At 45.5% G+C, this 263,813-nt stretch overlaps 2 protein-coding genes across 4 annotated transcripts; one reads left to right on the top strand and one right to left on the bottom strand.

Annotated features, from left to right (window-relative positions):
• Positions 1-1,189: 1,189 nt before the first annotated feature.
• Positions 1,190-95,773, bottom strand: SCLY (selenocysteine lyase). 2 transcript variants are annotated; one of them, XM_029615991.1, is made up of 13 exons: positions 95,699-95,773; positions 72,137-72,245; positions 57,541-57,653; positions 53,593-53,693; positions 45,942-46,125; positions 44,325-44,452; positions 44,014-44,178; positions 43,588-43,694; positions 25,441-25,477; positions 15,372-15,455; positions 15,039-15,141; positions 13,588-13,663; positions 1,190-3,829 (listed from the first exon to the last, which is right to left on the bottom strand). In XM_029615991.1, exons 2-13 carry the CDS (start codon positions 72,232-72,234, stop codon positions 3,661-3,663), a joined length of 1,365 nt encoding a protein of 454 aa, XP_029471851.1. In that variant the 5' UTR covers positions 72,235-72,245; positions 95,699-95,773; the 3' UTR covers positions 1,190-3,660. The 2 variants fall into 2 exon arrangements, with proteins under 2 accessions (XP_029471851.1, XP_029471852.1); XM_029615992.1 differs by lacking the exons at positions 25,441-25,477; positions 43,588-43,694.
• Positions 95,774-120,055: 24,282 nt separating this feature from the next.
• Positions 120,056-249,856, top strand: LOC115098937 (nuclear body protein SP140-like protein). Of its 2 annotated transcripts, XM_029616066.1 has the most exons (19): positions 120,056-120,168; positions 140,362-140,509; positions 146,406-146,571; positions 151,787-151,879; positions 160,684-160,755; positions 177,810-177,878; positions 178,242-178,358; positions 179,888-180,021; positions 184,728-184,790; positions 186,739-186,798; positions 196,164-196,215; positions 197,832-197,951; positions 213,803-213,942; positions 225,400-225,465; positions 226,525-226,658; positions 237,529-237,646; positions 238,266-238,337; positions 246,731-246,874; positions 249,661-249,856. In XM_029616066.1, exons 2-19 carry the CDS (start codon positions 140,363-140,365, stop codon positions 249,757-249,759), a joined length of 1,866 nt encoding a protein of 621 aa, XP_029471926.1. In that variant the 5' UTR covers positions 120,056-120,168; position 140,362; the 3' UTR covers positions 249,760-249,856. The 2 variants fall into 2 exon arrangements, with proteins under 2 accessions (XP_029471926.1, XP_029471927.1); XM_029616067.1 differs by lacking the exon at positions 225,400-225,465.
• The last annotated feature ends 13,957 nt before the right edge of the window (positions 249,857-263,813 follow it).

Here is a 263,813-nt window from a genome sequence, read left to right as displayed (position 1 = left end):
CACTACTGATGCTAATTTGATGCCCACTGCTCCTATTGGTGATATCCAGCCCATTAGGGAAGGAAACTTCTCTACATCAGAGTTCCTCGGGTCCAGGCCAAAAAGCCAAGTACACCCCTTTCTGAGACGACTGAAAGTCAGGCACTGTTGGAGTCCTTACCCTCAGCAGACCTTGGGGTCTCAGATTGAGTATTCTTGGGGGTATGGCTATAGATCAGAGAATGCCTTTGGGATCATCTGGTCGCACAAGCGACAACTCCGGATGTCATGCGATACCCCCAGGCAAAGGATACATACATCATGCGAATTCATAATGGTCATAGTCCTCAGGAACTGGAGGCATCAACAGAAACCAGTCGAGGTCATTTCATAATGAACAGAAGGGGAAAAAATGACAGGCGAGAACAGCAGCCGACTGATGCCAGCAGGCACTGAGGTACTGTTGCCATGGGGGGAATGGAGGTGAAAGTAAACTTACCAAACAGTCGAAAAACCTAAGAGACTAGAGTGAACTGGAGAGGGAACCGCGTAGAAGAAAAATGCAAAAAACCTGAAATTTAATCTGTGGAAAAGTTTTCCCAGGCAATTCTAAGAAAAGCCACAAGCTCACTTCATCACAAGGCAACAGCTCCATGGAATAAAAGAGAATGAAGAGGGACCCCATGTGGACGTGTAGTATAGGGCATGCTCAGTGTGCCTAGTCAAAGTTCTAGAAATTTTGAAATAAGTTTTCTGTGCTGGGCTCCATCTGATGATGTCCTCCATGTGTGAGGACTAACATCCTAGAAAAATGAAGGGTCTTTTCATCTATATGGACATGTGGCTTCTGAAAAAGTTCTGGTAGGACAATTGATAAATTAAGGTGGAGGTCTGACCACCATCTTATGAAGCTTATTGAGCACCACTCTGTGATGATGAAATATGGCTTAAGGTGCATAGGTCACTAGGGCCTATAGTATATTGACTCTGTTGACAAAAGTGACCACTACTGAAAAAGTGACCTTCTAGGTCAACAAAGAAAATTGTCCTCTTTAGAAAGATGGTTCAAAAGAGAAAATTAATTCGGCCAAGCAGTCTCCTTGCAATGGTTGCAACAAAGAAAAAAATATATATGAAGAGAGTACCTCTTATCAAAAAATCTTTAATCATAAATCAAACAATAAAGTTAAATAAATCTATAATCATATATAATTTCATACTATTTAATTTGAAAATGATATTCACAATATATAATAAAACATTTTTACAATATGTATATAAATCATAACTTAAAAACATTCAATTTTACCATACAAAAAAAAGACAAAATAAAAACAAAAAACAGAAACAACCAATTAAAAACTTTATGAAGGTGAAGTGAATGAAATGTTGAAAAGAAGGTGATCTTCAGCAGTGACAAGGTTGGATGTTGATAGAAAATTGTTCATATCAGCAGGATTTATTCTGCAAGGGGTGGTAGGTTATGTACGAGGATTTTTTGTTTCTGTTTTTTGTTTTGTTTTTTTTGTTGTTGTAAAAAAGAAACTGGGGAGAGCTGCAGGGCCAGGGAAGCATTGAAGCAACCATGCATGAACATAAGAAAATGGCTTTTGTCTTTTCTAGAGAGTTCTGGAAGATTGCCCATTCAGTACTGAGCACAGTCACGTGACCCACTTGAGTGACTATGGTGAACTGGTGCCAAGAGAAAAGTACTCTCCTCATACCCCACACAGATGCATACACTCTAACCTTATAGTTAGGATCCATCAGTTTAAAATTAGTTTTACTCCAATTTTAGGCAGATTAAAGAACAGCTCCAGAGCTGCAGATGCAGTGCCAAGGCCTCCGACAACAGCTGGAAGCCAGTGCAGGCCGGAACACCTGCAGTGTTTCAAGTTCCAACCCTTACCATCGAAAGCGCTTACCCTCCAGTGCCGCTGATGTAGCATTTCAAGTCCCGCCTCTCCCCCCCTACCCCCACCCAGGCAGCTAACGTGACTGCTGCTTGGTATTGCCAATGCAGCATTTGAAGCGGGACATGCTGCTCAGAAGCTCTTCCCAGCAGGCTCCCTGGCCCTGCACAAAAGCAGAAGGGCAGTGCTGCAGAACTCAAGAACCTCAGCAGGGCCGATGCAAGAGCACTTGGCACCCCAGGCAAACTTTCAATCATGCACCGCCTCCTCCAACTTACCTATAGCACAGCGCTTCCTCCTACTGGCAGCAGTGGCTCCAGAACAATGCTCCCTTCTTTACTGGTACTGGCTGTGGCACAGCACCCACTCTGGGCCTCGTGCTGGTTGGATTTCTCTGCCTGCAAACCTTTGGTGCTCTAGGCGACCAGCTAGCTTGCACAATAGAAGCACCGGCCCTGAGCCTCAGTAAGCAAGCTAGCAAAGGAAAAAGAAGATGCCTGGAGCCCTCACTAGTAAGAATGAATGCTTTTGTAATTGGGAGGGGGGGGAAGAGAAATTCTAGGCGGTGTGGGGAGAGAAAGGATCATGCTAGGCAGGGGATGGAGGCAGAGGTAGGGATTCTGCTGAGTTGGAAAATCAGCTTAATTAAATCACACTAAATAAATAAATAAATAGTGTTACATTGACCTGGGCTTCTGTCCAAAAAAAAAAATAAACTCTGATATTTACCCAGAAAAATAATGAGTCCCATTTTTTCCCCACTGACTTTCTCCTGCTTTTGTTCTTGTCATAATAAACCCTGATAAATTCCCAGAAAAATTTAAAAAGATAAAAAACAAAAATGAAGGTCCCTACTTATAGTTTACACACAAACACTCCCAGAGAAAAATCACTATCCTCATACCATACGCCCAGACAAAAACATGCACTGAAACACCCCCTGAGAAAATTACTATCGTCACACCGAATAGCGAAAGTTTTCCTATGACTAGCTCATGGGAATGAAGGGATATTTCTGCTCTAACAACTAAAAAGTTCTATTGCACTATTCTGCTAGACTCTCGCTGCTTAACAGGAAAGCACAACTGGGTTTCTGCCTACCCAGATATATCTCTTGGCTTTAGATATTTTCACATGTTCCTAGTTAAACCTGGTTGTAAAAGCCGTAATGGCTCAGTTATTATGCAATAGGAATCTTTCCAGTTCCTTCTCCCTTTGGTATGTGTGAAAGGAACTTGGGTGCTCTCCGCGTGGACTTTTCCTTGTAAGAAGGACTCAGATATTGAATGAGCCCCCTGCCACAAGTTTGCTCAAGGATCCAAAATATAAATAATGTAAAAATATGGCATTTTATCAAATTGCAGCTACTGTATTTCCTGCCCTCCCAGATCTCTGTGAGACGCACCAGCTTATATCTGCCCTCTGGGTACCAAGGGTTTTCAGAGACCAGCGCTGCCTTGTGTTCCTCATTGGAAAGGGAAAGCCGAGTGAGCCCCAGTTTTATCGCACTCTCTGTATGAACATGAAGCTCTGATTTCCTCCAAGTTTATACATGTAATGTGCCAAAACCAGGAGTGACTCAAATCTTTTGACCAGGAACCAGCTGGTAATCTGAAAACTGCTAACCTAACTCCGTGTCTTCATGACCCTTTACCCCAGTCATGAACTTCTAATTTGGATTGAAATCAGCATCCTGAAGACCCAGAATGGCATGGAGCCACCTCTGGAGCTCAGTGAAGAGTCTGTGATTAATGAGAAGCATCGAAGCTCAGTTCCCCACGAGGTGCTCTGGCGTTTCCAGCTGACTGACCGCTTGCTTCAAGTCCTCCACAATTAGGTCCACATCCTGCTTGGTGGTGTGCCGGCCCACGCTGAGCCGCAATGCATTCTGGGCCACGGCGCACGGAATCCCACTACTCAACAAAACTGGAGACGGACTGAAAAAAAAAAAAAAATCCAAAACAGAGGAAAGAGTTTATAAAGGGAACTGTACCTGCGTCTTGCTCCTTACTCCACCTCTTCATTGTCTTTTCTCTCCCAGAGCACAACATATCTAGGATCCCAATTCTATTTTCAGAGTTTTACATTGCATGGTCTCCTCTGACCACTGCGGTTGAGTCCATCAGCTGGACTTGCTCTTATAGCTGGAACTGGCAGGGAGATCCTTCACTGGGTGTAGCTGCTCGTTACTTTGCAGGCAGAAAGACTGCGATGAATTCCTTGCTATGCCCTGTTACCCACCTACCTCCCACTCTCAGAAACATCCCGTCAGGCCAGCTGAGAGGCATCCGCTTTAGGTAGATGCGCATATAAATTCCATATGCAAACCAACACTAACTCCCCCCCTCCCCCATGTCTTTTACCTGATCTCTCAACCCTCTTCCTATGCTGCCCTCCATATCTGTCCCAAGCAGTCCCAAAATCTGTTACTGTAATGGCTCTCAACACTTCTGCTAGTCAGCCATAGCTTACAAGGACTCTCTTTTATCAAGTACATGAATGCTGGTCTCTCTCTTGCACAGATCCTCATTTCTCCTATAGAAAGAGGCATCCTCAAATCAAGACATCAGCACAAACTTAGAGCAAGAAGCTAAAAGTGTCTGCCCATGCTTCAACCTCAAGCAGTCTCCTCTGCATACCCTCTACAACACTCAGTTGGCCTGCCTCCAAAGGATAACATGGGGAAAGAAGCAATCGGACTCATTAAGGACTAGCCCTTTATCAGTGCTATCATGCAGAGGACCTGGGTTCCATTTTTAGGTCAATCTTCCACCCCCTGGGCTAGCCAGGGTTGGAGATGCTGCAGAGGTGAGAGTGTCACCTAATGAGCAGACATAGGGCCTTTGTTTACAGAATTCCAGAGGGAGCCTTAAGACTGTTGCTAAAATGACTGGAATAAGTGAATTGGGCGAGAGATATGAAATAGGGGAAACCACATGAATAGCTGTGCACGAGTGCTCATGGCACAGCAACCCAACAGAGACTGGTTCTGAATGATTTGGCCACTCAAAGGAGGAGAAAAGTTTCTGGGTAAAGAGTAAAATGCATTTTTATAGTGCCAAAAGAAAACTGGAAAAGGCCTATCAAGCTCAAAAGCATGAACTGCTGGCATGGCAGATCTGCGAGCCCCTAAATGTGCAAAAATGCATGCTCCCATTTCAACAATCTTTGCTCGCCTTCACGACTATTACAAAAAAAAAGAAGGGAGGTCTTTTAGCTGTGGCCATTGTGTAGTTCCCTTTACGTATCTGTCATCCAGCATAGTTGCTTGTGTGGCCAAAATTACATTTTCATGTGGTATCTCTGTCTGCCTGGCCTGCTAGGGTTTTCTTTATGTGTGCTACTTACTCTAGCTTTCTCACTGTGAACGTTTGAACTCTCTATGTGTGTATGGAGATGGGTTTTATTTTTTGTGCTCTGGGTGTAGCCAAAGGAAAGGCACATGCTTGTTCGGTATTCAATGAGTGGCATAGCATGTGGCTAAAAGCTGTTCTGTCCTTTGTGTTTCACCTTCTGTATTTTCTAGCTTTTCATTCTTATTCTATGCAACAACTTCTCTCTTGTAAGTTGCTTACATAAAAGCACAAGACTTGCCATGATTGAGTCAGACCAAGGGTCCATCAAGCCCAGCATCCTGTTTCCAACAGTGGCCAATCCAAGTTACAAGTACCTGGCAACTACCCAAACATTAAATAGATTCCAAGCTACTATTCCTTATTGATTAATAGCAGTTTATGGACTTATCCTCTAGGACCTTATCCAAACCTCTTATAAACCCAGTTACACTAACTGCCCTAACCACATTCTTTGGCAATGAATTCCAGAGTGTAATTATGCGCGGAGTGAAAAATAATTTTCTCTGATTTGTTTTAAATTGCTACTTACAAACTTCATGGAGTGCCCCCTAGTCCTTTTATTGTCTGAGAGAGTAAATAACCGATTTACATTTATCTGTTCAAGTCCTTTCATGATTTTGAAGACCTCTATCAGATCTCCTCTTGGCTGTCTTTTATCCAAGCTGAATAGCCCTAACCTCTTTAGCCTTTCCTCATAGGGGAGCCAATCCATGCCCTTTATCATTTTGGTCACCCTTCTCTATACTTTCTCCAGTGCAACTATATCAGTATTGAGATACGGCGACCAGAATTATACACAGTATTCAAGGTGTGATCTCACCGTGGAGTAATACAGAAGCATTATGACATCTACCATTTTATTCACCATTCCCTTCCTAATAATTACTAAAATTTGTTTGCTTTTTTGACTGCTGAGCACACTGATGATTTCAATGTATTATCCACTATGATACTTACATCTCTTTCCTGGGGGAGGGAGGTGTTTGTGAGACTGGGAGCCTGCCAGGAAGTGTGTGCATCTGAGAAAACTTGGAATTGGAGAAGCTGTGTGTATGTATGTGCGTGGAAATGGGAGCCTACATGTGAAGGAGAGTATGAGAGTGGGAGCCCGTGTGTGTGTATGTGTAGGAGCCTGAATGTGAGAGCCTGTGTGTTTGTGTGACAATGTGAACCCGTGTGTAAAAGATAATGTAAGTGTGAAAGCTTTTATGTGTCTGTGAAGGGGAATGGGAGCCTGCCTGTGAAAGCGTGAGCCTGTGTGTGTGTGGGAACCTATGAGTGAGAGCCTGCATGTGACAGTAAGAGTCGGCATGTGTGAGAGCCTGCATGTGAGAGAGAGAGCATATGAGCGTGGAAGTGAGAGTGAGAGCCTGTGTGTATGAGACAGAGCATGCAAGAGTGGGAGCCTGTGTGAAAGCATGTGTTTCAGAGAGTGCATGTAAGAAAGAATCTGTGTGTGTGTATGAAGGAGGAAGGAAAGAGGAGAAGAGGAGAGAGAAGAAAAAGAATAAAAGAGATCTTGAAAAATGAATTAGGAAAAGACAGACAAGGGGAACAAAGAGATTGGGACCAAACGATTAGAAAAATAAGATCAGACAACAGAGGTAAAAAAAAAATATTTTGCTTTCAGCAACTGGAATATGCCATCTTTGGGAAAGGAAAATTGGTTCTTACCTGCTAATTTTCGTTCCTTAGTACCACAGATCAGCCCAGACTGCTGGATTATGCCTCCCTTCCAGCAGATGGAGGCAGAGAAAAACTTGAAGGGCACCCCCTGTAAGTACGGTGCACCACCTGCAGCCCCCTTCAGTATAAACAGTATCAAAGCAGAAATAAATCAAATCAATGACCAACAACTATGTACAGATTAAGAGCACTGTGAAATATTTGTTCTGATATAGTCTGACAGAAAAATGGAAAAGTTTGAGCGGACCTGAAAACAAAATTTACATAATATCTACTCTGGGCGGGCGTCTGGGCTGATCTGTGGTACTACAGGAACGAAAATTAGCAGGTAAGAACCAATTTTCCTTTCCCTGTATGTACCCGGATCAGCCCAGACTGCTGGGATGTACCCAAGCTGCCTTACCTGGGTGGGCCCTAGAAAGCCCCGCTCGAAGCACTCCGCTTCCGAAACTCTCAGTCAGGAGCCTGAACATCCAAACGGTAATGCCGAGCAAAAGTATGCAAAGACTTCCAAGTCGCCGCTCTACAGATCTCCTGGGGGGAAACCAACTGACTTTCCACCCAGGACGCAGCCTGAGACCGAAGCGAATGAGCCTTAAGACCCTCAGGAGCCGCTCGCCTGTGACATATGTATGCCGAAGCAATAGCTTCCTTCAACCATCGGGCAATGGAGGTCTTGGAAGCCTTATGCCCTTTCTTAGGGCCGCTCCACAAAACAAAAAGGTGATCAGATAAACAAAACTCGTTAGTGACCTCCAAGTAACGCAGAAGAACCCGCCTTACATCCAGCCTTCTCTATTCACGTGCATGCGGAGAATCTTGATCCAAATCCGGAAACGCAGGCAACCCAACTGACTGGTTCACGTGAAACGTTGACACAACCTTAGGAAGAAAGGAGAGCACCGTTCACAGAGAAACACTAGAATCCGAAAACCAAAGAAAAGGTTCACGACAAGATAGTGCCTGAATCTCAGAAACTCTCCGAGCCGAGCAGATAGCTACCAAAAATACTGTTTTTAATGTAAGGTCCTTTAAGGTAACGCGTTTGAGCGGTTCAAAAGGAAGGACCAAATTCAAACTCCAAGATGAACAAACAGCCCGGAGGGGAGGATTCAAGTGCTTAGCCCATCTAAGAAAACGCACCACATCAGCATGAGCCGCTATGGACACTCCTTCCACCTTTCCTCGTAAAAAGCCTAAAGCCACCACTTGCACCTGTAGAGAACTGAAAACTAACCCCTTCGCCAAACCCTCTTGTAAGAAGGCTAGAATGTGGACAATCAGTAGGTCGAAGGGGAAACCTTCGACCTACTGCACCAAGAGTCAAAAACTTTCCAGACCCAGACATACGTAAGAGAGGTTGATGTTTTGCAAGCCCACAAAAAAGAGTGGAAATTACCATATCCGGATAACCCTTCTTTCTCAGCTGCCGCCTCTCATAAGCTAAGCCGCTAGACAAAAGCGATCCACCTGGTCGAAAAATACTGCACCTTGCCTCAGGAGATTTGGAAGATGAATCAGATGAAACGGGCCGTCCACCGCTAGGTTGATGAGATCTGCAAACCACGGCCTCCGTGGCCATTCCGGAGCCACCAGAACCACAGTCCCCGGATGGGCCTCTATTCTTCCTAAAACCTTGCCCACTAGGGGCCAAGGAGGAAAATCGTAGAGCAGAATGTCCTGGGGCCATGGAAGGACAAGAGCATCCACTCCTTCTGCCCCGTGCTCTCTTCTGCGACTGAAGAATCGAGGCGCCTTGGCATTCATCCGAGTCGCCATCAAATCCAAGCGGGGAATCCCCACTGATGAGTTAACAACTTGAACGCCTCGTCGGACAGCTCCCACTCTCCTGGATCTAGTCGCTGACTGCTCAGAAAATCGGCCTGAACATTGTCTACCTTGGCAATGTGAGAAGCCGCTATCCTGAACAGATTCTTCTCCGCCCAGGCCATGAGCTTTTCCGCCTCCAATGTCACAGGACAGCTCTTCGTCCCTCCTTGCCAGTTGATGTAGGCCACCGTTGTCGCATTGTCGGATAAGACTCTCACTGACTGATGATGGATGAGAGGAAGAAACTTCTGCAAGGCCAATCATACCGCTCGTGTTTCCAGACGATTGATGGACCATTGTGCTTCCTGCCGCATCCACTGGCCTTGCGCCACTTGAGATTGGCAAACTGCTCCCCAACCAGAAAGACTGGCGTCCATTGTAACAATGATCCACTGAGGAATTTCTAGCTCTACTCCCCGAGACAAGTGTTCGGGTATTAACCACCAAGCGAGGCTGGACCTGGCAGGCTCCTGGAGTGGCAAGGGAATCTGGAACTCCTCCGATTTGGGATTTCCGTGAGAGCAAGGCCAGCCCAAGGAACCAACTCCAGTGTAGACGCCATAGAACCAAGCACCTGCAAGTAATCCCATACTTTGGGAAGCAGCAGAGCCAAGAGACGACGAGCTTGACACATCAGCTTGTCTATCCATTCCTGTATGAGGAAGGCCTTCCCGATCAGAGTATCGAACTGTGCTCCCAAACAAATCCAGGATTTGGGCAGGGAGACACCAGAAACAGATCGTGCAATGGATGAGAAAAATCTAAGGTGTAAGTGTGTTCTATGATGCTTAGAACCCAGTGGTCCAACATGATTTTGACCCACTCCTCGTAAAAAAGGGACAGCCGTCCCCCGACCTTCGGAACAGAGGGGTGGGGGGTAGGCGCTATTTCATTGGGATGATTTATTTCCTGTTGCCCCTGGAGCGCCGCTGTCTCGGGGAGGCCTACGGCCGCGAAAGGAATGAGACCAAGACTGAGACCTCCCAGACTGCTGCCTCTGTTCAAAATCGATTGGTTTAGACTGGCGAAAATGGCGCTGACCTCTAAAACGAGAACGGGAGGTCCTGAAACCCCTGGACGCCTTTGGTCTATCCTCAGGGAGCTTGTACACCTTATTATCCCCCAAGGATTTAATGAGCTGCTCCAAATTATCCCCAAAAAGGAATTTTCCCCTAAAGGGAAAGGCTCCAAACTGGGAATTGGACGAGACATCCGCCGACCAATTACATAACCACAAAAGTCTGTGGGCCGATACCGCTGAAGCCATAGTGCGGGAAGACATACGGAGAAGATCATACAGGGTATTGGTGCCATACTCCACCGCCACCTCCAAATGATCAGTCTGCTCCACCTCTTCCAGGGAAAGTTCCCTGGCGCTCAGGAGCTGCTGCACCCATCGGAGACTTACCCGCTGCATCAAACTACTACAAACAGCTGCTCTAACTCCCAGGGCAGACACCTCGTAGATTCTTTTGAGAGGAACCTCAAGCTTACGATCCTGAGGATCCTTAAGGGCAGCCGCCCCCATAACCGGAATCGTGGTATGCTTCGATACCGCAGACACAGCCGCATCAACCTTAGGAACCTTGAGGAGATCCAGAGAGTCGTCTGGCAGTGGGTACAACTTGTCCGTAGCCCGGCCCACCCGAAGGCTAGCCTCTGGAGAATCCCATTCCCGAAACATAAGCTGAAGTAACATGGGATGGAATGGGAAAGTTCGAGCTAGGGGGGGGGGGGCGCGTAGACCACAAAGCACTGGGACCACCATATTCTGATCCTGGGACGCCTGTATAACCGGGATTCCCAGCTCCGCGATCACATGTGGGATCATCGGCTCTAACTTATCCCTACAAAAGAGCTGAAGGACTTGAGGATCATCCCCTTCCACAGGCACTACCCACTCGGAATCATCATCCGCGTCAGCCTTAAGCAGATCTGCCTGTGTGGTATTCCCTTGGTCTCTGGTACCAGATGCTCCCCGGACCACCCGAATCCGAGAAACCTCTGGAGGATCCACCCGAGGGACTTTTGTGGGAGGAGAAGGCTCAGCCGCAGATTGACTGGGAGTGAGCTCGGGCTCCCCTATAGGCATAAGGCTAGCTAGGTAAGCCTTATGCATTAATAAAACAAAGTCAGCCGAAAAGGATGGCTGGCCCTTTAAATTTCCCTGCGGGGGAGTTCCCAAAGGCACCAGAGAGGTTGTACAGCAGTCCTGAGGAGACCCAGGGCTCTGATCATGAGGAAACAGCTGTGGAGGGAGATCCCTCCCCCCGCCGAGAAATCTGCATCAGCGTCAGCAGTATCCAAAATGGCCACCGTTCCCACGTTCTGTGGGAACGGCCCAGGCCTTGTACCACACGGCAGCAACTGGTTACCCACTCTACAGGACCATGCTGCCTGCCTCCCCTCCTGCTGACCGCTGTCACCGACAGGCCCTTGCCCCCGGGGAGACACCAAGAGCAGAGGTTCTTGTGGGAGAGCCGGGTCGCCGGCTCCCTGCAGGCACTGCAAGCCATGGCGCGCGGCATTGGTGTGGAACAGAGCCAGGAGGCTGAGAATATCGTCCGGAGTAAGGGAGGACAAGAAACTGTGCTGCCTAACTTTTTTTTTTCTCTTTAGCGTGGCGAAATGAGCCACGCGGGCCTCACAGAGAATATCCAACGAATCTCTTTGGGCCAGGGGGGAGGGACCGGCCCACCGGTAAATTCCCCCAGTGACTCACCGTCTACTACTCCGGAAATGCGGGTGGCCAGGCGACCCCCCACCAAGTCTACCACCGAGATATGAAGATAGATGAACCTTCCTCTCAGGATGTGACATGCTCCTGTGCTCAACTCCTATTTGTTGTTTAAAAAAAAAAAAAAAAAAGACAGTCATTGATTGAGCCAAGAAATAATAAATCAGGATTGCTGAAATATCTCCTTATTCTTTTTTTTTTTTTTTTGCCACCTTCATCTGCTGGAGACAGAGAAATACTGAAGAGGGCTGCAGGTGGTGCACTATACTTACAGGGATGCCCTTCAAGTTTTTCCTCTGTCTCCATCTGCTGGAAGGGAAGCATAACCCAGCAGTCTGGGCTGATCCGGGTATGTACAGTGAGTGTGCATTTCTTAAATATTTGTATTTTGCTTTTTCTAAGGTTTCTCAGGCTTTCCATTTAGATTTTGTCTGCGTGTTTGTTTCTAATTTACATTCCCTTATTCCGTTTTAGGTAAGGGTCTGTCTGTGCTGCGCATGTGTATTTTGGCTAGCATTTAGTTTCTCTGCAGGAGTCTGTAGCAGTCCTGTTTGTTCTGTTTGCCCACCACGCAGTGTATTAATGTTCTAGAGCTTGGTGTAATGTTTGCCTTTACTGCCTTTTTGTAGATAAGGTTGCTGCTGTTTGAGTCCTGAATGTTACTGCTCTTATGGTATGGCATGGGAAAGTTCTAAGTATTTTTTTTTTAAGGGATATGTTTTACTTCACAAAGTTTTGGCATTGGAGGGAGTTTGTTTTGCTGTCACTGAAGTGGCACCAGAATTTGAATATATTTATTTACTTATTTATAAGCTTTTATATACCGCTGCTCATGAAAAATCGTATCGCGTTGGTTTACATATAACTATTGGAAGTACAAAAAACAGGGAGATTTTAACCAGGAAAGACAACTGCAGAGTGAGTCAAACAAGGGGCAGAGGAAGAGAATGAATAGCAACAAAATAAAGTAACAGCAAAACCAATAACTGTATTAAATGATGTTGTGAGGTGTAAAGAGTCTGATGGCGTACATATTTTTTTGAATGTCCTAGTTCTGTTCTGTACCTGTTGCAATTCTTAAGTTCTTATTATGATTATTGCTGTTTATTGTAGTTGATATCCTCTGCATTTTTGGAAAGAGGATTCATAAAAAAAATGTATATTTGTTTTATTACGTAATTGGATCTGATGTTTCTATTAAACTTCTGTTACTTTTTACATGGTGTATTTATAAACTGCAATAAATATAAAATAAATTAATACAGTTTAATAAGGTATTTTTAATTATGGTAAGTGCTTGAAATAGAATTAAAATATTTTAAAGCATCACTCATGATGAAACTATTTAGGAATCCATTGTCAGCTCCACTCTAATGCATTATTTATTGATAAGAGTACAACTAGTAGGGCCTAGACCAGTATGTCAACTGCCCACCCATATTAATTTTTGGGCCCTGCCAAAAATTCATTTCTGGCTACGCCACTGCATAGGAGAAAATAAAAATGGCATTTTTCCTCCCATGGAAAACTATAGGAGCTAAGTGGGAAAAACGGACACTCCAAAATTTACTCCTGCCTTGAGTAGGAATAAAACCATTTAAGGTGGAGGATTCCAGAAGTGATTAAATATCTTGTAAACGTGTGGGTGATTACTTACTGTCGGGCCGTGGTGGACAGCTTTAGTGAAGCATCTATGGTGGCTCTATTTGTTGTATGCCCCAAATTTCTTTTAGCCTGGCCATGTTGAATATGTTGGTTATTCCTGAATATCTCCCCAATAATCCCTTGTACAACAGTCGATGTATTAAAAAATAAAACCAACACAATATTTGGCTGATATTTGTCAAGTGGAGGTTTAAAATGACAGGGGCACATCAAGCCCAGAATAAATTTAATGCCAGAAGGAACTTTACTGAAACACTGTCTTGATACATTTGTGTTTTGAAGGAACTTATGACAACCTGTATTCCCTTATCTCTGGGACAGTCAGACTCAATATTCCCTACCAACCTCTCTGTAGCACAGAAGTTACCCTACACAGTTTATTCCCTGAAAAAGAGTTCAGAATAGCATGTGGGTGCATTACCGATCTCCCAGGTCTGAGTGGCATGCAGCACCAACGCTGGCCAGCAGATGGCGGCATCGAGCTAGTACGGCACGTCCTGAAGAGAGAAAAAACAGCTCCTGTCAGAGAGAACTCCCTTCCCTCCACTAACTGCAAGCTTTTGTAAATATCTAAAAAGGAGAGAGAAATGCACAGGAAAAGGAGTCTGCTGAGCACATGGACACAGACAGCAAAAATCATCACCTCTGAAACTTTGTGCCCCTCAGAGTTAATGCAACACCTGCCTCCATAAGACCTCAGTGACTACATATCTGGAGGCAGGGAAGGTGAGGCGACAGGAGCATCCTGACCTTCAATAATGAATAAAGAGATGCAAGGAAGGCTGAGTCAGCCAGACAGTTACAAAGGAAGAAATCAAAAGTGCAATTAACATTTCTGTTTCAGCAGCTTATTTTCAGTAGTAAGACATAATGCCAAAACATGGACATACAGTGGTTAGAAACATGGACTGGAAACTAGTCTAATACTGATGCTCACTGTGATATTGGGTGAATCACTATCTCCCATTGCCTCAGGTACCTTGCACTGTAAGCTCTCTAGCAGGCCGATTCAGTAAAGTCCGCGGGAGAGCGGCAGCGCGCGCACAGGCCACTCGCCTGTGCGCGCGATGCAGTATTTAAATTAAGTCCGGCGGTAGAAACGGGCAAAAGGAGGCGCTAGGGACACTAGCGCGTCCCTAGCGCTTCCTTTTGGCCTGGAGCGGCGGCTGCCAGCGGGTTTGACAGCCAACGCTCAATTTTGCTGGCGTCGGTTCTCGAGCCCGCTGACAGCTACAGGCTCGGAAATCGGACGCCAGCAAAATTGAGCATCCGGATTTCGACCCGACAGCCGCCGGCCGACTTCAAATTTTTTTTATTTTTTTTACCCTTCGGGACCTCCGACTTAATATCGCCATGATATTAAGTCGGAGGGTGCACAGAAAAGCAGTAAAAACTGCTTTTCTGTACACTTTCCCGGTGCCCGAAGAAATTAGCGCCTACCTTTGGGTAGGCGCTAATTTCTGAAAGTAAAATGTGTGGCTTGGCTGCACATTTTACTTATTGAATCGCGTTGGCATACCTAATAGGGCTATCAACGTGCATTTGCATGATGAGGGTGCTATTAGGTTGGGCGGATTGGACGCACATTTTTCGCCCCTTACTGAATAAGGGGTAAAGGAAAACGCGCGTCCAATGACAGGTTAACAGTGCGCTCCTGTATCGGCCTGTAGGGAAGAACTCACTGCACCTGTATTACTTTAGAGAAAAGCACCCTGGTTTAAGGCACTGAATACATGCCAAAATAATAAGATGTTTTGAAACAGATTTGTCTGCTTGGAATATATATTCTTTGACAGTAATCCTGCAGCTTGAGGCCTGTGGTACAAATATTACACATTACAGGAAGACAATGGATACAGGCAGATAAGTTACCCTTCAGCTCTGGACCAAGGATGGAAACGTTGCAAGTGTTTGGGAGCCTCTCAGAACCAGGAAAGTGACTATTAAAATGAATATTCTCTTTCCCAAACGCAGCCTGAAAATTAAAAACACAAGAGAATCAAGAAGTAGTACAGGAACGCAGAGTGACCACTGGAGCACAGCTCCAGATCTTTCCCATGGGAAGGGCACAAAATACGATTTACACACAACAACCCACAAGAAAGGCGGACGTATCCTATTAGTACTGCCTGGACCTGGTGTGCAAGCGCCGGCAGAGGCAACTGGGTGAATCAAGACAGAACGTAACTGACGTAGGGTGCTGACCTCAAGCTGTTCCTCCAGGTAATCTCTGACCTTCCTCATGTGAGCCTCATACTGCTCCCAGTGTTGGCTCACCATCTCGGCTGCCTGTAGGTGTAGGGAGAAACGGGTACGGTTATGCTCCTTCAGATGTGTTACTAATGGAGTTCATTGAGCTCTTGGGTATACTGGCAGACAGGAAGTTGTAGACAAACATTAATAGAGAACCGACATGTCAAAATTTAAAGAGTGTCTTTCTCAAGTGCAAGAAGAGACACTTATTGTGATTCAGAAGTTGCAATGAACTTTACAGGCCCGGAAATGCATCCCTCTTTTAAGTCAGGAACAAATCAGTAAGGCATCAATAATCAAAGCTCTCTATGTGGGCCAACATGATTTACCCACAAAAAATGTATTCTGATTGTTGTCCTCCCCTCAGTGAGGGTAAATATTTGGGTGCTGTTCAGGGCATGCAAAGTATGTGGGCATTTTGTTCCCGTGTTCTGCACGCCAGCCCCGTTTTCAAAGAGAAACTGCTTTAAAAAAAAGTACCACCCAGGGGACTGCAAGCCCCTCAGTTGGTATCACTATCGCCCTCTAAATGTAATTATTATGTTGGAAACCTTCTCTTCGGACCCTCCACCCCCCCCCCCCCCCCGTGTATAAAACATTATGCAATCAACCAGAGCCACAAAACATCTGCTGTGATTCCTCTGTACACCCCCCTCAGTTCTTGTGGAAGACTGGGTGGGATCATGCCCTCACCTACAGTGTGGTATTTCAGTGTTTGTTCCAGTCCCTGGGAAGCAGAGACTTGGTTTCACTAGAGCTGTGCTGACTCTAAATGCTCTCTCCTGAGTAGGGATGAAGGGCATCACAGCAGTTTTACAATATGTAAGGGAACAACTTCTACAAAAAAAAAAAAGGTGCAAGATCAGTCTTTTGTCCAAACAGCTCATCCCAAAATACAACAAACAGTATGATCAGCTAATGGGGGCTGCTGCTCTTCATGTTCCAGTGCCCTGAGGATCATGTTCCCTCTCACTAAGAGCCTTAATCAAGAAAGAGGTTTTGGGAAATAACAATGTGAAAAAGTCCTTTATGAATAAGAAACTAAGTCGGCTCTCATAAGAAGAGAGATAACTCTCTTCTCTACGTAAAAAGTTGGGAATATCCTCTGTGTGGGGTGGGCACAAATATGTGCTTTTACCATATGTCTAATCTTTTCAAGAACCTCTCAGCCTACCAGACATAGAAAAATTTAGTTCTTACCTGCTAATTTTCTTTCCTTGAGTCCTACCAGACCAGTGGGTTTTGCTCCCCTACCAGCAGATAGAGGCAGTGAAATATAAAAGAGTTTTGATGATGTCAACCCTCTTAGGGATGAATGTCTCCTGCAGCATCTCAGTACTTCTATATCAAAGCATACAACATAGGAAAACTCCCCCAAAATGAGCGAGATCAAAACATCAAAAGTGGCCCACAATAGAGGCCCAAAATATGAAATGCATAACCAAAAACAAACTCCAAATAAAGAACTTTTCCTAGCATGTAGCAAATGGACTCAGGACCAATGGGTATAGTGTATCCTGTTAGCAGTTGGAGACGGATCAGATTTCAATCTGACGTCAGCCCTAGTACATATACCCCTGCAGGAAGTGCAGCTCTTCAGTATTTTCCATCTCCATAGCAGTTAGGGACTATCTGCACGCTCTCGCAGCGTTTGAACCAAATTGAAAGAAGAAAACCAAAATTAAAGGGGAAAACCTACCTGAAGACGAGCCCTGCTCTCCTGCGGTGATACCCTTGAGTCCCTCCCCCAGCTGAGATTCCCGATGTGATTTCCGTGGTCCCTCGGAGGTGAGCCTCGGTCCAGCAGCTGAATCGTGGCAGCGGGTGCACCCCTTGAGCGCGGCGGTGAAGGTATTGGCCCTCTCCCCCCACAGCTGGAGACCACCCGGAACGAAACCGGGAAGCGCCAAAGACAAGGTAAGGTGGAAATCTGCTGTTTGAATGCGGTCTCCGAGGATCGAGGAGGAGCACAGGTCACCGATCGGAACCAGTGCCACCAGGTTGATCCGCCCTAGCAGGGCCAGGCCCCGGCTATTTCCAAAGGTCTGCCCATGTGGAGACCCTCCAAGGAGGTCACCATATTACCCGCATGCTCAACGTCGCCATCTTGGCCCTATTCGCTGCGCCGCCCGCCGTTCGATCCGAGTGCACAAATCGAGCTAAGTGCACAAAATCCTTGTGCGCATAAACTTACGTGCACATAAAACCTTGTGCGCATAAGTTGCACGCACAGAGCTGGGCGCATATCTACGGCTAGGTGCCTATCTGCACGCACATCTCAGGCGCACAGGAGCGCACAAGAGCTTACATGTCCACAGACATGGCACCTCCAGAAACAGGAATAAAAGCTCAAGGCCTCTGCCTTGCATGCCACATCAGAGCCGCACAGAGCGAGGAGGCCGACGCCCTGTGCGCACACTGTGAGGAGGCCCTGGGAGATCCAGGTCAGGGCCAGTCCCACCCAGGGCCCAGTGCTAGCTCCTCGGGGGGTACCCCGGACCTAGCAGGCCCCAGTGGGTCCCCCCCACAGACAGGGACCCCCAGAGAACCTGCGCCCCTCAATTTAGACCCAGCGTTGATGTCTTGGGTGGAGTTATTCAAGGGGATTCACGCCTTTGTCAAGATGCAAACTGCACCTCTAGCTGATCAGCCACATGCTCCACCGGAGGACCCTCATGCCCCAGGACCTTCGAGGCCTAGGCACAGGCTCCCACCACCCAGAAGCCCCGCCTACGGGGACACGGATTTCGCTGAAGAGGAAGTTGAGCCCCTGGAGGAGGGGGAACTTCCCTCGGGGACAGAGCCACACCGAACCATGAGACGCTTCTTCACAAAGGACGAGCTCCTGGACCTCGTATCCCAATGTCTAACAGAACTCGCTATCCCGGGCCAAGGCACCTCGGGGGAACCTAGAGCAAACCCCCTGCTGGAGGGCCTTTCGCCAGACGTCTCGCCATTTTCCTCTCTTACAGGCGGCACAACAGCTAATTGACCTGGAATGGAATGCCCCGGAGTTCACATTCAAAGGGGGACGAGCCTTGTCAGCCATGTACCCTCTGGACCCAGCGACCAAGGAGCTTCTGGCAAGCCCTAGAGTGGACGCCATGCGCACTACCATCCCAGTGGAGGGAGGAGCGGCGCTCAAGGATGCACATGACCAGCGCCTGGAAGCCATCCTAAAACAGTCATTTGAAGTTGCAGCCATGTCACTGCAGATTGCAGCCTGCTGCACCGTGGTGACACGTGCCTGCCTATCACAAGCCAGGAACAACACTCCAGGAGAAGACATGGAACCAGCAGTATCATTCCTCACTGACGCTGCCTCTGATCTAGTGCGCACAGCAGCCAGAGGAGTGTCGTCCGCAGTGGCGGCCAGGAGACAACTCTGGCTTCGAAGTTGGTCGGCTGACGCCTCTTCCAAGATGCGCCTCACGAGGATGCCCTTCAAAGGATCCCTCCTGTTCAGCAGCAAACTAGAGAAACTGGCCAACAAATGGGGCGACTCCCCATTTCCACGCCTGCCGGAAGACAAGACGAAGAGAAACCAGCGTCCCTTCCACAGGTCCGCCAGGGGCAGAAGCTCACAGCGCTTCAACCCTTACAAGAGCAACTATCAAGCACCCCGCCCTACAGGCAGGAACCAGTCCTTTCGGACCAAGCACAACAAGAGGGGAGCCAGCTCGGGGACAGGCACCAGCCGCGCCCCACAATGAGAATCAGCCAACCCATCCAAGGGAAGAAGCCATAGGGGGCAGACTAGCCCTATTCTACAGCAGATGGGTCGAGATAACTTCGGACAAGTGGGTCCTAGCCATCATCCGGGAGGGGTACTACCTGGATTTCCTTCGAACCCCTCCGGACAGATTCGTGGAATCCCCCTGCCACGAACTCCTCAAGAGGGCGGCAGTGGAAGCTACTCTATCCAGACTTCTCGAGGCCATAACCCCGGTGCCTACACAGGAAATGAATACTGGACATTACTCCATCTACTTTGTCGTAATACTGGACATTATTCCATCTACTTTGTCGTACCCAAGAAAGAGGGTACATTCAGGCCTATCCTGGACCTCAAGTTGGTCAACCACCTCCTAAGGATCCCCCGCTTCCGCATGGAAACCCTACGATCCGTCATACGCGCAATACAACCAGGAGAGTTCCTCACATCCCTGGATCTTTCGGAGGCCTACTTACACATCTCAATTCCTCAGGAGCATCAGCGCTACCTACGCTTCAAGGTCCTGGATCGTCATTATCAGTTCTGGGCACTACCCTTCGGATTAGCCACAGCACCCCGGACGTTCACCAAGGTAATAGTAGTGGTGGCGGCAACACTGAGGAAGGAAGGAATCCTCGTTCACCCTTACCTAGACGATTGGCTGATCAGGGCAAAGTCACTGGAGGAAAGCCACCAAGCAACCAGCAGAGTCATAACACTACTGGAAAGCCTAGGATGGGTGGTCAACACAAACAAAAGCTCCCTACAGCCCTCACAGTCGCTGGAATACCTAGGAGTCCGATTCGATACCAAGGAAGACAAGGTCAGCTTGACCCCCCACAAGGAGCTCAAAACTGTGGAACCGGCTGCAGAACTTGCTGAGCGTTCCTCGTCCCACAGCATGGGACTACCTGCAAGTCCTCGGACTGATGGCATCCACACTGGAAGTGGTGCCATGGGCGCGAGCCCACATGAGGCCCCTACAATGCTCACTTCTATTGCGGTGGAGCCCATGGTCCCAGAACTACACTGTACGTCTACCACTCATGGGCAGAATCTGGACCCAGCTACGGTGGTGGCTGCAGACCAGCCACATGAGCTGGGGATCAAGACTATCCTCCCCAACCTGGATCCTGCTCACCACAGATGCCAGTCTACATGGATGGGGAGCACACTGCGAAGAGTTAACCGCCCAAGGACGGTGGAACGCAGAAGAGGCGGGATGGAACATCAACCGCCTAGAAGCGCGGGCAGTCAGACGAGCCTGCCTGCGGTTTGCCCACAGACTCCGAGACAAAGCGGTCAGGGTGATGTCGGACAACGACACGACTGTGGCCTACATCAACCGACAGGGTGGAACCAGAAGCCAACAGATGTCCCTAGAAATAGACCTCCTGATGGCGTGGGCGGAAGCAAATCTCCAGGAGATCTCCGCCGTCCACATCGCCGGGAAAGACAACATCACAGCAGACTTCCTCAGCAGGGAAAGTCTAAACCCAGGAGAATGGAAGCTCTCATCCACAGCCTTCCAGATGATAGTGAATCGGTGGGAGACCCCAGACATGGACCTTCTAGCAAGCAGATCCAACGCTCAAGTACCCAGATACTTCAGCCGCAGGCAGGACCCACAGTCCCAGGGGATCCATGCCCTGGTACAGAGCTGGCCACCGGGGACCCTGCTATACGCCTTCCCGCCGTGGCCCTTGCTGGGAGCAATCATACACAAGATACAGCGACACAGGGGTCTAGTTCTTCTGGTGGCTCCAGATTGGCCAAGAAGATCCTGGTACGCAGACATGACAAGACTACTGGCAGGGAATCCACTACCCCTGCCCCCACACAGAGACCTACTACAGCAAGGTCCGATCCTTCACGAGGACCCAGCTCAATTCTCTCTTATGGTTTGGCCATTGAGAGGGCCCGCCTGAGAAAGAGCAGATACTCGGGGGCGGTAATAGATACTCTCCTCCGAGCATGCAATTTCTCCACATCTCTAACGTACATAAGGATCTGGAGAGTATTTGAGGCCTGGTGCGAAGACCACAACGTCAAGCCACGCTCTTCCAATGTCCCTGTGATCCTGGAATTCTTACAGAATGGACTACAGAAGGGTCTGTCCCTCAACTCCATCAAGGTACAAGTGGCAGCATTGTCATGCTATGGCTCCGGGAGCGAGGGAAACAGCATAGCCTCGCACCCAGATGTATCACGCTTCCTGAAAGGAGTCAAACACATCCGCCCACCACTAAAGTGGCCAGTACCTCTATGGAGCTTCAACCTAGTCTTGGAGTTCCTAGCGGGATCCGCCTTCAGACCCCTCCAAGGCCCGTCCCGCCGTCTGTTAACCTTAAAGACAGTGTTCTTGCTGGCCGTGTGTTCGACCCGCCGCATCTCGGAACTACAAGCACTGTCCTGCCTTGAGCCATTCTTCAGACTCACCCCGGGGTCCATCCAACTACACACGATGCCCTCCTTCCTCCCCAAAGTGGTCTCACACTTCCACCTTAACCAAACCATCTCACTACCAATGATGGATGGCTTGAAGAATTTGGAAGAAGCCCGTAGTCTACGCCACCTCAACATCGGCAGACTCCTATCCAGATACCTGGAAATGGCGGAACCAGTACGAAAGACGGACCACCTTTTCATCCTTCACAGCGGAAAGAGGCAAGGAGAAGCGGCCTTGCGGGCAACCATTGCCCGCTGGATCAAAGAAGTCATCAAGGCGGCTTACGTAGAAGCTGGAAAACCTCCACCTCTACAGGTCAAGGCCCATTCTACCAGAGCCCAGGCGGTATCCTGGGCAGAAACTAGAATGTTGTCACCTGCCGAGATCTGCAGGGCGGCAACGTGGTCCTCCATCCATACCTTCCCCAGATTCTACCATCTGGATGTGCAGGCTCAGGAGGACACGGCATTTGCAAGGGCAATTCTAAGTGGACCACGGGCAGCCTCCCACCCGGTTCAGGAGTAGCTTTTATACATTCCATTGGTCCTGAGTCCATCTGCTACACGCTAGGAAATGGAGAAATTATTTACCTGATAATTTCGTTTTCCTTAGTGTAGACAGATGGACTCAGCATCCCACCCTTGGCTGCCGTTATACATGTTTTTTGTCAATGAATCAAGGGTAAGGCATGTTTTCATCTACCTAGGGCATCCACCCTGCCGGGTGTCGACGCTTTCCGGTTGAGTACACTGACGGTCTCCAGCTATAGTCAATCAACCAGTTCAAGTTAATCAAGTTAATCATGTTTTAAACGTTCTAACAAGTTATGAAGTTATTTAAGTTAATCATATTATTAAATTAATCAATCAGTCACACATATATCCACAATGCTTTTCGAGGAGAATACTGAAGAGCTGCACTTCCTGCAGGGGTATGTACTAGGAGCTGACGTCAGATTGAAATCTGATCCGTCTCCAACTGCTAACAGGAGTACACTATACCCATTGGTCCTGAGTCCATCTGTCTACACTAAGGAAAACGAAATTATCAGGTAAGTAATTTCTCCAATATACGAGAGATCTGAAAAGAAAGTGAGAACAAACCCTACTCCCCAAGGCAGGCAACAGGCAAAGGCAAATCAGGTGGAAACTTGGGCTGGTCTGATAGGACTCAAGGAAAGAAAAGTAGCAGGTAAGAACTACATTTTTCCTTCCTTATTATCCCACCAGATCAGTTCAGACCAGTGGGATTTACCCAAGCCACCTTTACACTGGAAGGGAGCCTGCCAAGCCTGTTCTAAAAACATTTGCCCCAAAGAAGGCAGACTCCTGAGCACCTACACCAAGCCTTTAATGCTTGGAAAAGGGAAGACCAGGTTGCAGCTTTACAAATAGCATCCAGAGAGACCAAGTGAAGCACAGCTCATGAAGCCATTTGTGTTTTAGACAAATGTGCCTTAAAAGACCCTTTGAAACTGACAGACTCCTCAAAAGATACACAGAGGCAACAGTCTCCTTGATCCATCTGGCTAAAGTGATCTTTGTCACCAGTTCTCCCTTTTTCCAAATGGCAAACAAGACAAACAAATGATCCAACCTCCTGGAAGAATTGGACCCCTTCAGATATCTGAGGAGAACTTGGCGAACATTCAAATAATGAAGCACTCCAGAGCTGGACATTCTGCAGGAAGGCAGCTCCATCAACTGATACAAATGAAACACCAAAATCACCTCTGGCAAAAAAGAAAGAGCCTGTAGCTCTAAAATTCACCACCACAAAACACCATCTTCAGATTCAAATCTTTCACCATACAATCCCTAACAGGCTTCAATGGAGACTTGCACAAGGCTGAAAAGACCAGATGAAGATCCCACAGTAGAAAAGAACTGATTGGTGAGAGCAGGTGTTTCACTCCCTTCAAAAACCTTGACATGTCTGGGTGAGAAGACAAAGAAACACTTTAAGCCTTGCCTTTAAAACATGCGATACTGTTAACATGATCTTTATGAGAACTTACTGCCAGACCCTTCTCCAAACCCTTTTGGATGAAGTGCAGTCTTAGAGAGAAATCCCCTTCTCTCCACACTAGGCATTAAATATAGCCCAAACTCTATTATAGGCTAAGGAAGAGGACATCTTTCATGTCTGCAGGAAGGCAGAGACACTGCCTCAGAAAATCCTGTATTTCTCAATCTTTTCCTCTCAATAGCCAGGCCATGAAACAAAAAACTGCTACATCTTCCATCACAATCAGAACTTGATGCAACAGACTGGGGCTAGGGTGGAATCTCATGAGCTCCGCATACTAAGGCCTTCTTGGCTAAACTGGTGCCACTAAGACCACTGTCCCTCTTTATCCTCTGAATCACTCATCCATACAACAGGACTCCCATCAGCCACTTCTGAAGCAGTGCACCCACTCTTTCGGATCCCAATTCTTTCCTCCAATGGAAGGAACACCGTACCTTGGAATTTTACCTCGATACCATGAATGGACCCCACATGTCCATGACGGACGCAAAAACCAGATCCGCCAGCTCTCATTCTCTGGGACCCAGAGTGTGAATCCCCCCACAATACGAGCTGCTGATATTTATTTATTTATTTGCAGTCTTTTAATATACCGATGCTTAAGACCAGGTCTTATCGTACCGGTTTACAATAAACTAGGGGGTACACCAGTTAACATTGAAAGCGAAAGTTACATTACAACAGGGAGTGTGGAACTGGGCTGTTAGAAAAAAAGCTAGGTTAACAATTTCTAAGTGGAGAGCAGAGCATGTAAGCAGAGAGTAATTGCTTACATGTAAGAATTATATACAATTTACACAGTGTAGTCGATTAGGCAAGTTATATGAAAGCGCAGTTAGCAGAAAAAAACAGTTCCTTTGTGTGGCGGAAAGAGGACGCAACCGTGGGGTGTAGGACCGTGTGGGTGACCATGAGGCTTCTTCAGGGATATGCTTGGGCGAACAGCCAAGTTTTTAATTTTTTTCTGAATGTGATGTGACAATGTTCCTGGCGGAGATCTGGCAGGAGAGAATTCCAGTGATGCGGACCGGCAGTTGATAGCGCTCGTTTATCAATGGCATTGTGTATAGTGGATTTTTTGGGGGGTACCTGGAGGGAGTCTCTGTATGCAGATCTGGTAGGTCTTGCTGAGGAGTGTGGTTTGAGGGGTATGGTGAGTTTGAGAGAGGATTGCTGAAATATGGAACCGGCAGAGTTAACAGGAAATCCCTCTCTAATGAGTTCTCCGCTCTCTACTATATTACAGTCTTGGGTTTTTGTTTTTATTTTTTAAGGGACGGCAGTAACACAAGCAATGGATACTTCCATTAAATGAGGAATACTGAACCTTCAGAGAGCCAGTCATCGCATCAGGGCCTGGGCGAGGAACATAGTGGGAGGACAAAGCATCCAGGGAGAGAAAGAAGGAACCAGAACCATTGGCTGTCAAGACTTCCCACTTCCCAGGGACCAAGCTAGTAAAGGGCCACTGATCCTCACTGCTTGTGTCCTTAGTCAAGCAGGGCAAAAAGGATTAAACCTCCAAAGTTCCTGGGAGCAATTTAGGCAGGAAAAAACTTCAGCTGCAGAAACGCACCTCTACCACCTGCTGAAGACAGAGAAATATTGAGGAGCTGCAGGGGACACACTTCCATAGGAAGGAAGACATCATCAAAACACTATATTTCTTTGCCTTCATCTGATGGTAGAGAAGTAAAACCCACTGGTCTGGATTGATCTGGTGAGGCAATAAGGAAATAGCAATTCAGACAAAAGCTCATTGCTATCCCTACTAATTAGTTGGGGGTTTCTTCTTGCAAACACTGCGAGCAGCCTCAGAGACTCACCTTGCCAAGGCCGGAGATCATAGGGGTGTTCTCAGTCCTAGCAGAGAAAGGACAGCAATAGGACTATCTTTAATAGCAAGCAGGAAAGGCTTCATGTAAAAAAACGAAAATCAAGCACCTGGTGCTAAGGATATTAGAGACTCCCGCTGAGCTCCAGGGAGAGCTGCCAGCACTTCCAAGGAGCAGTACAGAGAGAGACAGATGTCTCCAGCATGGTGATTACTAGCATATAGTATAACCAGAGTCTCTGGTTTCCTGTGGCAGATTTTTCAAGATTCTGTGGTAAATTTCCATATTCTGCACAAAGATTTACACTCCTGACTATACAGAAAAGTTAATTTTTATTGAAAAGCATTCATGTTGTTTTTAAACATTTAAATTATATATCAATAAAAAATGTACCAAGTAAAAAAATCAGCAATCTATCAAGTTGACATGTTACAAACTTAATGTGAAATGTCACTTTTGTTTTGAATTGAAATAGTGCAACCATCCATTTTATATTTTATTGAGAAAGTCCTTGTTGTCTTTTGATTATATGAGTTCTTGAAGGCTAAAATGTGCTCAGTATCAGCAGTCTGTCATGCTGTTAATTACACAGAAAAATATGTGCTCATATATTGGGCACATAGTAACATACAGAAAAAGGGATTGAATTAACACAAGTTTGAAACTTGTCAGTAGACGTGCCAGTCAGCAAGGCTTCTATGAATTGAAATGAATTGAGACAGCTGTGGGACATGAGCAGTTGCAGCCTACCAAAAACACATCCAGGTCTTTTTAAAAGGTATATGATTGGCTGCATATGCAGGTATTAGAACCTTTGTATAAAGATAAAATTCTTCTAAGGGAACAGCACTCCATCCAGGAAATATCTTTGGTTTGGTTTATGAGATCTTTAAAGGATCAAACATTCTGACTGCTTTCTCTGTCCAACCCAACTTCACCCCTCCCCCTCCTGTTCCCTTCAAGATAGTAGGCGAGGGGGGGAACAAGGGATTGATTAGGTACTAGAGTGCCTCATGTGCTCCAGCCTCAGCCACATCCTGTTGTGGGCAGTCTGTTTGTGAGGGGAGAGGAGGGGCTGGAGCAGGAGCAGAGAGATAAACTGCAGTTAGGCACCCTGTAGCTTTCTTCAAATGATTGAAGAATGATAATTGTGTGGCAGGTTGTCAATTGTGCAGCAACACACTATGTGGTTTCTCCTGCTACTCTACAACTGCTGAAGCCTAGGGGCACTGCATATAAGTCACTGAAGAAGTGGAATGCAAAATATACAAGCAACAGAGGCACACTAGAAAGCACCAAGTGTGACAGTCCTAATCTTTTAAACACTTTGTAATAAAACTGGATATTTTTTTACAAGTCTGGAGGTACTTGTAGTTCTTCGCCCAGGTATGCTTTATCGGACATTTCTATGGTTGATACAATTTTATGGGCACATGCTAGATCCAAGCAGTGAGGAAGCTGTACTTGATCAGTATTGGTATACTCAGGGATCTTCAGTTTCAGTTTTTATTTTATTTTTCCCAGGAATTTAAATGTTATATAACAATGTCAATTTTTCACTGATATTTTTTGTTATAACATACAGGAGAAAAGTCAGTAGAAATGTAATTTTTTCCACTCATATTTTTTTTGTTACAACATTGAAATTACCAGGAAAAATAACAAAATCTAAAAACAAAGGTCACTACATACATTTTACTGTGGCCATACAGACCCGTAAATCTGTCATATGGCAGTCTTAACCAAAATGAAGTACAAAAACAAAACCCCTCCCTATCAATGAGCAGCACTGAGGGCAATGCATAGGACTAAGGGAACTATGAGAATTCCATGTCTTTTGTGATGGTACAGTTCTTTTTTTTTAATAAAGCTCCAGAGTCCTCAGAGAGCTTACTTCTTTGCCAGCAGCCAGGACAGCCTCAATGAGTTACTGCCACATTAGACAGATGAATGGATGCTTCAGCAGCAACCTGAGCATAGCCCTACAGGTCACAGTGATATACTTTCACATGGATTTGGGCCACCCAAGTCCTCCCAAGGCAGGAGATCTTAAACCACTGTTATCACTGCGATGTTAAGGCTGCAACTGCCTGTATACCAAAACTGCTGCTGTACTAGGAAAGACATTTATTTTTACTCACATAATATCAGCATTCTATGGGAGTCATTTTCCAAGCCACTTATGTGCAGAACAACTTACTGTATTTTATGCATGTTCCTGGATGGAATGCATGACAATTTTATGGAGCAATTGGTTCAGGAATCAATGAGAGAGGGAACAATTTTAGATCTAATTCTCAGGGGAGTGCAGGATTTGGCAAGAGAGGCAACAGTGGTGGGGGCCATTTGGCAATAGTGATCATAATATGATCAAATTTGAATTAATGACTGGAAGGGGGACAGTAAGTAAACCCATAGCTCTAGCACTAAACTTTCAAAAGGGAAACTTTGATAAAATGAGAAATATAGTAAAAATAAAAAAAACAAAATCAAAACAACTGAAAGGTGCAGCTATAAAGGTTAAGAGTGTGCAATAAGCATAGACTTTGTTAAAAAATACCATCTTAGAAGCGCAGTCCAGATGTATTCCATGGATTAAGAAAGGTGGAAGGAAGGTCAAACGATTGCCGGCATGGCTAAAAAGTGAGATGAAAGAGGCTATTTTAGCCAAAAGATCTTCATTCAAAAACTGAAAGAAGGATCCATCAGAAGAAAATAGGATAAAGCATAAGCATTGGCAAGTTAAATGTAAGACATGGATAAGACAAGCTAAGAGTGAATTTGAAAAGAAGTTGGCTATAGAGGCAAAAACGCATAAGAAAAACAGCTTTTTAAAATATATCCAAAGCAGAAAGCTTGCAAAGCAGTCAGCTGGACTGTTAGATGATCGAGGGGTTAAAGGGACACTTAGGGACGATAAGACCATCACAGAAAGACTAAACAAATTCTTTGCTTTGGTGTTTACTGAAGAGTATGTTGCGGAAATACCTGTTTCGGAGACTGTTTTCAAGGGTGATGATTCAGATGAACTGAACCAAATCACGATGCACTTGGAAGATGTGGTAGGCCAGACTGACAAACTGAAGAATAGTAAATCACCTGGACCAGATGGTATACACCTCAGGGTTCTGAAAGAACTAAAACATGAAATTTCAGAACTATTACAATTAATTTGTAACCTATCATTAAATCATCTGTTGTTCCTGAAGACTGGAAGGTGCCCATGTAACGCCAATATTTAAAAAGGGCTCCAGGGGTGATCCGATAAACTGTAGACCGGTGAGCCTGATTTCAGTGCCAAGAAAAATCGTGGAAACTGTTATAAAGAATAATCACAAAACATTTAGCTAGACATTGCCTGCATGGATTTACCCAAGGGAAGTCTTGCCTCACAAATCTCCTACATTTTTTTGAAGAGGTGAATAAACATGTGGACAAAAGTGAACCAGTAGATGTGGTGTATTTGTATTTTCAGAAGGCGTTAGACAAAGTCTCTCATGAGAGGCTTCTAAGAAAACTAAAAAGTCATGGGATAGGAGGCAATGTCCCTTTGTGGATTGCAAACTGGTTAAAAGAAAAGAAAAAGAGAGCAGGTTAAAATGGTAAGTTTCCAGAGTGGAAAAAGGTAAGCAGTGGAGTACCTCAGGGATCTGTACTTGGACTGGTGCTTTTTAATATATTTATAAATGATCTGGAAAGGGGTACAATGAGTGATGTGATCAAATTTGGAGATGACACAAAATTATGCAGAGTAGTTAAATCTCAAGCAGATTGTGATGAATTGCAGGAGGATCTTGTGAGACTGGAAGATTGAGCTTCCAAATGGCAGATGAAATTTAATATGGACAAGTGCAAGGTGATGCTTATAGGAAAAAATAACCCTTGCTGTAGTTACACAAAGGAAAATTAGTTTCTTACCTGATAATTTTCGTTCCTGTAGTACCACGGATCAGTCCAGACTCCTGAGTTTTGGCCCCCCCCCCCCCTCCTAGTAGATGGAGACAGAGATGTTTTTAAAACAAACTCCGCCTTACATAGGATGGTGGGGTAAGGAAGAAGCTCTATGGGTCGACCTAAAAAAAGATGACGGAGCATCCATTTATATTGGAGTGGTTTACAGGCCTCCAAACCAAAAGGAAGAGCTGGACAGAGATCTGGTTGAAGACATCCATAAGATAGGTAAGAAGGGAGAAGTGGTGATCGTTGGTGACTTTAATATGCCAGATGTAGACTGGAAAATCCCATCTGCAGAAACTAAAAATAGTAGAGCAATAGTGGATGCCATGCAAGTATCTTTGTTCAAACAAATGGTGTTGGAACCCACGAGAGAAGGAACTATACTTGACTTAGTGCTCACTAATGCAGATAATGTCTCTGATGTCCAGGTGGGCGCCCACCTCAGCACCAGTGATCATCAAACGGTATGGTTTAATATCACTAAAAGAATATGGAAAAGAACCACAAAGACCCGAGTTTTACAGTTCAAAAACACGGACTTTGAGGAAATGGGGAAGTACCTGGAGGAAGAACTAAAAGGATGGGAGAACGAGAGAGATGTGGATCAGCAGTGGACCAATCTAAAAGGAGCAATCACCAAGGCAACTGCTCTATATGTTAGAAATGTAAAGAAAAGCAAAAGAAAATTGAAACCTATCTGGTTCTCAAAGGAGGTGGCTGACAAAATTAAAGCTAAAAGAACAGCATTCAAGAAATATAAAAGATCCCAAAGGGAGGAGCACAAAGAAGAATATTTGTTTCAACTGAGGGAGACGAAGAAATTAATCAAGTTGGCAAAAGGTCAAGCGGAAGAGAGGATTGCCAAGGAGATAAAAAATGGTGACAAAACATTTTTCAGATACATCAGCGAAAAGAGAAAGGTCCAAAGTGGTATAGTGAAATTGAAAGGTGGTAATGATCAATGTGTGGAGAGGGACGAAGAAATGGCAGAAATATTAAACGAATACTTCAGCTCTATGTTCACTAAAGAAGACCCTGGAGAAGGACCATCTCTACACAACAAGAAACTGGAGGGAACTGGAATAGATGAAAATCCTTTTACAGTAGAAAATGTATGGGAAGAGCTAAAGAATCTGAAAGTGGACAAAGCCATGGGGCCTGATGGGATTCATCCAAGGATACTGAGGGAGCTCAGAGATGTTCTGGCGGGTCAACTGTGTGACCTGTTTAATAGATCCCTAGAAACGGGAGTGGTACCAAGAGATTGGAGAAGAGCGGTGGTGGTCCCGCTTCACAAGAGTGGGAACAGGGATGAGGCTGGCAACTACAGACCGGTTAGCCTCACTTCGGTGGTGGGAAAAGTAATGGAGTCACTGCTGAAAGAGAGAATAGTGAACTATCTACAGTCCGGAGAATTGATGGACCAGAGGCAACATGGATTCACCAGGGGAAGATCCTGTCAGACAAATCTGATTGACTTTTTTGACTGGGTAACCAAGGAATTGGATCAAGGAAGAGCACTCTATGTCATATACTTGGATTTCAGCAAAGCTTTTGATACGGTTCCGCACAGGAGACTGGTGAATAAAACGAGAAGCTTAGGAGTGAGTGCCGAGGTGGTGACCTGGATTGCAAATTGGTTGACGGACAGAAGACAATGTGTGATGGTAAATGGAACTTTCTCTGAAGAGAGAGCGGTTTTAAGTGGTGTACCGCAAGGATCGGTGTTGGGACCGGTCCTGTTCAATATCTTTGTGAGCGACATTGCGGACGGGATAGAAGGTAAGGTTTGTCTTTTTGCGGATGACACTAAGATCTGCAACAGAGTGGACACGCCGGAAGGAGTGGAGAGAATGAGACGGGATCTAAGGAAACTGGAAGAGTGGTCGAAGATATGGCAGCTGAGATTCAATGCCAAGAAGTGCAAAGTCATGCATATGGGGAGTGGAAATCCGAATGAACAGTATTCGATGGGGGGGGAAAGGCTGATGTGCACGGAGCAGGAGAGGGACCTTGGGGTGATAGTGTCTAATGATATGAAGTCTGCGAAACAATGCGACAAGGCGATAGCAAAAGCCAGAAGAATGCTGGGCTGCATAGAGAGAGGAATATCGAGTAAGAAAAGGGAAGTGATTATTCCCTTGTACAGGTCCTTGGTGAGGCCTCACCTGGAGTACTGTGTTCAGTTCTGGAGACCGTATCTACAAAGAGACAAAGACAAGATGGAAGCGGTACAGAGAAGGGCAACCAGGAAGGTGGAGGATCTTCATCGGATGACATACGAGGAGAGATTGAAGAATCTAAATATGTACACCCTGGAGGAAAGGAGGAGCAGGGGTGATATGATTCAGACTTTCAGATACTTAAAAAACTTTAATGATCCAAAGACAACGACAAACCTTTTCCGTCGGAAAAAAATCAGCAGAACCAGAGGTCACGAGCTGAGGCTCCAGGGAGGAAGACTAAGAACCAATGTCAGGAAGTATTTCTTCACGGAAAGGGTGGTGGATGCCTGGAATGCCCTTCCGGAGGAAGTGGTGAAGTCTAAAACTGTGAAGGACTTCAAAGGGGCATGGGATAAACAATGTGGATCCATCAAGTCTAGTGGGCGTAAATAAAGAGGAGGCAGCAAAACACTGCACGGAGCGGCAGTAGCCACAGAGGCAGTCACGGAGCGGGATGCCAGTGGCCAGTAGTTGGGGTTCCACCTTCAGGCAGCAAAACACTGCACGGAGCGGCAGTAGCCACAGAGGCATTCACAGAGCGGGATGCCAGTGGCCAGTAGTTGGGGTTCCACCTTCAGGCAGCAAAACACTGCACGGAGCGGCAGTAGCCACAGAGGCATTCACGGAGCGGGATGCCAGTGGCCAGTGGTTGGTGTTCCGCCTTCACGGAGGGCTGCCATCTCCAAAAAAACCAAAAACAAGAAACAAACAAACAAAGCAGGGGTGGGTAAGAATATGGGGCAGGGGTGTGGCCTGCTTGTTGCGGCGGTTGCTACCCCTGATTGAGCTGGATGTTCACTGGGATGCGGATACGGCGCTGCTCTCTGCATGGTGGAGGGGTGGAAGGGAGTTGGGGCCGGAGGGTGCTGGAAGCCAATAGTGATGGATGGGAGGGAGAAAAAGGGTGGGGAAAAATAAATAAATAAATAAATAAATAAATAAATAAATGGATGAACTGCGTGGCTTGCTGGGCAGACTGGATGGGCCGTTTGGTCTTCTTCTGCCGTCATTTCTATGTTTCTATGTGCCACCTACAGTCCGGCAGTATTACTCAATGTCAAAACAGTATGACTTCAAAACTACTAGAACTATATACAAGAACCTCTCAACTAGACAAAAAAAATATTCGGGTCACCGAACCCCTCAAGGAACGGAACCTGTGGACCCACTGAAAACAAGGACAATCCAAAACAGAATAGCGGTTTCTGCAGCTCTGACAATCAAAGAAATAGGAAATGAGCGGACTCTCCCTAACTTCCATATATCTTCCGGGAGGGACTCTGAACTGATCCATGGTACTACAGGAACGAAAATTATCAGGTAAGAAACTAATTTCCCTGTACGTACACGGATCAGTCCAGACTCCTGGGATGTACCAGAGCTGAACTACTAGGGATGGAAACTGGAGAGGCCCGCTCGCAGCAAACCTGCTCCAAACTCCGCAGACCCCTGCGCCTGTACATCCAATCTGTAATGCTTCGCAAATGTATGAATGGATTTCCAAGTAGCCACTCAACAAATCTCCTGTGGCAATACCAAGTAACATTCCGCCCAAGGCGCTGCCTGAGAACGAGTAGAGTGAGCATGAAGCTCCAGGGGAAGAGGCTTACCACGCAATAAATAGGCCGAGTTAATGGCCTCCTTCAACTAGCGAGCTATGGTAGTCTTAGATGCCATCCTACCACTCTTGGGACCACTCCACAGTACAAACAGATGGTTCATCAGCCGAAAATCATTGGTGACCTGCAAATAACGTAATAATGCTCTGTGAACGTCCAGCCTCCCAAGTCCTCAGACAACAGATCTGACCGATCTACATCCCAGAAGGCTGGAAGCTCCACCGATTGGTTGACATGAAAGGCTGAGACCACTTTCGGTAGAAAGGAAGGCACCGTTCATAAAGAAAGCCCTGAATCCGAAATCTGCAAGAACGGTTCCCTACAAGAAAGAGTTTGGAGCTCCAGATACTCTGCGAGCCAACGTAACAGCCACCAGAAAAACAACTTTCAAAGTAAGGTCGTTCAGGGTTGTCCTCTTCAAAGGCTCAAAGGGAGCGGAGACCAGAGCTTTGAGCACTAAATTCAAATTCCAAGATGGGCAAGGACGTCTCACTGGCGGTTGCAAATGCTTGGCACCCCGTAGAAAACGAACAACATCCGGATGCACCGCCAAAGCCACACCATGAATGGTACCACGCAAACAGCTAAGCGCTGCAACTTGAACCCTCAGGGAGCTACACGACAAACCCTTGGCTAGCCCATCTTGAAGAAAATCGAGAATATCTGACACAGACGCTCTAGTGGGAGCTACCTCCTGCTCTAGACACCAAGACTCAAAAATCCTCCATACTCTAACATACGTCAGGTTGGTAGACGTCTTACGTGAGTTCAGCAGAGTTGCCACCACAGCCGGAGAATAACCTTTACGATTCAGGCGGCGCCTTTCAAAAGCCATGCCGCGAGACTACCTCCAAACAGTCGGGACCCTGATGCAGGAGATCTGGAAGATGTGGAAACCGCAGAGGTCCCACGCATGCGATGTTTAGGAGATCCACAAAACAAGGCCGTCTCGGCCACTCCGGAGCTACCAAAATTACCTCCGATGGATAGAGCTCTATATGCCGAAGTACCTTACCGATCAGTGGCCAAGGCAGAAAGATGTACAACAGGATCCCTGTGGGCCAGGGAAGCATGAGAGCATCCACCCCTTCTGCCTCCGTCTCTCTGCGCCATCAGTGGAACTGCGGGACTTTGGCAGTCCGAAACGTCGCCATGAGGTCCATGCTGGGCGTGCCCCATTCCTCGCAGATGATCTGAAAAGCCACGTCTGCCAACTCCCACTCCCCGGGATCGAGGCAGTGTCGGCTGAGGAAGTCTGCCTGCACGTTGTCCACGCCGGCTATGTGGGACAATGCAATGCTGACCACATGCTGCTCTGCCAAGCTGACAAGCCTCTACCACCACCAGACGACTCTTGGTTCCCCCCTGGCGGTTGATATATGCTACCGTGGTTGCATTGTCCGACAGAATTCTGACTGCCCTCCTCTGAATGAGAGGATGAAACGCCTGCAGTGCTAACTGTACTGCCCGAGTCTCCAGTCGGTTGATCAACCACTGGGACTCCTCAGGCAACTAGCGTCTCTGAACTGACTTTCCCCTGCAAAATGCCCCCCAACCGGAGAGGCTGGCATCCGTTGTAACCACTGTCCAGTCTGGAACTTCCAGGGGAACTCCACGAGAGAGATTGTCCACGACTAGCAACCAATCGAGACTGGCCCGCGCTGCATCCGGAAGTGTAAGAGGGAGGTGAAATAGCTCCGAGACTGGATTCCAACGGGAGAGCAATGCAGATTGTAAGGGATGCATATGAGCAAAGGCCCAAGGTACCAGTTCCAAGGTGGAAGTCATTGAGCCGAGCACCTGCAAGTAAGTCTCCGCTGGGAGGACTCTTGAGCAAGAATCCCCGGACTTGGGTGTTATGATTGAGCGGTGTTTGGGTGGATCCTTGGGTACTGTGGCAGATGACCACGCCCATGGGGAGGAGCCCCTTGAGGAACCACAGTAATAGGCTAGACTCAGAATTTATTTATTTATTTTAAAACTTTTCTATACCGTTGCTAAGTTAAATACCATCGCAACGGTTTACATGTAGGCACATATTTAATGTAGGTAAAAGTGTACTATAGTACATTCTAATAGGTGCCGTCAAAGGTTCGGTTACAATATATCATTAAACATAGACATTTAGTGAAGTAGTTCATGACCAATTGTACCAAGGTACTTACACCGGTAGTTTTGTCACATATAGTATTATCGTTATGCTTTATTGAGGTGTGGAGTTCATAGACTAATCTACTGTACAGTTCTCGGACTGTGTGTCGGTGCCTGTCTTTTCCTGAATAATTTCTCTCTATTTTCCTGTCTCTTTATAAAATGCTTGTTTAAAAAGCCATGTTTTTAAACTTTTCATAAATGTCTTGAGATCACTTTGTAGTCTGATCTCTGGAGGCATTGTGTTCCAGATTATGGGTCCTGCTAGTGATAGGGCTCTTTCTCTCACTTGGGTCAGTCTTGCTGTTTTAACTGATGGAATGGTTAGGAGTGCTTTATTTGCTGATCGGAGGTTCCTGTGTGGAATGTGTACCCGTAATGCTGTGTTCAACCAGTCTGATTTTTCATCATAAATTAGTTTTTGAATGATACATAGGGTTTTGTATTTAATTCTGTGTTCAATTGGTAGCCAATGTAACTCTGCTAGGGTTTCAGTTATATGGTCCCTCCTTCTTTTTCCGGTTAGTATTCTAGCTGCTGTGTTTTGAAGTATTTGCAGTGGTCTTAATGTTGTATTAGGTAGTCCTAACATGTTGTATTAGGTAGTCCTAACATAAGAGATGCAATGGTTCTCGGAGCAGTTTGTTTTCCATACCTCTAAGAGACCAATAAGAAATATCCATCAAGCTAAATTTGCAGCTGCGCCTATTAAACATATCAAACACGTGACAACAAGAAACCGCGCTTTCTCCATAGCGGGAATCAACCTATGGAACAAGATGCCCACTGACTTGCGTCTGGAACCCTGCCATGAGAAATTCAAAAAAGGCCTCAAAACGTGGTTATTTGAACTAGCTTTCACACAATGATACCCAATTAAACTGAAATGTCACACAATGATACCCAATTAAACTGAAATACCATACAATTTGCAACCCCCATTTATCCCATGCTCCTTGTCCCTCCTACCCGCTGTCCCTCCCTAAATTCTTCACCCCCCATCTGCCCGCACCATCCCCTATTATGATATTTTAATTGATTTATATAATAGAATTATCCATTGATCAATTTAGAATTTATATTCCCACTCAGCACCGTGATTGTATTATTTGCTCTATGGTTTTAGTGTTGGTTCGTAAATATTTTTAGTTACTTCAATTTCATTATTGTATGTTAAACACTAATGGATGGTCCACGGTCTGTACAGACTGTTTCTCCGTCAATCCTGTTATTTGTAATTTATTTTAATCCTAGTTAATAATGTCAATTGTAAAGCCTGTTGCTATGTTATTGTTAAATGTAAACCGCGGTGATGTATATCCTTACGTACTGCAGTATATAAAAATCTCTAAATAAATAAATAAATAAATAAATAAGGGCATTGCAGTTAGTTCTTTATTATACAGCTTGAAGAGTATCACCAGAGGTGGCAGTAGTGAGGCAGTCTGGTAGTTGCAGTCTCAGGGACCTCAGCAGAGGGAGCCCTTCTCACCCTGTTGGTCTCCGCAGCAGGTTTCCCAGCAAAGTAGTACTGTGGACGAGATAGACAGAGTTAGAGTACTCACTAGGTGTTTGCTGTAAGTATGCGATTCCACCAGGTTGTAGAAGAAGATACAGGCACCGAGGCAGGGAGAGTAGGCCTTCGAGGAGCAAGTACCTGTTCCCTGTAAGGCACCTGAAATAAAGCAGAGGGCCCTGGAGGAGAGGGTACCCAGGTTAGCAGTTACCCCATAGGGCAAAGAGAGAGCTACCAGCGGCAGCACGGAAGCGGCAGAGTAGCGTAGACAGGAACGGATTCGAGTCCTTGCTAACTCAACGAGCTAGCAAATTAGAATAGGTTATATACCCGGATGACATCAGCAAGGGGGGACGCCCCCGAGGTTCGCGTCAAGGTTGGAATAAAGACGGTGACGCGCGTGCGCACCGTAGTAGGTACCAGGGAGGAGCGTGGTGGGTGGCTGCACCATAGGCGTTCCGGGGACGCCGGAGAGGTCGGCTTGTATACGCGGCGGTAGCCATCTTTCCTAGGTAAGCAGGAGGAGCAGTGAACAAGGTGAGGCAAACGGGGTGAAGCCATCTAGCACCGACGGACGCAACATTGGCTTGTAGCTTGACAATGCGGGCTGCAGAGAGAAATACCCTGCCTTGCTGCGTATCGAATAACGCCCCCAAATATTCCAGGGACTGCGAGGGCACGAGTCTGCTCTTGGATAGATCGATTACCCAGCCCAATGACTGGAGGAGCTGGAGTACCCTGTGAACTGCCCTCTTCACGAGGTCAGCCGACTTTGCACGAATCAACCAGTTGCCCAGATATGGATGCACTAACAGTCCTTCCCTCCAAAGTTGAGCCGTTTCCACCACCATTACTTTGGTGAACGTCCGAGGGGCTGTGGCCAGACCGAAGGGAAGAGCTTGAAATTAAAAGTGCTGGCCCAGGATTGCAAAGCGAAGAAATCGTTGGTGAGCCAGTCTTATGCCGATATGTAGATACGCCTCTGTGAGATCTAGGGATGCCAGGAACTCCCCCTTTCTGACCGAGGCAATGACCGAGCGAAGAGTTTCCATGCAAAACCTTGGTACTCTGAGGCATCTGTTTACACTCTTGAGATCCAGAATGGGCCGGATCGCACCCTTCTTCTTTGGAACTATGAAATAAATGGAGTACCGACCTTTCCTTCTTGCCCCTATGGGTACAATGGCCTCTAGCTGGAGAAGACTCTGCAAAGTGTCCTGAACTGCTTGACCGTGTATCTGCAGGGAGAGACTAGAAACCGGTCCCGAGGACGCTGTGCAAAATCTAAAGCATAGCCTTGTTTTATCAGTGAGCACCCATTGATCCGTTGTGATCTTGGCCCATTCCTTGAAATATAGGGACAGTCTGCCCCCTAACGCTGGTACCAAGGGATGGACTGGCACCCCTTCATTGTGAGGATTTGGACTCCGGAGCGGATTGGGCCGTTTCCATTCTTCCGAATCTTCGGCCATGAAAAGGCAGGGACCAGGCCTGCTCCTTCGGTTGTGCTGGCTGAAAGGAAGAGTTAGGCATTTTTGCCAGTCAATATCGCTGATTCCCTCTGAACCGGGCTTTAGAAGAGAAAGAACCCAGAGGATGAGGCTTGTCCTCCAGCAACCGATGAACTTTATTTTCGACGAAAGATTGAATCATATCCTCCAAGACCTTGCCAAACAATAATTTTCCTTTAAACGGCATAGAACCCAGCTGAGCTTTGGAGGACACGTCCGCTGACCAATGGCTCAACCACGACAGTCTACGGGCCGAGACTGCCGACACCATGGATCTCGTCGAGGTCCGCAACAAGTCGTGAAAAGCATCAGCACAGTAGGCCACGGAGGATTCCAACCAACTCGCCTGAGCTGCTTCTTCCTGCGAAAAGCCGGTATTGGCCTGCAACTGTTGTACCCAGCGGAGACTCACTCTCATTGCAAAGTTGCTGCACATAGCTGCCCTGAGTCCCATGGCGGAGACTTCAAAAATTCTCTTAAGCTGGACCTCCAACTTCCGGTCCTGCAGGTCCTTAAGTGTGGTTACTCCCGTGATGGGAATCGTGGTCTTTTTGGTGACCACGGATACGGCTGCGTCTACCTTGGGCACCCACAGCATTTCTAAAGCATTCTCCAGCAGAGGATAGAGCTTATCCATGGCCTTTCCCAATTTCAACCCCAGCTCCGGGGTATCCCACTCCTGGAACAGCAAGTCTGTAGCTGAAAAATGAAAAGGGAAGGCAGTTGCTGGACCTCTCAGACCCAACAAGACGGGATCCATCTTACCTAACTTAGCCTCTTCAGCAAGACTCTCAAAGCCCAGCTCCGCCAGGATAGCAGGAATAAGAGGAGCAAGCTCATCCCTACAAAATAGGCGAACTACGTTGGGGTCATCCCCCTCCGCAGCCTGCGAGCCTCTTACCGCCCCCTGCGGCTGCAGATCAGGATCCGTATCCACCCTCTGCGGAGGAGAAGGCTGTGGATCCGGTTCCTCTGGATCGGTATCCTGCCCCGAGGTATCCGTATCCGGCTGAGGAATCCCCGTACGGAGCGAGTGCTTAGGCAGAGATGGTCTCTGCTCGCCTCGAGGCTTAACGTGCTTCCTGGTATGAGACTTGGCTCCTCCAGCGGCGACTTTGTCTGCCATGCGCCTCTTGCCTGACTTCCACGCTTTAAATGCCTTATGAAGTAATAAGGCAAACTCAGACAAAAAGGAAGAATAGGAGGAGGAATCCGAGACCCCCTCGGGGGTCATCCTCCGAAGCAGGGGAATCAGGCTGCAAAGGCTCCCTATCAGCAGGAAAACTCTGCGCGGAGAAAGAGGAGGTGGCTCCCCCATGGCTGCCTGAGTTGCAGACCTGAAGGACTGCAAGATGGCCTCCATTCCCGTGCTGAGTGGGTACGGATCGATTCCAGCCTGCACAGGATCAGCTGTAGCTGCCGAACCATGGGCAGACCTAACATTTGCCATTTTTTAACTTTTGATCCGCCGGAGGAACCCTCCCCCCCCCCCGGCAAACACGCCGAACAAACTCCCTCACGCGAGAGACGCACGCGGGCCGAGCTGCACGTGCGACACGAGGCGGTCCGCGGCATGGGGGGAGACAGAGAGAAACGCAGTGAGCACCAAACCGCCCAAAAAACGACCCCCCCTGTACCCGAAATGCGGCGAAACACAGGGAGGTAGAGAGAGCCGACTCTGAGGAAAAATGAAAGTAAAAATAAAACCAAGTCTTTCTTTTTTTCAAACCTTGCCCTGGCAGATGTCCAAGGTGCTGATCCTCACCGTGGAGTATCGCACCCAAGCTGCCACAGAAGAATATGAGGGTCCTCAACCCTGGCTTGCAGCTGCCTCAGACCAGCAGGGTATGGCCCTCTCAGAGCCTACCGACCCCCTGTGAGGCCGACCACACTGTTCTAAAGGTAGAAACCCTAAGCTTCACCTTTTTTCCCCCCCAAGTAGCAAAGTTAAGGCAATCTTGAACAAAGAAATAGAAAGAAAATCCCCTAACTCTGACTAACTTTCCTAATAAAAACTATTCTCACAGACCAGACTGTAGGTTTTGCACCCCTTCCATCTGCTGGAGACAGATGAAACGCACCATCCTATATAAGGCGGAGTTTGTTTTAAAACATCTCTGTCTCCATCTGCTAGAGGGGAGGCAAAACCCAGGAGTCTGGACTGATCTAGGTACGTACAGGGAATGTTAGGTTCTATCTTAGGAGTTACCACCCAGGAAAGATCTAGGTGTCATAGTGGATAATACATTGAAATCGTCGGCCCAGTGTGCTGTGGCGATCAAAAAAGAAATAGACTGTTACAAATTATTAAGAAGGGAACAGAAAATAAAATGGAAAATGTCATAATGCCTCTGTATTCCTCTACGGTGAGACCGCACCTTGAATACTGTGTGCATTTCTGGTCACCGCATCTCAAAAAAGATATAGTTGCACTGGAGAAAGTGCAGAGAAGGGCGACCAAAATGATAAGTAGTATGGAACGGCTGCTCTATGAGGAAAGGCTGAAGAGGTTAGAGCTGTTCAGTTTGGAAAAGACTAAGGGGGGGATATGACAGAGGTCTATAAAACCATGAAAGGACTTGACCAGGTAAATAAAAATCAGTTATTTACTCTCTCAGATAATAGAAGGACTAGGGGGCGCTCCATGAAGTTAGAAAGTAGCTCATTTAAAACAAGTTGAAGAAAATTCTTTTTCACTCAGCACATAGTTAAGGTCTGGAATTCATTGGCAGAGGATGTGGTTACAGCAGTTTGTGTAACTGGGTTTACAAAAATAAGTTCCTAGAGGGAAAATCCATAAACTGCTATTAATCAATAAGGAATAGTAGCTTCTATCTATTTAATGTTTGGGTACTTGCCAGGTACTTGTGGCTTGGATTGGCCACTGTAGGAAACAGGATGTTAGGCTTGATGGACCCTTGGTCAGATCTGGTATGGCATATCTTATGTTCTTATGGCTCTTTGAAAACAGCCTCGGCATGTGTGTAACTCAATTCTGCATGTACTTTTATGTGTACTAGCAGTAAGTGTTATATCGGCTTGGAAGGGGGGATATTTACTTAATTAATTAATTTATTAATTTATTTAATAAATAAATAGAAATCGCACATAGAAATCGCTTTGCACATAGAAATCGCACATAGAAATCGCACATAGAAATCGCTTTGCACATAGAAATCGCACATAGAAATCGCTTTGAAAATTAGTGGTAAAGTCAGCAGAGAACAGGTACATGCAGGCTTTACCACTATTCATGGTGTTATAAAATTACCCTCCCTGTGAAGAGCGTCTGGTAACAAGGAAGTCCATACTCGGAGTTTATCTAGGTAACTTTTTAAAATTTCCCAGACAAAAACCTTTACTTGAACATTTCTCACCTTTCACAGGCTAAATTTTACCTGAGAAATGTATTTATTTATTTATTTATTTATTTATACCATTTATCCAGGTAAAACAAGGGAGAGTGGGAGGCATTCCAGGGTGGGTCTTATCCGGGTGGCGTCTGTATTGAGCACTGTCCAACCAAACTCAAGCACGTAAATCTGGTTGGACCCCAGGCAGACCTAAATTTATCTGGGTAGTTTTAGCCAGGTATATTCAATGGGAAACTTACTCGGGTAACTTCCACTTGCCGTCCCACTCAATATGGCCAAGGCTTCTTAGCTTTCTTAGTGAAGTTCAAGGACTTTTCATTTAGTGGAATTTTTGTGGTATCATTAAATAGACCAGCAAGACAGAAATACATGACCTCTTGAGCTCGCATGGATCCCTTCTTCAAATGGAAGTGAACAATGAGATTTTCTCTCTAAATCTAAGTCCTGAATGATCTAGTTGATTTCGACTGCAGCAACTCTAGCAGACAATAGAAAAACAGTTGGTGATCTTAGGAACTGTCTTTGAGTACTGCAGGCACATCTTAGCAAAGTCCAAAGGAGATCCAGAAAGATACTGTGAGGCCTACCTCTCCCTGCATTTAGCAGGGTATACCAAATACTCCTGGGGGAATTCTGCACACAAAAACTTAAAATTCTGCAATTGGTCAAAATAACACAATTTACATGACAGTCTTTAAGTAATTACATTTTTAAATACATACAGAAAAAAGTTATTACTTAGAGATGCAGAATTTTAAATAATTTTAGCAGAATTTCCCTAGAAATTCACTGTAAGAGTGTCCCTTCCACTCGCTCTCCCTACTACCCTGGCCACTTTGCCCTCTCAGGCCCCAACTCCTCCACCTGCCAGTATCTCTCCCCTCCACCTCTAAGCTCAACCCCTTCCACTCTATCGCCAATCCCAGAGTTTGACCCCGTTCTCAGTACTGCCCCTCACACAGGCTCCCTCTGTTCCTCTCTCACACACATGCTCCCTCTCTCTAGTGCACATACACACGCCCTCATACAGGCTCCCTCACTCTCTCGCACACACACACACACATCTCCTTATACAGGGTCCCTCTCTCTTGCATACACACCCACACAAGCTCCCTTTCTCTCTCACAAATACATCCTCACACAGACTACCTATGTCTCTCGCTCACGCAGCCCTTCACACAGGCTCTGTCTCACACATACACAATCCCTTCACACAGGCTAGCACTCTCACATTCACACGATCCCTTTTACATGCACACCAGCTCCCAATCTCTCTCTCACACACACACACACACACACACACACACACTCCTTCACAATCTCCTCATATAGGCTCCCTCTCTCTGGCACCCATACTCAAGCACTCCCCCCCTGCTCTCTCACCTCCCCTCCCCTCCCTCACACCCACACACACATATTCACTCTCACCGGGGCCTTCATCTTTTCCACGAGCGGAGCACACACCATTCGCAGCACACGGGGGCCTTCAGCTTTGCAGCGAATGGCACGCTGGGGCCTTCATCTTTACTTGCTCCGTTCGCAACATGCTGGGGGGTCTCCTCTGCCATTTTCTGCGCAGAATTTGGCAATTATGCGCGGGAGGGGGGAGGAATTCTGCGCAAATTCTGAGCTCTGTAGTAGCGCATAATTCCCCCAGGACTAACCAAATCTCATCAAGAACTAAGTGGTGTGCACCAGAAAGGTTAATTGGACACTTTCAAAACTCAGCTCTGAACTTGTTTGTAAATTCCTCTCCCTGTCCCTTCTTCTGCCCTTCCCTCTTACCCAGGTCGAAAATTCCGTTCCTGCCCCCCTCCGAACAGCATGGGGTACACGGGAGTGCTGAGGCCAGGCCCTCTCACATACAGTGCTCCGATCCGTGGTGCATAGAACTGAAGGGACACAACAGGACAAAGGTCAGGGAAGGGCCGCTGGATGTACAATAGGGATCTCTATGCAATGAAGAGATCCAGTATTCTGTCAGGAAACTCCTTACTGATCTTTTCCTGTGTTACCTACGAAGGAGCCTTCTACGAACTTTATCAAATCTGCAACTGTCCCTTCAGGTTCTTACATGCAGTTTAAAGAAAATACAGTGTGCTCTGCATGCACCATTAACAGTTCTGGGTTTATGAATCAGTCAAACTTAAGCTGCTTCTGGACACACCTAAGTGCAACAGGCCAGTGAGAGAAAAGCATGGTCTACATTACCTTGTGACCTACAATAGTAAGGTAATCCACTCCCAGCTCCTGCACGTCTACCCGCACCTTGCCCAGTGCCTGCGCTGCATCTGTGTGTATCAGGATCCATGGCAGGCCGCTTGCCACCCTCTTCTGGTTCAAGATTTTGATCCGACGGCTGAGCTCAGAGATGGGCTGAAGACAGAGGGTGTATACAAAAACCCCTTAGACTAATTTCAAGACATGTGCGGAGGAAGTGGGACAGTCTAGGAGAAGGGAAAACGAGAGGAATAGAGGAAAGAAAATGAAGTAAAATGAGATGGTTAAACAAAGGAACCTACCATGAGAACTCCAGTCTCGTTATTTGCCATCATGATGGACACTAGACATGTATTAGGACGGACTGCGGACATCACATCGTAAACCTCTGCCTGCCCTGACACTTTGGACACCGGGATAAAGGTGGCTTCTGTATGTAACAATAAATCAAACAGATCATAGCAACAGGCTTACCGTCCAAAACAAGAAGTTCTCTAGATCATCCACTACTAGTCGTTCCCTCAGGAACATAAGACAATACTACCTTATTAGACAAGCTACAGTATGGCCCCAGAAGTCTTGAGATTCAGCTCAGGCTCAAATCAAATCAAATCAAATCAATAGGGTTTACCTAACACATCTACATATTTAACTAATTGTAACCAATGAGATTCCCTCACAAATGTAAATGTACCAGGTACTACACTGATCATAAAATGAAGGCGATAACCCTGCATACCAATGCCAACAGAAAAACAAGTTTAAATTTGTATGGCAACTTAAAAGAGTGTATTGTATATGTATGATCTCCACAGGGTTGGGGGAACGGAGGGAGAGAGGATCTGGGAGGGTTAGGCAAGAGGTTCCATGATCCAGGGAGGGAGGATAAAAATTGGGAAGGTGAGGCAGGTATCCCTACCCTGACTCCAATCCTGATTCTCATTTCTCCACCCTCTCTCTTAACCCCCCCCCCAAAAAAAAATCCTGTATGCCCTGCATGCCTTTTTCTTTGATCTATTCTCTCATACATGCCCTGACTTGATTCCCTCCAGCCCTTCTAACCATTCTCCTCAGCTGATCCACTCTCCAGCACCTCCTCAACCCCCCAGCCCATACCCCACACATCTCCCCAGCCCTTCCTCACCCTCCCCTCCAATGAATCTCCTCCAATGAATCCACCTCCCCAGTTCATTCTTCCACCGATAGAACTGGAAGAAGGAGAGTGATGGGGCATCAGGCCACATCCTACTCTGCCTTTTAGCGTGCAACTAGTGCTTAGAACCACACCAGACATCATATTATCATGCAGTTCAAAGCATCAGTCAGGTCCCAGAAAGCAAAGGAAGAGGCAGCCCTAACACTGATCTCTTCCACATTTTTGGTTTGTCTGTCTATCTGTGACATCAAATATCTCAGATGGATGGACAAACCGAAAACATAAGCACATTTTTATTCATAAAATGTGCTAATAAAGAGCTAACAATGTCAAGATAAAGACAGATTTGTATCTGTTTGGTGTTACCAATAACTCCGAGTCCACTGTTAGAGGCAGGATACTGGACTAGATGGACCATTAGGCTGATCCAACACGGCACCTCTTATGTTCTAATGATTAGCGAACAAAGTTTAGAATATCCACTTGCCAGATTCATCTAGACGAAGGTTCAGATGGTACAAACCCAAACACCAGTGTAAATGGGCATTCATTAGATGTATTACATTTTGTCCTTTGTTGTGGGTGTTTCAGACTGATCACAGTCATCAGTATTTTATGCATCTAACCATGTTAATTAAACCATCTTGACACATGGCTGTAAACTGTGGTGCTGTAACAGTGCCAGGGATGGATTGTGAATAGAGACTCCCAATGCTCCTCCTAAAACGGAGCTTCCAAGTGTCCCTGCATTCTGCATACTGACCTGCCACACGTTGCTTCATGAGGTGCTCCAGGGGCAGACGCACAGAGTCATGCTCCACTCCTGAACTGATGAGGTGGGGCAAGGTGTCTGCCAGCCCATTACTGTCCTCCTTCAAACAGTTCTGGCCTAGTTTCTGGATTTCTTGGAAATGATTCACAGCAGAGTGGAACACTAGGTTATTGGCCTGCAAAAGGAATGGCAGAGAAATGACACTCAGTATTTGACAATCAGTCAAATATTTATTGACCCCAACCTTTCCAAATTGTCCAAGACGAGTTATTGAACAATGATTATATCAAGCCTAAAATAAACACAATTATAACATAGAAAAATATTAAGACATATTATAAAAAGTTAATACAAAGCAAGTTTCCTTATTGCAAACCATAGATAGCAGGATGAATTAACCATTACATGAGGATAATGTCATTCAGCAATACCGAACAGAGTCGCCTCTTCAAGATAGTAGAGCTTTGAGTTCTACTGAACAACTGTGAGAATTCCTGCTAGAAAGCTATGTAATCAACTCTCCAGAAAGAAAGGCGGGTATTGCATGGCTAATTTATCCTGCTATCTATGGAAAAAACTGTTTACAGTAAGAAAACTTGCTTTGTCCATCGATAAGCAGGCTGAATTACCCATTACATGTGACTGAATTAGCCACTATAAGCTGAGGGTTGCAGCGGAGCCTTTCTAAATATGCAACCCAGACTCCACAAAGGAAAGTGGACTACAGTGAAAATAGATTACTCAAAACTGCTTGCCCAAAGTCACTCTCCATTTTTGAAAGCTTATAGAGACACTAATGGGACGGTGTGGTCCGATGCCCAGGTATCAGCTCTGCAAATATCCTCAATAGGAACTTCTAGAAGATGAGCCATTGAAGAAGCCATTGCTCTCACCTTATGGGTTCTTACATAAATCGGTGATTTGCAATTCTGCTAAGGAGTAGCACTGCTGAATGTACTCAGCTAGCCAGCTGGGGTCATAAGATACAAAAAGCTGGGAGGTTTTGTGATGTGGCAGAGTTCATTTCTTGTAATAAGCCATGAAACAGTAGATTTCCATACTAGAGGTGCGACATTCTATAGACTTCTAATGAATCATGATACCAGGGGATAAACAGAGACAGGCTTACTCTCTATCGGAGCCACTATCGAGCATAGATATGCTCATACTGAAGAGGTAGCGAGGCCAGAGTTACAGAAGCAAAGCAAGTACCTCAGTAAATATATGGGCTCATAGGAAAAAACTATCAAAGGCATTTCGCTGGCACCATTTTGAACAACTATTCCATTTAAGCGCAAAGTTTCTTCTAGCTGATGGTTTCCTACATGAGACTAAAATATCCACTATGACTCTAGGTAGACTGAGATCCGCAATTACTGAGTGTTCAACATCCAAACTATCAAGCTGAGAGCTGAAAGATTGGGATGATAAAATGTGCCTTTGTTCTGAGTTAACAGTGCAGGGTCCATTGCTAGACATATAGGACTGCTGGAAAGTTGTATAAAAGATATGCATATATTCTTGTCTGGGCTATGCTGGAGCTGTGAGAATCATTTGGGCATGGTCCTGAAGAATATTTTGTATTGTTTTGGTGATAAGTTGTATCGGTGGAAAATACATGAGGTTTGTTCCTCAATTAAGGAGGAAAGTGTCCTGAGTTAGTCTGAGATTGCTTGGAAGAGCTGAGCAGAACTGAATTAGTTTTCTGTTCTCTTGCGATACGAACAGGTCCACACATGTTTGAACTCACAACATGAAGAGTTCGTCTGCCACTGATTAAGAACATAACATAAGAATTTGCCACACTGGGTCAGACCAAGGGTCCTTCAAGGCCAATATCTTATTTTCAACAGTGGCCAATCCAGGTCACAAGTTCCTGGCAAGATCCCATTCAGTAAATAAATCCCATGCTATTATTGTGCAGTGATAAGTAGTGGCTATTCCTTACGTTTACTTGGTTAATAACAGTTTATGGACTTCTCCTTCAGGAATTTGTCCAAATCTTTTTTAAACCCAGCTACGTTAACTGCTGGCAATGAATTCCAGAGCTTAATTGTTGTGCATTGAGTGAAAAATAATTTTCTTTGATTTATTTTCAATGTGCTATTTACTAACTTCAATGAGACTCTCTGAAGATAGGTGGCTTGTAGGACAGCCCAATTCCTAGCTGTCCAAGTCCAGATCCTGAGCGCTTCCTGGCAGAGGTCATAATTCCATTCTCCTTTGCTTGTTGACATAAAACACAGCAACCTGATTGTTGGTCTCAACCAAGATACTCTTGCCTTGAAGACTGTGGGTGAACACAGAAAGCACATTTCTTATCGCTTGTAGCTCTAGTAGGTTGATTTGAAGTTAACATTTTTTGGTAGACCAAATACTCTGGATCTGATGTGAGCACCCCATCCCTTGTTTGAGGTGTCCATTGTCAGCGTTATTTGGTAGGGAAGCTGGCAAAGAGGAGTTCCGTGTTGAAGGACATGACATTGAAACCACCATCTCAGCTTCTGAACCATGTCCTGGGAAATCTAGACTACACTGGAGAGTGGTTGAGTTAGTTGATCCCAGTGAGAACATATATCCCATTGGAGATAATAAATATGGAAGTGAGGCAGCGGAACCATATGGATGGCTGTTGCCATATGTCCTAAGATGATAAGCATAAGCTTGCTGTTGAGCGCTGAGAGGATAGCAACTTGCAGATGAATGTGGACATGATGGCCTTTCAATCCACAAATAGGAATGCCCTCTCTTGCATCGAGTCTATCAATGCTCCTATAAACTTGAGTCTTTGAGTGAGTGCCAGATTTGACTTCTTGAAGTTGATTAGAAATCCTAAACTCTGCAGAAGGAAGATTTGTTTTGTGGAGAGGGTTTATGACTTCCTCCTGAGAGCTTGCTATGATCAACCAGTCATCCAAATAAAGGAAGACTTGTATTCCCTGGCACCACAGATGTACCACTACCACAGTCAGGCATTTGGTAAAGACTCTCAAGACAGTCGACAGACCAAATGGAAGAACTTTGTATTGGTAGTGGGCAGAATCCACCTTGAAACAAAGGTAGCGCCAATGGGGCAGATTTTCAAAGCTTACTTGCATAAATCCAGGTGGATTTACATGCATAACGGCCCGGCGACGTGCGCAAGCCCTGGGACATGCATATGTCCCAGGGCTTGAAAAAAAGGGCAGGGCGGCCGTTGGCTGGCACATGCAACTTACACCTGCCCGGAGGCAGGCGCAACTTATAAGATAAAGGGAAGGGGAAGGGAGGGGAAGGTGGAGGGAACGGAGGAAGGCTGCGCAGCTCGGCGCGCGCAAGTTGCACAATTGTGCACCCCCTTGCGCGCCGACCCTGGATTTTATAACATGTGCGCGGCTGTGCACACGTTATAAAATCGGACATACATTTGTGCGCGCCAGGTTGTGCGCACAAATGTACACCCACGCGTACCTCTTAAAATCCAGCCCAATGTGAACAGTGAATAAGTATGTGCATATATGCATTCTTGAGGTACAAGGTACACATATTTATTATTTATTTTATTTATTTATTAGGTTTTATATACCGATATTTGAAAATACATCATGTTGGTTTACAGAAAACACAAATACAATTAGCAAGTAAAATAAAATATATCAGTAAAAAAGTTAAACGGGAAGTACCACATAATAAATAAATTAAAATATAAAATGATATATTTGCCTCTCTGAATATTGGGAAGGATTGTGCTCAAGAAGTTCATTTTGAATTTCTGCCAAACTAAGTGATTGTGCAGCTGTCTCAGATCCAGAATAGGCCACAATCTTCCTGATTTATTGGGAATGAGGAAGCAACTGGAATAGAAGCCCTGTGCATGTTGAGACATAGTTAAGGGTTCTATTGCCATTGCTGAGGAGCGACTGAACTTCCAGGTGAAGCTATGGCAGATTTGATGGATCTCACTGAACCATGCAGAAGGGACAGTAGGTGGAATAAATGCAACCAGTATCCAGATTGCACTATTTGGAGGACCCAGAAGTCCTTGGTTATATGGCACCACAATCTGCTTCCCCACCAGAACAGATGGTTGTGAATTTGTGGGGTATCAAAAACTGGGCCCAGGTTAGGTTGGGCCTGTTTGTGTGGACTTTGGTGGGCAGCGGTCTCTTTGCCTAGGCCTGGTCGAGAAAGGCTGCTGATGTTGTACCTGGATAGGTGGCATGTAGTATTGTTGAAATGGGCAGAACAGCCACTTGTGAAAATAGGGCTGTTTATAATGAAAGAAAGCTTGTCTCTGGTTAGAAGGTTGTTTTGAGGCCCGTCAAGAGAGACTGTCACGTTCTGGTCCTTTATTTGCACGACTGTTTCCCTGAGCTTCCTGCCAAAGAGATTATCACCTAAACAGAACTGGTCCACTAACTCCTCATGGACGTCTTCAGTTATGCTGCTGGCCCTGAGCCATGCCATGTGGCATGCCCCAATCGATGCTGTAAAGATGTGTGACACAGAATCAAAAGCTTCATAGGCTAAATTTATTTATTTATTTATTTATTTATAACTTTTATATACCGGCATTCGTAAAAAAAAACATCATGTCGGTTTACAGACAACTGAGAAAGGAAATTACAATGATAGATGGAGGAAGGATAGGAAGTTAAAAGGTGACAACTTTACTGTAGAGCCAACGGGCGCCACAGTTATTAAATGAGATTACATGTGGTTAACCAGGTTGGACATAAATTAATTATATACAAGGGGCGACAGAGTGGGGGGTAGCGCGGGGCGGGGGATGAAGCGCATAGGGGAGGCGGGGTGGGGTAGGAACTGTACAAGGGGGCAGGTGGTGGCGATGGGAAGGAGAGGTGGTGACTGAATATCAGGAAGCCATAAAATGGATGGGGTGGTGAGGGAGGGAGGGTGTGTAGGGGGGCAGGGGGGCGGGGGGACACTGTACTAGGGGGAGGGAAATAATGAGTGTTGAGGAGAAGTCAAATGCTAGGGTTGAGAGGCGTTGGGATAGGCCTGTTTAAATAACCAGGTCTTGATTCCTTTTTTGAATTGATTAAGTGAAGGTTCTAGTCGGAGCTCGGTGGGGAGGGAGTTCCAAAGGGTGGGGCCGGCGATGGAGAAGGCTCTCGCTCTGGTGTTTGTGAGGTGAGCAATTTTGAGTGAAGGGGTGTGGAGGGTGCCCGCAAGGGAGTTTCTGGTAGGACGGTTGGTATCTGCCAGCTCCTAAATGGAGGAGCTGGCAGATATGGGCCACCCCACTCCCCGCCACACCAAAATTAAAGAGTGAGGGGGAAAGGGGAAGAAGGATCCTCTCTATATCTATAGTATCTCCTGGTCTACCATTTATGTAATCCGCCTTGAGACTGCTTTTAGGAAAAAGTGGAATATCAATTGAAAATAAATAAATAAAGTCAGAGGCAGATTCTCTTCTTCCCTCCCCCGAGGACATCCCTGCCCCCCAATCTGATCTCTCAGTCCCCTCCCCACCCTATTCCACATCCATGAGTTCTAAATATTTCCCTCCTTGCACTCACCTAACCCCTACTTCCCAGCCTGAAGGCTGTTCTTCCAGCCTCTTGGGGGCCTCTCTCTCACCTCCCTCCCCCCTCCATTGTCCAGTCAGCAGTAGAGAGGGGCCAGAGCTCTGGCTCCTGTAACTGCTACTCCTGCTGCCATCTTCTCTGCTTCTTATTCTGGTCAGAGCAGCTGTTTGACCTGTGGGGGGAGGACGAGGAACCAGCAGCAGGAGGAATGGGTTTGAAGTGGCAAGCAACTCCTCTTTGCCACCCACAGGATAGAAGAGGGGAGGAGCAGAGGCAGTCCAGGACCACATGAAAGGGACGCACAGCCTAATGACATGACACCAGAGAAAGAAGGGAACTAATATGGTAGCACTAAACCCTCAAAAGCATAGGACCCGGGGCAATAGCCCCAGTTATTCCCCTCCTAGGATTTTCACTCCAAAATATCTTTCCTTCAAACCTTTCCAAGTATGTTGTGTAGAATTTCAAAAAAAGCTGATATTCAGCAAAATCTGCTATTTGCCAAATGAAGGTTCAAACCTCCAGGGGTGAACTGAACTCGATGTTACTGGCTTTTTCCAGTGGATGCCCCAAAAACATTCTTTTAACTGTGTAGGTTAGGAAGGGATAAGTGCACTGCAGGTAAAAGGGACTAAATCTGTACCAGAAGATCCTGTGCACCACGCTCTGTTTTGTACTTCAATTTAGTATGTTTAGTGAAAAGTAAACCTCAAAAGCGTTCAATTTTAGGGGTCCAGGAGGAAGACGAAGCGTGAAGTGGAATATAAATGTTTCTAGACTTCCAGCTAAATCATTTTTGACCTGAGCTTCATCTCTCCCATTGCCTTAAGAATTGCCCTCAACTCATGGCAAATTTCTTTTGCAAGTGGAAGGAACCATTGCTTTAATAAATGTCTCATTAATAAAATGATTCAATCATTTTATTTTATTTACTTATTTAAAACATTTATATTTCGCACAATGCTGTAAATACCACAGCTCACAGCAGATCACAGATCAAGCCTTAACAATAATAATAATGACAATCCACCAATCAGCTTCTCAAGAGGTTGTTGCTATAAAGTAAAATACAGATGGTTTATGTTTATAGAATGCCAAATAAGAGAAACAGCAAAAGATCCACATTTGGTATACAACTGCAAAATACGTGAAGTGTAGCACAGTTGAGTTAGTGCTTACAGTTTCTTAAATTTCATATGCCTTTACTAGACAAGACTCCTCGGTTTAAAATGGATAAGGCAGTACAATTCTCTTGATAGTCCCCCGACACGGATACCGTGTTTTGCCTCACAGGCCGTGTCGGGAGGCAAAAGAAAGTCAAGTTCATATGCTAGAAAAGAAACAAATATAGCCAATGCAAGGACAAAAAGGAGTATGGTACATACAGCACATAATATGACAATAAACTTACCTCTCAAGAGTCCATTCTGTTTTACATAAAAGTCTTTTACAAGCGCTCAATTCATCCTAAGTTAAAGACACCACAAAACGGCGCCAAAAAGTTAACCAATCCCTTGCGATTCACGGATACAGGAAGTAACCAACCCCTTGTGAATGAAGAATGTCAATCAAAGCAGGTGTCTGACGTCGTCATATCTCACAATAATTTTCAATGAATAAAACAAAACAGTTAACCCCTCACAGCTTAGAGGTATGGTTTCAAAAATATATAAATGTTAAAAACAAATGTAAACACATCGGGTATAACACATTAATAGGCGAACACGATAAGCAAATTTATAGATAGGTCCTCGAGGCATTGTATGAACAAGGATTATTGTCTTGTCTTAGAGTAACAACATCTCTGCACAGTGATGTATAAACAAGGAACCAGAAAATAATGCCTCCATCACTTGTCAGGAAGATAATGGGGGACCATCAAGTGAATTGTACTGCCTTATCCATTTTAAACTGAGGAGTCTTGTCGAATAAAGATATATGAAATTTAAGAAACTGTAAGGACTGACTCAGTTGTGCTACACTCCACATATTTTGCTTTTGTTTATGGAATATCACATGAGCCCACCCCCATTTGCTTTTAGCTAGGACAACTGTGTTCTGTGTTGCTCCACAGCACGCATGGGATTCATGGTCACAGTAAATAGTCTTACCTCTGTCCCTCCGGAAGTAAAGATGATGTCTTCTGGTCTTCCTCCCACCATCATGGCCACATTTAACCGAGCAGTGTCTATCAGCTTCTTCGCCTTCTGACCTAAGGGGGAAATCAGCCGATGAAATCCCATTTTGTTAACAATGGCATTGTGTCTGCTATGCTAGTCCACTAGAATGTGTGCCAAGACATTGCTGGCAATAACTTTTTATTGGACTAACTTAATATGTTTTTGGCTAGCTTTTGAGAGCTAGGCTGCAATCATCAGATCAGAGTAGAATGATATAGGGATGATGTTGACTGAATACACAAGGATTTGCTAACCCATGCTGTCCTGATAGCAAAGCTAGCTAGATAAACTCATCTGGCTAACTTTGTAGGTACATTCAATAGTGCAGCTGCACTACTGAATATATCCAGGTATCTTAAAGTTAACTAGATAACTTTATCCTGCTAACTTTAGGACAGCTTTTTGGTGCAACCCGGACTTTAGCTGGACAAGTTATCTGGCGAGCTCTGAATATTGGAGTTAGCTGGATAACTTATGCAGGTAATGTAACTCCTCCTCAAAAACACCCCTGGATCACCCCTAGGTTATCCAGCTAAGTTTTAGATGGATAATAAGATATCCAGATAAAATTTAGCCAGATAAGTTCCCAAATATTCATTTAGTTAAAGATAAACTAGTAAGTTATCTGGCTTAAATGCCTTTGAATATGGACCTCTTAATGTTTTTATTTTTTAATCTCTTTTGTGTTGTTTTATGAAAAAATTGTGAATGTTTTACTGTAAATCTGATTGGATTCCTCCCCCAAAGCCCTATAAAACATAAATCCCAGCAATAGGCCTCCAGGCATCCCCCCTCCCGCACAGGAAAAAAAGTGCTGCAAAATTGCTGTTGTACAGCTATGCCTGTACCGTACGCTTCCACGAGCCACTGACTGCGATGATCCCAGGCCACATACGGGCCCTATCTGAAGATACTGGGCGGGTTGGCATGGTAATGGGGTTTTGGAGGGTGACGAATGCACAATTTGGTGGCAATTTTTTCCCGGGGTGGGAGAGGGGAGGCCTGGAGCGCCATCACTAGGGCAGGCATGGGGTTTTAAACATTTGAGATGGGGGGGATTAGTGCCAGGTATCCGTGGCGATTCAGTTTTGGGGGTGGTGGTTACAGAATGGCCACTTAACCGTGTATCTTTTAAAGATATCTCATTACATACCTGTGTATCCAGTCTCTAAGGCCCCCACAACTTTAGACCGGCTCTGAAGCTAAATTAGACAGATAAGTAAGCACTGTCCTGGAATGCCCCCAGAACACCTCATTTTTATTCGGCTAGGTTTTAGCCAGATAATACTTATGATATTCAGTCCCTTATCTGGCTAAAATCTAGCTGATAAGGAGCTGACTATCCTACACCTCTCCATTTAGATTTGATAAAACTTTTCCATCTAAATGGCTTTTGAACATTGACCTCAGAGTGACTGCTGGGGAATGAGGAGGCCTGAGAGATACAAAGTGACTGCTGCGGACGAGGGTGATTGAGAGGCAATGACTGCTGGGGATGAAGGGAAATTGAAAAAAGGAGAGAGCATGACTGCTGGGGATTGGGGGAGATGGGACCAAAAAAGCAAGGCAGTGACTGCGGAAAATGAGGAAGAGACGGTGTACCTGCTGGAAATGAGGAAGAACTGAAAAAGGGTAACTGCTGTGGATGGGAGGACTAAGAGAGGGTGAGTAACTGTTGAGGATGGGGAGGTTCGAGAAAGACAGCGACTGCTGAGAATGGGAAAGCTTCAAATCAGTGACTGCTGGGGATGAGGGAGTTTGAGAGAGTGTGACTGCTGGAGATGAGGCATTGGGAGAGAGAGAGTGTGACTGCTTAGGATGGGGGGAGAGAGAGTTACTGCTGGGGATGACAAGGCTAGAGAAATAATGACTGCTGGGGATGATGAAGAGACAGAGACGGACTGCTAAATTAAAGTACAGAATTGAGAGAGAGACTGATAGAGATTGGGGAGATGAGAGAGAGAGTGAATGCTGGGGATGAGGACAGCGAGACCTCTAGAGAGGAAGCAATTTACATGAGTGTTCCAATTTATGGCAGCTCTCAAAATATTTCGGACAATGCCTCTGTATCGCTCTATGGTGAGACAGCACCTTGAATACTGTGTACAATTCTGGTCACCGCATCTCAAAAATGATATAATTGCGATGGAGAAGGTACAGAGACGGGCGACTAAAATGATAAAGGGAATGGAACAGCTCCCCTATGAGGAAAGACTAAAGAGGTTAGGACTTTTCAGCTTGGAGAAGAGGCGGCTGAGGGGGGATATGATAGAGGTGTTTAAAATCATGAGAGGTCTAGAACGGGTAGATGTGAATTGGTTATTTACTCTTTCGGATAATAGAAGACTAGGGGGCACTCCATGAAGTTAGCACGTGGCACATTTAAAACTAATCGGAGAAAGTTCTTTTTCACTCAACACACAATTAAACTCTGGAATTTGTTGCTAGAGGATGTGGTTCGTGCAGTTAGTATAGCTGTGTTTAAAAAAGGATTGGATAAGTTCTTGGAGGTGAAGTCCATTACCTGCTATTAATTAAGTAAACTTAGAAAATAGCCACTGCTCTTACTAGCAACGGTAACACGGAATAGACTTAGTTTTTGGGTACTTGCCAGGTTCTTATGGCCTGGATTGGCCACTGTTGGAAACAGGATACTGGGCTTGATGGACTCTTGGTCTGACCCAGCATGGCATGTTCTTATGTTCTTAAAGAAAAAAACATGAAATGGCTCTTCTATTTTGAAAGGTTGCAGACCACCAGGGCTCACCTGGTGGTCTGCATTGTCATGGTGGTGAGCCCTTGTGCTATCGCGTAGTTGATGCAGCATAGCAGATGAACCTACTAGGCCCACACGGACAGCTGGTGGACACACCCTTCAATGGGACCGAGCTGGACCTTCACCTATACCAGCCGTGTTCCCCTCAGGTTGAGCCCTTGGTTTCCAGGGGCCAGCAAGATTTCCGTAATTATCCCTAGGGATGGTCAAAGAGAGAATGTCCAGAGCCAGGCTGAAGTCAGGGTGGGCGACAAGGAGAAAGACGCCAGGTGCAGGTCAAAGATCGGGTCAGGCAGCAAGCAAGATGTAAACAGGATATGTGGCAAGGATCAGAACCGGAGGGCAGGCTATAATGTGGTCAAGGTCCATAGCAAAGGTCAGTACCAGACGGCAGGCAAAAAACCTGGTCAAGGTCCATAACAAGAGTTGGTATCAGGTGAGCAGGAGTAGAAGGGAACTGGGCAAGGCTAGGTCTAGGAGATGTGCAGGCTGGAACAGGGAGCAAGGCAGGCTGGAAAAAGGAGCAGGATCATGGCACCTTGTTCTGAGGAAGGAGGGCCTGTTGGTGAGGCAAAGGGAAGCAGTGGAAGCAGGCTTTGTATAGTGGGGATGAAAATCTCTAGTGAACATTCAACGTATTGAGGCACTCGTGGAAGTTCTTTTTAATCAGGTTGAAGGTTCAAGTTTTGGTATCTAAGTTTATTTCCTTGTAAATTTGTATGCATTATGGTTGTACTACCTCTTTGTTGATTGCTCAGTGCTTTGTATTGAAAACCATTTTATATAAAATGCATAAATTATAACAGAGAGAGAGACCATCTGTATTAAGTGGAGTTGTGACCCCATTCCTTCACTATTCTTCGATATTCAAGCTTTACTTGTTTTCTCTCATTTATCATGCGAGATCCCCTTTAGAACGCCAGTGTGAACCTCCCTTTTAGCCCTTAGATGAGCCAATTAGCAATTTTCCATTTTAGCCCACCAAAACGTTCATTCAGTTCAACGCAGATCCCATATGCAACTCGCTTCCCCCAAACGCAGACTGTTTTCAAATGTAAAGAGTTTCTATTCTCCTAGGACCTGCCTCCACCAGTAGCCCATACCTGCGGCATATGAACTGCTGGGGTTTCCCCAAGCCTCCTGCAAGGCCTCTGTCACAGCTTGGATTACATCCGGCTCCAGTGGGGTGGTTGCATTATAATCCATGTAGACCTTCCTGCAGACAAAAATTCAGCACTTAAGAAGAGGACAGGCAGGTCCGAGCCAGAGACCAGAAGGACAGGAAGAGTGTCAGAACGGGAAAAGAAACAAGCAAGAAGAGCATGGGGAAAGGAAAGGGGGATGGTGCACTGTGAGAAGCGATCACAGATGAAAGGATCCATTTCATAATATATTTTTACACTTCCATACCAGTCTGATATGACACAGGATGTGAAAGGAGGAAGGGTTCAAGCAGCATTTTATCTTAAGCCAACCTAGAAGTCACTTGAGGGGAAGAGCAAGTTTGCTTACCATAAATGGTGTTTTCCGTAGATAGCAGATGAATTAGCCATGCTGTATGGGTACGCCCTCCATGCCACTAGGTGGCGGAGCTCTCAAAGTCTATTAATGACTTTTAGCTAGGTATTCCCTCCCTCCTGTATCCTGACAGGATTACCTCAGGCTCCTCAGTCAGTATGAAAGCAAGGTAGGTGTGCTAGAACTGGCCGGGGAGGCGGGTGGGTCAGCATGGCTAATTCATCTGCTATCTACGAAAAACACCGTTTACGGTAAGCAAACGCTCTTTTCACGTAGATAAGCAGCTGAATTAGCCATGCTGTATGGGAATCCCCAGCTGACATATTGAGCAATTAGTATGTGTCATTTAAAATTTTTTTTTTTTTGCTCAATACGAAAATAGTGGCGGACAGTTCCTATGAAGGCTGTATTTGTTTAGAATTTTGCTCTTCTGTAGGATAGTCCGTCGCAAAAGTATCATCCCCGTCTATTTGTGTATACGCTGGTGGGATGTGAAAATGTGTAGCGGTGACCGTTTCACCACTTCATAGATGTGTATGAGAGGTAATTGATGGAGAGAAGGCAATCGAGGTTGTCATCTCATGCACATGATGTGCCCGTAGGGTCGTAGATAGCGTGTGCAACTTTCTATTATCGCTGAAAAAGGATATAATTGGATATCTCTTTGGGTAAAGTTCTTTTTGTCACTGGATGCCCTTGTGCATTTGGATTGATGAAGAAAAACAATTGTCAGGGTTGACTGGGTGACAGAGTGTGCTTTTGTAGTATGCCAGCACACGCTTACGATCATAGGTATGTCACCTTGCCTTATTGTTAATTGCAATAGGCTTGGATGGAACGTGGGTAAGGTGATGGTTTGGTGAATGCAGAACTGGACATTACCATTAGTAAAGAATTCGGGTAAGTGTGCAAGGTCACCCTGTCGTGGTGAAAGTGCAGAAAAAAAAATGGGTAGTGAACCAATGCTTGTAATTCACTTGGTCTTCGAGTAGGAGTTAAATCGACCAGGAAAAGCACCTTTCTGTGAGAGATAGCGAAGGAGACAAGTGTTTAGAGGTTGAAAGGAAGAAAGTATTGGCTATTCGAGATCCATGGTAATGTGCCATGGCACTAGTGGTTTGCAAGATGGATGCAGGTGCAACATGCCCTACATGAATATGTACACCAAGGAGTAACATGAAAGAGGTTCTTCCTCTAAATGTAGGTAATAAGCTGTAATGGTGCTTACAGGAACTCGTAGTGAGGAGTTGCCATGACCTTGCTGCCTTGTAGATGGAGGCAGGACAGAAATCGGCCAGGTGGTCAGTTAAGGGGGCTATAACTGTTGATGAACACTCGGAAGCCCAGTGGGACAAACCTCCTGTTACTTGAATGTAATGGAGAGTTGTCTTGAGGACAGGAGAAAAAGGTAGATAAGCGCTAGTCAATCTTCATGCCATAAGGTGTAAAGAGGCATGGAGAGGATGATCTCTCGTCCTAGGGACCTAGGGAAGAAGCTATGAGCTGCGTCCAGGAGAATTGGGTTGCGGATCGAAAGCCGTCTTAGGTAAACTGTACCATGGACGTGTTGGCTATGTTGGCACGATGAGGAACAGATGCATTTGGTTTGTTTTTGGTTTTTTTTACATATCCGCGATAAGGCCGATATGCTCGGTTTTCTATGCATCTCTGGAGTTCGAGGGATGACTGGTATCAGAGGGAATGCATAAATATGCATTGTGACCAATCGATGAGAAAAGTACCTGAAGTCCGAGTGAGCTCAGAGAAATCGAATTAAGTTCTCCATTTTCCTGTTGTACAGTGTTGCAAGAGATCCACCTTAGTGAGACGTCTAGTGAGAGTATGTCTTGAGTTACCTTTGCAATTAGTTTCCCTTTGTGGGAGCGAAGTGGTATTGAGTTTCTCCGGTCTGGACTCGCCAGTACCGGGCAGGTAATTGATTGAAGTGAGATGGATATTCGAGGAGCATGATCCAGTCTCTGAACTGCCTCTTCGTAGAGTTTCTAGGAGCTGGATACTCTTTTTTTTTTTTTTAAACAATGGAAGTCGGACTCCATGTGAATCATGATTATTATTTTTTTTTTTATAGGGAATCCTGAAGGCTTATGTGCACTGTGTGTATGTAGGAAGTTGATAGAGCTTGCATCTGAATTCATTCAGATGCTGTAGTGAGTACTATTCGATGTCACAGTGAAGTTAGGGGCGAGCCCAATGAATGTCAACAGGAGTAGCCACCATTGTGAGTTCATCCCCTTTTCCCTTTATTATTATTTTTTTTTTTTACTGCAGACCAAGGAAGGTGAGTGGCCAATGAATGTAGAGAAATGGAGACCATTCGTGTCCAAGTCCGCACTGCAAGTGGTGTATATGCAAGCGCATATGCGGAAGTATGGAGACGGCTGCCATATGTGTCCCAGAACAGTTATGGTCTGGCGGGTTGTCAGTGTAGTACTGTGAAGTAGAGTTGAAAATCTGTTGAGAGAGAGTTAATGATCTTAGGTGAGGTAGAAAAAATTGGTCAAAGTTTGCGATGTAGGCTCTTATGAATTGCAGTTTGAACAGACTGCAATGTTGACCTCATTTTCCTTTTTTTTTTTTTTTTTTGGATTAGGAGTCCTAGTTTGTCTAGACAAGAACTCCTGCTTAGTCTGCCGCTTGGTAGCATTGAAATGGATGGCACCAGGAAACTATCGTCTAGATAGGGAAAAACCTTACTCCCTCTGACAACGAATGGTGCAGCAACATCAGGTCTCAGTATTTGGTGAAATGTTTGTGGGAAAAAGTAAGGCTGCATGGAAGAATCTTGTATGGCCGAATGGTTACCTGACTGGAATAACGAGGTAGCATCAGGTACTGGGGTGCATTGATATGTAAGCATATGACTGCTTGAAAGGCAGTGTGATCCCCGGGATGAAGGACTGAAGAATGGTTTTGAGAAGCAGTCCGTATCCATTAGTATTATTATTTGAAAGAAGTGGGAGTTTCTGTCTCCTACTAACACTGATGGAAACATGGAGCCACTGAAATTGTTTATAGCTTTTTTTTTTTTTTTTGGAGACTGACGAGGGGTTCGGGAACACCATCACGTACTCTGCGAATTGGAGAGGTTTACATAGAAAGTTGTCTAGAAAGATGATCTGGATGGATGATCTGCGGACAGAGAAATGTTTCCATAGGTGAGAAAGGTTGTTTACACTTTATGTTGCCAGGTGGAATTGAATCCTGGCTTTAATGGTTCAGAGTCCATAGTTCTGACCGCTAGTCCAGAATCTCGATCTTTTGTGCCAGCTTGACAGTAGGGTGTCGGGAAGACAACTACGCTCGTCCGCAAGGAAGCTCAGCAACTAGAGGTAATGGAGTTGGTTTAGGGAAGCTTCCTCTATGTCATGTGCTCAAGGGCCAGGTGTCCTGGGCATTAGAGAGTGGAGACATGCAGAAGACTGCGACATATAAATTATGTGATTCTCTATCGGCACATGTAGTTGTGATGATTGGAGCACCTTTCTATCGAAAAGGATGAGATATACTTCTCTTGTCAGGTAGGTATGGGATGAAGGCTAGTACTTGGTATGTTCATGATCCCAATTTTTTTTTTTTTTTGGCGGATTCCCTCCCGATCGAAGTCTGAGGGAATTAGACTCTGAAGTATGAGATTGTGGTAGATGGAACCTGAGATGTACTTGATAGGAAGTTAGCAATTCTCCGAAGGGGGATTGCTAGGTCTTGTCCCCACACTAGGTTTCGCTGGGGTGCCAGAAAAAGCTTGGAGAATTTCTAACACAGTTGCGTGGTTACGGACTTTATGAGTCAGAACCTAGAGGTTGTGGTGCCCCTGTTCTCAGGAAGTGAATGAGATAGATTTGCAAAGGAGACTGGTCATAGTAGTTGAGCAGGGTCTGGGAAGAATCTTGTGGGCAACAAGCTCCACAAATAGCTGTGCTCTAAGGAGACTCCTAGGGAACCGCATAAACGTTAGAAACTGGAACAGGAGGGACCTTGTCGGCTGAGACAGTACCATAGTTGAGTTCTAGTGCCCCTCGAGTGAAGTGATGCCCGCGGTATGCCGCCGTTTGGTCTTTTGGAATAAGATGTCTCTCGGAGATCTTGTGTGTTTTTCAGAGAAGGGTCCCGGAGTCCTGAACCCTGCTGGTGATTGACGAAGAAAAAGGCCATGTCTTCTTCCTTCTATTTTTTTTTTTTTACACAGGGTTAGAAGGGTTTGAGTGCACTTATGCCCTGACAATGATCCCTGCAACAAGTAGGATGGTGCGGTGGTATACGCACTGGTATCTTCTTGCAGGGCAGAATGATTTGATGGTAAATCCTTCATCGGTGCATCATGGAAGCGTTGGGCAGCCGGCGGACGCATGCCTGTGTCTGTGCACCAATGGACACATCTGAATATGCCTGGACGCGATGGTGCACCCGCGAATATGCTGGCGTGTCCGCGCACTCAACGGTGATTCGGCATGTTGGTGGATGCATAGGCTGACATCAGTCGTGATGCGCTTCAGCGCACGCACCAGTTCCACGGTGCTTCAGCATATGTGCTCGTGCGCCGGTGCACAGTTGGGGCTGTGGTCTCTTGCTGTGTGCCGGTGCTAAAGTGTGCACACCAGTGCTGAATGCCTCCGGCGCGTGCGTCGGTACTACGGCGCACGGAGCTAGTGCTCCGGTCCTCCGGCGCCAGAACTCTATTGCTTTGGAGCACTCGTCAGTGTTTCAGCATGCCGGCGTACACATTGTTGAGTCGTTGTGATCTGGACTTGTGCTGTTGCCCCCGGAGCTCTCTGAATATGCCGTGGATGACATCCTTGATATGCGTAAAAAGGGCAAGACATGGGAGTATCTCATCTCATGGGAGAACTATAGTCCAGAAGAGAACTCCTGGGAACCACTGGCCAACATTACAGATAAAGAAATGATACGTCATTTCCATCTGGCACATCCACGCAAGCCCAGACCACATGGAAGAAGTCTTGGAGGGGGCCCTTTGAAGGGGGGTACTGTTGCGACCACTCTGCCTTACCTCTTTTATTCCTCTCTCTTCCTCCTTGGGCAAGATGGCTGCCTCTGGTGTCGAGTGCCTCGGCGTCTCCAGACTAGCATGGGCATCCCAGTCCGCCATGCTCACTCCCGTGGCCTCCTAGGGTGTGCGAGCGCACATCTCCTCTGCTCAAATACACATCATGGAGAGAACCTCGGGGGCGTCCCCATCAGTACCTCTGGGTATATCAAGCCTCCGATTCGCTACCACCATTGAGTTAGCAAAGACTTTGGTTAAGCTACTCTGACTGCTCTAAGCTGTACGCTTAGACGCTGCTTTCACTCGAAGGGCCTCGCTCCACAGAAGCTCTAGACAACCGCTCCTCAGGGGTCTCTCTCTCTCTTCTACATTTCAGGATATCGGACTTCAGGTACTCGCTCAAGGGCCTATCTACTAGTATCTCGCACCATGGACCATTGGTCCCTCCACACCACCACCAGGAAGTCGCCTTCTTTTCTGTGAGTACCTCTACGATCCGGTGCTCCAACTCCACCCACCAGCCGCGACATTGCCCCGGACTGCGGCCTATCATATACATCTGGCTGAGATTCTACATCCGGGCCTGTTGAACATATTGGCACCTCATGGATTTCAGTACCTACCTTCCGGACTACAACATCTATCTACAGCAGTACAATGAAGCCTCCATCCATTCTGTGTCTGTTCCTTGACGTTCAGCCTATCACTGCGGTTCCCCATGGGGCCTCTCCCCGTGGGCGGAATCATCACCGCAGTAACCAAGAGTCCACAATGTCACAAACACAACAGTTTTTGGGCACTTGCCAGGTTCTTATGGCCTGGATTGGCCACTGTTGGAAACAGGATGCTGGGCTTGATGGATCCTTGGTCTGACCCAGTATGGCATGTTCTTATGTTCCTTAATTCCCATATCTTTTTCTTTAAGCAACTGTGAATGCTCCTCTACCTTCTTACTGATCCCTACTAATTTTCCCATCATAACATCTATTTAAGAAGAAACCAACTTTTCAGAGTTCATTCAGCTATTCATAATGTCCAAGGTCACTGCTGCAGGTTTTGAAGGCATAGAATGATCTCTTGTTGCAATATTTGTAGGAGAACATGACAAAAACATCTCCTACTGATAAGAGCTCTCCCATCTTGCTCAAGGGAAGGAAGAACAGTATTAACTTCTTCAACTCTAGGCATAGTTCCCATCGAAGATGATATTCCCACCTTCAGAGAAATCTGACCATCAGGGTTGAGTGAGAGCCAACTACTCCAAGTTTCTGTAAGCAATGCAAAAAGGTCTCCAGAGTAGGTTGAGAGCAGGTTGAGATGGGAGCACATGCAGAGTAACTTTCTGCTACTTATAAATTGTACACACTGAAAGCTGGACCAGGTCTAAAATCGGACATGGGGGGCATATCTTAAGTGGCTGTCTTCCGCTAATGCTGGCTTCTTATATGCCCCGGACACCCTTGGATGATATGATGAGGTAGCAACCAGGTCCTGAAACAACAGGAACCATAGCGAGACTGATGGAAGGGCCTATTCCGAGCCCTCCCCAAAGAGGGATGTTAGCGCTAGCTTTTTATATGCCCCAGATGCCCTTGGATGATGCAATGAGGCAGTGACCAGGTCCCAGAAAAACAGGAGCCACAGCGAGGCTAATGGAAGTGCCTAGTTCCATCACTCCCCACTGACATATGTTTCTAACAAATAGCCAATCCATGCACTTGGTTATGTGGTCTACCTGACATATTCTGGCTCGGTTACTAATCAGATTGCTCAAAGGTGCCAGTATCCATTATGCGTAAACTGAATAGGCTATTTATAAGGCAGTTCATAGCACAAAGGTGCTGGGCCAGGATGGGCTATGTTAAAACAAAGACATACTCCTAAAATCACTGATTAAGGTATGTTTTGTAAATTTCTTTCAAAAAATAAAAAAATATATTAAAAATGATATTCACATTCATATATTTATATATAAAAAAAAAGTTAGCATTGAAGGAATCTTACAGGCCAGCATCACTTCTCATGAATATTATTTGGACACTTGATTTGTTTGAAATATTACTGATAAGAAATTCCCAATTTGTTGCTATTCAACTTGACCGCAGTTAAATTTTTGGTAATATTTTCGTTTTTCTTATTTAAATCTAGTTTTGGAAACTTCCCCTTTTTTGAGAATTTGCTTGACTTGTTATCAATTGATTTTCTGAATGAGTTGTATATTAATATCATAATATCAATTGTTTATTTCCTTTGCAAACTTTTTACTTATAAAATTATTTTTGAAACTAAAATAAAGGTAATTCTTCCTAAACTACCATATTTATTGAACACTATTCCTGCATGGTTGGCCAATTTCCTTGAAAAAAGTTAAACATGTCTATTTCTAAATTGCTTTAGAAAGCTTCAAATGACAATATTCTATACAGGACCTTGTCACTTACATATCTAAATATGTACTACGGAACTGTCTAGATGGACCCTGATAATCCAACTACGGAACTGCTACAGACATACAGGAAAGGGCACTATGGTTTTTTCCCCATAGACACAGAATGGGGAAAAAAGTTGTTTTTGTTTTTTTAATTTTATTTTTATCATTTTAAGCATTACAGCAAGATACATCTCACTTACAGAAAATAGAAATGTAATAGACCAAATACATGAAATCACATTTTTTTAAAATTCTTTATTTATAATTTTCCATCCAAATATACAAAGAAAATACTTTCATTACATTATCTCATAAAGTATTACAATTAATACTTTCCAAAAAATAATCTGATTGTATATCTGGAATTTCAAAAAGAAAACAATTTTAATTTACAATTACTGTATTGTGAAAATTGAGGCTATTAAAGGAACTTTGAAATAGAACAGGCGAATATTCAAGAAAACAACAAATTATTTTAACAGCTTTACATAGTTCAAACTGGTATTTTACTTAAATGTCCTAGAAGTAGTTACTCACTTATAGGTATCACCCCAATCGATGGCTCACTAATAGATAATGGGGATGAAGCAGTGGGATTTTGAGCATCCAGGAACTGTTGGAGCTGGTCAGTTTGATAGAAAACATATTGATGTTCCCCTCTTTTTACTTCACATTTACAGGGATACCGTAAGAAAAAGGAGTATCCTAACGAGGTTACCCTTTGTCTTAAGGCCAAAAATTCTCTACATCTAATGTTTGTGATAGGTGCTAAATCAGGGTAAATCTTTACTATCTGACCATGGAACATTGTAGGAAATTTTTGGAAATATCTTTTCATCAAATTACTGATATCTTTAGTAACAATAAAGGAAACAATCAAGGTATTTCGATGAATTACATCTAAATTGGAATCTTCCAAGAAGGTGGACAGATTTGTTGGTACTGGAGATTTCTTCAATAAAAAATGACAAATATTAATTGAAGGAATCTCTTCCTCATGATATAGCAACACTTCTCTAAGATATTTTTTAAGAGAAATGTAGGGAAGTTCTCCTAATAACTGAGGGAAATTAGTTATTCTGACCTATTTTCTAAAATTTCCAAACGATGAGAGGATGCTAATTGGTCTTTAACGACCATTACATTGAATTTATGCAAGGATTGAATATTTTTCTCGTTCTCATTAACTTTCTGCGATAATTCCACAGATTGGACTTGAAAAGATTGTAATTTCCCTTGGTAATCTAATGTTACAGTGTCCATCTTTTTCTCCAACCTAACCACGGCATTGCTCAAACTTTTCACTGCGTCCCATATAGCCTCGAGTGTTGCCTTTTCAGGCCTAGATGTCATCTGCACCAGATCTTCTATAGTCGAGGAAAAGGCACCCTCCTGCCCTGACGCCAACTCCGTTCCAAGGATGGGCGACTGAGCTGTCTGATCCTCGCTAGTGCGTTGGGCTGGAGGCAGTCTACTGTCAGGACTCAGGAACGCCTCATCTTGGGAGCACCTCGCTTCTCCCACGCGTGGTGTTCCAACAGATTCTTCAGCTCCCTGCTTACCCAGCTGTGTCAGGAACTTGTGAATTTCCAACTGTGTTGAAGTCGAGGGAAAGGGTTCAGGGGGGAATACTCGTATTTTCCCTTTCCTCTTCGCAGGCATAATAGTTTAGGAAAACAAATTGAATAGTTCCGACCTATGACGCTTTATTGTTCCTATTTCAGAGATAAAATTACAGATATAATAGCTAAGTCAGGCTAAGTTTGGCAAAGTCACGCACCGGCATGCTGGCGCGGCACCAGGAGAGTACGCTCTTTTATCTCAGTTCTTCCGGCGCCTCCCTCTGACGTCGGGTGAGAGCCCGGCATCCCGATCTCTCTGAGCAAGAAAAATCTTCACAGGAATAATTCAGTTCTCACCGGAGCAAGGTAGGTTAATCTCTCTGTTAGCCTCTCGAAATCATATTTTAAATCTTAACATAATCAAACACTATTGCATTCCCCTTTAAAGAAATTTTGCCAAGTGGGGCAGAATATAAAGGGATTCAAAAACCAAGAAAAATAAATGCAAGAATCAGGCTTAATGTTAAATAAAGACATTCATTTATAATTTGATCCTGTCACTAAGGCTACTTAACAGAGGTAATAACAACCCTCCTAGCATTAAGGAAGGATTTTAATTGCTTGGGGTAAAAAATGATAAAACACGCCGCTGGAGATTTTAAGACATTTACAGGGATATTTTAGAACATATGAAAAGCCCATGGCAACTACTTGAGACCTCAATGCAAGAAATTATTTTCTCCTGTCCTGCGTGACTGGAGCAAAATCTGGAAATGCACGTATCTGTAAGCCCCAAAAGGGCAATTCCATATTTCTAAAATATCTTTTCATAATTTCAATAATATCTCTTTCTGAAATAAAGGAAAACGTTAGTGTACCACATTCGTAGAATTCAGCTGACGAATCCTCCAAGAATTTGGTCAGATTCCCTTTATTTACACTGCCTTGTAATATATCTCTATTCCTTGCTGACACAGGTAGATAGAACAGTTTATTCACTGAGGGGCGGATTTTCAGAGCCCTGCTCGCCTAAATCCGCCCAAAACCGGGCGGATTTAGGCGAGCAGGGCCCTGCGCGCCGGTGAGCCTATTTTACATAGGCCTACCGGCGCGCGCAGAGCCCCGGGACTCGCATAAGTCCTGGGGTTCTCCGAGGGGGGCGTGTCAGGGGGCGGGCCCGGTCGTCGCGGCGTTTAGGGGGTGTGTTGGCAGCGTTTTGGGGGCGGGTACGGGGGCGTGGCTACGGCCTGGGGCAGTCCGGGGGCGTGGCCGTGCCCTCCGTACCCGCCCCCAGGTCGCGTCCCGGCGCGCAACAGGCCCGCTGGCGCGCTGGGATTTACTTCTCCCTCCGGGAGGCGTAAATCCCCGGAGAAAGGTAATGGGGGGGGTGTAGACAGGGCCGGGCGGGTGGGTTAGGTAGAGGAAGGGAGGGGAAGGTGAGGGGAGGGCGTTAGAGGATTCCCTCCAAGGCCGCTCCGATTTCGGAGCGGCCTTGGAGGGAACGGGGGTAGGCTGCGCGGCTCGGCGCGCGCCGGCTATACAGAATTCATAGCCTTGCGCGCGCCGATCCAGGATTTTAGTGCATACGCGCGGCTCCGCGCGTATCTACTAAAATCCAGCGTACTTTTGCTGGCGCCTGATGCGCCAGCAAAAGTACGCCTATTCGCGTTTTTTGAAAATCTACCCCTGAGGGAATCTCTCCCTCCTGGAATTTCAGAATTTCTGTGAAGTATTTTTTTTGAGAGTAATATAAGGGAGTTCACCTACTATCTTGGGGAAGTTTAAAAATCTCAGATTTAAGTGTCTTGAATGGTTCTCCAAATGCTCCAACCTCCGTGAAACCACATTAAATGTCCTTCACAACTTTAGCGTTACATTCTTGGGATTTCATCAATCCAGCTTCCACTATTTCCAGTCTTGGCTTAATTTCCTCTGGCTGAGTGTCGTAAATGATTAACAGTTTCTAATTTATCTTGAAACTCCGCAACAGACTTCACTAATGCTGCCATTAGGTCCCATATAGCTTCCAAGGTGATCTTTTCTGGCTTACTGGGCATCTGAAAACGGGGACGCTGAAAAAAAGTTCACCGGCTTTCACAGGAGATATTCCAGCCAGTAGAACTTCCCCTTCATAGCAGCCATCGCTCCTTCCAAAACCTCAGTCTTCCTCTCCCGGGTCGGGGTTGACACGGGAGGCATAGAAGTCAAAACTTCCACTCCCGAAGATTCAAGGCACACTGGGGGCTGTAACAGAGCTTCGGAAACTTCTGCTCTTTGGCCTCGTCATGGCTCTGCAACACAGCTGCCTGATAGTAGCAGGGGAAAGAAGCAATCTCGGGCAAACGAGGATCCTGTGGACTTAGGGTGACTTCTCCAGGTGAGAGCAGCGTTCCCTCGTTGGTTCCCACAGCGGAGGCTTCTCCTCCCATTTCGAGTGTCTTTGCAGGTACACAGGAAGTTATTAATCGCTGAGTTGTAATAACCTCCGATTCCTAAGGAAAGATTCGGAGCTTTCCTTTTTGCAGGGTTGTTTTTTTTTTTTTTTAAAGTTGCAAGTAACGGAGCTCAGCGTTTCCGTGCCTGCTCATGCAGCCATCTTGTTCCCCCTGGGAAAAAAGTTTTAATAAAGGACGCCCTTAATCTTTCACAAGAATAAAACAAAAACTGGACTCCATGCAAAACTTTATTCTTTATAACTATATAATTTATTAAAATGAAAAGTATTACTGGGTAGATGGGTGTAGAATAGCATGCTATGCTGTAATATAACTATCTTAAATCTAAAAATATAAGGGAACAAAAGCACTTTTGAGGACAAACTAATTTGTCAATAACATTTAATTCTCTAATTTGGGAGAGAGAAGAGTTAAGTTAAAGTGCAGCCCAAGTTTTATTCTGCCATACTTAAATATCCTGTTGTATTTACTAAGAGCACTGAAATCTTGGAAGCTGTCCCCTCATACTCAAAACAGGGGATTTGAAGGTAATCAAGATTATGATGGCCAAAACTAACTCCTCCCAGTTGCATTGTATATAACTATTGATTTAAGGGCGGATTTTGAAAGCCCTGCTCGCGTAAATCCGCCCGGATTTACGCGAGCAGGGCCTTGTGCGCCGGCGCGCCTATTTTCCATAGGCCTGCCGGCGCGCGCAGAGCCCCGGGACTCACGTAAGTCCAGGGGTTTTTTGTCGGGGGCGGGGCCGATCGACGCGGCGTTTTGGGGGCAGGATGCGGCGTTTCGGGGGCGGGCCCGGGGGTGTGGTTTCTTTCCGGGGCGGTCCGGGGGCGTGGCCACACCCTCCGGAACCGCCCCCTGGTTGCGTCTCTGCGCGCCAGCGGCCCGCTGGCGCGCGTGGATTTACTTCTCCCTCCGGGAGGCATAAATCCGTGAACAAAGGTAGGGGGAGGGTTTAGATAGGGCCGGGGGGGTGGGTTAGGTAGAGGAAGGGAGGGGAAGGTGAGGGGAGGGCGAAAGAGAGTTCCCTCCGAGGCCGCTCCGATTTCAGAGCGGCCTCGGAGGGAACGGAGGCAGGCTGCGCGGCTCAGCGCGCGCCGGCTGCCCAAAATCGGCAGCCTTGCGCGCACCGATCCTGGATTTTAGAAGATACGCGCGTAGCCGCATACTTTTGTTTGCGACTGGTGCGCCAACAAAAGTACGCGAACGCGCATTTTTTAAAAATCTACCCCGTATTGTTTTTTTTATATACTGTCATAGCGGCATACGGTTCACAATCATAACACAATAAGGAAATACAATAAAACATTCAATAAATAGTAATAACAGCTAAAATGTTTTAAAAAGAGTACATATATAATTTAGCTGTTAAGCTATAGTTAAAACTAAAGAAAACTTATCACTTTAATATTCCTAAAAAGCATTTACTAAAAACATCTAAAACATTAAAACTATCATATCAGTGTAAAAAAAACTAAATAATAATAAAAGAGAAAGAATTAAGCCTATACAATCGCCCGCTACTCATTTTCTGTATAAGCACATTGGAAAAGCCATGTTTAGTTCTGCTTTAAATTTCTTCTTATCTACCGTTAATCTTAAATGTGGTGGTAGTGTGTTCCATAACTTCGGCCCTGCTATTGACATGGCCTGTTCCCTCACTTGACTAAGTTTAGCCGTTCTGATCATTGGAATTATTAAAAGACCTTTGTTTGCTGATCTTAAGTTTTTCTGAGGAACATGCAACCGTATGGAAGAATTTAACCATTCAGTTCTTTCGCTGTGAATTATATATGCTGTTTTATATTGTATCTGATAGTTTGTCGGAAGTCAATGTAAAAAAAACAAAACTGGTATAATATGGTCACATCTTTTTTTGCCCGTCAGAACTCTAGCAGCAGAGTTCTGCATACAGAAACATAACAGATCTCATATCTTTCTTCCAAAATTTAACCTCCTTTGGCACTTTATTGACAAACTATATGGCCAACTCCTGTGGAAGCTATTGTCCACTGGATTTTGGCCATCTTACTTTTTAATCAAATCTTCCCGGAGACAGTAATTTTTAAACAGTCATGCGGGCGCACATGAATGCGTGTATGGCAGCTCCCTCCAATGGATGCAGTCATTTTATAACATACATGCATATATTCGTGCATGATATAAAATAGGCTGTATGTGCGTACATGTGCTCACAATTTTTTATAGACGTGCATGTTGCGCAAATGCCACCTCAACCACATACGTGGGGGAATTTTAGTAAATATGCACGCTGATGCAATTACCAGTTTCCCCAGATAGAGGATAGAACTTTCTAACCCCCCAGTTAAATAGTCTCCCTTTTACTCTGTTAGCTTTATCCCTTAAAACCCCGCTGACTAGCCTAATTTTTTTTTCATGACTTGCACGCCATCCATAGCAGAAGTAAAGTTATGCGGTGAGGGACCCCAGTGCGCGTTTGTGTGCATAAATACTTATATGCAGATTTCATTCAAAAATCCAGAAATGCCTATGCCTCACCCAGACCACACCCACATGCCACCCTTTTTTGAAAAAATGTTTTGTGCACCGTGAGATACGCGCATACTCGCGCGCCTTTTAAAATCTGCACGACGCACACTAGCCAGACTTCATGGCATATCTCTCAGCTTTAGCGCATGTAGGGCTTTTAAAATTCGCCTTTATGGGAATAACAGTATCTTTTACCTGGCCATAGTGCTCTTCTCGTCTCCATCGCTCTGCTTCACTATTTGGAACTTTGTATCATGTTTTAGCTTAGGCTTTGCTGTTTGATTCTCTTCCATCCTACAGATCCCTGAGAAAAGCAATCAGCAAAAAGTAAATCTTCTAAAACAAGCCAATTGTACAGGATGAGCAGAGATGGTGCATTATAAAGAAGTTAAACCGGTACCACAAGTGCACATAAACTTCACTTGGGACTAAACTTTTTTGAAGAATTTTTATTCTTTCAATATGGAAACTCCTGAGATGAGGTGGTGCTCCTGAAAAATGTACAGAACACCATGAGACACAGATTGTTGTTATAAAAAATCCCCCCGAAGCAGCCGGACAGGCGAAACACGGGTCCGTGTCGGGGACTGCTGCTAAAAGAATCTGATATGTGTTACTGATATCTCAAGAGTTACCATATTGAAAGAATAAAAATTCTTCAAAAAAGTTTAGTCCAAGTGAAGTTTATGTGCACTTGTGGTACCGGTTTATCTACAGAGTAGAGTGCACCTACGCTCCGGTGTTTATCTGGCATTATAAAGAAGTGACAACTGAATTTTCACCCTGAGAAAGTTGCCTCCCTCAGACACTGGCACTCCAGTAGAGGGCCACCACTTAGCTCTAACATACCTTACACATCATCTACAACAACCCCTGTTAATTCCAGTATCAAACCTTACTTTCGGAGTGGGGCGAGGTACATAACAAGATTAAAGAATCATGGAAAATTCTGCCTAAAAAAAAATGTTTTTAAACAAAAAACCTGCTTGAAAAGTAAAGTTTTTAACAAAGACCTGAACATTTTAGGACACGATGCAAGTTGCAAAATTTCCAGCAATGAATTCCAGAAAATTGTAGCAGCTCAAGGCAATCTGCTGCCTGAGGTGAGGGATAATAGGGCTGATAACCTGAAAATTGCTGTTTCTCTTTCTTCATTTTTGTGAAGCTTGCAGTATTCAGGGCTAGATCAGAATGAAATATCTGTTTAAAGTTTTTTGTTTCTCTTTGTGCACGGCTCTGCCTGCTGAGATTTTTTCCTCTTCTGTGAAATTAGCTTTATCTTGTACTTATGTTTAGGAGGGCTGCTATCAAAGCAAATGTGTATTCTTTTTTATGTGTGGTACCCATCAAAGTTTGCATTATACTTAATTGTGTAGCTGTAGTACACATTAATGTGTAAGTCAGAGAAGTCTCAAACTGTAGCCCTATGTTTGAAGTTGTTTTTAATTGAGATTTGATACAAACTGATGTGACTAGGTTACAGAAATTTGTTTTCCTTAATTTTTGTTCTGCATTGTATTTGTTTTAGCAAAAAAAGGTTTCATGGGGAGAGAGGAAAAGAGATGGGAAGTAATCTGTTTTGTTTTAAGTTATTTTTTCTTCCTTCCTTCTCACCTGATCTGTTTATTGCCTATGACTAAGCCTGAAGGAATATAAAGAAATTAAAATCACATAGTTAGAACAGATAAAGATTTCTTTTCTTTAACTGTGTAAATTAATCAAAGTAAGTGTTTCCTACCTTAATTGTTTAGAAATGAAGATGTGTCTAGGTAGCTCAGTTGTTTATAACTGTTTATAGCTGTTTTATCTTGTGGTGCAATTTGATTTAAAAGACTGATTTAACTTTTCTTCGTATGTAAGTTTTTTGGGGTTTGTTTTTTTTTTGTTTGTTTGTCTGTTTTTACAGATTGTATGAAATAATGAGTTCTAGACTACAGATGTTAAAAGGTGATAACTGAAGTTTTTTCTCTGTTAATCTTTGTCTAAATTTAGTCACAATCCATGAACCTGCAGGCAAGGAGGTAGTATGGAGGATTTTTTTAACAAGTATTTGTTGTGGTCTTCCATGTAGAGTCTGAATGGATGAATGAGTATCTAGGTCACTTGTGTCTGACTAGTGTATGTTGTCTTATAGAAAAATGGGGAGACATAAATAAGGGATTGAATATTATGCAGCTCCTGCTTTAAACTGTGACAAAGCAATATTGTTAATACTGTATGCAGGGAGGTACAAGTACTTATAGATATTTTTCATAGAGTTTCATTATTACTTAATTCGAAATTTAATTCATCCCATATCTGCTATTAATCCATAAACACAAACATCTGAGTTAGTAACAGGAGTGCAGAAGTTGTGCTTGAATGGCAGCTTGATGAGCAATGTTGATTCCTTGCAAAGAGGACTGAACATATAATTTGTCAGAAACACTACAACTCTGTGGAGGGCAACATCACACCCTTTTGCAACAGAATGGCACCTTTAACCCTTCACTTTATGGACTGGAGTGCTCAGAATTTATGTAAGAACTACACCTTCATGTTTACTTGTTACTTGGAAACTGTTTTTGTTTAATGAGGCAATATATATATCTATTTGAAGTGTAAACTGATTAGCATGATGAATACCTAGTTTCATTCTTACTTGCAGATGCTATTATTTTGATTCTCACATAGTAATGATAAAGACTAAATTAATGCAATTTTATTAGTCCATAGTTGCTCCTCTCTGTGTTACTGATGCAACAGAATATGCTATCTGCATGTCAATCTGACACCCAGATAGTAATGTTTTTTATAGATAGAAACAAAATAGATATTTGAAATTGCACAATATGGGGGTTTGTTTGTTTTTTACTCTTTGCACCACTGATGGGTGGGGTGAGACAGGTAATACACCAGAGTTTAACTGTTCCAAATTCATACAAAATAATGATAAGCATGCTGTGAACTGCCAGCTGGAGATGCTGACAAGCAAGAACCTGGCACAGGCTGGAAAGGCACCCAATTAACTGCAGATGTATAGAACTATGTACTTTTGTTAAGCATGCCATGATAAGCAAAGTGGGCCAGACAGTGAATGAGAGATTGACTATAAAATTCTGACAAGCCAGGTGTCCCCCAAAAGTCAGATAAACCAACCACATATACAACCACCAGCAAGGAGAAAACAAACAATGGATAACAGAAGACACTGAGGACTTGTTGCGTTCGTGCCTATTCTCGCCCTCGCTCCACCCTCTCTACCTTTGTGGCGACTCCCTTCGGCTCAGACGGACAGATGCAGCCGCAGCTTCTCTCCACCTCTTGGTCCCGGTAACCCCGGGCTGGCTTGATGCTACAGATCCGCCATGTTCCTGATGACGTAAGGGCACGCGCGCGCTCCAGATTTTGTACCAGCAAGGGTGCGAACCTCGCGTCATCCGTTTTCAATTTAAAAGGTCTATGTTTGCTAACTACAAGCAAGTTAGCAAGGAACTCCAATGGGACTTGTTTCGACATTCCACACTACTTGCAACTACGTTCCGAGTCAGCAAGGGGAATTCTTCTCCACTGCTCGGCCTTTTCAAACTACTAGGAGTATCCGCTCCTCGGGGGCTCCGCTCTCTTATTCTTGATTTCAGATTGTTGGACGGGATCCGGTACTCGCTCCTCGAGGGCCTATGTTTCCGAAGACTCCTATTGCCTGGAGACGATCACAGACGTGAACACAGTGAGTCCTATTACAGACAGGAACCGGTACTCGCTCCACAAGGGCCATTGTTCCTATTCGCTAAGGCTCCCTTCAGTCTAAGACTTTATCGCAGGTACAGAGATCATGAGTTACCATTGCAGATAGGAATCGGTACTCACTCCATGAGGGCCTATGTTCCTAATTCCTTTCTCATACTCTCTTCTTCCTCAGAAGATATCGCATACCTATAATCTTATGGATTACTATTTCAGATTAACAATAGGAACCGGTACTCGCTCCACGGGGGCCTATGTTCCTAAATCTCTTCTAGCCTTTCTTCTATTCCAGAAGCCATCCCATACACAGTTATTGTGAGTCCTATTTCAGACTGTCTACAGAAACCAGTACTTGCTGCAGGTCCTGTTCCTGTATGCTGAAGACTCTCTGTTGCATACAGAAGACACTACAGAGATCTACAATTGTATCATCTACCACTGGTTATGCCCAGCATACCCTGTCTACTCACTACCTATGGTCTCTCCTTACAGTTCAGCAACGCAGAGATCGTTGTTTCAATATCAGAGGGACTTCAGCCCTGTTGGGCATATCAACTCACTACTGCCACCTCTGGTTGTTCTACTTCCAGTCTAATAAAAGAAGTATCTGTGTTTGTCTCAATACTCCAGCCTAGCCAGTGGTCCCTCTCAGGATCTCCACTTCAGGGTGCTGTCATCTGCCATTGGCCCAGGGATTCACTATTTCCACTAAGTGTTACTCCTACACTGATAGAGCGGTATTACCATTTGCCACTCTGTGGGAGCCAACCCACATCAGACCATTACTCCTCTCTCTACGGAAACTGACCCATATCAGATAGCTATCTCTCCGTGGGGATCATACAGGTTGCTTGTTCATCTTTCTACAGGAACAAGCATAACAGTAGCTACTCCTTCCCTCTGGAAGAGCAGAACACTAACAGATTGCTACTCCTTAGCAAAATCCTTAACAGAGTGCTACTCTGCCCCCTGGCGGGGTGATTGCTAATAGATTGTTAACTCCTTCTTCAATGGGAGTATCCAGCAGCCAGATTCACAACAGATTACTAACTCCTCCCCTCTGGGGGAACAGATCTATAACAGATTGCCAGCTCCTCTCCTTTGGGGACCAGGTCTTTAACTCATATCTGCAGGCTCCTCCCACCAGACAGCAGATTCCTAACAGATTGCTAACTCCTCCCCTCTGGGGAGCAGGTTGCTAACAGGACTGCTGCAGAAGCTTCTGGTAGCCTGGAGGCACACCCTGCTAAAGATTTCAAATTGGCCAGACTTCTGGGTCAACTAAACTCCAGGTGAAATAAAGCTTAGATAGAGCTTAAGTATTCTTGATGACCAATTGAACAGTTTGAGCAATGAGCTAATGGAATTAGCTTTTCTTGCAAGTATGGTAGTAGCCCTGGTCTCCAGACCAAATGTGATTGCTACGCAGCCAAAATTCAGGACTACCAGTACAATGCCAAAGCCCTATTCTCTTATGCAACAGACCTCACTAAAACAGGCCCCCCTCCCATCTCCGATGAGGAATCCAAAAACAAATGTGAAGAACTTGCCCACTTCTTCAATAAAAAATTATCAGACATTTTGCTCCGCTTCCCTACAACCATCCCTCACACGAACCCTCTCCCAAAAAAATCCCAACGCCAACCTAGAATCACTTGACCTCACTTCAGCTTCTGAAATCAAATCCATTCTTAAGAAAACTAAACCCATTACTCAGACACAGTCCCCACTAAATCCCTCCTAGCCATCCCAAAAACTATTGCCAAACCCTTAGCCAAAATAATCAATTGCTCCCTCTCCCTTGGTAAAGCCCCTGACTCATTAAAACAGGCCATAGTCAAACCCCTCCTCGACTCCTCCGATCCAGCCACATCGTCCTATTTCAAATCTCCCATTCCTAGCCAAAATAATGGAAAAGGTGGTTAACTCCCAACTCTCAGATTATCTAGAAGCCCATAATATACTATACCAATCCCAATTCGGCTTCCATAAGTTCTTCAGTACGGAAACCCTCTTAATCACCCTCCCAGATACCCTCCTTAAAAGGTCTGGACCAGTGGTTCTCAACTGGTGTGTCGCGACACACCAATATGTTGCCAAGCACACGCAGGTGTGTCACCACACTTCCCGGTCCCCTGCTGACCCAGCTGCTCCCCCTACCCGAGCAAGGCAGGTCCTACACCCGGGCTTAAAACGCTGAAAACCCGAGCGGAACACGGCAGGAGAGCTGGAGACAATGGCACCAGCGTGCTCTCTTCTTTCCGACCCCCCGCGCGCACGACCTGAAAGAGGAAGTGGTGAGTAGCGGGTGCATGCACGGGAAGAAGAGACTTTGCTAGTGCGCTTGGCATCGGCCCAAAGAAAAGAGAGGCGCGGTCTGAAGAATGAGCAGTGCGGCTCAGAGAAAAACAAAGAATGTCATCAACCCCCACGGCCGATGGGACTCCTTGCTCCGCGAGGACTGAAAATGAAGTAGATTGCTGCTGCCTTTAGGGTTAGAAGTGGAGGAGGCTGCTGCTAACGCTACTTCGGGGGAGAGGGGTAGAGTGAGTGAATGAGCAAGCATGTGTGTTTGAGATAGCATGTATGTGAATGAATGAGAGCCTGTATATGTGAAAGAGAGTATGTGTGTGATTGAGAGCTGGTTTAGGTGAGAGAGCATGTAAGTATGTGATTGAGAGCCTGTGTGAAAGTGAGAGAGAGAAAGACAGCATGTGTGTCTGTGTGTGATTGAGAGCTGGTTTAGGTGAGAGAGCATGTGAGTATGTGATTGAGAACATGTGTGAAAGTGAGAGAAAGAGAGCTTGTTTGTAAGCATGTGAATGAGAGTCTGTGTGTTAGAGAAAAGGTCAGTATGTATGTGTGTGATTGAAAGCCTGTGTGTGTAAGCCTGAAAAGATAGACAGCATGTGTGTAAATGTGTAATTAAGAGCCTATATAAGTGAGAGAGAAAAAGCATGTGATTATGTGAGTAACTGAGAGCCAGTGTGAGAGAGAGAGAGAGGAGAAAGTTGCAAGCAAACCATCCCTCCTCCTGCTAATTCAAAACAATCTCAGGGCACCTGGATATCAAAGGTTCCCAGGCATGCAGAGCAAAACATTTTTTGCAACCTTTTTATTTTCCATTACTGGGTCCTTGTGTCTGCTATTTTAAAATATTTTATTGGTATCTAGAAATTGTTGATATGAGTTTTTAATTATTGGATATTCCATTCATCCGCTGTTTTGAAATATTCTGTTCTTTTTGTTAGTATGCTTTTACTGCTACTGATTTTATAAGGATGGGTGTTGTTTCTTTTTTTCCTTTGTTGCACTGCATACAGAGACTCTGGCTTGTTGCGGTTTCCAATTCAGTTTTTGTCTGCATGCTTCTAGTTATGCGTTTTGGTCTCTTTATTCTTTGTTAGGTGAGGGTCAGCACATGTGATTCAGGTGAGGTTCTCTGCTGGGGTGTAGTTTCTGTGTAGGGCTCTATAGCAGCCTGACTTGGTCCGTTTTCCCAATAGGAGATGTATTGTCTTAAGGCCTGGTGTAATAATTTCAGTGTTGCCTTTTCTTAGGTAAGGTGGTTACTGTTAAGTGCTGGAAATTGGTGCTGTTTTGGTGTGGGATGTTTACTGTTTATGCAATTTCTGTTCAGATACAATATGTATCTTTTCCTTGTGTCATTCTTAACAATAAAAATAATACTGGACCTTTATTTTTTTTATTTCCACCGTAAATTGTAATGAGCAGTGTGTCACACATGTGAACGTGGTCTGTCAGGCATGTCACGATGTGAAGACGGTTGAAAACCACTGGTCAATCCTACATTCTTGCCCTGCTTGATATCTCTTCAGCCTTTGACACCATAAGCCGCAATATCCTTATAAACAGTCTTTCTGAAATTGGCATCACTGGCACAATCACTTAAGGAAAACTCATCGATCCCCTCAATGAGTAAATACACCCCAACACACTTATTGAATATTTATGTTAATAACCTTAGGATTCCCTATCACCTTAAATTGATGTTCAATATCACCTTAAATTAATAAATTTTCATACAATTTATTGTTCCATATCAAACCACATAGACATTGTTGTATCACTTTTAACATCACAAATAAACAGCAATTTAATACATAATTTCAAACAGCACCATATTCAACAGTACATATACATTAGTACATATCACCCCTCAACATAAACATATATCATCACATTATGTATTATAATAAATTTAATAATGAATTTTAATGATGATTTTAATATTTATTTTATTTATTTAACAGTTTTTTATACTGACCTTCATAGTAAATAACCATATCGGATCGGTTTACATTTAACAAGGGTATAACTGGAGTAACAATTCAAGTAAACGAAAGATAACAATAGGTAGGAATAGGTCAAAGTTACAATCAACAGGGAAAGAGAACTTGGAGGCTTGCGACAAGCTGGAAAGAAGATAAGGCAGGAAATAAGTATAAAATGTCCGGACTAGGTGCATATTAAAATCATCATTAAAATTCATTATTAAATTTATTATAATACATAATGTGATGATATATGTTTATGTTGAGGGGTGATATGTACTAATGTATATATACTGTTGAATATGGTGCTGTTTGAAATTATGTATTAAATTGCTGTTTATTTGTGACGTTAAAAGTGATACAACAATGTCTGTGGTTTGATATGGAACAATAAATTGTATGAAAATGTATTAATTTAAGGTGATATTGAACATCAGTTTAAGGTGATATTGAATATTTATGTTAATAACCTTAGGATTCCCTAAGTGTGTTGGGGTGCATCACTGGCACAGCCCATCTCTGGTTTAAATTCTACCTTGATAAGAGAGAATACATAGTCAAAATTGGAAATGCAAAATCCACACCCATCCAATTAACACAAGGTGTCCCATAAGGCTCTTCCCTATCCTCCACCCTCTTCAATATTTACCTGATGCCCCTTTGCCAACTACTCTCCTACCTTGGCCTCAAGCACCTTATATATGCGGACGATGTCCAAATCCTCATCCCTATACAAGAATCCCTCTATCCAAGACCCTAAAGACTTGGGAAAATTGTCTTGCATCAATAAACACCCTCCTTACCAATCTCCACCTGGCCTTAAACACATCTAAAACTGAGCTTCTCCTCATATCAGCCCATCATAACTTATTGCCACCCCCCAGTAGTAACCCCCTCCTCCCCACAAACGCCCTCCCACACGCTGTACGGGACCTTGGTGTAACCTTTGATCAACAATTGAATCTGAAAACATTTATCAACACAACCATAAAAGAATGTTTCTTTAAGCTCCATGTTCTTAAAAAACTTAAATCTCTCCTCCATTTCCACGACTTCCGTACTGTCCTCCAAGCGACTATTTTCTCCAAAATGGACTACTGTAATTCCTTACTTCTAGGCCTCCCGAACTCGACCATCAAACCGCTCCAAATGCTACAGAATGCAGCGGCTACAATTCTCACTAACACCCGTAAAACTGACCATATCACCCCGTTCTCAAAGAACGCCTCTGGCTCCCCATCTCCGCCCGTATACTCCACAAAACCCTACACACCCATAATATACATTGGCTTGATGACTCCCTCCCCTTCCTCTCCTCCAACCGTCCCACGACATCAGCCTACAAAGGTAGCCTATACACACCTTCCCCTAGGACTACCCACCTCACCTCCATGAAAGCGCGAACCCTATCTGTTGCTGGTCTCTCCCTCTGGAATTCTATGCCCCCTGACCTTCACTTGTCTTACAGCCATGTACCCAGAAATTTTAGAAAAAGCTTAAGACATGGCTTTTCAAACAGGCATATCCTGATTAGGTCCCCCCTTACTCCCGTCCCCCTCTCTTCTCCTCTTTTTCCGTTATATTGCTCTTCCCCTCACCTTCCCTCTCCCCCTCTTTTTTCCCATTATTTTGCTCTTCCCCTCACCCTCACCCTCCCCCCCTGTGCTTCCCCCTCCTTTGCCTATCTCTTGTTTTTTTTTTCCTTTTATCCTCCTACTCGTTAATCCCTGTGTACTGCTCAGTACATCTCATTCCTCATACCTATATCTCATCCCGTTATCCTTAACATTTTATCCCGAGTACTTTCTTTACTCTTTTTTACTCCATAAATTTTCCCCTGTACCTTGTATATTGTACAATTCACATTGCATTCTAGAGTTTATCTAATGTTACCTTGTACATTTCTCTCGTGTATATTAGTTATCCTCCCTATCCCTTTAATTTATCTCTTGTTACTTTTATAATGTTCTCCTGTACATTCTCCACTTTATTTTTGTCTTCCATAGAAACATAGAAATAATGGCAGAAGAAGACCAAACGGCCCATCCAGTCTGCCCAGCAAGCTTCACACTTTTTTTTTCTCATACTTATCTGTTACTCTTGGCTCTTAGTAACCTTTTGGTTCTATTTCCCTTCCACCCCCACCATTAATGTAGAGAGCAGTGTTGGAGTTGCTTCCTTGTCCCCCCCATTCCATGTATTTCAGTAAGTTCTCTGTAAACCGATATGATGTACCCACGAATACCGGTATAGAAAAGCTTTTAAATAAAACAAATAAATAAATAAATAACATCCGCTGCTTCTCCTATATAAAAGCTCCCCAGGATTTTCCATTGGCACCTCAGCAATGGGTCTCCTGCCTAGAGCAGTGCGTGTTGCTCCTGTGTTCCTGATTATTCCTGCATTCCTGATGTCCAGCCTTGTCTTACCCAGCTTGCCTCGTCCAGTGCCTCTTGTGTATCTTCGTCAGTCCTTGGCCTGATCTCATGTTACCACCCTCTTGCTTTGGACCTCACCATGACTGCCTGCCGCCTGCATCTGACCTCTTGCATTGAACCATGTCTATGCTTGTCTGCCGCCTGCCCTGACCCTTAGCCTGTTTCTGGTCTCCCCAGCCTAACCCCAGTGTGCCCTTGGATTCTTGCTCTCTCTATACTGCCTTTGGGATCCACCTAAGTTCTGATGGCTGCCAGAATCCAAGGGCTTAACCTGCAGCGGAGGTGCCTGCTAGAGGCACAGCTCCCAGTCTGTCCCACTTCAGGGCACATTCGCCAGCTATTGGCACAGGTCTTGCCTATGAGGCTGTGTCAACTATGCCACAGCAAGAAGGGCTCACACTGCTCATCACAAAACCATAGAGGTTAACTTTCAAAGCCGCTTGCGTGCTCATTTATGCGTGTATATGGGTGCATGCAAAGCTGCTACAGTATTTTATAACCTGCATAGAAAGGATATGCACAGATTATAAAATACAAGTACACATGCGCGCACAAATGCTTTTATATGTAAAAACCATGAGTCACACAAATTTAGACTAATCTGGATAAATGCCAATTTATCCAGCTAAGAAGCGGCATGTAGCCGGTTAAGTCCAAAAAGCGCTACTTAGACAGACCAGTAGCACTTTTCAGACTTATCCACCTATGTAGGCCTGCTGCTACTTAGCTGGATAAATAATAATATAGCCGGATAAGTTCAAATTTGTCCGTCTCAGTAGTGGGAAAGGTACTACATAATTTAAAAAGGAATGGTATACTAAGAATAGAGCCCTGCTTAGGCAGGCTTAGGAAATCATCACATTGCGTTAGCTGCCTCCAAGTGTGTCATGTTATAGGAAAATTAGTTCTTACCTGTTAATTTTTGTTCCTGTAGAACCACGGATCAGTCCAGACCGTGGGTTGAGCCTCCTGTCCAGCAGATGGAGACAGACTAAAACTGAAAAGGGTATCCTATATCAGGACAGAGCCTACCCTGCAACTCTTCAGTATAACCATTGTCAAAGCAGATAAGAACTTGTTGTGGATCTGCTATGCTGATGGGAGGAGCTAGCAGATGAGCGTATCAATCTGATAGAATCTACTCCCCCAAGGGGGAGGAGTTAGCAATCCGTCAGAATTCTGCTCCTATGGAAGGAGGAGTTGGCAATCTGTTGTGAAATGGCTCCTATGGAAGGAGGAGCTAGCAATCTGTAACGGATCTGCTAAGGAGTTGGCAATCTGTTATGATATAGACTGCTGAGTTGGCAATCTGTACCAGTGGAGTACTAGAGAGGGTGCTCAGCTGGCCAGGAATGTAAATTGGTGAACCCTTGGGCCGATGGCAGATGACAGCGCCCCCAGGAGGATATCCTGAGAGGGACCACCGGCTAGGCTTGAGTATGGAGACAGACACAGATTGTTCTTTTATTAGACAGGTAGTAGAACCACCAGAGGTGGCAGTAGTGAGCTGATATGCCCGGCAGGGCTGAAGTCCCTCAGATGCTGGAACTGCAATCCCAGGGTTGCTAGCTGTAAAGAGACTGTAGATAGTGAATAGACAGGGTATACGGTTATATATAAATATATAATAACTCACTTGAGAAGCTCAGTAGCTGGAAAGGGTTAGGCCCTCGAGGAGTGAGTACCTGGTTCCAGGGAAAGCTCTGAGAGAGCGGTGGGCCCTCGAGGAGCGAGTGTCGGTTCCTATATGCAATCTGAAAATAGTAACTCACAATGTCTGTACCTGCGGTAGCTTCTGGGCAGTGGAGAATCTTCAGAGGGTTTAGGAACATGGGCCCTCGAGGAACGAGTATCGGTTCCTATCTGTAATCTGAAATAGAGAAAAGAGAGCAGGGCCCCCGAGGAGCGGGTACCCCTGGTAAGTCAGAGGAGGCAGAGTAGTGTAGAGAGAAGCGATCCAACGAATCCCCGCAATCAATCCTTCAGTTGCAGAGCAGCTTGGACAGCCAAAGTGAGTCCTTGCTAACTCGATCTGTTAGCAAAAGTAAAGACCTTTTATGTTGGAAGCGGATGACGTCAATACAGGTGGACGCCCCTGAGGTTTGCACACTTGCTGGTAAATACTTCGTAGCGCGCGCCCTACGTCATCAGGAACATGGCGGATCCGCAGCATCGAGCTGGCCCAAGGACACCGGGGAGAAGCGGTATGGAGACACCGCGGCAGCAAGCCGTCCATCAGGCCCGGAGGGAGTCGCCACACAGGTAGAGAGGGTGGAGCGAGGGCGAAAGCAGGCACGAATGCAACAGAACTAAGATAACCCCAAAAAGAGATCAAGCAAGTAAACACGACTCAAAAGAGTAACAAACGAAACAATTATCAACAAAGAATGGACTGTAAAATAGCACTCTTGCATATCCTTGGTCATCATACAGATGCTTCCGGTGTCCTTAAGATAATGATAAGTGATATTCATCCAGAGACCTCTAGGAAGAGCTTTGAGCGGACGGCAGAAAAGGAAGAAAACCAGGGAAGGGCGTCTGGACTGATCTGTAGTACTACAGGAACGAAAATTAACAGGTAAGAACTGATTTTCCTTTCCCTGTACGTACCCGGATCAGTCCAGACTGTGGGATGGACCAAAGCTTCCCTAAACCGGGTGGGACCGAGACGGTCCCGCTCGAAGCACCTGCCGCCCAAAAGAACCAAAGACCAGTGCATGCACATCTAGACGATAATGCCGAGCAAAGGTATGCAGGGATCTCTATGTAGCAGCCCTGCAGATTTCTTGTGGAGAGACTGACTGACTCTCTGCCCACAAAGTAGCCTGAGAATGCAAAGAGTGAGCTTTTAAGCCCTCAGGAACTGACCAACCGAGGCAAAGATAAGCCGAGGCAATCGCTTCCTTCAGCCACCGAGCAATAGTAGTCTGAGAAGTCTGTTTGCCCGTATTTGGATGACTCCAGAGGACAAAAAGATGATTAGAGATTCGAAACTCATTGGTGACTTGAAAATAACAGAGTAACACACGTTTCACATCAAGCCGGTGAAGATCGCCCACATCGGGACCCACGATGTCATCCGCAGAGAAGGCAGGAAGCTCCACCGACTGATTAACATGGAAGGAAGAAACGAGCTTCGGCAAAAAGAAGGAACAGTTTTGAGAGAGACCCCTGAATCCGAAAAACGCAGAAAAGGCTCCCGACAGGACAGCGCTTGAATCTCCGAAACTCGACGAGCGGAACAAATAGTAACTAAGAAAACCGCCTTAAGCGTAAGGTCCTTTAGAGTAGCCCAACGGAGAAGTTCGAATGGAGCCACACAGAGAGCCCGGAGGATTAAATTAAGATTCCAGGACGGACATTTGGGACGGCGGGGGGTCTCAAGTGTTTGGCGCCCTTCAAGAACCAAGCAAAGTCCGGGTGAGACGCCAAGGTGTACCCTTCTACTCGACCGAAAAGAGAACCGAGAGCGGACACTTGGATGCGCAACGAATTGAAGGACAGACCCTTGCAGAGGCCCTTCTAAAGAAAGGAAAGAACCACGGAGACCGGTGCCGAACGCGCCGAGACACCCGAGTCAGCACAGACAGACATTCTCAAAGACTTTCCAAATGCGGACATAAGCCAAAGTAGATGGCTTACACGCCCGCAGGAGAGTGGTAATCACCTCCTCCTTATAGCCTTTATGCCTCAGACGTCGCCATTCAAAAGCCAAGCCACTAGACAAAAGCGATCCGCCTAGTCGAAAAATACGTGACCCTGCCGAAGTAGACGAGGAAGATGGCCGAGACGAAGAGGACCGTCCGATGCCAGGTTGACCAGATCCGCGAACCACAGCCTGCAGGACCATTCGGGTGCTACCAGGATGATTGGCCCCTCGTGGAGTTCTATTCTTTGGAGAACATTTCCCACGAGAGCCCACAGAGGAAACACGATTAGGAGGACATCCGAAGGCCAAGGGAGAACGAGGGCATCCACTCCCTCCAAACAGTGCTCCCTCCAACAGCTGAAGAACCTGTTTGGTTTGGAGTTGCTCAAAGTCGCCATGAGGTCCAGGTGTGGGGGCCCCACCTGCTGATGATCAAGGTCATGGCTTCGTCCAAGAACTCCCACTCTCCCGGATCGAGACACTGGCAACTGAGGAAATCGGCCTGCACATTCTCCTTGCCCGCTATGTGGGAGGCCGCTAGACAATCCAGATGCCGCTCCGCCCAGGTAAGGAGCCGGCTGGTTTCCAGAGCCACTAAGCGACTCCGCATGCCCCCCTGATGGTTGATATAAGCTACCGTCATGGAGATGTCGGAAAGGACCCTTACCACCTTGCATTGGAGCAGAGGTAAAAACTCCTGTAGAGCCAGGCAAACCGCCCGGGCTTCCAGCCGATTGATGTGCCAGCAGGATTGGATTGGGGACCAATAACCCTGCGTCGTCAGAGACTGACAGACTGCTCCCCAGCCGGAGAGACTGGCATCCGTGGTGACTATGATCCATTGTGGCGTCCGAAGAGGTATTCCCTTCAGAAGATACGGAAGCGAAAGCCACCACTATACGTCGACGATGGTAGAGGCCGAAAATGGAAGAACCGTTTGAAACTGTTCCGGCACCGGCTGCCATTGGGATAGCAAAGCTCTCTGTAACGGACGCATATGCGCAAAAGCCCAGGGGACTAGGTCGATTGAGGAGGCCATAGTCCCCAGGACCTGGAGGTAGTCCCACGCCGTCGGGAGCGGGAGCGAGATAAGGTTGCGCACCTGGTCGACGAGCTTGAATGCTCAAGCACGGGGCAGAAACACCTTTCCGACTCGAGTATCGAAGCGGGCCCCCAGAAATTCCAACACCTGGGAAGGCTGGAAATGGCTTTTGGGGAAGTTGACTATCAACCCGAGAGAGGTAAGAAGAGCTAAAACCCGGTTGACCGCCTGCCTGCAGAGAACTTCTGATTTGGTCCACACGAGCCAGTCGTCCAGATAAGGATGGACCAAGACTCTTTCCTGGCAGAGAGCTGTCGCCACCACCATCACCATGACCTTGGTGAAGGTGCGCGGTGCGGGGGCTAGACCAAAGGGAAGCGACCAGAACTGAAAATGCTGGCCCAGAACGTGGAAGCGGAGATACTTCTGGTGTTCGGAGTGAATCGGGATGTGTAAGTACGCCTCCGTTGAAAGAGGCCAGGTATTCGCTGGGATGAACATCTGCTATGACCGCCCTCAGGGTCTCCAAACGAAAATGAGGTACCTTGAGGGCCCGGTTGACCCTTGAGGTCCAAGATCGGGTGAAAGGAACAACTTCCTTCTTTGGTATGACAAACTAAATGGAATACTGGCCGGTGCCAAGCTCTGCCGGCCAGGGACAATGGCGCCCAGCTGCTGGAGCCTGGTAAGGGTTTGGGCCACCGCTTCCCGCTTCAGACGTCCGCAAGGAGAGACTACATAGAGGTCCGGCAGATCTCGAGAAAACTCTAAAGCGTAACCGTCTTGGATAATCTCGAGAACCCACTGGTCCGACGTGATCTTGACCCATTCCTCAAACAATAGGGAGAGACGACCCCCTAGATTGGGGAGGGAGGAATGGGTCAACCGAATCTCATTGGGAAGCAGGCTTCGGGGTGGTACACTGAGGTGCCTCCTCATGGAAGGGCTGGCGACTTCGAAAGGGCTGAGACCGAGAAGGATAACCCCGAGAAGAAGCACCATGCCCGAGCTGCATATCTACGTTGGCCCCGAAACCGGGAACGGGAAGGCACAAAAGCTCGGGACTGCTTCAGTCGATCCTCCGACAGCTTATGAACCTTGTTCTCACCCAAGGAATTAATGAGCTGCTCAAGGTCCTCGCCAAAAAGCAACTGGCCTTTAAAAGGCAAAGTGCCCATCCGCGCCTTTGATGCCGGGTCCGCTGACCAATTGCGTAACCAGAGGAGCCGACTAGCTGACACCACCGAGGCCATTGCTTTTGCCTGGACACGGAGAAGATCGTAAAGAGTATCCGCTCCATACGCAATAATGCCTTCCAACCATTCAGCTTACTCCACCTCCGCAGACGAGAGGTCCTGGGTGCCGAGTAATTGCTGAACCCACCTAAGACCTGCCCGCTGCATGAGACTGCTGCAAATAGTCGCCCGAACTCCTAAGGCCAGTACCTCGAAGATACGCTTAAGGTGGAATTCGAGTTTGCGATCCTGTGCATCCTTCAAGGCCATAGCCCCCACCACCGGAATAGTGGTGTGCTTGGTCACAATGGAGACTGAAGAATCCACCGTGGGACTTTTCAGCATTTCCATGCAGTCCTCTGGGGGCGGATAAAGCTTGACCATGGCTCTCCCGACGCGGAGCCCCGCCTCGGGAGCTTTCCATTCCCGGAGGAATAGCAATTTGAGCATAGGGTGAAACAGAAAAGCAGAAGCCTGGGCCCGGAGTCCCACTAGGACCGGGTCCATGTGCTTTGGCAGCACTGCAGTAAGCGTATCCGCCGGGGATCCCTCAATTCCTAACTCCTGAAGGACAAAAGGAATGATGGATTCCAACTCCTCCTTCTGAAACAAACAGAGAACCCTGGGATCATCCCCTTCCAGAGGAGGGAGCATCCCCGCCTAGTCCAAATTCGGATCGGGGTCTCCAAAAGCGCCGGAGAGTCCGGACAGGGAGGGGCCCCCGGGACCACTCGGACGCCCCCTGCGGATCCAGAGCGAGCGGATGGTCCAACCACGGGAGCTTGGCTGGCAGGGGACCTGGTGAGGGGTCCTCCCCTCCTGCAAGCTGGCCAGATAGGATTTGTGCACGAGGAGCACAAATTCTGATGAAAAACAAGGCCTAGACTTGCCCGGGGGGGGGGGGGGGGGGGAGACCCCAAAGAATTCTCATCCTCTGCGCTGTGCAGCCCCAAATTGGGAGCTGCTAAAACTCCCAAAATGACCGCCGTTCCTGCGGTTTGCCGACCCGGGAACGGCCAGGCCACTCGCCGTGTGGATTGACCCCGGGCTGAATTAGACTGCACTGCCGGGGAGGGGCTTTCCCCACCCAGCAGGCACGAAGAACATAGCTCCTCGCCCGAAAATCGCATCGAGGGTTCCCCACAGGCCTGGCAGCAGTGTGATCGTGGCATTCTCACTGAAGAGGAGCCGCGATCATAAAAGGAGGACAGCTTATGAAGCCCCCTTCGCTGCTGGGAGGAGCGGAGGCAGACGACTGAACCCTGCACGCTCCTCTCTGAACACCCGGCTGCCGGAGAAAAAGAATTGCTATGCCCCAGAGGTGAGATTAATTGTCTTGTGGGGAGTCTTAAGTTTTGTTTTGTTTTTTTTAAACTGAATGCAGGCAAAAGTGTCTGCCCTAAGGGCACTGACAGGAGAGAAACTCTCCTGAACACAAAAGGCGAGGGGGGAGTGACTGGACCACCAGTTTCACCCCCAATAGGAGCACCGGGAACAGGGGCTTTGGCTATGAAAAGAAAACACAAGGGGCCAAGCCTCCCTAAGCTCTGCAAGAGCGTGGAGACAGTGCTGTCTCCAAAGAACAAGAACAGAGCCAATTCCCTTTTTTTTTCTTTTTTTTTTAATAAATACTGGAACAAAATAAAAGTACTTCTTGATCCGCTAGGGTAAGTACCCAACTGGGAAAAGGGCTAACTAGCCAAGATCAGGGAACCGCAGGTTGAGCTGATCCATCTGCTGGAGACAGACAAATACTGAAGAGCTGCAGGGTAGGCTCTGTCCTGATAGAGGATACCCTTTTCAGTTTTAGTCTGTCTCCATCTGCTGGGCAGGAGGCTCAACCCACGGTCTGGACTGATCCAAGTGCATACAGGGAACATGGTACTGAGAAAGTACAGTCTAAAAACTGCCCTCAAGAAAACTGAAGTAGGATCTAGGCTGTTTCAAAAGTTCATATCCCTCATCTCAATTAGTTTTGTGTTGGGCCAACAAAAAGTATCAGAACCTGCAAAGAATCACATGAACCTTTTGGAAACTCTGTTAAACATTGAAACTTTGTAAACTGTTGTCATGGCGAAACCGAATGATGGTATATAAAACTTGATACATAAATAAATAAGTTGGAAATTAACTGGATAAGTGTGCTCAAATGATATACCCATGTATTTATACTTCCAATTTTAAAAGGATAAGCGTGTAGATTTTAATCGCGTTTTGACGCTTTTATCTCTGTAAATCGTCTTTTATTCGCACAAGTCACAGTATTTTATAACATGTGCATGGCAATGAAATAACCAGTTTTACCAATTTGTCTACCAGTTCTCTCAGTCCATCTGTAGCTCGTAAGACCCTCCTTGCTCGTCAGCCTTAACTCTGCCCATTTCACCCAGACCCCTCACCCAGTCATTTTTTTACTTTTATTATATTTTCGAACACTTACACCAGATATTGAGCAGGAGTAAATTTACGCAAGTAAAAGACTTGCCTGTTTCTACCGTTCAGATGCTATTATTGGGTACAGTTTCCAACTGAATCAAATACATACATTTTTGCAACTCATGAGTCATTAGCATGGAAAAGGCACAAAAACAAGAGTCAGGCAAAGAACATAAGAAGTTGCCATACTGGGTCAGACCAAGGGTCCATCAAGCCCAGCATCCTGTTTCCAACAGTGGCCAATCCAGGTTACAAGTACCTGACAAGTACCCAAACATTAAATAGATCCCATGCTACTAAACCCAGTAATAAGCAATGGCTATTCTCCAAGTCAACTTGATTAACTGCAGTTTATGGACTTCGCCAGGAACTTATCCAATTTTTTTTTAAACCCAGCTACACTAACTTCCTTAACCACATCATATGGTAATGAATTCCAGTGCTTATTTGTACACTGAGGGAAAAAGAATTTTCTTTGATTTGTTTTAATTGTGATACTTGCTAACTTCATGGAGTGATTCACATTTACCCATTCAAGTCCTTTCATATCCTCCTCAGTCATCTTCTCTCCAAGCTGAATAGCTCTAACCTATTTAGCCTTTCCTCACAGCCTTTCCATCCATTTTATCGTTTTGGTGGCCCTTCTCTGTACCTTCTCCAGTGCAAATATACCTTTTTTTGAGATAGTGATCAGAATTGCCCATGCCCGTGGCAGCAAAAAAGAAGACCCGCTGGAGTAAAACCGCAGCAGAACTGGAGCCCATCCCTGCAGTGAAGGAAGAAGAGGTTTGGCAGTGAGGCCTGGTGCATGCATGTGTGAATGGGAGCCTGGGTGAGAGCTGGTGTGTGTGGGTACAAGATCATTTGTGTGTGATTTTGAGCTTGTATATAAGAGAGAGCATGAGTGATTAAGAGAGAGACTGGTCAGGAAGATGACTAGTGTGTATGAGTCCGTCCTAAGAAGAGGATCACGAGTACAGAGCTTCAGCAGCCGCTGCTGCTTCTGGTATGTGCTTTTGGATTGCAAGGGAAAGGAGTAGGAGAGTTGCTGGAGAGGATAAGTAAAGGTGTCTTTTTCTTGATTGGCTCCCATTTTAATTGGGTACTATGTAATGTGTCTTTTGAAATATTTAATTAGTATTTGGACAATTTTTAATAATTTTTATGAGTTTTTAATTGTTCTGTTCATCAGCTGTTTTGTAATATTTATTAGTATAGTTTTACAATTATTTCTGTGTGGGGATTTATAGCAGCTTGGCTTATTCTGTTTTCCTCTTAGGAAGAATATTGGTGTTTAGGGCCTGGTTTAATATTTGTAGTGTTGCATTTTCATAGATTAGGTTGTTACTGTGAGTGCATGCAATAATGCAGGTCTAACTTTGTGCGGATTAGTTTATGTGCATTATTACAGATCCTGGGACTATTTTAGGTGCTATATTTGTTTCCATTTCTCCAGGTTTGCACTACATACAGAGAGGCTTTTTTGGTTTTCCATTCCAGTTTATGTCTCCATGTTTATAATTTGTGGTCTTTCTGTCCTTGGTCTTCACCAATTCATCAGTTCTGGGTGTGTAACAGAGGTGAGGTATTTCACTAGCATGAAAGCATTTGTATTAATCGTATTTTTTGTGTTTTCTCAATAGGATATACATTAGTGGTAAATTACTGTCTTTTCATAAGGAAGGCTATTGTGCCTGGTAGTAAAGGAAATTTGTTTTGCTTTTACTGAGATGTCACCAGAACATCTTTTTTGTATGGTGAGTTGTATGGGTAATGACCTAGTTCTGCTCTAACCCGTTGCTGGGGGTCGAGGGTATGTTTACATATAGCCCCGTGACGGTCACATGTTCAGTGTGTTACGCATGTGAGAAACATCTGTCAGGTGTGTCCCAGCTGAAAAAAGGTTGAGAACCACTGTGTGATAGATACCTCCCTCCAAACCATGCACTGCTGAGCAACTGTCAGCTTTCCCCCTTATTCTAGTATAAAATCTACTGTAACTCCTTTTAAAGTTAAGTGCCAGCAGCTTGGCTCCAACCCCTTCCCAAAAGGTTGCCCAGTTCCTTACAAAACTGAATCCCTCTTCCCTACACCATCATCTCATCCACGCATTGAGACTCTGGAGCTCTGCCTGCCTCTGGGGACCTGTGCATGGAACAGGGAACATTTCAGAGAATGCTACCTTGGAGGTTTTGAATTTCAGCTTTCTACCTAAAAACCTACATTTGGCTTCCAGAACCTCCCTCCCACATTTTCCTATGTCATTGGGACTCATATGTAATACAGCTGGCTCCTCCCCAGCACTTTCTAAAATCCTATCTAGGTGACGTGTAAGGTCTGCCACCTTCACATCAGGCAGGCAAGTTACCAGGATAGCCTCATGTCCACCAGCCCCCCTGTTATCTCTATTCCTAATAACTTAATCACCAACTTTGATAGCTGACCTAACCCTTCCCTCCTGGGCACTAGTAGTAGAAGGATTGAGGTAGTTCTAGGGGAAGTAGTGTTTTTCTGTTGTTTATTTCATAAGAACTTTTTTTTTTTTTGCATCAGGCATTTTCTGTACTGCCTCCTACTTAATATAGTTGCAATATTAAGTAGGAGGAAAAACAAAATTAAATAAAAGTAAAAAAAAACAAAAAAACACATTCACACACCGGCAGTCGGGTGCAGGAAACGGACGCTCAACTGACAAGCATCTGTTTCCTGAACCCCCTGGCTGTGCTGCATTTAGGAAAACCAATGCCTATACATTCGGCATCAGTTTTTCTAACTGGCGGACTGCCGCCAACGATCGGGTTCTCGTTAGCAAGGAGGCGCTAGGGTTGTGCAAGCGACTCTAGCGCCTCCTTGCTAACGCGACCCCCTAATTTAAATATTGCATGTCGACCCCAAAGGGGGCACATTAAGAAAGTGGGCGCTGACTGTTCAGCACCTGCTTTCTGCGCATATTTATTGCATTGGCCCCTTAAAGGTTGCTTGTTACATTATATGCCCATACAAGCCTTAAGATAGAGTGAATAAAACTCAGCTATGTATCCTAACTTTCGGGCCGATTCAGCAAAGTCCGCTCTCCCGGCACGCGCACAGGCCACTCTCCTTTGCGCACGATTCAGTATGCTAATTAGGCCCGGTGGTAAAACCAGGTAAAAGGAGGCGCTAGGGACACTAGCGCGTCCCTAGCGCCTCCTTTTGGACCGGAGCGGCGGCTGTCAGTGGGTTTGACTCAATTTTGCCGGCGTTGGTTCGCGAGCCTGCTGACAGCCACGGGCTCGGAAACCAGACGCCGGCAAAATTGAGCTGCGGGCCGACTTCAAATTTTTTTTTTTTTTACTTTTGGAAAGTTTCGGGACCTCCGACTTAATATCGCCATGATGTTAAGTCAAAGGGTGCACAGAAAAGCAGTTTTTACTGCTTTTCTGTGCACTTTCCCGGTGCCCGAAGAAATTAGCGCCTACCTTTGGGTAGGCGCTAATTTCTGAAAGCAAAGGGGTAGATTTTATAAATTTGCACACACGCGTACTTTTTTTTGCGCACCAGGCGCGAACAAGAGTACGCGGGATTTCAATAGATACGCGCGTAGCTGCTCGTATCCCATTAAAAACCGGGGTCGGCACGCGCAAGGCTGCCCAAAATCGGCAGCCTATGCGCGCCAAGCCGCACAGCCTGCCTCCATTCCCTCCAAGGCCGCTCCGAAATCAAAGCGGCCTCGGAGGGAACTTTCTTTCGGCCTCCCCCCCACCTTCTGCTCCCTTCCCCTACCTAACCCCCCCCTACCTTTATTGTACAAGTTACGCCTGCTCAAAGCAGGCGTAACTTGCGCGCGTTGGGCCGGCCGCCGGCATGTCAGGGTCCGGGGGCGGGTCCGGAGGTCGTGGCCACGCCCCCGGAACGCTCCCAATGACGCGCCGGCCGCAACACCCCCCCTGGAACGCCCTCCCAGGAAAGCCCTGGGACCTACGCGCGCCACCAAGCCTATTCAACATGGGCTCGGCGTGCGCAGGGGGAGTTTGGGCCAGGTTTTTGGGGGGTATGCACGTATCTTACGCGCGTACCCCTTTGAAAATCTGGCCCAAAACGTGCGGCTTGGCTGCACATTTTGTTTTCTGAATCGCGTGGGAATACCTAATAGGGCCATCAACATGCATTTGCATGTTGCGGGTGCTATTAGGTTCGGAGGATTGTACGCGCGTTCTCGGCCCCTTACTGAATAAGGGGTAAGGGAAAACGCGCATCCAATGGCCCGTTTGTCAGAAATGAAAGTAAATGAAACCTGCAATCGGACTTTTTCAGGCACCGGCCCAACTTTTTGGAATCTGCTTTCATTAAATATACACTTAGGAAATAACTATTTGGTCTTCAGAAAACTAATCAAGTTCTGGCTTTTTAATCAGATCTTTGAAAGTTAATACTATTAAATTTCAAACCCCAATGTTAGTTTCAAGTTTCGATATTTGAATCGCAAAACAGCGATCTTTGGTCTTATTTTACAGCAGAACAATGATAATCTGCCTGTGGGCTTTGAAAATAAGAGCTATTATTTGCAAATATAAATTTATAATTTGAAGCATGCTATTTTTGATGGATACTGTTTTGTTTTCTCATATGTGCATGCTTTATTTTGATCACACGTGTTTTAATGTTATAGGCATTTTTATGGTATTACTTTAATTTTTGTTAGCTGCCTTCATCTTATGTGGAGGAAGAAGGGATATGTTTTTAAATAAAATGAAACAAGATTTAACACTAAGCACTATATGTTTCAGAAGAGTACATAATCTTTTAAACAATCTGTTTATACCGGGAATTTACATACAACTCATATTAGGAAACCTTTTATACTCAAGAACAAAGATAGAGTTGAAAGAAAATCCCTAGGAGACCCACTAATTATCCCCCCCTCGGCCACACAAATTATGCAAAAATGCTTTCCCACCTGCAAGCTTCTCTGCTTAAACAGAGCCCTGCCACAGCCCGCACGCTGTCGCTGACCTTCGCTTAGCTGGAGTCGCGTTTTTAATACGTCATTAATGCGTCGACCCAGCTGACCCACTACGCCGCCGAAAGCAGAGCGCAATTTCCTTCAGAATGCGCGACTGCGCACTGCTGCTGCGTGCTGCAGGTTTTCCAGTCCCAGTCCCCCTCGGGGCGATATGAGGATTATGAGTGTTTCGCCTTCGTCTGGGCCCCCATTCCCGAGTCTTCTACGAAAAACGAGGATCCCCCTTGCAGCTCCTGTGCAGGGAAGACTGAACTACAGCTGCTGGGTTTCCTTTAGGTCACTGCTGTCCAGCCCTGGACCGAGGAGGGAGGGGGTGGGGAGATGAATTGCAGTTTGAATTGAACCTAGTGATGCTAGACTTAAACGGGATTTCCAGCCCAGAGTAAGAGAGATTGGAGTACAAGTAACATGGGAAAAGCGAGGTCCCAAGCCCAGAAATAGTCTAATCTTAAATAAGAAAAAACAAAAGGTAATGGTATTTTCAATGATTGCTTCATTTTTGTTATGTTAAACATACAAGCTTTTATTTAGAGTATGGCAACATCCAAGTAAAATGGTGGCAATATAAAACTGCATCAAGCACAAATCTATAGGAGTTGAGCTTTGTAATGAAATTCTATATGGACTTTATAAACAGTCTGCATTAAATTAAAATGCAATTATAGACTTTACATAGATATTTAAAGATCCCATCAAAAAATTAGGTACATGTTTATATGCAAATAAACTTACTGTTGACCAATGTGATATCACTGAGGTATGTTGGTATATAAAACCATTAAATAAATAAAAATAAAATATACCCACAATGAGCAAAGATATTCCCAGATGGTGGCAGTGGTGGGAGGAGGGCTGGGGGATGTGTTTGCATATCCAGAGAAATGTTTAGTATGACTGTAGATAAAACCTTATGTTTCAGTTTTATAGTCCCATACTGTCCCTTGGCGTTTGAACATGTAAGAAACAAACAGATTACTCTCTGGGAATGATTAGTTAGTGAACACACAAAGAGTCAATGAAACGTCTCTTAGAAGTTTAGTTTTCACGAGCTTGCAAACACGGGTGTCATACAGGTGTAGGCACATCGTTACATCATTCGGTAGCAGGTTATATACTCTTTAGTTCCCCTATTTCTGTCCCTGCGGTACGCCCCTGGCTCTCATCCTCTTTTCTGTTCCCCTATCTTGCAACCTGTGGCAGGTGTGCTAACTTGCCGTTGCTTGATTGGAGTTTTCTCTGTTTATCTGTATTTTGCAAAAAGCTTGTGCAAAAGCAGGGGAGGGGATATGGGAAGATGAACTCTTGACCCAGTGCTCTGTGGTTATAGTTCTTCAGCCATAAGCAGGGGCTGGGGGAGGGGGCTGAGTGGGCCTCTTTAGTACCTGCAAAAGATTTTTGGAACTTGGTTACTAGTGTGATGGTATTGTCCAGTGAGCAGATAGATAGCATAGCCTTAGAGGCAGTAAGTAATACTGCTGAGGCCAAGTGCATCTCAAGAACAGCAGGTAATAGGGAGCATGGGAGATGCCCTTGGCTTTTTACCTCCTGGCCTACCCTCAATTCCAGCCCCAGCAGCAGAGCCCAAGGATCCAGAGATGGGATACTGCAAGACATCACCGATCTGGAGGCACTTTAGAGTTAGGAGAATCAGCAGTTTGTAGAATGAATTCACTGTTGGAAGGTCATTACTAGAAAAAAGGTAAGAACATGCCATACTGGGTCAGACCAAGGGTCCATCCAGCCCAGCATCCTGTTTCCAACAGTAGCCAATCTAGGCCATAAGAACCTGGCAAGTACCCAAAAACTAAGTCTATACCATGTTACTGTTGCTAGTAATAGCAGTGGCTATTTTCTAAGTCAACTTAATTAATAGCAAGTAATGGACTTCTCCTCCATGAACTTATCCAGTCCTTTTTTAAACAGAGCTATACTAACTGCACTAACCACATCCTCTGGCAACAAATTCCAGAGTTTAATTGTGCGAAGAGTGAAAAAGAACTTTCTCCGATTAGTTTTAAATATGCCACATGCTAACTTCATGGAGTGCCCCAAGTCTTTCTATTATCTGAAAGAGTAAATAACCAATTCACATCTACCCATTCTAGACCTCTCATGATTTTAAACACCTCTATCATATCCCTCCTCAGCTGTCTCTTCTCCAAGCTGAAAAGTCCTAACCTCTTTAGTCTTTCCTCATAGGGGAGCTGTTCCATTCCCCTTATCATTTGGTCGCCCTTCTCTGTACCTTCTCAATTGCAATTATATCTTTTTTGAGAGGCTGATCTGTACACAGTATTCAAGGTGCGGTCTCACCATGGAGTGATACAGAGGCATTATGACATTTTCCGTTCTATTCACCATTCCCTTTCTAATAATTCCCAACATTCTGTTTGCTTTTTTGACTGCTGCAGCACACTGAACTGACGATTTCAATGTATTATCCACTATGACGCCTAGATCTCTTTCTTGGATGGTAGCATCTAATATGGAACCTAACATTGTGTAACTATAGCATGGGTTATTTTTCCCTATATGCATCACCTTGCACTTATCCACATTAAATTTCATCTGCCAAGTCTCACAAGGTCTTCCTGCAATTTATCACAATCTGCTTGTGATTTAACTACTTTGAACAATTTTGTATCATCTGCAAATTTGATTACCTCACTCGTCGTATTTCTTTCCAGATCATTTATAAATATATTGAAAAGTAAGGTCCCAATACAGATCCCTGAGGCACTCCACTGCCCACTCCCTTCCACTGAGAAAATTATCCATTTAATCCTACTCTTTGTTTCCTATCTTTTAGCCAGTTTGTAATTCACGAAAGGACATCGTCACCTATCCCATGACAACGCCACCTATCCCATGACTTTTTACTTTTCCTAGAAGCCTGTCATGAGGAATCCGTGGTACAACGAAAAGATAAAAGAAATAAAACGTAACCTTAGAGAAAAAGAATGGAATAAACACAAAACTAATGAAAACTTAACTAGATTCAGAAAACACCTAGTCTATTACAAACAAACAATTTTTGATGCAAAAAAACATTACTACAGGTCAAAAATTGAAAAATTTGCAAATAACCCAAGGACATTATTCACCATAGTTAAAGATCTCACCAATGATAAAACAGAGTCCCACCTGAATTTACCTGAAAATAAGTGCAACGAAATAGCACAGTTTTTTAATGACAAAGTAACAAGTCTAAGAACCAAACTCCCAAATTCAACCAAACAAATTAATATGCAAAAAAGAGACACCACTCCATGGTCCAGTTTTGACGAGGCAACAGAACTAGAAGTAGAATCCTTGCTGAAAAAGAGAAATCCTGCCCCACATATAATTGACACCCTGCCAACTACTGACATTAAAAAATTAACAAACATAGGGGGTCATTTATCAAAATGCGATAAGGCGTTTTTGCATGCGTTAAGGGCTTATCGCATGCGATAGGCTTTAACGCATGCGAAAATGTGTTTAACGCATGTGATCGCACCATATCGTATGGTGCGATGTAAATTCAGAAAATAGGAGGAGTTAGGGGCAGAGAGTGGGCTGGGTTAGCCTGTCTGCGAAGAGCTATCGCACAGCCGTAACGCCGATTTTAACTAGACCTCTTTGAATTGCGATAGCTGCCGTGACCGTGCGGTAAGGTTTCCTCACCCTTTGCGATGTCTCCCATAAGCCAGCCTCCTTCAGCACTCATCCAGCCTCCTCCAGTTTGCATCCAGCCTCCTCCTGCACTCATCCTGCCTCCTCCAGTTTGCATCCAGCCGCTTCCAGCATGCAGCAAGCAGCGACCAACCTTCACCCTACACTCATCCAATCTCATCCAACACCCATACAACATCTATCCAGCCTCCTCCAGCAGCAATCCAAGTTAGTTATCGATTAGAATTGATGCAACTAATATAATTTATATCAACTTTAGATAACATTGGTGGGTTGGGGTCTGAGTATAGCCCGGAAAGAAGTATTATGTTCTAACAGAAAGAGGCGAAAATCATTGCTAGATGAATCTATGGATACTAATTTAAAAGTCTTGAGTAGATATATAGTCACGTTATCTATAATAGTCTTGAGATTGTCATTATAAAGAATGACGGTGATCATGTGTTAGATATATTATATGTGGTTAACCAATTCCATCTTTGAAGGTTTGACTGAAGATCCATGTTTTGAGCTCTTTTTTAAATGTTTTGATGTTGCTTTGTGAGCTTAGGTACTCTGGTAGTGAGTTCCAGAGTTTAGGTCCTGCTATGGAGATGGCTCTGTTTCTTATGTTGGTTAGCTTGGCTAAAGGTAGTGATCCAGCCTTCTTTAGCATTCATCTTCCTTTTCCTTTCTTCCCCCTCACAACAAAAAAGAAAAAATACCACAACACCAAGATCTGAAGGAGAACCAATCACCTCACAACAATCAGCCATCTCAAATATCGCCACAACTCCCGACATGGTTCATAAGAAAAGACACAGATACCTGATAAATATCCCCCTCAAGAAATATATCAAAAACATGTTATATCTCACCTTCTTTCTTATAAACGCCCAATCCTTAACCAAAGAATTCATGTTAATAACAGACATTCTTCAAGAAAATAACCTAGACTTCATCGCCATAACTGAAACCTGGTTTAAAAATACTGACCAAGTAATAACAATCCAACTAAACAATAATACATACAACATATTTTCTATCCCACGTAAATCCCGCAGAGGAGGAGGATTACTCCTAATCATAAAAAAACAATTCTCAATGAAAATGATTCCACACTCCCTCCCGAGACAATATGAAATAGCCCTCTTCGACTCAGAAAAACTGCAAATATGCCTAGTATACTGCCCCCCCAAACTTCTGGATAACGAAATCTCCCCCCTCCTAGAACTCCTAATAACAGACATCAGTATGAAAAAGCCTACGATAATACTTGGAGACTTCAACCTCCACACAGTCACCAGCCCCAGATCGCAAAACTGCCAAATCATGCTGGACATGCTATCAAGCTTAAACCTCAACCAACAAGTGAACAACTCCACACACAAAGCGGGACACACACTGGACCTGATCGTCACAAATAACTTCTTTTCTGACACATCAATAACATATAAACTAGTCCCATGGTCTGACCACCACCTCCTAAAATGCATGACACAAGCAAAAATCAACAACACGACAAAAACAAATGAATCTGTATTCTTCAAATATCGACCACCCTTCCATCCCAAGACTCTCCAACAAGAGCTCGGAAAACAATTAGCAAATCTGGATCTATCCAATATACACAACGCCATACAATCCTGGTTCCATCTTACAGAAGTGACTGCCAACGACATAAACCCCGAGAAAATAAAACAGATAAAGAACAACAGAGAGAAACACAACCCATGGTTCAACTCCCAACTAAAAATAATGAAATCCAACCTTAGGAAAAAAGAAAAGGAATGGCAAAAAAACAAATGTCCAGCGATATTGCAAAGATACCGCACGCAACTCGCCACCTATAAAAAAATGATTCATGACACAAAGTGTGACTACTATAGTCAAAAAATCAAAAACTCCACCAATAACTCCAAATCTCTATACAACATCGTAAATAACCTCATATCTGAAAACAACAACTCCCCCCACAACAGAAAACAAAAATTTAAGCCAAGACCTTGCCATGTTTTTCAAAAACAAAATCAGCAAAATTACCGGAGCCATCAACAAATCCTCGATCACAGAAGACCACATAGCCACTACAAACATAATACCATGGTCAAATTTCGAGCCCATCTCAATTACAGAAAATGAAAAAATGCTAGGAAAAATAAACCCAGCACGCCACGATCTAGACATAATCCCAACACGAGAGCTAAAGGAAATAGCTCATACCATTGCACCAACCATCGCAGAAATTATAAATAAATCTCTTGAAGAAGGTGAGCTACCTGACAAATTAAAAACCGCAACGATCAAACCAATAATAAAAAGAACCTAGATCCCAACGACCTGAACAACTACCGCCCAATTTCATACCTACCCCTACTCACAAAAATGATGGAGAAAGCAGCCCTGAAGCAACTCAATGAACATCTCGAAACCAACAACATCTTACATCCTACCCAACATGGTTTTAGGAAAAACCACAGCACTGAAACCCTGCTGCTCAACTTATCAAATAATATATTAAGAGGCTTCGACAACAAACTAAGCCATATATTAATTCTACTAGACCTCTCGGCCGCATTCGACACAGTAGACCACAAAAGCCTAATATCAAGGCTAGCAAACATAGGTCTCTCAGGCAAAACTCTAACTGGTTCTAATCCTTCCTTAAAAATAGATATTTCAAAGTCAACTTCAACAACATCTCATCAGAAGCCATCCACCTTGAAACCGGAGTACCACAAGGGTCCGCGCTCTCGGCCACACTCTTTAATATCTATCTAATTCCACTCTGTCAAATCATCTAGGGTCTAGGCGTTACATACTACATGTACGCTGACGATATACAATTCCTCATACCAATAACGTCCAGTATCGAAGATGCGTTGACACTAGCAGCTTCTCACCTTGAATCAATAAGAAACATGCTAAACTATCTGAAGCTATGCTTCAACATGAACAAAACAGAATGCATTCTGCTAGAAAGAAAAAACTCAGGATTAAAAAACAACCACTCAATACAAATAGACAACATCTGTATTCAACTAAAGGACAACGTAAAAGACCTCGGTATATGGATAGACACTGAACTCAACTTCAAAAAGCATATAGCAACAAAAACAAAAGAAGGCTTTCATAAACTTCAAATCCTTAAACACCTAAAACCGCTACTTCACCACAAAGAATTCAGAACCGTCTTACAATCACTTATATTCACTAGCCTCGACTACTGCAATTCTCTTCTGATAGGACTCCCAAAAACGACTGTGAAACCACTACAGTTACTACAGAATGCGGCAGCCAGAGTCCTATCGGCAAAAGAAAGTCAGACCACATCACCCCTGAACTCAACAGCCTACACTGGCTACCGGTTGAAAAAAGAATTGAATTCAAAATCATAACCATCATACCAATGCAATACACAATGCAGAAAACACCTCTCTAAACAACATCATTCAGAGACACAGACCTCAACGAACTACAAAGACCTCAAGAAAATTACATCTAGACGTCCCATCACTACCTTTAGCCAAGCTAACCAACATAAGAAACAGAGCCATCTCCATAGCAGGACCTAAACTCTGGAACTCACTACCAGAGTACCTAAGCTCACAAAGCAACATCAAAACATTTAAAAAAGAGCTCAAAACATGGATCTTCAGTCAAACCTTCAAAGATGGAATTGGTTAACCACATATAATATATCTAACACATGATCACCGTCATTCTTTATAATGACAATCTCAAGACTATTATAGATAACGTGACTATATATCTACTCAAGACTTTTAAATTAGTATCCATAGATTCATCTAGCAATGATTTTCGCCTCTTTCTGTTAGAACATAATACTTCTTTCCGGGCTATACTCAGACCCCAACCCACCAATGTTACCTAAAGTTGATATAAATGATATTAGTTGCATCAATTCTAATCGATAACTAACTTGGTTAATATCAGTTACTTACAAAATGTATTAAATTGTTGTATCTGTGGTCACTGATAAAGGCCACCGAGAAAGTTACTTACAAAATGTATTAAGTTGTTGTAACTGTAAACCAGAGTGAAGGCAACTAGCTAAACTTCGGTATATAAAAGCATTTAAATAAATAAATAAATGTAAATCTTAGAAATGAGGAAAACGGGCTGGTGGTGACTAGGCTAGAAGTGCATGTCTTCCTGATTTTTTTGTTACAGACAGTGGCAGGAACATGATCAGAACAGTTGATGATGGGGCTACAGTGGGATCTGATGCTTTGCACACTTGTACCTAGCAATAATAAATGCCATCAGCTTGGGGGGGTGGGGGGAGCGGGGGTCAAGAAAAGTGGCAGCTTTGACCTGCAAGATCTGCTAGAGAGGTACAGGAAATTTTAACCGGAACATGAAGGGTGAGCCTCTGCACCGGTTTATTCAGGTGGAATTCCCTCTATATGAGTTTGCAGATTTTTGTGGAGCAACAGACATCCTTTCATGAGTTGTCTCTGGATGCCATCATTGTTTTGGATCACCCTTGGTGCATCAGGATTGGTTACATGTGATGCATGTTGTACAAACCCTTCAACGATGCCATAGAGGCTCTGAGTTGAACAGCCCTTCCTGGGCAAAGTCATCCACATAATCTAGAGGAGAAATTACAGGTTTTCCATCAGGAACTGGGAATAGCACCAGAGGTATTGGAGCTTATGCACTCCTTACAACTGAAACTGCAAAATTGTTTCAGATCTCTCACCCAGCTGGATTCTTACATGTTGGCCAGTCTGTGTGACCTACTGGCCAACATGTGTGCTTTACTGGAAGGAGAAGCTGGTGGCTGGAGTAAAGGAATATGAACATGAAAAGCAGTAAGAAAGTAGCAGAGGAAATCTGGGTTTCCCATGCAGTACTTTCAGAATCAGCAGGACCCTGTCAGCTAGCCATTCTTCCCCCATCTTTATTCACCATCTCCCCATTGCCACCACAGAAGGTGCTTTCTGGACACAGGCCATAGCTTCTGAAGTTGGCAACAGAGATGAATATCCCTCCCAGCACAGGAGACTCCTGTATACATTTTAATCATGTAGTGTCTTAATGGAGAACCCATCAAGGTCATGGGCCCCCCCCCCCCCCAACCCATTGGCATAGTGGGCACACAAGGTCACAATCTGCTGTAACCTCACCAAGATCACTCAGCATTTCCTTTTCTGCTCATTATCTAATGCACCTTCTGAATGGGTATCTTCAATGGCAAGGGACATTGTGCATCCACATCATTTTTGGCTGGCACCAAAGTTGATGGAAAAATTTGTCTTCATGAAGATAAACCTCCCTCTGCTGGGTTTCCCCCAATATCCATGAGAGTGAAAGGAGACCTGAGTACACAGATACCCTGAACCAATGCTCACACTTTACCCTCAACACAGGGCCAGCACAGGGTGGCAGCCTGGAGAGGGGGGGGGGGGGGGGTTGGTCTGAGACCAAGTGAGCTGCTGGTGCCACTGTCCGACAGTTCCTAACCCACAGTGTGGCGATGAGCCATAGAGCGGCGGGACAGTTCCCAACCCACTACTCGGCAAAGAGGAGGAGCTGCAGGGCCGAGTGGCAGTTCCTAATCCGCTGCACGGCAGAGCCACAGGGCTGCTAGGCAGTGAAGGGGAGGAGCCACAGGCCCACACAGCAAACGAGAACGTTTCAGGGCCACGCAGCGAAGAAAAGGAGGAGCCATAAGGCCGCCCAGCAAACAGGAAGTTGCAGGTGGCTCCCAACCCATCACATGGCAAAGATGAAGAGGAGCTGCAAGATCATGTGGTTCCCAAACCGCTAGGGCAGCAAATAGAAAGTGGAGATGATGAGCGGTATACCCAATCAGTGAAAACTGCAATTATGGATGGTATTGCGCTAAAAGGTTCACGGATCCTTATACTGGATTAATCGAAAAATGAAACAAGGAAGGACATTATGCGTTTCCACCTTTTATTCACAAAGTGATTGAGAGAAGGTTTTCGCTTAATTTAATGTCCTTCCTTGTTTTATTTTTCGATTAATCCAGTATAAGGATCCGTGAACCTTTTAGTGCTGTACCATCCGTAATTGTGGTTTTACCAAACTGCTAGCCAATGCCATACTAATATTTTGCATCCTTGTAACTTTGTCATTAGATACCCAAGTGTTCATTTGTACTTTTTGGTTTCTTTTTCCTGTATTTGGTGTGGGTCTGCCTGTGTTCTGTATCTGTGATTGAGATGAGAGATTCTGCTAGCATGTAGATTCTGCTAGCATGTAGGAATTTATAACAGCTTAGATTGTTCTGTTTCCTAATATGAGGTGTATTGGTGTTTTAGGACCTGATGTAATATTCACAGTGTTGCCTTTTCATAAGTAGGGTTGTTACATTTTTAAATGCTGGCAGTTAGAGCTGTTTTGATGTGGGAGATTTATTATATTTTAATTGTAATTTACTCATGGCTTTATGAGGGTCAAGCCCACTCCTAGCATGCATTCAATAGCCCTGTTATAATTTGGCTTGAAATGTGTTAGGGCGGTGGACCCTTGGGCCAGCTGAGATAGATGGTGTTGCACTGCGGGCTGCCCACAGTGGAGTTCGCAGCCGGGAGGCGGCAGAGAAGAGGTATTCCTGAGAAGGCTTCACCACTGGAAGCCCAAGATCCCCGTAGGAGGAGCCCATAGGGATCCGGGCCTCTTGGACTTAGGTGTGATCCTCTGCGGCCGAGGATCAGGAGATACTTCACCCTCAGAAGCCCACGGTCCCCCCGGGAGGAGCCCGTGAGGACCCGAGCCAGTGGGACTTAGGCGAAAACCTCTAGGCGAGTGAAACGCAGGATACCTGAAGAAGAGAAGAGGGTTGAAGCCGGAGTCCAGGGACGAACCAAGGTCGGAAGCCAGAAGTCAGAAGTCGAAGATAAACCACAGACGGAGGCTGAAGCCGGAGTCGATGGACGAAGCAAGGTCAGGAGCCAGAAGTCAGAAGCTGAAGACAAAGCCAGAGACGGAAGCTGAAGCCGGAGTCAATGGATGAAGCAAAGTCAGGAACTAGAAGTTAGAAGCCGAAGACAAAACTAGAGACGGAAGCTGAAGCCGGAGTCAATGGACGAAGCAGGGTCAGGAGTCAGAAGCCGGAGACAAACAAGAACCAGGAAACGCAACTAAAGACTCAACGAGAGTGAACCTCGTTGCAAGGTGAAGTTTAGGCCAAGCTGCAGGGTTTAAATACCCTGTAGCATCTGACGTCATCCGAGGGCGTCCGAGCCTGTCGGGGGTTGAGACACTGGGTGCGGCATAAACATTCTAAGTTCTTGTGGTCTGTATACACGATCACTGGATGCTGGGCCCCCTCCAACCACTGGTGCCATTCTTCGAAGGCTATTTTGATGGCCAGAAGTTCCTTGTCTCCTATGCCATGATTTTTCTCCACAGGTGAGAATTTCCGGGAAAAGTAGGAACATGGCAGGGAATTGCCGTTGCTGGATATTTGACTCAGGACGGCTCCGACAGCCATGTCAGAGGCGTCAACTTCTACAATGAACTGATGTTGGGGGTCCGGGTGATGGAGACAAGTGTCCTGAAGGAAGGCTGTCTTCAGTTCTTGGAACGCTCGTAGCGCCGCTGCAGGCCAGTTCCTGGCGTTGGTCCCCTTCTTAGTGAGAGCGGTAAGCGGTGCCACCATCGAGGAATAGTATGGTATAAATTGTCGGTAGAAATTGGCGAAACCGAGGAAGCGTTGAAACGCCTTGATCCCCATAGGTTGAGGCCAATCCTTGATGGCCGTCACCTTCTCAGGGTCCATATGGAAACCCATGGAGGACACACTATACCCCAAGAAGGGTAAGGACTCTTGCTCAAATTGACACTTTCCCATCTTAGCGAAGAACCGATTATCCCGAAGCTTCTGCAGTACCCTGTGGACATCTCGGCGGTGTGTGTCCAAGTCCTTTGAATATATCAGCACATCATCCAGGTAGACAATGACCGACGTATGTAACATGTCCCGTAGTACCTCATTCATGAGTTTCTGAAAAACCGCAGGAGCATTGCAGAGGCTGAAGGGCATGACCAGGTATTCGTAGTGGCTATCCCTTGTGTTAAACGCGGTCTTCCACTCGTCGCCTGGCCGAATCCTCACCAGGTTAAATGCCCCATGGAGATCCAACTTTGTGAACACCTTGGCTCCTTGTTGTCGGTCCAGAAGTTCCGGAATCAAGGGCAATGGGTATCGGTCATGTTGGGTAATACTGTTCAGGCCATGATAATCTATACAGGGTCGGAGGGACCCATCCTTCTTAGCTATGAAGAAGAACATGGCTCCAGCTGGGGAATTGGATGGTCGAATGAACCCTTGGTCCAGATTCTCCTGGATATACGTGGACATGGTTCGCGTCTCTGGGAGTGACAACAGGTAGACCCATCCTCGTGGCAGCATGGTGCCTGGGATCAAGTTGATAGCACAGTCAAAAGGTCGGTGCTCCGGGAGGAGCTCGGCTTTCTCCTTCGAGAAGACATCTTGGTAGTCTTGATAGTGAGACGGCAGCGCTAAAGGAGCGGTCAGGAGAGGTATCGAAGGTCGTGGAACAGCGGTCAGACAGGAGTCGAAGCACGACGAACCCCAGGACGTCACCTGGAGAGAATCCCAGCAGATTACCGGAGAGTGCTTCTGCAACCAGGGTAGTCCCAAGATGACCAGATGCATGGATTTTTCCAAGATGAGGAACGAGATTTCTTCCACATGCAGGAGGCCCGTACGTAGCGTGAGGGGCTTGGTACAAGTGGAGATAGTCCCTGGAAGAGGGGTCCCATGAATGGAAGACACCCGGACTGGAGGTCTTTAGGGTTGGACCCCAATCTGGAGTTGTTGGACTAAATCCTTGAGGATAAAATTGCTCCCAGCTCCGGAGTCGATCAAGGCTAGGGTATCAAAGTCTCCCTCGGGAAGAAGTATGGTCACTGGAATAGTACATAGGGAGGCTGAAGTGGTGTTACTTAGGGTTAGCTCCCTGACAATCCCTAGGTCCGGGCGTTTCCCGGCCGCTCACCACACTGAGCAAGGAAGTGGCGCTTGCCGCCACAATACAGGCACAGACCCAACTGCATGGGTTCTGAGTCTTGACTTCCTGGAGAGGCTGAAGAAGAGGGTACTGGTCGGGAAAATGGGGTTCCAGAGTTCCCGAATCTCCATGCAAACCTCTCCCGAACGTGGCATTGGATGCGTCAGTCTACGTGACCCGCCAGGTCGGTGAGGCTGTTCAGGTCATCCGGGATGTCCCTGCCCGCCAGCTCATCTTGGAGTCTTGGGGAAAGACCCTCCAGGAATATGCCGTGAAGGCTGTCATTCCCCCAGTTCAGCTCGGCTGCTAGTGTCTGGAATTCTGTAGCATACTCGAACAGGGGCCGGTTGCCCTGACGCAGCTGAAGTAACTCTGAGGCTGTGGTGGGCCTGTGAGAGGGCTCCTCAAAAACCTGCCGGAAGGCTGCGACAAATTGCTCCAGGTTAGCTAGGCGGGAGTTTTGACGCTCCCATAGGGATGAGGCTCACGCCAAAGAGGTTTCCCATCCAACAACGTGATAATGTAACTGGTTTTAATCCGATCTGTGGAAAACTGCACAGGTAGTAGATTGAACCTTACGAAACACTGATTAAGAAATCCTTGGCATAACTTGGCGTCCCCAGAATACAGTGTGGGCGCTGGTAGTTGGGTGGGCATGGACGGTCCGACGTCTGCCACGGCTACGGGGTCCAGGGGGCTGAGTGCGGCGGCTCTGTCAATCCGATTTGCTAATCTCTGCACGGTCGACATCAGGGAGTGAATGCAGATTTGTTGCTGTTGCAAGCGCTGTGCAATACCGGGAATGGCTTTCATGCCCGTGGCTTCCGCCGGGTCCATGGCCTTGCAAACTGTTAGGGCGGTGGATCCTTGGGCCGGCTGAGACAGATGGTGTTGCACTGCGGGCTACCCACAGTGGAGGTCGCAGCCAGGAGGCGGCGAAGGAGAGGTATTCCTGAGAAGGCTTCACCACTAGAAGCCCGAGATCCCCCCAGGAGGAGCCCATGAGGACCTGAGCCGCTGGACTTAGGCGAAAACCTCTAGGTGAGTGAAACGCAGGATACCTGAAGAAGAGAAGAGGATTGAAGCCAGAGTCCAGGGACGAACCAAGGTCGGAAGCCAGAAGTCAGAAGCCGAAGACAAACCAGAGATGGAAGCTGAAGCTGGAGTCGATGGACGAAGCAAGATCAGGAGCTAGAAGTCAGAAGCCAAAGACAAAGCCAGAGTTGTAAGCTGAAGCTGGAGTTGATGGATGAAGCAGGGTCAGGAGTCAGAAGCCGGAGACAAACAGGAACCAGGAAAAGCAACTAAAGACTCAATGAGAGTAAACCTCATTGCAAGGCGAGGTTTAGGCCAAGTTACAGGGTTTAAATACCCTGCAGTGTCTGACATCATCCGAGGGTGTCCTCTCCCTTTTCTCATGCTGGCCCCTTTAAGGTTCAAGCCCCCGCGTGCGCGCCTAGGGCGCGGGGCCAAGTGTGTCAGGTCGGCGGCGTATCCCTCGCAAAGGGAGAGCCATGGCAGGAGCCTGGTCGGGCCTAGACGGCCGAAGAGGAGTTCGTGCGGGTCGGGCCAGCCCCGAGGTAAGTGGAGGGACCGGGCCATGGCCCGGGCCCGTAACAAACGTGGGCCCTGAGTCGTAGCAAGAGGTGACTCCACCCACAGGGAGGAGCCCTGTGGGACTTGCTATGATAGGCTGACTCCCAGCAGTAATGCACACAGAGAAGAGAGGTATTTATTATACTGCAAAGATGAGAACTGTCTGAGGAGAGGACAGTGAAACACAGTCCAGAGGAGAATGTACCCAGCGGTGATGTCCAACAGTAGTCCGCAGCACGGAATGCGCTGTAACGTACTCTCACCCAGTATATATTGAAGGTAGATCTGGTAGTGGTCTGCAGAGCGGGGTATGCCAAGAATCCACACAGTAGATAGTAGGCCCGAAGGGTAGATCCAGTAGTGGTCCGCAGAGCGGGGTATGCCGAGAATACACACAGTAGATAGTAGGCCCAAAGGGTAGATCCGGTAGTGGTCCGCAGAGCGGGGTACACCGAGAATCCACACTGAGTAAATGAGCGAAGGTCGAGAGACAGGCTGGGTAGTAATGGTACTCACTCTGAAGAAGTGTAGGCTGGAACAGAGGAAGCCCTCTGAGGAGCGGAGGACCAGAACACGGTAAGGCCCCCGAGAAGCGGTTACCTAAGGTGTCCGAGGCTGAAACAGAGGATGCCCTCCAAGGAGCGAAGGACAGGAGTGTGGCAAGGCCCCAGAGGAGCGGGTACCTAAGGCGTCCGAGCAGGAACTCTGGAACAAGAAGAGGAATTCAGCAGGAAAGAAATCCTTGTTAACTTGTAGGAAGAAGGTTAAGAGAAGTTAAATACACGTAGGCAGATGACGTTATGCGGAGGGGACACTCCTGAGGTTCCCGCTATGACGTGCATAAGAGAGGGGTTGGTGCATGCGCATGTGCCCTAGGTAATTCCCGATTCAAAATGGAGAACGCAAATGCCCACACCGTCCCTGGGATGCCAGAGAGGTCGGCATTTAGAGGCAGAGGCAGCCATCTGCGACCGGCGGGTGGTATTGGTGCGACCGGCGGGCGCACCAATACCACCCTTCTTAGGGTCCCTCCCAGGGGTTTCGGCTTCCTTGGATGATTCTGGTGAAACTTGCGAATCAGCTCTTTGTCGAAAATATTGGTTCCCAGGAGTTTTCCTCCGACCCGTATCCTTCCCATGAAATCAAGTACGCCCAGTCCTTTCCTCTTTTACGTACATCCAGGATGTCATCTACTTGGTACGTAATGTCCTCTTCGGCAGTAAGAGGTACTGGGTCTGGAGTTTTAGTGGGAAACTCAGAGAGTATGAGAGGTTTCAAGAGTGACACATGGAAGACATTATGCATCTTCATAGAGGAGGGCAATTTCAAAATGTAGGTCAGAACTCGCAGGCGACAAAGAACGGAGAAGGGTCCAACATAACGTGGCGCGAATCGGGCAGAGGGCAGCTTGAGGTAAAGAAATTTGGTACTGAGCCATACCTTATCTCCCGGTTGGAACTGAGGTGCCACTCTGTGATGAGCGTCATAGGTCTTCTTGGCCTGTTGACCCGCTTTGAGTAAAAGGTCTTTGGTCTGTCTCCAAAGTTGTTGAAGTTCCTCTGCTGAAGCTTGAGCTGCTGGGGAAGTCACCGACAAAGGTATAGGAAGTGGAGACAAAGGCTGTCGACCGTATACTATTTGGAATGGAGTTGATCCCGTGGCAGATGCAGGATGGGAGTTCAGGGCGAACTCAGCTCAGGGAAGTAATTCTGCCCAGTCGCTTTGCCTGGAATTAACATACGATCGAATGAATAGTTTGAGCGTCCGATTCATTCTTTCCATCTGCCCATTTGATTGTGGGTGGTAGGCTGAAGTCAAATCTAAGGAGATGTCGAATTTTCGAAAAAGCGCTTTCCAGAATTTGGCTGTAAACTATACGTGTCTATCCGAAAGAATATGCTTGGGCATGCCGTGTAGATGGAAAATATGGTTTATAAACAGCTTAGCCAGCTCAGGAGCAGATGGTAGCCCGGGTAATGCCACAAAGTGCGCCATTTTCGAGAAGCAATTGACTGTAAACCCATATTGTGTTGTTCCCATTAGAAGGTGGCAGGTTGACCACGAAGTCAGTCGTGATGTGCGTCCAGGGCTCGTCTGGCACTTGCAAGGACTGGAGAAGGCCCCATGGACGTCTGGCAGGAGGTTTCTGTCTAGCACAAGTAGCACAGGATTCCACATATGAATCGCTGTAAGGTAGCCAATGTATGGACTTGTCCAGGGTGACCAACCAGACGGGAATCATGAGCCCATTTCAAGAGTTTCTTCCTCATACCACATGTTACTACAGTTTTACCAGCGGGAACTGAATGGGTAGCAGCCAACACCACTTTTTCGGGGTTGATGATATGACGAGGTTTGTCGGGTACATCCTCGGGCAGGAAGGAGCGTGAGAGAGCATGTGCCTGGACATTTTTATCAGCAGGACGATACTTGAGCAGAAAGTCAAATCAGTTAAAGAATAATGACCATCTGGCTTGTCGATGATTAAGTCGTTGCACATGACGCAAATATTCCAGGTTCTTGTAGTCTGTATACACGGTTATTTGATGTTGAGCCCCCTCTAACCAGGGACGCCACGCTTCGAAGGCCAGCTTGATAGCCAACAGCTCTTTATCTCTGATACCATAGTTCCTCTCAGCTGGGGTAAAGCGCCGTGAAAAATTGAACAAGGATGAAGAGTGTTGTTGTCACTGTTCTGGCTGAGCACAGCTCCCACGCCAACATCGGAGGCATCGACCTCGACAATGAATGGGTGTCGAGGGTTTGGGTGGCGTAGACATGGTTTTTTGAGGAATGCCTCTTTGAGGGTTTGAAAGGCAGCATCAGCTTCTGGAGACCACTTTGATGGGTTAGTGCTTTTCCTAGTCATGGTGGTAAGTGGTGCGTTTAAGGTAGAGTAGTGGTTGATGAATATGCAAGAGTAATTACTAAAGCTGAGAAAGCAGCGGCGTGCCTTTAGCCCAGTAGGTTGAGGCCAGTCTTGTAGGCTTTTGATCTTTTGAGGGTTCATTTGAAAACCTTTACTGGAAACAATGTATCCCAGGAATGGGACTGACTCTTGGTGGAAGGCACATTTCTCGAGTTTTGCGTAAAGGTGGTTATCCCTTAATCTTCTTACCACTCTCACCACATCAGCCTGATGCATTTGAAGGTCTTGGGAGAAAATTAAGATGTCGTCTAAATATACCACTACGCATTGGTACATGTCTCACAGAATTTCATTCATCATATTTTGAAATACCACTGGTGCATTGCACAAGCTGAACGGCATGACTAAGTACTCGAAGTGTCCATCATGGGTATTAAAAGCTGTTTTTCATTCATCCTCTTGACAGATTCAGACCAGATTGTAGGCCCCTTTTAGATCCAGCTTGGTGAAGAACTTGGCCCCCTAGAGTCTGTCAAATAGTTCCGAGATAAGCGGTAGAGGGTAGCAGCCTTTTACGGTAATTTCGTTAAGACCTCTGTAGTCAGTACATGAGGGAAGGGATCCATCCTTGTTGCCAACAAAAAAAAACCCCGGCACCGGCCAGAGACTTGGAAGGTCTGATAAAACCTTTCTGCAGGTTTTCTTGGACGTAGGCTGACATTGCCTTGGTCTCAGATAATGAGAGTGGATACACTCTTCCTTTTGGAGGCTCTGAGTTGGGTTTTAAGTTTATAGCACAATCGAAGGTTCTATGTGGTGGTAAGATGTCTGCTGCTTGCTTTGAAAAAACATCTTGGAAGGACGCATACTGGGGCGGTAAACCAGACAGAGAAGGAATGGTAGGCATGCATGGCAGAGGTGTAACTCTCTTCAGACATCGGTCATGACAGCTTGTTCCCCATTGCAATAGCTCCAGAGTGGCCTAGTCAAACTGGGGTGTGTGCTCTTGTAGCCAGGGTAGGCCGAGCACGACGGGGTGAATGGCCTTGTCAAGGACTAGAAAAGAAATAGTTCCTGTATGAAGTGCTCCAGTGCGTAAGCATATTGGCTGAGTAGTAAGGGAAACTTCTTCCGGCAATGGTTCGCCGTGTATTGAAGAAAGCAGCAGCGGAGTAGCCGTAGGCATGGTGGGAATCCGTAGGTGTTCAACCAGTCTCTTCAGAATAAAATTTCCGCCAGCACCTGAGTCCACTAGTGCTAGTGTCGAACTCGAGACTCCCAGAGATGAGAGAGATGGGGAGAGATAGTGGAGGAGAGGGTGTAGTCAGACCTAGGAAGAGTCCTCCAGCGGATCCTAGGTCTGCATGTTTCCTGGACAGATAGGGAAGGTTTGGACTGCATGGCCAGATTGTCCGCAGTACATGCAGAGGCCCATTCGTTTTCGATAGCGCCTCTCCTTGGCGTTAGATGGCTGCGGCCTAACTGCATAGGCTCGTCTTCCTCGATGGGTGCAGAAGGCTGGGCTGAAGCCGTAGGCATGGGTCAAGGGCAGATACCTCTCGAGGTATGCTTCTTAGGACTCTTTGCCTCCTGGGCACATTCGCATATACAGTGTCTGGAAAATCACGAGCCGCTAGTTCATCCTTTATACGGGAGTTGAGGCCCTCTAAGAATATGGCATTTAGGCATCCCAGGTCCCAGTGGAGTTCTGAAGACAAGGTTTTAAATTTGATGATGTAGTCCGGTAGAGGTTTACCTCCTTGTTGAAGGTGTAAGTGTGCAGATCTAGCTACTGCCTGGCATGCTGAGTCGTCAAAGACAGACTTAAAGAGAGTCAGGAACCCAGGTAAGTCGCCCAGGACTGGATCGTTACGTTCGCAGAGAGGTGAAGCCCAGGCCAGGGCTCTTCCATCTAGCAAAGATAGGATATACATTGTCTTGGAGATGGCAGTAGAGAAGTAGGATGGTTGAAGAGAGAAGTGCATGCAGCACTGGGTAAGGAAGCCCCTACACATCAGGGAGTCACCTGAGAAGTGAGTGGAAGCTGGTAAAGGTACAGTAGTTCAGATAGCGACCACTTGAGGTGAAGCATCCTTCTCTGGAGTAGAAGGAGTATTCAGTCTGGAATTCAACTGATTGAAGGCGGTAGCCAGTGTCTCTAGAGATCTCTGTTGTTCAGTGATCCGTTGGGCCAGGCCAGGGATGGCCTGTAGGGCTGAAAACTGAGCTGGGTCCATGAAGTTAGCAATCTGTTATAGTTTGGCTTGAAATGTGGGCTCTGAGTCGTAGCAAGAAGTGACTCCACCCATAGGGAGGAGCCCTGTGGAGACTTTCTACGATAGGCTCCCAGCAGTAATGCACACAAAGAAAGGTATTTATTATACTGCAAAGATGAGAACTGTCCGAAGAGCAGACAGTGAAACACAGTCCAGAGGAGAATGTACCCAGCGGTGATGTCCAACAGTAGTCCGCAGCGCGGAATGTGCTGTAACGTGCTCTCACCCAGTATATGTTGAAGGTAGATCCAGTAGTGGTCCACAGAGCGGGGTATGCCGAGAATCCACACTGTAGATGGTAGGCCTAAAGGGTAGATCCGGTAGTGGTCCACAGAGTGGGGTATGCAGAGATTCCACACTGAGTAGATGAGCGAAGGTGGAGAGACAGGCTGGGTAGTAATGGTACTCACTTTGAAGAAGTGTTGGCTGGAACAGAAGAAGCCCTCCAAGGAGCGGAGGACCAGAACGTGGTAATGCCCCCGAGGAGTGGGTACCTAAGGCATCCGAGCAGGAACTCTGGAACAACGCGAGGAATTCAGCAGGAAGGAAATCCTTGTAACTCGTAGGAAGGAAGGTTGAGAGAGGTTAAATACATGTAGGCAGATGACGTCATGCGAAGGGGACGCCCCCAAGGTTCCTGCCATGACGTGCATAAGAGAGGGGTTGGCGCACGTGCACATGCCCTAGGTGATTCCTAATTCAAAATGGCGAACGCAATTGCCCACGCCATCCTGGGGACGCCAGGGAGGTTGGCGTTTAGAGGCGGAGGCAGCTATCTTGCCAAGAGCTACTGGAACTGGGAAAAAAGAGGTGAGCAACAGAGGGCGCAGCCGTCTGCGACCGACGGGCGCAACAAGCCCTAATGCCCTATGGGTTCCAAGTTTCTTTTTTATTGTAGGGTTTTTTGGTTGGCACCAAAGAATGCATGCAAATACTTGTGATATTTTTTTTACCTCAGAAGACTGTACTTTGAATATTCTTTTTCATGTAAAATCTATTATAAATGCATTGTGTACCTGGCGAGAGCAGGAGGTGGGAGTACAAGTGTATAAGATTTGCCTAGTGTACATAACACTCTTGCACCAGCATTGGGTTCCAAGGGAGGGGTTGAAGACCCGGAGGGTAGAGAGGTGATAGTGTCGCTGTTTAGGTCACTGGAAGGAACTGGGCTTTTTTTGGCAGGCCTGAGGCAGAGAATGAATGAAGAGTGTGTGAGGGAGGAATGAGGCGCCACAATAATTGTTTGCAAAGGGCAGCAAAAAAGTTAGCACCGGCCCTGCTCAACGCCAGCTATTTTATGGCACCACTTTGCTGCTTCTACTGCTGCTGCGGCCCAGCTAGCTCCTTCTGTCCTGCTGCTTTTTTGGTTCAGCGATCTGCTGTGTTATTGTGCCACCGTTGCTGCCTGGCCTGCTTCTCCTGGTCTGCTCTTCTTGGATCTCTGCCTTGCAGTGTTGTTATGCCCCTGTTACTTCCTGGTCTGTTCCTCATGCTTTTCCTCTCAAAACAAAAAACATAAAAAAGCAAAGAAAAACCTTCTTGCTCTTCTCTAGATGTCTTGTGATTTTGGTGTTGCTCCTCCTGCCCTGCCACTGTCTTGGGTCAGTTTACAGTGTTGATGTCACTCTTCTTAAGAACATAAGAAATTGCTATGCTGGGTCAGACCAAGGGTCCATCAAGCCCAGCATCCTGTTTCCAATAGAGGCCAAACCAGGCCACAAGAACCTGGCAATTACCCAAATACTAAGAAGATCCCATGCTACTGATGCAATTAATAGCAGTGGCTATTCCCTAAGTAAACTTAATTAATAGCCGTTAATGGACTTCTCCTCCAAGAACTTATCCAAACCTTTTTTGAACACAGCTACACTAACTGCACTAACCACATCCTCTGGCAACAAATTCCAGAGCTTTATTGTGCGTTGAGTGAAAAAGAATTTTCTCCGATTAGTCTTAAATGTGCTACTTGCTAACCTCATGGAATGCCCCCTAGTCCTTCTATTATTCGAAAGTGTAAATAACCGAGTCACATCTACTCGTTCAAGATCTCTCATGATCTTAAAGACCTCTATCATATCCCCCCTCAGCTGTCTCTTCTCCAAACTGAACAGCCCTAATCTCTTCAGCCTTTCCTCATAGGGGAGCTGTTCCATCCCTTTTATCATTTTGGTTGCCCTTCTCTGTACCTTCTCCATCGCAACTACATCTTTTCTGAGATACGGCGACCAGAATTGTACTCAGTATTCAAGATGCGGTCTCACCATGGAGCAATATAGAGGCATTATGACATTTTCCATTTTATTAACTATTCCATTCCTAATAATTCCTAACATTGTTTGCTTTTTTGACTGCTGCAGCACACTGAGCCAAAATTTTAAAGTATTATCCACTATGATGCCTAGATCTTTTTCCTGGGTGGTAGCTCCTAATATGGAACCTAACATTGTGTAACTACAGCAAGGGTTATTTTTCCCTATATGCAACACCTTGCACTTGTCCACATTAAATTTCATCTGCCATTTGGATGCCCAATCTTCCAGTCTTGCAATGTCCTCCTGTAATGTATCACAGTCCGCTTGTGATTTAACTACTCTGAATAATTTTGTATCATCCGCAAATTTGATAACCTCACTCGTCGTATTTCTTTCCAGATCATTTATATATATATTGAAAAGCACCAGTCCAAATATAGATCCCTGAGGCAGTCCACTGTTTACCCTTTTCCACTGAGAAAATTGACCATTTAATCCTACTCTCTGTTTCCTGTCTTTTAACCAGTTTGTAATCCATGAAAGGACATCGCTTCCTATCCCATGACTTTTTAGTTTTCGTAGAAGCCTCTCATGAGGGACTTTGTCAAACGCCTTCTGAAAATCCAAATACACTACATCTACCGGTTCACCTTTCTCCACATGTTTATTAACCCCTTCAAATAAAATGAATCAGATTTGTTAGGCAAGACTTCCCTTGGGTAAATCCATGTTGACTGTGTTCCATTAAATCATGTCTTTCTATATGCTCTACGATTTTGACCTTGAGAATAGTTTCCACTATTTTTCCCGGCACTGAAGTCAGGCTCACTGGTCTATAGTTACCAGGATCACCCCTGGAGCCTTTTTTAAATATTGGGGTTACATTGGCCACCCTCCAGTCTTCAGGTACAATGGATGATTGTAATGATAGGTTACAAATTTTAACTAATAGATCAGAAATTTCATTTTTTAGTTCTTTAGTACCCTAGGATGCATACTATCCGGTCCAGGTGATTTGCTACTCTTTAGTTTGTCAATCTGGCCTACTACATCTTCCAGGTTCACAGTGATTTAGTTCAGTTCGTCTGACTCATCACTCCTGAAAACCATCTCCGGAAGTGGTATCTCCCCAACATCCTCATTAGTAAACATGGAAGCAAAGAATTCATTTAGTCTTTCTGCAATGGCCTTATCTTCCCTAAGATCTCTTTTAACCCCTCGGCCATCTAATGGTCCAACTGACTCCCTCACAGGTTTCTTGCTTCAGATGTATTTTAAAAAGTTTTTATTATGAATTTTTGCCTGTATGGCCAACTTCATTTTCAATTCTCTCTTCACCTGTCTTATCAATGTTTTACATTTAACTTGACAATGCTTATGTTTTATCCTATTTTCACCTCACCTTTTAACCATGACGGTAATCGTTTTGCCTTTTTTCCACCTTTCTTAATGTGTGGAATACATATGGACTGCACCTCTAGGATTGTATTTTTAAACAATGTCCAAGCCTGTTGAACACTTTTAACCTTTGCAGCTGCACCTTTCAGTTGTTTTTTTTTTAACTATTTTCCTAATTTTATCAAAGTTTCCCTTTTGAAAGTTTAGTGTTAGGGCTGCAGATTTACTTATTGTCCCCCTTCCAGTTATTAGTTTAAATTTGATCATGTTATGATCACTGTTGCCAAGTGGCCCCACTACCGTTACCTCTCTTACCAAATCCTGCATTCCACTAAGAATTAAATCTAAAATAGCTCCCTCTCTTGTTGCTCCATGAAGCAATCATTTATTACATCCAGGAACTTTATGTCTCTAGCAAGTCCTGATGTTACATTTACCCAGTCAATATTGGGGTAATTGAAATCTCCCATTATTATTGCACTGCCAAATTGGTTTGCTTCCCTGATTTCTCTTAGCATTTCATCATCTGTCTGACCATTTTGTCCAGGTGGACGATAGTATACTCCTATCACTATACTCTTACCCAACACACATGGGATTTCTACCCATATAGATTCTACTGAGCATTTAGTCTCTTGTATGATCTTTATCCTGTTGGACTCTATAACTGTGTGCCTTGGGGTGTTCATGTTACTGTTGATACCACTTTGGCCCTTTCATGGTGCCTTGAGTGTTCTCACCATGGTTATGCTCTGCCTCTTTCATGGTGCCTTGGCTTATTGGTGCCACTGTGCCCTATTCTTGGTGCTGATGCCTACAGGAAAGTTTCATTAAACTTGGATAGCAAACCCCAGTGTTAAAGTCCTAAATAGGATGCATTGCCTCACCCCATTGACTTTAATGGAAATGAAATAAAACAACATAATGAAATGAATGAAATAACTTTGCAAAAAAAATGGATGAAATGACAGAAAATGGCAAGCGAAACACAGTAAGGGAGCAAAACACATTTTTTTTTCGTGCACTTTCCTAGCACCAAAGGCTTGCAGCTTAAAACATCTTGCCTTAGGTTTGCTCTTTCCTAGTATTATTAGTTGCTAACAACCTTCCCAGATTCTGATATTTGGAAAGAGTGATTCCTATGTGAGGTGCTAGAGGGCACGTTTCACTTACAACTTTTGATGAAGGTACATGTTTAGTTTCAGTTTCCATTTCAATACAGACAGGAAAAAAAGAGACAGGAAGAGACTGGCTAGTAAGGGTATCAGTCGCCATGCCGAAGTAGCAGCAGACGTTTGGAAGCTCTGGCTATCTCAGTTCCGAGGTAGGGAGGAGTGTCAGCCTGGGGTCTCTCCTACTCGCTAAAACGAATGTATGCTTGTTGATCTTACTGCATGCCGCTTCTCCTCTCCTAATCAGTGTAGCACAACGAGGACTGGTAGAGTCAGACCTGAGAATCTTTATTGATATAGCAATTTGTACCTTTATTGCTAATTTAATACACAACGTACTTGAAATGTAATAAAATACCAAAGGACAGAAGGGACGCTCCCAGAGAAATCCAGGCTTCTGGAGGTGTGCCGTCCTGTCTCTGGTCAGATTATATAGGTCTGGTTTGCTGGCAGGATACAAAATATATTTTGCTTTCCCGGTTGCTGTTTTCTGCCTTCCCCCTCGCCCTCTTTTACCTGCTTATTCTTTTGTAAGAAATCTTTATCCACTGGATGTGTGTACGGTATTATTATATGGACACCGTGTGCTATAGAATTAATGAAACAGGGTGTGTGTTGGACCTGACATGAGCAGTTTGCTTTTACATGGTCTTTAGATGGGGTTGATTTAAGGGACATTCTTTTGGCTGATCTCTATCAAATTCCCCAACACATTGTAACAGGAATTAGCTAAGAAAAGTAAAACCTTTCACATTGCATTAAGGTGGGTTTTCACCTATTTTTGGATATTGAACATATTTTAGCATTTTTTGTAATTTGTCATGATGGATGTTGCTAGCACATGACAAAAAAAACAAACAAACAGCTATTGCTTGAGACATGATTAGAAATGTCTGGGTGCAGGAATTTGAACCCAGTTCTGTTTCTTCTGAGTGTCTATCATTATTTAATATTTTTTTTAATTCTTAGCAACCACCTTTATGTTTTATAAGATTAATATTCTAAAATTATTATTTATTTATATTTTATATGCTGCTTTTTGGCACTTCAAAGCAGATTTCAATCAGGTACTATAGTAACTAATATAATTTGGGCAATGTAAATATGAATGTAAAGTGCTCGCTAAATATACCAAAAAAATTCCCAATAAGGGAAAAAAGCACTAATATGGTAAATACATTAAGTAATATTGCAAAATTTAAAAAGTTTTTCTTTATTAACAAATAAATGAGCATGTATACAGAACCAAACCAAAATCACATCAAATTATATCCAAATGTGAAAACACTTCCTACTTGAGACAATTAAAACAGTTGAACAATAAGGTAGGTGCCTGATACAAATATATCAGTGGCTTGATACAATGGTACAGTTCAACAAGGACTTGATACATTGTAATAACTTCACAAATCTGAATCACATCATCAAAATGGACCGAATTCTGATCACTGTAAACGGGAGACGAGTTTGTTTTAGGACTTCTCTGTAGGTTCTTTTTACTCGAACTGTTGCAGACGTTATAAGAAAAATGCAAGTATGCAGATTTGGTATATTGAATTATGAATACACAAATATAACCACACATCGTTTAAATTCATTCCGCACATAAGCAGTAGCTGAGTCTCTTTGATCAATTAGAATCCTTCATCATAATAATATGCAAACGTCATTACACCGTACCAGATCCATTTGGCATTGTGGCGCCTATTTCTCTTTTTTTTTTTCAGGAAGCTTTATCTTCTCTGTCAACTTTGGGAATGTGCGTCTTTTATCTCTTTGCATTTTCATCAGTATGAGAAAATGCATTTCAGTTTCTCTTTCTGGATATCGAGTCTGGTTTCTTGGAGCTTCCATCCCCGTTTTTGTCTGTACATTTCTGTTTCTAAGCAGCGGACACTTACTCTGTAGTTAGTATTCTGTGTGTTTAAGGAGTTGTAGTATTCCAGATTGTTATTTTTCACAATCTGCTTCCGCTTTCGGCCACAGCTGAACAGCTGACATCATGATTAAAAGCGCGGGTGTTTCAGGCTGCTGGTTAAAATGACTGACATGTCTTGGATTTATAAAAACAACAGGAAAAGATTTTGTAGTTGCATAATTCAAAAGGTAAATAAAAGTCTAATGTTTGTTTACAAGAGCAGTATTCAGTTTATTATTATTTTTTAATTTTAGAATATTTAGTTTGTCTTCTGAAAGGAGTAGACTCTGAAATAAATTTATATAAGAGCCAATCAGAGAACCTCAAACTTGGAATCCATGTGAGCCCAGTCAGCTGATATTTGATCTCTGTTTTAATCTGCACTCAGGAGGAATGACCATGAGGTGAATATATATTCCAAAGGTGGATTTATATGAAATTAAATGCATGGCCAGCTCATCTTATTAATATCACTTGACCAGTGAAATATGCCTTGCATTTACAATAGTGATTTTTTTTGGCATCTGTAAATCTGAGACTAGGAGTTTGTAAACTGTCCAAGTATTTTAGCAATTGCATTGCATGTGAAATTAAATCATTTCCTGATTTCATATGACTGCCTGATAACAAGTATATATTTCTGACAGTGTGTATAGAAAGCATTCATTGCCAGTCCTGCATGTGCATGCATATAAATATCCTTGGTTCCTACTCCTGGGGGAATTTCTGTCCCAACAGTTTTACAATTCTGCAAAAAATATTTATCAAAATAGTGCAATATAATCACCACTGTATTTGAGCAGTACTTAATTTAACATTCAAAACAGAAAGAAGTTCTTACTGAAAGATGCAACATTTTGACTTCTTTTTAGACAGAACTCTCTCAGGCGTACAGTTATAGTAGATCATGACAAGGACTTCTGGTTTTCAGCAGTTTGACTTTAGCAATCCAAGGGGAGGTCTGAGCTGCAGGCAGGAGGGCTGACTCCTTCCCCCTGCTGATAATTGTGGCGGTGCAGCAGTGTCCTTGGCTCCTGCTAGCAGATGAAAGAAGTTGGTCTTCTCTTCAGCTCCTCTTGAGTACAGTAGATTGCCAAATTAAAATCCCTGAAAATCAAAAGCCCTAGCCCTTAGGAAACAGATTGCTCTTTCCCCACACACTCTTGATTCCCCTCCCCATTCTCTCTCCTAGTCCCCCAGCTCATCTCCTCAATACACTGTATCCCCCTACCCCTACTTATCCCCAACACTCCCTCCCCTAACTCATCCTCCCAACACTCTTTCCCCCTTCCCAAGCCCAGCTCCCCCCTCACACACTCTTATAAGCCTTCCTCACACATTTCCTAGCCACAAACTCTGGATCCACATCCCCCACCACCATCACACACATACAAATTCTCTCACTCCAACTGGTCCTTCACCCAGCTGGTCTGTCCACCAGTCTGGTCCCTTCCTCACATTCTGTGTTCCCCCCAGGACTGGTGCTTCCATTAGGCAAACTAGGCAGTTAGCTAGAACGCAAAAGTTTGGGGGTAGCAAAATCCTACCAGCATGAGACCCAGAGGGTGGCAGCCAATATCACCAAAGAAAGGAGTGCTGTGCTGGAGCTGCCCTCAGTAGGTAAACTGGGGATGGGGGAGGCATGCCTGACAGTTCGCCTAGGGCACCAAATATTCTTGCATCAGCCCTGCTCTCCCAACTCATTCCCCCCAATCTCTCTCTCCCTCTGCTTCTCTGTCAGCCTTCACAAGCTTCCACAATGGTTCCCCCCCCCCCCCCCCCCCGGCCATACCTTTGCTGCTACACTTGTCAACTTCCCTGTAGTAACCACTGCCTGAAACAGCTGTCTATTGCCTGCACCCAGGGCTGGGTTTAAGATTATGGTTCCATAGCCAAAGGACTGGGGTAGGAGATTTTTTTCCCCCCAGAAATCAGACAGCAGTAGAGGGAGTCCCACCTTTTGGGCTCCTTCAAAATTTGGTGCCCAAGCCATATGCCTATGTTGCCTGTGGCTAAATCTGGCCCTACCTGCACCATCTGAGAACCGCACAGCTCCCACTCTAAGTCCCGTGTTGTTCTCAAAGTCTCAAGAGAATAGCATGGGTGTTACGGTCATGGACCCTTGGGCCGGCTGAGACAGTGGATGGTATGCTGTGGAGGGCCACAGCGAGCGCCACAGCCAGGAGGTGGCACGGGAGAGACTCAGAAGAGACTTCACCACTGGATGTCTGAGGTCCCCCCAGGAGGAGCCCGTAGGAACCCGGACCTCTTGGACTTAGGTGGGACTCTATGCGACCAAGGATCCAGGCTGTGGCCGAAGAGATGGACGAAGGACGGCTGGGCCCAGGTAGCTGAAGAGTCTTCACCCTCGGAAGCCCGCGGCTCCCCCGGGAGGAACCTGTGAGAGCCCGAGCCGCTGGGACTTAGGAGAATCCTCTGGACCAGCAAGTACCGGATACTTGAGGTGATGGTAGAAGCTGAAGTTGGAGTCCAAGAGCGAAGCCGGGTCAGAAGCCAGAAGTCAGATATCCAAACCAAAGCCAGGGATGAAAGCAGAAGATGGAGTCATGGGACGGAGCCGGGTCAAAGCCAGAAGTCAGAGGACGAACCAAAACCAGGAGCGGAAGCTGAAGACGAAGTCAGGAGGCAAAGCCGGGTCAGAAGCCAAGAGTCAGCAGAGACCAACCAGAGTCCAACGCAGCAACTAGAGACACAGAAGAACTGTGGAACTTCGTTGCATGGCACTGAAGGAGTCAAGATGCAGGGTTTAAATACCCTGATGGCGTCTGACGTCATCCAAGGCAGGGCTAAGGTTTCCCGCGCTGGCCCCTTTAAGATGGACTCCTTCTCACACGTGCGCATCTAGGGGGCAGGGCTAGCCGCGGCTGATCATCGGCATCTCTCCTAAGGAGGGAGAGATGTGCTGGAGGTCCCGCAGGGCCGAGGAGGCCTCAAAACAGCCCGGGCCGTCCCCGAGGTAGGTGGAGGGACCAGGGCACAGCCCGGGACCGCAACAATGGGTGTCTGAGCCATCTCACCACAACCACACCAGCTCCAGCTCTAGTTCCTCTTTCTCTTGCCAACTCTCAAGAGCTGGCTCGTTTCGTTGCAGCTCCTCCTGAATTCTGCATGGAGTCAATTACATTCTGTGCGGGCGGGATTCTGTGCAAATTCTGCATTGCGTAGTTGCAGAGAGTTTCCCCTGATCAACTCAACAGCTAACAGCATGTATCTCATTTACAAAGCACTGAACTGCACATATACTCAGTTATGGAACTCAAAGAAATGTGGTAGTAGTAGCTGGGAGTGTCACTTTCAGCAAATTCTCTGTGTATGTGTACAGTAAAGCGGCACTCTCTGCGTTTGTAATTAGAATTATCCCTGCATCATTTGAAATTTGAAAACTGCCGCACCGAGGCAGACTGCATTTTTCAAATAGGCTGTAATTTGATTCTGGCAGGGGTGTGTTCATCCAAATCCTTGAAGAGCTGGCGATTTGTAGCTTCTGTATTTCTACCTACAAGGAGATTCTTTTTCTGTTAATTTAAATCCCATTATCATTATCTGCCGGGGAGGATTTTGTGAAGTGGACTGAAGATTTTCAGGAATTAATACTTCCATATAGAACTTTGATATCCTGTCTGTTGCAATATCCCCAAGATGCTTCATAATAAGAACTCATCAATAACTAGTCATAAACATCATCACCTTTATCCTTTTACTAGCCTCACTGACTTATCCATTTCAGCATTACATTTCTGTTTCTGCCCTAGTCTGTTACCCACTTTCCAGCCAGATTACCTTACAGCAATAATTCTCCATTGGTCTGCCCCCTCATATTTCCTTGAATAACCTATATTTAGATTTCTTTATAAATGTCAAATAGTTATCTCCTCTTCACAGAAATCCCCAAGGAGTAAATTACTGCAAACTGGCCCCATAATAATTCAACACCAGCCTTCCTAGTATAGATATCAACTTTATTTCTGAGTGTGGGGGCAGAGGAAAGGGGATAAAGACCAGAAAATAGACGTCCTCTCCCTTTGCAGGATAAAAGCAGGAAAGGTGAGAATGTCATTTGGTGCATTTAAGTTGCAAATGCTAAATACGGAGCCTGGGGATAGCCAGAATAGTTTCAGTAAAGGATTTGCTCTCAGCAGCTCTGCTTCACATGGTGAGACACTGGTTTACTTTCATAATATTTATTTAGCCCTCATCAGAAAATAGAAATATAAATTGTACATAGAATAACTCAAGAAGCAATTGTACTCGCCTGCATGGGTACAAGATCCATAGGTACCTTTTGTAGCTGCTTACCTTCTAGCTTATTTTCAGTGAGAAAGTACTTGCATATTTCCCCTACTGTGACTCATCCCCATCACAGGACAGCCCATTTTTCTCCAGGGGAACAGAAGCCTGCTCAGCAGGAAACAACTCTCAGCCCCACCTATCTAGCTGGGTAACTCTTTGTTTACCTGGTTAGATCCTTCTGGAAATTGTCCTTTTAAGGGACAACTTTCAATAAGCCAGCTATTGATAAGGTACATGGGTACTTGTGTTCCTGTGTACCTGTGACTATTGTAATCAGATTTTCAAAGAAAAATCTGCTTAAGGGACAGTACTTTGCTCCTATAATTTCTGCAGGTGGGCTAAGGGGGTAAACTGCATGTATAGTTTCAAAATGCAGTTCTATATGTATAGTTTACTACTCTCAGCTAAGCATGTCCCTCTGAACACCCCTGTTTCATCTGGCTAAAAGTATGTGCATTATGAAAGTACCTGCATACTTTTAGCCACTACCCTGGGTGCAATTTTCAGCCCAGGGAAATTTTTAAAGCCATTTCCTCAGGTGAAACAGTGCTTTACCCACAGATATGGACTTTTTTAGGCCAATATTCAGTAAACTGGCGAGTGGACAAGTTAAATGGATAAACTTGTCCCAGATATTCATAAATTCAGTATTATAAACCAATTGGAGAAAATTCTTTTTCACGCAACACACAAACTCTGGAATTTGTTGCCAGAGGATATGGTTAAGGCAGTTAGTGTTGCTGGGTTTAAAAAAGGTTTGGATAAGTTCCTGGAGGAGAAGGCCATTAACTGTTAATAATCATCAAGTTGATTTAGGGAATAGCAAGTGATATTACTGGCATTAGCAGCTTGGGATCTACTTAATGTTTGGGTACTTGCCAGGTACTTGTAACCTGGATTGGGCACTGTTGGAAACAGGGTGCTGGGCTTGATGGACCTTCGGTCTGACCTAGAATGGCAATTTCTTATGTTCTTATCCCACTGAAGATATTCTCCTAAAGTTATCTGGCTAACTTTAACTGGATAATGTTCAAATCTAACCAGTTACATTTGAATATAACCAGTTAGGTTTGAAAATTATCTGGCTGTGTTGTGGCTGGATAACTTCCTAGTTGACTAGTTATATTCAAGAAGGGCCCAATATTCAAAGCGCGTTCAGTGCTACTTAGCTAGATAAGTAGGAGTTAGGTGGTTAATTAGCAGCCACTCAATATGTGCTTATGTTTAGCGGCTGCCACTTAGCCACATAAATCCTTTATACGATTAAAAAGTTAGCCACATACGTTGTGGGCAGGCAGTGGGCGGATTCACTTAGCTGCATAACTTATGCGGCTAAATAGTGATATTCAGTCTTAGCCACATAAATTAATCAGCTATGATAAGCATGCCATGCAGCAGTCTAACTTAGCTGATTATAACTTATATGGCTAAAAGTGAATATATACGTGTATATTGAGTGGCATTCCTGTGCCGCTGACTATACCGTGTAACTTAGCTGGATAAGTTATATCTGGCCAAGTTACTTAAACGAACAGCCCAATATCCAGTTAAGTGACTGCAAAACAAACAAAAACAAAAATCTTTGATGCCTTTAGACCCAATCCCCCACTCCAGAAAATGCTTAAGAAGTGTGAGCCTAGCACCTGATCTTCAGCGCCCCCCCCCCCCCCAATTAATAAAACAAAACAAAACAGCAGGTGCTAGTGCCATGAGGCTGTCTTCCCCCTCCTTCCCCATTTTTTTTCCAGCAAAAAATACAATTATCCTCCCCACCTACCTGCAACCTCTATGCCTCCACCATCCCCCGTCCCCCATCCCCGAATCCCCAGTTGCCTCTCACTCATTCCAGCATTGTGGTCGCCGAAATGCTGGTAGCAGCCAAAAGAGGATAAGAGACTACCGCACTCCCAGTTGTGGTTTTGGGGGTCCAGAAGGGTGAGGTCCAGCTCCAGGAAGTGGAGGGGGTTGGGATGGAGTTTTTGGGTGAGGGGGGAGAGGGCAGGAGGGGAAAAAATGGGGAAGGAGTTGTGTCCATGCCTCAGGATACACTTGTGCCTGCTGCTAGTTTTTTTTAATTTAATGGGTTGAGGGGTAAGGATTGGGTACTATGCCCACACTATTTAAAAAAATAGATATGATCCATCTTAACAAATGGATGAGATAAATATTCAAAACATTCTTAATCAATCTAATCTTTCATTATGACTGGCATATAGAAATGCCGATAATACTCATTAACAGAGTCTGTGAAATCTTCAAATGGACTGGTCATGTACAACTTCGTTTTTTTATGAAATATTTTTTTAAATGCAATTAAAAACACTTACCTTTCTCAATGATTGTGCACATCTTCAAAAGAATTACTGCCCCGCACTGTGCCAGTGTTTCATATGCCTGCATCAGGGGCACAAAAGATGGCGGCAGTTATTCTTGTGCTCAACCTTTCTTTCAACTGACAATGTAGAGCATAATACAAAGTCACTCACAATGTATTTGACATGATATTCCACAAAAGAACCATAAATTATACAATCATACAAGCTCGTACTCAGACTTGTTATGTCATTTGGGCTTGTCAGCATCTCTACCCAGTGAGAGCCGGTATGCAAGGAGGGCAGCCCTTGCTTGTGTCGGGCGGTAGCCCTCTGGCCACTCCATAAGCCCTTTTGGACTGACTGTAGGCGGTGTGGACCCCTGTCTGGTAAGGTAGCCAAAGTGCCTCATGGGACAACCCGGATGTCTACCTTGACCATGGGCAGAGAGAGTCCAGGTCCAAGCACTGAATGGAACAGGTGGAAAACAACAGAATCCGACAGAAGATCAAGGGTCAGGGCAGGCAGCAGGTAGAAGAGATCCAACGAAGTCTGGAGTCGAGGCAGGGCAGCAAGCAGGCAGAATCCAGAACAGTCTGAGGTCAAGGCAAGCAGGCAGAATCCAGAACAGTCTGAGGTCAAGGCAGGCAGGCAGAATCCAGAACAGTCGAAGGTTGAGACAGGCAGTGTCTAGAACCAGGCATACAGTGAGCAAGGCAAGGGCCAGGAACAGGCCAATGGAACCTGTTGCTGAGACAAGGAGTTTAGGCCCAGGCAGGCTATATATTCTGGGGCATGTGATATCATCATCAGGGTGACTACCTGACTCTCCCCCCGAAGTACACAGAATTGTGCGCACAGATGCTCACACATGCCTATGCATCCCTCCTTCAGGTTCTGGTTACATGCATGTCAGAGCACCCAATGGTGGCTCTCTGCTGCGATGTGATTATCCGATGCTGGGGAGTCTGGGAAGGCAGCTAGATTCTAACAGGTATAGCAGAAACGGCACTATTTTTGAAGGGAAGATGGTGAGAAAGAGGCTTTGCTATTAATCAGATGACAGATGTGAGTTCAAAGCCCAATTGGATGTTGTGTAACTCACAGCCATCAAATGGTGTTTATATTGAATCACTAGATGTCTTCATTTAATCCATGGGGGGAAATTGTGTTCAATTCAAAGATGAGCTTTATTCCCAATAATTCAGGAGAGCTGTTATATCCACACACCTCGGACAAACCTGAATCGTCTACAAATGCATGGGGGTGGTCTAAAGTGTTACGTTCACCGGCTGCGGAGCTCCGCAGCTGGCCTCACCCCCCGCCAAAAGGCCCTGACTCTCATGGTGGCAGGAACTTGACACTATTCCTGCACTTCCTACTTCATGGCTTGGGCCGCCGACAGTGCTCCCTAGGCACACGCATGCGCCTCTCTGCAGCACTTAAAGGGCTTATGGTGGGAGAAGCTCCATGGCCCTCACTGATAATGTCAGTGCTTCAGGATTATTTAAGTCAGTCCCTGTCTTCAGTCTTCACCTCAGCAACAGGTTGAACTCTGTGTGAGTAGCTGATTGCTTGACTCCGTGTTCCTGACTCCATGACCCTGTCTCTGTGTTCCTGTCCTGTTGTCTCATCTTCCCTGGATTGACTCTCAGCTCTGACCTTTGGACCTCTTCCTGGATTCACTTGATTGCTGCCTGCCCTGACCCTTGGAACATCCCGTGCCTCCTTCCTCTGGCCTTCTGTCATGGGAACTTTCTTCACCGGAAACCTGTGCCTAAGTCCAGCCAGCCCCGGTACCCAAGGGCTCAACCTGCAGGGAATGACGGCTGGGATTGATGAAGGTCCTGTTGGGTCTCTGCACCATCCAGTTCCACTTGCTGCTGACGAGGACCTGCAGGGCTTCCCCCTGCAGGTAGTATCAACTTCGTCTCGGTCCAAGGGTCCAACTCAAACAACATATATAATGTTTCACCAGTGGGGCATTCAATGTGCAATTGTTGATGCAGCTACAATGTTCTCTGATACAAATCTGATAGTGGACTATTCAAAACCACTATTGATGAAATACAGGCAGAGATGATAACTAATGAGGAGTTATTGAAATGTACCCTATTGGTGACAGTATGATCTTTCTCTTACACAGCTCAAACAATCAAAGGACAAATTCACAGCTGACATTAAGCGGATTAAATAAGGAGCATTTTGATATCAGCAAAGAAAACAGAAAGAAACAAATCTCTTTTGCATTATCAGATGATTCATCCAGCAGTTCAGATGATGATGGTAATACTACCAAGAAGAAACACATTTTCCTCCATGGCTTCTTTTTAAGACAGAGGCAAATGGACACAAAGGAATCAGAGACCATCCTGCCAAAACTAAAGAGAAAAGGAACAGTGGCACAGGGCAACCACTAATTCCCAAATAGCACATGATTGGCGGTGATCAATTTATCAAGTACTACACTCACACCATTTCAGGTATATGTTCTAGATTTAGGTCTTTCTTTGTTCTCACCACAATTCATAATGCTTTTGAATGTCAAGTCTCTTTTTTTAGATTCTTTTGCACAGTTCAGTATATAATGTTTTTTTTCCACAAAAGGAATTTCAACAGATATGTCGGTAGTCAAGCCTCAATCACAGTGGATCCCCCCTGGGACCAATAAACTCACATCTTCAGACTTTCCGAGTCTTGATATTAAAGGATCTTCAATTAATGGAACATTGATTGGTGAAGACATTCTACAGCCTTACTTTTAATGAATGACAAGCCCTTCATTCCCTGTTTGGTAATCAAAGCATAACAACTGAACCAGCAGATAAAGGGGGAGCAGTGGTTGTGTTGGACACTTCAGCATATAAAAAAGAATTGCAAAGAAAACTAAACAATGATAGGTATTTTGCATTTTTTGGAGAAGATCCCATGGAATTGGTGTGTTCGTGCCTGCTCTTGCCCTCGCTCCACCCTCTCTACCTCTGAGGCGACTCCCTTCGGGTCTCTGATGGACAGTTGCTGCTGCAGCTTCTCCTTGCCATTTCTTCCCGGAGTCCCTGGGCTGGCCTGATGCTGTGGATCCACCATGTTCCTGATGATGTAAGGCGCACGTGTTCTCCGAAGTTTGTACCAGCAAGGGCGTGAACCTCGGGGGCGTCCCCCCGTAGTGACATCATCCGCTTCCAACATAAAAGGTCTTTGCTTACGCTTACGAATTGAGTTAGCAAAGGATTGATTGCGGGGATCATCTCGACCCGCTTCATTCTCCGCTGCTCTGCCTTTTCAAACTTACCAGGGGTACCCGCTCCTCAGGGGCCCCGCTCTCTCTTCTTGTTTTCAGATTGCTAAGACAGGATCCGGTACTTGCTCCTCGAGGGCCTATATCCCTGAACGCTCAGAAGACTCCCTATTGCCTGGAAACGATTGCAGACATGAACATTGTGAGTTTCTATTCCAGTTGCATATAGGAACCGGTACTCACTCCTCGAGAGCCCATGTTCCTAGAACTCTGAAGATTCTCTTCTGTCTAAGACGCTATCGCAGGTACGGAGATCGTGAGTTATTATTACAGATTGCAGATAGGAACCTGTACTCGCTCCTCGAGGGCCCATGTTCCTAAAACCCTCCGAAGACTTTCTTCTTTTTCAGAAACTATTTCATATAGGGATATTGTGAGTTCTTATTTCAGTTTGCATATAGGAACCAGTACTCACCTAGAGGCTCTTGTTCCTGAATATACTAACTATTCTCTATTGCCTAGAAACCATTACAGAGATAGATAACTGTGAGTTACCATCGCTTTCTCAGAGCTGTCCCTGGAACCAGGTACTCGCTCCTCGAGGGCCTAACTCTCTCCAGCTACTGAGCCTTCTTATTAATCTATGTGAGTGTATCATCTACTTCTGGTTATGTACCCAGCATACCCTCTCTACTCACTATCTATGAGTCTCTCTCTACAGCTCAGCAAACCCGGTGATAGCAGTTCCAGGATCTGAGGGACTTCAGCCCTGCCGGGCACATCAGCTCACTACTGTCACCTCTGGTGGTTCTACTACCTGTCTAATAAAGGACTATCTGTGTCTGTCTCCATACTCCAGCCTAGTCGGTGGTCCCTCTCATGATATCCTCCTGAGGGCGCTGTCATCTGCCATTGGCCCAAGGATTCACCATTCTATATTAGAGTGCTCATCTCTCACACTTCAAGAGCTGAGTACAACATACTGCTACCTTGCAGTCTAACCCTCAACTGTTGCTAACATCTCTTTCCTCAGGAACTGTATCATAACCAATTGCTACTTCTTAGCAGGAACCATGCAGATGGCCAACACCTCCCTTTAGGGGAACTCTTGTATATTAGGTTGCCACTCTGTGCGGAGATCCATAACAGATACTAACTCCTCCCCTCTGGAAGAACAGATCTTATATGGTTGCTGACCTCTCCCCTCTGGGGAGCAACTCCATAACAGTTTGCCAACAGATTGCTAACCCTAGCAGAGACTCTAACAGATTGCTACTCCGCAGTCCAACTCATAACAGATTGCTAGTTCCTCCCCTATCGGGGAGCAAAGCACAACAAGATTGCTAATTCCTCCCCTTGGGAAGAGCAAACCCTAACAGACTGCTAATTCCTAGCAGTTCCTATAACAGATTGCTCACTCTGAGCAGAAAAGATAACAGGAATGTATGCAAAATAGAATAACTGCACTGTTACAGCAAGTATCCAATAGAGTCTTTAACTAGCTGAGAATTGGCTTTTTTGAAGGTTTCTTCTCCAAGGTGTCCAATTCTTTATGGAATACCTAACATTTACAAAATGCTGGTTGAAATCACCATGGAGACCAATTGTATCAGCAAATGGATCTATTCTTGAGCCTTTAATAACCTTTTTAGACATTTTTCTATGGGAGCAAGTGGAATCATCCTGATATTTCCTGCAAGACTCTTCAAACATGCTGCAGAAACTAAGCACACTGCGGGCCCCTTCATCGGACTCATACTTGGTCAGCTTAGATGTAGAATCCCTTTATACCAACATCCTACAGGAAGCAGCATTGTGCCTACTTAAGAAAGCTTTTGATCGGTGCCCTGTTCCACAACACATATCAACATCTTTTTTTAATGGAATTGACTAGGCTTGTTCTATATGAAAATTATTTTTCTTTTAATTCTCAATTTTACCACCAGAAATACAACATGACAATGGGGTCTCCGGCAGCTCCGGATGTGGCAAACATCTATGTATCATTGTTTGAGGAACCTTATGTCTGCAGCTCCCCACATTTTCATCTAATTCCCCTGTGGACAAAGTACATAAACATCTTTTTTGTTTGGGAAGGCCAGGAACAAGATCTGTTTTTATTTCATACATAGCTAGCTGAACAATCAGGATCAGAATCAGGTTCACTCTTCAATATAGTAAAGAACATATTTCATTCTTGGATATGACCATTCAAAAACATGGTGTTACGATTCCTCCTGTAGCTGCGCCACAGGAGGCATCTCACCTTTCTGGAGGCCGCTCCGAGGCCAGGGCCTCGCCTGGGCATGTGTCCGGGTCCTGCTCTGTGGCCTGGGAGGCCTTCGCTGTTGTTCGGGGCCTGCTCCACTGAAGTCTGGATGCTCTGGTGTGGGCCACATCCTTCTCCTAAGGGGCGGGCCCGTGGCTCCTTTCCACTCTTATGGAGTCAGCGAGGGGCGGACCATGTGGACTCCTCCCAGGGAGTTGCCTGCTTCTGGACTATAAAAGCTGTGCTCCAGCACTCATGCTTTGCCTTGCATTGGAGTTACACAACTCTGGATGTCTCCTCATCCAGCGCTCCGTCAGGCTTCTGTTTCTGTATCAGCTTGGTGTCCGGTGTCTTGCACGTCCTGATGTTTCATGATGTTCCTTGATGTTTGTTCCTGACCCTGATGTTTTAACCTGCTTCAGACTGCCTGTGTGCAGTACCTTGCTTTTGACTGCCGGTGTGCAGTAACCTATTTCAGACTGCCGGTGGGCAGCCTCCTGCTTCAGACTGCCGGTGTGCAGTAACCTGCTTTTGACTGCCGGTGTGCAGTAACCTATTTCAGACTGCCGGTGGGCAGCCTCCTGCTTCAGACTGCCAGTGTGCAGTACATTACTCTGGACTACTTTGTGCAGCATATTTCCTTTCCTGCGCTGGTTCTGCTCCCGTGGATGTGGGACAGGGTGATCCATGACCAGACCAGTCGTACTGGCGCCCTGAGGGACAGTGCCAACGTCTGAACCTCCCTAATTGCTTCACAGTCTACGTCTACAGTATCTTGCTTCAGAGTCTACATCTACAGTCTAAGGTTCCTGAGTCTTGTTGTCTGTTTTTGAACCTTTGTCTGCCCACGCCCTGAGTCCGGCCTGCTTCCTCTTGCCATCCCAGTGGCAGGTCCGAAAGAGCCGGGAACGGTCGGAGGACTGTTCATCACCAACACTCCACAAGTTGATTCCAGAGGCATGCAGGTCTGGCTGGGGGTCGGGTTGTCTCTCGCCACCCACGCTACACCTACCCTTGGTGCGGGGTCATGCCAGGGGCCTAAGTGCACACTCTCTCTAATGGGGACCGCTCTCCGGTAACAGATGGTGCAGAGATCACAAGTGATTTGTATCGCAAGCCATGCGAAAGGATTAACCTGTTAAGGTTTCAGAGCCATCATCCGCGATCCTTTAAATGGCACCTGCCGATCAATCAATTTTTATGGGCACACCACAATTGCTTAAACCTACCTTGATAGAAACAAGCTGAAGATCTGAAATTATGATTTTTGGAATGAGGTTGCCCAAAGAAAACTATCAAACAAGCGCACAGATGTGTAAGATATTCAGAGAGATCCCAGTTGCTAGATATAGAGCGAAAGAGCTTCTTCTTAGAACCTCGCATGCATTCTGAAGTACATCAACTGATCACAGAAGATCATAAATATCATCGGCAAGTGTTAGCATTACATCCCCCTAGAAATGCCCCCCTGTTTTTCATTTAAACATGAATGCAACCTTAAGAAACGTAGTAATACATGTAGCCCTCTCAAGCAGCACGAAATTGACAGTTGAACCTATAGGCCACTATAGTTGTGGACAGTGTGACATGTGTGGGAATACTTTAGTTGGTTGAAACTGGACACATCCAAACACCCAAGTGAAGATGAGTTGTTATTCCTATTCCAACTGCACTACTGCAGATGTGGTATTGTTGCATCTGTCGCTGCTCGACGCCCTCACTCTGCCTTCTTTACCTCTGTGGCGACTCCCTCCGGCTCTGATGGACGGTTACCGTAGCAGCTGGGGCGTCTTCTTGCCATCTCCCTCCGGTGTCCCCAGACTGGCACGACGCTGCGGATCCGCCATGTTCCTGATGACGTAGGGCGTGTGTGCTCTGATTGATGTAACAGCAAGGGCGCGAACCTCGGGGGCGTCCCCCTGAGATGACATCATCCGCTTCCAATATAAAAGGTCTCAGTATTCGCTAACGAATCGAGTTAGCAAGGGGGATTGCTTTGGCTTTACTCTCAAGCTACTCTGCCTCCTCGGACTTACCAGGGGTACCCGCTCCTCGGGGGCCTCGCTCTCTTTTCTTTATTTCAGATTGCAGATAGGAACCGGTACTCGCTCCTCGAGGGCCCATGTTCCTGAACACTCTGAAGATTCTCTACTGCCTGGAAGCTATCGCAGATACAGACATTTGTGAGTTACCATCGCTCTCTCAGAGCTTTCCCTAGAACCAGGTACTCGCTCTTCGAGGGCCTAACCCTTTCCAGCTTCTGAGCTTCCTAAAGACCTTATGTGAGTTTTGTCATCTAGTTCTGGCTATGAACACAGCATACCCTATCTACTCACTATCTATAGTTTCTCTACAGCTCAACCCTGGGATCGCTGTTCCAGTACCTGAAGGACTTCAGCCCTGCCGGGCATATCAGCTCACTACTGCCACCTCTGGTGGTTCTACTATCCTGTCTAATAAAAGAATTATCTGTGTCTATCTCCGTACCCAAGCCTAGACTGCGCCCCCAGGATATCTTCCTGGGGGCGCAGTCATCTGCCATCAGCCCAAGGATCCACCTATCTACATTCCTCTACAGCTGAGTGTCCTCTCCAAGTACTCCACTGGTAACAGATTGCTACTCCTTCTCCATCAGGAGTCTTCATTAACAGATTCATAACAGATTGCTACTCCGCAGTCTAAACCCTAACAGATTGTTTACTACTCTCTCTGCAGGAGCTGAGCATATCAGATTGCTAACTCCTCCTTCCACAGGAGCAGATTCATTACAGATTGCTAACTCCTCTCTTCCTCAGGAGCCGATTCATAACAGGTATATGCGATCCAGTGCCTATGCCCCTAGCTGGTATAAAGTTATCTGGCTAACCTAGCCGGATATACCCGATATTTGGCTAGGCTAACCGGATAACTCAACACCTCCCTGGAACACTCCTAAAACACTCCTTTTTTAACCGGCCTAATTATAGCTGGATAATTACTTACCCAGCTATAATTTAGATGGATAAGTGGCTAAATATGCCACATTTGCCATTTAGATGAATAACTTTTGAATATGAACTTCTGCCATTTCCAATGTCAGATTTATGCCCATTTATTCTTTTCTTTAGGACTTGACCTGTTTGTCCTATGTAAACAGCAGAGGGACATTGCTGGCAGGTAATGGCATATATTACATTGGAAGAAGAGCAGATGAATGAGCCCTGGATGTTGTAGTAAATGTTGTTGGGTCCTGTGATGGTGTTGCCTGGGTTAATATATGGACAGAGTTAGGGGAGGAGCTAAGATGGCCACTTATTGAGATGCATGAAAGACTCCTCTCCTTGGTGTTTTCCTAAAAATACTTTTACCTGGAAAAAAATGCTTCACACTAAACGCAAAGCCAAAGTAAGGAAGATAGCTACTAGTTCTCCCTTGCCTGGCCCAGCTCAGCTGCGGATTTCTGAGTTTTTTGTGATGCCAGATTCAATTTCCACTGAGACGACCACTGCAACGGTGGATGTGGAGCGGAAGTCCCCCGTGCAGGCCTATGAGATCTCCTTAAGCCCGGGAGCACTGGCTACACCATCTCTCCACCTCGGTATGGCCCCGCGGTAGCGGTGGGTCAAATAGAGGGAACACCCGGAGTCGTCAGTGATTTGGGGGGACCCCGGGATGTGGCTGAGACTTTTAAAATGAATGATTCGGTAAAGGAAACTTTAAATGGGGTACATAATCTCCCCGCAAGTGAAGAGATTCCTACTTTAGTTGCATCAGCCCCAGCCCAAACCAGGGTGGGACCTGAAACACCGACGAACTGTATTTGTTGGAGAGCCTGTTAAGGCCTTGATTGGAAAAATTTGTATGCCTAATCCTGCAGTCATAACTCTGGACATTTTGTGGAATGCCTTGGTAAAAAAGGAAGCATCGATTGTGGGACTAACTACTAGGGATGTGAATCGTGTGCCCTATCGTCTTAACGATTGAAATCGTCTGGCAGGAGAAGAAAATCGTGTTTGGCACGATTTTTTAGTTAAAAAATCGTTTTTTCCGATTGTTAGTGCACACTAACAGAAAATGATACAATTTGTCACTTTTCAGGTCAGTTAAGGTCAGTTTAGGAATGAATATGTATTCCTATTGGCTGCCCTCTTATTTATTCATGTTACCAAGGTTCCCACTGGCAATATATGGGGGATGGGAAATGGAAACAGTTGGTAGCTTGACAAAAAAAGTAATGTGATCAGTCAATGTGACTAGAACTTGTGCCCTAACCCTGATACCAGGAGTGTTGTGATCTTCCTGCACACAGTGCCCTAACCCTGACACCAGGGGTGTTGTGATCTTCCTGCACACAGTGCCCTATCCCTATTAATACCAGGAGTGTTGTGATCTTCCTGCACACAGTGCCCTAACCCTGATACCAGGGGTGTTGTGATCTTCCTGCACACAGTGCCCTAACACTGACACCAGGGGTGTTGTGATCTTCCTGCACACAGTGCCCTATCCCTATTAATACCAGGAGTGTTGTGATCTTCCTGCACACAGTGCCCTAACCCTGATACCAGGGGTGTTGTGATCTTCCTGCACACAGTGCCCTATCCCTATTAATACCAGGGGTGTTGTGATCTTCCTGCACACAGTGCCCTAACACTGACACCAGGGGTGTTGTGATCTTCCTGCACACAGTGCCCTATCCCTATTAATACCAGGAGTGTTGTGATCTTCCTGCACACAGTGCCCTAACCCTGATACCAGGGGTGTTGTGATCTTCCTGCACACAGTGCCCTATCCCTATTAATACCAGGGGTGTTGTGATCTTCCTGCACACAGTGCCCTATCCCTATTAATACCAGGAGTGTTGTGATCTTCCTGCACACAGTGCCCTAACCCTGACACCAGGGGTGTTGTGATCTTCCTGCACACAGTGCCCTATCCCTATTAATACCAGGAGTGTTGTGATCTTCCTGCACACAGTGCCCTAACCCTGACACCAGGGGTGTTGTGATCTTCCTGCACACAGTGCCCTATCCCTATTAATACCAGGAGTGTTGTGATCTTCCTGCACACAGTGCCCTAACCCTGCTACCAGGGGTGTTGTGATCTTCCTGCACACAGTGCCCTATCCCTATTAATACCAGGAGTGTTGTGATCTTCCTGCACACAGTGCCCTAACCCTGACACCAGGGGTGTTGTGATCTTCCTGCATGCAGTGCCCTATCCCGCCTGCATTACTAGTGAGAGGTACCATGGTCTCTCTACCTAGCTTGATTGCAGCTAGGTAGATAGTGCATCAAGCTAGTTAGAGAGAACATGGTAGAAATCTATTCTTCTTTCAACTTCCATCCCTCCAAATCACATCAAATCTTCACTGAAGGCAACTGTGCTGTTCATATGAATGACTGTGCATGTTAAACTGCCCCCTTAAACCCAACTCACCCCGAATTAATAATGCCCCCTCTTACAGTGTTATAAGATTAACTTTTTTGTGAGCCTTTACAGAATCTCTCTCTCTCTCTGAAGCAGGATTTGCGATAAATCCTATTTTGGCCATAATGCACAGCTATTGCAGGCATAATGCCAGGAAAAAAGGTATTAAATCCCATGATAGCATGCATTATGTTAAGCACCTCTCATTTTCATTTACTACTCCCAGCTGAATACATTTTTTAAATTTGCATTCGCATCTCGCAGTGTGTTATTTATTGCATGTGTATGGCATTATTGCGAGCAGGGCCCTAATGCCTGCGATAAGGCCCTAACGTGATTTGTTAAATGATCTTGAAAGTTAGTTATTGCTTCCTTTGACCAAAACCCGACTCTGAGCCCATCTGCTTTTCCCATGTGTGTAGTTGGTATCTGTGCATAGGTTTACCCAGGGAAAATGTGAGCAATTAATTTTCAACAGCCTATTTACCAGGCTAAATAGCTATTGAAAATTACCTTTTAAAACATATTTTTGCATTGGGGATTTAAACTATTATGAAAGTTCCTCTAGCTTGACAGAAAGATTTTAGAATGTAAAAATTAAGGAAGGCTTTAAAAGGAAGGCAAATTTAGGATAGCCAGATATATTCAGTGGCACTGCTGAATATATAAGCTAAGCTAACTGAACTTTGTTGCTTTTATGCATGCTAATCCTATGCTCGCACATTTTTTACATCTCATGCATTAGCATACCATTCAGTGCATATTTTTCTGCCACATCTTATTACATAGGTCCCTTAGAAAGGAAGATACTCCACATTTTCGAGTAATCCCTTCTCACCCCCCCCCCTAAATTGAGGGCTTTATGAAAAGATTGAATGTTCTTCCTTACAGGATGTCGCCTCCTAAATCTATTTCTGAGGATAAGCTGCTATGTATGTTCACTGAGGAGAAAGTGGCAATTTCGATGGCAGTCACTGATCTTTTTCCACTTGTGCATGGGTTGAAAGATAAGGAGATCATCTCCAAGAAAATGTTTCTGGTAAATATATTTTCAGCTTCATTTGGAATAATCTAATGCACATATCCTACTGCTCTTTTAATAGATTTTGTCCCTCTCTCACCTGCATCTTTGCAGCTCACTCCTTGTCTCCCCGTCATACTTTCTCATATTCCTCCTCCCTTTAAACTCTCTCTGCACAGCATACATAGGCTCCCCAAGGCATAGCATCTCTTACAGATGAATAATATTTTGTTATGAGCAGAATATGGATCTAACTCTAGTAAGGACTACTCAGACATTTGCTTTCTAAAATGTTCCCATTAGAATTAAAAAAAAAGTAGTTCTCGCAAACTTAACTTAGAACCAAGTAAGTAGTCAACGTGATTTCCGATCTCCCTCTTCATAAAGTTGAATATACCACTTGCCAGTTCAAAAAACCCCTAACTGGTGGTTAGGATGAGACATGGAAAAGCAGGAAAAGAGAGGCCCATGGCTCAATGGCCATTGTCTCAGATCCAAATTAATTCTGCTGCACTGTTTTCCCTAGAATTGTGGTTTGGGGAAATAAAACAGTGTGATTCTTCGTTCTTATTGTAATAAAGATTTTCCTGTTTGTGGCAAAATTACATTTTACGGCAGGTAGGGGATACTTTTCCTTAAACCTGTGTACCCATAAGACCTGAAAAATAGAAATACAGATATGCCAAATTTCTCATTAAAAGTTAATTGCATTGCTTACATGGGATGGGCATATGGTTTGGCTTTCAAATTGAATTACACAAAGTGTTTGGCAAAAGTGCTTTGTGGATTTTGAATTATGATAACCTCATAAGTGTATTGAGGATCTTTCATGAAATTCATCTCCTTTGTGCAGCTACCCATGGATTTTGCGGTTTTATTTACCAGACTGTCCCCTCATTTATATTTGACAAACTTAAATTTGCTTTAACAATGGAATCATAGAACGACAGGGATGGAAAGGACCTCAGGAGGTCACCTAGTCCATGACCTGCCTCCAAACAGGATCTACTGTACATGCTATCCCAGACAGATGTTTGTCCAGTGATTAACTACCCTCACAGTTAGAAAGTTCTCCCTAATGTTATTGGGTAACATCCATTTCCCCTTCTTAAATTTAAGCCTGTATCTATGGGCCATCAGTCAGAAATTCTTATGGAAACATTTCCACAAACCAAAACCAAACTTCTTATACTTTAATTTGAGTTCTCAGTTTGATTTTTAAATTCATCCAGCCCAACTAATTACATCACACCATTGGATTCTCACACACTGATAATATGTTGAATTTATTATTTCTAGACCAGTCTATTTTTGTTCACCCATGAGTTTATTCCTTAAAACTAAAATCCTGATCTATTTAAGTGCTTTTATCATCACAGATCAGGAGAAAACTATTTGATAAATCAGCTCTATGTATGTATATATATATATAATGTTGTATATTGGATCTAGGCTTTAAATAAAAATGATTTGTGGATACCTAAAATGGTTTATCCATCAGAGAACCCTCTAATAGGTAGAACCCTCTAATAGGTAAAGTAACACCACTAATGTTTTAAATAATTTGAAAGATGCTTAATTTTGCAAGCTTCATTACACAATGGCCAAAAATATCAAAACTATTCAAAAGATAAGTATATGTGTGTGTTATTGGTCCAATTTTATCACCTGCCCTAGTCAATCATTCCTTATTCACACCATTTCTAAACTCTTTAGTGAGATGCATTTATAGCATGTATAAATATCCATATAAACATTGTCAAAATATATACAGAGTGCTTGTAATGAAACAATAAAACACTTGCAACAGAGCTGGACTTTAAGAAAGATACTTTGTGAATATCTTTCTTCTTCTTCTTTGTCACCAAGAAGGACGGAACTCTGCGCCCTTGCATTGACTACAGAGGCCTGAACACCATAACAGTCAAGGACCGTTATCCGTTACCCCTCATCTCAGAACTCTTTGACCGGTTGCAAGGAGCACAGATTTTCTCCAAACTGGATCTCTGGGGGGCCTACAATTTGATCCATATCAAAGAGGGCGATGAGTGGAAGATGGCCTTCAATACCCGAGACGGCCACTACGAGTATTTGGTGATGTCTTTCAGGCTCTGTAATGCCCCCGCGGTGTTCCAAAACACTATGAATGAGATACTCCGCGACCTCTTGTATTGGTGCGTGGTCGTATACTTGGACGACATACTGATATTTTCAGATACTCTGACCGCTCACCACCAGCACGTCATCCAAGGACTACAGCGCCTTAGAGAGCACAAATTGTACGCGAAGCTTGAAAAGTGCCTTTTTGAGCAGGAATCCCTTCCCTTCCTGGGATACATAGTTTCCAGAGAAGGCTTTCGCATGGACCCTCAGAAGCTGAAAGCCATTCGGGAATGGCCGCAGCCGTCAGGACTAAAGGCACTCCAGAGGTTTCTGGGGTTCGTGAACTACTATCGCTCTTTCATCCCGCATTATGCGACCATCGTGGCCCCGATGAAAGCCCTGACCCGGAAGGGTGCGGACCCCAAAAAATGGCCGCCTGCGACAGAGGCCGCGTTCCGTCGCCTCAAGGAGGCGTTCTTGTTACAGCAGTGCCTTCGGCATCCGGATCCTCAGCAGCCGTTTGTCATAGAAGTGGACACATCCTCAGAAGGCGTAGGCGCCATTCTGAGCCAAGCCTCCAAAAAGCATAAATTACGTCCGTGTGCCTTCCTCTCTCGCCAGTTCTCCCCGGCCGAATGGAACTATGCCATAGGTGATAAGGAACTCTTGGCTATAAAGGTAGCCTTAGAAGAGTGGCGGCCGTGGCTAGAGGGGGCACAACATCAATTTACGGTCTATACGGACCACAAAAACTTAGAGTACCTGCAACGAGCTCAACGACTCAACCCACGGCAGGCTCGTTGGGCCCTATTCTTCACGAAGTTCAACTTCGTCCTCCGTTACCGACCCGCTGGGAAGAATGTCAGGGCCGACGCCCTATCCCGTGTCTTTGAATCCACAGAAGGTACGGAGGAATCGCGGTTCATCATAGAACTGTCCCGAATCCACCTGTCTGCTACCACGACCATCCCTCCTGGGAAAACCCTGGTTCCACAGCATCTGCGGAAACACGTCCTAGCTTGGGCCCACGACTCCCATTGTTCAGGCCACCCTGGACAATCCCGGACCTTACAAAACTTACGCCGATACTATTGGTGGCCTAAAGTCAACCAGGATGCCCGGGCTTATGTGGAGTCCTGTCAGGCCTGTGCCCGCCACAAAAGGATCCACGGCGTGACCCCGGGTCTACTGCGGCCTTTACCAGTGCCCACAGAGCCTTGGACTCATCTGGCCACCGACTTTGTCGTCGACCTGCCACGATCTAGTGGCAATACAGTCATATGGGTGGTCGTAGACCGATTTAGTAAGATGGCACATTTCGTGCCCCTCCCGGGGCTGCCGTCTGCCCCCCAGCTGGCCCAACTGTTCATGCAGCATATTTTTCGGCTGCATGGCCTTCCTAAAAGCATCCTCTCAGATAGGGGACCTCAGTTTACCACCAGGTTTTGGAGGGCCCTCTGCCAAAAGTTTGACGTTACCTTAGTCTACACATCGGCGTACCATCCTCAGTCTAATGGTCTTGTGGAGAGGACTAACCAGACGCTAAAACAATTCCTCCAACTCTATGTCAACGAAAAACAGGACGATTGGTCCAGCCTGCTACCTTGGGCGGAGTTCACGCTCAACTCCCACCTCTCCTCTGCTACTGGATTCTCGCCATTTCAGATTGTGTATGGGAAGCAGCCACGCCTCCCGCTGCCAGTCCCCATCACAGTTACATCCCCCGTAGCTCAACTTTCAGCAGACGAGTTACACCGCTTGTGGATCTCCACACGACGCGCATTGGTCCAAGCCAGTCAAACCGCTAAAAGATACGCAGATCAGCGAAGAAGGCCTTACCCCCGTTCCAGCCAGGCCAAAAGGTATGGTTAAGTACCCAGTTCATCCGGCTGAAGCTGCCATCCACACGACTGGTCCCGCGTTTTATTGGACCTTTCCCCATCATCCGTCAAGTTGGAGCCGTGTCATACCAGCTTCGTCTGCCGCCTTCCCTCAAAATACACAACACCTTCCATGAGTCTCTCTTAAATCCTTTGGTGTTGTCCTGGCCCTCCAGCACGCCTCTGGCTCCCCAACCTGTTGCCTCCGAGGATGACCTCACTTTTCAGGTCCGCGAGGTCTTGGACATAAGAAAACATGGCAAGAAATGGGAGTACCTCTTAGCGTGGGAGGGGCTTGGTCCTGAGGAGAACACCTGGGACCCATTGGCCAACATCCTGGATCGGGGATTGCTGGAGCAGTTCCACCGTGATCATCCAGATAATCCCAGGCCTCCGGGAAGGCGCCCTAAAGAGGGGGATACTGTTGTGTTCCACGCCCACGGCCGTACGCGGGCGCGGCCCCCTACCTCCTCCGACGACCAGGGCAGCGTCGAGGCCGACTGCCCTGCCCCAAGCTCCGCACCCCTGCGCTGCGGCGCGGGCCTTCGGGCTGGCCGCCGGGATCGGAGCCGTCCCTGCTCCTCCCGCGCGGCTGCTGCTGCTCTCCTCCGCGGCTCGGATCCAAGATGGCCACCGCCATGCTTGGACACGAGGCCACGTCCTTCACCAGAGTTAAAGGGACCTCATCCCTTTAATTGCCTGCAGCTGGTTCTTACCTCTAGGGCCAGAGGAAGTATATAAGGAGACTTCCTCTGACCATTCCTCGACTTGGCAATGTCCTTCTACGCTGTCTAGTCTGCTTGCTTCGGTGAGTTCCCTGCGCTTGGACTCTGGTTCCTGTTTTGTCTTGGTGTTCCCGGTTCATGACTTCGGATTGGCTTACGGTGATTCTCTGGTTCCTGACTTCGGATTGGCTGACGGTGATTCTCTGGTTCCTGACTTCGGATTGGTTTACGGTGATTCTCTGGTTCCCGACTTCGGATTGGCAAGTGGTGATTCTCTGGTACACGACCTCGGACTGGTGAGCATTGATCCTCTGGCACTCGACCTAGGACTCCTTCAAGACTCCTGTCTCCAAGGGCCCACTAAGTCCCAGCGGTCTGGGTCCCTACGGGCTCCTCCCGGGGGGACCGCGGGCTTCCAGGGTAAAGTTCCAGTCAGCCCTTGCACCGACACCTGACCTCTCAAAGGTCCGCCTAAGTCCCAGCGGTCTGGATCCCTACGGGCTCCTCCTGGGGGGACCACAGACTTCCAGGGGTGAAGACCCAGCTCCTCTTCTCGTCTCTTCACCAGTCTCCGCTGTCGCCTCAGTCTCCAGTGCCAAGGGTCAGCTGGTCCTGTCTTTTGCCCTGCCTCGCCACCTGACGAGAGAACCTACGGATCCTCCGAAAGGTATACCATCCTCCCATCGGCCAAGGGTCCACAAGCCTGAGCATAACACATACGTGCACTCTTTTCTTTCTTTTCCATTTAACCTGAATGAGCCACTGCAACGCGTGGCCAGGTACAGCTAGTTGTATAATAAAGCTTGCATCTTTCAAATCATTTAACACATTAGTGGTGTTACTTACCCTATTATAGGGTTCTCTGATGATGTATATGTATTATATTATATGTATATACATATTAATGAAGTTCTTCAAAGTTCCTCTACTCAGTTAACCCTGGACTTGTACAATATCCTGAGCAGCAGAATGATGCCCATTCCAATGCATAAAACATTCTGTAGCTGTCTAAAAAATATTTTTTACATAATACACAGATGGAAATGCATTTATGTCCTTGAGAGACTGACAAGAGTTAAATTCTAATCAATCTTCTAGATGTAATATATCCACTGACCAGGAATACTTCACCTCTAGTGCCCTATTGATGAAAGTTTCTTGACTCACCATATTCGTCATAATTAAATGTGTGTTTTCTTCATGTAGAATCTCCAGAAAGATGACAGGGAAGTGCATGAAGTGATATACTATTTGCTTGAGAAGATAGAGAACAAAGGCATGCAAATAATCAAATCATTTCTACATCAGCTTTTTAGAGAAGAGAATTTGGATAGGTATCCAAAATTGGAAAGTCTATTTGAAAAGTTCAAAGGTAAGCCTCACTAGCTAGTCTCTCAGTATTGGTTGGATCTTACTGTTTTGCTATGAGGCCATGTAGTGAGTGTGGGCAGAAGGAAGAGGGAGTGAGTTGCAGTTAGATATATAATTTACATATAATTTGAGTTTTGCATTTTTTTTTCTGTTATTATTGTTACATTGTCCACTTTCTGTGGTTCTGGAATGGGCTTTCATTTTAATCCCCAAAACTCACAAATTCACTTATGCAAAATAATTTTCTTTTCCCCAAACAAATCATGGTGTCCGATAATGAAGTGATTTTAAGTATACAGGATTCTTTCATGCCTTATCAAGATCCACTACTGTCAGAGAATCTGAGAGCCTTCCAGTTAGAAAGAATCCAGTGGCACATTAATAACCTTTTCAGTGATAACTCCCACTCTGTATACTCTGCAGAATGAATTCTGCTATTAAATTGAAGGGGTTCAGAGGTCACAGGGACAGTGACTTTTAAAACAGGTGCATTGGCACACGTGTGCATGTTCATCAGGCTGCAGCCAGGGACGCCATCGTTTTATAACATGCATGATATATGCGCACATGTTCTAAATTAGCTTGGATGCGCATACATGTGCACTCAATTTTAAATGGATGTGCTCATGTGCGTGCAAGTCCACTTCGAGGAAATTTTACAAGGGATGCGTGCTGATGCCATTCTCCATTTTCCCAGATTGTTCCCAGTTTGCCCAGTTAACAGGGAGGACTCCCTAATTCCCTAGTTTAAAATCTTCACTTCCCTCCATTAGCCCCGACCCTTAAAATCCCCACTGACTCATCTAGAATTTTTTTTTTTTTTTTTATTTATGCATTTTCCAAAATACAACAGATTTATTATAGAATACAGTTATCATAATTTCTATAAAGAATTATAAATGATATAACACTTTATCTGTACCATCAGGAAATAAGGGGAGAGTAGATGCAGTAAGCGGCTTTACGAAGAAAAAAGGGAACACAAGGATCCTTTTTACAAATATGTAATTAGAGGCGGCATCTGGTTAACATTATAACCTCCCAGCCCATTGCTGTGGCCTGTGGGGTACGTAAGTCCAGAAATACACGGAGTTGAGAAACTTCGAAGAAAACATACTTTTAAATGCAGAATCTCACATTTGCAGGGAAATTAAAGGAGGAATTTACCCCCTGTGGTTTCCACTTCTTATTTCAATCCAAGAAAGTTTTTCCTCCTTTCTTGGGTGGTTCTAGCCCAGTCGGGATATATCCACATCTTTTCTCCATGAAAGGTTACCAGACGGTGTTGCATGAATAAACGTAGGACTGCATCTCGGTCTGATGAACATGAGAAGGAGACATGGAGTGATGATCTTGTAGGGATCACAGTTTCCAAAGTAGACTCAATTATATCCGTCAGATTTAAAGACGTCATTCTCCATTTTCCCAGATTGTTCCCAGTTAACAGGGAGGACTCCCTAATTCCCTAGTTTAAAATCTTCACTTCCCCCCGTCTAGCCCCGACCCTTAAAGCCTCACTGACCCGTCTAGAATTTTTTGTTTTAAAACTCACACGCCGTCCATAGCAGAAGTAAATTTATGCGGTAGGGGACCCCAGCATGCACCTGTGCGCATACATATTTATGCGCACATCTCTCGGCCACACCCCAACCCACCCACATCACGCCCAGACCATGCCCGTGCTCCGGCCCTTTTTGGAAACTTTTCACTTGTGCATGCAGCGGGGGATATGCGCGTCCCCGGGCGGCTTTTAAAATAGCTCGGCACTCGCCAACCCGACGTATTCGCCCATTCCCTAATTGATGCCCGCATCAGGCTTTTAAAAGTCCCCTATAAGGGTGCCTCAAAGCTCATAGCTGGGGTCTCCTAAGGCAAGATATTTCCCTCATTTAACGCTGTATATATCTTTGTATAACTATAATTGAATTCTTTGCACCACAACTATAGAAACAAAAGAAGCAAGTGTCCCATTCTCCATTAATATATGATTTAATTGAGTGTTCACTATAGAAATGTTATCTAGAGTTCACTTATTCTGCTTAAACCCAGTTTTTATTTCACAAAGAACTCTTGATGCTATAACAGACAATGAGATAGGGAGCAGAGGGTACAGATTCTTTAACACTATCCTGGTTTCTCCTAAAGATCTCTCTCTATATATATAAATAATATTCTTTGGGAGCTTGGTGGAGTTTGATGGAGACCATGGAAGCTACGCTGTGTATAACCCCACCTTCTCAGGGGTTTATCTTCCCAGCCCTGGGGAGTGTCTGGCAGGCTCATCCAGGGTGGGGAACAGTCTCTCTCAGGGCATAAGTTGGGAGCAGAATCCTCTGCAGGGTCAAACTGGGTCACCAACTCCTTGATCAAACACATTGTCCACACTAGTACTTTTGCTTAAAAAAATATAATGTTGACTGTAAATGAGTCTATGCTGACAGAAAATAGGAAAAGAATTCCACAGTTCAAAAATTAGTTCTGCAGCAGAATTGTCAAAATCAGGAAAACAGTTTTCAAGTTCAAAAAGTCATAGTTTTCAGTTTCAGGAAACCAAAAGTAGCAAAAGACAGTTCTCAGCTTTCATCAAAATATCAATTTCCTCAGATCAGCTGTAATCCCAGGAAACAAGTGCACTGTCCTTTTGCCCCTGTGGTTCAGCTGGAAGTGTTCCGACACTTCACTCCTTAGAAATCACAGTTTGCAAATGGGCTTCGTTGTATACCCCACAAAAAAAGACAATTCAGAGTTAATTTCACAGGTCACACTCCCAGAGCCCTTCCCCCGTTCCTCCTCTTCCTTTGCACCAGACCCTCTGCTGATCCAGCGAGTTACACAAAGTCTCTTTAGCAGTCCGTGCAGCTTGAGAGACCTGCCTCTCCATATTTAAACTACAATCCAGTTTAATAGCCATTGGTTTTACTTTATGCACTAGAAGCTTGCAGAACACATGCAGAACACAGACAGACCCTCACCAAATACAGAATAAAGTGACCATAAAGCTAATGTTTTTATTTTTGCGTTGTTTTACTGCATACAGAGTTTGGCTTCTTGCTGTTTCCAGATCAGTTTTTGTCTCCACATTTCTATTTATACATTCCCCAAGAAATATAAAATAATTCTAAAACTAGAATATGAGAAATGTTTCAAAACAAACTGATAAATGGAACATCCAATCATTAAACATTTTCAAAATTATTAAAAATTCTCCAAACACCAATAAACTATTTCTAACAGCAGACACATCACATAATACCTAATAATTAAAATGGCAGTCAATCAAGAAAGATAAACTTAAAAAGCCACCTTTACTTACCCTCTCCAGTAACTCTCGAACTCCTTTCCATTGTAGGCCAATAGCACATACCAGAAGCAGCAAGGGCTGCTGAAGCTCTGTCCTCACGTTCTTCTTCCTTAGGGCCCATGACTAGTCTATCTCACACGCATGCACACAAACACACACATACCAGTCACCTACCTGACCAATCTCTCTTTCTCTCTCTCGCACCAGTCACCTGCCTGACCAATCTCTCATTCTCTCACACCAGTCACCTGCCTAACCAATCTCTCTCTTTTTCTCTCTCTCTCACAAACACACACACACACACAGCTGTCACTTGCCTGACCAATCTCTTTCTCTCACACACATCAGTGACTTTCCTGAGCAGTCTCTTGCTCTCACACATTTTTCTTACTTGCACACATATTCTCTCATACACTTATACACATGCTGACTCACTCTCTGTCTCACTCATCCCCACCCACAGCACACATAGCAGCTACAGCAGAAGGTAGCCGGTTTCCTGCTATTAAAAGCAGAGTCCTGACAGGCTGGAAACTGCAGCAGGAGCGACCTCCCCAGCCCCACAGTGTTAAGAAGGCAACATTCAGCTGTTTGCTTGTGCTGCGATCGATCGGACACAGAGCAATCAGCTGAGATTGTAATTTTATTCTTTTCTCCCCACCCTAGCCTTTTTTTTTTTTTTTTGCAGTTTGATTATTATAATTTTATATTTTCTTACAGGTGTTGTGCTGGCCAGAGAAGGGGAGGTTTGAGCCAGGGGGAGTTGGGCAGCAGTGCCGTGCTTCTTCTGCAGCAGCAGCAGCATGCAGGCATGGCCTTTTCTTCTTCCTGCATGCCCGGTACACATCACTTCCTCTTCTGGGCCACAGGGGCGGGAAGAAGAAAAGGTCATGCTCCTGTCGCCGGCTTCCACAAAACACTGCTGCCGTTCCCGTCGGGGCTTGAATGTGCTGATAGCCTGGGCAGGAACGGCAGCAGTGTTTGTCTTGCTGAGGTGAAAGGGGGGGGGGGGAAGCAGCGGGTGCGCGACACACCTGCCAGTGCCTCGCGACACACTAGTGTGCCGCGACACACCGGTTGAGAACTGCTGCTTTAAGGGATGGACTGTCCTGTCACTCAAAAACCTACCACTCCTCTAAGACCCCCTCATACCAGAAAGTTCCTACTGAGAAGTCTTATAGTAAAACCTAGCAGACTTTACAGTAATGGAGAAGAATTTCCAAGGTTCTGGGTATCAGGTCCACTGACCTCTTTATGCACCATCCCCACAGGTAGGTTAACCAGCCTGCTTTCCCCAAAAGGAGGAAACATGGTCACCCTGGAATAGGCCCAGAGTGCAGAGGTGTTTGGAACTTTCTTCATACTCATTCTTCATTAGTAAGGTGGACTTAGGGAAATCCACTGCCTTTCCCTAGGATAAGCAGCACAGGATTTATCAACCTTTTGGGATTCTGCCAGATACTTGTGATCTGGATTGGCCACCTTTGGTCTGACCCAGTGTCTGACCCAGTATGGCAAATCTATGTTGTTATTATGTAGCTTTGTTAAACTTGTGGGGGGTCCATATTCAGCTGCTGAGCAGCTAGTTAAGTTAGCTGGATACATCTATATGGCAAACTTAACTGGGATATTCACTGGTTCGGCAGCGCTGCTGAATATACCCGCATATCTTAAAGTTAGCTGGATAGGTATATCTGGCTAACTTTAAACCAGCCCTATGGTGTGGCTAGAGTTAGCTGGTTAGGTTAACCAGATAACTCCGAATATATCGGAGTTAACCACTTAACCTAACCAGCTAACTCCGCTCCTTCCGGGGGGGGGGGGGGGGGGGCGCCTGTACCTTTTTAAATTAGATTTCATATTTTTTCTCTTAAAGCTTTGCTTTGTGTTTCACACTTGTTCTTGTTATGACTAGAATTCATCAATCTTGATACTACATCAAATACAACGATGCTTAAAAGGCAACTGATGAGCAACAGCCAAGCAAGGCATTCTGTGAAAAAGAAAAGTAAGTTTGAATGGAGCTCATCCACTGTGCCCACTGAGAGAATGCCTCTGATTCTTGCAGCTCCAAAATGCTCATCAGAGTAAACACCGGTGGCAGTGGTCAGAGTCTGAGGTATATTTATTATCGTATAACTGTTTTTGAGAAATATGGGAGTGAAATAGATACTGCTAAAAGAGTATATTTCTCATGAAAAAAAACAGGCTTCAGTCAATTACCCATAAAAAGTATTCACTATTACTACCACTAAACATTTCTATAGTGCTACATGACATATGCAGTGCTGTAAAAACACACAAAAAAAGACTGTCTCTGCTCAGAGTTTACAATCTACTAAGAAAAATATGCAGAACAAGAGACTTGGGGCATTTCATAAAGCAAGACAATAGTTAAAAAAAAAAAGAAAATGAGGCTAAAAGCAGGTAACCAGGCTTAAGATGTAAAACCAGCCTCAAAAAAGGTGGGTTTTTAGATGGGATTTAAACACAGCAACAGAAGGAGCATGATGCATCAGTTCAAGAAGACTATGGCATAGTCAGATGAAAAGCACGGAGTCAGGAATTGGTGACAGAGAAGGGCACGGCTGGGAGTGACTTGCCTGATGAGCAGAGTACATGAAGAGGGGTATAGTGAGAGATGAGAGAAGAGAGGTAGTGAGGTGCTGCAGAGTGAAGGCATTTGTAGGTGAGAAAGGAGCTTGAAATATTTGCAGGGTGGATAGGGAGCCAATGCAGTGACTTCAGAAGAGAGGGTTTTGTGAATATACATCTACTTTGGTGAAAGATAAGTTGCACAGCTGAATTTAGGACAGATTGCAGTGGAGAGAGATTGTTATGTTGTGGACCCTTGGGCTGGCTGAGGTGGTGGATGGTATGCTGTGGAGGACCACAGCGAGCGTCACAGCCGGGAGCTGGCACGGAAGAGACTCTGATGAGGCTTCACCACTGGAAGTCCGAGGTCCCCCCAGGAGGAGCCCGTAGGGACCCGGACCTCTTGGACTTAGGTGGGATCCTATGCGACCAAGGATCCGGGCTGCAGCCGACGAGGTGGACGAAGGACGGCTGGGCCCAGGTGGCTGAAGAGTCTTCACCCTCGGAAGCCCGCGGCTCCCCCGGGAGGAACCCATGAGAGCCCGAGTCGCTGGGACTTAGGAGATTCCTCTGGGCCAGCAAGTACCGCATACCTGAAGTGATGAAGAAGCCGAAGTCGGAGTCCAAGGGCGAAGCCGGGTCAGAAGCCAGGAGTCAGAGTTCCAAACCAAAGCCAGGGATGAAAGCAGAAGATGGAGTTGTGGATCGGAACTGGGTCGGGAGCCAGAAGTCAGAAGATAATACCAAGCCAGGAACGGAAGCAGGAGACGAAGTCGTGGGACGGAGCCGGGTCGGAAGCCAGAAGTCAAATGTCAATACCAAAACAAAGGGGTGGAAGCTAAAGACAAGTCAGGAAGCAAAGCCGGGTCGGAAGACAGAAGCAATCCAGGGATACAGCAGCAACTAGAGACTCAGACAACTGAGGAACCTCGTTGCAAGGCCCCGTCCTGATGGAGCTGCAGAGTTTAAATACCCTGCAGCGTCTGACGTCATCCGGGGCGTCCCCTGTAGTTTTCCCGTGCTGGCCCCTGGGCGTCCATGCGCCTAGGGGGCGGGGCCAAGCGCGTCGGGCCGGTGGCATCTCCCTCGCACAGGGAGAGCCGCGGCAGGCTGGGGATCGGGCCTACGCGGCCGAGGGGAGCTCCGTGCGGGCCGGGCTGGCCCCGAGGTAGGAGGATGGACCGGGGCACGGCCCGGTCCCGTAACAGAGATGGCTTGCTGTGGGACCTGTGAGGAACAGGTTGCAATAGTCTAAGTGGGAGGAAATGAGAGAGTCTTTAAGGGTTCTGGTAGTGTGTTCAGAAAGGAAGGGCAGGATTTTATAGAGAAACAGACAGCATGTTTTAGCAGAGTTTTGGATATGTATAGAGAAGGAGAGAGAGGAGTCAAATATGACTCCTGCATTACGGACTAAGGATGACCGTGTTATCCACATAATTAAAGAAAGAAGGAAGAGGGGAGATAAGAAGCTTTGTCTTAGCTATGTTGAAATTAAGGTGGCGGCGGGACGTCTAGCTAGCAATGTCAGACAAGCAGGCTGAGATCCAGGACTGGATTTCTGGTGTAGAAAAGTAGATCTGGAACTCATCAGCGTAAAAATGGCATTGAAAGCCATGGGAGGAAATCAGAGTACCAAGGGAATAAGTATATACTGAGAAGAGAAGAGGGCCCAGGATTCACCATTTGATAGTGGAATGACAGTAGAGGAGGAACCACCAGAGGAAAAGTTAAAAGTGTGTTGGGAAAGGTAAGAAAAAAACCAAGAGAGGACAGAGTCCCAGAATCCAAGCAAGGACAGAGCATTAAGGATTAGGTAGTGATCAACAGTGTAAAAAGCAGCAGAAAAATCAAGGAGGATAAGGAGAGAGTAAAGACCTTTGGCTTTAGCCATAAGCAGGTCACTGGAAACTTTGGCAAGGGCTGTTTCAGTTGAATGTAGAGGGCAAAAACCAGACTGGGGTGGATCAAGAATGGCTTGAGATGTAAGAAAGGCGTGACAGCAATGGTGAACAGCATGTTCAAGTAGTTTGGAGGCTAAAACGAGAAGGGAGATAGGACGATAATTGGCAGAGTGGGAGGATCCAGTGAAGGTTTTTTTCAAGGAGTGGTATGATCACAGCACATTTGAAGGCAGCAGAAACAGAAGCAGTAGAGAGTGATAGATTGGGGATATGACAGATGGAAGGGATGAGTGCACTGGAGAAGGAGCTGAGGAACTGGGTGGGTGCAGGGTTAAAGGAACAAGTAGTGAGTTTGGAGGAAAAGAGAAGACGAGTAGTTCCTTCCACTGTGATTTCAGGAAAGGAGGAGAGAATGGCAGAGGCTAGGGGAAGAGTAGAGGAAAAAAGTGGGGGAGAAATTATCATGACCATAAAAAAAACTAATGCATTCATGTGATGAATCTGAACAAAATAAACTGAGGATGCAAACATCTGTCCAGTGTGAAGAATTTCTAACTTACATTCAGTCAAAAGTCTCTGAAGTTGGTGCCCTGCTAGTAGTAGGTCTGAAATTCCAACCTTCAGAGGCAAGTTTGGAGCTGGGGGAATTTTGCACCAGTAAACCCAGACAAGGTTCCCTGGATGATTAGTCAGCTGAATAGCTCATTGTGCACCTTGAACCCCTGGACTAGCACAATATTGAAGGTAATATGGGAGGATATTAGGGAATCAGTTTGCTGACTAGACAATTGAAGCAGGTAGCTTCAAAATCCCCAAAAAGGGGCAAATTTGGATTTAAGAATTCTCCTTAGCAACTATCACCTTATAGCCTCCTGTCTCTTCCTGGCCAAAATAGTTGAGGGGTTTGGGATGAAGCAGACAATCATGATCTGTTAGATCAGTATTAATTTGGATTTTGTTCTGCCCATAACACCAATGCTAAGTATGCTCCATTAGTTGCCAGTTGCCAGTAGCCTTTCATGTTAAGTTTAAGATATTGATGCTGGTACATAAGCTCTGACTGTAGATATTTCTTTCTGTTCAAGTACAGCACTTAGAATCAATCATTCATCCCATATATTAAGATTGAGTGGAAGCTACCTGTTAGATGTGCATCGATTAGATCAAGGGAGAGGACATTTGTCATCGTTGGCCCAGTGCTTTGGAATGTGCTTCTCAAGGGGTTGATTTTAAAACCCGTGCGCATGCGTCCATGTGTGTGTGGTTCCCACCGCATACACAAAGACATGCCAATTTTATAAAATGCGCACATTGCCGTGAGCATGTTATAAAATACGATATCTGCACACACATGCACAAACCGATTTTATAATTGGCGCGCACATGTGTGGGTCGCAACTCGCACGCACAGGGGGGAATTTTGTAAAGTGCGCGCAGCAACGCAATCGGGCCTTTGCCTAGTTCCCTCCCAGTCTGTTCCAATCAAGGGGTGGACTGGGAGAGAACTTTCCTATAACCCTATCTACCCTTCCTCCCTTTTCCCCTCTCTTTCCTGACCTTTAAACTAATTCTATCTACCCTATTTTTTTTTTTTTTTGTTTTAGTACATTTCCGATGAAGAGGAAGTAAGTATCGTGTGTCGGCTTTCCCGGGACAGGTCCCTTTCTAAAATGCACTTGGTGCACGCAGGGCCCAGCCACGTGCATATCCCCTGGAATTTGCGCGCGCAGGCCATCGAAAATTCAGGCGCAAGGATCTAAAAGCAGAAATTTGTATTAGTCATTTTAGAATACATTTCTGTACAAGCAGGTGTTCATAGTAAGTTAGTCCCAGTTTGGGAACCCATGGCCTCCACGCAAGGGTTCTGAGGCAGTGGTTATTATATTAGCACTATATCAGGCAAGTTGAAGTAGTCTGGCAGCGTGTCAGTTGCTCAATCCGAGAGCTGATTTTTTAGGGATGGGGTGTGCCCTCACCTAGGGTAGGATCTGTTTTTTTAACCCCTTTTTTCTTTATTCCCTTGTGACTACAGCATGATCAGAAAAGTGTTAGAACCCCCTTCAAAACCCTCCAGGAGAGTTATTTTCTAAGGGATGTCTGTAGGTAAAGTAGTGCTGCTTTATCAGCAGAAATGGCCGTTTAGAAAACTGCTTGGGCTGCTTCATGTGTAAAGGCACGTGCATACTGTGGCATATCATCCCTCGTGATTAGCGCTCTGGGCAGCTTCCTGATGTACTGGGTCACCTATGCATGGCTTACACCATTTCAGAGTAGACAATTAAAGAAAACCCACTTATCTGATGAGATTTATGGTTGTGATTTCTGATCATTTGCATTCATTGCCACAAACACTCAGGTTATAAACTCTTTCACAGGGACCTATGCCGGGATGTAATTTGATGTATAGCAAAACAGTTTAAGGCACTATATAAATAAATATAAGATCTGTCTGCAGTACCGCTGCCATAGTGACATAGCTGTGGGTAGATAAGGGCTTCTTGACCCATTCTGTCGGCCCAGTTCCCCCCTGCCTATTGAGTCACTGAAGACCCTACTTGATCTGTAGTTATTTCTCTTACTCTTAACGCTGCCCTTTGTATCTGTTTAAAAGGACATCCCAGCAAACAGCAAGATGAATTTTAGAAGTGATATGCATGCCAAAATGGGGAGATGCACGCGCATGTATCACTTATTTGCGCCCGGCCAATTTTATAAACCCGCCATATAATGCGCACACGTACCGATGCGCGAATATCTCGCATTGAGGAAAAAAGGGGGTGGAATGTGAGTGGATCACGGGCATTCCAGAGCAGGTCCAAGAGATAATGCACACAATATGCAGCAAAACAAATGCGGCTCACATCCGGTTTATTTCTGTGCAAATTTTACTTCTGCTTTTGATCAGGTGTAAGTTTGAATGAAACTATTTATAGTCAAGTATAAACTTCTTGAGGGGTCTGGGTGAACTGGGTGGAGTTCAGGCTAAAGAACCAGTGTGGGGGGGAGGGGGAGGGTGCAGCCTTGATGAACAAGATGTAAACTAGGCAAACTGGTGGACAAACTGGTTAAAGTGGTCATTTTATTCACACGCATATGTTATAAAATTTTCTCACCTGTGCGTGTAAATGCTCATAATTCCCAGCTGTTTGCGTAAATGCTTAAAATTAGGAGCACACAGACATGTGCTAGGCCTATATTATAACACACGTGCCTACCTGAGTGCAGGATATAAGATTTCAGCGTATGTTGCCACGTGCCCATACACACATATATATGGGCATGAACGCTCTTGTTTTAAAGTTACTATCTTTGGTAGGTTGCTGCTTCTTTAAGAGGCAACTGCAGCTTCTGACACCACAGAATTATTTTACAGAAGTATCTATAAAACCTTCCTCCTGCTGCTAAGACAAAGAACATGCAGTCTTATTGAAATGCACATAAATTCAGCTGCTATGGGGGAGTTACAGTGAGGAAATGTGACATGATGGTCTATGCAGAATTTCATGGCAGGGGATTTTATAACATACGTGTGGCAACGAAATAACCATTTTTACCAATTAGTTTACCAGTTTCTCCAGTCCTTCTACAACTCCTGAAGACTTTCCTTGTTCTTCAGACCCCCCATGTAGTCATTTTTTCACTTTTAACATGTTTACAATCACCTACACCAGATATTGAGTAAATATACGGAGTAAATATACAGAGGTAAAAGAGTAAATATACGGAGGTAAAAGACTTAGGCGCATCACATTGGCAGGTTGTAAAACAGCAACTTGAGAGCGTAACTGTTGGCCCCTCCTTGGAACGCCCCTTTTTAAAACATGCAAGTTGTTACACGCTATTCAAACCATGCCTATACAAACTAAGAAGTGAATTTTCAAAGGTGTTACTTGTGTAAAAGTAACATATATTGTAGCAATTTTCAAAAGCCCACCTACTTGCATAAAACCTTTTAAAAATTATCTCCTACAAATTTCTTTCAAATTGTTTTATTTTAATTGCTATGAATAGGTTTTATTTTTAAATGCATTGCATATTCCTTCTTTTACTGACTGGTCAAGTGTTCTCCTTTCTCCTGGCCCTCCTGCCTGGTCAGAAAATAAAGCCTCGCCCAAGGACCATTGCTGCAGCAGTGAATGGGAAGGGCTAGGATTCAGCAGGGCTAGGTGGGACACCAGCAGCCAATGGGAAAGCACCGAGGACCTGAAGATGAAAGAAGGGAGGGGGCGAGTCCGGGAACCCTTTTGTGCCAGGGACTGTAACAGAGGGTGGGAGGGGCAGTCATGATTGTAAGACAATTTACAAGCTGCATTGTCCAGTGCATGCAGCCAGCCTGAGCTAAGAGGGGAGCAGTAGTGGCCCACCATGAGCAAAAGCCAGTGAGTGTGTGGGAGAGGGGGAATAATTGGGGGGGGGGGGGGAGAAAGGGCCAGCAGCAGCTCAAGAACTTTGTGTGATACTGCTGCATGTCTGCTGGAGGGGTGGGGTGGAAGATGTTGCTGATTGAATACATGAGGAACAGCACAACAGCAGAAGAGTGTGGGTGCTTGTGTGTCAGAGAGAAAAAGTGAGTGTATGTCAGAGAGAGAGAGAGACATGGTGCTAGGTAGTGGGTGAGGCAAAGGGTAAGGGGAAAGGAGGGAGAGACAAGTGGCGTGCAGGGATCTACTGCTGAACATGGGGAGAGGTTGAGGACCTGGTACTGGGCAGGGGAGAGATAGAGGGATTTGGAAGAGGAAGAGAAGGAGCAGAAATGGGGTAGAGGGAGAAGAAGGAGCAGGATGCCTCCATAAACATGAAGAAGGCAGTAGGAATAGATTGGGCAAGCAACCCATATAGATGATAAATTCTTTGGGGCAGGGAATTATTCCGCCTGAATTCTAAATATGCTGTAATTTGAATTACTTGGTTAGAGTTTTCCACAATATGGTGAATTGTATTTTTATTTAAATTATAGTAATAGTTTGAAATGTCACATCTGTGTAAATATATTTGCCTATTCAAATTCAGTTCTTATATATGGAAATTCAATGTAAATTTTTGTCCTGCATTTTGTCCTCCTTTTTTAGAGGCGAGTGTCCTCCTCGAGTATTCCAAGTTGGCCACTCTATTGACTATATCAGCATGGCTTGAAAGAGGAGGGGATGGTAGGGGATATCTGCAGTTCCCCTACACACTTCTGCTCTCACAAAACAGGAGAGAGAAGGGGCTGGGTGAGGGAGGGGGGTGTATCTGCAGTTCCCCTGGCAATGGGGAAAATACCCACCATACATTTATCTGTTTTGTCATTCCAACATGGACGCTGTTTTAACATACAGTGTTCTGTTGCTGCTTAAAATCCTTACAATCGCTTGCTATGCAGTGTAGATTCTTTCACAAATAACGATTTCAAAAGCCCATAATTCCAGGCCGGCTATGATCTGTGTACTGTTACAACATAACTTTTTTTCATCTTCCCCATTCCTGGTTTGGTCTTTCTCTTGCTGCAGTAAAAAAGAGAGTAGGGTAGGGATAGGATGAAATTCTAAACCAGAAATTGTATTCTCTGAAAACAATGTGAGAAGAAGAAAGGGGAGCTGCTGGCTGTCAGTTGTTTACAGATGGTCTGAGGAGTGAGACAGACAGGAGGATTCTAGACTCGGTTTGTTGTTTCCTGCACATGCTTGCCTCTAACAAAGGGTGAAGGTATGTGAGGGTGCTGATTTCTGCACATGCTCTATGGTAGGATGTCATTTCCTGTGAGCTCATTTGAAATTGCTGCCTCCTTGTACAGTGGCATGACTATGACCATTTCCTGTGACATCATCAAAACATGACCAGATGAGGGTATTTTTAGGCACATGGCTATGATGTATAGGTGTGTGGCTATGCAAATTTCCTGTGACATCATCAAAATGACCAGATAGGATGAAGGCTAAGACAGAAAAACCTGAAAGTGATTGCTGATTGGCTACAATGGGCAGGGTGTTGGTGAGGCTTAACCCAGATGTGATCACTGATTGGCTGATATAACCTGTTAGAATTATTTTGATAAGTATCCTACTTTATATACTACTACTGTTGTTTGTCATGTATGTTTGTCTTGACTAGATTGTAAGCTCTATAGAGAAGGAGTGTCTCTAATGTAAACCTGTACAGCACTACCTATGTCTAGAAATGCTTTATAAATGATAAATGGAAGTACTAGTACATCTTACACTATACAGTTATGCATTTTTAAACTCTGACTGAAACCAGCCTTCACTGACCAACAGGATGAACTCTTGAATACTCACCAGTCACATAATAAATGTCATGTTATCTTTTCATTTATAAGGAAGAATGGCAGATGGTTCCCACAGTGATGACTCTGACTCTAACCAGCCAGGGACTAGCGGTACACAGAAAGGTAAAGAGAAGAAAGAAAAATCAGAAAGTCTGACAGATGACCCAGAATTCTCTATTTGAGCTGTTGATCAGATGGTCCACACAGAGACTTAGCAGCTTTTATTGGGGTGTGAGAGTTTGGGGAAGAGTGTGAGAGCTGAGGAGCATAACAAATGATAAGTGTTGTATTTTGTCATTAAATTTTGTGCAAGACATCAGCTAATGACAGTTTGTGTGAAATCTCATATATCATGTCAGAAGTAATGAATCTTTGCACCACCAAGCAACTGCATGAAAATATTTTTTAAAATATTTTTAAAAGTTAGAAATGCATTATGAAAATCATTATTGAGGCAATTCCCAAAACTATCTGGGTAGATTTTGCACCACTTCTCAAAGGGAAAGTACATGTATACTTCCTATTTACAAATTCCCCAAGAAAAAAGTACCTGCAAAGATTTGTACCAACTTTAACAATAAATGTAGTTTTGAAAATGCAAAACTACTTGTGCTGTTTTCTCCTCCAACCTAACCCAACATTGGGAACACCTCCACTGCAATGAGGGTAAATGTAACTATGGGTATAGTGTTACGCACATTCAAGGTAAGCAATTTTCAAGTAGCCCTTTCACCTGTGTAACTAGCCATTTAAATGGGTAGAAAGCTTTAGAAAATTGTCTTCCATCAGATCTAGAGGCCTATGCACGAAAGCTTAGTGTGCACACTAAGGCCATTTAGCATACATTGTGGACTAGTGTATAATTCACATAGGGACCTGTAATTAGTATTTTATGCAGCTAAACATGTTTGCCTACATAAAATTGCATGTTGATTATTTCCCCCCTCCCAGCCCCCATACTACTTGAAGTTAAATACATGTTACCTACAATAAAAAGTGGCAGGAAAAGGTTGAGGGAGTCAAAGTACTCTTGTAAATTGTTACTGATGCTAACTTATAGGTTAATGCCACCTTATGATTGATTGTTATATTGTTTTGTTCTCTACTTTCTGTCTCTGTTGTTACCTTTAGCTTGTGTGTTGCTTGATGGAAATACAATACAACATGGCACTCGTTCGCTAGTAGCTTTCAGTTATGCTTATATTTCTACATTTCAACCATGGTGTGAGAAGTATCTGAACTAGCATTGCTTCCCTACATCTGATGTAGAGAGTTTCCAGAGTGCAGAGGGGACAGGAACTGTGAGTAGAAGGCAAGGTTTGCAGTGATACCGATTAACTTAGGATGGAATATGCCCTCTTATAGACTTTAAAGCATGAAAACATTTCTGCATTGTAGGAGCTGCTAAAAGCTTTCAATTCCCCTAAAAGCATGAAGATTAGTGGTGATTTAAGTAGCAACTAGAACATTTTCCAGTTGCCACTTAAATCAGGGCAGAATTTGAAGAATGCTCTCTAGCCATAGGTTAAAATGAGAAGTCAGCCAAAGTGCAGGCAGCTACGTTGAGGAAGGTGATGGGTACTGAATGCCACCATGTTTATAAGCACAATTTGAGCCTTAGTGAGGAACAGAGAGAGGATTCAAAAGCCATCCTTGATGCACTGGAAGTCTATTTCAGGCCTTCAAGAAATGTAATCTATGAAAGATATATATTTGACTGCTGCAAACAAGGGGAGGATGAATCCACTGACAACGTTAATCACATTTGAGAGAGAAAACAGCGACATGTGAACATGGATCACTGAATGAGGAACTGATTTAGAATAAACTAATCCTTGGCATAGCCAATGAGTTCACATTACCATCTTCTGAGCAAACAAGACTTAAATTTGAATACAGTTATTGAAATATATCACACTGTGGAACTTAACAACTTGTAAATAAGGAATAAAGAACAGGAACGGCCAGGCAATAAGCAACAGCAGGATAACTTATCTGCAACCAAATCTGCAGCATATAGGCATTCTAGCAATGTACTTAAGTGAGAGAAACATCAATGTCCAGCATATGGGAAAAATGTAGGTTATGCAGTATCCTGAATTATTTTGCAAGTGTGTCTTTTGAATGAAAGGCAAAACATAACGAGTAAGCTTCATAAATTGGAGCAGATATCAGAGTCAGATAGTGCAGACTTGCTCAGCACTGATGTGATCTTCTTAACAGAATGCTCAGGCACTCTGCAATCAAAAGTAAACAAATGGTTTGTGAATCTCAGATTAATTATTATAGTAATCCTGTCAGTTAGACTCTGGGGTGTCATGTAATGTCATGGGTCTGAAATGCAAGATGAGATTTGTATCATGGGCACATGTACAACACTGTGGCACCAAACTGAAGCTACATTCAGGAGAGTTCATGACGTCCTTGGGACCGTTTCATGTGCAGTGCAGCATACATGAACATACTCATGAGCTTAGAACATAAGAACATAACATATGCCATACTGGCTCAGACCAAGGGTCCATCAAGCTCAGTATCCTGTTACCTACAGTGACCAATCAAGGTCACAAGTACCTAAACATTAAATAAATCTCAAGCCTCTATTATTTATTAATTAATAGCAGTTTATGGATTTTTCCTCTAGGAATTTATCCAAACCTTTTTTAAACCCAGTTATACTACTGCCATAAACACATCCTCTGGCAATCAATTCCAGAGCTTTACTGTGTGCTGAGTGAAAAAGAACTTTCTTCGATTTGTTTTAAATGAGCTACTTGCTAATTTCATGGAGTGCCCACTAGTCCTTCTATTACCTGAGAGAGTAAATAACCGATTTACATTAACTTGTTCAAGTCCTTTCATGATTTTGTAGACCTGTTGGATTCGTGGACCCTTGAGCTGGCTGGGACAGGTGAAGACTCACCATGGGAAGGCCCATAGTGGAAGTCGAATCCGGGAGGCGGCACGGAGCAGGAGACCAGAGGGATCTTCACCACTGGAAGCCCGAGGTCCCCCCAGGAGGAGCCTGTGAGGACCTAAGCCGCTTGGGCTTACGTGCGGTCTCCTATGGGCTGATGTCTGAAGAGGAGTCCCAGAGGATCGAGAAGTGAAGAGCTGAAGCGAGGAGGCCAACTGAAACTTCACCACTGGAAGCCCGCGGTCCTCCCGAGAGGATCTTGTGAGGATCCGAGCCGCTTGGACTTAGGAGAAGCCTCCTGGAAGCAAGCCAAAGCCAGTAGTCTGAGGCCGGGGTCAGAAGCCGGGGTTGGAAGCCAGTAGTCAGAAGCCGGGGTCGGAAGCCAGAAGTCAGAAGATGGGGTCGGAAGCCAGTAGTCAGAAGAAGCAACTAGGAGCTTTCAAAGAGTGTGAACCTAGATGCAAGGCCCTGCATAGGCCCAGTTGCAGGGTTTAAATACCCCTGCAGCATCTGACGTCATGAGGGCCGTCCTGACTTTCCCGCACTGGACCCTTTAAGTGCTGAGCCCACACGCATGTGCGTGCCTAGGGAGCGGGGCCAGGCACTGAAGATTGATGGCGTCTCCCTCGAGGAGGGAGCGCCACAGCAGAGGTTCCTAGGGAGTGGGGCCAGGCACCAAAGATCGACGGCATCTCCGAGGAGGGAGTGCCGTGGCAGAGGCCGGGACGGGCCTTGCAGGCAGGAGGGGATTGGCGGCGACCCGGGCCGACCCCGAGGTAAGTGAAGGGACTGGGGCATGGCCCAGGACCGTAACAGTACCCCTCCCCCCATGCCCCGTTCACAGAGGCTTGGGTTTTGCCGGGTGATCCAAGTGGAACTGGTGGAGAAGACCCTTGACCAGGATGTTAGAGGCTAGTTCCCACGTATTCTCTTTGGGACTGTAGCCCTCCCAGGAAAGGAGGTACTCCCATCTACGATGGTGGTACCGGACATCCAAGACGTCCTTTACTTTGTAGACCATATGCTCCTGGGCTGCGGGAGCAGCAGGTGCAGAGATCTTGTTATGAAAGACAGACAAGACCAGAGGCTTGAGCAACGAGACGTGAAACACGTTATGAACCCTGAGTGTAGAGGGCAGGCGGAGCCGGTAGGAGACAACACCCACTTGTTCTGTGACTGGGAATGGATCAATGTACCTCGGAGCCAAGCGCATCGAAGGAATCCGTAGGCAAGGTGTTTGGTACTTAACCATACCTTGTCCCCGGGATGGAACGTTGGAGCCGGACGTCACAGACGGTCCGCGCACTTCTTAGCCGTGACAGCCGTGCATTGAAGTTTCTCCTGAGTAGAGCCCCAGAGGCTGCGTAGCTGCTGAGCTGTGAGTTGCATGGCTGGTGACGGAGCAGCCAATGGCAAATAGAGATGTGCAATCGTTTATCACGAATTAGGCAATTGCAATGAAATTGCCTAATTCGTCGTGGTTCGGGGACCCCGAAACCCGAAAAGGATTTTCCCCGAACTTTGGGGAAACTTCGTTTTTCGGGTTTGTGTGGGGATAGGGGCACATTTTTTTTTTAAATTAAAAACCACCCCAAACATGAAGATTAAGTATAATACAACCACCCTCCCCCCATCCTGATCCCTCCCCAAGACTTACTAACATCCTTGGGGGTCCAGCGGGGTCCCGGGTTCCATTTGTCACTCCGTGCCCGGTGTGCTACTGCAAGCCGTGCTCAAAATAGTGCCGAATAGCCTCTGAACTACTATGTCACAGGGGCTACCGGCGCCATTGGTCAGCCCCTGTCACATGGCCATCGGCGCCATCTTGTGCTCATACCATGTGACAGGGGCTGACCAATGGTACCAGTAGCCCCTGAGACATAGTATGGGCAAAGGCTATCGGCGCCATTTTGATTCCTGGCATCCGACGGCACGATTGCAGGAGATCGCTCCTGGACCCCCGCTGGACCCCCAGGGACTTTTGGCCAGCTTGGGGGGGCCTCCTGACCCCCCCAAGGCTTGCCAATAATCCCTGGGGGTCCAGCGGGGGTCCGGGAGCGATTTCGTTGTCGGCTGCCAGGAATCAAAATGGCGCCGATAGCCTTTGCCCATACTATGTCACAGGGGCTACCGGCGCCATTGGTCTGCCCCTGTCACATGGTATGAGCACAAGATGGCGCCAATGGCCATGTGACAGGGGCTGACCAATGGCGCCGGTAGCCCCTGTGACATAGTAGTTCAGAGGCTATTCGGCACCATTTTGAGCACCATTTTGAGAGTTCAAATGTTCCCTGTAACTATGCTATGTTCAATTTTGTACTTTGTTATATTGTTTAATGTAAATCCCCCCCTCCTTTCTTGGGCTTACCGAGTCAAAATGTTCTCTGTAACTGTACCATTATACCGAGTTCGAATGTTACCTGTAACTGTACTACATTCAATTTGTACTTTGTTCTATTGTTCTATGTAAAGCCCCTCCCCCCCTTTTTTGGGCGTTTCACTGTTTTGTGTAAACCGGAGTGATTTGTATTTCATACAAGAACCTCTGTATATTTCATACAAGAAGCTCGGTATATAAAAATTAAAAATAAATAAAATAAATAAATAAGATGTGCTGGGCGAAAAGGCTAGTGAGCTCAGGTGCCGTTGGTAACTTAGTGAGAGGGATGAAGTGGGCCATCTTCGAGAACCTGTTGATCATATCCCATATAACTGTTTTCCCTTCTGAACGTGGCAAATCCACGATGAAGTCGGTGGACAAATGGGTCCATGGCTTGGTGGGGATAGGTAACGGTTGGAGGAGCCCCCACGGGTGACCAGTTGGTGTCTTTTGCCGAGCACAGGTCGGGCAGGAGCTGACGTAGAGACGAACATCTCTTCTTATCTGAGGCCACCAGTAATATTCGGTCAGTAGATCCAAAGTCCGGGCGAGGAGTCAGTAGATCCAAAGTCCGGGCAAGGAGTCATGAGCCCAAGAAAACACTTTCTTGCGCAGGCGAATGGGTACGACCGTCTTACTCATAGGCACCACCTCTGACGCTGCAAGAAGGACTTTGGCTGGATCGAGGCTATAACGGGGCGGATCCGTGTTATCCTCTGTTTCCGCCATGCGTGAGAGAGCATCCACTCTAATGTTCTTGGAGGCTGGCCTGTACCGGAGGAGGAAATTGAACCGGCTAAAGAAGAGTGACTATCGGGCTTGTCGAGATTTAAGGTGTTTGGCTCGGCACATGGACTCCAGGTTCTTGTGATCTGTATAAATGATTACGGGGCATTGGGCCCCCTCTAGCCATTGTCGCCACTCCTCCAGTGCGAGCTTGAAGGCCAGGAGCTCCTTATCGCCGCTACTATAATTTCTCTCCGCTGGAGAGAATTTTCGGGAATAATAGGAGCATGGTAGGGATTTGCCTTTCGTGGATAACTGGCTCAAGACAGCCCCTACAGCTACATAAGATGCATGTACCTCCACAATGAACTGATGCTGCGGATTTGGATGGTGGAGACATACATCAAGGAGAAAAGCTCCCTTCAGCCTCTGGAAAGTACCCATAGCCATCTGTGACCAATTCTTCGCATCAGCGCCCTTCCTGATAAGGGCCGTAAGTAGTGCCACCATCCGGGAGTAATGGGGTATGAACTGGTGATAGAAATTGGCAAAGGCCAGGAAGCGTTGGAGGGCCTTGACCCCTACCGGCTGGGGCCAATCCCGAGTGGCTGCCACTTTATCAGGGTAAATATGGAAGCCCGTGGATGAAACTATGTATCTGAGGAATGGCAAGGACTCCTGCTCGAACTGGCACTTCTCTAACTTGGCAAAGAGACGATTGTCCTGAAGTTTCTGTAGTACTTTCCAAACTTGTACTCGGTGCGTGGACAAATCTTTAGAGTATATCAACACATCGACGAGATACACTATAACCGAGGTATGCAACATATCCCTCAAGATCTCATTCATGAGGTTCTGAAAGACTGCAGGGGCATTGCACAAGCCAAAGGGCATGACTAAATATTCATAGTGCCCGTCTCTAGTATTGAAGGTGGTCTTCCATTCATCGCCGGGTTGTATCCATACCAAATTGTAGGCACCCCAGAGGTCCAACTTGGTAAAGACCTTCACTCCTTGCAGCCAGTCTAGTAATTCTAGAATCAGAGGCAAAGGGTACCTATCCCATCACGTGATGGCATTAAGGCCACGGTAATGGATGCAAGGTCGGAGTGACCCATCCTTCTTGGTCACAAAGAAGAACCCGGCCCCAGCAGGGGAGTTAGAGGACCGAATGAAACCTCTGTCCAGATCTCTTGAATATATGAAGACACGGCCCGAGTTTCCGGAAGCGACAAGGGATAAACCTGCCCCCTGGAAGGCGTAGTGCCTGGGACCAGGTTAACGGCACAGTCAAAGGGCCGGTGTTCCGGGAGAAGTTCAGCCTTCTCCTTAGAGAAGACATTTTCAAAGTCTTGGTACTGTGGCGGGAGAGCCATGGGCGTAGTCAAGAGAGGCACACTGGATCAAGAAATATTGATCAGCCAGGAGTCAAAACAAGACGGGCCCCAAGCTGTGATTTGAAGAGTATCCCATTGTATGACTGGGGAATGTTTCTGTAGCCAGGGTAAGCCCAAGATGATGGGGTGCATGGATTTCTCCAGTATAAGGAAGGAGATCTCTTCCACGTGCAGGAGACTGGTACAAAGGATCAAAGGCTTGGAGCAGGTAGTAATGCTCCCCGGAAGAAGAGTACCGTGAATAGAGGATACCCGGATAAAAGGGATTCGGGGTCGGACCCCAATCTGCAACTGCTGGACGAGGTCTGTGAGTATGAAATTCCCCCTGGCTCCAGAGTCAACCAAAGCTAGCGTATCAAACATGCCTCCCGGGTAGATGAGGGTAACAGGTACAGTACATGAGGAGGTGGAACAAGTATTACCTAGGGTCAGCTCCCCATTGATCCCTAGGTTCTGGCGTTTCCCGGCCATTCACCACATCGAGCTAGGAAGTGCCCCTTGCCACCGCAATACAGACATAGACCTTGAGCACTGCGTCTTCTTCTCTCTTCCTGCGAGATTGGGCCCCGGCCCATCTGCATAGGCTCTACATCTTGATTGCTGGGAGAGGTAGAGGAGGAGGGTACTGGTCGGTGAAATGTGGTCCCAGGGTTACTGGGTTTGCGACCGGGCCTCCTTTCCTGGAAACGGCGTTGGATTCGACGGTCCACCCATCCAGCTAGATCGATCAGGCTGCTCAGATAATCTAGGAGGTCCCTCGCTGCCAGCTCATCTTGGAGTCTTGAGGAGAGACCCTCCAGGAATATGCCATGGAGGCTGTCATTCCCCCAGTTTAGCTCGGCTGCCAGTGTACGGAATTCCACCACATACTCGGCAAGGGGTCGGTTGCCCTGGCATAGCTGAAGTAACTCGGAGGCAGCAGTGGGCCTGCAAGAAGGCTCATCGAAGATATGTCGAAAGGCAGAGACAAACTGTTCCAGATTCCCTAGAAGGGGATCTTTATGCTCCCATAGCAGAGAAGCCCAGGCCAGAGGCTTCCCGTCCAACAAGAAATGATATAACTGGTCTTAATCTGGTCCGTTGAAAACTGGGAAGGCAGGAGATTGAATCGGATGAAACACTGATTGAGGAAACCGCGGCAGTACTTCGCTTCCCCTGAGTACCGTGAAGGTGCTGGGAGCTGGGTGGGCATTGTTGGTCTGGAACTGACTGCGGCAACTGACCTGGGAGGTACCAGTTCAGGTGTATGATCATTCCAATTGGCCAGTCTCTCTACGGTCTTCATCACAGCATCCAGGCAGATTTGCTGTTGCTGCAGACACTGGGTAATTCCAGGAATGGCTTTTAAGCCGGCCATGTCCACCGGGTCTATGGCCTTGCAACCTGTTGGATTCGTGGACCCTTGAGCCAGCTGGGACAGTGAAAACTCACCATGGGAAGGCCCACAGTGGAAGTCGAAGCCGGGAGGTGGCACGGAGCAGGAGACTGGAGGGATCTTCACCACTGGAAGCCCGAGGTCCCCCCAGGAGGAGCCTGTGAGGACCCGAGCCGCTTGGACTTACGTGCGGTCTCCTGTGGGCTGATGTCTGAAGAGGAGTCCCAGAGGATCGAGAAGTGAAGAGCTGAAACCAGGAGGCCAACTGGAACTTCACCACTGGAAGCCCGCTGTCCCCCCAAGAGGAGCTCGTGAGGACCCGAGCCACTTGGACTTAGGAGAGGCCTCCTGGAATCAAGCTGGAGTCAGAAGCCAGTAGTTGGAGGACGGGGTCGGAAGCCAGAAGTCAGAAGCCAGGGTCGGAAGCCAGTGGTCAGAAGAAGCAACTAGAAGCTCTCAAAGAGAGTGAACCTTGTTGCAAGGCCCCGCATAGACCCAGCTGCAGGGTTTAAATACCCCTGCAGCCTCTGACGTCATCTTGAGGGCCGTCCTGACTTTCCCGTGCTAGTCCCTTTAAGTGCTGAGCCCCTGTGCATGCGTGCGCCTAGGGGGCAGGGCCAGGCACCGAAGATTGACGGCATCTCCCTCGAGGAGGGAGCGCTGCGGCAGAGGCCGGGATGGGCCTTCCGGCAGGAGGGGATTGGCGGCGACCCGGGCCGGCCCCGAGGTAAGTGAAGGGACTGGGGCATGGCCCGGGACTGTAACAAGACCTCTATCATATCCCCCCTCAGTCGTCTCTTCTCCAAACTAAACAGCCCTAACTTCCTTAGCCTTTCCTCATAGGGCAGCCGTTCCATGCCCCTTATCATCTTGGTCGTCCTTCTCTGCACTTTCTTCAGTGCGACTATAGTCTTACAATGGAGCAATATTAGAGGCATTATGACATCCATCATTTTATTTGCCATGCCCTTCCTAATAATTCCTAACATTCTGTTTACTTTTTTGATTGCCACAGCACACTGAGCCGACAATTTCAATGTATTATCCACTATGATGCCTAAATCTCTTTCCTGAGTGGTAACTCCTAAGATAGAATCTAACATTGTTATTTTTCTCTATATGAATCACTTTGCACTTATCCACGTTAAATTTCATCTGCTATTTGGAAGCCCAATCTTCCAGTCTTACAAGGACCTCCTGCAATTTATCACAATTTGCTAAAGATTGAACTACTCTGCATATATTTATGTCATCCGCAAATTTGATCACCTTACTCATCATACCCCTTTCAAGATCATTTATAAATATATTAAAAAGCACTGGTCCAAGTACATATTCTGAGGCACTCCACTGATTACCCTTTTCCACTGTGAAAATTGACCATTTAATCCTACTCTCTGTTTCCTGTCTTTTAACCAGTTTGTAATCCACGAAAGGACATCGCTCCTATCCCTTGACTTTTTAGTTTTCTTAGAAGCCTCTAATGTGGGACTTTGTCGAACGCCTTCTGAAAATCCAAATACACCACATCTTCCGGTTCACCTTTGTCCACTTGTTTACTTACCCCTTCAAAAAAAAAAAATGTAGGAGATTTGTGAGGCAAGACTTCCCATGGGTAAATCCATGCTGGCTGTGTCCCATTAAACCATGTCAATCTAAATGTATTGTGATTTTATTCTTTATAACAGTTTCCAAGATTTTTCCCAATACTGAAATCAGGCTCACCAGTCTATAGTTTCCAAGATCAATCCTGGAGCCCTTTTTAAATATTGGAGTTACATTGGCCATCTTCCAATCTCCGGGTATAATGGATGCTTTTAATGATAGGTTACAAATTAATCGAAATAGCTCTGAAATTTCATTTTTTAGTTCTTTCAGATCCCTGGGGTGTATACCATCGAGTCCAGGTGATTTAGTACTCTTGTTTGTCAGTCTGGCCTACCTCATCTTCCAGGTTCACCGTGATTTGGTTCAGTTCATCTAAATCACCCTTGAAAACCATTTCCGGAATGGATATCTAGCCAACGTTCTTTTCAGTAAACACCGAAGGAAAGAAATCATTTAATCTTTCCGCAATGGTCTTATCTTCCCTAAATGCCTCTTTAACCCCTCGATCATTGTTGTGATATGCACCCTTGGGTCAAGGTGGGTTTGATGCTACCTACAGGGGGTGAACCCCACTGTATGTCCCCGCCGTTGGCAGGTGGCCCAGGGTAGTGCAGAGAACCTACTGGACCTTCACCACTACCAGCCCTCATTCCCCGCAGGTTGAGCCCTTGGGTGTCGGGGTCGGCTAGACTTAGGTGCGGGTCTTCGTGCAAAGGTTCCAGGTGGACATTGGACGAAGGCAGAGTCAGATGGGCCAGAGTCAGGGCAGGCAGTGAGCAGAGGAATCCAGGAGACTAGTCGAAGTCGGGGCAGAAATGAGCAGAGGAATCCAAGAGACGTACCAGGATCAAAGCCAGAAGAGCAGTCCAGGGAGCTGAAGTGGGAACTGGAGCAGGAGCTGGATTAGGAACTGGATCAGGAACTGAACCAGGAGCTGAAGCAGGAGCTGAAGCAGGAGCTGGAGCAATACACTATCCATGTGAAGCTGCCCTTATATAGGCCTTCCTGCTGATGTCATCAGATGGGGCTGTGGGTAAGTTTTCCAACGTGGCCCCTTTAAAGATTGGGGTGAGCTGCGCATGCACCTAAGGAACCCCATGGAGAAGGTGCACCATTGTCGGCGTCGGGTTGTTGCGGAGGAGGGCAGCTTCCTCAGACCCTGTCTGCAGGGTGAGGTAAACAGCCTTGGCAGGGGGTGAGTAGAGCTGGCTGCAAAATGTGGTGGCCAGGTGCTGCAACATTACCCCTCTCCTTTAAGCCCCCTTCCTGAAGGCCTGGGTTTCCTTGGATGCCGGGCATGGAATCTCTGGAGGAGCCTTTTATCCAGGATGTTGGCTGCAGGCTCCCAGGAGTTTTCCTCTGGGCCTTACCCCTCACAAGAAAGTAGGTACTCCCACCTCCTGTTCCGACGTCCAGCACTTCTTTCACACGGTAGAGTTGATCCTCGAAAGAGGAAACCCTTTGAGGAGTAGGGGTCTTATGGTTGGCCATGAGAGGACCAGTAGTTTGAGTAGTCACAAGTGAAACATGTTATGGATCCTGAAAGTCAGAGGAAGCCAGAGTTGGTATGATACTGGGCCAATTTGACGCAGAACAGGGAATGGGCCAATGTAACATGGGTCCAACCTCATGGATGGGACACTTAGACATATATTATGAGTGCTTAACCAGACCTTGTTGCCAGAGCGAATTGGGGGGCTGGACGTTGATGCTTATCCATAAAGCCCTTCGCTCTCCGGGTGGCTCTTTGGATCATCTCCTCAGTTCTCACCCACAGGTCCCAGAGTTCTTGAGCTGTTAATTGGGCTGTTAATTGGGCTGCTGGAGAGTGAACGGTAAGGGGTCACGGCAATGGTGGCAACAGTTGCCTTCCATATACCACACAGAAGGGGGAGGATCCAGTTCCCGCTTTCACATGAGACTTATGTGAGAATTCTGCCCATGGCAAAAGAGTGGCCCAATTGTCCTGCAGCTCGTTCACAAAGGCTCGAAGGAATGTTTTAAGTATTCGGTTTGTCCGCTCCACCTGCCCATTTGCCTGCAGATGGTAGGCCGAGGTGAAGTCCAACTTGATATTGAATTTGTGGCAGAGGCTGCGCCAGTACTTAGAGGTAAACTGTACACCACGATCTGAGGTAATATGATGTGCTGGTCCATGGAGATGAAAGAAGTGGGCAGTAAACAGCTTGGCCAACTCAGGAGTGGACGGAAGACTGGGCAGTGCGACAAAATGGGCCATCTTGTAGGAGTGGTCTATGATGACCCAAATAATCTGATTGCCACTAGAGAGACAGAGATCTATGGTAAAATCTGTAGCTAGTTGGGTCCAGGGTTCTTTGGGGGCTGGCAGTAGCTGTAAGAACCCCCTAGTTCACCCCACCATGAGCTTTTGACGAGTGCACATAGGGCAAGAGTCCACATAGGTCCACAAATCTTGGTCCATTTGGGGCCACCAGTAGTTTTGTTTGAGTAGGGAGAGTGTGTGGGCCTGGCCCAGATGGCCCGCCACTCGAGAGTCATGGGACCACTCTAGCACTCGCTGGCGAAGTCTGGTGGATACCACCATCTTGCCTGCGGGAACGGGGAGTGAGGCAGCCAGCAAGATTTGAGCGGGGCCGATCACATATCCAGGAGGATCCGGTTCCCCATCCTCTTCAAAGGCTCTTGAGAGGGCGTCAGCTCTGAGATACTTTGCCGCTGGTCGATATTTCACCACAAAATCAAACCGAATGAAGAATGGGACTCGCGTGCCTGGTGGGAGTTCAGCCGCTGGGCTTGTCAAAGATGCTGTAAATTCTTGTGGTCAGTGGGCTCCCTCCAACCACTGGTGCCATTGCTCAAAGGCCAGCTTGATGGCGAGGATTTCCTTGTCCCCTATGCCATAGTTTCTCTCCTCGGGGGAGAACTACCTGGAGAAGTATGAACAGGGAAGGAAAGTTCCTTTCCGGGACAGCTGGCCTAGGACAGCCCCGACTGCAATGGTGGAAGCATCGACCTACAGGACAAATGGGCGGGTTGGATCTGAATGGCGCAGACACTACCCCTGCAGGAAAGCTTGCTTCAGTTGGAGGAATGGGGTGACCATGTCAGGAGGCCAGTCTCTGGGGTTGGTGCCTTTCTTGGTCAGGGGTGAGACCAACTGGGAGAAGTTAGGGATAAAATGCTTATAAAAGATGGTGAAGCCCAGAAACCATTGTAATGCTCAGAGCCCGGAAGGCTGAGGCCAATCTCAGAATCAAGCTACCTTCTCTGGATTCATGAGAAACCCAGAACTGGAGATGATGCACCCGAGAGAGTGATTCCTTCTTGAAGACATACTTTTTGAGCTTTGCATAGAGCTTGTTGGTGCGTAGCCATTGGAGAACCTTCCGCACATCCTGTTGGTGGGACTGGAGGTCCCTGGAGAAAATCAGGACATCATCCAAGTGTACCACCATGGTGTGATAGAGGAGATCCTGAAAGATGTCATTCATTAAGTGTTGAAAAACAGCAGGTGCACTGCACAACCCAAAGGGAGTAACCAGGTACCGTAGTGGCCATCATGCCTATTAAACACGTACCAAGTTATAAGCTCCTCGAAGGTCGAATTTAGAAAAGATCCTTGCATCATGTAGATGATCTAAGAGCTCGGTAATAAGGGGTAGTGGATACCAATCCTTCTTTGTGATAGCATTGAGACCAGGTAGTCAATTGAGGGCCAAAGTGAGCCATCCTTTTCACGACAAAAAAGAACCCCGTGCCCGTGGGTGACGAGGAGGGTCAAATAAATCCCCTGTCCAGATTCTCCCGGAAGTACTGGGCCATGGCCATGTACTGGGAGGGATAGCGGAGGAGTCGCCCTGGGAAGGAGGTTAATAGCACAGTCGTAAGGGCAGTGTTGGGGTAGGATCTCCGCCATCTCCTTATCTTCAGCCAAATCTCTTGTGCCTTATCCACGTGTGTATATCAAGTTCAGCGATGTACATGTAAGGTAGAACACTGGCTCATTGTAATGTTCCATCACAGTATCCAGAGTCCCAACACAGACTGTGTTTCGATGTTGTTAAACATCTTCATCAGGGGAATATCTGACAGTGTAATTTATTAATATCCACATGAACTAACTGCCATCTTTCTGCAACAGTGTCTGACACCACTTCCATAAGCAAGTCTACTTAAAGAGAGCACAGAATTAAAAAACCAGCCAATGGCAGCATATTGTTACAATATTGATAACCAATCAGTCTTTTCATTCAGACTGTCTGGGACAATTGAGCCCAACATGAATATCCACCATGGTTCACAATAACTTAAAATATATCCTTTTCTGGATATCACCATATCAAAAAGCCCATATGGGTAGATAGACAAGTCTTTACGCGAAACCTATGGGTACAAACAATTTTTTTAAATGTTTGACAGCTTTCATTCAAGACATCTGAAGTTAGGATTTCCAATCTGTCAGTTTTTAAGATTACGGCAAATTTGTTCAGACTTGAATGATTTCAAGTCTGCTTCACAGGATTTAACAAGGCCATTTTTGGATTGGGGATATGTTCTGTCATGCATTAAAAATGCTTTTAAATGGACTTGGTTTGCTAATCGGTACAGGCAGTTATTACACTATTAGCAAGAAAAACAAGAATCTTGTACTCTGCAAGTATACAAAGCTTTCTCCATTATTAAGAAATACTGACACATACTGCCATTTCATGTGATGTTCCAAACTATAAATAGAAATGGAATAGTGCTAGAAATTCATGGATCCTTGTTTTAGTGTTATACCATTTCTATTTATAGTTATTCACCACTAGCGTATACCGCTCGTCATCTCCACCTTCTATTGGATGTTCCAAACTATGCCACAATTCATGTTCACTAAGTGTAAAAAGATTAAGGATATAGTGGTTCATGCCAGCTTGCTACCTTTGCAAGATCCTGGTTTGGAACTGACTGGTCATAAATCATGTAGGCAGTGCTCTTTATGTTTTCGGAGCCTTGAAGGTGCATCTGACTAATGGTAAAAAATGAGTTTATAGGAGTGAAACATCCTGTGATTCATCCTATTTGATATATGTCATCATGTGCCCCTGTAAACTAATTTGTGTTGAACAGACTAACAGGCCGATACAGTACAGTGCGCTCCGGTGGAGCGCACTGTTAACCCACGTTTGGACGTGCATTTTCGACGCGCTATCTTTACCCCTTATTCAGTAAGGGGTAATAGCGTGTCGAAAACGCGTGTCCAACCCCCCGAAACTAATAGCGCCCGCAACATGCAAATGCATGTTGATGGCTCTATTAGTTATTCTCGTGCGATTCAGTAAGTAAAATGTGCAGCCAAGCCGCACATTTTCTTTCAGAAATTAGCACCTACCCAAAGGTAGGCGTTAATTTCTGCCGGCACCGGGAAAGTGCACAGAAAAGCAGTAAAAACTGCTTTTCTGTACACCCTCTGACTTAATATCATGACAATATTAAATCGGAGGTCCCAAAAGTTAAAAATAATTAAAAATAATAAACTGGACGCTCAATTTTGACGGCGTCCGGTTTCCGAACCCGTGGCTGTCAGCGGGTTTGAGAACCAACGCCGGCAAAATTGAGCGTCGACTGTCAAACTTGCTGACAGCCGCCTCTTTTTACTGCGGGCCCTAATTTGAATATTTTTTTTTAGTGAATCGCGCGCACAGGAGAGTGGCGTGTGCGCGCGCTGGGAGAATGGGCGCTCACCCAATCTCCTGCGAATTTTCCTGTATCGGCCTGTTGGAGAGCTGTACTGAACCAGGCTTATTGAGCACCGGAGCTGTTTGAAGACAATGAAATTCCAAGCCCCGATTTTTTTCCATTGTGTTAACAATAAACATTCATTTTCAGAGTTACAGTGGGCTGTGATTGATCAAGTGTCTATGCCACCATGTGGTGGGATATGGTGTCTCTTTTAAACTGTCGTGAACAACAAAGGATATTCAAGTTGGGCTCAGTTGTCCCATTCGGTTTGAATGAAGAGACTGATTAGTCATCATTATTGTAACAATATGGTCGCATTGGCTGGTTTTTAATTCTGTGAACTCTATTCCTATCTTCACCTGTTGTGCTTTTCCCCTTCACTGTAATTCTTTCATCCCTGTGTGTGTTCTCTGTTCCTCCCACTTCCCCTGCACGGCCTCCACTCTCTCGCTGTCCTGCACTTATGCTCTCCCCTCCCTCCCTTCTTCTTGTGCTCTCTCTCTCTGTCCTTATCTGTTATTGTTATTGTTTTTCCTTTCTTCCTGCAGTTGCTGTCTCTGTTCTCTCCTTAGGCGCTCATTACCTTCCCCTCCTGTGCTCTTTTCCAGTAGGGAGTAGAGGTGGACATCCTGTACACATTCCTCCTGGGCAGCAGTAATAGGAGTTACTCTGCTGGAAGGGAAAAGCAGGACAATGTGGAATGCAAACAGCAGCAGTGGTTCTACAGCAGGAAGAGAAGAGGAGGATTTGCTGCACTCTCTCTCCTCCAGCTCCATGGAAGCACCGATTGCTCGGGGTAGAGGGGAGAGTGATTCCATGGCAGCATTTCCTCAGTGGGATGAGAAAGAGGAAGGGTAGGCCGAGCCCCCTCTTTGAGACAACAAGAGCAATTCTAGGGGAATGAGAGGAAGATATCACCTACGCCAGCAATGCAGATACAATTTTATCAAATACTGTCAGAGGTTCATTTGATTATTATCATTGTTCAGCCAATAATTTATCGTTCAAAATGTCACCATCTCCCATTTTCAATGAAAGAAAATCTGATGTTATATTTTCTTTGCTAAGGAATGAGACCTGATGATGGCCGGCAAGGAGATGGCTCACACCAGCCAGGGACTAGTCACATGCCTACAGGTAAAGGGTTTCCACCTTAAGCCCTCACTTGGAAGAGCTGTGAGCATATGAGCAGGGCTGTACAGTAGAGGTTGCGCACAAAGACATTACTTTATTCTGTGGCTGTTCAATCTCGTTCCTCAACAGAAAGTGCCTCTGAGGCGACGCTTTAATTCAAACACATGGCTGACGCTCACGCCCTGCATGCTCTCCTTCTTTCTTTCCATCCAATTTCTTTTTGGTACAGTCTTCTCACTTTCCATCCTGTCACATGGTAACTTAGTAAGACATATACAGTTTTGCTGGCTTTTGTCCTGGGGGAAGATGCTGGAGGAGGTTCACAGATTAAGATTTCTGACATTCATGGTAATTTTCATTGTACAGGAACAGGTAGCAGAGGAAGAAAAGAAACATCAATAGAAGTGAATTTCGATTTTAATGAACTTCCCGTGATTTGCAGCAGAAGACTGGGCACCTTGTACAAGGATAAATATAACACTGGTGAATTTCTTTAGATCCTGGACAGTGTATATGCAATGGATGAATGTGATGGATGTGATGACCTCAAAAGAGTTTAGGATTATTAGCTACATTAATAAGACAGAGCTGAAAGTTGTCCCCCTCTCGGCCCTCAATACACAAATGTGTCTCTTTCGCTATGGATTTTCTTTGTTGTGGTGTCAGCACTCTAATTCAGATATTTTCCCTCACATAAACAAGTCAGCCATTTGCAGACATTTCTGGATATATGCTGGGGATAAGAGAGAGGTAATGGAAGTCATATTTATTTCTTAAATGAGACATCAATGGATTGGAGAAGAAACGGTGGCCAGGACAATCAGAACCAGAATAATAGGGAACAGAGCACAGATAAGAAGGCCCTTATCTGTTTTCTTTATAGAGACTGAAATACCCTTACCCAGCCCTCTGCTGCCCAGACTATACCAGCTAAAGGCCCAATCTGATTCCTTTTATTGACATTAAATACAATAAAAAATAATCTAAATCATTTTAAAAGTTGAGACATCTCCATCAGTGGAGGTGTCCAGCCTTTACTATTTAGAAAAAAGTAGTCCCATAATCCTCAAGTGAAATCTGTCCTCATAAGTTACAACATATTTCTGATCCATAATCCATGAGAAGAAAATATATCTCATAACCCACAGGTAAAAACATGTCCCCAGTACTCAAAGAAGAAAGTAGCCCATGGTGGTAAATATGCCTATGGGTTAGAAAAGTAAAAATATCCCTGTTACCATGGGAGGATAGAATATGGTCCCTTTACATATCTGTGAAGGAGGGGAGAATAGTTTGTAATACTCCCCGATGAGATGTTCAAAAGTAGCAGTACAGCAACTTTCCTGGCCACAAGAGGGAGTCACAAGTACATGATCACGCAATGCACAAATTGTGAAGCAGGACTCAAAGTTTTAGTGAATTTTAGAATATACATTTTTTATTTGTAATTAGCTAAATTTTAAGTTAATAATGTATGTATGTTTTACTTTGGTTGATTGAATGTATTTTAGGATAAGATTGTAAACCGATGTGAAGGTTTGGTCCATACACCGGTATAGAAAAACATGTTAAATAAATAAATAAATGTTGATATTACAGGAGAGGAACATAAAGGTAAGTAAAGTATTACTGGTGACAAGAATGAAGAGGGCCTGATGGGAGAAAGAGGAGGAGTAGGCAAGGAGAAGGGTACATGGGAACATAGCCCTAAATTGTATAAATGCTTGAAAGTAGTTTTATAATTGAACACTGGAGTTAGGTTGACGTGTGAGTGTGGCAGGCATGGGGAGAAACTTAAGGGTTTTGTGCCAGAGCAGATGAAGGGAAGAGAAGGAGGAGAAACAAGACAAGAAAATAAAGTGGCCTGGTCCTGCCACATACAAAGTTCTGTATCACGGTGTGGATGTGGACTGTCTGTATGTGAAAAGGCGCATGCATGCAGGTGCAGGACTGACTCCTGAATCCTAATAAGATGAGTAAGAGAACATGAGCAATCTTTCTGTTTCTTGCAGGAGGGGCGTGTATAAAGTATAAGGAAAGCTGGTTCACTCTCAATGAGTTTGCAGATTCTGGAAAACGCAAAAGTAGCGAGAACTGGAAAAAGAGCATTAAAAGTGGTGGATATACTTTAGAAAGGTTAATACAGGTACTGTGCATAGCTACAGTAGGGTCATGCACTGGTGATAATTAGAAGTGATTTTCTGAGTCGATGATAATGACCATCCCTGTTGTTATCAGCTAGTGCTGCTCCCATTTTGTGGAGCTCTTTTGGCCACTATAGTCAGTAATGCTTGTCCGACTAATGTGAATGGATATCTTCTGAGGTTTCTAAACAAATTCTATTCTCTTTTTTTTTTTTAGGGGGGTGGGACTTTACTGGGTAAGTGCTAAGTAGAATTATTTGGGACATAATCAAAGGCTGGTGCCATCACTGCATTAAATATAGTTACAGCTTTCTGGATCCATAAATGCAAAATCTCACTTTAGTGACAGTTCTGTTCGAGTACCCCACCACCAGGGGCCCCAGATATTCCTTAGCTTTTCTTTTGAATCATTCTATGAAGGTTTGTTGCTTGCTGATGCACACTGTAATTTATTGCCTGTTTTGTACCTGGGGATTTCAGGACTTTTTAAAAAATTCTGCACTAGGAACGCTGCCACTGAGTTTTTGTTCTCTTGTTCGTCTGTGGCTGCGCATTTGAGGTGTGGGTGCACTTCTGTGCACTAATCGCCAGGTACGACTGTTTGTTGGGATTATATGTATCAGGGTTTCTTTTTCATATTGTTAACATTTCAGAGTATGGGTATTTGACATATCACGTGTGTTGTAATTCTGGCTTCATGTGCTCTTACATATGTTTATCTGGTACTTTGGATTCTGCATAATTCCCTTTCTGCGGCAATTTTATAACACCCTGCATACATTTTGGGGGCTGTTAAATATCTAAGTTATACCAATTTTCAATGAACTCATAGGCATAAGTTCACTTTGCAAATTATCTCATGAAAACTACCTGCACAAAGTTACATCTGCTGCTTTGTGCAAGCGAAAATTTTCAGGGCAATGTATGCATGTACTTTCCAAAATTGAAAATTATGCTCATATATTGGAGCTTCTCTTCTCGATGTGCTTAAGAATACCTGCAAATGAAAAATCCAAAAAATGTTAGACACTAAGAAAATTACAAATGGTTAAATGAGTCTAACGCAAATATGGAAGAAGATTGTGCGATGGCATCTGGGGGAACCTTATGTGAATGCTTTCAATAGGCTGATGATGCCTTGCGGGCTAATACAACTTCAACCCCACGGCTGTGGATGTTGAATATGTTATAATCATTGGTACCCCCAGAGCATATGATGCTTTTGTAGTTTATCAAGCTATCACTTGTGGCAGGTAATGCTCATTGTTATGACACCAAGATCAAAATATTTTCATGCTGACTGTGTATCAATCTCGACACTGCAATATTTCGAAAATTAATCCTTCATCAGGGAATAACTTAAAAGCATGATATCGGTACACAGATCTCGGCACTGTCTTGAGAACTTGGTTTATGATGGTCACCAGTACTTCTCACTGTCAATGCCAAAACAGCCGGATGATGCAGATTTTGACCGCACACCATGCATAGAGTCTTCATTGAGACGTACTGGTGACCATCATAAACCAAGTTCTCAAGACAGTGCTGAGATCTGTGTACCGATATCATGCTTGTAAATTATTCCCTGAGTTGTAAGATACTGGGGGGGGGGGGGGGGGGGAAGAGATACAATCTCTCACTGTAAGAGGGGCACTTTCCACACAGGGTGGGTTTGGGGGGGTGTTACATTGGTCTGCCTAGGGCGTAAGGATCTATAGACCCTTGTAACACCACATCCCCAAAAATCCCACCCTGAGTGGAAAGTGCCCCTCTTACAGTGAGAGACATATAGGGGTAGATCTTTAAAAAATACGCGATCGCGTACTTTTGTTCGCGCACCAGGCGCGTAGCTGCGCGTATCTTATAAAATCCGGGGTCGGCGTGTGCAAGGGGGTGCACATTTGTGCAACCTGCGCACGCCGAGCCCAGCGCACGCTGCCTGCTCCCTCCGAGGCCGCTCCGATTTCGGAGTGGCCTCAGAGGGAACGTTCCTTCGCCCTCCCCCCACCTTCCCCTCCCTTCCCCTACCTAACCCACCCCCCCGGCCCTATTTAACCCCCCCCCCTACCTTTGTCGCCAAAGTTACGCCCTCTGAAAGCAGGCGTAACTTTGCGTGCGCCGGCCGGCAGCCCCGCTCCGTCTTCCGGTCCCGGGGGCTGGTCCGGAGGCCTCGACCACGCCCCGGGGCCGGCGCCACGCCCTCGGGCCCGCCCCCGAAACGCCGCGGCATGCCCCCGAAACGCTGCGTCGTTTCGGGAACGCCCCCGGACACGCCCCCTCCTGCCCCTTTTCGAAAGCCCCGGGACTTACGCGCGTCCCGGGGCTTTACGCGCGCCGGCAGCCTATGCAAAATAGGCTGCCGGCGCGCGCGGGCCTTTTAAAATCCGCCCCATAGAGTGTCACATTGTCTCTAGCTCTCTCTCTCCCTTCCCATTTACAGTCACTTGTGCTATTTAAATATGTGCATAAATGCCGTACACATACTCGCAGCAGGGTTATTTTCAATGATATGTATGTACTTGTGCCCATGATATAAAATTAAGTGTAACTCTGCTCACGAGCCAATACATGCGTTTATGGGCGCATGCATGCACCTTTTAAACTTTACCTGAAAATGTATGTTAATACTATACAGACAGAACTGATATGAAAAAACAAGGATGGTAAAATATATGTGTGACATGAGACTAGGTAGGTTATACTGAGTTTATTTATTTTATTTAAAACATTAATTTGTAGCATATCCATAGCTCAAGGTGGCGCACAATAAAACATTAGAAAATAAAAACAAACAACAGTAACATTGTCACTGCTTAAAAATGACAATTACACTACTTACAGTAGTTGCCACCTGACAAAATACATGATTACAAAATAGCTGAGCCCTAGACAAATTCAGGAAATGCTAAACTAAATAAAAATGCTGTCCGAAAGGTCTTAGTACATTTTTTTATTTAATTATTTAAGATTTTTATATACCGACAATCGTTATGAACATCTTATTGGTTTACAGAAAACATAATGCAGAAACAGGCTTTACAAGGAACATGGAAAAAAACAAAAAAGGGTAATAATGCTAGAGGGAATCCAAAAACAGGGGGAGGAGATATAAATCGAACGTAAAATTGTCAGTTATATGATAGTTGAAGAACATATATACATGGGCAAGCAACGATCTTGTATAATATTCACAGTGGTGAAGTGCGTGGCACTGAAAAGAGGTGGAAAAGAAAGGGGAGGAAGTTAAGGGGGCAAGGCTAAAGGTGAAGAGAAGAAAAGAAAGAAGGGAAGGGAGGAAGGGGCGTAGGTAGGGGGACAGAGTACAAGGGGGAGGTGGGAGGGGCAAGGTATTGAGTTTCAAGTGAAGGCTTGCTTGAAAAGCCAGGTCTTGAGGTTCTGCTTGAATTTCTTATGGCATGGGTCTAGGCGAAGACTCCATGCAAATAAGCTGGTATTCCTCAGAAGAGGGGCTGCAACTGAAAATGCCCTTTTCCTCATTTCTACTAACTGGGCTGACTGAACTGTGAGAATATCAAGGAATCCAGTCTGTGAGGACTCCAGTGTGCGCATAGGATTACATATGCACCACATGGCAGCATTAATTCACGGCACCGAGTTGTTAGACAAGAGCTTATGGATCAATAGTACAATCTGGTATTTAATACGCCACTTTGCTGGGAACCAATGAAACTTATATCACTTTTTTATATGGCCACTCATCCTTGTACTTGTTAGACTATGTACAGCTGTATTCTGAATGATTTAAGAGCCCCCAAGGTTTCCACTGTAGATAGCATTACAGTAATTAAGGCTAGAAAATAACCAAACTTACAGGATGGTGGGAAAGTTAACCATGTTTAACAACAGTTTCAATCTTCACAGCAAACACAACTTAAAGAAAGCTGCTGTAACCACTGATTGTACATGAGCATGCGTAGAAAGGCTTGAATCCAAAATCACCCCAAGACTCCCTCACTTGCAAATGAACTGGAATTTGATGACCCTGAATAAACAAAATGAGTTGGATAAATTTGGAAGAGGGCCAATGGAGAATAACAATTGCATTTTTTTGCATATTCAAGACAAGTTTGTTATGCAACACCCACTGTTTGTCTGATGAAAGACAGATACAAATTCAAAAGTTGCAACCCAAGTTGTGAAAGCACTGGGACAAAAAACTGAATATCATCTGCATATAGATGATAATCAGCACTATGTGTGTGTGTGTGTGTGTGTGTGTGTAAGTGTAAGTGTAAGTCAGGGCTTCCCAAATCTGTCCTGATGACCCCACAGTCAATCAGTTTCCAAGCTATCCACAATGATTATGCATGAGATAAATTTGCATATACTGGGACTCCAGTGATTTACCTCATACATATTTATTGTGGGTAATTCTGAAAACACAACTGGCTGTGTGGTCACCAAGGCAGGTTCTGGAAGCCCTGGTGTAGGTAGATGCTGTGATGCAGTATTGGGGGATATAGGTGAGTTATGTAAGTGCAGGCTATCTGGTACTGGGCTATAGGTTATATAGGGGCTGTGATAAGTATTGGCATGCAGGTGAGGTTTGTTTGCAGGTAAAGAAAATGCAATTATACAACACAGGTATATTGGCAAGTATATAGAAATGTTTTGTCTTCCAAGCTTTTTGAGGATATCTTGAGAGACTATTAATAACTTACAGACATTTTAATGTTGTTTCATCCAGCTCAATTACCTAAAGGAGACAGAAACCAACCAATCCTTTTCTCCAGCTGATGCCAGAAGGATGGTAAGTGTTTCACCAGTCCTGTTCTACCTCTTAATGTCGCCTAAAATGAAGCATGAAATCAGTAAATCATCTGCGAGCAAAACAGCTTCTTTTTCATCTGTCGGTGGATTTGGTAAAACGAAGCATGTGCAGCAAGGTGGCTCCCTTTGTCTGAGAAAGGTAAAAGAAAGGAGGAATGCTTGCCTTAACTGCCTCCCCATAATGCTGCTGGCAAGTTTGTTTACATACATGAGAGAGGAGACAGGAGCTTGTAGCAATATGGGGGAAAACATCTGCTGGAATCTGTGGCCTAACATCCCACAGTACCATAGGACTGACAAGCTCAGGAAAAATTTATACAAATGTAAATAATGTAAATTAATCAAAACACAGTAGCGAGAAAATGCCACTTTTTACTTTAGTCAGGAGAAGCACGGCCGATTTCTATGCCATGAACAGGTTTTGCAGAGCAATTTTAAAATGAGATTTTTATAGCAACCAAACAAATTGGTGACATCTTTCTATTGGACTAACTAAAAGGGCCAGATCATGTATTCATTATTTTTCCCATGCACAGATCAGAGAAATCTTTTAGCTCAAGTGGGCCAAATAAAACGTGGAACAATGCTGTTAAGATTACGAATATGTATGTTTTGTCTGATCACTCATGTTTTCTTAAAATGCTATACATTTTACAAATTCTGCCAGGGGTGTGTAAACTTATTTATGAGCACAACTGTTAAGCATGGGGGTAATCTGCACGGCGTGGCAGACACTACCATAAGCTTGCTGGGCAAACTGGATAGATCATTTGGTCCTTTTCTGTGGTCCTTTTTATGGTTTTCTACATGTATAACAAGCTATTCTCTTTATCCTTATGCTACAGTGAAACTTTATACCTGGCAGCTCTTGTATTTCGTGACCTCTGCTTGCTGCAATGTGGTGCTATTTACTGTGAGCTACACTGAATACAGCTGTACTGTGAGCTGGCACTGATAGTACCTCTGCCTCCTCATGAACTTCAAGAAAACAGTGATGCATGACATCTCATTCACTAATATGAGATTCAGATGCTAGTGAGAGGAGGTCATAATTATAGAACATGACAAATAATTGATTTTGTGTGTGTTTGAATTAGCCATAACTGCTATAAAATCTTAGTGCCATTGTTTGTTCTCCTCAAGACACCATAGTCCTTTACACAACAATGCTGGACAGAATATAATAACACAGTAACATAGCATTGACAGCAGAAAAAGACCAAATGGTCCATCTAGTCTGCCCAGCAAGTTTCCTATGGTAGCAACTGATGCTCCATGCAGGCAGGACTGGCACCATCTATTAGGTGAACTAGGTGGTCACCTATGGTACCAACCATTAGGGGGCTATGAAGAACAGTCATGTGGTGCCTATCCCACTCATGGCAAAGATGAGTAGAGATTTGGTGGCTGTGAAATGAGATAGGAGACCCGGGTGCGGTGTGGCAAGACTGTGTGTGTGTGGGGGGGGGGGGGGGGGGAGGGGGGGGGGGGGGGCAGCGTGACAGGGAAGGGGCTGCACGACCGAGGGATGGGCACAAGGCAGAAGGTGCCTAGGGTACCTAATACCCTTGCTCCAGCCCTGCATGCAGGTTACCTCTATGTTTCTGTTTTCAGATAGTAACTGCCACTCCGTGCAGTTTATCCCCAAGCCTTATATATTAACAAAGCGGAGCTGTCTTGAAAATTCAGACAATGCTGCTTGACATGCTTTGCTTTAGAACTTGGCCATAGAACCAGTCTTGTACTTTTTCCCTTATGTGTGCATGTCAGCTCCCCAGACCCTAAAAGTCAGGGCTCGTGTTAGTTGTCCTCTGAATCTAATTCCCTTTTCCCTCCCTCACCATCAAAGTGAAGAGTGATCTCATAGTGGAGAGCAGTTGCGTCAAAAGCATCAAGGCAGAAGTATGTTCTTACCATGTTCTTTATAGACAGGTCCTTTGAATCCAATGAATACACCAACTCCTCCTCCAAGTCCTCCAACTTTCCAGGTAAGCATTTCTCTTTCTCATGTAATATTAATCCTCATCTTCCAAAGTTCACAATCATACACACAGAAGTATCTTTGAAAAATAACCCTGCATTTCATTATCACATCAGGTAACCTAGCTATCTATGTAATTAATATATCCATTTCTTTCTCTCTCTTCCTACATACTAGAGATGTGCATTAGTTTATCACGAATTAGGCAATTTCGTTGAAATTGCCTAATTCATCATGATTCGGGGGGCTTGAACCCCGACACGGATTTTCCCTGAATTTCGGGGAAAATTTGTTTTTCAGGTTAGTATGGGGCAGAGGGGCACCTTTATTAAAAAAAAACAAAAAAAACCCCACCCCAACCCTTCAATTTTACTTTATTACAACCCCCCCCCCCCACCATCTCGATCCCTCCCAAAGACTTACTAAAAGCCCTGGTGGTCCAGCGGGGTCCTGTGAGCGATCTCTCCCTCCGGGCTGTTGGGCCTGCCACGAATCAAAATGGCGCCGATGGCCATTTGCCCTTACAATGTCACAGGGGTTACCGGTGCCATTGGTTGGCCCCTGTCACATGGTAGGAGCAATGGACAGCCGGCGCCATCTTGTGCTCCTACCATGTGACAGGGGCCGACCAATGGCACCGGTAGCCCCTGTGACATCATAAGGGCAAAGGGCCATTGGCGCCATTTTGATTCATAGCAAGCCCGACAGCAGGAGGGAGAGATCGCTCGTGGATCCCGCTGGACCACCAGGGCTTTTAGTAAGTCTTGGGGAGGAATCGGGATGGTGGGAGGATTGTAATACAGTTAATTTGAAGGGTTGGGGTGGGGGTTTTTTTATTTGTTTTTCCGGGTTCGGGTTTCAACTTCGTTTTTTCCAAAAAACGATCCTTGGGAAAACGAGTTTTCATACGAAGCACCCAAACTGAACCCCCCCGACCCAGAAAAATGAAGCTCATCTCTACTACGTATATGTAGAGAACTAAAGATAGATGATATACATATTAGGGATGTGAATTTGCTTAAAAATGGATGGGCTATCCACAACGAATATACTATATTCGTTTGATTCGTTTGCCCCAAAAATGTATGAGCAAGTCCCATGAATGAAACATTTGTCATTTGTTTAATTTGTTTATGTTTCCCCATTGAAAAGCATTGGCTGCATTAAAAAGATAGTCTGAGGCTGGGCAGGTCATGTAAGAGTTTCCATAGCAACCAGCCCTCATTCCTATGACTCATGTGTGAGGTCAGAGGAGAACCGGGATCTGTTGTCAAGGGCAGGGGCGGTTCTATAATGAGGCAGGTTGAGGCAGTCACTTCAGATGGCAAAATTTTGAGGTGACAAAATTGCCCCCCGAAACCTTCCTGCCACAGCCACCTCACCCTTCATGCATGCAAACTCTGGTGGTGAGACTGGTGGCGTAGAGCAGCGACATGCCAGCAGGGTATCCACTCCCCGCCAGCAAAAGAAAAGTTCCGGCGTTCCGCAGCAGCGCAGAATTGTAATATGCTGGCAGGGTTTCTTCTTCTTGTCAGGAAAAGACAGGTCTTGGCAGCCCGCGGCGGCGTGGCTTTGTGACCTGCTGGCAGGGTTTCTCCCTGCCAGCAAAAGATAGGTCCCAGATCCCGTGGCAGCAAGGCTTTGTGATGTGCAAAAGAAAGGTCCCTTGGCGGTGATGGTATAGAGTGCAGCATGGCAGAGAGCGAGAGTGGGGCAGTGGCACAGAGTGCAACATGATGGAGAGAATGCAGGGCAGCACGGTGGCTGCAGCTCAGAGTCCTGGGGAACGAGGTGTGTGTATGAGAGGGTGGCGAGGGTGGTATGTGTGTGTGTGTGTATGAGAGGGTAATGGGGATGGGATGTGTGTGCATATGAGAGGGTGGTGGGGGTGGTATGTGTGTTTATGAGAGAGTGGTGGGGGTGGGGTGTGTGTGTGTGTGTGTGTTTATGAGAGGTGGTGAGGGTGGGTGCATGTGTGTGTAGGAGAGGGTTTTTGTGTGTGTATGTGTGTGCGTGCGTATTTGAGAGTACCTGTACATATGTGTGTGAGAGAGGTTAAAGTCTGTGCACCCTCCTCCAATCTATGACAATCTCAGGAGGTCTGGAAATCTAAAGTTCCCAGGTATAGAGAGTGGGAGATTTTTTTTTATTCTTGTTAGTTTTAATTATTGGATGTGATTTATCTGCTGTTCTGAAATATTTTATTAGTGTTTGGTAATATTTTAAACATTTTCATATGTGTTTTTAAATGGCTGAATTTATAAGCAGATTTGACATTCTTTTTATTGGTATGTTTAGTGTTTTATATTTTTTATTGTGTTTGCATTGCTTACAGAGTTTGGCTTCTTGTGATTTCCAGTTCAGTTTCTGTCTGCACATTTCAATTTATATTTTATGATCTCTTTATTCTGTATTTCGTGACTGAGGCTTTAGATATTCTGCTAGCATGGAGTTTCTGTGTAGGGATTTACAACAACCTAACTTTAATCTGTTTTCCTAATAGGAGGTGTATTGGTGTTTAGGGCCTGATGTAATATTTGCAGTATAGCTTTTTCATTGGTCAAGTGCTGGCAATTATGATTTGGAAGGCCTACTATATTGGAACTGTAGTTCAGTTTATTCCTGGCTTTCAGTGGGCCAAGTCCACTTTACCATAGGCCTATTACCATATGGGATCCAGTAAACTGCCATGATTACTATGAGAAAGATATTTTATTAAGTCTATTAAACTATTATTATTGAAAATGTGTGGGGGGTTTTTTGCACTGTATGCCTATATAATATATATGTTGTTGTAAGTGATATTTTTACTTCAGAAGATTGTACTTTGAATGTCTATTTTCCATATACAATCTACCTTTTTAGGTTGAGAAAGTTAATACTTTTTAAAATGGAAAAGAATGCATAAGTTTTAATTATGTGGGGAGGGGAGGGAAGGGGGAATGAAAGGCTGTAAGCTTTGTCTAGGGCATCTAATACCCTTGTATCAGCCCTAAGAGAGAGTGTGTCATACACACAGATTCCCACCATTCACTGACCTCTCTCACCACCAGGGGCAGATCCTAGAGAAGGGTGGGAGGCAGGCAATTGGGAATGGAGGAGTCCTATTTCTAAACCCAGGAGGTGGGATGGCCAAAGGCCACCCTGCCCCTTTAGATATTTCTACGGGTGCCCCCTAAAGATTGAAAACAAAAAAATAGCAGGCCCCAAAACAGAGTGGTTCGAGCAGTGGGCTGCAAACAACAGAAGCCAGAGTTCAAATCCTATTGCCATTCCTTGTGAACTTGGGCAAGTCACGTCACTCTCCATTGCCTTCCCCCTGCCCTGGCCCTTGGTGATTTAACCTGCACTGGACCTTGGGGGGGGCATTTCATTCTTCACCTCAGGCAGCAGATTGCCTTGAGCCGCCATATCAAAGGGAAGCATTGTTTTAAATCAGTGAATCACTGAACTTTCCATCCTTCTTATTGTATTCCCTGACTGTTTCAGCTTGCACTTGGATTCTCTCACTCATGGAGGATGCTTTGCTGTTGTCTTTGAATTCTGTATTATTACAGGATGTGGTTATAGTGCAGTTAGTATAGCTGTGTTTAAAAAAGGATTGGATAAGTTCTTGGAGGAGAAGTCCATTACCTGCTATTAAGTTCACTTAGAGAATAGCCACTGACATTAGCAACGGTAACATGGAATAGACTTAGTTTTTGGGTACTTGCCAGGTTCTTATGGCCTGGATTGGCCACTGTTGGACACAGGATGCTGGGCTTGATGGACCCTTGGTCTGACCCAGTATGGCATTTTCTTATGTTCTTATGTTCTTAGTCTTCTGTATCAACAGTGCTTTGGTTCAAGATTAGAAACATTACATCTGTTCTAATCCTGTTATCTGGTAGCTTCTGTCACACTGTGTTAATTTGCATAGTTCTTAAATTTTTTTGTTTTTTTTTAACATTTCACTGCTATCACTGCCACTGTCATAGAGGAAGGTTAGTGTTTTCCATCATTCCCTTCTCCCCTCCAGGGGGAAGGCACTGCAGGCTGCCTGCCTGGCAGTGCATCTATTTGCAATTATTACATTTTAAACCTGTTGCTAACCAGTGTAGCACCAGCGCTGTAGCTGAATTCTGCTACATTATCCCTCATAGAGAGGCTGTTTTAACTCTCTTTGTATCTGTTAGATAGATACATCAGTGCATCCACAAAGAGTGCAGTAGGTCTGTGCCAGTTACCACCACAGGTACAGCCAGCCACTTTGTGGATTAATTTATTTTGTTACTGCATTATTATTGCATTCACTTTTACTTCTGTTTTCACAGTAGTTTGCTCACACACATAGTATAGCAGTATATCATTCATTGCTTTTTCTGTGTGTGTTGTGTGCATCTGTGTGCACTGTATTCATCAGAGCAAAATACTAAAATTGTTGTTCTACTGTAGTGTATTCTCTTTGTGTATTGTTCAACCTTACACACAGAAGGATCAATGTAGTAGTTAGTCACACTAGTGGTGTCAGTGTGACTAACCACCACATTTTCAGAAATAAAAATTGACAGCAGAAAAAAAAATGTATCATGTTAGGCAAAGGACATGGGAAGCCCGCAGCTGCTGTCAGGGGATTTGCTAGACAGACAACAGTGAGTCCTCCAACTAAGATAAAGAGGGATTTTTTAAAATCCCAAACAAAGGCAGGAGAGAAAGGCATGTCAAGCCACAAGATGTTGAGATTTGGGGCGGATATGCCAGTTGTTCCATCAGTATCTCAGCCAATCCTGTTACCTAAGAGAGAGGGAAAGGGAAGGCACTAGTAGTACTAGTAGCAGCAGAGTACAACCACCAGTGCCTTTAGAAGTACAAGTACAAGTGGAGAAACTAAAACTAGCAGCTCAAACCCTTAGTGCAGCAGAGGCTATAAAATCAGTTTTGTCAGCCTCTTCTGCTTCAGAGCTTGACAAATCTCCCTTCATAGGATTTCCTGAAGCAGAGAAGGGAGAGACATTAGTTGAAAACCCCATATTAGGAGGTTTAGTCAGTACTATGCTAGCTTCCACTTTACTGACAGAGGAGAAAGAGGCAGAAGGACATGTTAGTGAGGGAAAGCAGACCACACTGACAGTGCAGGAATAGAGTACAGCATGGGGGGCATACAGCTGTGTGGCTCTTCTTTGGCCCTACTGCTGGCCATATCAGACTAGGGAGTGGGTGGCAGTGGCTCTCTTTTGACCCTGCTGAAAGCCACATCAGGACAGGGGTCAGGCGGTAGCTTTTCTTTGTCCTTGCTGCTGACCATCTCATTCTGAGGGGGGCAGTGGCAGCTTTTATTTGGCCCTGCCATGAGCTGCATCAGGATGAATGTCCAAATAAAACTTTATTGCAGAAATTCTTCAAAATTAAGTTTGTGGCACTACGTACACTAGCTCTTGATAAAACCAATTGTTATCTCAGGTCTTCAACTCTCCTTTCTCTGTGCAACTGGATGGGATCTGGGAAAGAAAAAAAAAACACCAGGGCATGGAAAAGTAATCTTTCCTAGATGGGCCAGGGTATCCTAGTTATGGGCAGAAACCCCTTTCCAAAATTCTGATGGTCAAATAGGATATTAAACACTGCATGGTTCCCAAATGTACTTCTTTCCCAGATGGGGGTCTCCAGATATATCAAAAAAGTCTTGCTCACAGTTCTCCTTTTTGGATGATAGATGGGATCATTTGAATGAACGGTCCAGCTTGCCCCATGCTAGAGCAGGAAGGGTAGCAGTAAAACTCTTCCACCTAGATCCACAAGAAGCAAAGTCTTTACACAAATGTCCAAAACTGAAACTCTCCTGCAGCAGGTCACCACCTACTACCAACCACGGATTGTGGGATGGAGCAGGTAGAGACTTCCCTACCCTGACCTTCCCAGAAATGGGACTTCCCTAAAATCCTTTCTTAGACCCAGAACCAGAGGTCATGCAAAAAAAAGAAAAATCATCAAAATCGCTGGAACTCAAATGTGGAGACAACCCAACCAAGCAGGTGATGAATTGGAAGGATTTAACTTTCCTACCTAGAAACAGTGGAAGCTGAATTAAAGAAAACCAAAGAATGTAATGCTAAGGTCGTGAAAGAGATTAATGTGGTTTCAAGGAGACTGGAACATCCTGAGAATCATTCAAGACATTTAAATCTGAGGTTTTTAAATTTTCCAAAGATTATTGGCGAACTCCCTTATATCACTTAAAAAAAATATTTCATGGAAAATCTGAAATTCCAGGAGGGTGAATGTCCCTCAGTGAATAAGTTATATTACCTACCTGTGTCATCTAGGAATAGGGATATATTACAAGAAAGTGAAAATAAGGGGAATTTAACCAGATTTTTGGAAGATTCATCAGCTGAATTCTATGAATGTGCAACTTTAATGGTCTCCTTTATAATAGATAATGATGTAGTGGAAACCATGAAAAGATATTTTAGGAATATTGAGTTACCCTTTAGAGGCCTTCAGATACGTGTTTTTCCTGATTTTGCTCCTGACACACAAGACAGGAGATGAGTATTTCTTGCTTTAAGGCCACAAGTAGTAGCTCTGGGGTTTTCATATGTATTAAAATATCCTTGCAAGTGTGTCGTAAAGTCTCCAACTGAATGTTTCATTTTCTCATACCCTGAGCAGTTAAAATCCTTCCTATATGCAAGGAGGGTTATTATTCCCTCCGTTAATTAGCCATAGTGAGAGGATCATAAAGAATGAATGTCTTTATTAAACGTTAAGCTGATTCTAGCAATGTTACTTGTAAAACTCCCTTTATATTCTGCCCCTCTTTTAAAATTTTCTTTAAGGGGGAATGCAAAAATGGAGGATTAAAAGTTAGGATCTTGTGTTCATATGTATTTGAGTTATTGTATTCCTATTTTCTGTAAGAGGTATCTTGCTGTAATGTTTGAAATGATAAAAATTAAATTAAAAAAAAAACAACTTTCCTACCTATACTGGATCACAAGTTGTGAGACCTGCTCCTGGAGAAGACAAAACCACAAGCTATAAAAAGCTCCTTCTCCCACAAAACTCCATAGAGAAACTGTCATACAGATTTTTTATTCCCCCTGCATTTATATAGACAGGAAGGCTGACTATTCTAGCAACCTCATTGGAGGAGCTCTTCCAGAAATGTATACCACTCCCTCCTCTACGTACATCCTAACTCCTACCCCAAGATTGGGAACTAGGGCTTTCTAGTGGTGATCCTAAAGGGTTGCCACACTTTTATATGCAGAAAGAGGAGGCATTTCTAGGGACAGAATCAGGGAAGGGCAGTACTTTCATTCATGCCTGCACAGTTACATGCATATGCATACACACACACAGAGATAATTTTGCTGGAAAAAGTACCTATAAAATAATAGGTGCAGGTCTGTGTGCTTATTTTTTCAGACTCAGTTTTCAAAAGAGAAAGTGATAGTAACGTACAGCACAATAGGGAGCGGGATGTTTAGCTGGGTAAAGTTAGCAATCTAACTTTATCCAGGATATTCAGCGGCATAAAAGTGCCACTGAATATACTTGGCAAAAGTTCCTCAAAATAGATTTATCTGGGTAACTTTGCCTCCCACTGGGCTATTGAATTAAAAAAAAAGAAGCAGTGAGCTGAAAGAAAAGCACAATCTCCCTCTTTTCAAGTGGAAAAATAATTAGCCGAAGATCCCCCCTCTCAACCACTCCTCACTTACCTGCCAAAAATAATTATCCAGACTAAGCTAATGATCCCTCTTCCTTCCACCCCCAAAAAGAAATAGCCAGGCCAAGCAGATGATCCCCCTCCCTCCCATCCTCCAGCTAAGTGCCAAAAAATTAGTCTCAGTCAAGCGGCGATCCCCACAACCACAAAGCTCTAAATCCCCCACCCACCACCACCCCTACAGCACCCTTCCTCCAACCCCTCATACTGTGACCTCTTGTTCTAATCTAGAACAGTTTTACCTCTGAAAAAGGTATGCTTCTTGTGCATTATTGATAACTTTGAGGTATTTGAATGTCCTAGTCATATTCCCTTTTCTGTTCTCTCTTCTAAGATATACCAGGCCAATATTCAATAAGCCAGTTGTGTCCTGGATATTCAGTGGGATAAATGTCCCACCGGATATTCTTTATTGAAATTATCTGGCTACCTGTAGCTGGATAACTTTCAACATAACCGGCCAAATTTTAAATATGTCCGATTAGGTCTAAAGATATCTGGCCTTGTAAGAGAAAACTTCTCCGTGGGCCTCCAGTCCGGTTCCCACCCCACCATCACAAATCTCAAAACCCCTGACTGGCCAGACCCCCCTCAAACCCTTCTAAAACAAAAATAAAAAAATTAAAAAAATGGAAGCACTAGGCCTCCAACCCTTCCCCTCAATCCCTGTTAAATACTAAAAGAAGTGTACTGAACCCTAGCACCCCCTACACATTCTTACACTGCAATCCTGCCCCAAAAACCCTCACACCTACTGAGTACCTGAATATTTGCCTCATTTTGAAATCCGGGATCATGGTACAGAGTGAATGCAGGTGCTTCCAGCCTTGCTCTAGTAATAGTGCTGGAAGGGTAAGCTGTCAGCACTATTACTAGAGTAACGTTGGAAGCATTTGGGATTGCTGTATAACGAGAGGATATCCGAAGAAGTGGTAGGTTATCCGCCCACTCAAAGCTAGATAACTTTAGGTCAGCTGTGAGAAGCAGGTCTAAAATTATTCAACTAAGGGCCTGATTCATCAAGATATTTTCCCTTTGACACAGAGTGGGGAGAAAAGCCTTAGTGAATCAGGCAGTTACTTAGTTAGATATTACTTGAAATTTGGCTAAGTTAGCTGGATAACTTTGGCATGCCTTAGAACTCCCCCGGAATGCCCCTTTTTTATCTGGCTAGATTATTGCCAGATAATGACTTATCCAGCTATAATTTAGCTGGATAAGTGGCTGAATAAGTGGCTGAATAAGTGGCTGGATAAGTGGCTGAATATTGCAAAACTTGCCATTTCGACGGATAGCTTTTCAAGTTATCCATCTAAATGACTTTGAATATTGACCTCTACATATTTATAGGCCAATATTAAAAAAAAAGCTGAGTCTAAAAATATAGACGCCAAAATTAGGTTCCTATTTTCAGTAAAATAGAAGCCTACATTTCTAAAAGCACTAGTTTATTAGGAGCCTAACTTTCAAAGTTAGATACCTAGACTTTTTGAAAATTGACCTCATAGTGAGGTTTGCAAGCCAGGACCGGATTGAAAAATTTACAATGAATCCTTAACCTTCTCTAGCAGATTCTCAGATTGGATGTATCAGTAGCAAGTGACGTCTGTTAATGTTTGTGCTTTGAGTATCTTTGTGTTTGTTTTTGTTTTCTGCAGCGCGGAAATGCCTCAGGTCCTTTGTCCCCACCTGATACACTGCAGTCACCAGGTTAGTAGCATAATATCTGATGAAATAGGTACTAATATGCAGACCTGCAGGAAAGCAAGTTTGCTTAATGTAAAGGGAGTTTTCTGTAGATAGCAAAAAAGGTTAGAGATTACATGTGACTGACGCCATCGGGCAGCACCAAACGGACTCATTTCCCCACACTAGTAGAGCTTTGTGTCTCTGATTTTCTCCTTCCCCGGTATGTCTCTCTCCTTCTTTCTCTCTGTTCTTTGTCTCTATTCTTCTCTCCCTCTCCTTTGTGTGTCTCCTCCCTGCTTCATTCTCTCTCTTGCATGTGTGACACTCTTCTTCTCTACCTTCCTCTTCTTGCCTCCTCTCCTAACTCCAAGCAGCCTGGACAGTAGCCAAGAAAGCGCTGTGAGAACTGCACCTCTTTAGCACACGGTGCCTCAGAGCGACCAGTGGGGAAGGGGGAGGTTTGGTAATGTTACCTGGCAGAGGCAGCAGCTTCTTGGCTCTTCTTGAAAGCACTGTCATGTCTCCTTTTCCTTATGGGGTTGAGCCCTGGTGAACACGAGAAACCTGGAGCTCGGGTTCTAAATCTGGAGAACTGCCAGTCATGGGTATTACTATTCCTGAAATCTGAATTCACAGTTTCAGGTTTCATAAACTGACACATTTAGGAAATGGTGGAATCGGGAAAGTATAAGCACAATTTTCCTTTGAAAATTGCCCCAAGAAAAAGTACCCACAGAGACATGCACCATGTGGGTCCATTTTCCATATGAAGTAACACACATAGATTTGAGAATGCAGTGGTCCATAGTCAGCTGCTGTGCCAGATAAACTTATCTAGTTAAGTTAGCTTATATATTCAGCTGCACAGCCATGCTACTGAATATATCTGGCTATCTTAAAGTGAGCCAGATAAGTTTATCTGGCTCACTTTATGGCAGGTCTATGGCCGACCAGGCTAACCAGATAAGTTATCCGGGTAACTCAGCTCCTCCCAGTTACGTTTCAGAATGCCCCTAACTTAATCCGGCTAAATTCTAGCTGAATAACTTATTATGGTAACATAGTAAATGATGGCAGATAAAGATTGAAATGTTCCGTCCTGTCTGCCCAGCAACTTTTCTTTAAAAAAAAAAAAAAATTATTATTATTTTTTAAGAGTAGTCCCAACTACTGCTCCATGCAGGCTACCCCCAAGCCTTCTGTTAAGAGTAATAATAGCAACTGCCACGCCGTGCAGTTATCTGGCTAAATGCTTTTGAATATGGACCTTGACATTGAAGTGCTATTTCCCTCCCCCGAGCATAGCATGCACCAGGAATGCCTACTTCTATCTGGGTAAAAGTATGATTGTTGTTAATCCCCACGTGTAAGGGGTGGGCAGTTGTCAAACAGCCAGTTTACCTAGGTAATTCAGTATTTACCTGGAGAAATGGTTTTCAAAAACTGCCCAATAAAAGTCAAGTTGAAACCCTCAGAAATCCAAGTGAATTGAAACTGAGATGGGCCAGAAAGTTTGACATAGTAAGTATGATTGCATCTGCAAATATTCATAGTTACGGGAGGAGGCCTGTATTTTTTTTTTTTGTCATTAAATTGTCCTGTAGTCTAATTCTTGTTAAATTCTCTATCTCTGTCAGGGAGAGGAGCAGTAACAGGAGAACTATCACCTGAATTAAGTAGTCTCTTTGCTTCAGACAGCTTTCCAGTCTCCTGTGGTGCTGTCACTGGAGTCCTCTACAAAGATCGCTTTGCAACAGGTCAGTCAGCTCAATACTGTTGATGGGGGACTTTGTGCGTTCCATGTCCATTCTATGTGCTTATTTTCCTTTTTCTCATTCCAATGAAAGCAGCTAAATTTTCCTCTGAAGCGGAGCAGGATGTCAGTCATTTCATGTGGGGTCCGGCATTGAACTTTGCTTTCAAAGCTTCTAGAACGTTTGAGCATGCTCTACTGAGCATGCTCAACACTAGCCACCTCCCTGCCTGCCTGGCAGGGTCCCTCAGTCTCTTTTATTCTGCAGAGCCTGCAAGACATGGTTCTTTCTCCCTCACATTTACTGCAGGGAAAGCTTCTAGAGCTTCAGAATTTCTTTTTTCTTGCAGGTTTGTTTTCTCCTTCATGTACCTTTCGGTAGGCTTTTCTTACGCTTTATTTCTGTCAAGCCTATGATGTGGCAGCCTAGGACCCAGCACAGCCTGGGCAACTTTTGTGTTTTTAAGCCTTTATGTATGTTTTACCTTATTCTAATGCCTCATGGAAACTGCAGTTTTCACTGTGTGGTCAGACTAGGCCTCTTTTCTTCGGTGTTTCGGAGACTTACTTGGGTACGGACCAAGGTGCAATTAGTGCTCCAGGTGGGAGTTCTGAAAGACTTAACCCAGCTGAGGGGCATCGACAGAGGTGACATTGAAGGATCCAGAATCCATGCCTGTGTGCATCAAGTTCAGGGCTGGTTCGATGTCTGATAATGGAGCATTCCATGGGGAGGAATGCTTACCACACTTCGGGAAACTGAACTAGTCTCCAGGGGTCCAAATTAATTACTACTTCTAGTGTTCCAGATGACGTGGCCTCCCCTCCTGCCTGCCAGCTTATCCTGGAAGGGCAGTCTTCAAGGTGGAGATGAGTGTCTGAGCATGGACAATCAGCAATGCTGATGCACCTGGTGCCCTGTTCTGGTATCAGATGCTTGTACACAACCAAGTGTCAATGGACTGATGGGAATTGATGCTGTGGCACTTGGTGGAGTTGACAGTGGATATGGGGCACCAGCAGAATAGCTATCAGACACTGACAGAATTGGCATAATAGTCATTGACTGAATCAGCACTAGGTGCACCAACAATAGGTATCAGAATTGGTGCCAGTCACTGCCAGACACAGACCACTGCGGGAATGTGTGTCAGCTGCCAATGGAGTCTGCTTTGGGTATCACCAATGCCAATGCAGAACAAAGCATCACTGGTGGACTTGGTGCTGGGCACCAAGGAAGCGAAGCCGGATGCCACAAGAGTTGGCGGAATCTACATCAGAAGCCATTGGCAGTACTAAGTACCGCTGCAGCCTGGGTGATAAAATGCACTGTCACACAGGCATTGATTTGGTGGCTGCACCGTGGGCATAGGTGTATCAGTATGTTGCATCGCCAATGTTGGGCACACCAAAGATTTGAACATCAAGCATAGCTCTGCGATGGTTGTCAGGCAGGCACTGCTGTGCCAGTGGGACATGTCCACTGCAGAGGGACATTGAGTGCCAGTGCACCGATATGGCTCAGAAAACATCAGCTGCTAGTGCCCTGAAACATCGCTTCGGCAGATCGACAGCATTCAGCTGAGCCTCCTAAATATGTGTGATCCTGCCCAATCCTGGTTGCACTATCCAGTTTGGATGGGTTATCGAGATAGTGGAGCTATGAATCAGAGCCCTAATTTACCTCCTCCATAAGGAGTGGAAAGGCCTCCAGAGGTTCTTTCTAATAGCAGCTTATGACCTGGATTCCTTGTTACTGGGGAGCTTCTAGGAGTTATATTATTCCAAGTTCTGTGAGGGACTATGCCCAATGACAATCTATGACCAGCTAAGGGGATTGTTGGAACAGCTTCTTACAGGGTTCCTGATATGGAGCTAGGAAGCGGGATTGCAGGGATTGCTAGACCACTAGGCTTTTTCACTCCTGGTAATGGTGAACTCCTCTGTGGAAGGCAGAGATGACTTAGTATTAAGGTCAGCACCTGCCTATTTTCCTGCTGCTGTACTCAAGAAGAAGGCCTCTGGGGTCTCTATATTGAGAAAACTTGTACCATTAGTTCACTCTGGTGCTCCTGCCAGACTTTTCAACATATATGGGGTGCTGCCATGAGGTGATGACAGCTACTAGGAATCTGCTTCCTAGTAGCTGAAGCAATGATTCACCTGTGTAATGGGTTTGAATATTGAACACCTGCTGCCTAAAGTAGGAATGTGTCACTTGCCATCCATTTCAAGACAGGTGATCATCATGTTCAAGATAAACATTGACCTCTAGCATGTGGATGGTTCCATCCACTCTGTGTATCGCACACGTCTGCAGCAATCATCCATGAGAGACATTCTGTCCTGGTGGATTTTGTATTCCATGTAAAGAACAACTTGTCCTGACTATGGAAGTGTCCAACTTTGGTTTGGAAGCTTGCATAAGGGGATCTGCACCCAGGCTATTGGAGTCGCTGAGGATTTTCATTGCCCTCCTTTAGCAAAGGACAATAAGTGTTGACCTAAACTCTCTGAGGATTTGTTTGGTTGATGAAGTGTTGTTTTTTTCAAAAACACATTTTCTACCTAATGTAACAGGAATCTGTTATGTTAAGAACAAGGCCAATTTTAGCCTAGGGCTTGAGGCACTATGCTAAATGGGCAAGGAGTTTGTCCTGCTGGTCAGACTAAATCCAGGTCTGGAACCCTCAATGGTTCCTGGTCAAAAATAAAGTCCATATTTCTATATGTTGAAAATCATGTGGTAAGATTGTTTCTGTCTCTTAACAGAGAGGTTCCTGGATTTTTACTTCAGCATATCTTTATCCTAGACTAGATTCTGGGGTTTTGATAGATTTCTCTTCAGATTACTCAGTTTACAAGGCCCTGTGTAAACTGAGAAGAAGCTAGGCAGCTTGGCGAGGCAAATTGCATGTAACTCCCCGAATGAATGTTTGCCAGGGATCTCATCAGAATGGGGAATTCTCCAACATTGATACATTCGGCTTAGGTGCTGCTTCTGTATCCCAGTATTGGGTGTGGCCTCTCTTAGCCCAGATCCTAGCAGCATTGCCCGCGGCCCAGAATCTTTCTGGTAATGCATTTCCTATTCCTCTGGTCTAGAAAGACAAGGTCTTGTTGTAGGACTTCGGGGAAGGGTCTTAGAACCTTTTCTCCTGTTTCTTAAAAAAACCTGTTTAACTGCCTTTTGTACTTCCCCATGTGCTTCAATTTCACTTGAGTAACAATGGTGTTTTTCACACTATGTAGAAGGTACGTGCATCTCTGGACAGCCATAATTTAAATTTTTGCTTTGTTTTGGGACGTTTTCAGTCAAAGTTCACTTCTGAGCCTTCAAATATGCCATGGGTTCTCAGCCTGGTGCTTGCTAGGGATGTGCAGCAAAAAAATGTTGTTGCATTCGTGATACGTATTCGTCGGGGGTCATTTCCGTTGCATTCGGACGTATGGAGAATCCGATACGTCGATATGTGAATACGTTTTCGGTTCCCATTAAAGTCAATGGAAAGGATTTCCAGCCTATTTTTGGCTGCAGAATTGGGGTTTTATTATCAATTTTCATGAAACTTCTGGGGAGCAATCATCACAACAACAAAAGAGCTCCAAGGTACTTAGACTGTGGCAAAGTGGCACCAAAGTGGCATGAATAGCCTAAGGCACTGGAAAGGTGCAAAGGGGTACCAGAATTGGCAAGAGTGCTTTAACAGAGGCACAAAGCAGCAGTGAGAATGTCAAAAACACACCACAGCTTCAAAAGAGAGCACCGATAGCAGATGCATGAACCATCGAAGGCAGCACGACAGGGAAAGCGGCAAGACAAGTGGCATTGACATCCAACAGCACAATGAAGGGGGAACATAGCAAGCAGATAGACTAGCACCAACACACTGAGGAACCATGAGAGTGGCAAGAACACCACAAGGAGTTAAGTGAGTCATCTGGTGTATGGCAGCAAAGGAGAGTGGCAGAAAGCTGATAGGGGCAAGACAGGCTGGCAGAGTGGAGGTTGTCTGGTCCCTGTGGTTTTGATAGGGGAAAGACAGGCTGGCCCAGGAGAGAGTTCCCTTTCCTTTGTGCAGGAAAGGACTCCCTAGAACGGGTTCACCCCTAGAGTGGGGTGTTTCCATTGGCATCTAGTGTATACCGTTGGCGTCTAGTGAATACCGTTGGCGTCTAGTGAATACCGACTGTACTTACGCACTTCAGCTGATGACAAAGGAACTTGAAGAGCTCTCAGAAATAAGAATACTGCTACTCAAGTCCAAATCTGCAATATCAACCTATGTTGACTTTGTACCGTACAGTGCCTCTGTAAACAATGGGAACACAGAGGATGAACTAGAGTACAACTAACACCAGTTTTCTATAGCACTGGAAACATTAATGTAACAACAAAGAAACAGCTTGGGAAAATGGCCCGTATTATGAAGGTCATGAAAATTATATCCTAGCTCCAAGCTGGACAGACAGGCACAGCGTTAGAGGTCGAGCCCTGGTAGGGACATAAGACCTGGATGAACAGGCACAGCAATCGAAGTCAAACACTTGTAGGAACACAAGGCCCGGACTGACAGGCAAAGCAGTCGAGGACAGAGGTCAATCCCACCTAGGGACACAAGGCCTGGATGAACAGGCACAGCACTCGAGGACAGAAGTCAATCCCACCTAGGGACACATGGCCTGGACAGTTGATGGTCAGGCACAGCGTTTCATATCAGGTACTTGTGCTGCAGTGCTTATATTATCTGGAGCATAGGAGGCAATTGGAGCTGCTGCAAGGCTTTGAATTGCTTTTATTCATCTTGCCATTCACAGGGAAAATTTGGAAACCCAAACAAAGGCAGGTTTACTTTCAAAAACACTAGGATTTCCATCAACTCTGGTGCCAGCCTTGAGCGGTGAGGGCTCATAATATCCCCTGTCATTGAAAAGACACGTTCACTGGGCACAGTGGTTGGTGGACATGACAGATATCGCTGAGCCACTTTGGCTAGGTGTGGCCAGACAGTGGACTTGTGTGCCCAATATGCCAGCGGATTTGTCTGCATTTTCTCTATCGGCTCTGAGAGATACCGTGTCACTGACAGCTGTGCTGCTGTCTCCTGTGCTTGGGCGGGCTCAGAGTCACTCAATCCAGCTGCTTTCTCTCTCGCCCATTGCACAACTGATGAATCTTTATGGGCAACATGCCTTGGGCATTCTGACATGGAGGAGGAGGTACTATCTGTCGCTGACACAGTGCTCCTCCTGCTTGGGCTAGCAGCACAACTCTCTGACGTGCCTGCTGTTTCCACCTCTGCTTCAAGCCTAATCTGTCTCCGCCTATGGCGCTCCTGTTCACGGACCTTTGCTAACAGCAGCTCCTTCACAAATGACAGACAACTGGACTGTAGGGCGAGTTTACCTTTCACATGGGGATCACAGACAGAGGCGAGCATGTATGTGCGGTCGTCTGTTAAAGGCCTTAATCTGTCTTTCACCTGCTGCTGCAAAACGTCCAGACACTGCAGCACCTCAGCAGTTATTCCCTCTTCCTGTTTAAAGGCCTCCAAATGTTCATCCAGGAAATTAACTATAGGGATGATGTCAGCCAAGGTGGCACTTCTGGAACTCAGCTCGTCTGTGACATCTTTGAAGGGCTGCAGGATTTTTACCAGCTGACTCATGACTAACCAATCATGATGCCCTAGGGGATTCTGCACACCTATGTCCATTGTACCAGAACGTTCATGAAGGGGTGTCTGCATCTCCAGTAACCTTTCCAGCATCATAAAGGTGGAATTCCACCGGGTGGCAATGTCTTGAATGAGACGCTTGTGAGGCATATCCAAATCAGTCTGCTTTTGTCGGAGAACCTGCCCCGCCTTCACACTTCTGTGGAAATGGGCTGCTATGTTCCTGCACTTCTGTATTAACCTATGCAGGTATTCATTTTCTTTGTCATTGGACTCCAAGCCCAAAGCTGACTTCACTACCAGGTGCAGAGTGTGTGCAAAACATCGGATGTTCTTAAACCATCCATCGGTTATTGCCTTAACCATGTTTGCACCATTGTCTGTGACAAAGAACCCTGCCTGCGTTTTCCTGTCTCGCTGGTGTAGTTGCCAGCCCTCCAGCATCTGTATGATGCATGCTAAAATATTGGCTGCAGTATGGGCCTGGTCCGTCAGGTGGGTGTGCAGTAAAGCCCACCTCCACCCTGATACTTCTTCAGTAATAGAGCTGCTGGCTGCCCCTGCCTCAGCCATGTCCCACCAGTGTGCTGTCAGAGAGAGGTAAGAGTGTGCAGCATTCATGGTGGTCCAGATATCGCAGGTGAAATGCACTCTTCCGTCTGCCTTAGCTAGCAGTGCTTGCATGCGACTGCGACACTGCTTGTACAGTCTGGGGATGACCTTTCTACTAAATGTGGTTCTGCACAGGATTTTGTAATTTGGAAGTACGACCTTCAAAAAACGCTTGAAACCCACATTCTGCACTAGCTGCAAGGGCTGGTCATCAAGGGCAATCATTTCCCCAATGGTCCTGGTTAAAACTTTTGAGGCTGCCTGCCTCCTACCCCGGGATAGCGTTACCGCACTCCACCCCATTTCCTCCATGGTGGATTGTCGCTTCTGCCACATGTCAGGGGGTTGCTGGCCTGCCGCCTGACTGCTAGAAGGGGATGAGGGCATGGGCTGACTCTGCTGCTTTCCTACCACTGCACACTGGTTGGAAGGGGTCCCCCGACTGGAACTGCCACCATCCCCAGATAGCAGTAATCTTGTTGGGTGTTGCCTCTTCATATGATGGTTCATGCCAAAGTTAGATGTCCCATTTGCTTGCCTCTGCTAATATCCCTGGCACAGTAATTACACCGAGCATAATGTGGGTCTTCCATCACTTTAAAGTGTTTCCAGATCAGAGATGTCTTTCGTGATCCTCCCCTCTCTAACACCTTGGGGGTGGATGCTGGCACTGGAGTTGAGGTAGTCGGTGCACCCTGAGAAGCAATGCCAGAGGGGGCATCAGTCACCCTCTGTGCCCGTACTGACTACTCTTCCTCCTCCTCATTATCACTGTCATCTCTCCCCTGCTGCACATTTCTGGAGGCTAAGACAGGACTAACTGATTCTACCGAAGATTCGTCAGCTATTACTTCTTCCGTTTCTGATGAGAATCCCACACAAGAAGATTCTCCATCTGAATCAGAAGCAAATAGTGACTACGCTACCTTATCAACGCTAAGTGTTAGTTGAGGCTTCGGTCCCCCTGCTGCTTTTGGGTGTCTACATTTTGTCTGGCATGACTCTGCCTCCCCTTCCCTCACCTCCAAAACCACAAGTGGTGGCGATGGCGATGTATCATGGTCAGATTTCATTTTTTTGGCATGGAACTGCCATCCCCTACAAAGAGTTTAGATTGCGACAGTTGCCTTTTTAGCTGTACTGGTGGTTTTGCACTAGTGTCTTTTGAGGTGCCTCCTCTGCCAGTCCCAATCACTCGATTACATCTATCTTTCCCTGACATTATGGATTTAATATGACTGAGTAGTAACACTGCCCACTGTCATGGTGCCTGGCTGTGCACTAATGTGTGTGGCGTTCACACAGATGCTGCTTGCTTGTAAGCACAAAAGAGGCAGACTCCCTGGGCACTTGACTGCACAGACCCAGCCTGTTAAACTGTCCAGTGAAGCTCAGTGCACTGAGAGACTAAGTAATTGGAATTAAAAAAAAGCAGGAATTTTTGTCACTCCAGAAAAATGGATGAAATTGAAAATAATATATCTCTCCAAGCCAGCCCAACACCCTAAATGGTGGTCAGTGCTAGCTGACCTAGCACAGCTTCTCTTCTCAGTCAGAGATGACCAAAATAAACAGCTTGAAAGAAACAGGACTAGTAGTAGCTGTAGCTGACCCTGGCACTGCAGCAAACCAAAGAATAATTTTCTTTCCTTTACTAGTAGCCTATCTCTCTTAGTTCAGCCTCCTCCCTCTTCCACCCAGCAGCCCACCTCCCCACAGTATCGCTGGAAATAAGTGCGTGGCTCCTCGTGCTGATGTTTATATACTGCTGGCTCATCAGTGAAATTGACAGAGAGCACTGAATGACAGCACTATTGGCTGCATTCAGTGCAGCTCAGACAATGTCAGCATGGATACACTGCATTCCGGTATCCATGCTGACCTGTCCGACCCTTTCCTGTGAGTCACTGTGACTCACAGGAAAGGGTCAGACAGGTTGGCATGGTTACCACAGGGGCGCTGCCATTTTGTGCAAATCGTAGATAGCAAGTAGCTAATGGGGGCAAAGAAAAGCGCGCGCCGCTGGGCGCACCGAATTAAACAGAAAATCTGTTAAATATCTGGGGAGTCGCGGTGCGTTTCGACACTCCCCCCCCCCCCCCCCACGTATTTAACGGATAGAACAAAATACGTTGCGGATCGCCAATACGTCGAAAACGGATGCACACCCCTAGTGCTTGCCCATTGGTCAGAAGCTCTTCTGAGCCTCTATACTCCTGTTAGCTTAATACCTGACCTGGAGAGTCAAACGTTTTGATCGTGGTCACTAGGAAGTGGGTGTCTATCTACCACAGACCACGGTGCCTTTCCCACCTTCTTAGTTTTTACTTAGTAAATTGTTTCTATGCATGTTTCTAGTCACTGCCTAACAACATGCATAAATCTGTATTGCCAATCTTCCATTTCTCTTCAAATACAAGGCCTAAGGTGTGGGGGTAACTCTCAGTTTCTATCTTGGGGAGGTCTCTTTTCATTTTTATTGTGAGGGATGTGAGTGCCCACAAAATACTCTTGATACGCAAGTTAGGAGTCCAAATAAAGTTTTACTGTAGAAATTATTCAGAAGCATGTTGTGGCACACCAGTTCTTGGCTCAAACAGCTTGTTACCACGGTTCTCCAACTTTCTTTTTTTTTTGTGCAGGTGTCTCTTACTATATGGGTCAGGGAAAGAACTCACCCTTCAGGCATGGAAAAGCAAGACTTTCCAGGTGGACAGGGAGATCCTATTTATGAACGGAAAATCCCCTTACAAAAAATACTGGTAGACAAAAAAAAACAAAACACACAGGGTCTCAATCACTGCACAACACCCACTTGTACCAGTTCTCCCCAGAGTGAAGAGTCCGGATGGGGGCCTCCAAGAGAAACAAAAAGCTCTTATTCACAATTATTTCTCCAGATGAGCAGGCCTGGATGTGCCAATAGGTACAATAGGCCTGTGTCTACTAGGATGACAAAATTCTAGGGGTCAGCAGGCCAGCTGAAGATTTGCTGCCACCCAGTTCTGCTCTCACTCAGCAGGGATCGACCTTCTGATCCTGCTCCAATCCCTCCCTCCCCTCCCAGTGCAGAGAACAGGAAGGAAGGGGTGAGACTGGAAGGGACAGAGCAAGAAAAACCACTCTGCTCCCTATTCCAGCTTCCTTCCATCCTGTCCTGTGCAGGATACAGAAGGAGGAGGGAGATAAATCCAGAGCAGACAGGGGGGGCAAAGAAAAGCCACCCTAATCCACCCCCTCTCCTCTTGTCGTTCAGGGACATAGGAGGGAGTGGTGAGCATGGAGCAGATAAAGCAGAAAGAAGGCTGTGCCTTAGATGTTCTGCTCTGTCGACTCTTGTTGGGGAGGGGAGAGAGGCAACAGCAAAATCCTAAATCAGTCACTGCAGATGACACACAGGATCTTTCAGATGAAAGGTACAAGCAGCAGGGAACAAAACAGTTCTTCTGGTTTTCCCCACTTCAGGGCAGGAAGGATGGTGGCAAAACTCCTTCCCCCCCCCCCCCCCACAACGCAAAGCAAATCTTCACGAAAAGGCAAAAACTGGAACTCTCCTGCAGCGGGGCACCCCTGACCCATCCGCAGTTTATGTGATGGAGAGCAGCAGAATCTCTACTTCCGGCGTTCCTCAGAAAAGGACTCTCCAAAAGTCCCCAAATCCCAGTCACATACCAGGGATCTCACAGAAGAACTCTCAACACGAGTCCAAAAATCCCTTAAACAAACTCTCGAAGATCCTCACTGGACAGGTTGTGTACCAGCAAGGCAACTGCCCCCCTTCCTGTTCAGTGCAGTTCCAAGTTGTGATGCCTGGTACACCAAGAAAACTCCTTCTCGTCTGATTGCAAACTCAGAATCCCACGCCTAGCTGGGATGCACGCTGCTTTTTTTTTTTTTTTTTCCATACATCTTTTTATTAAACTTTTCAACATAAGCACATATCAAAGGAACAACCAATAATCTAATCAACACATTTTCGATATGAATCTTCCCTTTCATGCTTTTCCCCTCCCCCCTCCTGCAGCTCATACCATTCCTTAGTATAGATAAACATGAAAATTTAGCGAGAAGCTTGCGAATGGGCTACCAGACATAAGACTATTGATACCTATGATGACAGGATGTTGCAAATTTAGTTTCAACTGTATTTTCATGTTTATCTATGCAAACTGCTTTTACCAGGAGTGGGATCGCCTTCCAGCAACCTCTGTGGAGATGCTGTTCTGAAATGGTGCACCCCTCCCTCAACTGCCTACCTCCTACTCCTAGCTCAAAAGGGTTTAGAAACTAGGGCCATATAGTGGTGATCCCAAAGGATCTCCATACACGTAATCCATAGCCATTTCATCTGGCATGGTCTAAAGCCCAAGACAGTCTACTCAGGTTTACTTCTTCACATTTTTAAACTGGGAATAACCATACCAAAAGCTCTGAATCTCTTGGATAGTGACTTGTATCTTTTCAGTCTCCCGGGCCTGCTGAAGCATGTCAAAGCTCCCTGTGCTAGAGATCTTACTGTGTCAGATATGAAACTGTGAAATGGGAATTTCTCCACATGTTCACATGCACCCCTACTTTGGCAGGGGTTTTCTAATAAGACACTGAATTTTAAATAGTCTGAGCCAGTTATTGATTCAAAATGGCACAAAAAAAAAAAAAAGGAAAAACAAATCATGTGAGATTGGCCTGAAGCCACCTGAAACAGTAGTGCCTTTGGCACTGTTTAGTTTTTCCCCATTTGTTAGAAGCAGCTTGTAGCCTGGGAATCCCCACTTGAAAATACCTACAGTACCTGAATATAATCCACTTTGAAGTGCTGAAAAGCAGAATATAAATCAAAATAAATTTTAAAAAATGTGAAGACAACCGTCCTTCTTGTCCTCAGAGAAAATGAAGTTACTTACCTGTAACAGTGGTTCTCTGATGCACAGTGGGATGTCAGACTTCATAAAACCCTCCTGCCTCCTCTTGCAGTTGATTTCTTAGCTTTATCATCATGGACTGAGGTGCCCTGCCTCTGAGGCAGGGAGGTGGCTAGGGCGGCACACGATCAGCGGAGCTTGCTTAAAGCTTCGAGAAGGCTTTGCAATCAAAGTTCCCTCCCGAACTCCATTGGATGATGCAACCCACATGTGAGGGCCGACATCCGGAGAACCGCTGTTATAGGTTAGTAACTTCACTATACCTTTTAAATGTTATAGTTGGATAGTAGCTATTGAACGTAATGTTTTAATTTCATGGTACAAATATCAGGAAGCTAAATAAAAATTAACCGGCTTGGTGGCTCATTGCTGCTGCTGCCAGATTTCTGTTCCTCCTCCCCCCACCAGCCGGGGATGCTGTAGAGACACTGTCCCTGGGGGATGGAGTCTTAGCCATTGCTCAAAGGTGACATCTAGAGGTCAGTATTAAGTGGGGTGTCGAGCAGCAAGTTACCCGGGTAAACATTCAGTGGAACATTCAGTGGAATGTCTTTCCCAGTGAATATACTTGGTTACATTTAAAGTTTTCTGTAGGATGGCTCAAGGCAATCTGCTGCCTGAGGCCAGGGAAGAGATGGTGCACCCCTCTCGTCCCCTGAAGCATGGCATAGGAGGTGGTGTCCCCCCTTGGAGTCTGGCCCTTTCAATGATTTGAAATGCTGGGGAAGTGGGCAGACAGGGTTCAGAGTTCCCAGAGCTGTGGCAGATATATTTCTAAGAAGCTAACAATCCTGCCACAGTCCTCGAAACCCTACCATCTGCTTCCCACCCTTCCCCAGTATTTGCACCCTGGGGAAGTGGGAGATAGATGAATGGTAAGGGCCTATGCGTGGCACACTCTTTCAGTGCCAGTGCAAGGGTTGTTAGGTATTTGGCAAACCTTACACCCTTATGATCCCCTATTTCCCCAGCTCTCACCACACTCAATAAGAGTTATGCATGAATAACAGGTTTTACCTAAAAAAGGACATTCAAAGTACAGTCTTCTGATGTGATGCCAGTGAGAAAACCCTGCAAAAAAGATACTTGGAGCCCATATGGTATTAGGCATATTGTAAAGTGTGTTGGGCTTGAGCCTAGCCCTCATAAAGCTGGTAAACCTCCGATATCAAAACTGTACTAACAGTCAGCACCCAAACAGTAAAAATCCTACCCATGAAAATGCAACATTGCAAATATTACACCAGGCTCTAAAATACCAATATATCCCCTATTAAGAAAACAGAACAAGACAGGCTATTATAGATCCCTACACAGAAACTATATAATAGCAGAAGACCTTACTTCTGTCACACACTAGAACTCAGATAGACCTTCACCAAAATCAGTGACCATAAAGTACGAATAGAAATATGCAGTCAAAAACTGAACTGAAAATCACTAAAAACCAGACTCTGTATGCAGTGCAACAATGGAAAAACAGAAACATCACCATTGCTCATAAAAACATAAAATCATGAAATATAAAAGTCATAAGAGTAAAACTATACTAATAAAAAAAATTTCAAAACAGCTGATGAATAGAATAACATTCTACAATTACATTCACATAAACATGTCCAAAGTTCCTGAAAACCAATAAAATATGTAAAAATAGCAGACATAAAATATCCAATAAGAATTGAAAGTAATAAGGATTAAAAAATTACAGCTTTCCATACCTGGGAACTTTTGATTTCCAGTCACTCTGAAATTGTCCTGGATTACTGGGGGAATGGGGGGCTACCCACAGACCTTGTCCAATCTCTCTCATATACACACTAGGGATGTGCATTTGTCCAGGATGAATTGGGTAATTTATTTCAATGAAATTGCCTAATTCGTCCTGGTTCGGCCACCCCAAAAAACAAAGCGGATTTTCCCGAAATTTCAGGCGCTAACCCCGAAAATTGGGGTGGCTGAAAAAAATTGGCCTGAACCGCGGGAAAACAAAATTTTCCGCGGCAGGCCGATAACAAAGGCCAAACCAAAAGGTTCAGCTGAATCACATCCCCAATACAAACACTGTCTAACACACATGCTCATTTTCACATACACACACACACACACACACACACACACACTCTCACATGCTCTGACACACACACATGTACTCACACATACAAGCTCGCTCACACTCTCACATGGACTCTCATACACACACATGCTCTCATACACATGCTCACTCATACTCATGCTTGTATTCTCACATGCTCTCGTGCATGCTCATACTCACAAGCTGTCACACATACATGCTCACATTTATGCATACTCACTCACATGCTCCCTCTGCTTCCCCTTTCTTCTCACTCAGCCCCCTTTGCTTTCTTTCTCTTCCTCCTCCCCCATTCTCACTCACCCCCTTTACCTTCTGTTCCCTCTCTCTTTAACACTCCCCTCCCATTCCATTCCCTCTCATTCACACCCCTACTTTCTCTTCCCTTCCCTTGCACTCTACCCACCGGGTTTCTTTTTTTTTTTCAAATCATACTCCAGCACTGGCCGGGGGTTATCTTTCTGCCTGAGGGATGTGGGATACCCTCTGGTAGCTCATTATTTCAGCTGCCCTGCATGGACATTATAAATTTGTGCCACTGCTGCCTCTACCACTGCTTTCTTCCTGCTGATGGGGTTGGGAGCCCATTGAGCACATCAAATTCTCGCTACCGCCATCTTCTTCCTACCCCATAAACACACTAGCTAGAAAACACCCGCAAAAAAACCACACCAGCAGAGCTGGGGAGCCCCGCAGGTATGTCATAAATATGCACCGCTGGTGTGTTTCTGCTGCAGGCTTTTTCTAGCTGGATACAATGTGAGGCAGCTGTGGGACAGGTGTTTTGAGGGATGGTCCCAAAAAACAAAGTGGAAGCTGATCCAAGATGGCTAGCAGCGATAAACATGCTTTTCTATATGCTTTTCTACACACACACATATTTGGAAGTATTTATGTATTTTATATGTACGTACTGTTGCGACTCCGGGCTGAGGTAGCCCTCGGCCAGGACCCCCTACCTCCATTAGTGCTTCTGAGCGGGGCCTCCTCCCAGCGCGGTGGTCAGCGTGTGGACTGCAGCACAATTTCTCCGGCGTCTGTGCTACAGCGTCGGGGAGAGCGCGGCAGGTCCCACCTCTTAAAGGGGCCGCGGCGCGAGGTCCAGGCCGGCCCTGTAAGATGACGTCAGCACCCAGGGAGATTTAAACCTCTCCCTGGGACCCAGCAGATGCCTTTGCAACAAGGTTCCTGAGTAGCTGCTTCTGGTGCTTCTCTGTCTGCTTGCCGCCTGCCTTGACCCTGCCTGGACCTGGACTTTGTTTGCTTGCTGCCTGCCTTGACCCTGCCTGGACCTGGACTCTGCTTGCCGCCCGCCTTGACCCTGCCTGGACCTGGACTCTGTTTGCTTGCCGCCTGCCTTGACCCTGCCTGGACCTGGACTCTGCTTGCTTGCCGCCTGCCTTAAAACTCTAACCAGACCTGAACCCTGGTTACCAGCTGCCTGCCTTGACTCTCGCCTGGGCTTATCTCCTTCCCCTTTCGGAGAGGAGTTCATCAAGGCTGATCCTTGGTGAGTACCCTATGGACCTAGGGTCCACACTTGAACCGCTTAAAACATGTACATTGTTGTGTTTTATAATTTACAATTTATTTATGTTTTAAATTTCATGTATATGTGCATTTTTTTATTTTATATATATATTTATGTATGTGTGTTTTATACTTGTTTTTAGTAGCCCCTGATGCAGCTCCTAGAGGAGCGAAACTCGGCCAGAGACGGGCAAAGATTTAATAAAAGTCCCTGTTTTACCGATCCTTCTCTTCGTGTTTATCACAGGTGTTTTGAGGGGACATTTTTTGCCGCCTCAAAATTTTGCCACCTGAAAAAGCTGCCTCACCCTGCCTAATGATAGAACCGCCCCTGGTCTGGGCAAGTTTACTCGAATAGCTTTAGACCTACTCTTCATCAGAACCAGACCTTACTCGGTTAAACTTATCTTGGTAATGCTGCTGAATATCGGTGCCACTTAACTATGTTTCATCTTTGCTCCTGTAAAGCCCCTGCACTTCCTCTTTTTTATGCAGTAAGTTTAAGCTGTATAATGACTTACCTGGCTAAAACATACCCATTCGCCTGGGCAGAAATTCAAAACTTGGGGTTTATCCAGCTATGTCCAACCTTAGCCAGACAAGCCCCTTTGAGTTTAGACCTCCTAGTGACTAAACAGGGTGCACATGTACCAGGTTACAGAAGGAGCCATCATGTGACCCCTGGTCAAGGATAGTCACTGCGATGGCTGGGCTAGATGGGTGGGAATATAAAATGTGAAAAACTCCAGGAAGTTGTGAATGAAGGCTCATGGTATAACAGCCCAGTCAAAGCTGGTCCCGATTGAGCTGAAGACCCAAAGGAGTAGGGCGAAACTGTGGGGCCCAAACATTTAGCCCCTCTCCCTTCTCTTGTTACTGGCTCATAGAGGGGCCCTTCCAGTCATTGGCCTTTGTGCAGTCACACCTTTTGAACATGATAAAGATGGCTTTTGCATATTGGACTAACTACACTTGAATGATTTATTCATTTCTTCATTTTTGGATTGGCTGTTCACAGGAAGCTTAGGAAAATGCATCCGTACAGAGAAGAACTGGTGCACCCCCTTGCAGTTTCTAGAACTGGATGATTTGATGACGGGTACCTCTTGGCTCAGAAATATTTGTGCCAGTGGTATTTCCCTACAGACCTTGATTGCGGTGCGTAATACAACCTGCCTGAAAAGATTGGGGAAGTCATTTTCATTAACAAAGAAGTCTTCTATTCACTAACTAATCAATGTGCCTTGTAAAATGCACAAAAATATAAAATTTATAGATACAGTACCACAAAATGCATCCCACATTTAGTCTAATTAATTATTTGGTAATTAATTCATTTATTCTAAAGTTTCACCAGTTTTTTGTGCCATTTATTGTGTGAATGCATTGGTAAAGATGGAAATCAAGAGGGTTAGAGACAAATTCATCAACTAGGTCAAAGGTGGGACTGGCTTTCAGCAACAAGGCAATTGGTTTTTATGTCTTGCATGAATTGCTAAATACAGATTTTCCTAGCGTGTAGCAGATGGACTCAGAACAAGTGGGTATAGTGTGCTCGTGATAGCAGTTGGAGACGGATCTGACGTCAGCACGGGTACATATACCCCCACAGGAAGTGAAGCAACTCAGTAATTTCCGTCTCCAAAGCAGTTTGGAGAGCCTGCATGCTCGCTGAGTGTGTTTTCCAATACTACTTTCTACTTTCTACATTCTACTTTACCAAATTTCTCAGAAGACGAGCCCCGCACTCCTGCGGTGATACCCTCGGGTCCCTCCCCCAGTCGAGTTTCCCGAGGTGATTTCCGTGATCCCTCGGAGGTCTATGCCTTGGTCCGGTGGCCGAATCGCAGCAGGGATCTAGCCCCCGAGCGAGAAGGGCTCGGGCCGGGATGAGAGGCGCCTCGGTCCCGGCGTGGACTTAGCCCCGAGTGAGACGAGTTCGGCGGCTTAGAGGCAGCGGGTGCACTTCCTCAAACGCGGCGGTGAAGGTATTTCCCCTCTCCCCCCGCAGCCGGAGACCTCCCGGGTTCCAGCCGGGAAACGCCGAGGATCAGGTAAGGTGTACAACTCTTACTCTTTGGTCTCCGAGGTACGAGGATCGGCGGCGTTGCCTGCATGTGGCACGCCGTGGAGGTCGCCATTTTGTCTGCCTTGTTCAGGTATTGAGCGCCCATGATAGGCGCCTGTTGATAGGCGCATAACGCAGCATAGCTTGCTAAGCGGATATTATTGAGCGCATATTGTATATTATTGAGCGCATATTGCTGAACGCATATTATTGAGCGCATATTGTATATTATTGAGCGCATATTGCTGAACGCATATTATTGAGCGCATATTGTATATTATTGAGCGCATATTGCTGAACGCATATTATTGAGCGCATATTGTATATTATTGAGCGCATATTGCTGAAGGCATAATATTGAGCGCATATTGTATATTAGTGAGCGCATATTGTATATTAGTGAGCGCATATTACTGAACGCATAATATTGAGCGCATATTGTATATTATTGAGCGCATATTATTGAGCGCATATTATTGAGCGCATATCGCATAAGCGCCGGCGCCCTGCATTCGCAAGACGCGATGGAACACTTAAATGCTCCGGCGTCTCCAGAGGCAGCACCTCCTGATTCCGGCGTGAAAGCGCTTGGCCTGTGGTCAGCGTGCCAGCTTAGAGCCACGCAGAGCGAGGAGCCAGACTCCCTTTGTGCCCAATGTGAGGAGGCCGTGGGAGCCTCGGGCCAGGACCAGTCTCAACCGAGGTTTGCCGACAGTTCCCCAGGGGCCACCCCGGATCTAGCGGGCCGTCTTGAACAGCCAGGAATCCCGGGGGACCTGGTACCCCGACAGCTAGAAACCGCTTCCATTTCATGGGTGGATTTATTTAAAGGGATCCACGCCTTTGTACAGATGCAGTCGGCTTCCCGTCCAGGCCCTGCTGCCCCGGCTGACCCTGTCCCCGGACCTTCTCGCCCTTACCGCGGGCACCCGCCTCCGGCCAGTCCGGCTCATGCGGATCCTGACGTCTCGGAGGACGAGTCCGAGCCCCCCGAGGAGGGGGAACTTCCCTCGGGGATTGAGCCATATCGAACCATGAGGTGGTTCTTTCCCAAGGAAGATCTCTCCGACCTGGTTTCTCAGTGCCTGACGGAGTTGGCTATTCCAGGCCCCAGCACCATGGAGGCATCTACGCAGAACCCCCTGCTGGAGGGTCTTCGTCCCACAGCCCGCCATTTCCCCTTCCTACATGCCAGATAGGGCCCTATCTGGCATGTACCCCCTGGACTCGGCAATCAAGGATATGCTGGCGTGCCCTAAGGTGGACGCCTTGGTTAGTGCTGTGGTCAAGCGCACTACCATTCCAGTGGAGGGGGGGCCGGCCCCCCCTCCAGTGGAGGGGGGGCCGGCCCTTAAGGAGGCTCATGACTGACGCCTGGACGCCATCCTGAAACAAACCTTTGAGGTGGCAGCTCTGTCTTTGTGAATCGCAACCTGCTGCACAGTGGTGACGCGTTCCTGTTTGTCACAGGTCAGGAACAATGCTCTGGCAGCGGATATGGAGTCCGCTCTCTCGTTCCTTACGGATGCCGCCTCCGACCTAGTCCATACGACAGCCAAGGGGGTCTCATCTCAGTAGCAGCCAGGAGGCAGCTCTGGATACAGAATTGGTCAGCTGATGCTCCTTCGAAGACACGTCTCACTAGAATGCCGTTCAAGGGTTCTCTCCTGTTCGGCAGCGACCTAGATAAACTGGCCAGCACATGGGGTGCCTCTCCAGTACCTCGACTGCCGGAAGACAGGTCCAAGAGGAACCAGCGCACCTTTCCGAGGCCCTCCAGAGGTAGAAGCTCCCAACGCTTCACTCCTTATAGGAGTCGCTACCAGGCACCTCGTCCTCAGGCCAGGAACCAGTCCTTTCGGACCAAGCAGCACAAGAGGGGAGCCGGCTCGGGTTCAGGTCCCGGCCGCACCTCACAATGAGAATCAGCCGATCCATCCGGGGGACGGATGGATCCGGGGGACGGATGGTTAACCCTCTTCTACCCCAGATGGGTCGAGATTACATCGGACCAGTGGGTCCTCACCATCATCCGAGAGGGGTATTATCTGGACTTCCATCACATCCCTCCAGACAGGTTTGTGGAATCTCCATGTCCAATCCACAAGAAGGCAGCAGTGGAAGCTACTCTGGCGAGGCTTCTGTCCTTGAAAGCCACAATCCCAGTACCTGCATGGGAAATGGATTCTGGGCACTATTCCATTTATTTCATGGTACCCAAGAAAGAGGGCACCTTCCGACCCGTCTTGGACCTCAAGTCAGTCAATCGATACTTAAAGGTCCCGAGGTTTCGCATGGAAACTCTGCGCTCAGTCAAGACAGCAGTACAGCCAGGGGAATTCCTCACGGCCTTAGACCTGTCGGAAGCCTACCTGCATATCCCGATCCATCGGGATAATCAGCGCTACCTACGCTTCAAGGTTCTGGGACGACACTTCCAATTCTGGGCTCTGCCCTTTGGGTTAGCCACGGCGCCGCGGACTTTCCCCAAGGTGATCGTAGTGGTAGCAGTGGCGCTCAGACGGGAAGGAATCCTTGTCCATCCCTACCTAGACGATTGGCTGATCAGGGCGAAATCACGAGAGGAGAGCAACCAACAGAGTGATCTCCCTTCTGGAAAGCCTGGGATGGGTAGTCAACCTAAACAAGAGTTGCCTACAGCCTTCCCAATCACTGGAATACTTGGGAGTCCAGTTCGACACCCAGGCAGACAAAGTCAGTCTCACCACCAAGAGAAGGTTAAAACTCCAGACGCGTCTACGGTCCTTGATGGGAGCCAGCCGGCCCATAGCTTGGGATTATCTGCAGGTTCTCGGTCTCATGGCATCCACCCTGGAAGTGGTACCCTGGGCGCGGGCCCATATGAGACCACTACAACGCTCCCTCCTCGTTCGATGGAGCCCATGCTTCCGGAATTACTCCGTGCATCTACCTCTACCAGCCAGAGTGCGGACCCAGCTACGGTGGTGGTTGCAGTCCAACCACACGAGCAGGGGGTCAAAGATGTCCTCCCCCACGTGGATTCTGCTCACCACAGATGCCAGCCTGAGCGGATGGGGAGCACACTGCGAAGAACTCACCACCCAAGGGCGGTGGAACAGAGAAGAGTCGGGGTGGAACATCAACCATCTAGAGGCACGGGCAGTCCGGTTAGCCTGCCTGCAATTTGCTCACAGACTGCGGAACAGGGCAGTCAGAGTGATGTCCGACAACGCCACCACGGTGGCATACATCAACCGTCAGGGCGGAACCAGAAGCCGACAGGTGTCCCTAGAGATAGCCCCGCTGATGGCTTGGGCAGAGGCGAATCTCCAGGACATCTCCGCCGTCCACATTGCCAGAAGGGACAACACCGCGGCAGACTTCCTCAGCAGGGAAAGCCTAAATCCGGGAGAACGGCAGCTGTCCCCCACAGCCTTCCAGATGATTGTGGATCAGTGGGGGATTCCGGACATGGACCTACTAGCGGACAGGTCCAATGCTCAAGTACCCAGATACTTCAGCCGCAAGCGAGATCCGTTCTCTCACGGGATCGACGCCCTGGTTCAGCCATGGCCTCCAGGGGCACTGCTATACGCCTTTCCGCCGTGGCCCCTGCTGGGCGCCCTGATACACAAGATTCAGAAGCACAGGGGCCTAGTTCTTCTAGTGGCACCAGACTGGCCAAGAAGACCCTGGTACGCGGACATGAGAAGACTTCTGGCAGGGGAGCCCCTTCCCCTGCCTCCTCTCAGGGACCTGATATGTCAGGGTCCCATCCTCCACGAGGATCCGGCTCAATTCTCTCTTACGGTCTGGCCATTGAGAGGGCTAGGCTGAAGAAAAGAGGTTACTCGGAGCCGGTTATAGAAACACTCCTCCGAGCTCGCAAGTTTTCCACATCCCTCACCTACGTAAGGATCTGGAGACTATTTGAAGCCTGGTGCGACATTCATGGCACCAATCCACATGCGACCACAATCCCTATTGTTCTGGATTTCCTGCAGGATGGGCTTCAGAAGGGCCTCTCCCTCAGCTCCATCAAGGTTCAGGTGGCTGCGCTGTCTTGCTACGGTCCCAGGAGGGAGGGCAAGACTATTGCCACGCACCCTGATGTTTCCCGCTTCCTGAAAGTAGTCAAGCACATTCGTCCACCACTGAAGTGGCCAGTGCCTCTGTGGAACCTCAACATAGTTTTGGATTTCCTCGCGGGATCCACCTTCAGACCTCTCCGGGGCCTGTCTCTCCGTTCTCTCACTTTGAAGATGGTGTTCCTGCTGACAGTGTGTTCAGCATGCCGCATTTCGGAAATACAAGCGCTGTCCTGCCGTGATCCCTTTCTCAGAATCACTCCAGAGGCTATCCATCTCCGCACGGTTCGCTCCTTCTTGCCTAAAGTAGTCTCACAATTTCACCTCAACCAAACCATATCCTTGCCAACCAAGGCAGGTTTGAAGAAATCAGAAGAAGGGTGTTTGCTACGCCATCTCGACATCGGCAGATTGCTGCCCAGATACCTGGAAATGACAGAAGCAGTACGAAAGACGGACCATCTGTTCGTCCTTCTCAGCGGGAAGAAACAAGGAGAAGCGGCCTCTCGGCCCACAATCGCCCGTTGGATCAAAGAAGTTATCAGAGCGGCCTACGTAGAGGCCGGGAAGTCACCACCTCTACAGGTCAAGGCTCATTCTACCAGAGCCCAAGCAGCATCTTGGGCAGAATCTAGGATGCTGTCGCCCGCAGAAATATGTAAGGCGGCGACATGGTCCTCCCTCCATACCTTCTCCAGGTTTTATCGTCTGGATGTCCAGGCCAGGGAGGACACAGCATTTGCGAGGGCAGTCCTACGCGGTCCTCAGGCAGCCTCCCGCCCGGTTCGGGAGTAGCTTTTGTACATCCCACTTGTTCCGAGTCCATCTGCTACACACTAGGAAATGTTGAGACTACTTACCTGATAATCTCCTTTTCCTTAGTGTATGCAGATGGACTCACCATCCCGCCCGGCTGCCAGTATACATGGGTTGCACCAGTTCAAGGTAAGGCATGTCATTTCTTACACGAGAACGTCCACTCTACCAGGTGTCGATGCCTTCCGGTTGGGAACGCTGGCGGTCTCCAGCTACTATCAATCGGTCAGGGGAATCCTGTTTCACTAATTCATTGATCGGTCAGTACACATATATCCATAACAGCTTTTGCAAGGAAGATTACTGAGTTGCTTCACTTCCTGTGGGGGTATATGTACCCGTGCTGACGTCAGATCCGTCTCCAACTGCTAGCACGAGCACACTATACCCACTTGTTCTGAGTCCATCTGCATACACTAAGGAAAAGGAGATTATCAGGTAAGTAATCTCAACATTGCAAGACATTGGACTTTACAGATTTGAAAAAATTGTAAAAATGAATTACACAGACTATAAAGAATATATAACGTTAATTCTCTGGTGTTGCTGCTTTAAAAACTGTGTGTTACCTGAAAGCAAGAAGAAATCAGCATTAATTTACAATTTTTTAGCCCTGATCCAAAAATTACCGTACTTGTAGAGATAGTCTCAACAGATAAAGGGGTAGATTTTAAAAGCCTTACATGCGCCTGGCCTATTTTCAAAAGGCCCGGAGGCACGCGTAAAGCCCCGGGACGTTTTCTGAATGGGCGGGCAGGGGGTGGGATGGGGGCGGGGGAAGATGGTCCGGGGGCATGGTGTGGCGGTCTGGGGGCGTGGCTGGGTGGTCCGGGAGGCGTGGCCGATGACTCAGGCACAGGGGGCAGCCGGCCGGCACACGCAAGTTACGCCTGCCTCTGGCAACTGCCTCTGGCAGGTGTAGCTTCCAAAACAAAGGCATGGGAGCGGCCTCGGAGGGAACGGGGAAAGCCAGCTGGTCTCTCCGAGGGCATGGCGCACACAAGGTGCACTACTGTGCACCCCCTTGCGCGCGCCGACCTCCTGATTGTGTAACATGCGTGCAGCTGCGCGCGCATGTTATAAAATCAGGCATACATTTGTGCTCGCCGGGTAGCGCGCACAAATGTACACCATGCGCGTACCTTTTAAAATCTGCCCCAAATAGTGTATTCAGTGAGGATGAAAATACCATAGATAAGTTGTCAAAATAGAAGTGTTTTCTGTGTAGATGTTAATACACAAGTAGTTAATAAGTCTACATAGAGACCTGGCTAATTTTCAAAGGATATAAGCCTCTAAATTGGTCCTTTTGAAAGTTTATTAGGGCTGAGTCCTAAGTTTAAGCTCCTGGTTTCATTAGACTACTAAATTATAAACATTACAAATAAATAAATATCTATATAAAATTATAAATTTCTCCGTGATTAAGCAGGATATCTAACCTCAAATGTGGGTGCCATCATCTGATGGAGCCTGGCACAGAAAACATATAGCACATTTTTGAGAACTTTGACTGAGCCTCACTGAATATGCCCATGCAGGGTCTCATCAGTTTAATAAGTTAGCTATATAAAATGCATGAAGTAGAGACCCAGTTCCACGAGAAACAGGTGAGTCTTAGTTATAGAATAGTTAATAGACCTAGGAAATTTTAATGCTGGGGAAGGATCAACAGAGGAGGGATGAGTGTATTTGGGTTTGCACTACATTCTTGTTATTTTGGGTTCTTGTAATTTTGGCTGGACAAGAATCAATTGTTATGTATTTGATCGCTCTATGGTTGATTATATTATGACATTATATAAATTTTATGTGAGCTGCTTTGATATACCATGAAAGTTGGGATATTAAGGCAAAATAAGTAACTAAATAAATAGATTTGGATGGTTAAGCTGCTGTATTGATTGCTCTTAGGGCAATATCTTCAAATGAGAATATTTCGCTCTTACCATGACAAGAATGAACTCTCTTAAGCCAGGATATGATCTTAATCTCTCAGATTTGCTGTTAGTGCTCTTCTTATTACTTGCATTGTGCCAAAGAGAGTGCATCATTCTGAAGTTCATAGGTTGTATTCAGTTCAGGCAACATATCAAGGTGCACTTGGAAGTTATTTTTAATCAAGCTGGTGATGCACAATACAGATGTGCTGTGCCTTTACCAAAATTTCTCCCTCTCTGATTGCATCACTTGCTACGTGATAATCTTCTATCTCTCAATATGTAGTAGGGATGTGCATTCAGGAGAAATGAAATAGGAAATAAGACAAAATTTCCTATTTCTTTTTGGGTTGTTTTCAAAACAAGACGATTTAAATTCAGACAAAATTTCATTGGAATTTTGTTCCATTTTGAAAATCGGGAAAAAAAGGTTACCTGTTGGGTCTAGGCCTAGGCCTAGGCCTAAAGCCAGGGTCTTATATAGGGAATAGACCGAGACCCAAAGCAATGGCTCTGGTCTATGCCCAAGCATGACACTGGCTCCTCAGCCTAGGTCAGACGCTGAGGCCTCACCTAGGCATAGGCCACGGCCTATGCCCAAGTGCAACACCGGGGTCTCGGCCTAGGACCTGGCCTGATGCTGGGACCTTGGCCGAGACCTGAGCTAAGGCCCAGGCCTGGGAAATCTCCTGACCCTTACTGACCTTATCTGGTGGGAATCCGATGCCTCATCCAGGCCCAAGTCAAGGCCTGATGCCAGGGCCCAGCCTGGAGGCTAGGTTTCAACACCAGGGCCTCAGCCCAAGGTCAGGCCCAAGCCCAGCTGCAGGAGCCCAGGCCTCGTATGTCCGTCGTCTTCTTTCTTCATCATCTTTCTTGAAATGTCGCCATCTGCAGGGAATGCGCCAGAGTAAGAAGGGCACCATTTTGTTATATGATATTTCATTGAACCTACCATGCCATAGACCTATGCAAGGCTAAGGTCTCATTGTCAGATCCCCCCTGGACCAAGTAAGTGGGGGCTGGGGAGGATCCTATCCCTGGCTTTTTTTCAGGTGGGAGGGATGGGCGGTGGGGAAGTGATGCCTCTTGAGACCCCATTTCTTTTCTTTCCGTTCCTGGCATATTTTTCAATGTTTTATTTAGTTTATTAAACTAAATAAACAAAATAAACATTAAATGAAAAAACATTTGTGGGGAAAATCTCCCCTCCCCCCCCCAAAAAATGAAACAAAATGTTTTCTTCTGTACACCCCTAGTACAAAACAGTTGCTTGGTACTGACATTTCTATTAGTGCTTTTCTTGTGTTTTTCTTCTTTATTACTATATCTGGTTTTCTAGCATCAAGCTTGTTGTCATTTGGAAAGGTAATGTTCTAGATGGTCATAAATTGTTTATTCTCTGCAATTCTGTCAGGGTCATTATGCCAGTATTTTTCTTGTACAGCAGTTTTATAGTGTTTATTAAGGATGTGCAGCCCCAAAATTTTCAGTTCAGTTTAAGGTGAATTTTCAAATTTGTGCTCGTACAGAATAGCAGATGCACACACAACTAGCACATATTTGCATAAATGCTATTTTATAAACCTCAAACGTACACATGCAAGTTTGGTGCGTGAATGCATTTTCTTGTATAAAAAAGGGGCAGGCCAGGGATGTTCTAGGGCAGGACCAACATTTACATAATGAAGAAGCTAAAGTGAGGGAGATTGAAGAGGCATTTGACAAGAAGGAAGAAACCCAATACATGCAAGAATTCCAAAATACAAACAATAACCATCAGACTAGGCTCATTGTGCTAGGAGACTCAATTATCAGAGGCACCAATTTGGGAACTCTTTTCGAGGGAAACACTATAGTCAAAAGCTTTCCGGGATCTTTGGCTGGTAGAAAAGCTATTCAAATTGTCAATGTATTCAAAGAAGGCAAGGACTTTGAAGATGATATTTATCATCCATCTGGGAACCAATGACCTTGCTAGAAACAGTTTCCAAGTGGTACAGAAAGACTTCCAGTCTCTGGTGAAGCAGACTGGTCACATGGCAAAGACTATTGCCTTTTCAGAAGTCTTACCTGTTCATGGAAAGGGGAAAGAGAGGCTAAGAAATATACATAAATTCAATACATGGCTCAAAACTTGGTGCAAGGAACAATGTTTTGGATATATTGGAGGCTGGGGCGATTTATGGAATAGAAAAGGTCTCTATGTCAAAGATGGCTTACATCTGTCAGTTGCAGAAAAAGGATACTAAGGGATAAATTCAAATCCTATGCTGTTGCGACTCCTCCCATGGCCGGAGCCGCTCTGATTTCGGAGCGGCCTCGTAGGGAACGGGCAGCGCACGCAGGGCTTCAAACGCTGACACGTACAAACATGCGAGGTCCGGTGCCATCGTGGCCCCCATCTCGGTTCCATGAACCTGCTGGTAGAATTCATTTTTAAACAGACACAAGAGTTGATAAGAAGGTTCCGACACATTTTTTGGTGGAATTGGCAACAATTGCACTCACACCAAATTATTTTCTGTTTAAAAATGAATTCTACCAGCAGGTTCATGGAACCACGATGGGGGCCATGATGGCACTGGACCTCGCATGTTTGTACGTGTCAGCATTTGAAGAGAGATTTATGAATTCTTCAGTTTGGTACAAACATGTGAGGTTATGGTGTCGTTATATTGACGATATTCTTATAGTCTGGTCAGGTTCCAAAGGAGAATTTGAAGATTTTTTCCATCATTTAAATGTTCAGGATGTAAATCTCAAATTTGCATGCGATATTCAAACACAATGGGTTCCATTCTTGGATATGAAGGTAGGTAAGAAAGATGGATTTTTTGTGACTGAGCTGCATCGGAACCGCTAATCAGTGCATGTCACCCCTATGCTTTGTTACCATCCTAGAGATCCTTTCTGTTTGCGCCATACTTTTAAAATTCTGATTGAAGATAATTCTCTTCACTACTCATCAGATCAGCTTTGCTGGGTTTCTTGTAACTTCCTGAGAGCATCAGGACATTTTCATTTGTTTGCCTCAGAGTTCCTACAGCTGCATGGGGGTTTGAAGGAATACTTGAAATTAGAGACTAGATTAACCTTTGCCTGCCCTCTGTCAGTCATCACTTGGTGCGTGCTACAGCCACCCCATAAGAGAATGTTAAATGAGGGCTGCATATGAAAATTGTGCACAGTACACCGGCTTCCATAAAAAGGTGGCTATGTTCAACAAACTATATGGATTGAGGCAAAATCCATGGGTACTTTTCCCCCGTGGTCTTCACACCAGTTCTCAAAGGGAATGTGTGCGCATAGTTTCCATTTAAAAATTGTCTAGGAAAAATAAAAAAAAGTATATGCAGAGATTTGCACCTGCTTTTTCTACAGATACTTTGTTCTTGAAAAACCTACGCATGTTATTACCTCCCCTGATCTAACCCTGACCCGGGAAAACCTCCACAATAGTGGGTAAAATCATGCTTGTTGAGGAGAATGCACATATTTTTATCCATGTACAGTAGGCTGGGCAAGTTTTAAAAAATCACTTTTGCCAGTGTAAATGGCTTTTTAAAATTTCCCTCTTAAATATCTACCCCGCCTGGGTTTTCTGGTAAATGAGAAATGATATGCACTGTCAATCAGTCCTTGTAAATAGAGCACCTGTATTTTTATCTCTACAAGTAGCTGATTTTGTAATCTAACTCTTTTTTTGTTGTTATTGCAGAAATCATATTTGAAATGCCATGATCATAGTTGTATGTGTGACATCTGTCTAGGCACTGAGCTTGGGGTATGTGTTTATCTATTTTCAAACCATCCAAGAACATGAAATGTCATGCATAACTATGAAATTCTGCCCCTTATACTGTCTGCACTGATATACAAATTAACTAAGTAAGAGCAATTCTAGACATAACCAAATGGGGCATTCTCCAACCAAAACTGTGTGATAAATTCATAATCTTTCTGCTTCTGAGATGGTATTGACCATAGAACATAGTGTGATAAACCTGTGACCAATCTACTGTCCATAAAGAGCAATGTCGTCCATATCACAGTGGTAAAACCTCATACCCTACAAATCTGTCATTTCACATAGTTATACATTTATAACCTAATTGTTATACCTATCCATACAATATCTCCCTAAGATAAATCCCCTTAGCTCAATACCTAAGAAATATCCTGTATGTCAGTCACATTAACAATGAAATGGCCTAGTGATTTGAGTAATGGTCTGGAAGCCTGAGATCAAAGCTTGATTTTGCTACCAACACTTGCTCTGACTCTGTGCCTCCAGTAACAATATAACTTGCAAGCTGTTCAGAGCAGTATATAAAGAATAAAATTAATTACATGATAAATCATGTCACATGCATGATTTTCTTGATGATTCCTAGCATCAGAGCATAAGAACATAAGAAATTACCATGCTGGGTCAGACCAAGGGTCCATCAAGCCCAGCATCCTGTTTCCAACACAGGCCAATCCAGGCTATAAGAACCTGGCAATCACCCAAACACCAAGAAGATCCCATGCTACTGATGCAATTAATAGCAGTGGCTATTCCCTAAGTAAACTTGATTAATAGCCATTAATGGACTTCTCCTCCAAGAACTTATCTAAACCTTTTTTGAACCCAGCTACACTAACTGCACTAACCACATTCTCTGGCAACAAATTCCAGAGCTTAATTGTGCGTCGAGTGAAAAAGAATTTTCTCTGATTAGTCTTAAATGTGCTACTTGCAGCAGTGCTTACAGTGGCCTGTATTGTAATATTGGAAATATCGCCTGGATTATTATGAATTTTGCTAATGAATATTTATGCTCTTTTACTATGCCGGCAGGAAGAGAATGATGATGAGTGTACAGTGTGCAATGATGGTGGAGATCTCATCTGCTGCGAAACCTGTCCGAGAGCTTTCCACAGAAAGTGCCACATTCCAGCTCCACCTCCCAATATAGAAGGAGAAGGCTGCACGTCAGTGAAACTTCTTTGTGATGCTAGATGTCTTTTGTAGCTCATGATTTCTTTTATTGGATCAACAAAAGAATTATCCAAGATGATGACATACATGTGCTTATGAGGGGAACTTGCATCATCAGAAAAGCTTATGTACAACACGATTTTTAGATAAGTTAACGCAGCTTTTACAAAATCCTGCTCTCTCCACGACCAATGCTGCTACTAGAAGTTTGTGCTTTCTGATAGGTGGATATAATATATGAGAGACCAATGGTGCTTGCTGTTTTTTGGAGTATAAAAGCAGCCTTTCATTGCAGTTGGAGCAAGAGCTGAACATGTCTGTATGCATTATCCCTTACAGCTGTATAACTCTATTTCATACATTAATAGGGGACCAAAATAACTTTGTAAAAAAATTGCTTACTTCAATAAGAACATAAGAAGGGCAATACTGGGTCATCAATCACAGCATGCTGATGTGGAAAGCGGAGCGTTAAAACTGCGCTGAAATTCAGCCCACAGTTTTCTATCGCACAAGTTACTTTGTTGTTGTTTTTTTTTCATTTCTGATGCAGTAAGCTAATATGCAGATGCATCAGGAGTTAACATGCGCAGAGACTCAGTTAACGTGTGCTCTCACAGATCTTCAGGCATGGCACATCTGACCCTCCCTCTCTCCTATGACATTCACTCCATGCTCAGGGGTATTTACATCCCTGTCACATGCAGAGAGCTGGGGGGGGCGGGGGAGGCGGGGATCAGTTTCCCTTTTGCTGACATCCTCAACCCCAGCATCCTCACAATCATCGACTTCCTGCACAATAAGTTCTGGAATCTTCAGGGTTTAAACATCAGCAGAGGAGTTGAAAAATATTTTATATGTATGTACATATCTATCTATCTTTCTATATGCTTGGACTCCTCATTCATATCCCCTTTCTTGTTTGCTTTGCTTCCTGGCAATCTCCATTGCTTTGCTTTATCAGCCTAGACTCCCTAGAGAGAGAAGAGTCCTGAGGAAGGACAATAGGATTATCCAGCCAGCAGCTCCTTTCATTTCAGTGCGAAATGCCAATACAGCAGCATTTGAATCTTTACTCCATCTCTGACCAGGAGTAAAGTTTCCAACGCTAAGAAAACCTGGATTAGGTCAACAAACTTATCTGCATTGGGGATAATATTTATTATTTAATGCCCTTATTTGCATGGGATTTCCATGCAAGGACACTAAGCAGGACACACAGTTTTACATGCATATTTAGTAAGTGTAAAACTCCTTGCTTCATTGGCAGTAATGTTTATATGCACAAAATGCACACACAACTACAGATAAAAGTGTGCATTCTACTGTGAGCACCATATTGCATTGACCTGCAGGTCATTTGGAAGTATCCAGCAGATCCTAATAGGAAGATTCATTCCCCGTTGCTTACTCCCAGTGCTGATCACATGTCTATTAGGCTAATAATTGTTAATGGACCTCCAGGAACTTGTTTAAATCCAGCTAAACTATTAAACTTGACCACATCCTTCTGATGGTCAGCAGAAAAAGGCAAGTGATATTGCCCTGTATAGGTCCCCAGTGAGACCTTATTTGCACTACTGTGTAAAGTTTTAGAGACCGTACCTTCAAAAAGTTATAAAATGATTGGTGTCTGTTCAGAGGGTTGCTACTAAAATGGTCAGTGATGTATGTTCTAAAGTATATGGCGACAGACTTAAAGATCTAAATATGTACACCCTAGAGCAAAGGTTCCCATACCTGCCCAGAGAACTCCCAGGTTCCATAGCACGCAAATTTATCTCATGCATATTCTTTGTGGGTATCCTGAAAACCTGACTTGTTGGGGGTTCTCCAGTACAGGTTTGGGAGCCACTGCCCTAGAGGAAAGGTGAGATAAGGGAGATACAATAGAGACATAAGAACATAAGAAGAACATAAGAACATAAGAAGAACATAAGAACATAAGAAAATGCCATACTGGGTCAGACCAAGGGTCCATCAAGCCCAGCATCCTGTTTCCAACAGTGGCCAATCCAGGCCATAAGAACCTGGCAAGTACCCAAAAACTAAGTCTATTCCATGTAACCATTGCTAATGGCAGTGGCTATTCTCTAAGTGAACTTAATAGCAGGTAATGGACTTCTCCTCCAAGAATTTATCCAATCCTTTTTTAAACACAGCTACACTAACTGCACTAACCACATCCTCTGGCAACAAATTCCAGAGTTTAATTGTGCGTTGAGACATTTAAATATATCCAAGGTTTCCATGCTTAGGAGGCAGGTCTCTTTCAAAGGAAAAGAGGCTCTCGAATGAGAGGTCATAGGATAAGGGAGATAGTGGGTAGACAAAGGCATATTCTAAGGAAGTGGTTTGCTAGAGAAAGGGTGGTTGATGCATGGAACAGCCTCCCAGTTGAGGTAATAGTGCTACGATGCTGCTCGCGGAGCCCATCCCACAAGCAGCCTCTCACCTTGCACCACCGGCCCGAGGCCGCAGGACGTTCTCTTCTCATGGCCTAGGCCGCCCCGGACCTCCGCTGACGCTCCTCATGGTCCAACGCCGCTGTATGCAGCAGGAGAGGCTGCTATTGTCTCTTTGTGGCAGGAGCCACTGCCAGGATTGCCTCTTCGCAGCCCTAGTGCCGCCGCCGACTTCACCCTCTTCATGCGGCAAGAAGTCGCTGTTGTCTTCATTTTCTTGGTGGCCCTGATGCCGCTACTGACAGCCTCCTTCATGTGGCAGGGATGCCACCAATGCTGGCTTCCTCCTTCACTCCCTGGGCCCTGCATAGCGCACACGCACACCCCTCAGCACCTTATTTAAAGGTCCAGAGGCGGGAAAAGCCCGCGGCCCCAACAGATGACCTCATCACTCTGTGCCTTGTCCAGCCCTATAAAAGGGCTCAGCTTTCACTCCTCAGGGCCTTTGCATGGATCCTGACAGTGGTCTGTGCCTCCTTTGCCATGCAAGGTTCTCCGTGGTCTTCGCTTGTCTTGATGGCTCTTTGTTTGATGTTAGATGCTCTGATGTTCCTGGTCTCCTTCATCTGATGTTCCTGGTCCTGTTCTTCACTGGAGTTCCTTCGTCATCCTGTTCCATATCCTGATGTTCCATGTTGCTGATGTTCTATGTCCCTGGCATTCCCTGTTCCTGATGTTCCATTTTCCAGTCCTGGTCCTGATGTCCTCATCTCCGACTCTTCGTCTTGCTTCCAGGTTTCCTGTTTGTCCACCGTTCCTGGCGTGCCACTGTTGAGGTCCGTAACCAGCCCATTGGGGGCTGTGTAGGGCACTTTGTGGCACAAGGCCTGTCTTCACGTTTTCAGTGCAAGTCTCCGGAAGGCCCTTGCTTTTAATGCTGAGGTCTGTTCCTGAATCCGAGTTCCGAAGTCTTGAATCCTGAGTCTTGAATCCTGTTCCTGGTCTTTGGAGTACCTTGTTCCTGCTTCCGTCCATGCCCTAGACTCAAGCCAGAACCTGCTCTGCTTCAGCGTAGTCTGTGACCAGTCATGGGCGGCTGTGTAGGGCTCGCTTCAGTGCAGGCCTCTCCTGAATCTTTGCCTTGTTTCCGGTTCCAAGTCTTCACTTTCTCGCCTGGAATCTGCTTTGCTTTCAGCGTGGTCCGTGACGAGCCATGGGTGACTGTGTAGGGTGTGCTGTGGTGCAGTACTCAACCTGTACTAGTACTTGAATCCTCGTCTGAGTCTTCCAAGCATCCTGAAAACTTGTCCGAGTCTTCCAAGTTCCTCGAGCCCTCGTCTGAGTCTTCCAAGTTCCTCAAGTTCTTGTCTGAGCCTTCCAAGTCCTGAGTTCCTTGTCTCATCTTGTTCCTGCCCTCAGCCTCCGTCTGGCCTCACGCACTCGTTGTTCCCAAGCGGTGGGTCTGGAAGAGCTATCGAGTGGTCAGAGGGCTACTCTTGAGACCAGCATTGGTTTGCTGGGTCTCACCGGTGTGTGCAGGTCCAGTGGAAGTCTGAGCCTGCCTTGTTCCAGTTCCACAATGTTCCAAGTCTTGATCCTGGTCCAGTCTTGTTCCAGCTCCAGCCCATGCTTGAACACTGTCACCTCCTGTGTCTTAGGGTTCCTCTCTGAGCCTTGCCATGGCTCAAGGGCTCGCAATCCCTCTTGAGCAAGCGACCGCACCTCCGTGCTCGCAACAGTAGAGGCAAAAACAATATCTGAATTCAAAAAAGCATGGGATAAACACATGGAATCTCTGAGATAGTGATGGGAATTGTAAAGCTAAATTAGTTTGGTGGATGGGCAGACTAGATAGGCCATTTGGTCTTTTTCTGCCATCATGTTTCTATGTTTCTATCTATGTTTGTATATGTTTACTGGAGTTTTATCTAGGATATTAAAGAAGCCCAGAGAGATTTTGGCATATCTGTTTAGTCAGTTGGAGATGGGATAGATTCTGTGGGACTGGTGAAGGGTAGTTGTTATCCCTTTTCATTAAATGTGGTTTTTGTAGTGAACATAGTACAGAGGGGGGTGGTGGGACTGAAACTGGTTGAGTGATAGCCAGAAGAAAATAGTTGTAAATGGAGTTCACTGAGGAAAGTAAGATGATTAGTGTAGTTGTAGCGTTAGCCTACAGTAGCTAATACAAAGCCTGATGTGGACTGCAATCTCTCCCTAATATCCCCCTCAGTTTATTGATAAGCCTCCTGTATAGGACAATATCAAAAGCTTTGCTGAATATCTATGACAGCAATATTCAAAGCCATTTCTTTGGGTATAGATAACATTCATTTATCCTCAAAATGCAAACTCCAAGTTGTAAAATTGAAACAAATTGTTTAAATAAGAAGGCCAGCCATTTTTCACAGATTTAAAACAATACTTAAATTTAAACTTAAGTTTCTGCCGCAAGAGAAACCAATGTAAACTTTCTAACATCAAAGTAACATACTCCCAAGGAAGGCCATCAGAAATTAAGCGAGCAGCAAAGCTCTGAATAAAGCAGCCCCTATATAAGGGTTTACAGAAGTTTACACAAAGGTCTGGATTAAAGTCCAAAAATCAGCACAATGAAAAATGTATTTTAAAGAACTTTGTTGCAATTTAGAATAGCCTGCTCAGGTGACTGTTTGGATTTGGGGCTTAAAGGAAAGCTTGGTGACCATTTGCAAACCCAAATTTCTAACACATTATTTAAAACATGAATCGTTTCTGCCACTGATTTCTTCTTATGAGTGTTGGATTCGGGAAGTATCTGAATGATAGTGTTTTTAGATGTATCTTCTGCATTTGAGACTGTTAGTCATCCTTTATTATTATATAGACTATAGGCCTTTGGTATTGGTGGGATAAACCGCATACTCAACCACACTTTCTGACTGGGTCTAAGAGGTGGGCTAGATCTTCGATGCAGGTCTGCAAACCTTTTGGCCGCCTGACTGGCTTTATGCAGGGTTTGCTGGGTGAAAGTCCAGAGTTGATGCAGTTCCCTGGTGGACAGCTGGGCGGCCGGAGAAGGGATAGTCACGAGAACGGGTAAGGTGGGAGAGGTTGCTTGCCATATACAATCTGAAAGGGCGAAGAGCCGGTGGCGGCTGATGGGTGGGAGTTGAGGGCGAATTCGGCCCAGGGTAGTAGATCCACCCAATCATGTTGTTTGTTGTTCACATACGCCCACAGAAATTGTTTGAGGGTCCAGTTTGTTCTTTCTATTTGCCCATTGGTTTGTGGATGGTAGGCAGATGTAAATTCCAGGGTAACATCGAATTTCTAACAGAGGGATTTCCAAAATTTGGCGGTGAACTGGGGTCCACGGTCCCATAGGATGACCTTGGGTAGGCTGTAAAGATGGAAGACATGGTGGATAAACAGCTGGGCTAAGTGAGAGGCAGAAGCTAATCCTGGTAATGCCACGAAGTGTGCCATTTTTGAGAAGCAGTCGATGATAACCCAGATAGCAGTATTGCCTTTGGACGGCAGTAAGTCAACAATAAAGTCTGTCGAGTTATGTGTCCATGGTTTGCTGGGAATAGCTATTGGGTGAAGTAGGTCCCAGGATAGGCCTGTTGGATTTTTGTGACGGGCACACGTGTGGCATGATTCCACGTAGGAACGGGTAATCTTGGCCATCCCAGGCCACCAGTAAAGCCGGCGAAGCGAGACCAAAGTTCGGTGTTGTCCCGGATGGTCTGTGCTACGAGAATCGTGTGCCCAGGTCAGTACTTGATTCCGAAGGCGTGGTGGAATGAAGGACTTCCCTGGCGGGATTGACGTGGTGGTGGCCAGCAGAACCCGAGTTGGGTCGATGATAAAGCTAGGAGGTTCCAAGGTGTCCATGGTGTCGAAGGCTCAAGAGAGTGCGTCTGCCCTCAGGTTCTTAGTGGCTGGACGATACCGTAGAACAAAGTCGAATCTCATGAAAAATAAGGCCCATCGGGCCTGCTGTGGGTTGAGGCATTGGGCCCAGTGTAAATATTCTAGATTCTTATGGTCAGTATAGATTGTAATCTGGTGCTGGACCCCTTCCAACCAGGGAAGCCATTCTTCAAAGGCTATTTTAATAGAGAGGAGTTCCTTCTCCCCAATGGCATAGTTGCACTCTGCTGCAGAGAATTGATGGGAGAGGAAAGAACAAGAATGAAGGGTGTTGTTGGCGGAGTATTGACTGAGGGCAGCCCTGTTTCCTTCAGAGGAAGCATCCACCTTGACAATAAAAAGATCTCAGGGGTCTGGGTGATGGAGGCAGGGCTCATGGAGGAATGCTTCCTTCAAGAGGAGAAAGGCGGAGACAGCCTCAGGTGGCCAATGCTTGGGGTTGGCTCCCTTAGAGGTCAAGGCAGTCAGGGGGCCACTAGAGAGGCGTAGTTGAAGATAAAGGAACGGCAATAGTTCAAGAAGCCCAAGAACCACTGTAGAGGTTGTAAACCAAAAGGCTGGGGCCAGTCTTGGATGGCTGTGAGATTTTCAGGATCCATGCTAAATCCCTGATTGGAGATGATATACCCTAAAAATGGAAGGGCTTCTTGCTTGAAGATGCATTTTTTGAGTTTAACAAAAAGCTGGTTTTCTTGAAGACGTTGGATTACCCGGGAAACGTCCCTGTTGTGGGCTTGCAGAGACCGAGAAAATACCAAAATATCATCAGGCAAATGATGATGGACTGGTACAATAAATCTCGGAAGATTTCATTTATTAGATTTTGGAAGACGGCGTTACAAATTCCAAAGGGCATAACTCGGTACTCATAGTGCCCATCTCTGGTGTTGAAAGCCGTCTTCCACTCGTCACCTTCTTTAATCCAGATTAAGTTATAAGATCCCCTAAGATCCAGCTTGGTAAAGAGTAGGGATGTGCAGAGGGACGCCATATGTTGCATTCGGGATTCGTATTCATCGGGGGCAGATACGTTGCATTCGGCAAAGGGGCCCCCGATATGTTTATACGTTAATCCTTATTCGTTTCCCAGATAAAATTAAATTAACTACAACCCCCCACCTTCCTGAACCCCCCAAGACTTACCAAAACTCCCTGGTGGTCCAGCGGGGGGTCCGGGAGCCATCTCCTGCATCCACACCCTCAACTGCCGGTATTCAAAATGGTGCCAATAGCCTTTGACCTACTATGTCACAGGGGCTACCGGTGCCATTGGTCAACCCCTGTCACATGGTAGGAGCAATGGATGGCCATAATTGTGATTACTGGCAGCCGATGGTCCGAGTGCAGGAGGTCGCTCCCGGATCCCCGCTGGATTTTTGGCAAGTCTTGTGGGGGTCAGGAGGGTCCCCATGACTTTCCTAAAGTCCCTGGTGGTCCAGCGGGGGTCTGGGAGCGATCTCTTGCAATCGGGCCGTCGGCTGCCAGTAATCAAAATGGCACCAATAGCCTTTGCCCTTACTATGTCACAGGGGCTACCGGTGCCATTGGTCAGCCCCTGTCACATGGTAGGAGTACAAGATGGCACCGGCCATCCATTGCTCCTTCCATGTGACAGGGGCTGACCAATGGCACCGGTAGCCCCTGTGACATAGTAGGTCAAAGGCTATCGGTGCATTTTGAATACCGGCAGCTGAGGGTATGAGTGCAGGAGATGGCTCCCGGACCCCCCGCTGGACCACCAGGGAGTTTTGGTAAGTATTGGGGGGTCAAGAGGGTGGGGGTTTTGTTTAAATTGGCTCCTTTAGGCGGCCAAATAATTTGGCGAAGATTCGTTGTATTTGTGGGGAATCGCGATACGTTTCGCTTCCCCACGAATACATCGAATATGTCCCTATACGTTGCAGATTACCAATTCGTAGGGAATGAATGCACACCCCTAGTAAAGAGCTGAGCCCCCTGGAGTCGATTGAAGAGCTCAGAAATTAATGGGAGGGGGTAGCGGTCCTTGATCGTTATAGTGTTGAGGCCACGGTAATTGATACAGGGGCGGAGTGTCCCTTCCTTTTTGCCCACGAAAAAGAACTCTGCTTTGGCTGGAGAGGTGGACCTGCGAATGGACCCTCTGTCCAAGTTTTTTCGAATGTCTTTGGACATGGCCTGGGTCTAGGTAGGAGAGAGAGGGTAGGTGCACCCCCGGGGCGGCTCAGAGCCAGGTAGCAAATTGATTGTGCAGTCAAACGAACAGTGAGGTGGTAGGGTCTTGGCCCCTTTCTTGGAAAATACATCTGCAAAAGAAGCATATTGTGGCGGCACCCCGGCTGGAAGGGTGGTCGCAGCCAAGCATTGCCCGGGAGAGACAGGTTCGAGACAGGTGCCTTGACAGGCAGGACCCCAGCGGACCAATTGCAGTGTCTTCCAGTCAAATTGGGGGAAGTGCGCTTGTAGCCAGTGGAGCCCTAGCACAATGGGATGAATGGCTCGATCAAGTACGTGGAAGGTTAAATACTCCTCGTGAAGCGCCCCAGTGCAGATTAGGATTGGTGTGGTAATTTGGGTGACTCGACCTGGTAAGGGCTCACCCTGGATGGACGAGAGAACCAACGGGACCGGGGAGTGATGAAGTGGAAGTCGGAAATGTTCTACCAGACTCTTCATAATAAAGTTGCCCCCGGCTCCTGAGTCCACCAGGGTGAAAGTGTGGAAGTCAAGGGATTCCATCTTCAAGGTAATGGGTAATGTCAATGGAGGAGCGGGTGAAGCAAGGCCTAGGAAGAGTCCTCCTTCAGGACCTAGGCCCGGGAGTTTCCCAGATGCACCGAGCATGATGCCAGAAAATGCCCTGCACCACTGCAGTAGAGGCAGAGGCCACCCTGGCAGTGTCTAATGTGTTCCTGAGGGGATAGTTTGCCCCGACCCAGTTGCATGGGTTCCTCTGTTGTGGTTCCCGGGGAGCTCGAGTCAGCCTTCGGGGAAGGTGAACGCTGAGGGCGTCTGAAGCCAGCGGAAGATGTCTTTGAGAATTGGACCTTCCAGGAGCGTTCTTGGAGGTGTCTGTTGATGTGCCCGGTCAAGTCAATGAGGGCATTTAAATACTCTGGTAGTTCACGGGCTGCGAGCTCGTCCTTGATTCTTGGACTTAGACCTTCCAGAAAGATGGCCCTTAGACAACTGGTGTCCCAGTGGAGTTCGGAGGACAAAGTTTGAAACTCGATCACGTACTCAGCCAGAGTCTGGGAACCTTGGCGCAAGTGAAGAAGAGTCACCCCAGAGGCCACCTGCCAAGTGGGGTCTTTGAAGACGGTGCGTAAGAGAGCCAGGAAACCGTTCAAGTCCCGTAAAACAGGGTCGGCGCATTCCCACAAGGGAGATGCCATGCTAGGGCTTTCCCATCAAGAAGAGACAGGATGTAGGTTGTCTTTGTGATGTCTTCTGGAAAAAAGGCTGATTGTAGGCAAAAGTGCATGCTGCACTGATTAATGAAGCCCCTACAGGACTATGGGTCTCCAGTGAAGTGGAGAGGAGCCGGTAGAGGCCTGGGTTATCCCTCCTGCTGCGGAGGGCTGTACAAGTTTGGCAGTGGAAGCCGCGTGAGCGGATGGGCCCGGCTCGTGCAACGGGGCTGTTTCCCTGTGGCTGCACAGGTCCCAGCCGAGGAGAAAGAGGTAAGGAGGGCCAGCCACGGGGGGGCTGCGACCGGTGCGCCTAACAGAATCAAACCCAGTTCCCCTGCATGGCAGTGCATAACAGTGTTACTGAACCATTAGGGCCTTGATCTGAACTTCAGAGATGGGGCAGTGGAGGGCCTTTGATCTTGGTTTGGCGGATGGGGTTTGAAACAGAAGCTCCCATTGGGGGTCATGTTACTGGTGTCAGTAACACATAAACATTATTACCACAAGTCAAGGAAAGGCAGTATGAGTGAGGGGAGGGAAAGGAAAGGAAGTGTGAGTGAGAGGAGATGAGAGAGGAAAAGAGGGGAAATGGAGAGGGTGAAGGGAAGAAGAGAGAGAGAGAGAGAGAAAGTGTATGGGAGAAGATGTGAGTGGGAGAAAGTAAACCATAAACAATTCACCCTGCCATTCACCCACCTCCCAGTCCCCCAGGGGACAGATGCTGAAGAAGGTGGGAAGAAGGGATGTGGCAGGGTCACCAGCTTCCTAGAAATATTCTTACTAACATCCTGTCTACCATACCTCTCTGCGAACCCTGCTTTTCTCTTCCCCAACATTGCAAATCACCAAAAAGGCCAGATTTCAAGAGAGACCATCTCTCCCCTTCATCAAAACTCCAAAGAGGACCCCCCCCCCCCTCCACCTGCTGTCTTTCAGCCATCTCAGTGATTTGAAATATTGCATGCAGCCTTTTTCTTAAATGGCTTGGGGACCTCTGCTTCAGTTCATCAAGAGTGAAATTGGCAGATAACACCTGCTTTAAAATCAACCAATACCGTGTATTAATGGATGATTTTAACACAGCTCATTACATAGGCCACTAATTTAATTAGTCTGTGATTGTACTTTCTTCCTGCCCTTTATTCCAGACAAAAATGGCACTGTACATTCTGTAAAAAGATGTCTCTGGATTGCCATTCATCCAACCAAACACAAAACATAGAATCTTCGGTCCTGAAAGTGCTTATGACTTCTCAGCGGAAGCTGGTAAGTTAAAGAGAGCTTGCCTGAAAAGTCTTTTAAAACTTAACATGACATCTTTCGGTAAACTCATTGTTTCAAGAAATTGAAAGGATAATATAGTTTTATAGAATTATGTTTTTTTCTGAAATAAGTGACTAGATGAACAACGTGTCAGTCAGGCATAATACCAGTAGCTGGGAATTCAATGTTTAGTATTCCTGTACCTTGGTTTTCTCATGACATAAGGTTTTTAGAAAGATGAAACTTCACATTCAAGATTCCAGGAGTATGGGATATTGACGTTGCCCTTGAGAAAGTACCTTGAGTCTGAGGGAAACCTTTGAGGTGGGAACATGGTACTGCTTAGTTAATTTCTTTTCTAACACATGTCTACAAACCTGAGCTGAACCAAACAAAGAAATCTGTAAAAAAAAAAATAATAATTATATATATATATATATATATATATATATATATATATGATAAACGTATTTGTTAGCCAAAGGCCAGAATGTTCCTGGGCTTACTTTTTTGTGGGGTGGCCAGACAGAACCAAAGATTTAAGACCACGCAGAAGGGTCTATATGTGATGAATGTGCTTGCATCACCTCTGACATTATTTCTATCCCATAATCTCTTACAGAAATGTGAGTTTCTCCTCTTGAAGCTTTATTGTGAGGATGTGAGTGAAATTTTTGCCAAGGACCCTTGCAAGGTAATAATTCCAGATTACCTAAGATAGAAAACAGGGTCAGAGTTTTTCTCATTTCGCTCCCCCCCAAAAAAAACAAACAAACTGTATAGGGTCACTTCACTCCCAAAGGTGTGGGCATCCATTTGGCAAATAGCAGTTCCCTGTACGTACCTGGATCAGCCCAGACCCTGGGTTATGTCACCAATCCAGCAGAGGGAGGCAGAGAAAACATTCTAATGACTCTGATGTATACCCTGGAGCACCACCTGCAGCCAATCAGTATTTCTCTGTCGCCCAGCAGAGGTGGACATTCCTAGCCCCTGCAGTCTATGGTAGTTTGTTATTTTTTAGTCAGGTAGTTTAGGAGTTAATTTTTTGCAGACTTTCTTTTTCTTTTGAAGAGAGCCTGTTCTTTTCATTTAAGTTATTTAAAAAAAAAAAAAAAAAAAAGGGTTTATTTTTCTTCACAGCCATTTTACTGCCTCCCGGGAGGTTGTCAAGTCCCGGGAGGACTATCCCTCCTGGTTTTTGAGGCTGGCGGAGTTGGGGAGGTTTTGAACCCAGCAACCACTCCTGGCAGGGGTGATACTGGGGGGCCCGGCTCACTCACCCTACTTGGAGCAGCTCCTGGAGGCCGTGGCGTTACGGTCAGGTAAAAAACAAAAATAAAAATAATTCTTCACAGCTGAATCGTTGTTTACTTACCTTTTGGTGTTCGGTGGGCCCGTGCCTTTGTTTTTCGCCGCGGTTTCTTTTAGTTTTTTAGTTTATTTCATACTTTTTTTTTCGCGCCATTTTTTCTTTATAATGCCACGAGGTGCAGCCTGCCGCGCTTGTGGAGATGCGCGCGTATGTCTCTCCAGGGAGAGTCTCTGTTCATCGTGTCTCCCTGGGGGGGAAGGCTCATCAAGTTTGCCGATAACAAAAGGGACTCGGCCACTTCGCGCGGCCCCAAAACCTCGGCCCAGCTGCTCTCCTGCCCTGGACTCATTTCGCTGCAGTGCTGGAACTGAGGCACTCTTGTCTACTCTGAGGGTGGCGACACAACAAGCTATTCAGGGTGCTTCTGACCCGCCTCCGCTGTCGCCGCAGCCAGCGGTCCCTGGGGGGGGGGCCAAGCCGGGCGAACAGGGCCATATTTATCGGCTGAAAGTCTGGAGGAGATTTCAGATTCTTCTTCCTCTTCTCCTGCCTTTTCAGGGGATTTTCTTCGTTTTCTTCGCAAAGCTTACAAATCTAAGAAATTTCATAAGAGACATAAGAGTCTCTCATCTAAACAGAGGTTAAAGCCACGTTCCTCTAAAAGGGCTAGTTCCACGGAATTGGGAGTGGGGTCAGCTCCGAAGCGTCCCCTTCGTCCGGGTCCGGATCAGACAATTTTTTCTTCTTCAGATGATTCTGAGCATGGCTCTTTACCTATCCCGGACAAGTCCTTGCTGGAGGGGGATTTAAATGAAGACCCTGCTTTGAGTATTAGTTCTCATGTTGCGGATGGGGATGACCCCAAAGTAGTCCACCTGTTTAGAAGACAGGAACTTAGTCCCTTAATTCCAGCAATTTTACTGGAATTGGGTCTCGAGGCTCCAGTGAAGGATTCTCGGATGGGTGGCGTTGACCCAGTGTTGCTTGGCCTTAAAGGTCCCACGACATCATTTCCTTTTCATCTTTCTCTCACTGACCTTATATACCGGGAGTGGGACACTCCTGAGTTGGGGCTTAAGGTAGCACGAGCCATGGAGAAATTGTATCCATTACCTGAGGAAGCTTTGGAAATTTGAAAATTTCCCAAGGTGGATGCCGCTGTTTCAGCCGTCACTAAGAAAACAACTATTCCAGTAACTGGGGCTACGGCTCTTAAAGATCTCCAAGATCGTAAGCTGGAGGTTCAGCTTAAGCAAATTTTTGAGGTTTCTACTCTTGGTGTGCAGGCGGCCATGTGTAGTACCTTGGCTTTGCGAGCTGGACTAAGATGGGTCCAGGCTTTACAAAACAATTCTTCCCTCTCTGAAGAGGAAGTTGCTCAGGCTGGTAGACTGGAAGCTACAGTTGCTTATAGTGCAGATGCTTTATATATATATATTTATATATTTAAATTAATATCTATTAATTTCATAACATATTAATTGATAATTACCTAGTTAATCTCTATCGCTCTTACTCCTACTTCACTTATTCCTAGCTACACTAGCTCCCAAGTTCAATACCCCTGTTTATTGTAACTTTGAATTTTCGACCTTTCTTATTTATGTTTAGTCGGTTTTATTTTTACTTCTGGTTTCCCCTGTTCCATGTAAACCGGCCTGATATGAATCCCATTCATGAAGGCCGGTATAGAAATGTTTTAAATAAATAAATAAATAAATATGATCTCATTAGGACCTCGGCTCGCTCTATCATTGCTTCTGTATCGGCTCGCAGACTTCTCTGGTTGAGGAATTGGTCCAAAGACGCATCCTCCAAAGCTCAGTTAGGGGCTTTACCCTTTAAGGGAAAATTATTATTTGGTAAGGAATTGGAAGATTTAATTTTTTCCCCAGGGGAAAATAAGATTCACAAATTGCCAGAGGACCATCCTAGACCTAGAAGCTCTTTTTCATCTCGCTCTCGTTTTCGGTCTAATAGAAGATTTTGTTCTTCTCATCTGTCGGCTCCTCCAGCTAAACAGTCTTCAGGTAGACAAAGATTTGGTCTCAGTCCTTTTGTGGCCACCGCTTTGGTAGACCTGGAACTTCCCAAGTCTCAGGAGGCACAAAGTCTGTCCAATGAGATAAGGCTGGTCTTTTCTCCGGTTCCCGTCATAGGGGGCAGGCTGTCTCTGTTTTTCGGAGAATGGGCCAGATGTGCATCGGATCAATGGGTTCTATCCAAGACTCGCTACAGCGTTTAAGCGACCTAGGAGCTATAGTTCCAGTTCCAACATCGGAAAGGTCGTTATTCAATTTTCTTCGTCCCATTCTCGATCTCAAAAGGGTCAACCATTGTCTAAGGATTCCATAGTTCCGGATGGAGACTCTTCAGTCTGTCATAGCTTCGGGTCACAGAGGAGAATTTCTAGCATCTCTCGACCTCACCGAAGCTTATCCTTCATATTGGCATTCGATCCAATCATCAGAAGTTTCTCAGGTTTTGCATTCTAGGGCAACATTATCAATTCAGGGCTCTCCCGTTCAGATTAGCCACAGCTCCCAGAACATTTACCAAGATAATGATTGTGGTGGCCGTTCAACTCAGGAAGGAGGGCCTGTTGGTACATCCGTACCTGGATGACTGGTTGATTCGAGCGAAGTCTGAATCTCTTTGTTATTATACAATCAACAGGGTAATCAGCTTTTTGCAGTCTCCTAGGCTGGGTGATCAACGAAGACAAGAGTCACCTATTACCTTCCCAATCTCTGGAGTTTTTGGGCGCACGGTTCGACACTCTCTTCAAGGGATAGTGTTCCTTCCTGAGCATCGCCTTCTCAAGTTCAATCACAAATTTGAGACTTACAGTCTATTTCTATTCCTTGTGTGCGAGATTACTTGATAGTTTTAGGTTCAATGACCTCTACTCTGGAGTTGGTTCCCTGGGCCTTTGCGCACATGAGACCACTTCAGTCTGCATTGCTTTCACGCTGGAATCCAGTTTCGGAACTATACCACCTTCCCTTTCCTCTTACAGAGACGGCTCATTCCAGCCTAGATTGGTGGTTTCAGACAGCGAATCTGCAACAACGTGTACCGCTAGAGATTCTGGAATGGACTGTGGTCACTACCGACGCCAGTCTTTCAGGCTGGGGAGCGGTATGTCAGAATACATCTGTTCAGGGTCAGTGGTCCGAAGAGGAAATGCAGTAGTCGATCAATCTTTTAGAGACCAGAACAGTTTGTTTAGCCTTAATCGCTCTTCAACCTCTCCTTTGCGGGAAGTCGGTACAGGTTCTTTCCGACAATGCGACCACAGTAGTGTACATCAACCGTCAGTGAGGAATCCGAAGCTTCCTGGTAGATCAGGAAGCACAACAGCTGATCGCCTGGGCGATCAGCTGTTGTGCAACATCTGCTCAGCATCTGCAACATCTGCTCAGCATCGCAGCCTCACACATTGCCGGGGTGGACAACATTCAAGCGGACTTTCTCAGTCGGCATCATCTTGACCCAGGCGAGTGGGAACTGTGTGAGGAAGCCTATTAAATGATATGCAACAGATGGTCCACTCCGGCAATGGATCTCATGGCCACATTTCAGAATGCCAAAGCCCCTCGGTTCTTCAGCCGCAGGAGGGAAAGAGGAGCGGAAGGAGTAGATGCTCTGGTACTTCCTTGGCCAAGGGATGTTCTTCTCTACGTGTTCCCTCCCTGGCCTCTGATCGGCAAGGTTCTGCGTCGGATAGAAGTTCAACAAGTCGACGTTGTCTTAGTGGCTCCGGAGTGGCCACGCCGTCCGTGGTTCGTGGACCTGGTCAGACTAGCACTGGACGTTCCCCTTCGATTTCGAGATCTTCCGTGCCTTCTGTCTCAGGGTCCGGTTTGTTTGGAAGAGGTCGAACGCTTCTCTCTAGCGGCATGGCTTTTGAGAGGCGTCAGTTAAAGAATAAAGGTTATTCAGATGCTGTAGTGACTACTTTATTGCGTTCTAGAAAACCTTCTACATCTTTGGCTTATGCAAGGGTGTGGAAGGTTTTTGAATCTTGGTGTAATGAGCATCAAGTAGATCCAGTTCACTCTTCTGTTTCCAATATTTTATCTTTTTTACAAGATGGATTAGCCAAGAGTTTGTCCTGTAGTTCCTTACGGGTACAGGTGGCAGCGCTTGGATGTTTTCGTGGTAAGGTTCAGGGATTATCCTTGGCTGTGCATCCGGATGTAGCTTGTTTTCTCAAAGGTGTGCAATATCTACGTCCTCCATTTCGGAATCCTTGTCCTGCTTGGAGTTTGAATTTGGTTCTTAGGGCTCTGTATTCAGCTCCCTTTGAACCCCTTAATCATGCGACTTTGAAGGACCTCACATTGAAGGTGGTGTTTCTTGTGGCCATTTCTTCAGCTCGTAGAATTTCAGAGTTGCAGGCCTGGTCTTGCAGAGAGCCTTTTCTTAGAATTTCTGATACAGGAATTTCATTACAGACTGTACCATCTTTTTTACCTAAGATAGTATCTTCTTTCCATTTAAATCAGTCCATAGAGCTTCCGGCTTTTCCGTGTATAGATCGTTTGGATCCTTCCTCTAGGAATCTTAAAAAAATTGGATGTACGACGAGCTCTGTTGCGTTATCTTGAAGTTACAATTTTCGATTGTCTGATCATTTGTTTGTTTTGTGGAGTGGCCCTCGCAAAGGTCATAAGGTTTCGAAGGCTACGATTGCTTGTTGGTTAAAAGAGACAATTCGTTCAGCTTATCTTCTAGCTCATCGTGACCTTCCTGAAGGGTTGAGAGCTCATTCTACTAGGTCACAGGCTACCTCTTGGGCAGAATGTCAGTTAGTTTCTCCTCAGGAGATTTGTAAAGTAGCGACTTGGAAGTCGTTGCATACTTTTGCTCGTCATTACCGCTTGGATGTTCACGCTCCAAGTTCTGCAGCCTTCGGAGAGAGTGATCTCCGAGCGGGACTCTCTGGTTCCCACCCTAATTGAATCAGCTCTGGTACATCCCAGGGTCTGGACTGATCCAGGTACGTACAGGGAAAGGAAAATTGGTTCTTACCTGCTAATTTTCGTTCCTATAGTACCATGGATCAGTCCAGACGCCCACCCTTTATGTCTGTGTATTATATCTATCTTTTCAGAGAGTCTGCTTGTTCACTGTTTGGGTGATTAAACCGCCTTTTCATGCTGTCTATTTTTCTTAATATTTTCTTGTTTATTCCCAAGATATGTTTTTGGGGATTCTGCTTCCATTTAGGATTTGTGAGCTGGAAATTCGTTCTCCTGTTTAGATAGCTAGTTAATATGTTAGTAGTTAAATTTCTGCTTTGATACTGGTCAATACTGATTGGCTGCAGGTGGTGCTCCAGGGTATACGTCAGAGTCATTAGAATGTTTTCTCTGCCTCCCTCTGCTGGATTGGTGACATAACCCAGGGTCTGGACTGATCCATGGTACTACAGGAACGAAAATTAGCAGGTAAGAACCAATTTTCCTATTTTGCTTAACATGAAAAGGTCAATATTCAAAGATGGCCGTTTAAGTTATTTGGCCATATATCCTGTAACTTATCCAGCTAAGATACAAGGTGTATTTGACGACACAGCTATGTCACTGAATATACACTTATATAGGGATGTGAATCGTTTTTCTGACGATTGAAAATATTGGTTCCGTTTCTCACTGTTGTGGTCCCACTATTGACGCAGCACATCATGACACTTGTCTCTTGAAATGTAGCATTGACAGTCCCTCCACAAGTATCTCTGAGGATGATGCAATAAAAAGTGTGCTAATATTGGAGTTAAATTATTGTGTGGGTTTTACTTAATGTGTACCTTAAAAACAGGGGTCTGTGTGGGATGCAGAAAGCTAATGGGATGCAAATCAAGCAGACATTCAAAAAGCGCACTAAATGAAAGAAATGCACTAAAAATGTGAGCTAACCTGAAAAATGCACACAAATGTAGATAGGTGCTTTGAAACAGGAGTAACAAGGCAAGTGCTTGAAGTCAAAAGGGATGCAATCAGAATGGCCTTGCATGCAAGACTGGCACTGGGTATCCTAAGTTGGGTACAATCTCACTTGCAAGGTCATTTAGGCACAGTATACTAAATTAAATCAAAGGGTAAGGTCTCGAGGGTGAGCACCTACAGTCAAACAGTACACACTTAGGGGGTGTATATCCATAATGGCTGTAATTGCTCATGCAAAGAAATTACCTTTTCATTTCAATTCACCATAAATTTTGATAAATATAAAGGCTCCTCATATTTGCTTCTTTCAGAAGAGAAGAGAATGGGATGGTAATTTCTCAATGAAATGGACATGCTCAGATATTAAGCATCTGGTTTACATTTCTCAGTGTTTCTTTTTTCTGAGTCTGACTGGCAGGGTTATGTGAGGGACCTGGGAGACTCACTAGTATCAGTAGCTAGTTACATCATACTGTGATATTAGAAATAAACTAGCAGCTGGGTCTGTCTGGCAGGCTGCAAGGTCTGTATTAACTAGAGAGCCTAGCAGAAACACAGGCGCTTATGTAGCCGGGTCTGCCTGACAAGTTGCACAGGGGACTGAAGAGGCTGGGTGTTTGGACAATGGCCACACTAGCATTGCCGGCTATTTAGATTATTATAGAGCTGTGAGCTTAGACGTGACAGGTGGGTGCCGGAGGGATCTTGTGTTCTCTTCTACCCAAAGATTTATTTATTTATTTATTTAACACTTTTATATACCGACATTCATGAAAAAAGACCATATCATATCGGTTTACAGGGAACGAAGTATTATAACATAACCTTAACTAAGAGGAGCTTAAAAGTTACAATAAAACAGGGGTATGGAACTGGGAAGGATGAAAGTAGAGGGGACAGATAACTCATTAACTAGTTACAACCAGGAAGATGATGCAGTACAAAGGAGGAAGACAGAAGAAGCCTGTCCTGGATAAAGAGAACCCTTGCAGGTGGTCACTCTCATGGCTGGCAGCTGGGATGTATCCTTAGCAATGTGGACAGGAAAACTGGGCAGACTGGTTGGGTTGGATGATCATCTTCTGCTACCATTTGCTATGTAAACTTTACGAGTTGAATCTTTTGAAAATCCGGTCTAATGTTAAGGATATTATGAAAGCCTGGCCATCCCTCCCTCTATCATTTCTAGGTAGAATAGCTTTAATTAAAATTATTACAATACTGAAACTTTTATATCTGTTACAATTATTACCCTTATTTATCTCCCTGTTTGATAGATTAGATTAGAATAAAAATATGAGTTACTTTATGTAGAAAGGTAAAAAAGCTAGAATTAATGAGGTCCATATTCAGTCACGGGCTGGATTGCAAAGTTAGCCAAATACATTTATCCGGCTAACTTTGGAGGCATATTCAGTAGGGCGGCTGCAATATTTAGTATAGCCAGCTATCTTAAAGGTAGCCAGCTAACTTTATCCAGCTAATGTTAGGACTGCTCTTTGGTATGACCAGAGTTAGCCAGATAATTAGTTATCAGGCTAACTCTGAATATTGGAGTTAGCTGGGTAATTTAGCCAGCTAACTTTACTCCTCCCAGAAATACCCTCAGAACATCCCTCCGTAATCCATCTAAATTTTAGCTGGATATTGTGATATAAACTTTTAAGGTTTAGCCAGATAAGTACTCTAAATATTCAAGTTGGCATTTAGCCAGATAAAATAGCTGAGAGTTCCTTATTAAGTTTCTAATTTACTTTTTAACAAAGCCATAATATGGACTTTCCATAATCCCAATGTCTTCTTGCTGGTTTTTCTCAGATTGAGAATTACTCTCAACATATTAAGGAGCCCATGTGGCTGGATAGGGTGAAGCAAAAGTTGTCTACTAATGGTTATAAAACAGTGGAGAGATTTGTACAAGATGTTCGTCTAATCTTCAAGAATTGTCAGAAGTTTAACCAGGTGAATGATCTTCTTTATTGACTGGACTTTGCTGTCTTCTCTTTCCTCCTGGTCTGAGTTAACCGGTATCTTCCTCTAAACTGCTGAAAATCAGAAGTGTGTTTTGATGCTTTTCCACCTTCCAGTCTTAAAATTTTCCTCTTCTTGACCTTCCCGAGCTTTTATCATTGCACATCACATCTTCTTTCTCTATGGCAATGATGTTGCTTCCTGTAAAGTCATTGTTCTCGGTATAATGTAGAAAAATCAAATATGAGTGTCCCTGAGCTTCTAGATTGGAGCATGAAGCCACCAACAGCCTGAGTTTGTTTTAAACTGTATGACTGATCATCACCCAAGATTCATTCTCTGTTAGTGTATGTGCATCAGTCATTAGGCCCTGTCGAGCATGTTACTTATTGTCGCTGATCCAGAGAATATGAAAGAGCAAATAACTGCACTCACAATTAGGGATGTGAATCGTTTTTGAACGATTAAAATTATCGTCAGATAATTTTAAAATCGTTAGAGTGCACGATACAATACAAATGCCCACGATTTATCGTCAGGGGCATTTGTATTGTATCGTTAAATAGGGGGTGGGAAAACCGGCACACCAAAAAAAACCCTAACACCCACCCCGAACCTTTAAAACAAACCCCCACCCTCCTGAACCCCCCCAAAATGTTTTAAATGACCTGGGGTCCCGGCGCGATGTCCCGCTCTCTGCCCATGGCTGCTGTGAAGAGAAATGGCGCCGGTGGCCCTTTGCCCTTATCATGTGACAGGGCAAAGGTAGTGCCGGTGCCATTTTGATTCCTAGCTCCCGACGTCACTCGTCCAGGAGATCGCTCCCGGACCCCCGCTGGACCCCCAGGGACTTTTGGCCAGCTTGGGGGGGCCTCCTGACCCCCACAAGACTTGCCAAAAGTCCAGCGGGGGCCCGGGAACGACCTCCTAAACTCGAATCGTTTTACCGTACAGCAAAATGGCGCCGACCGGGGAGGAACGACCTCCTAAACTCGAATCGTTTTGCCGTACAGCAAAACGATTCGAGTTTAGGAGGTCATTCCCGGACCCCCGCTGGACTTTTGGCAAGTCTTGTGGGGGTCAGGAGGCCCCCCCAAGCTGGCCAAAAGTCCCTGGGGGTCCAGCGGGGGTCCGGGAGCAATCTCCTACGCTCCTGACGTCGGGGGACAAAAAAACAAAATGGCGCCGACGCTACCTTTGCCCTGCTGTCATATGACAGGGCAAAGATAGCGCCGGCGCCATTTCTACAACGCACCGGAGGTCCGAGAGTAAAAGATCACACCGGGACCCTCCCTCTGGACCCCAGGTAATTTAAGGCATTTTGGGGGGGTTCGGGAGGGTGGGGGATTTATTTTAAAGGGTCGGGGTGGGTTTTAGGGATGTTTTAGTGTGCCGGTTTTCCCACCCTCCCCCGATTTACGATTTACACAATATTTTAAAAAACAAAACCGCGACAATAAGATTCCCTCCCCCCCAGCCGAAATCGATCGTTAAGACGATCGATCACACGATTCACATCTCTACTCACAACAGAGTCAAATAACAACACAAAAGTGCAGATACAATAGCATAGTCCCGACAAATCTTATGAATCAAGTTAAATATTTATTCAAAATGTTTCCAAAGAGGCAAACTCCACTGTGTCAAACAACCAATGGGTCAAACAACCAATGGGTCCCCCATTTGAAATTGTGGTTGTTTGACACAGTGGAGTTTGCCGCTTTGGAAACATTTTGAATAAATATTTAACTTGATTCATAAGATTTGTCGGGACTATGCCATTGTATCTGCACTTTTGTGTTGTTATTTGACTTATTGTCGCTGGCCAGTTGACTATCAGAGTCGCTGTGCTTGGGTTAAAGTGGGGAAAATGTGAGGTGCTTTTCCTCCTTGCTGGGCCTCTAATCTCTCTGCTTCCCTATCACCCTTCCAGTGGCCTGCCCATTTCTCTTATCTATCTTTTACTGTTTTTGTCTTCCTTCATCATCTCTTCTTTCATTTCCACCTCAGCCTTCTTCTCTTCCCCTTTTTCTTCACTGTCCTCTTTTCCCCTTCTCCCCTTCCCTTTCCTCTTCATCTCCAGTGAGCCCCACCTTCTCCTCACTTGTCTCTCACCACTTGGTCACCTCTCCAGGTTCCTCTGCCTCCCCCATTTCATACTTTCATCATGCTTTCCTCTTCATTTCCAGTGAGCCCCACCTTCTCCTCACTTGTCTCTCACCACTTGGTCACCTCTCCAGGTTCCTCTGCCTCCCCCATTTCATACTTTCATCATGCTTTTTGCTTCCCCCCCCCCCCCCTGCTCTCTTCCTTCTTTCACGTTTCTAGTGTCTCCTTCCCTCACTCCTTTCAGCTTCCTCTTTTTCACCCTCCCTTCTTCAGGCTTCTCTCCTCTCTCCCTTCTGGTTCCTCTCTTTTTCACCACTTCCTTCAGGTTTCATTCCTTTGCTTTCCTCCTCCAGGTTCTGTTAATTGTCCACTTTCTTTCAGAATCCATTTCTCTTCCTGTCTTCTGCAGAGCTGTGCATTTCAGTTGTGGCGTCAGGGGGCCCGAGTTTGAGCATCCGGGTTAGGAGTGTTTGGGCAAAGGGTTTAAATGATTCAGCTGTGTACCAGGAGAAAGACTGAAGCTTATACGGTCTCAGCTTCAAAGTGTGTCAAAGCAGGGTTGAACCTGGGATGAGGCTTCTTATCCGCCCAAAATAATTATTTTGTTCAAAAGGTAAGAGTGAATATATTTTGAAATTGTTTTTACAGTGCATTTTCTTTTCTTTCAGAACAATGAATTTGGAGAAATGGGAGCAAAGCTCAGCACTATCTTCGAAAATCTATTAAGAGATGAATTTGCTATTCAACCACAAACTAGACTGAATTAAACACATAGATATCTTTCTCTCCCTGTCTCGCTTTCTCTTTCCTTCTTTCAGTGTGCTGAGATGAAGAATAATCAGAATAAATAAAACAATAACAGCTGCTCTTTTATCCCTCCATAATCTTCTCAAGTCTCTTTTAATTCTTTATAAAAAGAAAATTAGACATTGCATAAGAACATAAGATAGGTCATACTGGGTCAGATTAAAGGTCCATCAAACCCAGTATCCTGTGTCCAACAGAGGACAATCCAAGTCACAAGTACCTGGCAGGATCCCAAACATTAAATGGATCCCATGCTACTAATGCCAGCAACAAACAGGGGTTATTATTCCCTATTGATTACTATCTCCTCCAGGAACTTATCCAAAACTTTTTTTAACCCAGCTAGATTAGTTGCCTTAACCACATCCTCTGGCAATGAATTCCAGAGGAATTTTGTTAGAGTCAGAATAATTACCGTATTTTTCGCTCCATAAGACGCACTTTTTTTCCCCCAAAAGTGGGGGGAAAATGTATGTGCGTCTTATGGAGCGAATATAAAAAAAAAAACGAAAAATCTAACAAACCCCCCCAAGACCTGCCGACTTAATTTACTACAACCCCCCACCCTCCTGACCCCCCCCCCCCCAAGACCTGCCGACTTAATTTACTACTATCCCCCACCCTCCTGACCCCCCCAAGACCTGCCAAACGTCCCTGGTGGTCCAGCGGGGGTCCAGGAGCGATTTCCTAGGCTTGGGCAGTCGGCTGCCAGTAATCAAAATGGCACCGATGGTCCTTTGCCCTCACCATGTCACTGGGACCGACCAATGGCAGCGGTAGTCCCTGTGACATAGTAAGGGCAAAGGGCCGTCGGCTGCCAGTAATCAAAATGGCGCCGACGGCCCTTTGCCCTCACTATGTCACTGGGACCGACCGCTGCTATTGGTCGGTCTCAGTGACATGGAGAGGGCAAAGGGCCGTCGGCGCCATTTTGTTTACTGGCAGCCGACGGCTGAAGCCGAGCAGATCGTTCCCGGACCGCTCCTGGATCCCCGATGGACCACCAGGGACGTTTGGCAGGTCTTGGGGGGGTCAGGAGGGTGAGGGATTGTAGTAAATTAAGTCGGCAGGTCTTGGAGGTGGGTCAGGAGGGTGGGGGTTGTTAATTTAAAGGGTTGGGATGGGGGGTTTTTTGGGGGGGAGGGGTTCCCAGAGAAAGAAAAGTTTTCTGATCTGGGGAGTGGACCAAAATGGCCCTCCCCAGACCCGAAAACAAAATGGGGAGAAAAAAAAAAGCTATGCACTCCCCTAATTTGCTCCATAAGATGCCCAGACGCAGAGCCGGTTTAGCACAAATTTCTTTTTTTATTATTTTCCCCCTCTGAATCCTAGGTGCGTCTTATGGTCAGGTGCGTCTTATGGAGCAAAAAATACGGTAATTGAACATATTTTGAATGTATTAAGAACATATGAAATGCTATGCTGGGTCAGACCGTGGTTCATCAAACCTAGTATATTGTCCCCAACAGTGGCCAGTCTGGGTAACAAGTACCCTGCAGATTCCATAAAGTAGATCTATTTACCATCACTCCCTCCCTGGGATAGCAATTGCTTTCTTTAATCTACCTGGCTAATAAAGTTTAATAATTATGTATATAACATTTTTTTCTTTTGCTAACATCTGCTTTCGGGTTCACACTGCTTCAAGAAGTCCAAAATAATGACTTAACAGTAACAGTTTTTTACTGATACAGTGATATAATTTTTCAATGATACAGGGTAAGTGTTACTATTTGCAGTATGTACCTCTGAAATACTGCACAGTACACAAAAGATACCAAATTCCTTTGGGGTTCCTTCCCTCAGACATACAAAGGATGTATGTTCCAGAACTGGTCCCTGACCTGACAAGGTTGTGATGTAATAACACTGTTCATCTGGTTCCTGACTGACCAGAAAGGAAAAAGGGTTTGCCAAGAAAAGCCTTGTACAATACATTAAAAGGTGAATTTTCAAAAGTTGCACGCATAAAAAATAGCACGTATGCATGTAAAATAGCATAAATGCAAGTATGTGCAGTTTTAGAAACCTTAACAGGCTTGCATAAATCAGTGCCCATGAGTAAATTTGCATGTGTAAAAAAGGGACAGGTCAGGGGCATTCCAGGGAGGGGACAACATTTACTCAAGTAAGTTTCTATTTTATAAATAATTTATGCATGAAAATTTGGCATCTTTCTTGCTTATATTTACTCCTGCTCAATATCAGGAGTAAGTGATCATTAACGTTTTAAAAGTGAAAGTAATGATAGAGTGAGGGATCTAGAGAAAATGGGAAGAATTCAGGCTAAAGAGCCAGAAAGGTCTTCACAAGCTGCAGATGAACTAGGTGAACTGGTAGGCCTATAAACTTGGCAGGTTCATTGCTGCGAACATGTTAGAAAATTCCCCGATTTATGCATGTAAAAGCTGACTTCCCTGTACGCACCAGGATCAGTCCAGATTCCTGGGTTTTGCCTCCCCTCCAGCAGATGGAGACAGAGAAGTTTTGACAGACTCTGCCCTATACCCTGAGGTGCCACCGACAGTCTGTCAGTGTTTCTCTGTCTCCAGCAGATGGTGGAGGTGTAAAAATCACAGTTTGAGCAGATTGCTTAGTTAGAAAGTATAGTAAAATAGGTTTAAGGTCTTTAAAAAAAAAAAAAAGGAAAATCTCGAGAGAACTAAAGTGTGAGGAAGGGCTTCTCCCAGGGGGTTGCCAGGTCCTGAGGGGACCATTCCCCCTGGTGACTGAGGCAGCTGCGACTTGGGGTTGAGAACCCTTTCTGCCACCTTTTAGCAGCGACTGGGGTGATACCGGGGAGCCCGCATCACTCACCCCAGAAGGGACCAGGACCCTGTGGACAGCCGGGCAAGTATTTTAAAAGCGGAAAAAATAAATAAATTTAAAAGTCATTAATTCGATCGGGGCATTGTTGGGCTCTCCCTTCCCTTGCTGCCACGGCTATTTTTACGCTGCCGTTGTCTTTTTCTTTTTCTTTTTTTTTTGCATTTTTATTTTGCTGCCTTTTACTTTTTTCTGATGGCTCAAGTTATGCCACGAAGAACGGCCTGCCATGCAAGCAGCTTGGCGCGCATGCGCCTTTTCTGGGACAGCCTTTGCTTGGCCTGTCTCCCCAGGGACAAAGGAACCTCCACAGTCATCGGGGGGGGGGGGGGGGTTCACGTTAGTTCAGCTTCGCAGGCATTTGGGGACTTGCAGCCACCTTCTCTCCCGTTCCCACTGAGCGTGGGAACGGGCGCCATTTTGGGTCCCCTTGCTTCAACGGCATGAGTCGTGGTGGGGGAGGAGATTTTCCCACCCTCGTTGTCCCCACAGCGGCTGGTCCTGGTTCAGAGCGCAAAAGGACCTTCTGGCCATCATACCCAGGGGGATGACCCAGATGATGATTCTTCTGACTCTTCATCATCATCCTTTTCATCAGAGTTTATTTGATTATTAAACAAAGCCTTTAAGGCCAGAAGAGCCAGCAAGAATCAGACTGCGGGCAAACTGTCTGCCTCAGAGCCGCCCCCTAAGTCCAGGAAGCGGTCCCAGACTGTGGAGAGTGGGGGTGCTCCTAAATTAAAGCGCTCTTTGAGGTCAATGGCGCCCCAGAGCAATTTGGATACCTCTTCAGACACTTCTGACCCGGACGATCAGGGTCTCCCATCCCAGCCTCTGAGGGGGGTTGAGGGGGATTGGGATCCACAGCAGGGCTCTGCTCACGAGGCCCATGTGGCAGACTGTGACTATCCGAAGGTGGTCCTCCTATTCAGCAAGGAGGAACTGGGACCACTGATCCCCGCTATTTTGGGGGAATTAGGTATAGAGACGCCGCAAGAAGAATCCCACTTAGGATCTATGGATCCGGTGTTGTTGAGCCTGAGGGGTCAGCCTACGTCCTTTCCATTCCATTTTTCAGCCACAGACTTGCTGTTCTGGGAATGGAACATTCCTGATCTGGGATTGAAGGTTACTAAGGTGATGGACAGGCTATACCCTGTACCAGAGGACGCTTTTGACCTCCTTCGGGTGCCCAAGGTTGATGCCGCGGTGTTGGCGGTCACGAAGAAGACCACTATTCCATTTACTGGTTCCGCGGCTCTCAAGGATTTGCAGGACCGCAAGTTGGAGGTTCAGCTCATAAAGATTTTCGAAGTTTCAGCATTGGGTGTCCGAGCTGTAATGTGCAGCAATTTTTCCTTGAGAGCTGGCCTTCGCTGGGTTCAGCAGCTTCAGGCCAATGAGTCTCTGTTGGAATCAGAAGCTCTACAAACTGGACGTCTGGAGGCAGTGATTGCTTATAATGCGATGCCCTTTATGACCTGTTGCGGACCTCGGCCCGGTCCATGGTATCCGCTGTCTCTGCGCATCGGTTGCTTTGGTTATGAAACTGGTCGGTGGATGTTTCTTCCAAAGCCCAGCTGGGCTCTCTGCCTTTCAAGGGCAGATTGCTGTTTGGCAAGGACCTGGAGGATATGATTTAATCTCTGGGGGAAAATAAGGTTCACCGGCTGTCAGAAGATAGACCCAGGTCACGAGGCTCCTTTTCTTCTAGATCACGCTATCATGGAGGTCGAAGGTCTCGAGTCCCCCTGTCGTCCGCTTCCTCTTTCAGGCAAAATCCTAACCAACAGCGGTCATGGTCTCAGTCCTTTCGTGGGCGCTGCTTCAGCAGACAGGGTAATACCCAATCTGCACAGGGAGGTTAGCCTTCACAATGATATGCGGCCGGTCCACTCCTCAGTTCCGGTTTAGGGGGCAGGTTGTCTCTGTTTTACAAGGAGTGGACCAAACTCACATCGGATCAGTAGCTGCTTTCTGTGATAAGACAAGGTTACGGTTTAGATTTTACACGGCACCTATGGCACTGGTTCCTGGTTTCCCCATGCTATTATGCTGCAAAGCGTTGGGCAGTAAAACAGACCTTGCAGCGACTTCTTGAGCTCGGTGCAATTATACCTGTTCCTCCAGCGGAACCAAAGAAAAATGGATGTTCCAGCCCATTCTGGACCTCAAGTGAGTCAACAGATGTCTTTGGATTCCCCGCTTCCACATTGAAACTTTGCGGTCCGTCATAGGTTTGGTTTGGAAGAGAGAGTTTCTAGTGTCCCTGAATCTGACGGAGGCGTATTTACACATTGGGACCAGGGCCGCCCACCAGGAGTTCCTGAGGTTTTCCATCCTAGGATGTCATTACCAGTTTCAAGCTCTGCCTTTCAGTCTGGCGACTGCACCCAGGACATTTATCAAGATAATGGTGGTAGTGGTGGCGCAGTTGCACAGGGAAGGATTCTTGCTACATCCATACTTGGACGATCGGCTGATTCGAACAAAATCGGAGTCCAGTTGCTGGTCCACTGTCCATCGTGTGCTACAGTTATTGCAAGCACTAGGGTGGGTGGTCAACTTTGCCAAGAGTCACCTGATCCCATCACAGTCATTGGAGTTCCTGGGGTCTCTCTTCGACACGCAACAGGGCAGAGTGTTACTCACTACAGACCGCATTGTCAAGCTTCAAAGACAGATTCGAGTCTTGTTGGCCAAGCATCCTCCGCGAGTCTGGGATTACTTATGAGTCCTAGGTTCCATGACATTTGAACATATATGTCCTTTACAGTCAGGTTTGCTTTCTCGGTGGAGCCCAGTATCTGAGCAATTTTATCTACCCCTGCTGTTGACTGAGTCAGCGAGATCCAGTCTGGATTGGTGGCTTATCCAAGACAACCTGAGCCGAGGAATTCCCCTGGTGGTCCCTGAGTTGGACAGTGGTTACCACAGATGCTAGCATTTTCGGTCGAGGAGCAGTGTGTCTGGGGAAGACTGTGCAGGGGCAATGGTCCAAAGAGGAAGCACAGTGGTCGATCAATCATCTGGAGACTAGAGCGGTGCGCTTAGCTTTACAATCCACCTAGATAAGATTATAGACAGTGCTGGGGAGGAGCCGGCTGTCGTGGTACATGTGGGCACCAAGACATAAGAAAATGTGGGAGAGAGGTTCTGGTAGCCAAATTTAGGATTTTAGATAGGAAGCTGAAATCCAGAAATTCCAGGGTGGCATTCTCTGACATGCTTCCTGTTCCACATGCAGGACCTCAGAGGCAAGCAGAGCTCCAGAGTTTCAATGCGTGGATGAGACGATGGTGCAGGGAAGAGGGATTCAGCTTTGTAAGGAACTGGGGAAACTTTTGGGGAAAGGGGAGACTTTTCCGAAAGGATGGGCTCCACCTTAACCAGAGTGGAACCAAGCTGCTGGTACTAACTTTCAAAAAGGAGATAGAGCAGCTTTTAAACTAGAACAAGGGGGAAAGTTGACAGTCACTCAGCAGTGCATGGTTTGGAGAAATGTATCCTTGAAGGATATTTATGAAACAGGAGAATTAGGGCATCCCAACAGAGAGGTTCCCTTAAAAGCAAATATAGTCCATGTGCCTATATGTAAAAAATCACCAAATCTAATGATTTCCAAATTATCCCTAACAACTGAAAAGTAGATTGTTAATACAAACAAAAAACACACTTTGAAATGTCTCTATGCCAATGCCAGAAATCTATGAAGTAAGATGGGAGAGTTAGAGTGTATAGCAGCAAATGATGAGATTGACATAACTGGCATCACAGAAACTTGGTGGAAGGAGGATAACCAATGGGACAGTGCAATATCAGGGTACAAATTATATTGCACTGATAGGGAGGATCAACTTGGTGGAGGTATGGCACTGTATGTCCGGGAGGGTATAGATTCCAACAGGATAAAGATCATACAAGAGACTAAATGCTCAGTAGAATCTATGTGGGTAGAAATCCCATGTGTGTTGGGCAAGAGTATAGTGATAGGAGTATACTACCGTCCACTTGGACAAAATGGTCAGACAGATGATGAAATGCTAAGAGAAATCAGGGAAGCTAACCAATTTGGCAGTTCAATAATAATGGGAGATTTCAATTACCAAATTATAACAAGGAGAGTCTACACAGTAACCCGAATAGGTAAACTGTAAACAAAAAGGGAAACTGTATCATTAAATTTAGATTGTTGCCTAAAGTGACGGTGTCAGCAAGCCTGACGTTGTAATTCAAACCCGAATCCAACCGGACCTCTAATCATTCACCATCACTTCTAAAAAAATCTTTAATTGTTTTAATGTATAACTTTCTTTTTATAAGTTTTTTTCTTTTCCTTAAAAATTAGTCAACAAGACTTAGCCTTCACGTCATTAATGGAGTGGACTATATAAGTCTTGATGACTAATTTTTAAGGAAAAGAAAAAAAACTTATAAAAAGAAAGTTATACATTAAAACAATTAAAGATTTTTTTAGAAGTGATGGTGAATGATTAGAGGTCCGGTTGGATTCGGGTTTGAATTACAACATCAGGCTTGCTGACACCGTCACTTTAGGCAACAATCTAAATTTAATGATACAGTTTCCCTTTTTGTTTACAGATTTCAATTACCCCAATATTGACTGGGTAAATGTAACATCAGGACTTGCTGGAGACATAAAGTTCCTAGATGTAATAAGTGACTGCTCCATGGAGCAATTGGTTCAGGAACCAACAAGAGAGGGAGCTATTTTAGATTTAATTCTTAGTGGAATGCAGGATTTGGTAAGAGGTAACAGTGGTGGGGCCACTTGGCAACAGTGATCATAACATGATCAAATTTAAACTAATAACTGGAAGGAGGACAATAAGTAAATCTGCAGCTCTAACACTACATTTTCAAAAGGGAAACTTTGATAAAATGAGGAAAATAGTTAGAAAAAAACTGAAAGTTGCAGCTGCAAAAGTTAAAAGTGTTCAACAGGCATGAACATTGTTTCAAAATACAATACTAGAGGCACAGTCCATATGTATTCCACACATTAAGAAAAGTGGAAAAAAGGCAAAACAATTACCGTCATGGTTAAAAGGTGAGGTGAAAATAGGATAAAACATAAGAATTGTCAAGTTAAGTGTAAAACATTGATAAGACAGGCAAAGAGAGACTTTGAAATGAAGTTGGCCATAGAGGCAAAAACTCATAATAAAAATGTTTTAAAATATATCCAAAGCAAGAAACCTGTGAGGGAATCGGTTGGACCATTAGATGACCGAGGGGTTAAAGGGGCTCTTAGGGAAGATATGGCCATTGCAGAAAGACTAAATAAATTCTTTGCTTCAGTGTTTACTAATGAGCATGTTGGGGAGATACCAGTTCCGGAGATGGTTTTCAGGGGTGATGAGTCAGACGAACTGAACGAAATCACTGTGAACGTGGAAGATGTAGTAGGCCAGATTGACAAACTAAAGAGTAGCACATCACCTGGACCGGATGGTATGCATCCTAGGGTACTGAAGGAACTAAAAAATGAAATTTCTGATCTATTAATTAAAATTTGTAACCTATCATTAAAATCATCCATTGTACCTGAAGACTGGAGGGTGGCCAATGTAACCCCAATATTTAAAAAAGGCTCCAGGGGCAATCTGGGTAACTATAGACCAGTGAACCTTACTTCAGTGCTGGGAAAAATAGTGGAAACTATTATCAAGATCAAAATCGTATAGCAAATAGAAAGACATGGTTTAGTGGAACACAGTCAACATGGATTTACCCAAGGGAAGTCTTGCCTAACAAATCTGCTTCATTTTTTGAAGGGGTTAATAAACATGTGGATAAAGGTGAACCGGTAGATGTAGTGTATTTGGATTTTCAGAAGGCATTTGACAAAGTCCCTCGAGAGGCTTCTAAGAAAACTAAAAAGTCATGGGATAGGAGGCAATGTCTTTTCGTGGATTACAAATTGGTTAAAAGACAGGAAACAGAGAGTAGGATTAAATGGTCAATTTTCTCAGTGGAAAAGGGTAAACAGTGTAGTGCCTCAGAGATCTGTACTTGGACCGGTGCATTTCAATATATATATAAATGATCTGGAAAGGAATATGACGAGTGAAGTTATCAAATTTGCGGATGATACAAAATTGTTCAGAGTAGTTAAATCACAAGCGGATTATGATACATTACAGGAGGACCTTGCAAGACTGGAAGATTGGGCATCCACATGGCAGATGTTCCAAGTAGCATTTAAGGACTTTGAGGATACCCCATAGCATGTAGGCTGTTCAGCTATATCCCCTTTTTAGAAGTCTTAGAATTTTTCTACTCCTCGACCTATACCCAGTATTTGGACTTACGTTGTATTAGACTAGCTCTTAACTGCAGATCAGTGATACTGATACTAGTGTTTTATTTTTTTTTTTCTATAAGTTTTTAAAAGTATTAATAGCCAATCTCCTTACCATATGTCATCTTATTTTATGTTATTGATAATATTATTATTGTATTTTTATTCCCGCATTATTTTATTTCTGTGTGTTCTCACTGAAGTTTTTATTTTTCTGGTTTTTTAATTTTACTTTGAAATATTGTAAACCGCTTTGGTCGGCATTTATTGTTGGTAAAACGGTATATAAAACTATTAAATAAATAAATAAATTTAATGTGGACACGTGCAAGGTGTTGCATATAGGGAAAAATAACTCTTGCTGTAGTTACATGATGTTAGGTTCCATATTAGGAGCTACCACCCAGGAAAAAGATCTAGGCATCATAGTGGATAAAATCATCGGCTCAATGTGCTGCAGCAGTCAAAATAGCAAATAGAATGTTAGGAATTATTAGGAAGGGAATGGTTAATAAAACGGAAAATGTCATAATGCCTCTATATCGCTCCATGGTGAGAACGCACCTTGAATACTGTGTACAATTCTGGTCGCTGCATCTCAAAAAAGATATAGTTGCGATGGAGAAAGTACAGAGAAATGATAAAGGGGATGGAACAGCTCCCCTATGAGGAAAGGCTGAAGAGGTTAGGGCTGTTCAGCTTGGAGAAGAGACGGCTGAGGGGGGAATATGATAGAGGTCTTTAAGATCATGAGATGTCTTGAACGAGTAGATGTGAATTGGTTATTTACATTTTCGAATAATAGAAGGACTAGGGGGCATTCAATGAAGTTCGCAAGTAGCACATTTAAGACTAATCGGAGAAAATTATTTTTCACTCAGCGCACAATAAAGCTCTGGAATTTGTTGCCAGAGGATGTGGTTAGTGCAGTTAGTGTTGCTGGGTTCAAAATAGGTTTGGATAAGTTCTTGGAGGAGAAGTCCATTAACGGCTATTAATCAAGTTTACTTAGGGAATAGCCAGTGCTATTAACTGCATCAGTAGCATGGGATCTTCTTAGTGTTTGGGTAATTGCCAGGTTCTTGTGGCCTGGTTTGGCCTCTGTTGGAAACAGGATGCTGGGCTTGATAGACCCTTGGTCTGACCCAGCATGGCAATTTCTTATGTTCTTATGTTCCAATCCTCCGGGGCAAGTCAGTCAGAATTCTGTCAGACAACGCGACTACAGTTGCTTACATCAATCGCCAAGGAGGGACGAAGAGTCAACCCGTGGCGGCAGAGGCTCGACAATTGATCAGCTGGGTGGAACAGTACCTTGTCAGGATAGCGGCGTCTCACATAGCCGGGCTAGACAACATGCACGCCGACTTTCTCAGTCGTCATCGTCTTGATCCAGGAGAGTGGGAATTGGCCGACACTGCTTTTCAACTTATCTGTGACAGGTGGGGCACTCCCAGCATGGATCTAATGGCAACGTTCAAGAATGCCAAGGCACCCCGCTTCTTCAGTCGCCAGCAAGAGACAGGAGCGGAGGGGGTAGATACCCTAGTTCTTCCCTGGACGACAACAGTGTTGCTTTATGTGTTTCCACCTTGGCCTCTGATAGGTAAAGTGATCAGGCGGATAGAATTGCATCTGGCGGACGTGATTCTAGTGGCTCCGGAGTGGCCGCGCCGTCCATGGTTCGCAGATCTGGTCAACCTGACAGTGGCAGGACCCCTACGGTTTCGGGACATTCCAAACCTTCTTCATCAAGGACACGTCTGTTTCGACCAGGCCGATCGCTTTTGTCTAGCAGCTTGGCTTTTGAGAGGCAGCGTCTGAAGAATAAAGGTTACTCCGACACAGTGGTGGCTATGCTTCTGAGATCTTGTAAGGCGTCCACTTTCCTGTCTTACGTCTGGGTATGGAAAATCTTTGAATCCTGGTGCATGGAGTGTGAGGTTGTGCCTACCCAGCCGTCAGTGTCAGATATCTTATGTTTTCTGCATGCCGGTCTAGCCAAGGGTTTGTCATGTAGTTCTTTGCGGGTGCAGGTAGCAGCTCTCGGTTGTTTGCGTGGTACAGTACAGGGTTAACGTTGTCGGCGCATCCGGATTTGGCCCGGTTCCTTTGGGGAGCAAAGCACTTACGCCTGCCAGTAAGACAGCCTTGTCCTTCTTGGAGCCTAAACTTGGTACTCACAGCTTTGTGTGGGTGCCTTTTGAGCCTTTGAAAAGGGCAACATTGAAATATATTACGCTAAAAGTGGTGTTTTTGGTAGCTATTTCCTCTGCTCATAGGGTTTCAGAGCTTCAGGCATTATCCTGCAGAGAACTCTTCTTGAGGATTTCAGAATCTGGAGTGTCTTTGCAAATGGTTCCTTCGTTTCTCCTGAAGGTAGTTTCTTCTTACCAATTGAATGAATCAGTGGCACGCCTGTCCTTTTCGGAGTTGAGCCAGTCGGATCCTCTTTCTAGGGACTTGAAAAAGTTAGATATTCGCAGGGTATTACTACGTTATCTGGAAGTGACTTGAAAAAGTTAGATATTCGCAGGGTATTACTACGTTATCTGGAAGTGACAAACAGTTTCCGAGTCTTGGATCATCTTTTTGTACTCTGAAGTGGTCAAAAAAGAGGTAATATGGCTTCTAAGATGACAATAGCATGCTGGCTGAAAGAGGTTATAGGTTCCGCATATCTACTGCATGGAAGGCCCTTACCAGTTGGTCTTAAGGCACATTCCACCTGTTCGCAGGCAACATCTTGGGCAGAATGTCAGCAAATTTTGCCACGAGATTTGCAGAGCGGCTATATGGAAGTCTTTACATATCTTTGCGAGGTATTACAGGTTGGATGTCCAGGATCCAGGTGCTGGAGGATTTGGAGAAGGTGTGCTCAGAGCGGGCCTCTCCAGATCCCATCTCAGGTAAGAAAAGCTTTGGTACATCCCAGGAGTCTGGACTGATCCTGATACATACAGGGAAAGGAAAATTGGTTCTTACCTGATAATTTTCATTCCTGTAGTAGCAAGGATCAGTCCAGAGTCCTGACCGCTTAGGGGTAGATTTTCAAAGGGTTACATGTGTAAGACACGCACATAATCCCTGAAAACCCACCCCTGCGTGCACCGAGCCTATTTTGCATAGGCTCGGCGGCGCGTGCAAGCCCCGGGACGCGCGTATGTCCCGGGGCTTTCAAAAATGGGCGGTCCGGGGGCAGGGCCGGGGGCATGGCAGCGGTCTGGGTGCGGTCCGGGGGGGGGGGGGGGGCGAGGTCTGGGGCATGGTGGTGGTCCGGGGGAGTTCCCAAGTCCTCCGGCACAGCGGCCATGCTGGGGGTTCAGGATATCCACAATAAATATGCATGAGATATATTTGTATACAATGGAGAAAATGTAAGAAAATATACTTCATTCATATTCATTGTGGATATGTTGAAAAGCAGACCTGTTTGTGGCACTCCAGGATCAGAGTCGCCTACCCTTAGTATAAGAAATACTGGGACAGGGTGTAGTTGCTTGAACACAATGGTAAGCCATAGTTGAAGGGGTAAAGCTCAGGGAATCAGGATTTGAGACATGAATGGAACAATTCTCAGGTATGCTGGTGGAGGATCTTCCATAAGAAGTACTGTATATCTTCAGACAAGACTTGAATTTGTAGAGAAAAGGTGAGGTTTGGAAAATTACAAGAGGCAGGCACGTTTCCAAGTTAGGATAGTGCAAAGGAACTACCTGATGATGAGAATAAATTTAACTGAACATGGGCACCCTGGCCCATGCTGAGCTGAGGAAATAGTATAGAGAGCAGGGGCCATCCTTGGCGGGTAGCAAATAAAAGTGACCTACCCAGGTCCTGATATTTGAAAGGCTTCTCGCTTCTACAGCATCCCCACCCAGCATTATCATTTTATGTTGCTTTGGGAATGGAACCAGGCATGTCAGTGTTCCAGAGTGATGTTATGTGGAGCTTACAGCCTTTTCCCCCTAAGGTCAGCCTTGATGGTGAAGATGTATGGAGAGGCCAATGACTGCAGAACCTTGAACTTAATGGGGACAATTTTTAGCCAGCGCAAGGTCTGCGGGTACTTTTAAACTTTTTACCTGCAGACTTTACGCTGATTTTCAAAGCAAAAGTGCACAAATACTTTTGCTTTGAAAATTATCCTGACAAAACTATGTGCACGCAATTACAGCTGCCATTTGGTGCATGTGTGTTTGCCAAGAGAACTTCTGCATATACTTCTTTATAATAAAAAAAATTAGGCATGTGAGTCCCAAACCTGTCCAGATTCAACCTCTTGGAACACCCCTCCTCTGTTCACATAAAAGTAAGTGCAGGCAGTGCAAATGTGCATAATTTTACCTGCATGTTGGTTGCATGGTTTTCTAAAGGGTCATTTCTGTGAGCAAAGCACCTCTTACCCCACGGAATGCCCTTTGAAATTTACCTTCCCTGTAGGGGTAATGGGGAGTGTAGGTCAGGACTTGGGGGAAATAGGAACAAATCTGACAGTAAGAAAAGTATTCCAGCCAGTGAATTCTAAGTGCACTGCAGGACTGAAAGGAGGAAGTTGGAAAGGCAAATGGGGTTGAAGTTAAAAAAGTCAACATGTAAGGTGAGCTGGGAGTAGGTTTTTACAAGAAGGGGAGAGTAGGTTATTGAGACAAACAGCAAAGCTTGGCAGTCAAGTGGATATGGGTGGAAGGAGAGTCAACTTCTATACTGGTGAAGTACTTTTCTGCTTTATTGCAATGCAAGCTCGTTGATTAAAGGCACTATTTAAATTTAAACACAAACAAACAACAAAATACTAAAAAAGAAGACATGGGAGAGAGGAGAATTTGACTACCTTTAGTCAGTATTCCAGAGCAGATTTTC

The sequence above is a fragment of the Rhinatrema bivittatum genome, chromosome 9 (genome assembly GCF_901001135.1).
Source record: "Rhinatrema bivittatum chromosome 9, aRhiBiv1.1, whole genome shotgun sequence".
NCBI lineage: Eukaryota > Metazoa > Chordata > Amphibia > Gymnophiona > Rhinatrematidae > Rhinatrema > Rhinatrema bivittatum.
This window is presented reverse-complemented; position numbering and strand designations above follow the sequence as displayed.

Coding starts and splice junctions, on each gene's coding strand:
- SCLY (XM_029615991.1), bottom strand. CDS start 72,234: ATGGAAGAGAATCAAACAGCAAAGCCTAAGCTAAAACATGATACAAAG. Junction 46,126..53,592: donor TTACTTCCGGAGGGACAGAG/GTAAGACTATTT, acceptor TTCCTTTTGCAG/GCCAATAACCTAGTGTTCCA. Junction 44,179..44,324: donor ACGAGACTGGAGTTCTCATG/GTAGGTTCCTTT, acceptor CTCTGTCTTCAG/CCCATCTCTGAGCTCAGCCG.
- LOC115098937 (XM_029616066.1), top strand. CDS start 140,363: ATGTCGCCTCCTAAATCTATTTCTGAGGATAAGCTGCTATGTATGTTC. Junction 160,756..177,809: donor GACTAGCGGTACACAGAAAG/GTAAAGAGAAGA, acceptor TTCTTTGCTAAG/GAATGAGACCTGATGATGGC. Junction 213,943..225,399: donor CCCTACAGACCTTGATTGCG/GTGCGTAATACA, acceptor TTGTTATTGCAG/AAATCATATTTGAAATGCCA.